This window comes from Myiozetetes cayanensis, unplaced genomic scaffold (genome assembly GCF_022539395.1).
Source record: "Myiozetetes cayanensis isolate MyiCay16 unplaced genomic scaffold, myiCay2020 scf9, whole genome shotgun sequence".
NCBI classification, from domain to species: domain Eukaryota; kingdom Metazoa; phylum Chordata; class Aves; order Passeriformes; family Tyrannidae; genus Myiozetetes; species Myiozetetes cayanensis.
Window position 1 is genome coordinate 18,371,184 of NW_026088185.1, and position 236,544 is coordinate 18,607,727.

The 236,544-nt window shown below is 38.2% G+C and overlaps 2 protein-coding genes across 16 annotated transcripts; both read right to left on the reverse strand.

The window, feature by feature from the left end:
* Positions 1-16,658: 16,658 nt before the first annotated feature.
* SP5 (Sp5 transcription factor) lies at positions 16,659-22,276 on the reverse strand. Its single transcript, XM_050340324.1, has 2 exons — positions 21,543-22,276; positions 16,659-21,027 (listed from the first exon to the last, which is right to left on the reverse strand). Exons 1-2 carry the CDS (start codon positions 21,591-21,593, stop codon positions 19,975-19,977), a joined length of 1,104 nt encoding a protein of 367 aa, XP_050196281.1. The 5' UTR covers positions 21,594-22,276; the 3' UTR covers positions 16,659-19,974.
* Positions 22,277-41,428: 19,152 nt separating this feature from the next.
* Positions 41,429-236,088, reverse strand: MYO3B (myosin IIIB). 15 transcript variants are annotated; one of them, XM_050340309.1, is made up of 38 exons: positions 236,016-236,088; positions 235,783-235,916; positions 230,416-230,481; positions 230,170-230,206; positions 210,627-210,810; positions 209,070-209,204; positions 205,555-205,659; positions 205,192-205,291; positions 201,581-201,657; positions 191,994-192,139; positions 167,477-167,542; positions 156,251-156,406; positions 145,482-145,578; positions 144,473-144,589; positions 143,519-143,623; positions 140,834-140,917; positions 139,968-140,170; positions 139,502-139,600; positions 138,808-138,922; positions 138,319-138,445; positions 137,964-138,174; positions 136,749-136,896; positions 136,351-136,504; positions 134,426-134,514; positions 132,779-132,908; positions 119,002-119,081; positions 115,905-115,925; positions 114,796-114,873; positions 112,752-112,957; positions 105,302-105,413; positions 104,236-104,398; positions 103,479-103,559; positions 94,816-94,936; positions 86,857-86,920; positions 85,835-85,973; positions 44,320-44,426; positions 43,899-43,945; positions 41,429-42,634 (listed from the first exon to the last, which is right to left on the reverse strand). In XM_050340309.1, the coding sequence occupies exons 3-38, from the start codon at positions 230,420-230,422 to the stop codon at positions 42,499-42,501; spliced, it is 4,047 nt and encodes a 1,348-aa protein (XP_050196266.1). In that variant the 5' UTR covers positions 230,423-230,481; positions 235,783-235,916; positions 236,016-236,088; the 3' UTR covers positions 41,429-42,498. The 15 variants fall into 15 exon arrangements, 12 of the variants coding, with proteins under 12 accessions (XP_050196266.1, XP_050196265.1, XP_050196267.1 ...); XM_050340308.1 differs by having other exon boundaries at positions 230,170-230,209; XM_050340310.1 differs by lacking the exons at positions 235,783-235,916; positions 236,016-236,088 and adding an exon at positions 235,917-236,015.
* Between the last annotated feature and the right edge of the window lie 456 nt (positions 236,089-236,544).

The following is a 236,544-nucleotide window of genomic DNA, read 5'->3' on the forward strand; positions in this document are numbered from 1 at the left end:
ATAAGTCTAAAGAGTCCAACATTCTTTTGTCTATACATCCATCTGATTTTACATGCAATCCTCCCTTTGAGAGACAGGTCAGAAAGACAAATTATTATTGTTCCACAATTGCTATGTTTTTTGAGCTTAAAATCACTCTTAAGATACAAACAGAAGTTTACTGGGCTTGACTGTGTTCTCAGTGATACTAATTTTACAATATTTGTCACGTAAGATTCAGATGCAATGAATTTTTGTAAAAGAATTTAGTAGCAAGGGGAGAAAAAGTAAAGGAAATCTAAAATTTATGTTATATGAAAAAGTACAAAAATTATGCAGACCAGAAAGCCTCTCTGTATTCACCGTAGGCAATAGCAGACCATGCAGACTGAAGCTGACTCATCTGTCCCACCAGTATGTTCTGGACATGTACCATGAATGAGAAGGACAAGTTGGGATAGGAAACCCACTGTTCCTGGCACATATTGCTAACCTGCCTTTCAAGACCATTGGTCATGAGCAGGTAAGTTAGGAGCCACAGAAGCCGATGTGACAAAATTTCTTGCTAAGCATTTCTTCCCAGGGGCCATCTGGTTTTGAGACACAGAAATATTCCACATAGTGAGTACTCATCTGGAACTGACAGCATCATTCAGTTCTGTGACACATATTGAATGATGGCAACAGTGGAAAGCATATTTATTGACTCTGCATATCTGAGCAGCTCTATTACCTTCCTTGATTTCTTTTTTAACTCAGATATTTACCTCCCCTTTTTATAATGGTTCGAGGATGATACTCAAAACACACTTAAGCAACTGAAAGTGTTCCTAACAGTGAGCATATGAAGGAACGATGCTAAAGCATAAGGAAAGCTTATTTCTGGTTACTGAACCTTCAAATCCCCTCACTTATTTATCATTTGAAGTCTTACAGATAGATCAGTATTATTATCAGTAGCTTCCACAAACACCATATTCCCATCAGCATGATCAAATCACACAATATGCAGGTTACAAGGGTGGTGAAAACAGTACTCCAATAAATAAACCCAGAGACAGAAGACTTATATGTGAAAATTCATGCTACAGCTACAAAATTCAGAGAGCAATATGTTTTCTACAAGGTTTCCTTTCCTCTTATAAACCCAAACCAACAATTTTAGAAGTCCAATTGCAATAGTATAGGGACATGATAGAAACAAGTTTCTTTAAATAGAGTTTAATAGCCACCCTCACAGTTTCAGCATAATGGTGCCCACTCCAGAATTGTATTCTGCTTCCAAATGGCACACGCTGCTGCTACTTTTGCCTCCACATGGGAAAAGCAGCATGGTTGGAGGTACACCTTCTCCTGGAAATGTTCTGGGTGCAGCTTCATTAAGTGCTTCATGTGGTACCTGAGCAAACTCTTTCTGGGGAACCCTTGATCAGTGTAAGGTAGCAGGGCTCATAAACAGAGAGGCAGTGTTCATTATGTGTCACAATTTTAGTACACTGCATATATTGCTTCATATTACAGCACAGGCAAGCTCTATTTTTTCAGTCCAGAACATGCCTATCTCGTGTGAGTATCCTTTTCAAGGTAGCCTACCTGGAAAGCCAGACAAATGTAATAAGCCCCAACATCAACAGAAACAAGCAATGCTAGCTCTATAGTTTTTAGGAATACAGAAGTTCCTTGTCTGAGCAAAGAATTTTAAACTTTAGCAAAAATACAGCGGTAATAAAATAACCCATTAATACTGGAATGTGTTAACCTAGTGTACACATTACAGTCAAATAATCTTTCTGCATCAGAGCTTAATGATAAAGAATAATTTTTTTCTTCTTTTCTTCTACCTTTCCAGAGCTACTTTTTAATTAATTTTTATTTATATATATATACACATGCACAGAATTATGTGGCTCACTCTCTTTGCAGAAAGAAAAGGCTTCCTTAAAAGATGTGGTAGACAATCACATTTCTGATTAGCATTGCATCAGAATAAATCTAGATGTACACTCTAAAGTCCTTAGCATTATTCCAAGTTTACATTAGCACAAATGTTCCAGTCTGGTAAATCAAGATGTCTTTATAAATATAACCTATAAATATAACCTATAACTGCAAAATAAATTTTTTAAGAGAGTCATGGAACAAGAAGGTGAAAAATACCAAGCTTTCAGATTACCTGAACCAAGAAGACACACCAAGGTAGATATTTAGCTTAGACAACAGGAAAAACACCCCACACAACTTCATTGTGAGGGTTGACACACAATGTAACAGGTTGCTCGGTGAGGCTGTGAAATCCCAGTCCTTGGAGATACTTGTTCCTTCAGTGGATGAAGCCCTAAGCAAGATAAACTGACTCTGCTTTGAGTAGGGCATCAGATCAGACAACCTCCAAAAGTCTCTTCTGATAAGAAAGATGAGAACCTGTTAGAGCGGGTCCAGAGCTGAGCCACAAAGATCATGAGAGGGCTAGAGCACCTCTCCTATGAAGACAAGCTGAGAAAGTTCAGGTTGTTGAGCCAGGAAAAGAGAAGGCTCCACAATGACCTTTTAGCAGCCTTCTAGTATTTAAAGGAAGTTATAAAAAAGAGGGAAAGTGACTTGTTATCCTGGCAGACAGCAATGGGATAAGGGGGAACTATTTCAAACCAAATTAGGAGAGATTTAGATTAGATGTGAGGAAGAAATTCTTTACTCTGAAGATGGTGAGACACCAGAAGAGGTTGCCCAGAGAATCTGTGGCTGTGCCATGCCTGGAAGTGTTCAGGGACACGCTGGGTGGGGCTCTGAGCACCCTGGTCTAGTGGAAGGTGTCCTTGTCCATGACAAGGGGGTTGGAACTAAGTGACCTCTAAGATCCCTTACAACCTTCCAGCTGTTCTATTCTATGACATTATTCCACAATTCATACACCTCTTTTCAAGAACACAAAAATCTGAGTCTGCATTTGCTATGTATACAAGTTTAGTGCAGAAGTTCTAGAAATTAGGTCTCAGTACACTTTCCATATTGAAATTGCCTTTGCACACCCTCTCCCTGGAAGCAAAGTCTTGTGATGAAGCAGTAGTCTGATGCACTGAAATAGCAGGATATCATGCTTTCAAGACTGGAAGGATGAAAAAAAATAATATCTGGTTTATATTCAACATGCCCATATGTGTCTTATAAGAATTTTAGCTCTAGTGCTTAAGTTTTCAAAGTTGTAAAGATAATATAAGTCAGAAATCTGCACATATTAATGCCCTTAATACACTTTCTGTTGATGCTGGGGCACAGAATCATCCCTGGAGAAACATTTTCACAAATGTTCTTTCAATTACTGTTTCTAATTGTAATGAATTTACACATTCTACTCAAAACAGAAACATGCTACATTTATTTATCCATATGTTCACCTGTAGTAATAATAAAAATATAAAAAGCAATTAAAGGACAAGTCACAGAACATGAAGATGTTGAGTTCCCATAATGTAGCTTACCCAATACTAATAATATTGTTTTATTTGATGTAAATTACAGTGGTGCCAAGTGAACCACAGGTTAAACAGTTCATCCAAGCATTTCCAGTCTTTCAAAATTAATTGGGTGACAAATTATTGTATTATTGAGCTCTAATTGCTTAAAAAAGTATGTAATAGACGAGTTGCAAAAGTAAAGATGTATTAGCGTGGTACTGCTTGAATTGCCAGTTCTGAAAAGCAAATTCAAAACAGTTGTTTCTCATTTTGGTCCATCTGATGCAATTTTGTTCCTCAGCTCTAACATTTCTTTAACTTGAAGCTCTACGGTGCTATTTTTTTAAAGTTTCACTTCAAACATATACTCCCAGATTGTTCAACCACACACTTACTTAGATCTTCCTGATTAAATAACAAGTATTTTAAAGCAAATGCAATTAGAAAAGTTAGCAATTGTTAAATAATTTACCTGTTGGCTCCTAAATACATAATTTTTTATTTTGTTTGTTTGCTCCCAAAATAGAGAAGATAACTTCAAAAAGCATTAATTTTCTACTCATGGTATTACTAAATCCCTGAGGCAGTGAAAATTTTGAATTTTTTAATCTACTGCATGAATATTCAAAGCAATGAAATTTAAAATATCATTCAATTAATCTATTGCATCAAAGATGGTGGATATTTGAGTTCTGGACTAAGCTAATGCTTACCTTCTTGGTCTCTGTCCTTTTTAAAACAGAATACCTAAAAGAAAATCATAACAGTACCTAATAGAAAATCAAAAAACAAAACCCCAACTGTGTATTTTGCCTCACAGCAGGCTATCAGAATTTGTCCAACCAGACATGCAACATCAAAACAAACAGAACACACTTGCATTTTTTCTTTAAAAAAAATCTTGGGACAGCATGTTTTTACTTCGTTTCAGTTACTGAAGCAATTAATTCATATTGACTTAATGTCTAACTTAAACAAAGCAAAAAACACAATAAAAAAGGAAACCAATCATGAATTTCAGTGTTTCCCACAAGTTCCTGAGGTGGGCTTTTTCCTTGGGGTCTCCATCTCTATCAAAGTCATCTATCCAGCAAAGCACTGACCCACATGCTCACACTCTACCTACCCAATTGTGGAAACAACCTCAGCGTGTTCTTGTGTTCCATTGAGATCACTGAACCTTCCATGTGCTTCAATGAATCTCTCTGTGGATTCCTTAGTAAGCAAACCACATGAATGAAACAATCATGCTCTTCAGCATTTATGAGGTGCTAGAATTTGTAATTATCATTTTCAATGGCCTTGATTTTCCACTGTTAGCAAACCCTCATCAGAACAGAGGGATTTTGTAGTACCAGCAGATCACCACAACAAAGCAATATAAGACAAATGTATAGAGATTTTTAAAATGTCATTAGAGAAACAAAAAAATAAGCTTCTGTTTTTAATGTCCACACATCTTACTCTAGAGCCATTTCAAAATCTTATTTGGTACATCTTATTAAAATAATGTTTGAGATTATCACAGTTATTTCACACCTTGCATACAACAGGTACCTTGGCCCATCCCATGGATAACAGGAGTCAAAAAACTTATCTGGGAGAGAACAAACAGGATACAGCCCCTCCTGATTCACTGAGCTATTGCTGGCATTCAAGGAGAGCAAGTGGGAACAAGATAACTCTAGAAACAGAGTGAAGCTGTAGGCCATGCAGCCCCTTTTCCTCTGTCTAGCAGATCCCAAACCATGTAACTAGGAAGGGTTGTTTGGCATTTTGTGACTGCAAAATGATGAAGTTCTTCAGTATGAGGAGCAACAGCAATACCTAGAGCTGCACATCCAGAAAGGAGTGTGAATTCAAAGAGATGTATTGCACTTTCACAAGTACCTAACCTCAAAACACCCTCCAGTGGCTACAAAAAACTATGTTTTTTCTTCAGCTGTAGCTACAGCATCACCTCCACAACTACATAAAATCAAAATCTGAATGCAGAAGTTGGAACAAAAAAGCTTCGAATCTGACACATCACAAAAATTATGTCCAGTGCAGTAAGTACCATACTTAACCTACTTTGCCCTTCAGAAACTGCTCTTTTTGTTATAATTCTAATTTGGTCCACTGGGTGGATTGCTCCTCTTTTATCCACTAGGCTTGATCAAATCAGTGCTATAGAAGAACTGCTGATGCATGAAATGATAGGTCAATGTAACCTTGTCATGGAGTAATATCTCTGCAAATCACAGTAAACAAATAAAACTATTCATTTTATTTGCTCAAGGTATGAGGCATAAACTACACAACCCAAAGCAGGAACATTTTAAGTGCAAATGTAATATATTGCTGCATACTACTAGATGAAAAACTCAAATATCACCTTAATACACAATATGGGGGAAAAGCTTTTACAAATAAACGGTGGCTGTAATGGCACTACCATCCACCACCAGACCTTCCCAGATCAGTATAACCAATATTACACAGTGAAGGCTTTCCAAAAACTTTTGTCACCAAGATGTGTCTTTCTTTTCTTGCCTTGTGAATTACAGATGTCTCTGGAGTAAGTTCATCTAAACAGCTGGCACAACACATTTAGTATAATATTTACATATAAATGATCTCCTTTTTGCCGTTTTTATTTTTAATTAACCATAACAAAGTTAGCATTACATTGTTAAAGTTTCCATGTACTTAAAAAGAGATTTGTCCACGAGGTGATTCATGATCATATAAGGAAATAATCTGTAAGACAAGTGTAAAGGTAGCAAAAGTTGAACTACCACCCCAGTAGTTACGTGCTAAGACATCATCATATAAAACATATTGGAAACATTAATGTGTGATTTCATTCTTAACAGCATTCAATGTTCTATACGTACCTCTGCTGTGCATTGCTGTAAGTACAAAATCTCTGTTTAAAACTTTTAGAGTAAGCTACATACATGTTTTTGTGACCATATATACACATTCTGCTGGTAAATACAACTTACAGAAGCTTACAAGGTTGGTTGTGTAATTCTGAGAGTATATGCTTGGAATTGTTTAATGTATCAACAGTAAAATGCAATTTAAACAAAATTTGAAAGATATTTTTAACTGGAGTCTTCAATCTCGAATGGCTTGTTGTACGTGATAACTGTATAGAGAATAAGCTACATATACTACTGAGTATCTGTTTTATGCTGAACCTCTGAGGTGGGTGGGGTTTTCTTTCCTTCCTAAGATATCCTTAGGAAAAGTGTTCAATTTTACAGAAAGCAACAGAGAAACTATTTTAAAGTTTAGGCATCAGTGAATGGAAAAATGATACATGATTATTCTATGTGAGACAATAAATGTTTAAAATGCGTGGTTTAACATAAAATATAGTGCAAGGTAATTTTAAATCTGAAATAAAGGATTAATATTTATACCTTTAACATGGGAAAGAGATGCTGGAACGAGTTCTTGAAAAGATTTGATTTTTTATTTGGGACATGTGAGGTAACACGTTATCATGGCAGATATCTCAAGCATATGTCAGAGCAATTTTTCAGTGGACATGTCAACTACACAATCTACACTATAAACCCCATGGACCACACTACAGTGCCATTAATAGTTTTAAGCAGAGTCTGCCTGGTCACACAAAAGACACGATACAAATATTATAATATTTTTTTAAAAGTGGATAAAAATCAAAATATTAGATATTAAAATACACTAACTATGCTATTATAGTTTAATACCAAACACACTTTCCAATGTTTTAATAATAGTCTTGGAGATTAAAACTCTTACTTAAAAATAATCCCACACTATCTGTTGTGACAGATATCTCATAAAAAATATAACTGGACTGATTACTCCTTGTGTTCCAAAAACCTGAAAAATAAAATAAAACATAAAGAAATAATTTTAAAACAAGTTTTGTGACCATATCCACATAAAGTAGAGATCTGAAGGCTTCTATAAACAGAATCAGCTGTTTTTCCTTTAATCTTAGGCTAAAAGGGCATGTGACACAGTAATCATGCCAAAAAAAATACTAAGAACATTCAACAAAAAAATTTGTAACTTCTCTGGTCAAAAATAAAGGTATCTATTTTGTTGTCAGTCTTAAGGATACATTCATTTTCCTATAGCATACAGATTAGAAGCTCAGCAGCTCTATAACAAAAAGCAGAATTCCTCAACATGCAGTAGCTGTTCATCCTTGAAAGCAACAGACCAATGTCTCTCTGCTCTCCTTGCCAGAACTGGCATTTATAAATGTTTTCCCCTTGCTGTTCTATCACTTTGAAGCAGCTAAAGCAAGCTGTATTTTCTTGCTGGGTTTTGGCCTCCCCTCACAGAAGGCACACAGCTGTCAGGGAAGCATGATGTTTTAGGTTTGAATTCCATTGCAGAGCCAGACACTTCTCCCTTAAAAGTCAGAGAAAGTTTTTCCTTTAAGTTAATGAGGAGCAGAAGGAGGTCTTGAGTAGCAAGTTGCTTCAGTATTGTGTATATTTATAGAATCATAGAAAGGTTTGGATTGGAAGGGACCCTAAAAATCATCTAGTTTCAACCCCCCTGCCACTGGCAGGGATATATTTCCCTAGACCAGGTTGCTCAAAGGCCCACCCAGCCTGGCCCTGAACACCTTCCAGAGATTGGGCATGCACAGCTTCTTTGGGCAATCTGTGCCAGTGCCTCATCACCGTCACAGTAGAGAATTTCTTCCTAATATTTGATCTAAACCTACCCTCCTTTAGTTTGAACCTATTACTCCTTGACCTGTCCCTTCATGCCCTTGCAAAAAGTCCCTCAAGGGAGGGAGTAGAGGGGCTTTCAATGGAGTGAAGAGACAGGCAGAAAACAATGCTACCACCTGAGGAAGCGGCTGACATTCAGATACCTCATCAACACCCCAGACGTGATCCTTTACTGTTCTGACAGCAGATAGAAGAGGCCACTGAAACAACCACAGCAGCACAGCATAGGTGATTAGTAGACTTCTTAATGTGTGCCTGTAACTCTGCCTATACTGAAGAATTGCTCCACATACTACAAGCTCCAAGAGCTGGCAGCACCAGCACATGGCTGCTGCTTTTGCCCTTGCCTTGTTCTCATTTGCTTTTACTTTTCATACCCTGGGCACTGATGAGGCACAGTATTCCCTCCTGCTGCCCCAGGTAGGCTATTTTACACCTGACTCATACCAGGTAGATCTGGTTTAAAGACACATTGCAGGGTCTGGTTTAAGAGTAGGAACAAACAACTAAATCAGAAGAAGAAAAAAAGAGAGCAGTAAGTGTTTAACCTGGTCTAGGTAGCACAGACTCCAAACATTGAAGCATGTCTCTTGCAACAAATATTTGTCATCTGAAGCACACAGGAAACTCACCAGATCTTGTACATTGTATTGGGAATATACATATGTAAGCTCATAACAATGTGTTAGAACATTTATCCTGAGAAAAATAAAGTATGATAAGGGCTATCACCTTTCAGATGTTAACATTTTAACAATATTCATCTTTTTGTATGATGCAATAAAGGGACAAGATAGAAGTCAAGACTATCTGCTTGTCTAATCACATTTTATATTTTAAATTAAATCAGCTTTCATATATACAGGCATATATAATAAAAAGGTTTGGAAAGCACTAAAGCCACACATTCCAACTCACTCCTTTAACTCCAGTGTTTTCTACTAATGCAAGAAAAGCTTCTCTGGGCTTCACACAACCTGCTTCTCCTACAGTGACGTTGTACAACCGAGGGACAAGCTGTGAGGAGAGAGCTCTAAATGGAAATGCTGGTGCATATCTGGCTGTCAGAAACAAAGAACCTGGACAACACTAGAGCTTATCCCACCACAGTGAAATATGAACAGGCCATGTTACAGAAATTTTTAAAAAAACCCTGCAACCAACAACAAAAACGTTAAGGGTCTTGGACCTACAGTTCTGTGACACGAGTTTCAATTTGCCGCAGAAAGGCCTGAAACACGTCCAACATTCCCGTCCGGTTTATTTCCTCCAGTCCCCACAGCCACCACCGTCCCAGAGCAGGGCAGAGCCGGGCAGAGCAGGGTAGGGCAGGGCAGGGCAGGGCAGGGCGGGCCCACCTGAGGAAAGCGGTCCCCACCCCGGCCGCGCCTCCCCGCCGACAGCGGTGCCCTCGGGCCCGCACCCGGCAGGGCCGGGCTCTGGGAAGGCAGCGGCAGCTGCCGCCGTCCGGGGATCTCCTGCCGTGCGGGAGCGGCTGCCGCCGTCCGGGCCAGGGAAGAGAGGCCGGGACGCCGCCGTCCCGCGGCTGCTCCGGGCGGGAGGGGCCGCTTGGGATCAGAGGGGCGGCTGCGACAGGACGTGCGCCCGAGGAACGCGGAGCGAGACCGCACGGCGGGGAACGGCCTGGATAACGGGAACAGGCACCGCTCTGCGCCATTCCCCAGTTTTAAGGGGCGTCCAGGGACCACTGAAACAGCTATAAAGCCATCACGGCTGCACAAACAACTATCAAAGGATGTTCAGAGCCACAAAGTGTAAATCCAGCCATAAAGGGATGAGATAAATCTGTGATGGATCGACCGATCTGTGGCTATTAAACACAAGAAACAAAATGCGAGTCCAGCTCAGGAAGTTTTTGAAGCGCTGTTCTCCAGAAGCTGAGAGGCCATGCCAAGGGGAATATCTGTTTTATATATGCCTTGATTTTAATCCACTTTCCTTTAGCATCTGTTACTGGAAAACAGGCTCCTAGGTTAAACAGACCTTTGGTCTGGCTCACGATAGCCGTGCATCTCCATTATGTTTACCATTTCCCCTGAGAAAAGCATTTCAAGCCTCTCCATTCCTGTTTGCCAAAGGAAGCCGTATGTAGAGGCTCTTCCTGCATTCTGGGACTCCCAAATGATTATGTGGTTGGCTCCAGGAGCATGTGCTGTTCTGCAGCTTCCTTATGGCCTTACACACTCACTGCCCTCAAGGCATTGTAATGATTTTAAACAGATGTGGCTGGGATACTGTTGGGTCTTCCCTGAGAGCATTACAGCAGAGTGGATAAAGTACTTTGACCCCAGAGGGCTGAATCAGAGCCCTTCAGAGAAGTTAGAAAAAACCTGTAACTGAGTGGAGAGGTGTTAATAAAAGCCTAATTACTGAGGCCTGAAAGCTGGAGGTGGGAAGATGTGATCCTAATTACATTGTTGCCACAAAAACTTGGGGCATTACCTGTGCTATCTGACATGCCACCTACCCCTGGGCAGGTCTTCAGGGCTGACCCAATCACTTCGTAAATCTTTTCAGATGAAATGTTGCTTATTGCAGTCTAGTTCAAAGTGAATTCCTAATAACCTATTTTAAATGAAAATAAACTTGGTAAAAGTCAAAATGAGAAAAAAGCGTGACTTTACACACACAAATTTTGGAATTCATTTGTAGAATTCACATGTTAAAAATCCTTGGTATTAATCATAATTAATATAGCTCTTTATGCATCTCACACTAACAAGCATTAGTGACAGTGATATATTCAGATTACTTTGTCGGATTAATAGAGGATTGGCTTTCTGATCAGCCATTAAAAAATGTTTTCTAAAAGAAATTAAAAAATTGTTTTCTAAAACCAAGCATCCCTTTGCGTCAGCCAAGCTGCTGAAGACAAATATTGTCCTTTTAAAAATTCTTTTTTTAAGACTGGATTGTAACCAGTGCATGAGAATATGGAAATTCTACACATGGAAAACAAGAACAAAAAGTCAGGTCGGCCACTTAGTTTGTCTTTGACTGACACAAGAGTTCATTGCTTAACCAATGAGAAGAACATTTCCTGCAGGCAGAAACTCAGATGAGACTATTTTATGCTTTTTGATTTACCTTTTTGAATAAATGATGATAGAGAAAAGCGGTATCACTACGAAAAAATGCTGTGGAATCAGCCGCAAGTCAAGACGTTTGGTTGCTTTGATTAATATTTTTCATGTGGCACTGAGATGGTAGGAACTTGGTCATTTCTACAGCAAGATTTCATGAGAGAGGCTGCACTTACTGCTTTTGAGATCAAGAGAAATTCGGGACATATTAAGGATGGTATATTATATAGACTATTAGTTTTAAAGAGGTGAGGCACACCTGTAGTTGAGGTAATCTTGGATCATTTATCTTAGATTCTATTTCATAAAATGTGCTTTGTTGTATGCTATGCTGTTCTCTTTCACCTTTTAAATAGGAAGGAATGTTTTCTAAACTGAAATAACAAATAGTTAACACATAGCTGGCATATGCTCCACAGGCAGAGACTGTGCAGTATCTAACAGTCTGGCCTTGGGAGCAGGATAAGGACTGCAGTGCCCCAAGATTATTATCCCCAGACAGAGAGGAACAGCTCCTTACCCAGGGCAGTGGCTAACTGCAGCAGTTCCCTTGAAGGGTAAAGCTCCTGCTGTCAGAGCATACCCAGACAGCTCAGGGAAAACAGAGCCATGTCCCAGCGCTTCACACCTGCTCTGGGGTGGCTCATGTCCCTGTAGGGCACACAAATACTGCAGATGTTTCTGGACCTTGTGCAGAGAAAATAAATTCCATGTGCCCATACTCTACGCTGTCTCACAGATCTGTACAAGAACCATGGGGAATCTAAGCCTACATCATCATTCTAATTGTTTTTACCATCATCTAAGTTTTTCATCTTTGATAGTGTGTGTATCTTAATTAGGAGATGGTTCTCAAGTGTATTGAAAAGCAATCAAACAAACCAAATAATTGTATAATTCTAATACATCATTCTGAGTATTCAAAACATCTAATTGCTGTAGCTTATTAAAAACAGGCTTAAACTTACCCTCCTCCTTCCCCTTTCCTGAACATGCTCACTGAGTGTCAGATGTTCCCACATCTACACCAGAATCTCGATCTCAGTATTATAGCTGATACCTGACACCTATTCTAAATTAAGTCTAGGATGAATGAATGCATAAAATAAACAGACAAAGGAGATTCTAACGTACTTAGGCACTTCATGAGGAATTATTTTAATGTAACATACTATTCTGCTTTACTGACTCTTTAATATTTAATATTTCTTAGCAGATTAAAACTGTGGTTCTAATGAGAAAAATAATTGAATGGTAAAACTAGAGGGTAATTCCCACATTAAAGTCTCAATGAATTCAGCACTTTGCAATCACTGTATTTAGCTTAGGAAATGTTTTTCATGTGGGGAGAGAGCAAACCTCATGAAGGCAATGCAACAGCTGCATCCTGGAGCACCCTGCAGAAAACTTCGGGTTGTACCACAAATTCTCCTGAGTTGTGTAGGGAAGCTGGGGAAAGTCAAGCAGCTAAAAACTTCTAAAGAATCTTGTGTACTGTGTCTCCCCTCTTCACCCAGGAAGTAGAGAAGGGAACAAGGACTCCTTCCTTGATAGCTGTGAGTGCAAGCAAAGGTTACCTAGCTGCTTTGTCTTCTGTCTCACCCTCCTGCTTGACAGAAGCACAATGATCTTCAAATACATGAACCTCTTTTTTCCACCCTTGTGGGAAAAACATTTAACAAGCCCTTCCTCTGATGAGAAAAAACCACTTCCCTGTAGACCGCCAGGATGTGCTGAGCATGTTTAGTGTTGTTCTTTGTATATTCATGATCCCATTGGGGTAGCAGAGTTACAGTTCCAATGTTCACATGCAGTTTTACAGTGTGTTACAGAGAACCTACTTCCCCTAACAGGATTGCTCACGGTTCTGTGCTCTGTAACTTAACTATTCAGGCACTGAACACAGCTTTGATTACAGCACTGTGCAAGCAGCTTCTCAGCGTCATTATACAATTTATTTAAGCATTTTATTAAGAAGCTCAGACATAGCCTTAGGCCTCATGTAGGCACATAAGAAGATTTGGTTAATATTTTGGAAAATATAAAAGTATAATCTTTGCCTGCTTAAAACACTTTCAGTTCTTTCAGAGCAAATTAGCAGTAAGAAGTCAGTGGAACCACACTGCTGAAGGGTCAGGTAATGCTGCAAAGAATGGGCTTCCTATATTGGGCTACTAAGGTGCACAAAGCAATGTTTTATGACACGTAAAGTAAGGAGATATCAAGTGTTTGGCTGTTCTTGCAGGATTCAACAAAAGCAAAGCAGTACCACTATTCCTGCTCAGAAGGAAAGCTAATTATTTAGATGTGAGGGGAAGAAATTAAGTCATGTCCATACTCCTTTGGTATTAACATACAATAGCTGAGACCACCTGACATTCTCAAACTGTGTTATCTTTCCTGTCTAATCTTTGATGAGTGGATAGTGTGGGTTTTCCTTCCTCTTCTTCACATGTGGATCCTAGACTTGTGGAGAGCTGTATGAAATAGGGGGAATGTGACTGACATCTCCTTTCCATACAGATGGGAGATCTGCATGTGGAGATCACAGGCACGCCATCTGACCCTGAAAAAAGCATGTGGGATATGACCCCAAGTGAAGATATGGTCTTTGGCCAATAAAATTTCTTTTAACCTGCTTTATAATTAGAGCCTGTTTTGAAAGTGTGCTCTGTGATGTCTGGTTCATGTTAAAAAGAAAAAATGAAAAATGTTTTTTAGTAGCGAACAGATTAATACTGGAACGCTGTTTAAACAGCTTAGTACTATTATAAGAACAGGGACTTAGAGATAATAAGAATGTATAATTTTTGCAGACAACCTTACCTTTTAAAAATACAAATACATAGGTACACACTATTGAAGCTGGTGTCATTGGTATTTGCAAAAAGAAACTTTTAAATTGTGAAAAATATCAGTTCAAGGCATTTGAATATTATTTTTTATTTTGAGTATAACTATCGTCTAAAATAAGGGGGAGTTATTTTTCATTTTACCCCCTGATGGTTCATCATTCCTCCATACTAAATGCTATGGTGATGTAATACCCAGTTCAGGACATCTCAGTCACTGTCATGGTAAAAGTCCATGATTCAGTGGCGGCAGGAAATTACAAATATAAAAAGGGATTGCATTTTATGATGGGACAGGTTGACAGGAAGGACAAGGTAGGATGTTGCCTACAGCAAGTTACTTGCTCAGTATTGGCATCAATGGTCAAAAAAGCCCATGGCTGATACTCCTGAAAAGGGAGATTAAGATGAGCTACCTTGGTACAAAGCTCATTTAAAAGCGCCTTGATAATTGTGCAATTATATGCACAATTTAATAAATTTTTCCTATTTATGCATTCTGAGTGGTCTCCTAAAATTATTGAATATCACTGAACATTAAATTGTACCTACCACTAATGGAGAAATGTGAACCTATACAGACACTCTGCACAAGGCCTCTGCACTCAGATTGTTCAGAGAATAGTGACTTAGTTCACAGGGCAGTACGAACTTGCCACTCCTTCAGGAGGTCCTGACCACTGACTTCAATACACTGCAGCACAGGATGCACCTCACAGTCACCTGCAGAGGAGATGGAGACCTCCTGTCTGTCTGCATGCCCTTGAGTGGATATCCATAACCCTGCTCAGCGATCACACAGCCTCTGTACGCAGCCTCACGTTGGGCTAAGCAGTGATGTAATCACCAGATCTGGGTTAGGGACATGATGGGATTTTGTGTGGACTTAAGTAAATGTATAACACAAATGAAATTAAGAGATGATGAGAAGAAAAACAGCATTGATGGCCTCCAAGGTAAAGGTCAAATCTCACTACCAATAATCTCTCACTGACTTGTCACAGTCACAGGGTCAAAATACATGCTTTCTCTGGTTTTCATTACCTGTAATGAAACAGCTGTGTGACTTCAAATCAACTGGGAGTAAATATTAGCAGCGAATAAAACCCATAAACTTATTTAAAAGACCCTTTGAATTACACACATATCTGCTGATTTTCTCTGGTCAAGACTATTCTTTCAATCATCCAAGGGCCTTGGATTCTTCTTCTCTATGCTGCACATTAACACTTACCTGATAAGAGTGAGCCTTGCTGGTTGTTGAACACTTCCAGGTCCTCAGTGGCTTGGACAATATTTAAATGCAATGTTATTGAAGGTACCTGCAAAGCAACCCCTTTGGAGGAAAACCCAGTAGTCTCAAAGATTTATGGATCTTGTTTGGTAAGTATTTTTAAAAAGGTCTTTGAGCTGACTCTATCAGGTGCCAGAACAGCAGATCTCACATCTTTACCACAGGATTCACAAGACTCTCATAAAAAGCGTGAGAAATAACTGGAAAAACTACAACAGAGAGAAAAAAAAGAAGCTGGGAATGATACTTTTGTTTCTTACCACTCACTATGAGAATATTAAAAATATTTAGAAGTGCCTTGACAATTGTGCAACTACTTGCAGAGACATACACATTTTCCCTATTTATGAACTCCTGAGTAGTCTGCTAAAGTCATTGAATAGCACTGAACACTAAAAGGTACCTTTCATCTAAGAATTTCAAGACGAGCATTTTATATTCCCTATTTCTTCAGTATTCAAGACTAATATTAGATAAGAGAATTTAAAAACTGAAATAGTTAAGTTGTAGTTACTTTAAAATGCAATCTCTCAAAATCTGCAAATAATAGATTAAATATTTCTTTCAAAAATTACATCTATAATCTAGTATGGAAGAAAAAATTACACAATGATGGTTTTAGGAAGGATATCTCCCAACAGAGTTTTAAAAAAAAATTATCTTACCTTTTCTATAATGGCAGTTGGGGAGGTAGAAAACATAACATTATAAATCTGTTGGATTATTGCAATGAAAATCTGGTCAGTCAGGACCAAAAGGTGAATTCCGCAACCTTCTCTCAGGTGAAAGTATTATTCTATTTGGCCCTTAACTAAAAATAATTTGATTAACAACACATTAAAAACCCCAAAACTATATGAAAAACAATGTTGGTAGGTTTTTTTTTAAATGTTCTCTGCTTAGAAGTTTGCCCAATCTTTCCAACACAGAAAACAGGCCAAATCTCTAGATTTTTAAGCATATCCCATTTTTTGGTTGAGATTAATTAACATGAATTAACCACAAGATGAATTAGTTTATATGATACATCTATTATACCAATGACATTTAAGTTTTAAAATTAGGAAATGAATTGACCTTGAACAGCATAGGTACTCAAAATTTATAATTAAGAATATTAATCATTTAATTTTATAAAATGAACAGCTGTTCTTGTTGATTGGAAACAGCTAAAAGTAAAAAATATATTTTGTGAATGCAAAATTAAAAGTTAATTTTATTATAGAGTGCAATTTGCCAACTAGAAATAAATTCTTGAGATGCAAGCAATATATTTTTGTAATGCTCTACCCATACATCTGAAAGGTCACATGTATATTTAAATGCCATACTACTAAAAAGGTTTAATGATTTCAATTGAAAAGCTATCATAGCAGTTAGCTATTACAGATGAATATGAAACAGCTATGATGGATATACCCTCTTTTTCCAATGAACTATTTAAGAGCTTTATGGAGAAATAATGCTTCCTTAAGTATTTTTTTTATATTCTAAACTTTTACTTTTACTTATCTTGTGTCTTAAGCCACTAATTTTCTGCCTATTTTTTTTTGGTGTGTGCTATTCTCACAGATTAAGACTTTTCATTAGTATTTGACACTATGGGCTTTCACTTAATGCATCTCTCATGACAGGTTTTTAACTAATTTTGACCATACGTATTTTTAACCTGTGCACTTTCAGCACTTTCATGCTATAATTTGGTCATTACACAGATATACAAGGTGCATAGGCTACAACAATGCCACTGACTTTTTTTTTTTTTTTTTTTTTTTTTAATCAGATACCACCACCACCCCCTTGACATGGTGTTGGCACTACCTGGACAATGGTCTTCTGCTTAAAACCCGAATTACTTGCAGGCTTAAACTTAAGTGAGTAGTAAAACTTTCAGGATTTCAGTACAAGTTGTGTCTTGCAAAATGAATAAGAACCTAAAATAGCCTGGCTAGACCAGATGACTTATATGCTGGGTAAAATCAGTCTGTCTTCCAACTGGAGAAAAATCTTTCCATAACAGTCCAGCTTAGAAATCATCACATCTACAATTACCAGGCTATTTTCTGCTAGTTACACCTGCTCTAAGAGGAGCAGTTCTCTAGTTCTTAGTCAGGCTAAACCATCTAATACATTGCTTCAGCTCAGCTAGTACTTCATCTTGATCTTGGCACTTACTTATCAGTGAAAGGGCATTACCACGTGGCAATTATTCTATCCTGTAAGACACCTTTCCTACTCTGTTATTTCTTCTGTACTGCCACCAATAAAGGCTCTTTCCATTACTGTCCATTTTAAGTAGTTCCAATCCAAACAGGGAATGGAACGACTACTTAGTGAAAAAAACTCTCATTTAAAGTCCTAAATTCTCTAACTCTACAGTCTTAATGTAACTTAATATCAAAGAAAGGAAGTAGGTTGCCACTGTATGCCATGAAACATTTTAAAAAGCAGAAACATAGTTATTCTTGATGAAATACTTAAATCCTACATCAGTAGCAAATGGGATGTGCTTTTGTCTCAAAGACTTTTTTGACTAAGGGCTTTTGGATCAGTTCCATTAGTTATTTCCTGCCTTGCTGTCGCTCAATCTGGAACACTAAAGGTATCTTCTACTTAATATCCCTCAACAACACACTTCTAGAGCCTAAATCTTTGGCAAAGGAATGCTAACTAATGAAGCTAAACATATTTATCACAAGGTTTTCTATAAAGGACAGATTATAGAAGATTCTTCAATAGTAAAGAAGATAATTGCTTGGTTCTTAATTTAGTAAGTTGACCCTAAGAATATGGTGTGGGAAATTCATTTAAAATCATAAACATTAAAATATTGTTAATGAGCTGTACCATGGTAACTGTCCATTAACTTCCCATTATTTCAGATATGAGGGTTTTTTTGGTATTGTCTCATCTCATTATTCCCTGAGAGAATAGATTCTTGGCAGTATTTGACATACATACAAACTCATCAGTTTTACACATCCTGTCATCACAAACATTTACTGAGCTGTGTTTTTTCTTGATTCAGAAATCCATGGCCAAGGGTATCTCTATCAGTGGGGTTATGCCAAAGCTTGTTTGACAATTGCCACCAGAGGATCTCACCTGAAGCTGAACGGTTCCAGATTAGCCCTGGTGAAGTTTCAAAGGCACTTTTTACTTCACTGTGTCATTAGGTAATCAGAAAATTAAGCCGACTTTGTAAAAATATGACAAGCAATTAACATATTCTCTGTTAAAATGCAAAGTTTAGCAAATTACTGATCAGGCTGCTCATTTGTTTGGCTACACAGATTTCAGTTAAAAAAAATAAACAGGAAACTCCTTGCAGTAGAAAAGTCATTACTGGAAAATAAATATGCCTAAACTCATACTTACGTGATGCCCAGTGAGAGATAAGGAACCCTAAAAGCTGTCACCATCTAACAGGTACTTATAAACAGTTTTGGGCCAAGTTTCTGCCCCTCTGCAAGACAGTCACTGCCACTTCATCCTATTAGCAGGATAACAAATATCTCACCCTTATATTCTGCAGTTTTATGGAAAGTTAACATTTTTGGCCATGCTGTGCCACAGATTACTTCAGGCCAGGAATGGCTGCTTGTGACTGGCCCTGTGGCCTAGACATCTCTAAGAAGAGGCCACAATGCACACGATGTGCAGTGACACTGCCCGCTGCCCACCTCTGTCAGTCTGTAGAACATGACCTGTATATTCACACCCACCATGCATTTCTTTCTTCTCTCATTTAGCGTCATGCGTAGGAAACAAAATAGTGACAATAATTAAAAAAACCCCAAACCCACCAAACCGAAGCCGGTCCGAGGCAGCTATGGGGATTTGCAAAGGTGTTTACCACGAGCAGCTCTCAGCTCACAGTGCGCTGGGCTCGGCTAGGCCGCCACGATGGAGCCGGAGCCGCCCCGCCGCCCCCGCGGGAAATGGCGGGAAGGGGCCCGGGGGAGGATCAAACGAGACCGACGCGGCGGGACCGTCCCTGCTGACCCTGGTGTGAACGTGTTTATTTCACGCTGCGGTCGCGGGTCGCTTTACAGAAACATCTCATGCGGGTCCCCGCGCGGGGCCGAGGACGGAAGGGAACACGTGTATTCAAACATAACTATTAAATAACCTGTACACAAAACTTCAGTCTTTTACCCTGAAAGCACCGAGGGCCGGGCCCTGGTGGGGTCACACCGACGCTGCCACCTCACCCCCGGGTGCCCCTAAGCCTCGACCCCCGCGGCCGGGCCAGGCCGGCCCCGCTCTCGCCCCAGTGCCCGCAGCCTCCGCTCAGCCGCACTCCGGGCAGGCCGGGCACCTGTCCCGGGACAGAGCCGGGGCCCTACGAGCGGCCAGTCCCGGGCCTGAGGGTCCGCGGAGGCCGCCCGCAGCCGAGCTCCTGCTCGCCGGGCCCGACAAGAGTCCGAGAACCGGCCACCCTCCCCGCCGCCGCCCTGCCCCCGGTGGCGGAGCGCCCTCAGCCCGGGTACCGCCGCCCCTCGGCTCGGCCCGTAGGGGCGGCGGCCGCCGGTGGTCCCGGGCCGATGCCGGCGGTCACAGGTCGCGGCTGTCCTCCCGCTTGACGCCGTCCGCCGCCGCCTTGAGCTTCTTGTTCTGATGGGTCTTGACGTGCTTGGCCAGGTGGTCGCTGCGCATGAAGCGCTTCCCGCACTCGGGGCAGACGAAGCGCTTCTCGCCCGTGTGAGTCCGCAGGTGCCGCTGCAGCTCGTCGGAGCGGGTGAAGCTCTTCCCGCAGAAGAGCCAGTTGCAGACGAAGGGCCGCTCGCCCGTGTGCCAGCGCAGGTGCGCCTTCAGGTGCGAGGTCTTGCCGTACACCTTTCCGCAGCCGGGGATGTGGCAGATGTGCTGCTTCTTCTTGCCCGGCTCCGCCTCCGGGGCGCTGCCCGCGGCCGACTGGCAGTTGGGGCAGCGGCAGCGGCGGCACCTCCTGGCCGTGGCCGCCAGGGGAGACTTGGTCTGCAGCAGGGCGGCGATCTGCGTCTGGTACTGGGCGAAGTCCGAGTGTCCCAGCACCAGGCTCCGTGGCAGCGCCGCGGCCGCGGGGAAGCGGTGGCCACAGCCGCCCGGGGCACCTGCCTGCTGGATGCTCCACCAGGGGATGTCCTCGGGCGGCGGGTTGGGTGACAGCTGCCGGCAGGGCTGGGCGGGCGGCAGGAGGTTGGAGTACCCGGGCGGTAGGGCGGCCTGAGCGGCGTAGGGGACGTAGGCGGGCGGGCAGCTGGACGGCAGGGCGGCCATGGACGAGGGCAGCATCTTGACGGGGGAGAACTCGTAAGGGTAGGACGGGTCCGCCGGGGGAGTGAGGGGCAGTTCGTGTGACCCCCCGAAGGAGGGCTGCAGGTGGTTCTTCTGAGGGGTCAGTCCCAGGCTGGGGTGCGGCGGCGGCAGCCCCCCCGGGGAGTGCGCCGGCATCTCGCCGCTCCACGGATGGAAGATCCTGGAGGGAGATCCCAGCGTCGGGTCGTAGGAGACCGGCAGGAAGTCCGAGGGCGCTGCGCCCGGCTGTCCGATCCGGCTACAGGTAGCGGCCAGAAGAGCCAGGGGCGAGTGCTTGGCCAAGTCTGGGGAGGCGCTGGGTGTGCGGTCCTGCGCAGGAACGGGAGGGAGGGAAAGAAGGAAGAGAGCGCGTTACTCGCCGCCCGCCACCTCCGACCGACGGGAAACTTCCCGCGCTGCTTCCCGTGGGCGGCCGGGCTCTCCCCGCCGCTCCCGCACGGCCGGCAAACTTTCGGAAAGCAACGCGCGCCCAGAGGGCGGGGGAGGCCCGGCCCCCCCGCCCCGCCCCGAGACCGGTGCAGCCGGCCCCGCCACCGCTCCTGGGCCGGAGAAGCGACTGCTGTGGGCAAGGGCCAGTCCCCGTGCCCCTCACTCTCCTTCCGCCGGAGCACTGTCCGGAGTTACTCCGGGGCTGCTGGCGGGGGAGGGAAGTTGCCGGCCCGAGGAGCCTGAGCCCGGCCTCCTCACCCCCGCGGGGGTCGCCACCTACCTCTGCGGGCCGCCCGCGGGGTGAAGCCCCAGGAGGGGGGCGGCTGCCGCCGGCTGCCCCCGCGCAACGCGGGTCACAACCGCGGGACACGGCGGCACCGGCCGCGGGTACTGACCTGGAGGAAAGCCTGGAGGGAGTCGTTCCGGAGGACAGCCACCGCGGCCATGGCTACTGCGCCCGGGGCGAGGGGAAGGCGCCGGGGCACTGCCGAGGCATGAGGACGCCGAGGGGAAGATGAGAAGCTGCCCAGTTTCCTTCTCTCTCCCCCTCTTCTCTCCCGTTTCTTCTGATCTCTTCGCCTCCGTGCGCGTCCCACCCCCCCGCACTGCGCGATCTCCGCGGACTGTCTGACTGCGCCAGGATCACCTCCAAGAATTTGATAAGGACTTTGCTGGGCCGCCAACCAGTCAGAGGGAAGATTTATGGCTTTGAAGTTTGCCGCTACCCAATCATCAAAGAATAGCGGCTCTTTCAGAAGCGAAAGCAAATCCTTTGAATCCACAAAGCTCCTATGGTGTGTTTGTTGGTCTGGATAAAAGAACTGATTATTAGGGGGGATGGGAAGGGAGGAGATAAAGGCGGGACAATTAATGAAGTAATCACTATGTGGGAAATGTATATACACAAATAATTGGATTTTCTTGATCAAAGGACCCCTTACCGCCTAGAGACCCTCGCCTTGGATGTGCAAGACACTGGATTCCCCCCTCCTTTTTTTTTTTTTTTAAATTTTTTTGGGGGCAATTAAGGATTTGTGGCAGAGCCCTAAAGTGACAACGTGTCTTTGTTATCGCTCGAGAAATCTGCCTCCAGATCCCTCTGATAGTGTTTAATGACCCAAAGTAACAGAGCACAGCGAGTTCACCTGATCGGGGCTGGTCGATCCCAGCCGTAAAACTTCCCTGGAGTAATTGTCGGTGGTTCCTCCCCGCTCCCTCCCTCCACCCGCCCTTCCCCCGAGGCTGAGGGATATGCCCTCGATATGACTCCGCAATCAACCGCGCATTTTCTCCTCTGGTAGCGGGGTTTGTTTCGCTTCGCTCAGCCAGCACTGCCCCCTTGTTACCGGGAGCCCCCGCCTGGCGCGGGGCCAGGGCAGGCGCCCAGCCGCGCCCGGGGAGGAGCGGCGGGCTGCCACCGCCTGCAAGCGCTCCCGCAGACAGACACCGACAAACCGGGCAGCCGGGAAACCGAAGGGAAAAGTTTCTTCTTCCCTAGCGGCAGCCGGGTATGAAAGACGTAGTTCCTTTAAATGAAGACGAGTCTGTGCTGGCGGGCCTGCCGAGCCGGCCTGCCAGCGCCGGGGGCGAGCGCGGGTCGGGGGCCTCCTCGGGAACACGGACGATAGTGCCTGGTCTCAGCCTTACTCGCTCGCCCACCTCCTGCTCAAAGCCTAACTCGGCCCCAAGCAATCTACTTCCTCACCCCGCACCTTTCGGCCTCTGTCCATACGTGTCTATGCGTGTGTGCATGAAGGATCTAACCTTCCCTGCATTCGACCATGTGTAAGGAGGCTACTGACCCCCTAACCAGCATCAGGCACATCTGGGTCGCAGCTTGCCGCCACCGCTGGCTGCTGCGCTCAGTGGGCCGCAGAGCTGGCGGGACCCCTCGCACTGTGCCGCCCCGCGAGGGGCAAGCGGGGCCCCGCGCTCCTCCGCGGGCTCGCTCAGCTCCGCGCTCCGCCGGGGGCCCTGGAAACGCGCTCCTCTCCTCGCCGCTTCCCCATCTGCTCCGAGGCCAACCCAAACGCCGGCCTGCTTAGTCAAGTACCAAACGAGGACGTTCAGCTCCGTCCTGAGAAGGTGGGGGTGTCCTTCCGGGCAGATGCCGGCTGGCTTTGGTCCTCCGGAGCTGTTTGCACAGGTAACTCGATCCTCCCCGCAGTCGCTGGGTTCAATTGTATTCGCACCGCCACTGAAGTCTCTTTAAACGCCAGCACACAGAGATCTTTATCTGCCTTTCCTGTGGAAACAATCACCGTCCGCTCAAAGACTTTCAAGAGTTGTAGGGCTTGAATTAGATCGGTTTCTTTGAAGGGATTAAAGTGCCAAGTCCTCTCCCACGGCTCCATATTGAGTGCTGGGGAGAAGTAAAAGCTCGACCCCGTGTAACACTGATCCCCTACGCTGCACCCTCATCAGGCTCTTCCGATTTGCCAGGTGACCGCTTCACCAGGTCGGCAACAGGGAGACAAGGGCCCCACACCCAGCGCTTTTACCACGCACGAGGCTAGGCTCGCCGCTGCTGCAGGACCCTGCGGCCCGGCAGGGTCTCCCATCTCCCTGCGAGGGTGCAGGGCTCGCAGGGTCCAGCACCTCCACCCACCGCACACGAACACATCCCAGCACCACCGGTGCGCGACCCTCCGGGGGCTGCGCCGTGTCCCCACGGGACACGGCGGGAAACGAGGAACCGCAGCGAGCCCGGCCAGCAGCGCTCAAAGGCACAGCCCCGACCCCCGCCCGCAGCCGTCGGGTGCCCGGGGCTCACTGGCCAAGCTCCAGCCGCGCCACTGAAGTCGCACCGGGACAGGAGCGCACTCACTGTCCCCTCCCTGGCTGCAGCCAGGATAGCCGGAGCCGAGGAGGAATCCCAACGCGGGGAGCCCGACCCGCACCTCTGCTCTCTGAAGGAGGAATAACCCGCCGGACAAGAGAAACGGCGCCGCTCGCACTTGCGTTGTCCCTAAACTTCTGTATCCCCAAACTTATGCCAACCTCGAAGTCCTGCGAGATGCCCGATTTAAATCCTACCTCGATTTTTGTTAATTCGTTTTACCTAATAACTGCCAGGAGAATACTCTGAACAATGTTTCTAAACGAAATGAGAGTAGATAGGTAGCTCAGGAGACACTGAACACCCCGAGGTTCTCCTAAGTCTTTAAAGTACGTTATTTCCCGAGATATCTCGATGAACCAAAACGATTTGTCACGTTACAAAAGAGTTAGTGGAAAGCTGGATAAGTTTCTATACAGATGCCACAGTACAAATGCCATAAATCTGCATCCAAGAAAGCACATTACTTAAAAATCGAGAATAAATTCTAATTTCTGGAAGAAACCAATGGGCTGAAAAATGAAACGTTGCAGTCATAATTTTCTGTACAAATAATTAGTGTTCAAACTCGGAGTATTTCAGTCTCCTGAAATGTATTCTTAATGAAGTGATGTTCAGAGCTGTCATTAAAAATGCAGGGCTGGAAGATCAAAGTACAATATTTATTTTAGAAATTTGTTTCAGTTATCAGGAGATACAGGTATCAAGGCCAAATGTCAATTCAGTTACACAAAGCACTATTTCCATGAGAAATGGGCTGCTGCTACATCCTACTGTAAAGCAAAGGGACACCAGAGATGAGTTGCAGCGCGGGAGGCGGCGCAGCTCGGGCGGTGGGTGGGGGGTGCTCCCGGCGGCGCAGCCGGGCCAAGGGCGGCTCAAAGAGCGGAGCTGGCAGGCACATCCCGGCGGGGATTTCGCCTCTGCAGTCCCGCTTTGGCCCGTAGCCGAAGGAGGCCGGTCCCCCTGGCTGTAGGGCCCGGAGCGGCGCTCTGGCCCGCCGGGGCGGCAGCGGCAGCGCCGCGGGGAGCAAGGTGGCCGGGATGCAAGAAGAGCTGGAGTCTGAATTGCTCCAGCCACGGGGCTGAGGCGCAAGGGGCCCGGCTCCCATAGCCCCGCTGCCTCTACGGGTCCCTGGCCTGCTACAGCGAGACCCCTTCCCCCCGCAGGGCCAGAGGGGCTCAGGCTGTGCCAGGCTGCGTGGCTACTGTCAATTGATACACAGTGGATGTAAACCATGAGTCACCATCACCATTTTCATAAAGAGGTGTCATCAGAATCAAGATTTTTCAAGTTCAGGTATCCTGGAGTGGCTGTACCACGATGCAGGGCTTTGTGGACCTTGGTTCGAATGCAGGTAGCAGAGAAAAAAAGACTTGGGAATAATAGCTACCTGTGTGCCAGCGGTCACTTCCATGGTTTCTGCTGGGCCTCTGCCTCCTGCGCTCCAAGCACCTCATCCTGGAGCCAAGCCCAGAGCCTGTCCCAGTGATAGCTCACACAGCACAGCCATGTCCTCTCAAGACGTCCAAAGTCTCTCCAAAGACCTTTGCAGTCCCCCGCCATAAACTCCCCTGTCCCTCCTGTGATCCCCCCAGTCCCTCAGCTCTCTATCGTCCAGCATAACCATGAATAACCCTGGAAGCCTGGATGGGCTGGCCACTTGCCTGGCCCCAGCTTGGGGATTGGTTGCCTTCAATGAAATACTGTTCTTTAGCAATTGTGACAAAGAATCAGAAACAGGATCATTTTTAAATGAGCAGCTGTATTAACATTTAGCCAAGCCTCCTGGTCAAGTTGCCCATTGAGAGGTGGCAGAATTTAAACCTGAAAAAGCTTTAATAAGCTTGCTCCAAAAGGCAGTGTCTTCACATAACCTCATGGTTTAAAGACTTACTAACAGAAACCACCTATCCACAACAGCAAGAAGTTTCACCAGAGGGTAAATAACCTAGGTATACAGTTCCAGGCCAGTGTGGATACACTGCCAGCAGTTCTGAGTTATGTGCTATTAATTTTATTTTTATTTACTTCAGCATATTCACATTTTTACAGTAGGCAACATGATGGGCATAATAAGAGGAGTCACCAGTTCACAGAGTGCAATTTGAACATCAGTAGATGAAAATAAAAGAAAGATTAAAAACTGCTATGGTGTCTCCTGCTTTCTTCTGTGCATAAAGGAAAAACACAAAACCCTAGACAAGATCGGCACATATAAAGGCATATTTAGGATTTAAAGCCTTGCCTCAACATTTCCCAGTCTAGGTGTGGATTTCATGAAGATTAATAGAGGATTTCCCAAACTTCTGAAACTTGAGCTGCCCTTTAAGAAAAGTAGAACAAATTTTATGCCTCACAAAGTTTTACTGCCTGTAGTCAAAGGTTTAAATATCTTAATGTATTCATCAGCTCCTTCCTTGGCTGGCCCTTTGTGACTCCTCCTCCTGTCTTAGGGAACACTGGTGAACATTTTTGGATATACTTCCTTCCCTTGCTTCCATACTCTAAAAAAGAGCCAGACTCTTAATCATAACAATATTGGAAGTGTTATTCTTGGCTCCTCTTGGAATGCCTGGGTTACTTTTTAGTTCAAAATGATAGTTTCAAATTCTCTGGAAACGCCTTTCTGCCTCTGGCATAGATGGCTGTATTTTTGTCACAACTCTAATAGCTAGAAATGGCCTTCTATAAAACAGAAAGCAAGCCAAGACTCTGGTGAGCAGCTGAGAAGGATCTGCTGTGTGCACCCTGCTTATCCTCTCACTTGTGGACACATTAGGTTAAAAAAGCCTCTATTTTTGATGGAATGCATTTGTTTGAGGAAGATTGGATGGGAACCTTTAATTTTATGACTACAGATATGTATAGCCATTTGTTCTTTTTGCATTGCAATTATTCAATATGGAATGAAAAGGTAATTACATTGTTATTTGCCTCCTTCTAACTTCAGAGAGTATATTATCTAAAAACTGAGTCTCACAGTAATTAATTTTAGTTGCTTAGTATATTTATTGACAAATTAAACAGCTGTCTGTGTCTATACTGTGTTAGAACTGGAAACAGCAGAAAGTTTATTCAGAAAGATCATTGTTCAATCTACACATAAATACTGGATGATCATATGGCTGCCACATTGCTATTGATTTGGCTGAATGGATTAATCACACACTGTAAAAACACACCTGTTATTTAATGAACTCGTGCTGTAATTTTAGAACATTTTGGTGCAGAAAAGATTAAGTATTTTTTGATGGCAATATTTTTCAATATTTCAAGAATCACTTTTGAAATAATACATTCTTCAAGGACTACTGAACAAGAATGTATAAAAAAAAATCCATAATCTTTCTTATAAAATGCAAATGCTCTATACAAACTCTCCAACAACTCCACCTTAGCCAGGGGAAAAAACAGAGACAGGAGGAAAAAGCCCAGTAGCTGGATTGTAAGGGTCAAAACAGGGACACAGATATGGGACTTGACTGGCATTGAAGGTGTGTTAGGTAAGAGATACTGTCTTAACAGTAAGAAATATAATCTGAATACCCTCTCTATATAATGCCTATAAGGTAGGTTTTTCCAGTAAGACATACATATTAGTGAAGGGCACTCTTCTGTGCCTATCAACTATGACATAGGTGAGTATCCCCCAACAGGGGGAGAGTTTTTGAAAGGGACCTAGAAAAAAGAAATTTCTAAATTAACAGAGTTGTGGGGGTTTTTTTAAAGCCAGTCTTTTTGGCTGCTACCACAGGCCCAGGATCCCATGAAAGACTGGGGAAAGCTTCAATTACAATTTTGAAATTACTTATCTCTCCCTAGCTGAACACTGCTCTTGTAGACTGCCAGGAAAGTCTTTTCAGGAAAGTAGTGCACAGTATATTTCTGTGTCATTTCATAACTTGATGCCTTAAGCGATGCAGAATAACACACAAATAGGTAAATACATAAATTACGTGAACTACCCAAATAAAAATTCACCTCCCTCCAATTCTGAAAAATAAAAATACCATCAATAAAATTATTTCAAATGTATACAATGTTTGTGTTATGCTTTCCATCCTCACAGGACTATAGAAATGTGAAGTCATTCTCACCATACTCTTATGCAGGAGAATCAGCTTCTTTCCCCTTCTTTACGAAGGGAACAACCACTGCCATACACACAGCTGCTCCAGGCTTGGAAAGAGAAGCTCCTTGCCTCAGTTCTGTATATAGATTACCAGGCTGCTCCTCACCAAACACTTAAACAACTTACACCAGCTCAGCTGAAACCTCAGGAGCACCGGCCGAGGCATTGTACCTCCTGCTGGTTAGCTGGCCATGCCAAATCAAAGCAAACAGCCCTAATCTGGGAATAAATCACATTTCACTTCACTCTTCAGTCAGCCCCTATTGCTCAGGGGCAAACAGATTGACCAGCTGTTTGAGAACCCAGGACAAGAGAAAGGATTTTCTCCTCAAAAACAAGGGTGTCAGCACGTCAATGACTCTTGATCTAGTCTAATGAATGGTATAATTTTTCTCACACTTCTGGAACCTCTGAGATGGAAGGGGGGAAAAGAAGATCTTCAAATGGGTACATTTTTTGGCTTCTCTCCCTCAGTAAATCTCACATTCCTATTTTCCTACTACATGAAGGAAGCCCCCATATTCTACTACCATTGAGCTGAGAGAATCACATATTACACATGAAAGAGAGAACAGTCCATGGCAAAGGACAGATAATGCAATAAAATGGACATTTATTAGTCTAAATTACCTAATCCTTATGCTTGGAAATAAGAGCAAGCCTACGATGCTACAGTGCTGGCACTCCAATGCCCAAATGACACAGAAATCTGCTATTGATAACCACTGACTGCTTCTTAGGAGGTCACTCTAAACCACAAAGAACTATTTTCTAATTCTTTTGTCTTAAAATAAGAAAGCCTGGAGAAAAAAACCTAAGTCATGCAATTTTATCAGTGTCATCAGACTAACTTTATAAAGGGCTGTCATCCTTAACAATGCAGTAGAGTATGGGGCTGAAAAATAATATTCTTTTTCTGTCAAGATTCTTACAGAAGTCAGTGGAAGAGATGCCCATAAAAACTGAACTGGGCTCACACTTTGCTTCATTTTTCCACTTCCATCACTGTGCGAGCTAAGTGTACTTGGCACATGGAGTGATTCAGAAAGAAGTTGTTCTATAGTGCCAATGATTCTCTTTAATGAGATAAAGTTATCAGTTGATTTATGAATTTCTCCTGCCTGTTCTCATTTACTTAGAAGTAAAACTGTTTACAAGAAAACACAGTAGTTAAAATCCCTCTAAAATTTTAGAAATGTACACAGTGAGGTTAGAGGTAGTTCTAGCAATGTGCGTAGCCTTATCCATTAAACTCTACAGCAAAGACTCAAAAGAAAGTGTTACACCTCCAGTTTTATCTAGTTTTCCATATTACTACAGCATCCCTGTATCACTCAAATTTCATGTAGAAAGAGACAAAACGAATTTTCTGCTTCAGCCTTCTGATACCCTGATGACCTCCTCCTGGGAGATGCTGTTAATTTAGATACCATATGCCTCACTAGTCATCAATTCAGTTGCTGCTCCCTATTTTATAGCACTCACAGGGATTTTGATCACACTACCCATAAAACTAATCACTTCCTCTCTCTACTGTTGCTCTACTAGTCAGACAAGGTCCAGCTGATCAGTATTTTCTTATAAATACTTAGAAATAGCAGTCTAGTCAGCTTTGTTCTTTCCTTTGGCATACACTGCTCTGCTATCATTTACAAACTATTTGCAGTGCTCCAAGTAAAGTATCAACAACTGGAAAGCAGCAGAAGAGGGATGTAGGAAAAAGGAAACAGAGGCACACAGACTCTAAACTAACACTGGTCAGATGTCTGAATGCAAGCCAGCATTTTAGGCGAGGTCAGAAGCAAAAGGCTAACCATCTAAGTGGAAAGAATAGGTAACCTCTGAGCAGGCACCACATCAGTGCCAAGACTGAATGGAAAAACTAAGAATGAGCATGGAATCACACATGCCAATGCTGGGGTCACTGATTATGAGAATACCAAGATGAATAGCAGTTCTCTCTGAGTGACTGATTGAAGCTGTTTTCATCTCTGTGGCATGTTCTTTTTTTTGCTAAAATAACATTTTACTCTACAGAGCCATATAAAGCAACCTCTGACACTCAACCCATATATATATATTCAAACTAGATAAGGGCTGGAAACTTTGCCACTACTTCCCTGTTCTCTCCTGCCACCAACCAGTAAAGCAATTATTTTTCACAGTTTCCCTTTCTTCTTTTTGCAAACTTCTGTCAACTTGCCAAGTTTACCAGTAACAGGGTATGTAAGGATATAGCAGCCAGGTGTGTGAGAGATATTCAGGATATTTTTCTAAGTAACCGAGTGCAGATGTTGAGCAGGGGGGAATTATGGAAATTGGATCAACAAGCAAAATCTTGTGACAACCCTGAGTAAGAAGGTGGTCAAACTGTGCAATGAGCGTATTGGGAGGAACTTTAGTCACTGTGAGCACCTCACCTTCAAAGCACTTATCTTCACAACTCCTCTATAAAGAAATACTAGGTTATTATTGCATTTTTATCTAAGGCAACACAGGGGGACCACAGTGTCATGTCACAGTGTCATATATTGTCCTCTGTCATTTCTTAACCCTACTGAAGAGCGGGGAGTTGGACTGACGAGCAGAGGCACATGACTTGGGACCACAGAATATGATGTTCCACCTCATTCAACTTGCAAAATCCAAACTATTTTATATATCCCTCCTATCCCCCCAGTTTCATGTCAGTCTGACATGAACACTTCTGACACTTGAACACTCTTTTAGGAACTTTCAATTATGAGCAGATGTTGATCTTTCTGTGGAAGAGACAGACAAAGATTAAAGCCCAGACAACCTTGGACAGGCAGAAAGGCAGCAATGAGAATGTGTAGAGACAATTAGGAGACAAACATGTAGCCTGTGCAAACAGAGCAATAAGCCAACATGCCCACAATTTTTTCTCAAATATTACAATATTTCTACTCAATACAATACTCTACAATATCACAATATTTCTACTCTTCCTGGTGGACAGTGATTAGGGCATAAGGTAAGTAAAAAACTACAGCCTAACACCTTTGTGTTATAAAGACAAAATACACATTAGGAGGGCTGTACTGAACAACCAAACGTGCCTCTATAACACTGAACATACTGAGCAGAAATAACTAAATACTTGCTTACCTTTACAGCCCAGACTTTCTCTGCTTCAGCAAACTCTTCACTACAGGATTCTGTCCAAGCTCTATCTTCACTTGCCAATCATCAAAACAACCACTCCCAGCGGTGATGACCTTCCCTGCAGAAAGATCTGCAAGCTTTGGTACTGACACAACTTTAGGAATTAAGTAATACTACTATCTGTATTTCCTTGATCTCACACACAGCAGTAGAGCTAATTTTCCCCTACCTCAAGTAGACCCTCTCTATGCCAGTTTTTTCCTCCCCTCAGTCAGTGTTCCACCAACCTTTTCCAGTGAATCCTTCTACCACCATGTATAATCAAACAGCAAATCTGATGCTCTGCAAATATACGAGGCACAAACACACAACCATATTGCTGGATGAGCCAAGTTTTGAGACACTGTATTTCCTTTACCAGCTTCTTGTTGATCCATGTTTGGCTGGTTCCCTCTAACAATCTTACAGGCATTATTTATGAGGTATCTGGCATGTTCACATCACAGTGAGGGTCTGTAGAGTACAAAAGGGGAATGAGAGTTTGGGGTATTTTTTACTCTTTACCATTCAGGACAATTTAGAGGATGTTGAAAATTATTTCTATCTAACCTTTGTTCAGCACCCTTTCTGCATGTCCTAAGTCTCAATCCAGGTTTTGCCGTTGTCATTTACCAATATACATTGATATACAAAGAGCTAAATGAAGACTCATAGGATATGAAGAAGCTACTTGTATTCCTGCCTCTCCAGAGTGTATGTGAGCTATTGTTAAATATGATTTTCCAGCTATTGATGAATTATTTTGTCAAAACCAAAACCAGTGTGATTTTAATGAAAGTACTTGGATTTAGTCTGGCTGAGCAGACAGATTATGTATTTAATTGTAAATGGGCTGTAAACATCTGAGATCTTTACACATGGTGAAAATAACAGTATCTGTATTTAGATATTTGAGAGAAGCATGGGTTCTTACAGGATTGAGCTGGAAAAATCAAAGCAATATATTTTGATCTCTTGGTATTTTTCTGATATCTCTTGGTCTGCTTATTTTGAAGGTGAAAACATAAATGTATGTTAGAGATATCCACCTCTGTGCAGTTTGTTTAAAAAAGCAAATAATTTCTTGCAATGTAATGAATCCCAGTAAAAACAAAAAATTAATTTTTTTAGACTACATCACTCATACTGAAGAAAACAACCTCCTCAGATGAAGGACTACCACTGTTTTTGCTTCAATATGCTTATAAATATGAAGGATAAATCACATACATCAAGTCATCTAGTAGCATATTTATAGAGGGATGTTTGGAGAAGTATTTGCTAATTAAATATACTATTTATCACCTACCAATGATTTTTATTATCAGCTCAGTAGGTTACCTTTCTGGAGTTAAAACCGCTAAATTTCTAGCATACTGAACAACTACTATTTTTGAAAATTATTAATTCCAGACTTTTTTTTTTCCTATTTTTGTGTTGGTCTTTTCTGTAAACTTATGACAGGAAAGATTTTTCCCAAAGCTTATAGTAAGATATAATATAGTGGGTTTAATGGTTTAAAAACCTGATACTAATGAAGTACTGCAGGTTTAGAAAAAAAACATAATTTTGTGTTCTAAACAAACCTACTTGTAGTTACAGTAACTATACCACTTGCCTTCTCAAGCAGCTTCCAAAGCATCTTAAAGTGGTTTTCTACCACAGGTGTTGCATGCATCTTAAGACACTCTGCAAGATGATTTAATGCTTTATTATAGTACATGATAAGGATAATCTTCAAAATTTATTAAAGGTTACCTCTACCATGAAACCTAATTAATGGTACATGTCATTTTTCCCCTCTCTCAAGTAGCTTCCTCTCTTTTCTTCTAAGTCTCTCTCATAGAAGTTTTCTACTCCATTGCTCCTACGTCCCTTATCAAAGACCATTAATACTTCTCTCTTCACGTCCATCTTTTAAAATTCCTCTTCTAAGTGTCACCCAGAAATTGGATACAACAGAGATTAGCCCTGTGGGAAGCCACAGGGTAAAACAGGAAAGCTTTGCTCTCTCTGAAATAACAAATTATGTGCTCTCTGTTTGGTTCTGTGCAGCAGTTGGAAGGAACAGCGAAGTTGGCACCTTGTCACTGCACTGTGGCAGAGACAATGAAGAATCCACCTCTAATTCTTTTTGACACAAAAGAAGACAGAAAGAAAAACCACGACCACCTTGATCTTCACTTCCCCCTTCCTGTGAAAGCAGGAAGACAGTGATGTTTCCTGCATGTTATGACTGAGCAGAAGAAACAGTAACAGAAATTTCAGTAGGAAATACTGAACATTCCCTAATAGTCCTCAGAGTATTGTCCATAGCTCAAAAATACCTTAAAAGAAAGAAAAGTAGACTTTAACTCAATCGAATCAATACCTGTCATAAATGCTACTTTTCCTTTGAAAGTTTTATCACTGTAATTTTAGCTTGTCAGCAACATTTCCAAGTATCAAGTGTACTTCTCTTAGAATCAAAGCAAAGAAATACTTATACTCTCAGAACTTCCACCTGCAAATTAAAAGAAAGAATTAAGAAACGTAAACTATAAATAGAACAATGACTGGAATTTCTTTCTGAAAACACTGTACTGAGTTATAACGAGTTTTGAATAGAGAAAACTCTTTCAAACACCTTTAACCAAGTGGTTCAGTGACAGGTGTGCTCACCTTCTCGACTTGTACTGCTGCACAGGGAGTCCAGAGTGTTGTCCTTTTTGCATGTTACCTCCTATTTTCTCCATAATTTGCATATATACTCTAAAAATCATTGGGAATTTCCAACTTAAGTGAAAAAACAGCAGATCTAAGCTCCACAACAAAGGTAGCCATCTCTAGCAATCTCAGCAAACACAACGCAGCTGGCAGCTGAATTTTACCAATGGGGCCTCAGAAACAGGGTTTAACAATTTTGTTTAAGATCACAAGTTCCCCACCAACACTTGAGCCACAGAAGAATGCCCATTAGCTGCTATAAAAGCAAAATTGGTAGGGCTTTGTGATTCAGTAGAGAGACTGAAAGGCACACACAAGCAGACACACACCAACACATTGGCAAGTAGTATAAATTCTTCAATTTGAATAATTTCCACCCTTTTTTCTTCCTCTTTCTAATATGAAATCGTGTTTTGTTTCAGTAAAAACATTTTGCTGCTCTACATTTAATCATGTTCATGCTTCTTTCTGTTTAGCTCCCACTAGTCTCTTTACACAGCATTCAGTATGATTCTATATTGTGAAGAAAAAAGCATTCTGTAGCTAGAGTTGTTTTGTCCCACTGTTGTTTTCTTTAATCTTTTGTTTGATGCATGGAAAGATGCTAACCTTCCTGTGCTATCTTAACCATGGTGATCTGGGAGCAAAGTAAATTAGATTTACTAGATATGTTTCTGTTGTCATTATTAAACTTCATATGCTTTGCTATGTAGGCAAGGTGTTTTATTTCTCTTAACCTGAAAGAGGTTTCTGTCTTATTGTTGCAATTTATTAAGGGCAAACAATCTAGGGCTTATAATAGGCCTGTAGGCAGAACAAAGCCCTTGTCAAATGGAAGGGTTGGCTGCTCAGCTGGGTAGCATGTAAATGTGCAAAAAGAACTGTTCTGTTCAAAGACACTAGACATGCTTTTTAAATAAAACATCTCATATAATTGAGAGTTCCCATTTAACTGTTGTGTTGGAAATGTTAATTTAAAAAAAATTAATTTAACTGAAGAAATAGTGTTGCAGTGAGTATTTTCTGCAAATGGTCACAATAAACAAAATCCCACCCATCACTAAGGCTTTTATTAAAACCTGAACACTGTATGTTTCTCAAATGGCAGTTTATTGTCATTTTATAACATCACGTTATGGAGTTAGCATAAGTTCATTGACTGCTGTACTCACCCTGGCAGACTGTGTAAACCTGATCTTATCCAAGAGGTATTTTTGGTTTTTGTTTTAATATAAGAGATCACTCTGCCTGTTTCTTTGGCATAGTATCATATTTCAAAAAGTAAGACAGTTTCTCATTCTACAGTTCATTTAAAATTTCTCATTATGTGCCTCCTTGCAAGAGCTGAAATTAAAATGACAGATAAAGATAACAACATAATAAGCATTTTTTTAATGCACTGGTCCACTTGGGCACAAGCAGTTCTTTTCTTCCTCTTCTGTTGAAATGTGTAATAAGGACAGTATCATCAATTAGATTTTTCACTTTAACTTTTCATAATGTTTCCAGACTTCTCTATTTGGCAAAGACAATTGGGACAGATTTCTTTATTTTTTCCTCTGGCCTAAAACTCAAAACCCCCCACTTCCCAAACTGTTACCACCGAAGAGTTTATTAAATGGCTGAAAAAGACAGCTGGTCCCACCATCTGTTAAAAATTTTCAGGGGCCAAATGAAACAGGTTACACCTTTAGCCATGCCAAGTCTTCCAATACCCCCTCCCTCTCACAGCCTGTGGAGGGCTAATCTGAATTTCACGCTCTGATTTTGCTATTGCTAATGTCTGAGCTTCTTATGTGTGCTTCTTGTAGTTGCTTATATTAGTTCTCTAGCAGTATCAAAAGCTCCCCTCTCCTTTCAAGCTAGCTCATTTGCAATCAACGGAATCCTGGCTCTATAGTCTCCTTTACAATAAGATACTGTACCTTGAAGGAAACCCACAGAGAACCCAATATCTGACTTTTTGGAGCAACAGAGAAAACCAGGAGTACATTTCTGTTGTTTTGCAGCCACTTTTCTATAAATGCTAATGGAAGTAATTCAGATGTGCCAACAAAGACAGAATCTGCAACACACTGCAGGTGTGAGGGGGCTGAAACAAAAGGGATGCTAACCCTAATGGTATTTCTTGTCATTAACAATTCTTTGATGTTCATACTCGAGGCTCTCTTTTATCTTGTAGTTTTTCAGCCATCTTTGTTAACATGCAGTGCAACTAAATCTTTTTTTCCCTAACCTTTAAAGACATCTGCAAAATGTTTATGCTAAGTTAGTTTCCATAGCATCTATCTGCAACACACATTGAAGTAAAATGAGATAAAGCTTGCAAGGTTATTATTAAAACATCAGTAAGTTCCTATCATTAAGTGAAAGGAGCAGATCAATAAAAAGAAGCTCTTAATGTTACTTTAATAAGGATGAGTTTCTTGGAACAGGACTGAGGATTAACTTCAGTGTAACAGAAACAGTGTTTATAATAAAGCAGCTATGTTGATAGGAATCAGTTTGTTTTACTTGTACTCATTTAAAACTATCTGTAAGGTCCAATAATAAAAAATAATATACTTAAGGACATTCTAATTTTCCAGAAGGGATTTCTCTACCACTAAGCGGGCAGTGGCATTCAGTCAAGGAGCTGTAGGTGGAGATTCTCTATATCCATCTGTCTTTCCATGACTTACAGATGGAAAAACGCTGTGTCTTTTAAAAATGTTCAACTCAGTAGGATGACAGTAAAATGAAATGAACAATCAAAGCACACAAGATGCCAATCTGAGCTACTGCACAGCACTACTAGCAAACCCAGCGTTTTGCTCTCATCCCATCGGTCATGTCCTCTTAGATCACATCCCATTTTATCACAGTCAGTTGCATTATTGTTGCAGCATGCTGGAATGTTAAATGAGCAACGTAATCAATCCATACCAATTTCCAATTGGAATTCAGCTGTAAATCTGTACTGAGTTGAAAATGCCACAGATTGTAATATAAGTTAGTAAAAAATACAGTTTTATGAAGCCTCACGCTTTGTTTTTCTTTCAAAACTTCATTTCTATCAGGTTAATTTCATGAAATAAATTGTCTGTGCCTGCATTAAGTACAGCACTTATCTTTGAATGTGGACGTAAGCTTCCATCAAACTAATCCTACAGAACAAGAACATAAAGAACAGTATAAGATTCATACTTTTTCTTCTTTTACAACTTACTTTCATCCTGCATACGGCATAAAAGCAAACTAGGAACAGTGTAGTTAATATTCTGTCTTGTCCCAGGTCTCAGCTGTAGGGATTGGTGGGACCAAGCTGCTGCTTTTATTTCATCTACAGCATTCAGCAGTCTTAGAAATGTCTATGGGAACTGGGTATCTTAGATTATTGACAATTTTATGAAATAAATGGATTTTTTTTTTTTGCAATAGCACTGACGAGTGCTCATTCCTGGGGTAATAGAAAAACTAAAAGTTTCTGTTTCCAAGTTTTTGCCACCTCAGTAAGAGCCATTTTGTCATAGAAGCCTTTACACAATCTCACCAGTTGCATAATTATGTTGATTTGTTGCTTATAACAGGGAGCAGCAGCAAGAACAAAACCCACTGAATAAACCACGTCACACATTTTTGTGGACGTATCTCCTCTCATTCCTTTCCTTTTGCTACAGGTCCCAGAGTAGCTTCAAGATGAGACTTTTCACTGGTAATGGGTCAGAAATGGGGACTTGGATCTTTTGCAGAAAACGCACACATGTTGATCCACCTACTTGCCAGCCCTATTTGCCAACTATCTTATAAAATACTAGCTACATTACTGAAAAAATAATAATACCTTTCTGCAATTTAATTTAAAAAATAAGCCTGCCAAACAAAAGTAAGGAATTTATCTATTAGTGGCCTGATCAATAATATGTAATCTGGTTTCTGGAAACATTACTCCTAGATGTGTTTTTCACTTATCTGCTCTTATGTCCTTTAGCATCACAGCACGAGTACCAAAATAAACAGTTCCCTGATAACACAATGTATATCTTTACTGTTCTGATGTTGATTTATACATGTAATAAAATAATATCCAATAATTCTTGACAAATCCATTAAGATGAGTTAGGCATCATCCTGTGTATTTAAAGGCACAGCGCTCTATTATTATGAATTGTCAACGTCCTCTCTTATCAGTTCCAGTGCCCAGCACGAAGGAGACACAAAGCCTCTCACTGAGTTGTGTAATCTTTAGCTCTGGCTCAGAGGACTGCTCCTAGCCTTTGGTTTTCACAGCATCCTGTGCTACTTTTGTCAGTCTGGGAGTTGCTTTGTTGTCAAGCAGAAACATTTTCTGTTAAATAAGCACTCCCCTACAACTCCTCCTAGGGTGAGCAGTGTTAAAGACAAGGCACGTTACTGAAACATATTTCCAGTGTTAACAACAAAACTGACATTACTTCTCATATTTTGTTGTCAGAGTTAAAAGCAGGATGGATAAGTTTAGTACATGCAATGTTTTGTGCATATACTGGTACTAAAAGAGCTTACCCTTTTCTCACAGGATGATACTTTTGTGCCATATGGCTTAATTTTCAATTGTATGCACTATATATATATATATGGTTAACCTGAAGATATTTAAAAATGCCAGAGCTTGGCTGTCTCTCAAAATTCTCTAAACTACTAAGCAAAGAGTATGGTAGACTTCAACTATTTATCTCATTGCTAACTATTTTACAATTAAAAAAGCAATATTCCTATATTATTACAATTCTTAGAACAGGAGGGGATAAACATTCAATTGTAACATTCTTTTTTTAAAAGGTGAAATTTTTAAACTGGGACTTAAGTCCCATTTCACATCAATTTTTATTTGTAAGATAGATAGTAGTACCATGCAGTTTTTAGCTTTACATTATTTACAGCCATATTTTATAAGCTTCTAAGGAACAAGAAGTCCTTGGGTAGCCTGATAGGGGCCACTTAAAAGACCTTCAGTGCACAAAAGCCCTTTCCACAACTCTTACAGTGTATGGGTGAGGGAGGTCACAGTGGGGGCAAATTTAAGATGGCTGCAATTTACTCCTATTCTAAGGTTCCTTTATGTTACTAAAGTGATGTAAATGTTTAAGTCAGAAGCACGTTTAAAATTACCAAATGAAAGGGGCTAATCTCCAAAAGCTCCCTGCCCGATTTTTTTTGGCACAGAGAGAAGTTTTTAAGCTGCCATAACTGAAAGGCAGAAATTGTCCTCAGCAAGAACCCGTTTCTAGTGCCATTAAGCTCTACAGAAGAAATCTACTAAAATCCCTTGTTGAGCTTCACCCTTTTCTCTCCCATCTGCTGAAAACTGTTTAATACATTACACTCTGTCAAAGAAATTTTATTCTTCCTAACAAGATTTAAACTCTTTACTTTTATAAAATATTAACAACAGGATACGTTACGAACTATTAAGCAAAACACATTAATATTTCAGGATAATATACATGAAAGGAAATAAATCAGAACAATGCTTCAGTGGTATCAAAACCAAATGAGAACATCTAAGCAATTCACATTGATATGCTTCCACTGACCAGGATGTCACACTGACATGTCTCCTGTACCCCTTTTCACACACAAATCAACCCAAACACACACATCTCTGAATGTGGTAACAGTTCAACTCTTTGGCCAGAAGTTCAACTCTTATTGGGACTCCATGGCTCTACAGCAAGGCTTTCAATAATTGAAAGGCATATATGTGCTCTAAAATCAGGATGGGAGAAGATGACCTCACAGAGGTTATCTGGTGAGGGTAAAGTGAATTGTCAAAAACCAGTGAGGAAAGGGGGATAAGCTAGGAAAGAATAAAATAGACAGACTGACTGTGTGCACAGTGTTTAGCCAAGAAGTAACAAGAATAAAAACACACTACTCAACAGCAGGTTTTAGATAGTAACTTCAGTATAAAAGTATTTCTGACATTAAACTACTTTGAAAAAGTTATAGCAGATGTAGACAATGGAATTGCACATAACATGGAAAATACCGTATTTTACCCTTTCCATGAAATTAAAGACTGCTTAAAATCTCTTTGAAGTCCATTTCTGATGGCTGAGATTGTTACAAGCTTAACAACTGGAAGAAGAAAAATGAAGAAACCTAAAGGATGTACTTAGGGAGTGTTTGCATTTTGCCTGTGCTTTACTATTTAATGTTGTGAAGCTGTTCTTATTAACTTGGGCCCTCTTTCAGGAAAGCACTTAATCACGTGCCAAAATGTCATTGATTTCAGTGGAATTTAGGCTTTGGCTTAAGTGCTCCCCTGAATTACAGATTATTTTTCACTCTCCCTTACTTCTTTATGAAATTAATACAACTTAATTGTACTTAGCGTAAGGTTGGTTTTTAGACATGTGACATAACACCTAACTGGACATTTCACTACCATTTAACTAAAACAGTTGATAAGCTCTAACTATGCATAACAGTGATGTGAATTGCAGTAACAACAAAAGTTTATTTTCCCAAATAGTTTTTTTCAAAAAGGACAGATGGAACCAGAAATCATCAACATTGCTAGAACTCTGTGTGATCTATGCCAGTGTAAGAGTAGAGTAAGTAATTTCACTATTTGAAAATAATGTGATTTTCCATCCAGATATGGTGCAAATTAATGGGGAACTTATACATTTCATAGGAAAAGAAAAGTTACATAATTTTTGGTGAGGTATTATAATGAATAATCAGTCTTGTTAAATTTTTACAAGATGTAAAGAAACTGATCTGTACACATATTAAACATGCATTCATATCAGTTGCCATTTCTATTTGTGTTGCATTTTTTAATCCCATTGATTCATTTGCAGCTATTCACCAATTCTCTGTTGTTTAAGGAGTCCCCAAATTTCAAAGGCTCTTAAGTGCCTTTAAAGTACATCTACCCAGATGTACATCAGAGTAGAATTAGGAGTGAACTAAAAGACTTCAATCTCTGGCAGGATTTTAACTTTCAGCTTCAACCCTCTGTCACACTTTGGGTGAAGAATGAGTGAAGAATTTTTCTTCCTGGAATCCTTTGCTCATCCTCATCTGCCCCTGCCTGACTTAATTTCCATATTTATTAGGAAAAACAAAGCTTTTGTGGAACTATCTATTTAATTACCTTTCCTTCTTTTGAACTCTATTCTGGCTTAGGGATGACCTGATTACACTTGGGTCTCATTTCTCATGCCATCTTTCCTTGTGCTGTGGTCAAAAAGACAATGCCAGTGAACCCTGATAGTAAGGAATTCTGTAGCTTAAGGAACAGGTGTGAACTGCACCTCCAACAGGAAGAAGGTCCCTTAGCACAGATCAAGCTAAACCCATTGGAGGGGAGATAAAAACAAGGATCTAAACTAGGTCTGTCTAATACATGGTCAGATTTAATCAGTATGGTTTGTGAAAAAAATAAATCATTTCGAGCAAATGTGTAAAGCAGTAAATATGAATGTTTTATTTCCAAAAGTTTTGACAAGAGTTTTTCTGGAAAAAAACGCAAAGGATTGTCACAGGTCAAAACTATGTCTCTGAAACAGAAATACTCAGCTTCTGTCATGGAAATAGAGATAGTCAGCTTCAGTCACGGAAATGGCAACCGGAGAAGAGTCTCAGCATTCCATACAAAGTTACAATTGTTTCATTAAAGATTTGCGAAGAAAGAAGCAAGAAAAAAATTTGCAGGTGACTTTGTTTCCCTATGCTAAATATAAGAGATCTGTGGAAATCAGGAACTCAAAGATACAGTTTAAGAAATAAATATTTGCATGGATAACAAGAATAATTCATACTGATGGTTTCTGTCACAAGGACTATATGAAGCAGTGTGTGTAGCGTTGATTTTAAAACTGTTTTACTTCTTATATTTGAAGTAATTCTCCAGTTAAACATATATACACTGATACTTTATAAGAAAATTATTTGCAAGGTAAACTGAGACACACATATTTTAGATGATTTTACTCTGTATGTTTTTGCAGTGTTAGAAGCCATATACAGCACAGAAAGTTGTAAAGAATAATGTTTAATACCAGTCTAATGAAATACAAAACATTTTCACTATGACCCCAGATTAAAATTTTTAGTACGGAGTTCTTTTAATCCAGTTCAGTTCCTTGATCTTACTTTTCACACAGCTTTACCAGCAGTTGTGCCAGCACAACAGAAGGGATGGCACAGGGAGGGAACAGCAGCCAGGGGAGGGGGAAGCAGGAAATAAGGGGTCAGAGTTGTATAAACCAACCTTGAGGCTAAAGAAACGTGTCCATTATCAACATCAACACACACAGGTAGTGGTGCTCCCCTTTACTGGAATTGTTTATAGAAATACAGCTACATGAAACAATTTACAGCTGCAAACCCAGGTTTAAATTAGTGAACTAAAGTTACTAGAAGAAATTTTTAATATCTTATATTACATAAACACACATGCACAAACTTAATTGGAAGAGACTATCAGCAGCAGAATACCCTTACCAGTATTAGTCAATAGAGTAAGTGAGGTTCAGCTTTGAGCAAAAGACACACGTCTCGAAGAAGGAGGAGATGGGGAACTGGGAAAACTGTCATCTTCAGGGGTAGATTCAACAGCTGACAATGATTCGTAATACTCATCCTCTCCATCCAGCACTTTGATTTGGCTTGAAAGGAAACAAACAATATTTATAAAGTTAAAATTTAGGTCTGTCAGTATCTTCAGCAATAGAAACTTCTCTGTGGATGTAAAAATGAAGAGTGCTAGTATAAGAAAGGAAAAAAAAAAAGAGGGCATGATTTGATGAGAAAGATACAGCTTTTATACATACTTTAACTACTATTACTTTTTTATGATTATACTCTGAATGGTCCTGAGGATCAGTGAAATGCAATACAGTCATTCAGTTTGTGTGTACAGAATGATAGAACAAATATTTATATCCAATGGGCATTTACTTTGAGCAATGTGGGTTTTTTTGTCTGTGTATATTCCACAAGTAGAATATGATTTTTGTATCATATTTCAGATTATGGTTTGCTGTGAATAGGAGCCAAAGACTACATCATCAATTTTTGGGGAAAGCCCTATTGACAGCAAGGGGCTTTCATTTTCCCGTGATGTATGATGAGCACTGCAGTACCATGTTAGTGTTTTTATTCCCATAATACAAACTTTTTTAAACTAAGGGGAGGGAGATAAAATAAACCAAATCTTGTGCAATCATGCAAAATTTTGGGTTTTAACCTTGACTCAAAGACCTCCTATTCATAAAGTTATATTCAGAAGATTAATAGAAATGAGAGGACATGATACAGAAATATATGTTTGTAGTAAAATGTGTTTGCAAGAAGACTAAGCATCCATTCTCTGTGGTCTACGTAATCTGGTAAGGAAATATTCTGGCAATTCTATAGGGGCCAGCCAGGCTTTTTCTACCTATACCAGGTGATAACTGCTCATATAACTATGAGAACTGACTCAGTTCAACAGAGAAGGAGCAACTCCCTTTTGGGCTGAGTGGCCTCTCCCTCAGTTCTTCACATTGCTCCCCCAGGAGGGCAGAGGCCCATCTGATTGCGCCGCCGCAAAGCTGACGGGGCTCCTGGCCAAGTTCTAGGTCACAGAACTTCAGTTCAACATCCTTCATCTGGCACCCTTAAAAATATGAAGAAGCTACTTTTTTGGTAGTAATAGTACTTAGAGAGAGCTGGGGAGCATGTTTTGTAAGAATCAGTTCTAGTGTCTGCAGACAGCAGTTACATGCAAGTTTTACATTTGCTTCTGCAGAAAATGTCCAATGTCAATGCACAGAAATATGTTAATTGTTTATTTTTAGAAACCTCTCTAGAAAGTTTTGCATATTCTGTAATATCACAAAGGACTTCTTCTGTTTACAGTTGCTTAGAACTAAGAAGATAGATATTTACCCAAGTTTTCTTGGCTTCCTCTTGCTCCCTTGATATTCTAGAGTTCCCTGTGGAGAGGGCCAAGAACACACAGTCAAAGCAAAGCAGCAAGTCGTTAATTTTTAATTCAAAGTGATTTTGTGTTGAATGCAAGCAGATGCTGATAATATCAGAAGTCACAGCATAATTTTTTTGATCAAAGGGCTCAAGTGAGCCTGATGAAGCATGCATCTTGCTCGTCTTTGATAAACCACATCAATTATTCACCGTGAAGGCAGACATCCTGACATGAAAGCAACAGATAAAGAGCATAAGCACATGTTCAAGACGAGAGCAGAAGAACGTGGGGGTGGGGCTGGAGGGGCTGAAACAGGTATTAATAACAGAATTATTAACTGGAAACAAAGCCAGTAAAACAGCTTTATTGCCACTTTGAACTCACATTTAACTGGTTATAGTACATGTTGTCCTCAGGGCTATTCAGCATTTTGGGCTGCTGACATCGTCGACGAGGTGTTCTCAGCTTCTGTTCAAGACAGTTTTCTGAACCTACAGTAAGATAACACAATTTAGTTTTAAGCTGTGCCAGGTGCTGTGAACGTCTTAGCACATTTTAGTCTGTAAACAGTCTTTTCTTCTGTCCTATTTGGTCCTGGATTTATTAGCAAGTTCTATCCAAAGTAAACAGAAGCTTGGGGATTTTTGTTTTCTCTTTTGAAACTTAGTTCAAACACAAGTTTTAAAGCAGAACTTCATTTTTACTTTTTAACATTTTTTATTCTTCCATATATCTATATCACACAGCTCCTTATTCCTTTCACACTTTATCTTAGTATCTTCTGTTATCTAAGCAGGAAATGAGGTATATTGTGTCTAGCTAGGGATATATCATTCAGGAGCAACAAAATTGTTTTTCTACAGTAGACAGTAATAAAGCCTTTGGACTGATGAGACTTAGTCCATTATCATCATTTTTATTATATTAAAAGGCTACCTTCTTGACATGGCTCTCTATTTCATCAGAGTAACCGGACTGGTTTGGAATTACACTTTCTTAATATAATTTGTGATGTGCTGTAAAGTAACGGTTGCTTAAAGTCATCTGGAAAGCAGAGTTTAAAGATGAAGGAAACATTTCAGAAGGGTTTCTGAAAAGAACTGACAGCCTTTTTTTTTTTTTTGTATTAAGGAAGAAGGACATTATGGTATGCTGTACTCTATTTTACCAGGCATTTTCTGTGGTACATCCTCTAGATTAGCAGGATAACTTTTGTCAGGACAACTAAGTTACTAAAAGATGCTGTGGGGGTAAGAAAAGGTCATTTATTTTCAAATAATTCTTCCAATGCCTTTGACTTTTCTGATATTTCCCTGTTAAAAATTATTTTAGTGACAGTATGAATAAAACCAGGTTTTGGTGGCACTGAAGGAAAAATATACATCTTTTCACATTTGCATTCCACACTGCACAGGGAACTTGTTCCAATACAAAAGAGCACCACAAAGATCAAGTAGCACATTGGTTCCTTTAAGCACTTCAAAGCTGAAGTTAATATGGCCTGTGCAGATGTGGGACTCCAATCTCACAAATCCATTTGTAAGATCTGGCCTTAAGGAGCAGGTAACATTACAAAGGAGGTTTATTGTGCACCCAGGTTTGCAGTCGGTACCTGCAAGCTGAATGAGGTAGAGGAGGTGGTTGAACTTGGACCTTTTCAGCCAAAAGACTGACTGTCCTGGGAGATTTTCTCTCTTTCACTGTCTTTCTCCCTCTAAACAGTAAAATTTGAAAGATTTTAGTTTCCTCTCAGCATGTGACTGCAATGTCTGTGTGGGAGAAGAGCACTTGTTCTGTTCCATCACAACGCTCGGGGAAGGATGGATGGGTTAAATGATCACCAGGACACTGACTGCAGAGCTGGGTCTAAAATTCAAAACTATTTTGTAGAGAAAGGTTGTATTTATCCAGTAATACAAAATAACTTTACAGTAATACACTCATGCTGCTTGCCAATTTATTATCCAATGCTTCAATACTTTATACTTTGAAGTTCGGTAAACATTTATGTTTTTGCTAATGTGCCTGAATCTTTGCTATTTACCTGTATTGTGAAAAACCAGACAAGGCAGAAGCTGTACCAGAAACTACTTTCTGGGGAAACTGGGTGCCCAAATAATATCTATGTCTTTGGAAAGTTTTTGCACTATGATTTAGATAGGATATAGATGCAATTTTTTTCTCTCTGAAGTCTCTGAAAGTTTTGCCAATGACCTGCCATAACTACATTCTAGTCTCTCTCTGCTCTGAAAGTTACTCAAATTGATCTTAGAGCTTTCTGTCTCAGGACAGCAGGGTCTGCAATTTTTGCAAGCGATGTTTTCAGTCACAAGGCCATTTGAGTTCCTTCTTATAGCAATATAGTTCTTGAATACCTCTCCATGAATAACTTTTCTATTCTAGCAAGAGACTGCTATGAACTCAGGTCCTCACAGTTTTGCATAATTTCACACACCTCTCTGCAGCTTTCTAGAAGTAAAAGAACAGCACACAAATATTGAGAAATTTCCTAACAGTATAATAATATGATGGGTTGTTCTTTTTTCCTTTCCCCGATGTGCTCTTGTAGCCTTCACATTCTTTTTTCAAAACACCCATATGTAAAGGTTGGGTTTTTTTTTTTGTAAAATGTCTTTTATTCATTAGGATTCTGAGACACTAACATTTTGCTCTACCTTTTAATCCAGACACTTAATTATTTCTGTGTATTCTATGGGTGGTCTGCAGCTTGTGTTCTCCAAAGGAAATACCCTTTCAGTGGGCCCATTTGTCTTAGTAGCATACAGTACAACAGGACAAAATCTGGTAACATTTATCATAAACTACCATATCTGGACAAAATAGCTATTAACATGTGCTCAACACTCAGCAATTGAATAGGCCTTTTAAATGCTGTTCTAAAATACTTTGCTTTGATGACAAACTTAAAGCCACCAATGAGAAAAAAGTCACTTGTTATTTTGATAGCAATAGCAGCAGCACCAGTATAATTAACAAGGTATTGTCTATACTGCAAGCAAATTGTGCCAAGTGCCTCTGGTATGTCCAAGCTCCTCAGTTTGCTACAAATTTAGAGAGCAGATGAGAGAGTGAGCACGTGTACTTTCTTCAGGTTATCCTTAAGCATCACTTTTAAGACAGAGATCTGACCCCCTTTTGTCTAAAAGAAAACCTTGCCTAGTAACTCTAAGCACAGAAACTCCTTAGGTTACAATTTCTTAACTGATAAATCCCTTGTGGCAATGCAGAAATAACACAGAGTAGGCAAAATGCTTTCTGCCAAGTGCACTGTGTCAGTTATCTGAGGGTAGGGTAGCTGAGGTTCTGGGCATCCTCCTCTTTTCCTCTCTTGAACCCAGAGAGGCTGATACACATGGATGAGCAGGCTCATGTGGATAGTTCCCTAAAGCTACCACAAAATTGATGCTGCTTACAGTGAAGGGAATTAGAAATTGGCTAATGGGTTAATCTGTTGGAGTAGAAAGTATTTATAAGTAAACAAACTGATGGTGTTTCTGTTTACTCCTCTATGACCACACTTGGTTATCTTTTTTATTTCTCTGATACATAAGAGCCCAAGCCAACAGACCAGGACCTTGCAGTGCTCAGAGAGAATAAAAATATGTGTATTTTCAACTAAATGCAAAGTCAAACATTCAAGATACATTTTTATGAACTGGGAATTGCATAGTTGGAAAGCAGTGTCTCCAAGAGAGATTTGGGAATTATGGATATTCAGCTGAATATGAAACAGACTGGGTGCAAAGAAGAGAGGATTACTCAATAGAAACAAGAAAACAATTTCATCATTGTGTGTAGAATTATTTTGAAGTGGGTGCAATAAAGGGCAAGAAAAATCTGAAATCTGGAAAATCTGCTATACAGTGAGAAATATAAGAAGACTATTCTATTTCATTTTTTTCAAAAGAAGGTTAAGAGGTGATTTTAAGCAAGTTTAAATCCCTGTATAGAAGGTGGAGAGTTTTTCATCCTCATGATCAAAAGTGTAAGCTATCTAATGGTCAGAAATGGAAGAAAATTTTAGACCAGAAATACAGCATCTACTAAAAGCAATCAATTAGGTGAAAACATATTTAGCAGTATGATGGAGGCTCAGGTTGAGACTAGAAGCTTTTTGAAAAGACATGTTTTGACTTAAGTTAAAGTTAAAAACTGTCAAAGATGTGACATTGATTACTTCTAGCTTAATAGGAATTAATTTTTGCAGTGCGATTTTTACCACAAGTCTCAATGTGCAGATTTTGTATTGATCTTTTAAATTCTGGGATATAGTTTCTGAATTTCCATTTTATTTTTCATTTTTGTTTTCTTATGGCTGAAAAGGAAATATTTTTCTTCAATTAGCCGTCACATCCATCATACTGACACTTTTAATGACATCTCTTGGCTTGGAGATGATTAGCACATTTCTTATGCCTTATCTTATTTAGAAGATTTTTCTGTTTAAAAATCCATTCTTTCCATAAGCTGCAAAGGACTCTTTCAGAAATGTACAAACTGCCAAACAGTAAGATTTAACAAAAGACTTGAAAGTGCTCTTTAGCTCTGACACAAGGACTTTTGCGTCTAGCATTTCGGCCCTGACCAATACTCAAAAGAGTAGCTGCAAAAATGTATTTTTCTAATGACTTCCCACGGGGCAGATGACTTCACTTGATACACAGTGAAGATCTCGGATGTCCTGACTGTCCTGCTTATCTTGGTATTGAAAACTTGGGGACCAGGCAGTGGGCACACTTGTCAGAAGAACAAAGAATCATCAAGTTTTGCTCACTGAAATGCAACTAGGCTCCTCACAAACTGTTCAGGATTAAACCACTGCTTCAAAACCCTCTTGACACTGATAACCTTGCCAAACACTGCTAATTTTTCCTATATGGAGAATTCTGCAGAGAAAATGGTGATGAGGCAGCTACAACTGCATTTGGAACTTGTAAAATCCACTGATGCGAGTCAGATTGTTTAAGGCTGGTGCAGCACACCTGCTCCAAACTCTGGATGACATCTTACTTTTTGCAAGGAATGCACAGAAATGTTCTTTGCCAATGTGTCAGTGCCCCAAAGAGGCTGTGTTGCCTATTCCCTCACTGAAGGGACTTCATCCACCACAACACATAATAAAGGGTGGAGCTAAGTACTCTCATTTTCCTTCTGAAGCCGTTTACCCAAAGCAGGTTTGGAAGTGGTTAGTCTTGTCTCTTTTTCTCTTGTAGGTGAACACAAATCTAGTTAGCCCTTTTCTAATTACTCAAACAAGGAGATTTAGACTACAAAAAGGGGCAGTCTATTAAAGGAAAGGTAATGGGGCCATTTAGGGGACCATATATAATATTAAAAGATAAGCAAATAAAGTAGATAAATCAGTATGACCAAGAAAAATAGTAAGCATGTAGCTGATTTCCAATCTATAATATCAGATGAAACATGAAAGTGCAACCCTTAATTATAAGCAAATATTAGCACAGACTCATGGGATCTCATCATAACATCTCAAGGTCTACATTCATGAAAATTTAAGCAATGTTTAAAATCATGTTAATTTGTTCTTTGTTTGTTTCTTTTCCTGCCAGTCTAATTTATTCCAAAAGACTTTGGTTCTCAAGCCTGGATATATTGATCATGCCTATGTAAAGCATTGTTATAGCCTGGGGAGAAGACTTTTGTGGAAAAACTTGTCTTTGTTCTCCTTTGATAATTTATATGTATTTTGATGTTTTCAAGTTTCCAGTTTTGAATCATTTTTCAAGGCAGCAAGTTAACTTCACTTTTCCTCTTGAAGTCTTAGGCAGAAATGACCTCACAGACAGTGATAATATACACCCTCCTCCTGGACTGGATACTAGCACATAATTATTTGCAGCATGTTGATTTCAAGGAACAGCTACATTTTCTTGTGTGCCATGCAAGTGTGTTCAAGCAGAGGACTCAAGGGACTAATGATTCTGGTCCCACTCATATCAGTATTAAATGGGAGTGACTGAACATCACTTATGCAGTAAAAATTGCTGCAAATTAACTAGACTTTGTGATTTTAATTATTTCAGCTTTTTTTTTAAAAAAGAGGGATTTACGAAGGGCATATAGTGTGGCTATGAATGTCCACACCAAATGTATTTTCCTTCCTTTTCCACGATTCTCCACCATTTGCACAAATTTGTATCACACCCGAAGTGCAAAACAGGACTAAAATGCAAAATGGGAGTAAAATGAAAAATGTGCCAGAGAAGCAGAGTGAATACTCAGGCATTTAGTCCCCACTGAGCTCCTGCTGTGCCTGCCTGCCATACCCAATCCAGTTAGCACAGAAGTATCTTGCACATCCCCGTACTAGACTGCAGTCAGTGTGGCTTTAACATGAGAGCACATTAGGAGATACCAGGCCCACACCACAGTGTATTTGTGCACTGCCTGTTCATGCTACCAACTATATAAATGCATCAGAAACAAGGTCAGGATAACAGGTCCAATAGGCTTCACAGAACACCTACTGTAGAATAATCTGTAGCTTCATTTGGAAATAATGAAGTTATCCTGTCTATGCTATATAACTTTATTATGATAGTTCTGCAAAAATGCTGGAGGCTGATAGAAAATAAACACACTGCCTCTGTAAGATTTTAATCTCAGCACAGGCAAAACCACACCAAGAGACAGCAACATAGGGTAGGAGAGAATAAAGAGCAAGACTACTTGGTGACTTGAGTAATGAGGTATGTCTCCATGATCTTCCTTTCCCTTCTGAGGTTAGTAAGAGTGAAAAGAGAAAACTACAGGAAACAAAAATGCACAGAAAAAAGACAAAAAAATAAAGTATTAAGTAAAGTACTGAGAAACTAAAGAAAAGAAGAAAAGGGAAGAAAAACAACCATTAACGGTGAAACAGCGGAACCTAAGTTCTGGCATCAAAGGATTAAATTAATCTAGTAATATCAGGGGCCTGAAGGCATATTGACATATCTAACACTATTAACAATTGTAATTCTGTCCAGAATATTTCATGCTTACCTACCAGTGGCTTCAGACCTCTGCAAATGTTCAATAGGGCCATCCATTATGTTGATATAATGAGATCTAGTATGACAGGAACCATTCTTGCCACCAAATTCCCTCGGTCCCTTCCTCTACATAAGAGTGTCCAGGAATATTTATAGGGGCTGGCACTCTTCATGCTGCTAGTGACAAGCAAGCATGGAAACAATAAATCAGATATGCTTTGAGGAGTTACAAGGCCTCAGCCCTTGCTAACTCTCACAAAATGTCTTGCTGAAGCTTCATCTAAGTGTTGCTAATGGAAAGGATGCTCACTACTTTTAAAATACATAATGCTTAGAAAGAATGATTAATCCTTAGTAAATCCTGCAACTCCAGTGTACTTAAAGCTCTTACCTGGATTTGGTAGGTAAGAATAATATCATAGATTTAATTATTTTCAATGTCAAGTGCTCTGTAGTCTAAGTCTGTAGCTCCATATGTAGTTAGCAGATTCACCAAAAACACACAATCTGGAGGGGTAAAAAGTCCTATAGAGAGATTTAAAATAAACCAAGAAAACCAAGCTTCATGATCACCTTGGATCCCCCACACAACTGTGGTGAACTAGAATTCTGTTTATTCAGATGGAGTGTGCTCATAGTGCCAAGAGCCATAGACTGCTGGGGAAATTAGTGTAGCCTCTTTGATGTCATGTGCATCCCAGAATCTGTAACACACTGCTAAAACTGTGAGCATAGCCTTTTGTTTATAACCCTAAACAGAACCATTCGAATACACACACTGACAGAACTTGTAACAGAAGCAAGGCATTTTCTTCCACCCAGTGATTCATTATGTACAGCTTCATTTTGGAGACTGCAGTTATATGCAAAGCCATATGCTTTAGATTACAAAGCACACTAAGCAAATAATAAGTTTTTCAAGATGGTATGTAAAGGCTGTTTCTGCATCTGTTTGTTGCCAACTACCCAGATGATACTGTAATTAGAACAACAAATATTTTATGTAAAATCAATCATTTAGCTGTCTCTGAACCCTGAGACAATGGCTTTTAGATACACTTTGCTGGGAAACAAGATCCATAAATAGTTAGAATCTTGGCTTTTGCTGTTTTTTCCCCTTCCAACACAATTCAGATCCTTCAGTATTTGTCAGTTCTTTCAGTTTCTATTGTGAATGATTTGACTGTAGAGGAAAAAGGCAGGGATTAAACAAAGCATACCAAAGAACGAACCTGTCAGTGACTAACACGGGTAAGATTCAAACCTGTCAGCAAACAGCACGCTTCTACAAGTACGGTCCTGAACATGTGTCTTCCTATATGTTGAATACACACAAGCCCTCATATGCCCTGCACCTCATAACGTATTTTAGTGGGTTCCAGAGGTGTGGCAACTAGTCAACTAACTAGTCTAAGTCCAAGAGTTTTACACAGCTACAACTTTAATATTGGGGGAAAAAAAATCATCCAAGCCATCTGAAAAACAGAAACTACTTCTGGACAATGCAGGAACCTTAACTGATCGTTATTTTTTTTTTCCCTCCTTAAATCTGACCCAAGGTCAAAAGCTGCTTTTTTGTTAATTCACAGAATCAGAGAATGGGTTGGGTTGGAAGGAACCTTGAAGACCATGTAGTTCCAAACCCCCTAATGCAGACAGGGACACTTTCCACTAGACCAGGTTGCTCAGAGCCCCATCCAGCCTGGCCTTGAACACTTCCAGGGATGGGGCAGACACAACTTCTCTGAGGAACCTGTTCCAGTGTCTCACCATCCTTAGAGTAAAGAATTTCTTCCTAATATCAAATCTAAACCCACTCTCAGTTTGAAGCCATTCACCCTTGTCCTGACACTGAGTGCCCTTGTAAAAAGTTTCTCTCCATCTTTCCTGTAAGCCCCTTTTTTAGGTACTGGAAAGCTGCAATTAGGTCACCATGAAGCCTTCTCTTTGCCAGGCTGAACAAACTGAATTCTCTTAGCCTTTCCTCGCAGGAGAAATTACAGTGCTCCATCCCTGTAATCAACTTGGTGGCCCTCCTCTGAACTCTCTCTGACAGGTCCATGTCCTTCCTGTGCTGGGAAACCCTGAGCTGGATGAAGCACACCAGGAGGGGGTCTCATGGGAGCAGAGCAGAGGGGCAGAATCACCTCCCTCAACCTGCTGGTCACGCTGCACTTTGTGCAGCCCAGGATACAACCAGCCTGTGATCTTTTCAGAAGAGACAGTTACTGATGAAAACCAGGGCATTCCAAGTATGCTGGAATTACTACATATCACAGCATATTTCCTGTTTCTAGAGGGGGTCCCTAATCCAATAGCCACCAGGTGATAAGAAATATCACACATTATTATCACACGTTAATATCTCACATTATTAGGGGAGATAAGTGACATCTCTCTTGCTGTTTGAGCAATGCTGTATGATCAATACAAGTGAATGAAGAATTTCACAGGAGAAAAACCTACCACGAGCAATCAAATACAAAGAGATCACTTCCAGGCTGAGGTATCCCTGAGCCACAAACCATGTTAGGTTGTAGAGTGTTCTGGGCAAGTATCTTTGCTTGCCCTACTTTTGTACTATACCCTAGGCTTTCCCTCCTGGTTACTGTGTGAGAGAGAAAATTAGGATGAACAGATTTGGATGGGACTGGAAATGCTCTTTCCTATGTGGTGGTTTTTTTGATTTTTTTTTTTTTGGTAAGGTTGTTAACATTCAAATGACCAGAAAAGAGATCAATTAAAATAAATTCAAACAAAACAAATCCCCAAGAAGCACCTAAACCTAAGGTTGAGGTAACTTCTCATAAGGTACACATCAGTTTTCACTGTAAACATCATTTCAAGGTCAACTTTAACTGTTTATGGCAGGAAGATTGTACTACACTTGCCTTTCTGTTAGCAGTGCACCAGATCAGCCTGAGCTTATAGAAGGCAGAAGTTGAAATTCCATGCAAAGATGAATACGAAGGAAACCAGACATTCTTCAGTTTTCTGGACCTGCCCCATTTTCCCTTTTCCATGAGTATTTGTCTGAGGTGTCCTGAAGTAGAAACACTGGGACACCTACACAGGCATTGGGCACCAAGAGGCTTGCCATGATGCAAGCTTGTCTTATCAGCATTATGCCATGTTTGGGACTCAGCCTGTTGATGCAGTTTATTTGTTTAGTGAAATTAAAGAAAATAGGATTAAAAAGTATCTCAAGTGAAATTTTGTTCTTCTCTGTCTGCCAAAGTAAAACCACATATCATGTTGGAAGTATTAGAAATTTTCAAAATTTCTCAGAAACAAAAGATATCAAAAAATTCTCACAAACATTGCAACAACAGTGGAGCTACTCGTGATACTTCTCCACAAGAGGATGACAGCTATGCCTTCAAAGAAGAACTAGGATGATTTCGTCAATATGATTGAATAAATAGCTTTGGCAACTTTAAAATACAAATCCAAAATAACATGACAGTATCATCAATTTTAGAGATAGTCTCCAAAACACATTTGGAGCTACTAAGGCACAAGTTTTTAAACTGCAGATTGTGGATCTCAAGAGCTGCATGTCACGTGCTAATATGCCTTAGAAAACTCATTGGACAACTGGCACTGGTTCATCTTGTGGATTCTAGCTAACAAAAGCAAAGCATATGGGGAAAAAGATGAAACAAACATAAAAAGTAAACACTGAGATTAACTTTAAAAAGTAGTCAAAACATTCAGTGCATTAAAGAAGAGTAACAAATCACAAATATCTTTCTAATACGGCTTCTCTACAGAGCCAACTACTGAAATTGCCAAAAATGCATCACACAATTATGGGGAGTTAGCCTGTGTAATCAAAAGTAGGGCAGGAGGCAATCTGTAAGTTCATGCTCAGTTAAGATGTGGTTCATAATGGTCTGTGTTTCAGAGTTGCTGTTGTAGCATATAGCCTGGATGAATTTAAAGGTAATCCCTCACCTTCTTCCAAACTGTAATAATAGCATTTTTATCCCATACCCTCAGAGATTAAGCCACTTGATTGACTTTGAATTCTGGACACACAGGAAATTTGTATTAATTTAGCATAATGATGAGGCGCAATAAAGGCTCTGTGGAACCACAACAGCGCGGTCTCTAAGGTTTTGTTCGTTACAGAAACACAATTTGCATATCTAAAGGCTTGAAACCATGGGTCCATATTGATACAACTAGTATCTCAAATTTGAGTGTAGCAGATTCAGCATATATTTCAAAGAATAAATGGTAGAAGCCCAAGATAAAACTCTCAGTAGATTTCTTCATTAAGAAAGAAGGTCTTTTTCTGAATTCAAGGTAGTTGGCAGCAGTAGCTTTTAAAGGAAGTAATAAAGAAAGCTTGACTGAAGCTTGCAAAAATGCCAATAGTTATAGATATATGCTTCCCAGTGTTTCTACAGTGATTTGGTCTGACATTTGCAAATGTTGGAAGGAAAGGACATATCTTGGCTAGATAAAGGAAACTAATTCTGCTGACCTATGTTCTACAGCAATCCATTTCTTTAAGGGGTTGTTAAGGGCTACTGGGACTCCTAACATTAGACCCTCAATTTATGATGGTTCACAAGTGATCTACAGATCAAACTCAGGTCAGTAAATTCTGAGGCAATATTTTGAAAGAGAAACTGAAGAAGCATAATCAAACTATTCAGTCAATGACAGATTTCAAAAAATAAGTAGGACTAGAAAAAACCTTCAGGCTTTAAAGATGTGAAAGAGAATCTAGGTTGTTCTTTTTTGGTTTTTTTTTCCTGCTTCAAAATCCAAATCACAACCTTTTATTGGCAGATTACACTATGAATATAGAAGTAGAATTTTAGAATTGTATAGGAATAAGGGGTCATAATTTCCAAAGGTGCAGTTCATTAACTGTCACACTGAAATAGTAGATGGGAGCTCACAGTGGTACCAAACTATACTCAGAAAGTGAGGGAAAAAAAAAACAAAAAAAAAGGGAAAAAGACCCCCACAAAAAACTGGGAGGTCTGCAAAGAATTCCAACCCTCATGATCCCAATACTAATAAAGCAATTTTAAGCTATGTATTTCATGACACCGAGCAACACCACCTGCAGTAAGGGTTTGGGGAGTGCAAAGCATATAGAATATGTAGAATTTTCATCCAGTACTTCCTAAATGCTTTTAAAGAAAAATTTGGTGAAGATTTCAGCTCATGAGGGCAGAAGAAGACATATACACATGCACACATATACAAATAAAGAAAGCTGACTTTCTGGTATTATAGTGACTTGCTTATGTGACAATATATTGTTTTGTTCTAAACTGACCTTTTTTGACAGGGCACTGATTGCATTAGTATATCAGCTCACTGCCGTATATTCCCCTCTGAACAGTCTTTGTACTTGATTGTCACTTACTTAAAAATGGTAAATGCTACAGAATTAGTTAGATTCTTTATTTCTCTCATAAATACATGACTAATTCAAGTGACTTTGATGGCATTTTGTTCCTCAGAACTTGATGAACCCTTCTTTACCAAAATGAGCAGTGATTTCAGGGTTCAAACTGAGGCACTGGAAGAGCTGATTTTTAAACCATTACAGCTCCCCCTTCTGGAAAATTAGGCTCCTTCATGGTGTGTTAGAGCAGGTATAGGAGATTTCTTGTCACTCCAGAAAATAGAGAACAAGTGATTTTAGAAAATTGTTTTTGTGGTGTTGATCTGGATGCATTTTCCACCTCCTAACTACTACAGATATTCCATTTTTTTTCAACCTCTTTCTTACAAGTCTGTACTAGATTCTTGGCTGGTAATTGAATAGTGTATCCCCATAGAATAGTTTGTGATATAACAACGTCAAAATTGGTTTGTGTCCTGATTCTGTACTTGGGTCTGTGGGTATTGCAGAGTATGCAAAGTTTGTGAATTAACACTTTATTAAACTACTGTGCACAAATTCCTTGGGTGAATGACCTACAAAGGACCACAAAGAGTTACAACATGACTCAACCAGCACACGTGTACCTATTGCCACAGAATGCCACTTCCCATTTGCCTCTTTCCGATAGCCAAGAAGTATGGCCATATTACCATAACTCTCTTCCATAACATATCCTACTTCTCAGTAGGACTAATTAGCTTAGGCACGGCACTGCACTCATCCAGCTACACTGCCTCTGGGGGCTGAGTCACATCCAGCTTGAGCAGCTTCGCAAAGCACTGGCATGCGTTGAGTTGCCATATCATAAATTTATATTACAGCTTATTCTATACTAACTTTCCCATGGAGACAAAACCTAAAAATCAGTTTTACTGCTGTGAACAGATTCATCAAAATCTCCTACTGAAGTAATGCCATAATAATGACAATATCCTTCCTCCAGTAGAAAGGCTCATGTTTGTGAAAACACTAACGTGGGTGCACACCTTCACCACTAGAATGAGTTCCTCTGAAGCCAGCCCCAACACTAAAGCATATGAATATAAGGGAAAAACTGGAAAGTATCAGAAAACAGCAAATATAATAGAATTTTAACTCCTCGGGGGTCCATCAGTGCTGGTTACTTTTCAAACACTACCTCCTAAGGGTACAGGAGCAGTAATTCCTAAATGCTGGAAATCAAGCAGGTGAGGCAGAAGGCCGAGTTGGTTGAGTAGGGACCTCTTGGAATAAGGCATGAAAAGGAAGGTGTGTACCCAGTGGAAGCAAGGTCAAGAGACATGGGAAGAATACAGAGATGCTGCTTGCCACTCTATGGAGAAAATTCATGTGGCCAAGGGTCAGCTGGAGTTGCAGCTGCCAGAAATGTGGGGGACAATAATAAGAGGTTTTTGAAATATATTAATGGCAATAGGCAGTGTAGAAATATCATTGGCCCATTACAGGATGAGGATGGTCACCTCCCAAACAGGCACAGAGACAAGGCAGAGCTGTTTAATGCTTTCTTTGCCTCTGTCTTCAACATGGATGATGAGGCTCAGTGCCCTGAGCTGGAGGACCATGACTACAAGGATGATCAACTCCCAGTTGACTGTGAAATTGTGCAGGATCTGTTGCTCCAGCTGGATCCATACAAATCCATGGGGCCTGATGGGATTCATCCCAGAATCCCCAAAAAGCTGCTGAGATCATTGCAAAACCTCTCTCGATGATTTTGAGTGGCCTTGGGAATCTGGATGGGTCCCAGCTGAGTGGAAGCTGGTGAATGCCATCTCGATTTTCAAGGAGGTTAACTACATTTATCAGTGTTAACTACAAGGTTAACATTGGTTAACTACAAGGTTAACTACAACATAGGAGAGGTTAACTACATTTATCAAACTTCTTTGCAATCTGCATGCCTCCTATTAGGACTTAATCTGGAAAGTTAGTGCAGAGATACAAAACTTATTAGGTACCTGTTTTGGCATATGAAGTCTTAGCTTCATGTGGTTTACGCATTTATTTCTCAGAGAAAGAGGGCTCTAGTTACTTGGTTTCAAAATGAAGCATTACAGGGCAGGATGTGGGCAGGCTGGCTACACAGCTGCTGTGTGGCCTGTGACGAGAACGTGCCTGTACCATCTGACAGTCCAGCAAAGGGCTTTATTTCTTGATTGCACTTATCCTTCTTTCTTTTTCCCCCATGGCTACAGACAACCAGGACTAGGATAACAGTTTGAACATACACAGAATGTGCAACATCAGCCTTGTGAGGGATGAATTTCTCAGTTATCGCTGCTGAAGTGTTAAATACAGATATCTAATGATGACATTCTAAACATCATCATTACTTATTTCACTGGAGCTCAACACACACAGAGGAAGAGACAGTAAATCATACTATGAAGAGCTACATGACGTATTGCTTCTCTTACACAAGAAACAGCAGTAGCTTGATCCACTATTCCAGAAAGATTTGAGTGCCTGAAGTCTAGCTTTGAACTTGGGTCCACCAAAAGGAGGTTGAGCCCATCAAGAGTTCATCCTTGCAATGAAACACCATGGTGGGAGAGGGTCCAATGGGACCAAAGAGCTGAGAAAGCACAGCTGGTTATCTTTCCTAGTTTTATCTGTGGATTATGAAAATAGTCCACAGGAAATGTTTCATGTCCTGTCATGTATCACACCACTGAAGAGGAGGCAAAGCTTGTCCTTCATGTAGAACCAAAAGGACAAAACCAATTACCCTGCCTGCAACCATGTTTTTCTTATCCTTTTAAAGAATTCATGGCAAACCTGTGAATAAAAAGTGCTCTGCTGCTGTCAAGTGCAACTACAATGCTACCCAGACATGTTTCTAACATCTAGTAAAAGCAGAACTATGGTTATTTAACATACTCTCCATCAGAAAAACATGCTTATTGTTCATACTCAATGGGGGAAAAAATTCAATGACATCACAATAAGTGCCTATGTTTTAGGTTCTGTTATTTTCTCTTTGATGGTACCAAAAATTCTCTTCTAGATTACTGGCATTTGAAGATGAGAAACTATTAAAGTAGCATGCAAAGTCAATAAAATGATCTCACTAGACTTACCAATGTGCATAAGGGGTTTAATCTTTAAAAATAGCCTAGCATTTAGTTGTATAAGCTCCAAATGGTGCTTAATGGGTGAAAATGCTTAAAGATTTCTGAAAGGTGTTCCTACTTCTTGGCCATTAGCATGCTGCAGCAGGATAATTTAATTTGCTTTCAGTTCTGGGTACTCAAGATCACAGCCCTCCTTCTAAAGGGTAGGAATTTCCACCTGCTATATGGAAGAGAAGCATCCCAATGGAAACCATGAAGCACAGCCACTGATGGGCCCTCTTCAGGAAGTGCCATGACCAGACAACTGTAACTGCACCTGAGTTAGAAGTTAGTCAGGTTTCTTTTTTATCAACTTATTTCCTCACTAATACTGCAATTTTAGTGCAACAGAAACTTTTTTTTTTGTGAATTCAGGTCATATTAACTAACAGTTTCAGCTGAAATAACATGAAAAAACTTCAGAGATGTTGAAAGAATTCATTCTGGCATCTCAAAAAACAAAACATTTTGATTTTGTCACAAGGGGACTCCTTTCCCAAAACAGAGGAGGTAATGCTGCCACCCCTGATATCCAAAAACTCAGTGATTAGGCCATGTTCTTAGTTTGCGAAAGATGTAGCTTCAAGCACCTCCTTGAAGTGATTTGGTACAGGGACTTGAACCCAAACATCACACTTCTCAGGAGAGTAGCCTAACTGCTGGGTAAGAAAATATTCTTAGGTAGGTTTCTCTCAGTCTCATTTGTCGAAAGTGTTCCACTTTACATAAAGTAGTTAAATATTCATTGAAACAGAGATTGAAAGCCAGGTGCTGGCCCCCTTTTTCTCTGACTGCTCAAATTACCAGGATCTCAAGTCATCCACATGCTCTCTATTTCTGTGGCCTACTTACTATTTAATGTACACTGCACTGATGGGAGAAAGGGGAGAAGGAGAAAATGCTTTCTTCTCTGAACTTCTGTATTTGCCTTGGGCATAGCCCAGACCGGGGAGAATATGGGTCGGTGAAAGTTTTGAGCCTTACCTTTGGAAGGACAGTTGTATGGAAGATAAGAAGTTAACACTTTCTAATATGCAGAGTAGATAAAAATAAAGTAGTTTAATGACAAGAAATAATATTATTTAAAGGAGAAAGAAGTGAGACATCTGCATCTATTTGTATCCCATGTTTATCCCTATTGGCACAATTAATAAAAGCTATGCATACATCACACAAAGTTCATTAAATCCACTGGCTCAGGCTGCTGACTAATTGGTAAATACGCAGTCGATAAAAATGTAAAATGTATGCCAACTCCACATTGTAAAGCTGCTTTCGAGTTAAGATGTCTTTCCATCTCTGTGTCTTTTCCCACAGAGCTTGATTTTCACAGTTATTGATCTTAGGGAAACAATAATGCCCAGAACAGTGCTAAAAGGTCCTAGAATAGGCAAACCAAAAGCACCTCTATCGAGCTTACAGAGACAAAGGAGTTAGCTATGCCGTGCCTAGGACAACTCTGTAACATACCCGGGAATCGAAGGTGTGCTGATGCCAGCTCTGCACATTCCAGTAGACTCTTTTAGGCACTTCAAATCTTTTATGAACGTGGCTTTCACCACCTTCTTCTGGAATGTTGCCTTCAAATAGTCCAACGTGAAGGTATCACTGCTCAGCAAAACTTTGAATCCATCAAATCTATCAGTTTTGATATATTAAAGGTTCAGGAACTGTGCAGGCCTGTGCAGACCAGCAGCTTGACACTATCAGAACTAGACACAAATAAAAACTAATTATAAAAAACATGACAAGTGTGAGAGTGGCTGAGGCTGAAGCCATTTACCTCAACAGAGGGTAAGGTCACAGAACACCCATCTCCACTCATTTGGACAGGGTGAAGACCCAGTGCTCCTCTGAAGGACCCTGTGTTCTTCCTTTTCAGAGGAGGTCAGCACCCAGTCAGCTACAGATTTTTATAGATAGGGAGCTCAGCAAAAAGTTTTAATACTTACAATGTCTTTTAACAAATCCATGCAAAACCTTATCTGAAGGGTCTCTTGCTACCATCACTGAAGGCTCTGATTGGCCTTCCTGACATCAAACAATCCCAGATGCAGAGAGGCTCTGGGAGCTAGCCCAGTGCTTTGTCTGGGCCTGACCTCAAGTTTTCTGTATTTACATTTTTTTCCAAAACATGATTTAGAACAGATGTCACTGGACACCAGAGTTCTTCTCCAGGGCTGGAGTAGAAAATTACAGGAAAAGAAGGAAATACAGATCAGCTCAATTTACAATACATGAGGATATTGATCTGCATAGTGAAGAGAGGGCAGAATCCACCCATCCTCAATTTTAGTTTAATTAGACTCATAATCAAATGTAAGTGCTGGTTTCTCTGTATTATGGGGTTAAGCAAAAGGCATGGTTTGATTGCAAGTAGCCTTATAACCAAGTGGAATATTTTGGTTTAGGGATGGTTTAGGACTATCTCTGCTTATATTCTCTATTTCTGCCATTGACTTTGGCAGTGCCTGAACAAGATATTCAAAGCACTTGCGTCAGACCACAGTTACAGTGTGCATGCTTGAAACAAAGGATGAAATAATGTTGACAAACAGTATTACGAAACTGATATAGATTTAATAGTGGCTTAATGAAAGAAATGGGAATATGAAACCCCCTTCTTTTCTAGACAATGTGTGGTGAAATAAGCTGTCCGCAATGGAGGAAAAAGCTCAAAAAGAAACATTTGGAAACAATACAATGACATATGGTCCCATATGTTGAATCTATAATACTTCCTAATTCCTTCAGGGTAAAATTTACCCTTCTCCTGAACAAATTCCAAGTAACTGAGATTTGCCTATGAGGACTGAAGGAAGGACTAGAATCTTCCCTCCATACACGGACAAGAGAAATGACTATAAAGCATCTTCACTGCAGTTGTCATTTTACCCCTGGGTCGAAGCAACATAGGTAACATTTCTTGATCTTTTTCTGGGTGATTACAATTGCTGATCCATAGGCTCATCCTCATCTCTTCTCCCCGGTCAAGTCTGCTCAGGGCATGCTTTCCCTTTAGGGTGCCCCATGCTCATCTCTCTGAATCATGCTAGGACAGGAGTATAGCCAGAGTTGCTTCAAAAGTTTTACATATAGAAAGTTGCATGTTGGTGCTGATAAGGCAGCCCCAGGGCAATTACGTTGTACAGCAGCTTTTGGTGATGCCTTTACAGCCCTCAGTTTTTTGAGATACATGATATCTACTTAGAATTCCCAGTCCTGTGCAGTTCACCAGTCCCTGGGTGAGGGAGTGAGAGGCAGCGAGGGAGGAAAAGGCCTGCAAAATCTGGCAACAGTTTTTATGCTCTTACTGAGCAGATTTTTTAAGTGTACTGAACACAAGTGGTTAAACATCTATCCAGCAATGAAAGTGTCTCATATATTGATGCTCTGAATTGAATTGTGATATAATAATAATTATTGGAATCTCTGGCATATTTTGGGTGGTTGCATTACTCAGGATCAATGCAGGTAACTGCTTAGGTTAACAAATTACTGGAGACAGTGAAGCAGCCACAGTTCTGCTAACTCTTCACAGCTCTGGAAATGCAGACTGCCTAGAGCTAAGGTACCCACTTGCAGTTTTCATCACTGATCTGTATGTGTGTAACATGGCACTGCAATACCTCTGTTTGCACATGGAAGAAAAACTTTTCTCACAATCCCTGTCCTTGCACTCCTTATTGATGGGTTGTTCCAAACATCAGATGCTCCAAAAGTGATACAAACTGCTATTTGCCTGGTCATTAAAGTGAAGGTCAGTGGTCATTTCATAGGTCATTTAAGCTATTTTTAATTTGCTTATTTTCTGCCATCTCAAGTCTGTTTCAGGTGTCAGTAATTAGCTGCATTCATTGATCTAATTTGTTCGTATATTAACAGTTTAGAAAAAATGTTCTAAAATGTTATGTAATAGAATTCTTGTTCATATTGTTTTAAAAATTTGTGGTAAATACCATGCTATCCCCAGCCTGTTAGGAAGAGACGTCTTTGCATTTTGTAAATGTATCTCTACAGAAGGACTCGCTTTATACATTCAGCCAAATTCAGCAGACTATGTCCTCTGCTGCTAATTCTTTCCTTCTGTTTTGACTAGATCATGTAACTGAGCTGGCTGATATATAATTCAGATTTGAAAAAAAAAAAAAAGAAAAAGAATATATGATTTTGTGTTTTACCCAAATGTGTTGGTAGCAACAGGAATTACCTGTGAACGTTGGAGGGAGTAACACTGCAGTAACTGGCATTTCCACTGAAAAATGACCTGTGAAATGATGTCTAGATTCTTCAGTTCAGCTGAAGTTCATCACAAGAGAGGGGGATTCAAAAGGTATATTTATGACTGGCATCAGAGAAAGATAAAGAAGTGTAGCAGATATGAAATTAAATCAATCAACTCAATAAAAAAGTATATTTAGCAGAAATCCTGCTGTGAAATGGGAATAAAGGCAGAAATTCCTTTGTCCTCAGTTTGGTTGTTTGAGGGAACTAGGCAATATACTGAAATCAAATCATAATTTTTAGTTTAATTTTCCCTTAGCTGTGACTAAATAAAGCTCAGGCTCATTATTTCCTGCATTCCTGAAAGACACCTTTGTTCTTTACTTTTTACATCAAAGTTTGCATTAAGAGAAGATTCTAGAGAACTGTAGCATGGTTACAGCTGGAAGGGACCTTAAAGATCATCTAGTTCCAACCCCTCTGCCATGGGCAGGGGCCCCTTTCACCAAGCCAGGTTGTTCAAAGCCCTGTCCAACGTGGCCTTGAACACTGCTGGGGATGGGGCATCTATAACTCTGGTCACAATGGCATTCTTAAGGATTTATCCTCCACAAGCCAATAAACCTAAACACACACAGAGGCATCTTGCCGTGCCTAGGCACAGGATGAGGAGTCAGGAGAAATTGCAGGATGCTTCTCTGAGCTGCTCTGGCAATTGGCAGCACGTGGCATCTAGGCAAGACTAGACATTAGACATCAGCTGCAATATCCTGGCCATGTAGCAGGACAACACCTGAACCTCAGGGACCTTTCAACACTTCAACATTCAAAGCCTCTTTTACACAGAGATTTGTGTGAAGACTCTCACACTATGGCTTGCACACGTTGACTTCTACAAACAATCGGTAATACTCATATCACACACATCGCTACCAGCTAGTTGTCAGAGTCTTCTGGAAGTCTGCTTTCTCAAAGGCAGAAAGATTCAAATGTGCCTTGTACTGAGCATCCTGGCTTCAAGAAAGGTGCAAAAATGGCCAATAAAATGGTAGTGTGTCCTGCAGAATATCTGGCTGAGTATGGACAAAATGATTGTGTCAATGATTGCGTTTTTATTCTTCAGTATTATCTGAAGTTGAGTGAGATGCTGCTTTACTACCTTACCTGCCCAGCTATCCAGCTCAGTACTGCTGTCCCAAAGACACTGATTCACAGCAAATTCTGGAGCCTAGCATGAAGACCTCTAAACATAAGGTGTTGCACAACCCAGGCTTACAGAAGGAATTACTGCTATACAGAGTTGCCTCTTCAGATAGAATTGGAGCTGTTGGGAGACTGACCTTGTCTTGCAACCAGATTGGAAGCCCTAAGGAAAGACAGGTATCATCCTAGGGAAGCAGTGCTCTGGAATTAGCATCTTCTCAATCCAGCTCTACTCATCTGGGTTCATCTCCAAGTGGAAGTCCACCAGAATGTCTTTTAATTTTCTTCTAGAAGACAGCCTGAAAGCGATCATAAACACAGAGGTGGATATGATAAGGATGAGTGCTTCAGATATTTGATTCCCCTGCTAAAAGCAGCAGAGACCTTTCAAACCCATAGGCAAGGATTAAGAAGTACTTTACTTTGCTTTTCCAGCTGGAGTAACTTTCTAGAAGGTACTGAGCCAACCTTAACGCTGATCCAAGATAAGTTTTAGTATCTGGTAGATACAGAGCCAACAGCACATCCTAAACATACCCGCACAGGTGCTACACACACTATACTATAGAAATGCAAAGTCTTCCCTCCTTGGGAAATCATTCTGTCTTGAAGGGAGAAAATTATCCCTCTTCCAATTACTACCACTTACTCTTATCCAGCTCTAAAAAGGGTAATGAAGGTTTTTTTACAGTTACTAGAAACCATTGCAAAAGCTAAACCAAGATGTGGCTGAAGAGGAAATGGTTTGAGGAAGGAAGGATATATCTCTCTCTATATATGTCTCCCAAACTACCCATTGTGCCTCTGGTTCTTGTCTCAGCAGGTCAAAATGCTTACCAACAAACTCTCTGTTTATTGGGTGTCTATAACACCTCTATCAGAATGTGAATTGGTATCAGCTGAGTGTCGAGCCTGTGCCAGTGACAAGTGATGCCTTCCAGTCTCCCCACATTGTAACGCTCACATTACTTTTTTGTTCTAAAAAAATGTGAACTTGACACTGTCAGCATTAGACCATCACCGATACTCGGAAAAGTCATCTCTCTTGCTGTTTAATATTTGGAAATACTTAAAGACTTTGAGGAAAATATTTTCATGGAATGTTTGATGTAAAAAATGCTCCAAGGCAGATAGATTTTTCCGGTTAACATTTCAAGATTGCTTCAAGACTGAATGAACCATCTGATGATGTACTTCTATGTTTTAATTTTCCAGCTGGAAAATGAAAACATATTCAATATTTAAAAGGTCTTTTACAAAATACACAGAACTATTAAAAACAGTACCTGGGCTATTCTGCAGGAAAGGGAATAAACACACCAGTGATACAAGACCCCGTGGCCACTCAGCAGTCCACAAAACAGCTTTGGTGAGCGTAACCACATCCCTCCTTCCCAGGCAGGCTGTTACCAAGAAGGCACAGAGCCAACACACTCCAGCCAGATATTTGAAATTACAATTGAGAAAAAAAGCATTAACTCACCCAGGGCAAAGCTCAGCTTCTTCTAAACGGACCTGGGCTGGTACTTTTGTGAAATCATCCTTAGACTGACTGTAAAGAAGGGGTACAGTGTGCAATTACTTCACCTACCTAATATTTCCTGGAAGAGGACTAGAAGTAGACAGGTCTATATCCCCACTTATCATCTGTCAAATTAGCTAAACTGCCTTTATATACATGCAGCTGGGAATGTTTTGTAGCACACTCCTTCACATTCTTTCTCTAGTGACTGCATTTTTCCTCTTACATCGAGTTGCCTCTTGCATTGAGAAGGCAGGTCCTGGACAACTTTGTTCCATGTGTGTGTGGAGCAACTGGTTCCTGCTTGATGTGTGGCTGTACCATTTTCTTTAGATGGAGTAGTGCTTTCAAAGTGGATGGAAGGCTTCAGAAGAACTGTGATTTGTTGATCCACTGACAACTTTGTCCTGACTACTTTGATCTGGTGGAAGGAAACACAGCAGCAACAGTGGAGGTTTATTCAGTCTACAGAGTGTTTTACTGCCTTCTACAGTAGAATCACTACCATTTTAAGCAGGAAACAGTCCACTCATCAGAGCCCATTTTCTCAACCTGTGAAAGGCAAGATTTGCTGTATAGTGATGACTACTTCCTGTACTTACTACAGAAACACATAGGAACCACAGACCTACAGGAAAGAATTGGAGTTTGAGTAGTGCACAAGACTGAGCAAGATTCAACATTTTAGACTTTCCTCCCCAGTCTGGCAGGCTCAGCTGTGTCTCAGATGGCTTTGGTGTACATGTACGCTTCAAGGCACAAATGAAGAAAAATCACTCCTTCAGTTATTCACAGGTCTTTTTCAGCCTGCTACAGCAAATGATGAAGTTTATTCTCTCACTCACAAGACTCCACAGTACCAGCAAAACTTGTTATGAGCTCTCCCTGTTTATTTTTCTCATATTTCAAAGGAAACTTCACTGCAAGCTAACTCCTCTGTTAGAAGCGTATCCTCTACTTTTAAATATTTATAACAAAGACTTAATGGAGAATTGAAGGTCTACAGTCTTAGAGATAATGATTCTCTAAATGTATCTCATATGTCTTGTTAGGCCTGATTTGTCTGCATGGAGTGTTAGGTTCCTGCTGCACTAAAGCTTCTAGTTCTTGTGCAACCAGGGTCAGTTTTTGTGAGTACTTGCTAACCTGCCGAGAGCACACATCCCAAGGTACTTTCACCTACAAATTCCATTACAGTGAAAGACAGAAATTCAGTCTAGCCCAAAGACATGGCAAATTTATGACTCATCTTGACTACTCTTGTCTAAAGTCTTCTATGAAGGAGATGACAACATTTTCTTCACCCACTGCTCAATCTCCATACAAGACTTAACCAAAATCCAACAGGGTTCTCATGCATTAGCTGTTTTAGAGCCTACACATGTATACTTAGGCAAGTTGGAAAACACCTGTCTTTCAGCTTCTTGGATAAGGGAACTTGCATACTAAAAGCTGGTAGTAGAGCTGATGGCAGTTTTCATTTTCAGAATCGCGAGAATTACTCTCTGAGAGAAAGGGATACTGCAGGGATACTGGAAAGTACTGTGCAAACAGAATTTGGCCTAGTGTATGAACTCAGTCTCATAGTTAGAATCCGGGGTTGAAAACTGTTAATTCTTAATTTCTTTAAGAATCAGATCTTAACTTTGCAATGACTTCTTTTTCATCTGCATGCAAGATTTTAAAAATAGGACTGGTGTTTCCTTTAATTAGTATTTGATACAGTATTAATATTCCTATTTATCTTTTACATGCCATATGGATTAAATTCTCATTACTTTTGATCTTAATACTTTTAAAATATGTAAATCAGCAGACAGACACCCTCTTTAAAGCAGTGTTTGCACACCACATCTATTATTGCCTTGGGCAAAAGAAAAATATCTGCATTGCTAAAATTTCAGAATTGTGAGGAAATCTCGAAAAATCAGATACTAAACTGATCAATCCAGATGAATTATATATCAACCAAGTAAACTGCAGTTCTTTAGATTTAGCTATACCTAAAAATGACATTAGGAGTGGCCAAAGGCCATTACATGACACGTGCTTAAAAGGGATCAACTACGTTAATTTCTGGAAGGAGAAGAATGCTATCACAGGTTGAGCTAATTCCAGATGCAATGCCTTAGAAGAACACTATACTTTAAAAAAATCCTCACCTTTAATCTCAGACACTAAAAATACAGTGATTTATTTTCACATTTACAGAAGATACTGTTATCTTAATTAATCTATTATTTTTGCAACACTACAACACACTGCTCACGAATAGACTTGCATGTACATGTATTTCAATTTATCTGAACATAAGCAGAAAGGAGAAGGTTATGGGACTTATCAACACAAACAGTGGGCAAAGAGGATAGACAGCACCACACTCTGTTCCCACTGTAAGTAATCTCCAATGACAACTGTTTGGATTTAGTGTTGAATGAATATGGTTCATGAACGTGTTAGTCTGAAAACAAAATTGATCTTCCTACAGGAATTGATCTTCCTATAATGTAAAATATTTGTAGCTGGGCCTGTTCAATCTCTCTGCTTACATTATATACTGAAGTTTATGCCTGAGAGTGTTCAGAATAAATTAAGAACATGCAGTTGTGGAAACCAGGGATTACTCCCACCATGCTCTGACTGAGAGGTGGAGGAAGGACCCTGTGCCTCTGCAACCACCCGGCATGCCCCAGAGCATGTGTGCAGTGCCTGCACGGGGTATCCCTTCCCTTCCTTTCAGCTCTGAAAAATCTGTGTCTGTTCACAAATACCACATGAAAAACAATGTTCTGGTTAAAAATCAAACAAAATTGGTCTTCAGTACCAGAAAAGGCATTTCTGGGGAAATTGGGCACTGCTGGGTCCATTTAGTCCCTCTTATTTTTATTTTTTCTGATCTCATCCAAAATCCACTGAGGTTGTGGGACCTTCTCCACTGTCTTGACTAAGCCCTGAGTACAGGCCAGCAACCTAACAGCCTGATGTATGTTTAGCACTTTGCTTTTATTTTGGTTATTTTAGAAACCTACAGGACTAAATAGTGGTGTTTATTAGAATGCCATCTAAGAAAAAAGAGCGCTCCTCCCTAAACTGACTCACATGAGGTCATGTTTGGCAGGGTTCATACCAAATGAAAACTCGAGCCTGAGGGTTTGTATACACAGTTGTGTATAGTTCATGGACTATAGGAATAGAAATTTGGCCCTTGCTCTATAAAACAGTTTAGTTTAAGGCCTAGTCTGCACCAGCAAATGCTACCAATATGTTTATTTCTTGCCATCATCTGGATTGGTAAAAGTCCTCAGCCAGAAATATTGCTGTTTTTCTGACCAGAATAATTCATTCCGTTTGGCAAACTGCTTTAAGAACTGCTTTCCTATGATGAGATGTCTTTGCAGCAAGGAAGTTTGCTGTCATACATCTGCAGCACAGTTACAGTTTCCAATTCTTCTAACTGCACATGCAGCCTAACTGGCCAGGTCAGTGCATGATAGTTTCTCCAATGAGGAGATTCCTAACTCTGCTCAATTAAAGCAGGCTTTTCTTCAGATGCTCTCCTACATAAGACTACACTAAAAATACAGCATTTTTTCACATAATTCTGCAGGCTGTAGTCATACACACACAAAAAGAAGGCACATCATTATCCTTAAATTTGCAGGAATCTGATAAGCACCACAGATATTATTTGAAATTCCTATCCAACTAAATTAAAATGTTTTCTCACAGTTATTTGCAAAGGCACAATTAGTAAGGTATTAGTAATCTAAACAGTAATTGTTTATCCACAACTGTGTTTAGACTTGTTCGGTGACAGAATGTCTTAGAAGTAATTTAAATTTCCCCTTAAAGTGTCTTAATAACACTGTAAGGGACAATGTAGCACTTAGTTATTGCAGTTTAAATGCTTTATGTACTTACATCACAATTACTGCTTATTACTGTTTCACAACTCAGACATATATTATCTTTGTCTTAAATGTGAAGCATATCAAATAGGAAAGTCTGTCTGCAGCTATGCAATTGTCTATACTGTTCCACCCATTTACTTTTCAAGTCATATTAAAAACTTCTAATTCTAAGCAGTCACTTAGAATTCACATTTCCATCCTTTTTTTATCACACTGAATGGTCTTAGTTTGGCAATGATTGCTATGAACTCTAAACAAGATGTGTGGATAACCATTGCTACACCCTGAAGTATTGGGTCCTTCATCATCAACCCCTGTCTCTGACTGCTGCATTTGTTATACGCAGAACAAGGAGATGTTGCAAACAAGCCTGTGAAATTCTCTGTTAATAAATCAAGGATCTCTTGGCTACTGAACTCACAGCTCTGTTCTCTAGTTAGTTCACAAGTATTTCATATCAAAGGGATGCAAATGTGAAGGTTTAGAAATAAAGGAGTAGCTTTCAAATTTGAAGCTAAATAAAAAGTCTGACAAGCAATACCATTAACAATCTGTATAATTTTTAACCAGTCTCCCTTCCTGAAACTTAAGTACAACACTACACAGTGGGACTCAGCTCCACATCTGCTGTCGGTTTGAGACTTACTTTGTGCAATGATACAGGACCTACAGAACTTGCATTACAGTATTTCATGAGAGTGACACAACTAAAATAAATTTAAACAGTTATTACAAGTAAAACTTTCCTCACCTTCCATTTTTTTTCATCACTAGGGTGTGGAAACCTCCTGCCTCCTTCCTGCAATCCCATGACCCAGGGCACATTCACATAAAAATAATCTCGGACTATTCCATTGGAAGCAGCTTTGTGCTAAAGCCAACCACTTCCTCATCCCCTCTGTGAGATGATATGTCCACACTGAAGCAGACAGAGGCTATAGTGATGGAATATAGACTTTCATGGGCCATACAAGAGAAAGAACAGTTCTCAAAAGCTCTCACCTTCCTCACCCAGCAACACAGACCACACATTCACATGAGAATAAACCACAATCAGGATATCATATTAACCAAGTCTATTGTTTTAAAACAGCTGAACTGTTTTAGATTAGTGATGACTTCTTTCCTGTGCCCAAGTAGAAAGAGGGTCTTGTTTCAGTTCTAGATCATTCCTGGCAAGTCAACTGGGAACATGCAGAACACAATGTACACCAGATTCCAGCACACTGCTGCCTTCCTGCTCTGAGCTTTGTCATCAGCTTACATGAAAACAGGCATAGGCCCACCCTACCAAAACTTGTTTTGCTCAGTTTGTTTTTGTTTCAAAAGGTCCTTCAGGGAAAACAATCTGGTCAAATATCCAGTCACAGTTCAAAATGTTTATATAAAACACACTTGGGGCTCAAATCTGTGGGAGCAATATTTTAAAATGTTTGTGTTTTTTGTTTCTGATTTGCTGTTCTTACTCAATGTTCTGGTCTTGGTACGAACAAAGCCAGACAAAACCCCAAGCATTAGTTTAACAAATATAATCCAGATACAATGGGCTGGATTTACAGACCAGTCATGCTTATTCATGGTGTAGCATGAAGATGCATGACGATGCTGAGCATAAAAGGCCCAATTTACAGTTGCCCTGAGGCCTCTTCAGAGAACACCCCTAGCACAGAAGGCCTGCTCAATGTATGTTTCTTTGTTCTTACTTGTCCCTGGGTGGGAATCGTTCTAAGGCAGGGCAGCACAAACCTGAACAAAAGTCACTAAGATAAAGGGCTGCAGTCCTTGAGAAAAAACCAAAACTAAACCTCTCTCTTCTCTTCAGTTGATGTTGAACTGGAGAAACCTCTGCAGATATGGGGACAACTTCCCATGCTATACCCTTTCAGAGGTTATGAGAGGTATTTGTCCTGCACCAACCCAGCATGTGCAATGTTCCAGTTAGCTCGCAAAGGAAATGGTAAACACAACCTCTTTTACAGTTAAACTCAGCTGTCCTACAGATCACACGTACCAGTGATAAATTTCAGAACTCAGCTACCTCTGGAGCATCAAACTTAGTAGGCAGGTTTCCAAGGCAAAATTTGAAACACTCACCAGGAAATGATGGTCATTTATGGAATCACTGAATGTTTTGGAAACTGTAGTTCTATTTTTCTGCCAAAAAATTACTTTTGGCAACTCTAGATAAACACATCCAAAGTTCTACTGAAAATGCATCCTGTAATGTTTTCTTATTCCTTTGTTGGTAGCAACATTTCTCCTGTCTACCTAAATTTACATTATTTACCTTTCCATAAAAATTTAGTATTTTCATGTTAAATAACCTCATCAAGCTTTTTTTGGTGCAGTTTTATCTTTCTCATCACCCCTTTAAGTATGTTTGCTCTTCTGAGTTTTGCTTTTTCTGCCTATAGTAAATGCAACTGCAAACCTAAAGAGTGACAGTTGTGTTCTTATTGCTGAGAAATCTTATTTTGAGAAATTATTTGAGAATATTGAGGAAATATGCATGTCATCTGCCACTATAAACAAGAACACAGAGATTTGTTTTTTCCCCAAGTCTTTTTGTGTTATTTCTTCATTAGCTACAGGCTTTAACCAGAGACCAATCTGGGACACGTTTTCTCATTCAGCAACGAGGGATATGAGACCTTGATAACTGACTGGTAAAGGTTGACCTCAAACATTGATATTAATTTGTCTGTCAACACAAAGAATAAATCTGGCCCTGGTTCTCAGAAGCAACTATCAATAGAGCTGAAAGCTGTAGGTTTAACGAGTGCGAACTTGATTTAGAACTCTTGCCTTAGAACCCTTTTCAAAAGTACATTTGAAAAGGTAGAAAATATGCAGAAAGCCATGGAATCATAGAAAGGCTTGGGTTGGAAGGGATTATCTAATTACAATCCTCTGCCATGGGCAGGGATGTCACCCACTAGACCAGGTTGCTCAGGTCCCCAGCCAACCTGGTCTTGAACATTTCCAGGGACAGGGCACCCACAACTTCTCTGGACAATCTGTTCAGTTCCTCAATACACTCTGAATAAAGACCTTCTTCCTGACTTCTAACCTAAATCTCTCCTCTTCTACTTTTAAACAGTTCCCACGTATCCTATCGCTACCTGCCTGTGTGAAAAGTCACTCTCCCTCTTTTGTATAAGCCCTGTTAAAGTACTGGAAGGCCGCAATGAGGTCTCCATGAAACCTTCTCTTTCCCAGGACTAACAACCCCAGCTCTCTCACACTGTCTTAACTTGTGTTCCAGCTCTCTCATCATTTTTGTGGCCCTCAGATAAACTCACTCCAACAGGTCCATGTCTTTCTTGTGCTGAGGACCCCAGAGCCGGGTACAGCACTCCAGGTGGGGTCTCATGAGACCAGAGCAAGCCCACACTGTTGGCTGATGCCCAGCTTCATCCATGAGAACTCCCAAGTCTTTCTCACAGGTTAATAGTCATAAAGTCATAGGTTTAGTCGTAGGTCATAAAGTCATAGGCTAATGAATTCAGGCCTGACACTAAACACCACTAAATTAAAAAATGTAAATTTCTTGCTTAGGGCCAACACTGAATAAGGAAATAGATACAAATAGAGGAATTAGAATTAACATCAGGAAATATAGCTGAAAAATTCTTCAATCCTTTTCTGCAAAGACAAAAACTGCCTGAAAGCTAAGACTGACTCATTCAAAACCAAAGTATTTAATTTATGTTGCCAATGACCTTCATATAATGCACAAAATAAATCATGGCAGAATTTAACCTAGGGTGCATTAGAAGTTTAGTAGTGATTTATTTAGGTCCTGTTGAGACTATTTGTAGTTTTACAAATGTAACTTCCAAAAGGTAGAGGGCATTATGGTTGTACAGCTGCAATGGGTGGGATAGTAAAGTACAGAATGTAAGACTATAAGTGCTAAAAGTCCAGTGGGGGATAATCTCAATTCCTCCCATCTCAGTTAACTTCTGGAATGTTGGTCTAAAGCTGAGTGAATTGCTTAACTGACTGTGCTATCTGGTGTTTTACCTTGTCTCTTCTCCTGATACAACACTATGTATGTACTTTGGTTTTGTTTTCTTTTGATTTGGTTTTTTGGTTGGTTTGTTTTGGATAGTCTCCAAAATTCATAAATAGGAAATAAAAAGGGGTCATTGAAGAATGGGTTGTTATTACACAAGGGAAATTTTCCCTTATTTCATCCGGTCTCTTCATCTTCAAAGATTTTGGACCAATTTATGCTCCACCCTTTCAGAGACACATGCTTCCTAAGCCTAAAAAAACACCTATGTTGCAAATAATGATATAAAATGTTGCAAAGTCGTGATGCACTGATATGGGCACCACTGCAAAGGAAATAGTTTGGTAAGTACTGCCCTTCAAAAGATTTTGCTTTTCAAAACAGAGCATAATCATAACTCTCCTTTCAAATGCTTTAAAGTTAGAATTGCACTTTTCCCAGAAAAACTTGAGCAACTAGAAAGGAGAAAAGTAACATTACAGAAAACAGCAGGACATTTCCCTGCTAAGGCTACCAAGTGTTCTGTCCTCACTGAAACTGAACGTTATTTTCTTTCATTACTTTTTCATCTCATCCCCTTCTTTCTCCTTTCTCTATTGTGCTTGTCTGCATGAGTTTTCTTCTTTGATGGTATATTCCTTCCCACTCCACTTCTGGCTTGTTTTTTATTCCATGTCGTCTGTCCATGTCTGTCACGTTTTCCCTCTATGTGAAGTTCTGTGTGGTTTTATCTATTATGGTCAGTGTCTTCTGCCTTACTGATACACTCACTCTCCAAAAGGTAGTTAAGTTGGTTCCTCTTTTCCTTCTTTTTCCCTACATGCATCTTCTGTTATTTATTTCTTTTTTTCCCTTGCAAATCACACCACAAACCACTACAATTCTACAAACAATCTACAGCATTTACACTGAAAATTGACAGATACTGCTTTCTGACTGGGCATGTTTTTTTTGTGGGTGGAAAGAGAAGAGAGAGTTTTGTGAATTAACAGTGATTTTCTTCAATGTGTGTCAATGCTTAGTTTGTGTGGCATGTTACTACCATGTAGGCAAACTCTGAATTTAAAAGTTTTAGGTTGCAAGTTGCTCATGGTGATGAAATGCAATAATGAAAATCCTACTTCATTTGCAATGCCCTGAGACATCTCTGCCTGTGGCTGTCTGATGACTCTGTTCTTCCCAGGGAATGTTTTAAAATAGACTACAGTTTACAAATAAAAATATCTAAATATAGTCATGCAAAATTCCATTTTTCTAAAGCAGTTCAGCTCCTTTGGTTATGAAGCTGAGGAGCTCATCCTTCTTGGGCCCTAAATCAATGATCAAAAGGCACAAAGCCTGAGCCCAGATCCAACAGACAAAAAACTGCTATATACAACAGACTTGAACTAACAGCTGTTCTGAATACCACTGCAAGGGGAGATCCTTATGAGATTAAGAACAGTACTACTCCCAATTTATCAGTTTCCTACGAATGAAAAACTAATTGGAAGCACGTGGACAACTACAGATGAAAGAAATTGGTATCACTTCTTCTCCAAGTCTGATGCACAAAATATGAGGGGTGATCCCAAACCGAAATCTTATACCTGCACCCTTTTGGGACATTAAGGAGACAGGATGCGCAGCTGAACTTTATATATATTCACCTGTCTCTGAAAACAAATCAGTAGGTCAAAGAATTTTGTCATGCAAATGTCCCTGTTGCCCCTTTTAACTATAGCAGCTAGCTGTTCTGAATTTTTAAAACTATACCGACATATGCTGCTACTCAAATTAGCTCACTTTGTTTTTTTGAGCTGCAGCAAACTTTTTTTTTTCAAATAAGCCCTTTAAAACCAACAAGCTTGCTGTTATTCATTTGATAGTCATGCTCTTTATCATAACTACGAATATGCAGTAAAGAACAGCGTTAAAAGAATGTAGAAAAACAATTGCACCACATTGCTGCAGGGCATTTTTGGTGTTTGCAAATCCCAGTACTACAAAAAAAGGCTGAAACAATGTAATGCTTTTTCTCCTTTTTTTTGAATGTGACTTCTGTGTGTGTTCATGAGGCAACATAAGCACACTGGTGAGAGGGAGTCCTGAGAATAGCACTACACTCCCAAAGCTACAGAATAAGAATCAAAAATATACTTCTTAGCCTATAGAGAAAAAATACTGACTGCAGCTGAAGGTAAAGAATTGATACAGCTCTCCAATTTAAATACCTGGCAATCACACACATTCTCTATATTTGATTCCCAACAAAATGTAATGCTGTCAGATGAGGAAGGACATGTTAAAGATGACCAAGTCTTCATGGATATTCTTGACGCTATTGAGCTTGTTGGTTATCTCTGCATTCTCCCCATCAGATTTACCTGGTTGCTAAGGGCAGATCAACCTGGCAAGCAAGAGGCAATACTTAGTAATTATTACAGTTGTGCTTCCTGCCTTTTCACACTGTTCATTGCTTATGCTTTTACATATACAAGGCAGAACAAACTATAAAGACAAAGAAGAGGTACTAAGATATTTTTAGGAAAAGAAATATTAGATTTCATAAAACTCTCATAGAGGTTGTGTAAGGGCTAAGAGATGCTCGTTGCCTGCCTGACCACACACAGGAAAGCAGCTTCTCTTTCTCCCACTGGCAGCAATAACAATACTTGCTGTGATTTTGATGCTCCTGTCTTCTCTTGGAGGAAAGGGGTTATAAGGGAAGGTGGGCATGTGGCATTATTTTTCTGCTGTACTGCCAACACTTGAGCATAACAACTGGTTCCCAGTAATTCTCTCCATAGCAAGGAAGATCCTCAAGAAACATTATACTTGGCTGGAGTCAGAAAGAAGCTCAGTGACTGCAACAAGCTAGTATTGCTACTGCTATATTCAGTTTAATCATTATAATCATCTTGAGGTTATCCACGAGAAAACTGAAATATAAAATACTTCCAGTGAGTACAGAGAAGTAATGATGGACAGCCAAGGAATAAAATCATTGTCATGAGCAGAGCTAATGAATAACTGATACAAGGTAATTTCTTTCCACCCAAATACCTCAGAGCGACTTAATTATTTACTGAGTGGAATACCCATTTATCAAACTGTATCTATGAGTAACTTGTAGTATCTACATGTTCACATATGTGGTTGCAAACATTTTTCCTCAGTATCTATCTTTTACTTTTCAGAGATGTTTTGGGTGGTTTATTTTTTCATTTATATTGATCAACCATGCAAATTATGTACCATGGTTTGGGTTTCTATTAAGCTGTATAAGATTTTTAGGAGTTAATCACAATCCACTAGAATAATAACTTGAATTAGCATACAAAAAAAAATCCAAGCCCATGCAAAGTATTTAAGATTTTGAAATGTAAATTTTTTTTCAGAAATTCATTTGTTATGGTACTTCCTAAGCTATCCCACACCATGTACCATCCTGTCACCATCACCTTAATTATGTTACTGCTTTTATCAGCATGTTATCTCTTCACAGTGTCTACAAAGAATTGTAAAAATAATTTTTGAAAACATACAGTGTCTTCTAAAAAGAAAGATCTGAAATCTAGCTATTACTACTCAGTTGTGGGGAATTCAGCAGAGTAAATTCCCAATTTTAAATATCAGCAAAAACCCAGAAATCATTTGGTAATATACACCTGGTAGATTAAATCATAGCAAATTATTAACTGTCTTAGCCTTTTTCTTACAAAATGACCAGAAATAAAGAAACTCTCTGAAGTTTTCTGATAGCGGGGAAAAGTTAACAAATTCTGAATTGTTTCTTGTCTTTGATAAAAAATAGAAAATATTACTAGTTATTTTCACCTTATGTGCACTCTCAACGCTCTGTACCTACTGTTTTTATTCTAACAAAGTTTACTTTGATAAAATTGTGCAAAATTTTAGAAACAGAAGAGTAATGAATTAGAAACTACACTATATTCCTGAGTATATCAGTCATCTCAGATATGCTGCTGGTTCAGAGCACCAGTAATTTTGGCAAAATAATAAAAATAGGCTGATAGAGAATACTTAGAGAATTTTCAAACAATAATAACAGAGCAGTGAAGTACTGCATGATGAAAAGCTTAACTACCAACAAAGATATGGCAAAAAGAAGAGCTCAAACAAACCTGTGTGTTGTGGATAGAAAATGAAGACAAAGAGCAGGTGAACTGCAGCTTGGATCAGAAAGACAGTGGTAGACATTGTTAAAAGGAGAAACTGAACCCCTATTAAAATTTGTGGGGGTTTAGCATAGTATTATTGTGTATATATTATTCAATATATACATACATTCATTAAATTTATTTGTTTTCTTACTTTTTTTTTCAGTGAGAGATCTGCAGACTATTTTTATTGCAATGCAGTCATGACAAGCTGAATTTCAAGTTGTTTTATAAAGAATAAGTAGAGTTGTCTCTGGAGACCTCTACTGCAGTTTTTCTGTGCAGTTTACTTGCATCTTATCTTTCACCTCTGATACTAATCAGTCATGGCTGCAGGTCAAATCTTTTTGCATTGGAAGCAATCACAATAACCAATCCAGAAGTAAACCAGCCTATAATGAAATTCACTGCCTAGGGCTAAACATAGAGCTAACATGTGTTTAACAAATCAAAGCTTGTATTTATCACTTGTCACTGTTTGTGTCTTTGTCTGTTGGAGGGGAAAAAACAATTAAGAAGCTAAGCAGTAAAGAAAAACTTGAGAACAATCTAATTTCTTTTCAGATTTGTTGGTCTGACACTTTGGCAAAATGCAGTCTGCATATCATGCCCTCACAGAATAACAAAAGGTTTAACAGAAACCATCTATGGATGAAGCAGTGCAGAATACAAACATCATCACCACAAGTCTTGGCTAAAAAATTTTCATGATGCTGAGAGAAGTGACTTCACTTATGTTTGCAGACAAATTTCCTGAATTCACACCGAACTATATGCCGAAGAACTGAAATCCTGAAAATGAGGTACTGTTTCTCACCCTAATGGCTGGTGAAGCTAACAGGCTCCTGCCAAGCACAAATCCAGAAAGCAAAACTCAGGCTTTAAACAGGCTGGGAGGTGAGGGTCCCTCCTGGGGGCTCCTCCAGGGTCCTACCACATGCAAGGCAGTGCACAGTAAAACACTTACCAAAAGAATCCATCTGCCTAAATATGCAGCCTCACAACCCTAGAAAGGTGATAATCCCTTCTTATAGTAATAAAAACAGAAATGCAGATTCACAGGACCACTTATATTGGAAAAGATCTCTGAGATCATCGATTCCAACCTATGACTGAACACACCAAGTCAACTAAACCACGGCACTCAGTGCCACATCCAGTCTTTCCTTAAACTAGACCACAGCACTGAGTGCCATGTCCAGTCCTTCCTCCCTGGGCAGCCCATTTCACTATCTAGTCACCTTTTCTGTGAAAAAATTCTTACTAATGCCCAATCTAAGCTTCCCCTGGCACAGTTCAAGACAATGTCCTCTCATCCTGTCACTAGCTGCCTGGGAGAAGAGGTCGACCCTCACTTGGCTACAACCTCCTTTCAGGCAGTTGTAGAGAGGGATAAGGTCATCCCTGAGCCTTCTCTTCTTCAGGCTAAAGAACCCCAGCTCCCTCAGCTGCTCCTCTTAGGACATGCTCTTCAGATCCTTCACCAGCTTTGCTGCCCTTCTCTGGACCTGTTCCAGTACCTCAGCATTCTTCCTGAATTGAGGGGCCCAGAACTGGGCACAGTACTCAAGGTGATGACCTCACCCGTGCTGAATGCAGAGAGACAATCACCTCCCTAGTCTTGCTGGCCACATTATTCCTGGTACAGGCCAGGATGCCACCAGTCTTCTTGGCGACCTGGCCCAAGCCTGGCTTGGCTGGCTCACGTTCAGGTGGCAGCTGACCAGCACTCCCAGGTCATTTTCTGCTGAGCCACTTTCCAGCCACTGCCCCCAGCCTGGAGCTCTGCATGGGGTTATCGTGGCCAAAGCGTAGGGCCTGGCACATGGTCTTGTGGAACATCATGCCTTTGGTCTCGGTCCATCTCTCCAGCCTGTCCTGGTCCCTCTGCAGGGCCTTCCTACCCTCCAGCAGATCGACAGTCTGACCTAACTTGATGTCGTCTGCAAATTTGCTAATGGTAGACTCAATCCCCTCATCTAGATCATCAGTAAAGATATTAAACAGGACTGGACCCAACACTGATCCCTGGGGGACACCACTAGTGACAGGCCACCAACTGGATGCAGCACCGTTCACCACCACTCTCCGGGCATGGTCATCCAGTCAGTTCTTAACAATAACGATTGCTTTGAGACACAGCTTTACTGCCAGCTTATTTTCTCAAGAGACATCCTAAAAATATCTTCTTATGATGATTTCTACTTATACATCTGCAAGGTAAAACGAATGAACTGGAAACATGATTTCTGCTTATTAAGCTCGCAACCCAGCATTTATTCCAGGTGTGAAGAAGTCAGTAATCCAGTGATACTCTTTTAAGGAAAAAAAGAAAAAGAATCCACTTTTTCCCCTGGACATGCCAGTCAGAGTTTGGTTCAAAAGGCACAGAACACTACTGTAGCAGAATCTTTTAATTGGAAATTCATTATACAACATACCACATCAGCAACTCCTCTGCCAGATGCTTCGACTGCAACGTGGCTATTAGTAGTTGCTCTGTTATAGTGTGGTATGTAGTAGGACAATACTGTGGAGATCTCATAGGCCTCACACACAGCTACAGCATGCTCAGTAAAATCAGGTCATATAATGTCACACTCTCTTGGTCTTTTTAGAGTTTCCTGTAACAGTCAGACTGTCCCATAATCATGTTATTTTATTTGCAAAAGAATCAAACTCAAAACCGACCCACTCAAAAAATCCTCCAAAACCAAACCAAATCTTCTGTCCAAAAATTCTCTAAACCCCAGATACGTAGAAAATTTTTCATGTCATTTTGTTACAACTGAGACCCAATTCTGCTCACTGTTATGATTTTACTGACTACAGTCAAGTTTTTCATGATTTACATTCCTTCAATATAAAATTAGACTCAGTGGGGGGCTTAAAGATGATGAAATGAAACTCCTGATTAAACAACTAAAAATAATTCTAAATAGATTACAAATTCTTTCACTTACATTCCTGAATGACAGGATTCTGAAATTCATGGCATTCATGTGTCAGTATCATCCCATCTGACAATGACAACTAGTTGAAAGTCTACGCAGTATTTCATGCTACATTATCTAGCAGTGGTTTTGTTTTTCATTTAGAAAGGAAGATTTGCTATAATAGAATCAAACAGGAAGCTGAGTTACACAAACAGCTGAGTATCTTAGATTGATCTCTCTCTACTTGCAGAAAGTGAAGTGGCATCTTTTGTTACATGGCATCCAGACCTTGATACCACATTTTGTATGAGATAATACCTGTTCTTTACTAAAATACCTATTACAGTCATGTTGGGATATTGGCTTTCCGTGAATCCAAGGATAAAAAATGCCCTCATTTCCAAGTCAGTAATGACTATTGCTTTGCCACAGCTGTTACCTTTTGTAAAACAATGTATAAGTAGGAATGAAATGAGGTAAGAGTTAGAACTGTACTACAATGTTAAACTACAATGTAGTGTAAGATGGTTCTCTATATTTAAGCACCTTTCACTTGCAAGTGCAAGACTTCAAATCAAGACTGTACTCCAGGGCTGAGATTGAGGCACTTTAAAGTATTTTCAATAACAAAGTCTGACTCAAAGAAAATTGTACTCTGAAGCAAAGATAAAACATCCAAGCCACCTATTCCCTGTGGCTTGAGTATTTTAATATGATTATGGTCCTGACAGTATTAAAGCTGGATCACTTCCTTAAAACTCAAGTTAAGTCCTAACAATTAATGAAGTCATCATTATTTTATATTTCCTGTTTAGGGTGATGAAACTATAAATAATCATCTGTGTGATGACAATCACAGCGTAACACTTTGGGAACAATGTCTCCCATGCCCACAATGCGCCTACTCAAACTTACCCACAGTACTTTCTCAGCTAAGGCAGCAGCCTTCATCTCCATCAAGCAGTAACTTGACATATTTCATTATCTACTTGCCTTCCATCAGTGCAAAAAACAGTGACTACCTCATATGTTTCTCCAAACTCAACACAGTTACATTCATCAAATCTCATTTTATGATTGGTTTATCAGAAAGGAAGAGAAAAATGAACAATACAAAAATAAAAATACATATTGCAAGGAAAACATTCAAAATGGGTCAGTAGTTAATGGGACTCCAGGCCTTGCCAGGCCCTAATTTTCACTGGTTTTGAGAATATAAAAGATTAAAGAATCTAAAATCAAAGGCTATATTGAAAAGGACTATTCACTACTTCAGCCTCAGATTGTGGCTATACTTCCAGATCTCACAGAATCCTGACAAATTTCTCTACCTCTTACAAAATTTCAGCATTGCAGACAATATTGTGAGGTGCAAGGCATAAACTGAACATATTCAGAAGAGATACTGTTCTCCTAGAAGAGAGTGTCCATAGCCAGAGACTCTTTGTGTATTTTTTCAGTTATTCAAAATGTCTGTGCTAAGCATAAAAAATTATGTCATTCCCTAGTCAATGCAGACATACTATTATATCTCAGAAAATCTGTCACATCCACCTCTGAAGGAAAGTTACATTGGTCAATCTCCTATGAAGCACTCACTTTTCATCAATAATTTCAAACAGTCTCACTATCTGTCTTGTCTAAGGGAATACCACTACTTGGCCTCTGGAGATTATACTATTTTGATTCCTTCAGTACTACTTTATTGTCACTAGAATAATTAACTTCTAGCTTAATTATTACTTATGACTGGACTCTCCTCTCTGCCCAGACAGTGTGTCACAGCAGAGACATCAGAGGGAATTCTTAGCATTGTCACTAGTCTTGCCCCACTGCTCTGGCAGAGCCCAGGGGAATGTTCAGGCAGTGTAAAGCCAGCCCCTGTGACTCTGTACAACCATAGCTCTGCATGCAGTTTGGCCATACTGCTCAGTTTTATGACCCGTGTAAAGGCTTCTGAAGTGAAAAAGAGGCTTTTGTTTCTGTATTAATTATGGAGTATAGTCTTTGCATGATCTTTGTGAAAATTTCCTTGTCCATTTTTCCTTTGTCAATCTATTACTAAGAACAGGTAGCCTGTGCCATTAGACAGCTGGATAACAAGATGTGAATGAATAATCTGCTTGATTAATAAAAAAAAAGCATAAATTCATACCAGCTATTTTTTCCCTTTTCTGTTCTGTCCCCCTTGACTACACTAGAGCCTCACCTACCGAGGCCTCAAGACAAATAAGCTGCCTGTCCTTCCCTTTGTGCTTAAGCCTGCATGCAGACTCCCTCCTTCAGCAAACATCAACACTGCTTCATAACTGGGTCAGCAACCTGTCACATTCCCTTCCCCATTGGCCTCTGTGTTCCAAGTCCAAGTACTATCACCAGGCTGAGAGACTAGTTCTGCCTGTAACATAACTTAAACAGAGTTAAAAATCAATCTCCAACATTGCAGATTAATGTTTCGCTATGAAATGTAACAGTCTTCACGTTGTTTGGACCACCTAGTGGGCAGCTTTTTTTATGTGATACTACTTAGGTAGTATCGCCCTGCATTAGAAAGCATGTGTATTTTATACATGTTTTCTTATTCCAAAAAGGTATTTGCTATTTCACTTGGCTTTCACAATAGGTGTAAGAATATTATGTTCTTAAAAGTATACTTTATACATTAAGACTGAATGCAGATGGAGCATCATGTGAAAGCATCTGCATTTGTGAATGCTTTTGTAAAGCAGTGCTTTTAAAAGCACCCAAGGAAGTTATTCTTTAGCAGGTTTACCTTCTTAATAGTTACTTGTTGAAGTGTGATTTATATGATCATCTATCTGAATATTTTCATGTTCAACTAGGAAATTCCTTACTTCTCTGCATTTGCATGCATATTCATTTAAAGATAGATGTTTCTTCAATAGTTCAGATCAATGTTGCCTTAATCTCCTCTTCAAATTCTATTCTTCTATCACTTCACGTTTTTTGAAGTCTCTCTAAATTACTGCATAATGGCTCTGGATCACATGTTTGCTAAGGGTGCAATTCCACCAGTTTTACTCTAATTGTTTTACCTCAGACATGAGGCCTTTGATTTCAAGGAGACCAGTTGCAGAGTAACATACAATATCCAGTGAGACTAAGGATGATAGATTTGGGCCCTGAATGCTTTCCTCAAGAGGATTTGCTGCAATGAAGATATTTCTGTTTGACAGGTTTATTGTTTAACATACAATAATTTAAGAGAGCAATGCAAACTTCCCCTGCGGTCCCACACTATGGATTCAAAACCCATATGGACAGAAATGCATGAAGAGAGAATAATGTGCTCAATCTGCTGAGTTTACATACTATTCTGGTTTTAGCATGGAAACCACATAATGCCTGTATAAAAGACTAAAAACATTGAATTTGCATTATTTCCTGTAACAGAAGGAGCTCCCTATAAATACCTATCCTCTTACCTTTACATTATAACTTGTTTAACTGAACTCTGTAAAATTTAAATGCATAAACTGCAGGACAAGGGCTTAATTATTCAGATAAATATTTACAGATTTACAAGTTCTAAGGTGTCCCATTAAATAAATAAGCAGAAATATTAATGTATAGTACAATATTACAAACAATTACTTTTTAGTATTAACCTGGAAATTAATGTTTTATCACATACATTTTGGCTCTAGTTACAGATATCACATTATCAACCTATTTCATCTTAAATTGGGGAATGTATTCTACAATACAGTAACAAAGTCTGTATTCATGGATTTGCAAAGACACAAGGATTACAGTATCAGAGAAAAGTATTCTGATAGGTAATGATTTCCTGAAATATTCAAAGATCAACCAGGTAAAACTCAAAAAATGTCAAAAAGTTTCACTTTGATTTTTCAAACTCCTATTGAGCATGGCAAAAATAACCTAACAGCAAATAAAATAAAAATCCACACTGCATAGATTGTAGAATAATTGCAGATTGTCTGTGTTGCTGACTGAATCTTTGTGCGTGTGAACAAACGAGTTGTCTTTCATTCTGCCAAACATGAGAGATTTCATTACTGTCTTCGACTTCTGAGGTTGGAAGGCAAAGGAAAGCTGAAGCTCTTAAAAGTAGATTTGATTTCATTAAAAGGATATTTTGAGATTAATAAGGACACTTTTAGCAGAAGCTGTATTTTAAAAATCATTATACTTATGCATCTGTAATTCAGATACTTAAAGGCTTTTTTATATTTCCAGGTTGAAAACGTGTAGAAAAAAGTTTTTTTCTTTATGTTTCCTGCCTTTCAAGGGGTTAAAAGACCTCATCAATATATAAAGCAAGCTACATGCTGACAACATGTAGCTTATAAACATTAAACAATATCACAGCTACTTTACTATGTTTCTTACCTCCTTGTTTACGGGATCTCAAGAGGCTTGACAACTGATGGTCTGCAACTGCCTCGGACTGGCTAATTGGTTGTGAATCGTTTACTTTGAATGAATGTTTTAGAATAACTGGAGAAGCAGAAATCTCATCCAAATCTTTCTGGAATAAAGAATGCTGGTGTAGGCACATAAGAAATGTATTGATTTCACTCTACCATGATAATTTACAGCTGTGATCTCATAGAGAGCAACTTGTTATTTTCTATGACTCTGTGAAATGCCTAATGCTAGATTTAAGTTACACAAGATTCTTGTGGCTTTCAGTAACACCGACTTAGCACCCGTGTCACAAACATTTGTTTACTTTTTCCATTTAACTTATTTATCCCCTTTCCTCATGCAGTTAAATCATAGCATGCACTGTATGCTGATTTCCTCTCATAGTTAATTTGTATCTTTAGAAAAAAGCTATAGGAAGGTATTAATCTGCTTAACATTTCTAAGTACATCATCCAAGGGATTTTGTTTTTTTAATCTTACATATGCTCAGCAGAGTTACTGGCAAAAACTGTACATTTTCTCCATTTCATCCTTTCAACATCAAATGGTAAGCAGCAAAAATTGGATCAGACTTCAAAGACTATGCTGTGCTCCAAGTCACAGAGCGACTCCTCCATTTCACATATTGAATTCGAGCAGGATATCAAAGTGCTACCAAAGAACCTCAGGTCCTTACTAAAAAAGAGTCTCTAACATCTGTAGAAAGTGAAGTGCACAGACAAATCACCTCAGGGAGCAGCTAGCATTTATTCTCAGCAGCAAATTTCCAGCCTTTTGATTCTCTTATTCACTGTACCTCCCTGTCTCTCTACAGAACTAAAGTTCTTAGCAAGCAGGCTTTTGTCTCAAAGACTTCAAAACATCACTAACGGTTTCATGTTCAGATGGCTATGCCAAGCAGCCACGAACACACTGCAGAACTGTGGACTCAGGAATTTGAAGTTATAATATGATGTTGTTTTAGAACATAAACTTAGTAGTACCTTTTTTGTTTGTTTGTCAAGAAAATCAGGCACCATGGGAGGAGAATGGTTACTGGTTTGCTGCCTAAAAGCAAAAAAAAAAATAAAATACGTATTTGAATATTGTAATTTCTTCACTCACAAAAGGTTTACTGGCATACACTTTTTTGTTGATTTTCTTTTCTCGCTCCCTCAATTTCTAAATATGCACATACAGTCAATTCACAAAAAACACAGAGCAGTCCCATTTCCTCTTATAAGGAAGTGCACGTTATTGAACACAGTACCAGGCTATGAGCAATGAATTTGTTATTAAAAATTTGTGGATCCATGCATATGTATAAAATGATTTTAAGAGAATTCCATAAAATTGAAGTCACGTATTAAGATTAATTTGATAAGATTTTACATGAAACTTTTTTCTCAGGGCTGTGAAAAGCTGTTTTCACAGTATTCAGACTTAGACACTCAAAATTTGACACATGAGGAAAAAGTGAAACACATGTGTTCTCCTCAAACCATTTGGGTTAAGCACAGAGCAAGAAGTAAGATGTCTTAGATTCTTTGTCTATATCTGTTACTATTTATCATCACATTATGTCACCATAAGAATATTAAAGGCCAACTCCTACTCTCATTAATGTTGATTAAAGTAATATAAAAACCTTCTGCAGGTCCCAATCTTTGATGGCAGACCTTTGAAGTCCATGGATCTCTTCAACAGTTCACCCAGACAGAACTTACTTCAGAATCTTCAGCTATGCAATACCAAAAAAAGATGCTACCAATTTAATTTAATGGATAAAAAAGAATGAGGTTCAGAGATATTATTTGGTATGTCCATGGTCCTAAAACTGGGATTAAAAGCAAAACTGTCTGATTGCCAAAAAAGAATGAAGCTTTCACGAATACAGTAAACATTCAACTTTTCTGTAATGTTGCAATTTCATGACTGAACTTTGGATTTGCTAGTCAGGTTAGGGGAATTTAAATTCCCCTTTATTCTTTGACACTAAGGAAGACAAGGAAAACATTCTACCTCAACTGTAATTTGAATTTGTGTTTTCCTTGGAGGAAATTACACGATCAATTTTAAATACGCATTGTCATTTAGTACTGGCACACTTCTTGAACTGGAAATTATAACGTATGTCTAAGACTGCATTTGACATGGCATTTAAGCATATACCATATTATCTTTAAAGTTCTCTATTACAATTTATCTTGTATATATATTACTTAGATTATCATTTATTTAGTGGGATGAGTTAGATAACTTGCTATTTTTCCCCAAAATTCCCTTAAGCATTTGTTGAGATGATGCATTCCTCCATTCCCCAATAGTGCAGAAAATAAACTCAATACAAGCTAAAATTTATTAATAATCCTCAAATATCACTGTGGTGATGTCAAAATCAAAATCTGCTATTGGATCAGTATGTTGCAAATGGCCTACAATGCCAAAATCAGACTGAATGATCATATAAATTTAAATATTCAGATTTTGGGGTGATTTGGATCTGGATCTAAATTTGCAGCTTGAAATAATCTTCATCTTCTATTTAAAAAAAACCCAGAACTTTAACTTCATGCTTTAAACATTTATACAAGGTTCTAGTCCTGGCAAAGATCATCAACTTGCCTTCTGTACAGCTTAAGCTAGGAAAAATCAGCCTCTGGAATTCTGAAACCCTTAGACCCTGATTGTCTGTCAGGATTGCTGTGATGCTGTTTTTCAGATTTAACAATCCTAAGTTGGGTTGTATTTGCTCAAGATAGCCCATCCTTCCACAGAATGTACTGTTACTAAGTTAAGTATGTACTTGATCACTCATGAGCTTTTCACTGCATTTTTCTTCCCCTGTCCTGTGAAGAAGGAGGAATGACAGAATGGCTTGGTGGGCACCTGGCAGCCAGCCAAGGCCAACCCACCACAATGTCAAACTGGCAGGGAGCACATCTGAAAACACGGTATCAACTGCAAACGCCGAGCACCTTGAAATCAGTTGCTGAGCGATTCTGAAAATCTGGCTAGTATGCAACATGGAAAATGCAGTAACAGAATCACAGAATCACTATGGCTGGAAAAGACTTCCAAGAGTCCAACCTTTGACCGAACACCACCTCGTTAATTAACCACAGCACTAAGTTCCAGGTCCAATCATTTCCTGCACACTTCCAGGGATAATGACTGCACCGCTTCCCCGGGCAGCCCATTCCAGTGCTTGACAACAGAAGGGCAGCTCAGCAATAGTTAATTAATCTAAGTCAATCAGTGATGATAGTTAACATTTTCAAATATGGTATCTGAGGCAGGGTATTTTTTTTTCAGGTGTCTTAAAAAAAATTGCTTGCCCTATAGTTTCCAAGCATTTTTATTTTCCACATTTGCAGGAAAGTAGTATTTGGGTCAGACAGACGAGATCCAGTCAGCACACTTACCTAGGCAGGATGCCAGAGATCAAGTGCATGTGCCTGGTTTCAGTAAGGTAATTCAACAATTTGCTGCTGACTGTTCAGCTACTGAGCTATAATACGCCTCAGTCGTCACACACAGACTGTCTATAAATCACTGAATGAGCAAGAAACATTGGAGAAACATTGATTCCTAAGGTCTGTCTGCACATCTGTACAGTATATAGCCTTACTGTCTTTAGCACTTCAAAAGCAGTTGAACCATTGCAGCATAAAACTAGTAGCAGAGATTAATTTATGCTGGAGAAAATACATTTAGTTTTGGAATTATTCTGACCATTATGAGTGTAAGTAAGGGAATTTGGACTTCCATTATTTAAATGCTTTTGAAAATGTTAGAAAAACTCCTAGATATTCTACTAGAAATAATACAGTTCATTTTGCAGAAGTAATATATTACAGAACAGAACAAATTTAATCCTTCCAGCATGGGTAGATTAAAAATTCCAAAGGGATGGGAAGGAGGAAAAAACCCAGATGACAATGGAAAATTGTGCGCATATTTACATTTACACCTTTAAAAATCTTGAGTAATTATTTGAAATGATGAACTGTAAAGTAATTAGAAGCTCATATGACATCAGAATTAGGCCCACTGTGTTCTATTGCATGCCACAGGGATTTCAGCCTCCCTATTTCCATCACGAGCAATAACCTTAATGTTTGCTATGATTAAAAATAGGAAAGTGAAACAATTAAAGGAATCCAGAATGTCTTTATGCCAGCTTTTCTTGTGTAGTGAAATGAAAAGTCATATTCAAAAAATGACTTATACAAGAAATCACAGTGTGGTCTTGACAGAAACTGAAATTATCCAAGGAGGAAATGGAACAATCTGGGAAGGTGTAAAGAGTAAATCAACAGAACCTGATGGCATTCTTCTGAAGATTCTGAAAAAAAAAAGGTTTAAAATGTGGAGATGTGACCCTTTCAATCAACCCTCCATGAAGAACAGAAGCACACCAACATAGTAATTTTCTTCTTTTTCTTTTAAACAAAAGAATCCAAGGAAGGTTTTGTTATTGACTGACAGACTGAATCCCACTTCAGTGAGAGGCAAGCTGCAGATCAAGTTAAAGAAAGCATAGCAAAAGATAGAAAAGTTTTTATATGGAACAGGTGAATTCACATTAAACCAGTTTCTGAATGGATTTGTGCTCCTGTGACTGAAATCATGTTTAATGTCTACTGTCTGTGATACACAGGATATTACGTTAATGTGCTAATTCACCAGTGCCCATGTAGGTAAATCCACACTGCATGCTACTTCCATGGGCCAGCTGTAGCAAACCATTTCAAAAGGGACATTATTCATCTTTCAGGCACAGCAATAATGCTGATGCAAGCAAAGCTGACCCATGGAGAATTCCTCTAGCACTATTTTTATATTTACTCTCCACACTGATGCAGCATCAGCTGGCGACACTATGATGCTATGAAAGTGGTTGGCTTGCAATGCCAACCCCACTGGCACAGAGATGTTACAGTTAAAGAAGTCACCCTGAATTTACAAATAATAAAGAGAACCTTGGTAAATCATTTAAGCCACCCCCATTCTAAAAGAAAAATCACCTACTCTTTTTTTTTTTTTTTTTTTGTCATAAGCTTGTGTAAGCTTTTTAAAACCTACAGTGATGGAGATGCCAGACTTCCCAAGGTAACCTATGGAGAGTTTCATTCAGCTTACCATCAGAAAGCTTTTCTTGATGTCTAACCTAACATTCTTGTTCTGCAATGCAAGCCCATTATTTCTCACCTGATTCTCAACAGAGAACGGTTTGTTCCTTTTCTCTTCACATCAGCCTTTCATGATTGGAGAAATGATACCACATGACCTTTAGTTTTCCAGCTCCCTTTTAGATCTTCACAGAGACACTTTCGTTACCAAGCGACTTTCTCATTTTAGTCAAGTGTAGTTTCTGATACACTACCCTAACCAAGGTCTTGCCAGAGATGAGACAATGTTATGATGCACATGTGAGGTGGTGTGTATCCTGACTGCTAGTACCCCATGGAAACTTTGGAGCGTGGTGCCTGCCATTACTGCCTGACATTCATTTTGTGGTTCATTACAATTTGTGTAACTGTGTTTCTAATTCAAATCCTACCCTCTTAAACCCTTGTACCATCACTCACTTAGTACTGATACAAATTTAGTAATCAGATTCTGTTTCATGAGTCAAGTCATTAATGAGTAGAAATAGACCCATTTCTGGAACTTGACTTTCAGATGCATTACTTCCTGCAGAACAGAGAAATGCTGATAATTATTCTTCGTCTATAACTTTCCAAGCACCTAAGTTGGTGTGCCTGTGTAGTTTGTTTAGAGTCTATTATACAATCTTGATTATCGAAGGCTCAAGTGAATGTTAAGAATTTTACTAACAAGAATGATTTCTGAGAACCTATGCTGAACAGATAGCTAAAAAGAGAAAGATGTAAGGAGAAAAATCAGTAAACTCAGCTCAAGATTGTGAATCGCTTTTGATGTCAGATATCTTCTAACATGAGCCCTTAAACACACAGAGCTCCAAAGGAAACCAAGGTGCAAGGGATACTCACTGACATGCAGTTATAGTTACAGATATAACTGATGTCTAACAGAGTCACTACGTGGAAACAATGCTTTGTGCTATACTACACACTGATCACGTACATATAGCTAACATACTGTGATATTTAGCAGTCAGTGAGCTAGAGGAAAAAATGAACAGTACAGGAAGTATTTTCCAGGGTAAGTATCAAATCAGTATTATTTAACAGAATTTTCATTTGGGAGGGAAACGGAAAAGATGATGGTGGTGAACATGCAAGGTTGCAGATACTTTGACAAGATTGTAGAGGGATTTAAAGATATTTGAGAATGACAGATCTGTCTGAACAAGAACATGAACAAGGTAGCATAGATTAAGGTCATTAGGCACTAAACTGTAGGTTATCCTGCTAAGAACATTTAGAGAAATATATTCACTAGAGATCTGCCAATCTAACAATTCCAAAATCACATGATGTTTTAGAAAATGACTTATCCCTTCTTCAGAAATTATTCCCAATAAGCTCAAAAGATCCCTAATACTAACTTGGAATTTTAGCTATGCCATTGCAAAAATCCAGCATCTTTGATTTCATGTGAGGATCAATTGTAAAACAGAGGCAGACATTAAGCGAGGCTGATGTCTGTGCTCTCTTCATGAGAGAGGAGGTCCCATCACACTCCTCACTTCTCTGCTGCCTATTTGACTCTATGCAGAAGGGAAAATCTGCTATTCAGCAGGGTTGTAAAAAGGGCTCAGAAAGGTTTCTGCTTCCCTCATTTGAACCATGTTTTTCCCATGTCTTGACCATGGTTTGACTCTTTAAATTAACTATGCCCTTTTTAAATTTTGAATGAGCCACTTTTGATAAGAGTTTGATTATGATTCAGCTCCTTTATGCCATGCAGGCCTGCAGGTTCCTCTCAACAGTTGATGATGTCAAGAAAAGGCTAAATATTCTTTAGGTCCATGATGTGCAAGGCTAAGTAAAGTTGTCTTCTCTAGGTCACATTACCAGCTACTAGGTTAAGCATCTACACTATTATTCTGCAGCCTTTCTGTTTCCTACAAGTTTCCTCTATGATTGAACAGTCACATGCTTAAAACAACAGCCCAGTAACAGCTACAAGAAGAAGTAGGGCTTGAATTATGTGACTTATATTATTTGATTTAGTCCAAAATTCGGAAAATTACCTGAATAAAATGCTGAACGTTTTCAAATCTTGCTGGAATCTGAGGCCACTAGTGAGAAATTTATGGGATTAGGAAAATAATCCGCAATATTTGTTTGGGTTTCAGTGAGAACTGCCAGCACTACTGCTGGCAGTTTCCCAACTCCAGGTAAAATAAGAATTTATTTATCTATCTGATTGTGCATAGCAACCAGGACTGGGTACAAGATCTGAATGGCTTATATGGGAATCTTCAGGCCAGATATCTAAACGCATTTAGACATTGATTTCAAAATAAGTTTGATCAATAAATATCTTAAAAGATCTGAATATTTCTGCTTCATAGAGCCCAAATTCATCTCAACAGTAACCAAACCACAAAATCTTTGTGAGCCTCAAAAGATGTACAACTAAGCAAGTTGTACCTTACCCAGAAAAATATGTTTGGGGAATAACAAAGAATTCCAGAGACAGTTTGATGTAAAAATGGAAGAAAACCATTCCTGACTAACTAACATGAAATGAATGAAGAAAAAAGTTTGAAGAGACTGTGTACCTCCAAACAAGTCCAGACAAAAATGTCTATTCACATTGTAAATTATTATAATTCTGGAAGCCAAAGAAAACTGATAGTAGAGAGGTTATTAGCTATCCAACCATCAGCGCAGACTGGAGAACAAGTGACCACACAATCATCAATAGTTCTGAAGAGATGACAAGATACACACCCCTTAAGGACTTAGGAGACAGAAGAAGTTGCATGAGCACAAAGGGAATCATAAATTAGGAAACTCATTCCCCAGTGAGCAGTCAAGCAACTCAACAACAGAGCTATAACGGTAAATTGTAGTGGGCTTGTTCTTTACCCTGAAAATCATAACCAAAACCATTTATTTATTTAGTACTTGTCCAATGGCCTGAACCTTTTTCTTACAAAAACAGAATGCTGTAAGGGAGAGGTTATGGAGCACTATTAACCTACAAGAACGCAGGCGGTCACACCTGAACGAAATCCTACAATAATGCTCTAGAGCATGTAGCAAAGTTAGCATGGAAGTTAACATAACTCAGTGTTATGAGCATACACCGAGAAAGATGTAACAGTTAACTTCTCCAAAATGGTATCAGCAGGAGAGATCTCATAACTCTTAGCCACTGAAACTTGTAAATGAAAGGCATTAGTCCAGAAAATACAGCCACCTGTCCTAGAACACTGTTGGTCAGTCAGACATAACAGATCCCTTTTGCCTCTCATATCCAAGGAAGTGTCAGGGGGAGGTTTGTCTGGAGCGAACGCATTGCTAAAAATCCATTGCTTTTCTCTGCAAAGAGGAGAGCATCTCTATGGTTTACAGTATTCCTAGACTTTCTGTCAGTGACCTGTCCATCTGCTTTTGACAGCTCTTTTCCCTGTCTCATTGCTGGTCTGCATGGTGCTTTGCAGGCACAGAAGGGCAATTTTCTCCTCTTGGACATTTAATAAGATGCACTGCAGTCAATTCTGAAATGCTGAGCACTTGCAATTTTGTCCCCAGTCTACAGTATTCTGGGTACTTACAAGAACTGCAGAGAAACAGGACAGCAACCCAGAGCAAACAGTACCTTTCCACTTACTGGGAGAACACTGAGATGACTAAGCTGGGGGTGGGAACCTGCTAACCTACAGGTGCCCATCTTCAGAATATGTCAGATTCTCTAAGAGCTGGCTGAATCGTGATGACATCATGATTCAGATTTCAGATCTCATTGTCTGGAAAAATACTTTTGTTAGAGAATAGACAGCAAAGGATTCAACTCACCAGTCTTCTTCACAGCCAAAATCAGAAGTAGAGCAGCTGCTTGTAAGCTGAGGATCTGCTACACACTCAGTGCTGTTTTTCAGTCTTGTGTAGTTTTTACGAGCAATATATCCCCTGAAAGCTAAAAAACATAGTCAGGAATCAGAAAAATTTTGCAGAGTCTGAAATGACTGGCACTTGTCTCTGCAGCACAGACCTGAGACGTCCCCAACTTTTAATAAATTAGTGGACAAGAGTGGCTCCAAAGTTTGCAACGTTACCAGCAGCTGGAAATTCTACAGGGCCTTACACTCTCACTGTTATAGTGACCACTTGGCACAGTCCAGGCAAGGCCAAACAGGCCTCAAAATGAGAATTTATCTAATATTCTAAGTTGGGTTCCTATCTAAATATTAAAATTTATAGTATAAAATCACGAATTCCCTGATTTAAGCTAGTTAGAATTTTACAGAATCAGAAGCTTTATCTTTTTTTTATTGTGGGGTAAAGGGGTGACAAGCCAGGGACAGATGTGTTCAATTAAAACTAGAAAAATTATTAATGTCTTCTCCTATTCTTTCAGTTAACTGCAACCAGTTAAAGTAACATCTCATATAAATAAGTAGGAAAAAATTTATAAAGATTGGAATTTATACCATTCCTAAAAAAAGGAGCAGAACAAAACAATCACTAAAAATACTAAATGAAGTAGGAAGCATGCAGTGGAATGAAATGGGAAAGAAAATTCCAATGCATAATATTTGAAGATATGTGCATCCTTTATTTCCATGGACCAAATCCATTTCTGGATTTGGCTACCTAAATAACATAATTATTTCCCTAGTTTTATCTGACATGAACTTGCTTGAATTTTTGATACCTGTGAGCAGTTAGTAAAAAGCTCCAGCACAAACCACACATAGCAATACATATTGAACTTAAGACAAAAGACTAAAAAGTGTTGCAATATACACTTAAACTCACATATTTTTAAACTTTTTTTTTTTTTTAGGCTTTATTTCAAGTATTATTTTAAGTAGAAATACTTAAGGGGAGAAAGGACTGAATAATGAAGAAAGTAAACACAGTTTCAGTGCCATTGTCTCAGTATACAACAAGCAGCTGCTGAATAAGAAGGCTGAGCAGTTGTGAGAGAAAGGAGCTGTTTATTAGTCCAGGAGGACTGCAGCTTAAACAGTGAGACAAAATGTAAAAGAATATTGGAACTAAGATCAGGGAATATGATTTTTGGAAAAAAAAAAAAAAAAACAACGTTTCCTGTCCAGGAAAAGCTTTTAAGCCCACTAAAGACATGCAAAACCAGAGTTAGTTTGAAGACTAATTACTCAAAGAAGAGCAGCCCTCCCATTGGGGTCCAGGGTTACATATTACAGTGGAATGTAGGACAGGCACAGAAATAAGGTCTAGGGTAACCTCATGTAGGATCAAGGTCATGATAACATTGTAGATTACAAAAAGAAATCAGAAGGTAAGATAAATATTGAATAAACTGAGGAACAGAGAAATTGATCAGAAGATGAACAAGTTTTCCCTGTATCCCACACTTCTTATTTATCGAAATCACTGAGGTTTCTGGAATAAGACATAACAAAAATTGCCTTTTAATGAAATGTCATGACAATAAATAACCATTCACTTTACAGAAGGTATGACAAAAGTCAGGTCTGCTGTGGTGTTGAACCAAATACAGAGCTCAGGTATCATGAGGCTGAGGAACTTTTTGCCCTTAATAATCAGACTGGAAAAGTCTGCTTGTCTGGCAGAGATGAGGCAAGCTTTCACTTGTCCCAAGCGATCAGGCTTCCAATCCTTAACTATTCCCTACTGACCAGACAAGGAGCCTTATCAGCTCCCAATATCAGCAGCAGAGACAGCTGGCCAGCAGCCACCTCTCTGCAGCTGAAACGTGCTGAGTGTCACTCAGTCGATGGACTACTATAAAGAAGAACTGAAACAAATGAACTAACAAGATCAACTTCAGTTTTATCCTTAGTAGTTCCTCAACTTTTAGCAGTTCTTCACATGTGCGTGTCTATAAAATCAACCTTGATACCTGCTGTGATTTTATTTTTAAAAATTATTTTTCTTTTTTTCCAGAGACTCTTATAAATGTCAGTACAAACATTTCGGTCTTTCCCTCATTCACTACATAAAACCTGCTATATCTGATTTGTTAAACATAGTTTTTGTCCTGTCTTCTGTTTTCACATGTATTTTCAAAATCAGCTACTCCTCAACATAACCATTCCACAAGCTTCTTCCAAAATACCTTAGATCTGACAGGTAAATGGTTGTGTTTTTCCTACTTTTGACTCCTGGGACAACCAAAGTATAGATAAACAAACTTCTTTCACTCCCTCAAAAGCTTCATCAAGCATTAGCAGGACTGCATCTTTTCAGCATTTATTAACTGGATCTATAATGTTTCAAAAGAAATGCATATGCAGAGAATTCTACTGGGGGAGTCTGAGAGGCTGGGAAGCTGCTCCATCACAGCAATTTGCATTACTGACTGGTGCTGGTTTTGACACTAAGCACTTGGCTCAAAGAGTGTGAAATTAGCAGACTCATGTTGCTACTGCTCCATGAACAATCACTGCATCATTGAAGAAGAATGATTACCAGCTGTCACCTCATTTTCACCTTATTCAGTCTATATTCCAAACTTTCCAGCAACAGTAGCTGTAACCCTGATCTTTACATAGCCAAAAATGACATGATCTGAAAACCAAGATAGGAACGAACTGTAATACTTCTATAAGTAACTCAGTGTTAGATGCTTTATGTGCCACAAGTTAGGAAATGAATTTTTACTTCTTTTACTGATCATTTCTCACACAGACTCTTCTGTCAGCTCCAGCACCTCGGAAACCAAGGATATATTTACCTCAGGGAGTCTGAAATTTGGCGTCTTGCAGTTATAAACTTTTATTTTAAGGTCTAAGTACCAAGGCATATACATTACATCCCATATTGCACAATTCCACACAGGAGAAGCTGAAGCATTTTCCTCGTAATTCCCACAGGAAATATATAGTTACAGAGCAAATTGTGAAGCACAATGTAAAAAGATCAAAGCTAAACTATCACAGGTCTGTGAGAGAAGTATAAAGAAAGGAGATGAAGTAGTACTTTAAAACAGTAGAAGGATTCACTCTGACATTAAAAAATTCATGTTAAGCAGACTTCTTCTACATAGACACATTTTTATTCTATAATATCACCTAAAATAGCAAATAACAACAACTCAGAAGGAGAACTCATGATTGCTGAAGAGAAGACATCATGGTAGTTTGGAATCAGAAGCTGATTTGCTAACAACAGCCTATCACTTTCTTAATTTGTCTAGTTAAAAGAGCATTCAGCAGCTTAACTAACAGCATCTGAGAGAATTAGAGCCCATGACTCTGATTATTCCCTCCATGCCAAATTAATTCTAATGAATGGTAAAAGGGATGGAGAGTCACATCCTTTGCTGGGTCCAATGAATACATCCTCCCTTGCACCTCTCACTCTGGATGGACACTGTGTGATGACTGCTTAATTGCAGAAGAAAAACCAACTCTTGTATTAAGTTCTCCAGCAGAAGTACTGTGAAGAGTACTGTGAAACTGTCAATACCAGCAAGGAAGGGGACACTTTCTGTTGGACACTGTACATTGTCCCATCCTGATTTTTGCATGAAATCCAGTAAGAATAGTCTCCCATTTTTTCTCCTCAAAAATAGCAAAGAAGACCTAAAACATCTGCACATTGACAGAGCTTAGCTCAGAGAAGGGGACAGAATACAGATCCTCTTACTTTAAAACCACAAGGTCATCTCACTTTTCCTAAAATGGTCCCTGTACCTGAGCATCAGGCCTAATGGTTACTACAGACAGATACTAAACCTGAAGAATTACTGGATGACCTAAGCTAGTACAGAACACAGTGAGATGGAAGAGTAAAGTTAACCAAAGCTGTGCAGCCTGTACAAAACTAATCTGGTTTACCCTGAGTGGGAAATCAAGGTAATACAATAAATCAGTTCAGCTGCCATTAGGAGAAACACATATATCTCTTCAATGTTTTTTACACTAAAAATGTAGTTAAAAGGAATTAAACTAATTTTATATATATATACATATATATATAAACCCTTTTATATATATATACGTATATATATATAAACCCCTGGATCTGCTACTTAGGCACTGTTATTTTCAGGAATTGTTTTCTAAAATATTCTTAGAAATAAAGTGCTTAGAAGTTTTTGGAACATTTTACTTATGTACTTTTTAGATCCAGACAACAGTATTAGCTGAGAACATGTACACACATGTGTACACAGTGATACAAATAGATGGATAAATATAGGGATAAATATATTTTCAAGAAATACTTCCTTGTCTTCTATTGAAGCCAACATTATATCTTTGCTGCTGAAAATCCCAAAGGTAACACTTTTACTAAAAGCTTACATTTATTATAACTGTTCTCTGTCCCTCTTTTTTTTTTTTATTATAAAGGAGTAAATTTTGTCAGAAGCACATGTTAGATATGTAAACAGTGAGCAACACTGCATGGGCAGAAGTTGCAGAAAGAAAGCAACTTATAAAAAGTGATGCTTCCTTCTGAACATCCATCACTTTTTATTTAAGAAAAAGAGCCCAAATCTTGAGTTCTTGATAAAGAATTTTCTAATGCAATATGACATATGGTGAGTGTGTGAGCACGTGTTGGAGGAGGAGACGGTGGCTCAATGGATTAGTCATTTGCCTTTCACCTCTGGAAGCATAGTTAAACTCAGTCCTGACCAGAGCTGCACAGTATATTCCAGATGGCTAAAGTGGGCCTAATTAAAATGAATTCAGTGATGTCACCTCAGATCTAAGTGAATTGCATGCACCACTCATTTGGCATTTTGGCAATGTCAGTTCACAAACGAAATAACCAGATTAAAAGCCTCCCATAAGTCTTTCGGGACAAGTCACGCTGCATGGAAATATGTGCTATCATAACTAGAAAATATATTTTCATAATTGTATTATCCGTTGTTTTAAATTCTAATTAATGGATTATTCTAAAACAAAAAAACTTTAAATGAGACTTGCATATAGAGTAAATCACTGAAGCAACATTTCATTCTGATGATTCAGTGGGTTTACACTGATTTAACCAGCTGTGAATCTGGCAAAATAATTTAAAAAAAAAAATCTTTGACAATATATTTTTCCTTTTACCTAGATGTAAATCAGAACAATATAAATCCCAATTACAAAGACATACTTGGAAGTGCAAAGTACTGTCAACTCAAACACTTTGCACAAAATCATTCTTTACAATTCCTCTCCGAGTTAAAAATTGGCATTTTCTAGCCTTCACAGTTTGAGAAAGTGTGACTGGAAGTAGAGGAAAGACCTCGTGTACTCTGTGTATTCTGAGAACTGAGATGTAGATATGCTGAAATAGGGTAGCTTTTTCTTCCTCACTTAATTTAAATTCACAAATACTTTGTTTCCTAGCGAGGGTGTTTTCCCTCATCTGAAATAATGACTTTTCTTTCTTGTAATATGATACACTCAGGAATTGTATCCTCATGTATATTGTGCGGGTTGTTTTTTTTCTAAGTTTGTTTTTTCTTCCAACATTTCTTCAATGGATAGTGAACTGCTGGGCCCACAGAGATCTCCAGACCACCAGCTCATGTATTTGAAAGGCATCTGTTTATTTTTAAAATGCAAATGCAGCCTACCTCAAAGACTGACTTGCAAGAAATGAACAATCTGAACAAGTCAAGAGGTTTCCAATCAGGAGCTGTGTTCCTCCTTTATATCAGGCTATGATCACTTGCTGTCAAAACCACTTAAACAATATCCTGGAACCTGAATGAAGTCCCCCCACAATTAAAATGAGCAGGATAATCCTGCAAGAATTATTCAGGCAAATCATTTTTCACACAGTTTAAGGTAATGATAAGGTCATTTACAAAAGAAATCAGCGCCTTTGAAATGCTGACTTGTAGACAGAGGACTGCCTGGAGGAGGGCCATAGATAACAGTGAAGACTGGCCTCCTAACACTACCCTTGCAGTCTTTGGAACCGATTCTGATGAGGAGAAGGCCCAATAAGGTTAATACCCCTACTTTGATCTCTGTCAAAGCGTACCAGCAAGAATTAATTTACATTTCAGATGAAAAAGGTTGACAGCATGAAAAGGCATCTTGTTTCTGGTATGTGAATGTGCTGTAATAGATCGGGAATTCTGAAAGGAAGTTCTGAGGAAGCTAAAGGGATAAGCTGAGCGGCTGCTTTTATTGGGAAAGAGATGAAAGGAAAACAAATTTCAATATGCGCTGTTCTGTAGAAACATGTAAGCCAAATGCTTCCTAAATTCCAAGGCCTGCTTGAGAGGGGCAGGGGGGAGGGAAAGGAGAGGGAAGTACATATAGTTTAATTATATGGGTTTGCTAATGTCTGGATGACAAATGCAAACAATTTCTCTCACTGCCTGAAATGGCTCACTTAAAAAAAATACAAAGGTGGTCATACTCCATTTTACTGGAAAGCTGCCTTGAACTACACTCACGTTAGAAGATGTGCAGGGAAGGAAGAGATTCAGAGATGCTTTTGTTGCCCTGTCACTACGCATTCAGACAGTGTAATGTAAAGTAAACAACACAAGGACTGTCCATGTGTTTTAAAACCTGGAAAATGGCCATGATTAGCAAGCATAAGTTTTGATTTAAAACATGGAAAAATTAGCACACAGAGAAGAGAAAATGCACACAGGAAATATTTTCAAATAAGAACTCCTAGGTTTAGGTTTCCAAAGGCAGATATAAATGTGTTGAGGATTATCATTACTATTATTATACCCCTTCTACTAGAGAGCCAAAGATAGGAGGAACAGCCAGCCTAATTAATACAAAAGGTGCACCGTGTCACTCTTAACCCTATAGTCCTAATGCTTATTCACCCAAACTGATCACTGAAACAGTCAAGTGCCAGGTTACAAAGGAAGATGCTGTGTGTGTTGGTGGGAAGAATGCTAACAACATTACTCCAGCATTAGGTCCAGAGGGCTGAACAATGTCCAGATTCACTTCCACTGTCTCTGCTCTGCCATGTTTAACACAGCGTCTAAGAGATGGCAGGAAGCAACACAGCTCAGAATGTCTCCCATGTGTGCTAGAAACAGAATAGATCAGTTACTTTCCCTAAAGAGCTCACAATCTGTCTGGATAAAACTGTAAGTCAGAATGTCCCCTGCAGTCTCCAAGTGATACTGCTACACACCAGCTTCCTACTGCACATGAGAGAACTCTCACCTTAAGGAGCTGACCATAGGGGGACAGTGATGGGTTAACAGTTTCACTTTCCTTCTTTCAAGGTAAGGCTGTTGTAAGTTAGGTAATCAAGGTCCAGGTATGTATATACTTGTAAATGTAGCAAATACTCTGCAAAATAGTGGCAGGGGGTACTTCAAGATCTACTTTCTGAGCTATTGTCAAAACAACTGAAAATGACAACACAAAGGAGAGGAAGAATGGGAGAGAGTACATGTGCAGTCCTTCAGTGTTTGTTGTAATGGGAGAAAAAATTTCTCCTTAACAGTTCTCAACTTAATAGAATATTCCACGTTTAACTCTAGAGCTTCACAATTCAGCGTAACAGTATTCATGCAAAGTTGCAAATTATTATTTGTTCCTAATGTTATCCTGTTCCTTTCTGTAACTAGAATGGTATTCTGCTTTCTGCTGAAAGTCACAGCAATGCCTAATTTCAGAGTAGCAAACTTAGACAACAGAAAATCAAATTAATTTATTGGGAATGGTTTGAGAACAAAGAAAAAGAATATTAGAACACATCTTTTTCATACTGCCTTCAGACCATAAGATACACAATAAATAGGTGACAAAGTTTAAGGAATTGTAGCACAGGAAGCTGGTAGAATACAGGTGGTATCTTGGTTTATCTGTAAACACATTTGCTACAACTCATTTTTTGTCAGTTACAGTCTTTCAACCTGGAGTTGCACAGGGAAAGTGTATTACACTGCATCACATGGAGGCTGCTTCATACTGGCAGCATCTGAAAACACCATTGAGTTCACAGCATTGGTTCTTAGATTTCTGTGCCATATGGTACTCTGCTTTCTACTAGAGACCTACACAGCCCTATGGGCCTGTTTCTCCAATAATCTCTTTAAAGTTTATTCAAATTCATATTGATATGGCTGCATAGGAGTCTGGCAGAATGTCAAAAGATTGGTCAAAGCTGGCAAACCCAGCAAGCAGTCAAAACAAAAACCTGGCAATCTGCCAAGACCAGGGCTCCATACAAAGACACAGAAATCCATGTCCAGTGCCTCTCATCCACACTTTTAGACAAATCAATACAGTGCTTCATACCAGCTCTACATGTAGTTGGATCACACTGACTGCGCTCAGAAGAATCTTAGAGAATTAACTCAACAGTTTTTAATTAGTATGTTTTGCTTCCAGAGAAGCCAAAGTGCCCGATACCTGCCAGATGTTATTTGACACTGAAGAACAAATGATCAGAAGTAATATTTTTATAGCTTTTGTTTGGACTGTATTTTTTTTTTTTGCTATAAACATGACACACAAAATCACCCACAGAAAAATAGGTGTTGGCAATTGAAATACTGTTTTAATTACCTGCTTGAATATGTATAGCAGCATCAGTTCTTCTGTTCTTTATTTCCTTGTACTTCCTGCGAGCTTCATATCCTCTCCAGGCTAAAAATACAAACCCATGTGCTGGAAATTACATTTATTTAAGGAAGTGCTACAGAGTCAGAGATGTGCTGTAACTTTCATTCCTCCTGCCATAACTACTCCAGCCCCTACCCCCAATACCTCCTCCCTACCCACCCACATGTTGAACTCTGGGTTCATGACTGCAACATTCACATCCCCACGACTTCAAACACCATTTCCCTCTTCCACATTTTAATTGTCACCATGTGCTCACTGATGTCCTAACCCAAAAGACAAAGGTGCATGATCATCCCTGCTCACACAGTTCCCCAAATTCACTACAAGGAAGCCTGCTATCAGCCCCTGCGGTCCATCTTATGATGTATGTCTGGAATTCTGGTATATGGGCAGGGGTATGTGCTACTGCATTTCAATAATGTGCTCCATGCTAGGACAGACACTCCTAACAATATTTTCATTTTGTGCACAGGCATCCCATCCAAAATACTGACATATTTAAATAAAGACATTACCAAACACTAAAATGACACCTTAGAAGTAAATCAATCACATTTGCATCAATTAGCTGGAGATAAAGCATTTCTGGTCATTCTGATTTCATAATAAACTATAATGGATGAATGAACAATATGCATGCAATTTAACTGACTGAAATGCAAAGACATTCAGTGAAATAGGGAATGTAAACATTTACCTGACTGTATAGTAAGAGCACTGTTTTCTCTTTTATCTTTGACTTTCTTGTACCTTCTTGCTCCAAGCCATCCCTTGATATAGGCTTGCATGATCACCACCCTCCCTATAACTTCTCGAAGGAACAAATTTAACTGCTCTATATGGTAATACTTTAAAAAAACCTGGAAGGGAACAACAACAAAACAAAAAAATCAGTACTACAAGCAGACAGTAACATAACCTCTTGTATTCTGTCTTTTCATTAGTCCAATAGTAGCTTATTCTAGGGCATCATTGCTGAGAAAACTAGCAAAATACTGCCTGTAGATACCATAGCAATCATGTGAACCAATTATTTGCTCTTGGTGTACTTATGTAATTTCTTTATTCCACTGATTATAATCGCCCATTGAAAAATAAACCCCATATTTACCACCCTTACAAAGTAAATTGGCCAGGGGGATATTTTCAGAGATCAACAATTTTGAAATACAGCCTTTCTTGTCAGTGGGAAGATAAATCCTGGGTTGAATCTGGTTTCAGACATAATATTGTCTAAAAGCCTTCTGCTTCAGGAGACAAATTCTGTAGGTGCTAATATACATTTTATCTGGGTCTTGGGCAGGAAAATTCTCCTTGTTTTTCCTTTGTGCACTGTAAAACAACCCAAAATACTATGCAATATCCTTTTACAGAAGACATTCACTCCATTTTAAACCATGAACAAAGGCTTTTGATGGAGCCAGAAGGAGCTTACCTGAAACTCCACAAATGGACAACATACCAACCAGGCTCACAGGACGGGCCAGGGTGACGTTTCAGCCATGTCTTTAATAAGAGCAGGAGGAATTTCAGGGAGGCACTGACAGATGTACTGTCCTTATCAAGGCAGCCACGTGCAGAATGTGCTTTGGGGAGGTACACAATGCACCCCTCCTCTTGCAGCACTAACTCAGGGCACCTCCATAACCTGGGAGGCTAAGGAGCAAATTCCTTGCTCTTCTGTTCACTCAGGCAGGACTTTTCAAAGTAGACATGTTTTGCTAAAAGGATACTATTATTGAGAAAATGTAAGCACCCTCTACCTTGGTCTTCCCAAGAATCCAGTTGTCTAGTTTAGATTTCTCCAAAATGGCAAGACAGTTTTCTCTGCTACCAGCAGGAGTCTCGTGTGCCTTGAACGCAAGGTAATAATACCTGCAAAACCGAGTGACAAAGAAAAAATTGAATTAACAATCAGTATGTACTTTCACTGTTTTTCTCTAGCTCAGAGCTGTACCTTTAGAACTAACAGGCCAAATTCTCCCTTATACTCAGTCCTCCTCATAAATTATGACACAACTGTCACAAACAGATATCTGAGCATATACATGATTATGATAAACAATTAATTGAAATGATTATGATCAGTTTTAGAGGCCTGAAACAGACCCATACTAAACAATATTGACTTTTATTTGTCCCTTGCAAAGAATAGCACCCAACAATTATGTGAAATAATATATAGTTATATGGTAGCAAATGACACCTCAGCTCTCATTTATTAACTGCCATGTGTTGTCTTGGTATTAAGTTATACTTCTACAGGTGCTACTCTATTTACATTGTGATTGAGAGGAACTAACAGGTTGAGCATACCATTCTACTAATTATTAGCACGGGGAAGAGCCATCAGATGTTTTTTAAAACATGAAGAGAAGAATCTGATCAGTGAACCTCACAGACAGATTCAAGAAAATATCCCACCTCATACTGAAGAAAACATGGAGAAGCAATTACAAAGCTTGGAATTGTGCAAGACCTTTTTTATTTTAATCAGGAGAATATGATTTTCAAATATTAGCTCCAGTTAATCTCTAGATATTAGCTCCAGTTGTCACAAGAAAGAAAAAAGAACCACTAAAACAGTCAATAAAGATCAAAGGGGAACAAAATGACATCTGAAGTCAGAAGCACTGGAATAAGTCCTGGACCAAAGACATAGATATTCACCAACTGGAGACACTGCTGACTCTGAATAATGATAGGAGATTATGTATTACTGAGTTATTTTTAATGCAGTGACTTTCTCAACAACGTGATGATACAAATTCTTTAGCCAAGTCTTTCAAAATACCAAGAGTCATGCCATTCAGCAAGAATGGAGAAACACGGTGCATTTAAAAGAAAAAAGTACTTTTCCTCCACCTTATTACTGAATTTAATGATGCCAATTTTCACAAGACAAATACCATTATGAGTTGCACTAATGAAAGTCAGATTTAAAATAGATCTATCATAAAAATCTTGTGACAGCATATAATTTCAACAGATAGCAGACAGATACATGGGGGAAGTTACACTAACAATAAATTGCTGTTTGTTTCAAAAGCCAGTTTAGATAGCCGTGTTATTTACACATGTATGTAACTTAAGTAGCTTGGGAGGGAGGGAGGAAGGAAGGAAGGATAGATTCAAATGAGTGACAATATCAATTTTCTGGTGTTCAAGCATCTTTTAAGGTAAGTTGTAGTTAGGGATTTTAAAACCATAGAACAGTTTTTAAATAGCAATGATGCAATAAAATATTCAAGGGTGATCTCTTAATTTTTTTACCTATCTTATCAATGACATTCTTATCACTGCAAAGTTGACTTCTTATTTGGGACAAATCTGACTAAAAAGTATTTTTGAGCTGTGTAATTTAACTGCCTGACTATATAATTTTGTTTATGACAAACTTCAGTATCTTTCAAATGTAGTAACCTCTCCATTAGCTCTCTTTCATGATCTAGAATGCATTTGCTTTTGGTGCTCAGAAAAAAACCCCCAACAACGGTACTTTTTCCTGTTACTTAAAGTTTTAACAAATGTTTTCAGAAAATTTATCTACAGCCTAAGGAAGCAAAATGACAAGAACTTTCCAAACCATGGGAGTAACTACAGTTTCTATTTTACAGTTCACAGTATGTAAACATCATCTCCCAATTTTATTAAAAACTTCCTCTAAATGGTGATTTTCCAAAACGTTTTGATTGATCCAACCACTGCACAGAAGACACCTGTAACTAGTTAATACACTTCCTGTTCCTTTTCAATTATGTCATCAAAAATAAGGCAGAAATTACTGCACTCATCACTGTAAGGCAGCACAGCATGTGGCACATAGGGTCACCCAACTGGTTCATCTAATTTAAAATTCTGGTACAGTAATGGACCCTATGGAAAATTCTGGAGGAAGGTAAAATGTTTCATCTTAATGTATCTGGCAAAAGGATTCAAATATTGTATGTGGTGAAACGGTGGAGAAAATGTCTAGGAGTATACCCAAAGCTTTGGGATATATGCAACTACAACTGTTCATTTTGATTTACTGGCCTAATTTCATCTCTGTCATACTTATGTAAATCTACTGTGCAGAGGTCTGAGTGTGACCTCTACTTACAACATATCACCAAGAAACCAGAAACTTAATTTCAGAAAAGTAGAGCTAAAAATCACATTTGCTTTCAGATGAGATGAAAATTTCACAACTCTACTTTTTTATTTCCATATTTGCATTTGTTATTTCAGCACAAAATGTAGTAGTCAGGAATATTTCAGTGTTCTTCTACGTTAAACCAATACTTTAATTTCTACTTTTAATAGAAAAAAATAAAGTTTATGGTCCTTCACGTGCTATTTCATAAACATGTACATATTTGTGCAAAAATATATCATTTTCCTGGGTTATACATCCTGCTTGAAACTTCCAACATGTAACTCTTCTTCATGTTTTCTAGAAGTACTTGACTAATCACATTCTCAGTAGCAGTTAAGACTATGTAAGAGAAAAGTAATTTCTCCTCTGAAGAACTGATTTCTCAAACCTGATGAAACTCTAGAATTCTATATTTCTTAACTAGTGGTTCTTGATCTGCACTACATATTACCCTTCATGTACCTGAATAGTATTTCAGAAAAAACATACACTAAAATGGGATTAACTGTACTTTCTAGTCATTAAGAATGCACCAACATTTTTTAAAAGTTGAATTTAACCTCAGACCAACAACTGCAAAGCTAGGACATGCAGAATTAAGGTTAAATGCCCAAAACATCCAAGTATGTTAAGATATGGAAAACTTCAGAACGATGCCATGCATTAACTATCTGTTTAGGGCCAAAGCATTTCAGTCTTGGTGGTTTTAGATAAACTGATGGTAAACAAATGGTTCAATTTCTCACCACTCTTCAAAGGGTGAACTGTGGAACTGTTCAATAAATAGCATTTAAACAGCACCATTAACTACAATACCAGTGTCTCTTACTGAAGCTCCCTTTGCATTCCAGACTTAAAGGCTGCATCAATTCTACATAATTAACTCAAACTAGTAATGATTAACCCTTTTTCTCTTTAAAACAAATCTTTGTACTAAAATATACTAGCCTCAGGTGGAGAATGAATATGTGAAAGGCATGAAGTGCAAGAGGGCAAAATCCCTTTCTAGCCAGACCACCAGTAATAGTAGGAAGATTCTCAGTATCACAAAAACGTTTGTTCCTTCTCAGCTCTGGAGCTGGAAAGTTTAAAAAAATCCATTTTTTAGAACTAAAAGAGCCACAGAATAATTTTCAAAAATTTCCAACCTGTATTAGTTATATCTCACCTCTTTCAGAAACTTTCAAATCTGAATTCACACAAATAATTACATTTGACTCTATGTTGAGTATGAATGAAAAATGTAAATAAAAATGATAAAACGTCTAAGAAACTTTTGAAATTCAGCAACAGATACCAAACACTTATGCTGTAAATCATTAGATAAGCATAGAATCACAGAAATACTCTCAGAAAAACATAATTTGGTCTGTTGTGCATAAAGTGTTCATAAGTGGTTAGCAGACTTTCCACTTCTAAAGTTTTCCTATCTTCTCCATCCTGCAACTATTTTGCACGGCAACCAGTGTTCTGTCAATGAGAGGAGTCCAGAAGGTGTATCTGGAAGGTGCAGTAGTTTACCATATTTAAAGTGTACAGGAACATTATATAGATCTGGGGAATCTTAAGGCCACTGAAACAAATAAACACTTCCATGGATGATAGTAAAATCAAAATATTGGGGAAAATGTTAAAATTTTGTTTCTAGAAATCATTTGTGAACTTTGGTATGGTGCAGGCTCAGTATTAACAGTAAGCTAGCATTAAAAAGGCATCATTTAAAAAGAAAGCATTCCTTCTCTGCAGCAAATCGGTTGACTTCTAATTTAATTCAGTCCTTCCCTGATTTTGCATAAGCAAGTCTATCACCACTGAATTTTTGGTGTTAGAAGAAAGCACTTACTGAGATTATATGTTTTACAGGATTTTGCAATGTTTCACCAGTTTTTATTCCTAGCTACACTCAAGGCAAAATGTGATTCATTAAGGTCATTCAGGCTTTATATGGTCATGAGAAATGTAACACTGGTGGTTTAGAGACTGTGCATATTAGGTGTACTAACAGTGACCTTATGCAAATTTGCACTGTGAGATTGAAAAAGCAGAACCAGCCTAGCTGGGATCACTGTTACAGTAACAGCACTGGTACTGCTATGAGTGTATGATCTGAATAACAGATAGTAATGTTCATAGGAAAAGAGTATCTTGCATCCTAATACAGTATGAAAAAATTTCAATGCATAACATAAACAGGCGGGGAAGAAAAAAGACAACCCTCAAATGAAACTTGTGCAATAGGTTCTCAACACATTCCTATGTGCTTATGAGGCACTTAATTCTTGAAGTGCATTTAGCACCATTAGCCTACCAAGTCCCTCATCTTCCAAGCCATTGTCCAGTATATGCTACATTAAATAAAAGGAGTATACAGCTGGAGGATGTGTGGTGAGGACACACCTGTACATCACATCATGTGAATCTCCAGGGGCCTGGGCACTCTCAGCAAGGCGTGTTCCATCCAGTGGAACCTTCAGCGCAGGTCCCTACTCGAACGCACACCTCCCTTAGCTGTTGGGCAGCGTGCAGTCACCATGAGACCCCCCATGCCAGGCACACCTGGTGGCCTGATCTAGTTAATAATCTGTATCTGAAACCTGGGATTCCAGCCTGTAAAAGGGGCTATGCTGCTTCACAGCAAACATAAGACAGACCCATGATGTCATGGGGTGTAAGACAGGGCCAACAGAGACAAAGTGTCTAAGACTTGACAAGGATACAGTGTTTACAGGGGTTGCAGATTGCATTTTCCTACTTTAAGTAAAAAGAATACGTATATTTATATACATAAAACAGATGGTTATATACTTGGCTGAAGAAACATTGTGTGAATGAGTTACAATTAAGCCCTCTCTCCACCATCTGTTTTTTAACCCAATAAACCACATCCAGGTTTGCAATACTGAAATAATCTGTTCTACATGAAAACAGAAGACAGTAAAGAGTAACATTAGACAGAGCTTTATCTTTTGTTTACCTCCCACCTGATAAACCCTGAATGGGTCTGGTTCCCTGCCTTTGATTGTTTTGTCCTCATATTTCCTGCTAAGAGTTTACAAAACAGCATTATTGAACAGGCAGATAAGAAGCACACCTATTTGTTTAATAACATCAAGGGAGAAAAAGTGCTGGCTCATCCATTTTGTTGTTCAGTTGCTCAAAAGGATCAAAATACCAATTAACTTGCTGCCTTAGAAAATCTTTGATATCCTCACATTTACTGACATTTTGAAACTCTTCTTCATACTTGCCTAATGTCTTTTTGATTATGAACAAAGAAGTGCCAATCTGTTTAGCATTTGACCTGTTTTCTCAAACATTTTATGTATTCAACCACTTAGTTCCTAAAAACACTTGACTAGTCATGGCTGTAAGCTGAAGAAAAATGTTTCTTGTTCCATTTATAGCTTTTTAAAGTATTGTTTGTTTTTATTTTCAAGAGCAAAACAGAATAGAATTCATTTAAAAATCAAGCATGAGATGAACAAAGGAGCAAGAACATCCCCTCTCTTGCCCCGTTTATATTCTGAACTCAGGAAGTCTTCTGTGCTGCTGTGCAAATTGCTAAATGTACCCCCCCCTTCCTTTTTTGAATTGAGTTTCCTGAAAGAATCACATCCAGTTGGACTAAAAACTTTGGGAGTATTTGAGAAGATGTTAAACACAACTTGCCCTTCCTTATCTGCAGGAAAGGAAAGTTACAGTCAGTGATGCTTTATTACCATTATTTTTTAAGGTTGTACTCAAATTCAGCACGCTTCTGAATGAAAAGGATCTGTTGATAAGAGGAGGCTTAATTTTGCCTCAATTTACACTAATCTCTGTGGAGTTAATCTCAGTTCACTTATGTGTAAATTGAATAAAAGTTAAGGTTAATAATTCTGCCTTCATCCTCTTCAGGATGCTGCAAAGATATGCTAATGATCGGAAAAATAAATCTCTTAAACATGCTTCAGAATGGGATGACCATACTAAAATTAGTCACGCAACACAAAAAAAGTTGGGGGAGATGATTTCTGAAAATAAAATTGCCTTGACAGACAAATAAACATATTAGTTATCCTTCCTGTGATACATAATCTGTAGTGTTTTCCTGCTACATATTCATTTGGTGTACTAATATATCATAAATAAAAATTAATATTTTTTCAGAAATAATAGGTTAAGTTTTGGTTTATCATTCAAGATCTCTCAATTCACGGACCACAGATTTCCAAGCCCAAGTGACTGATTTACACACATAAATCTACTCTGTCTTTGGATTTTAAAAAGGTCTGTTTATGTCTCTTCTTTTTCATAATCAGCTCCTTCCCTCTAGCATCATATGAATGAATTGTTTTCAGTAGATTCATTAATTCTATATTGTCTGGATGAGCAACCTACAGTTCAGGAAATATCAGAAAATGCTTCATTTAGCCATTCACTTCTTGTTCCTACTGTGATTGCTTCTGATCATTGTTGAATTATCAATCCTACACATTGGAAAACAGCAAATACTACATGAAACCACACTTTAAATCTAGAGGAAACTATAATGATCATATAAACATACTGCCATCATAAAGACAACAGCATTTCCTGAAATAAATTTATAACTTCTTGAGATTGAGAATATGTATTAAAGCCAGTAATAGCAGCTAAGACAAGGGTTCACATGAACAGAGATCTGATTATAAGTCATGCTATGTCCAAGAAAAATGATTATGATGGTGTACAAGCTATCTGAAGTTTTTATATCAATTCATTCTTAAGCATGTGAACATTCTTCATTTAATGGCTGAAGGTCACTGACCTTCCAAAATCCCTGTATTATCTGAGTAGGATGTATAATTTCTACTGGTTGTCTCTACTGAGGGAATCATGGGGACAGGTTTGCTACTGAACACTGGTGTTCACCACTGGCTATTCCCCATTAGAGATCACAGATCTCTTGTAGTCTTTGTCTCTGACAGTCCCTGCTCTCATTAGACATTCAGACCATACACATACAAACCATGTTTGTAGAACTTCTTGTACTTACATGTAGAACATACCTTACAGAATGGAGTTTGAAAATAACCCTATTATAGAAGTCTTACCTTTTTACAAACTCCTCAAAGAGGATGCGATGAGAATACCCTTTCTGACGTATTTTGACAGTTTCCAGAATTCCAGTGTATCGTAGCTGCAACAGAACTCTCTCGTGAGAAAACATCAGTGCTTCTCGATCATCATTAGGTTTAATGCAGCGGATAAAGTGAGGCTGTCCAACAACCATTTTGGATAAAAGATCCATGAGGGAATACTAGTGAGGAGAATAAAAAAAATGCACACTCTTGACAGAGAACTGCAATGTAACTAAGCAGGAGGTATGTATTTGTAAACACTATGTAATGCTTGATTATATTCTAATTTGTAATGTTAATCAGCATTGCCTTTTCATTCATTTTTAGGCTTGAAGCTGAAACTTGGAACATATTAAAAAAATATTCTAATTCTTATTTCTTACTTATTAAACCTTTCTCTTCATAGCTCCTTACACCACATTTCTGTAGTTGAAGGTCCATAGTAAAAAAAAAAAAATTAATTGAAAATTGTCCTAACTATAATTCTACTGTAGACACATTTGACTGATCAAATATCCCCAACAGAAGAATGAGCTTTACCAGGAAACAAACAATCACTGAAATCACAGTAAATTATGGGGCAAGGGTTGCAAGAAGTCATCAGTTCAGTGCTCTGCCCACAGAAAACACTAGACTTATTGTAACATTTCAGGCACATCTCTGTTACACTCATTTTTCAGAATCACTGAGAATATAAACTGCACAATCTCCCTAGAAATCTGCTGATGTGCTACATTACCATGACTATTCACAATGTTCTTAGCATCTACCATAAATCTCCCCACTGAAACACAGGTCCATTACTTCTTTTCCTATCCACCCTGGACACGGAAAACAATTTATTCCATTGCAATTTACATTGAAATGAAAAAATTTGATCAGATCTTATATATCTGTTTTTCCAATGACTCTAACAGTTCTGCTCCATACTCGCCTCATTAACAAGTTGTATGATAAGTACTCATTACAACTCTACCCAATCTCATATATCCATATGTGTCTTAAAATCAGGCACAGTTCCAAGCTTATTGTGGTCACCTTGTTGCAGGTTGTATGCATATTATGGTGTACTTTCACACTCACTCCACATTCCACTTTCTTTTTTTTCAGTTCCTGCACAGCTGACATTTGTGGGGTTCTGTGCAAGAGCACTCTAAATGCACACCTGTATGACTAGACAAGTGTGCACGTGTACCCTTGTGCATTCCACACTGGGCTAACATCACAGCACACATCAGCTTCCTCTGTGTCCTTCCTTACATTATTTTACAAGACAGGTACTATTTTACAGAACAGGTACTCCTATACAGCATGAAGCTTTGGCCCACACTGGTTAGCATAGCACTGTGAACTTCCCTATTCTGCAGCCCAAGGGCCAACTGCTCAAAACTTTTCCACTCTGCAGTGACTACAAGGTAAAAAACCATTAACCAACAGTCTTGGACGGGCTCTTTCTTGACTTCTAAGCTTCCCTTTCCAACATTCTCAATGCCCTTTTCTTGCTTGTTCAATTTAAACTCACATACAGAATATACATTATCTCAGGCAGGATTACTACTGATAAAATGACAATCCATATGATTTATAGCAGCACTTCTGAAAGATGGATTGTTTTTACTTATTAGCACAAATGACAAATCCCAATCTTTAAAGGTATGCATGCCTAAGTTTGTGAAAAAATACAAAGTCTTAAATAATAACAGCTATTTTATTTGCACAAAATCGGTGTTCTGTTTATAATAAGGTAGTGAGGTTTATTCTAGACCTCTAGAATTTTAGATGGAAATAGTCTAGGCTCTAGATTCTGTTATCATCATACTCAGTGAAATTATAAAAATACGAGTATAAGAAAACAAAGAGAAAATAAATAAAAGAAAATTTGTGAGGTTACAAAGACCTCATAACAGAATAAAAAAATTATCTTATTATTCTCTTCGATCTAACAATCCTACAGATATTTTAGATAAATCCATTGTTCCTATCATCCAAAGGTTTATTTTCAATTGAACTTCTGTACCCTAAAATAGGAAGCCATAGTTTGCCGCTTCATGTTAGTTGTTTCCTCAGGATGCCGCATGACCTCCATTGTGTCAACCTGGAAGACAAAACTGTGATGTTAGAACTGCTCCAGAAACACTGCAGACCCACACCACCTCGCCCATGAAAGCTTGGTGCAGTTTTTGTTACAGTCATACCTTCAGGTGTGAGTATTTCAGAGTACTTTATCAGAGATAGGAAGGCCAGCCTCTAACAGGTGCAGGACACACATTGATTTCAGAGCGATCTGTAAGCATTCTGAATTCTTTCTGATAGTGGAAGAGCACTCTAGATTTATGGTAATATAGTACTCAGGCAATGAAGCATTTGTAAAGGTGCAATACCACAGGAACTGATTCCTAAAAAGCATTCATCTTATTGCCACTACAGTGAACTCCAATAGGTCTTATATACAAGAGCTATCACATTTGTAATGACCAAAAAGTAAACTGAGCTGCCCCACCGTGCTCATGTATGGAAAACAGGTTGTTGGACAACAAGTGGCAAATAAAGTAGGTAATCTGAGAACATATAGGTCTGTTCTGTTCTACTGCTATTAATTACTTTAAATTGCCATTTTGATGCCAAGAATCTCAGCAATCTTATTCTGCTGAACGGCCATAGCTTCAAATACCACTTTTTCAGCATTGAAGAAGTTATTTTTAGAGGGTATGCATGGACAGTGAACATATTGCTCCTTGTATATTTTAGTTATACTGTTAGTACAGCTGTTCTTATCAAAATGAAACCAGAAATTATGAATGAGTATAACTATGGTTACGAATAACAAGCAGATTGTGTTGCTGTATTACAGCTCAACAAAATTAAAGAAAATTAACCAGCATCCTGTTTGCATGGAGCATTAACAACATTTTAGCATTCACTTGCTTTGTGGCAGTTTACCATCTGCTCTGACCAGGTGGCATTTGTATAAACCAGATAATGCTGTTGTCAGCACCTGTGCTACACTTCCTGGACTTTGCTCCATACGATCATTTCCAACACTCACTGACTTAAGAACACTCTTCTGAACACTAAAAGTAATTGCTGAAAGATTACAGTTCTCAATAAAGTAACTGAGTCTCTTACCTTCAGGAGATATTTAGGAGACTGCATGCAAAATATAAAGGAAATGAAGCACTAAGTAGTAATAGATCAAAAAAATGGATTTTGTGTTGGGGAAGAAATCAAAAGAAAACTAGTGAGGACAAGATTCAGAATACAGATGGCACAAATGAAGACAGATTTCAATAATGGTGACCATAAAAATTTCAATATGTTTTTGTAATCTGTGAAGTTCCAACCCAGAGCGGTGTACAGGAATTGGTATGCATCTCAAACTAACACATGAGAAGAATAAAAAAAAATAAAGAAGAAAAAAGATGCAGTTTGATTTCAGTTTGAAGGATGTTAACAGAACACTCTGTAATATATCCCAGGAAAATGCTTTATCAGCTCAGATAACATCAAACATCTTAAGAGGTCACCTGACAAAGTAAATATCAATAACCTAATCAAAACAGCAGGCATGGCCATGGGGAAGGATATGGGAATGTTTCAAGATTATCTTGGTAGGACAACTGCTTTTTGAGAATTGGTATCTAAATCTCTAGGAAAGGTCAGGTAGAAGACAAAAGCCATAACAGTAAACACTGACAGTAAGTTCAGAATAACTGGTAACATTTAATGTCGAAAGACACACAGTCAAAATAATATCAAATCAAGAACTAAAGCAAATAATTTGAGGACTGGTCTGAGGCCAAAGGCTAATGAATTTGAGGTTCTATATAGGATTCTTCTCTGTCTAGAAAAGCAGAGACTTGGTGATATTGCTGTTGAAGGCTGAGCACTCACAACCTCTCAGCCACATCTGGAACATCTGTTGTCCAAAAACGGGTGAGCTTATGCTCTGCCTTTTGGGCAGTAGCACACTGTAAGTATGTCCTTTTCACAGCCGCTTATACATATATATATATATATATATATATATATATATATAACCTTACCATCTTTGAGACTGCCACTCTATCAAGTATGGTTTACTACAGGCTGCTGGCTTCTAAACAGTTTTGTTTTGGTTGGGGTTTTTTTAATGGGGGGAAGGGAGGGAACGCAGAGAAAGACAGATGGTCAGAAACACTCAGAGAGGAAACGTAAAACACTTTTTCTCAGAAAATCAGGATAAAAGCAGTATTGTTAGATTCCTTTTTCTATGAATGAAGTTGTAAATTCAGATCTGTGCAATATGTAAGGACTAGGATCCATTTCCAAAACTTTTTGACAAGAAACATTCGAACCATTCTGACAGACCCTGAAGGTAGGGAGATTTTCTTGTAAAAATTTTAAGAAGTTTTGTCTCTGGTTAATTTACAACATTTCTTGCCTATGAAGCCATGCAATTTTTATGGTAGGGCAATAATCGCATGTACCATAGACAATAGGCTTTATCACAACTGGTTTGGCAAAAATGACAGAACACAATAAGAATGTCATGATATAATCTTGTATTTTAAATCACTAGCTACTCTTTTGAAACTAAAAAGAAGAATATTTCAACTGTTAAGTCACATTTTTATGTGACAGCTGTAGTGACTTACAATATAAATTTATAAGCTTACAACTGAAATGGAACACAGCCTGACCTACAAAAGCCAAACTTCAGTTTTGTCACTAAAAAAATTGCTTCTAATAGTTTTGAAACAATATAAAATGAATGATTTACGACATCATGTCACCTTATGAAGTTACTGGAAATTATTACTTTCACATATTGACCACACCTGCAGTTGGCATGAAACCAAAAACTATGTTAAGCAAAATACCTCTTAAATTCAATAACGAATGAACTTTTCCAAATTTCCAAACAAAATTACTGCATTTGGACTTTTTAAGATAAAATTTAAAATAATAATTTAAAACACGTTTCCGGAAGTTGTTTTTATTAGGTACTTTGTGAAATTCTAAGAAATTATTTTTACAGTTAAAAAGTATTTAAGTTAACATTTTCTGAATAGTGTAGCCCTTATGCATGTCTTTTAGCTCCTTTTAAAAGGTTTGAAGGCTGAGTAAAACTCACTTAAAGACTATTTAGTAACTGATCATGTTTATTAAAGCTCTAAAGGTGAACTGCTCTATTACATTCCCGGTGTATCAATCAAATGCATGCTTAGAAAGCTTGTGCTGAATATAGCTGGATGTGGAAGACAGTGTGTGTATAACACACAAAAAATTCGAAAGGCCATCCTTCAGCATTGAAAGTGTTTATACCAGATAGGAAATAATAGTCTGAAATCCACATCTGTATCTGCAGGTACAGTGAAGGATATAGGATATAGATGTCCGGATGACAAGAATCACTTTATTGACATTTGAGCATGAGCTCCAAATACCAGGGGAGAATGAGAACAAATAGAAAATCCAGAACATAAAATTTTGTAACTTTTGAACAGTTGCTGTTACCACATTTGTTTTTAAAATTTATTATTGTTTGCTTTGAAGGAAAAAAAAAACCCAATCCCAAACCTTAACTAAGCTAACTCTAACAGTACTACTTAGGAAATGGTGAAGGGGTGTACATGCTATCAGCTATCAGGCACAAGAGGTTTCCTCACAAATTTCCTATTGATTGCCATAAAAATATGCCATCTTTTTGCAGCTATGCCACACAGTTTCATAGCAAAATTCAGCAGAGGTTAAATTTTACAGTTCTTTTTAAAGAATAGTGGTATTGCTGAGTCATTCTTTTCTGTTATCTATCAGTCACGAATGTCCCCTGGATTTTCACTTGCAAGTTGAATAAAAGAGAAACAGATATATTTTTTTATTTTGTTTTGTCTTTCATACTGTTAAATACATTATTCAAATTTTACCTAATGAAACCTCATTCTAGCTAAAAATTGCCATAAGAAAACCTTGATCCCATTGAAATAAAGAGGAATATTGCTATTGATGTAACTGAGATTCCACTCCAATCAGTAGTAAATTGATTCTTCACTGGATTCTACAATAGGATCATCGCGAAAATGGGAAACCATGCTCTCAGACAAGCTGCATGTTACTGATAGTAAGGCAGACTCTTATTTGTTAAGAACCTCCCTATATACCTATATCAGCAAAGCATTGTGTACATATTCTCACTGTAACATTTTATGAACAATTGCCTGTCTTCAAAGGGAACACTACTAACCTTGATACGCCCAGCACTGAGCTGAGGAGGCAAAGACCTAGATGCTGCTGTCACTCTGGCTCTTGCTTGTGCCAAATTACCTGTTCAAAAAACAAAGAAATTCATACTGCAAAAACTATTCAAGAAGCTTAGCAGGGAAAAATCTGTACGGTGTAAAATCAGTTTGTACAATAGTACTAAAAATAGCAGGCACCACCACACTTCTTCCACACCCCGCTCATTATCAATTGTGCCTGCAGAGCATTCAGCATGGGCATGACAGAGTTCGGTGTTGATTTAGAAAGGAGAAAAAAGTCAGTGATAAGGTGGTATGTCACTGACCTTAGCTACTGAGCTGATGAAAACAATGACAGCACAAAGGCACACAGCTCAATCACTAGTAATCAATTTCTCTGGGACTCCTTGAGAGATTCCAAGGAGTAAAAAGACTGCAGAAACAATCTTGTTTCTACAAAATCACGTGGATCCTCAAGTGTTTAGACAGTATCTTAAATTCACAAACTAACAAGAGAGGTGAGAAAACGATAAGAAATGTATCAATTTTTGACCTTTTGACATATAATTCCCGATGTTATTGTTCCTCGGGGTTTTTAAAGACTGACTCAATTTCTCAGGCAAAAATATATTGTGGTGTCAGCTGAAGGACCAGTGCCTTTTTAAAAATGTACAGTATGACGTGTCCTAAACTTTTTCTTCTGTACTTGAAGAAAGCCAAAGTCATCACAAAATAGCTTTTCAAAATAAAGGCTGGGAGAAGAGAGAGGAAGTGATACGGGACTGTGCATATGCAAGACACTCTGTATATTTCAAAGTTTTAGCAAGTCTAGCACAAGATGTCCAAATGTTTTCTCTGGCTATATCTTCAGAGGCTAAACTGTGATTAATAGCATTGAAAGAACCCTTTGAAGCAGGATTGGTGACATCAAAGCCCTAATCCATGGGTGGCAGGATTTTTATAATGAGTGGGAAGCATTTTAACACATTTCAAAGGATTTACAGCATGAATAAACAATAGGCCTCTGCAGATGTACCACACACCTTTCAGAACCAGAACACATAAATAAGTGTCTATTTTAATTTAAATGTAAATAAAGTGTTAACACTTCTTTCAGATGCTAAATGCCTTGTTTGCATCAACTCCAGAGTTTAGCTGTTTGCTTTGCAGAAGGCCAGTAACTCTAAACATTCTTTAGAATTTTGCTAAACTATATATTACACAACTTGTAAGGAGGCACGATGGAAAAAACGAGAACCAAGAACACTTAATCACTGGTAATAATTCCATAAGGGAGCAGAGCAAACCCAGTGTCCATATAACACTGAAATGAACTTTTGCTGTTACTATTCTCTGAACAAGAAAAATACCAATCCTCTGAAAACAATCTGGGGGCCAGCACTCAAACACAGCAGTGGTACTCTTCATTCACTCAAACATTCCGAATTCATTTGAAAAAGAATTTCTCTTTTAAGCTGCTGGCATTGGGATTGAGACAATGCTGCAAACTGGTACGTCATTTCCAGATGTAACAGCGCACGTTACCTGACAGTCCAAATCACAGCGCAGAACACAGCTCTGCCCACCAATTTGGAAACTGGATGTTAATGGGAACTGCTACTGCTTTGGAAATCTTCAATATCTACATACATACATGGTAAATGTATCTCTAAGGTTAAAATGAGGACTTCAAAGAAGTAGTTGGTGAATTTATTTTTCTCTTAGTTGCAATTTTGATACATTTGTATGTTAGAAATTACTCTTTTGTGCCTTTTTTTGGCTAAAATCAACAGTCTGGAAGGGTTGTTTTTGGCTAGGCTTCAGATTAGCAAGTCTAAAGCTTGAAAGCCTTGCTCTGAAGAACTGACAACACAACATGCAATAAAAGAGGGGAGTTGGGAGAAGAAATTACTTTGAATCAGATTGTTTAAAACTGCTAAAATTTTGTTGCATTTTGTAACAACTTAAAAAACTCTAATAACCAAATAAAAATTAGAATGACTCTATAGCTGCTCAAGGTGCACCACACTCACCATTGGTATTAGGTTTCTAGGGTTCATAATTCATAGTCATGAGCTCTCCCTTAGTTCCTCATTCAAAACTAAAATTGAACTTAACATTTCTGATCTGGCAAACCAAGCAAATAATTAAACCTTTTATTAATAAAAAATCTTCAATGACTTCACAAAACAAAAAAACCCCAAAAGTGTTCAGTTCCCACTTAAAAAAGAAGCTTTTCTGTGCCTTTGTTCAATAGTTACTTCCTTCTAGGAATGGATTCTTATCGGTACTTATTTCATGGGTTAAGTGAATTCCTATGGAATTACTACTTGAACATCAGATTGAATCAATGGAAAAAACGTTAGCAGGATTTTCTTTTTTTAGTTCAAACACAAAATGATGCTTCAATAAAAGTTGATGAATTACTTATCTCAAGTTGCTCATGTTCAGCAAAAATAACTACCCATCTTGAACATGTCTAATCCATTAAAACACAGAATAAATGTGGTTTGAAAATTAGTCTACATAATAAGAAATGTTTCATCCAGTGTAGCTTGGTATTTATAGTCAGTAAACATTTGATACCTGTCCCTGTATTCGATTTCCATTTACAAGGTAATTTATTACTTCACATACCAAAAATAATTAAATGTTATAACACTTAGTGAAGAGCACCAATATTTGAAGAACAAATGTTTTTAGATAATAGCATAGCTAGTTTGAACTGCTGTGGGTTCCTTGAAAGGTTAAACCAGTTAAAGGTTGAAAGATTACACTGTACCTTTCAGAAGTCTAGCTTCACACCTATTAAATGGTCAACACTTCAGAGAAAATACGAGTGACATTCCTGTAGACCAAAATACTACCTACATAAAATCCAAGTCCATTAAATGGACCAATTAAGTGATATAAAACCCTCTCAAAATTGCCTCATGTTTTGGGGGTTTTTTTTGAGGGAGGGGAGAGAAGCTAATGGTTAAAGTTAGGATTAATCTTTTAAATATGTACATGTTTAATTTTATTCCCATGCATTTCATTTTCAGTTCAGCTGGACTGCTCACCTGAAAAATTAAGGCATCTATCTATGTGTCTGCTGGATCAGAGACTAAGGTCTCTGGGATTCATTTGTGTCATGGAGGAATCAGTCAGCTCCAACGTTTCTCTTTTTTCCCTCTGTTCAGTAAAGTTAGGAATGTCTTTAACGCTTTGAGAAGTTTCAGTCACTAAAGTCTGTGAAACGTTCTGAGGGAAAGAGAAGTAGCAGCACAAAAATCATTGCACTCACTAGCTAAGTTCTCTGTGCCAGCACTCATCAGACCTCCTTTTGTCTTGAAGCTGTTTAGGAGATCTCACATCTCTGCAAACATATTCTTCACTGATGCCTCATTTCAGGTACGTGAGAAAGACCATATTGTCAAAGCGCTGCATCTCTTCTATTATGCAAAGCCAAGCAGGAGAAGTTTTGAAAATACTTCAAGTATGTCCACAGGAAAGAAAGAAATGTGTTTTCTTTTTTTTCTGGTTGGACTTTGGAAGTGCTCTCTAGATCTCAGAAAGGACTAGTCAGCATTCCTGGCTTCTCACTTGCATCTCCGAGCATCACTCGTGCTGTGAGGTGGCCGAATTAATGATTTGTCCAGCTGTTGACTTTAAATACTAATTAGGAAAAGCACACCCTCTGGCTGGATGTTCTGATGTTACTTATGGTTTGTCAGTTCTTCATTTATTCTTAGGTGATGTGTTGTATAAGCAGTATCAAGCCAATATTAATATCAGCACTGTATTTATAACCTCATTTTGGTTATGTCTGCAATAGATCACTCCTCCCAAAGAAAGAGCATGCCAGGTGAGAAATACATTAAGCTTTGATACAACGCTCAGTTTGTGAAGTGCAAATGACTTACAGAGAAAGAACCTAATGACAATGTCACCTTACTGTACACGCTGTACCAGGGATATTACTATTATGTAGAGGGCAAGTACAAGCTCTTTCCTTATTCTCATATATTTTATTAATTTCTTTCATGCTTCTAGTTCAGATAAAGAGGGGTTACTTGAAACACCATGTAGATACAGTATAATATGGTCAGAAATGCTACAATGCATTCATATTTCATTGACACTACTTCTAATCACAGCTAAGCACTTGAACTCCAGGAGAGGTACAGAGCCAGACAATGTCTCTGACATACACAGATTCTTCTCTGTCTTTCCTTTCAGTACATTTTATCTAGCTGAAGGAAGTCGACTGCTTATCTCCATAATGCATTTTCATCTTCTGCTACTGTAAGACTAAGCTTTTAGCTCGACTACAAATGAATACATGTACTTTTTTTATTGGGTACTAATTTGAATCTGGTCACTGACTATCAAAACTCTATTCTTTTGAGTCACTGAAGTAATTTAAGCTAATCTTGTGCAATAAAAAGCTAAGAATCCAATTTTCTCATATACTACATATTTTGCACAAGAATATATTTATAAAAATACTGTCTGTAGAGCACAACGATTAATACAGACAGACCTCAACTGCTGCTTATTCTGAAATGAAAATCACTTTACTTTCTATTCAGAATAATCAAATTAAAAATGAGAGATAGTATTTCCAAAATCAGATCCATATTACCAAATGGAAGCTAATAACCATGAAAGTTTAGTAATAGTGAGCCCACCTGGGAATAACCTAATTATGAAAATTTGCTTCAGGAGCGAAAAGTATGCACTTTTTGGCCCAGATTATTTGAAATGAAAATGGATGCCATAGTGAACTGAGGAATTCTGATACTGATTCTCAATTAGACTAAAGATTTCTTTAGTCTTTTTAGCATGAAGTAGACACAGATCATATTTACAGATACTTAAAAGCTTTACATTGCTAGACTGGGAATGGAGAACTGAGTGTAAATTCAGTGCTGTTATGCTTTACACTGTGCACATTCCAGACACTTCAGTGGTCACTCCCAACATTGGGAAGGCACACACCGGCAAACACGCAGCATGATGCCTACAGCAACAAATAAAACTTTGCTTGTAAGCATCATTGCTGCTATGCTTAAATATTCTTTTAACACATTGGGTTAGTATACCTCCTGTAGAATGCAAGGAGGAAAGACACTGACAGAAGCTGAGATGAAATGAAGGTAAAACTGCTTACTATACTGCAAGATATGTAAATGTATGATGTAAGAAAGATCTTAACTTTAATCCCTATCTAGCAAAGAAGAACAAATTATGGTACTAATAAAACTAGTTAGTGGTAGTGCTCAAGATATTTTTATAACACAACCTTGAGCACTAATTGCTACTTTAAGCAACATGCCCAATTTTCAAGCTAAATTGAATCAAATGCATGTAGTCATTTACTCCACTAGAAGTGTGTTCACTGAAATGCAGATGTTTCCTGAAGTATTACGGGCACAATATGCCAGCACAGGATACACAAGCAAACTTTATGTGATTCTCATAGTCCTGTGACATGACCAAACTTACAGAGAGCAGGCAAAACACATTGGTATAGCCTGACCACACAACCAGATGATAGGCAGAGGGGGGAGTGGTTTGCTGGGCAAACCTTTTGTCTTGCCACAGCCAGGGGGCCATAGGCTGAGCACCTCTGTCCAAACACAGGACTACTGACAGGATTGGCACACTAAGTACAGCTGAGTGCTGGGTATCTAAAGCTGCATCTAGACAAAAATGAAATACACTAAAAAAATTGGAAAAAGCAAAGATCTAGTATAAACAATGCTGCAGTTTTCTACTGCTTGATGTCCAGCATTTTCTTTAGTCAGGTCTGTGGCCTGATTAGCTGGAGACCTGACTAACTGGCTGGCTTAAGACCGACTGACAGGCTGGCCACAGCTATTGCATTACAGAACAAACTGGTTTGGCTTTTTATGATTTATACATTGTCAGAAAACACAGGTCATTTCTTTCAGATGCCTTAGCAATTTCCATCCACATCTTTTGCAGTGTACAATTTGATGCTGTTGCATGTAAGCAGCTCAGGACAACAAACCTTGAGTTTTCCGGGGAACAGCAGGCAGTACAGAAAGCTGCGGTTTGTGCCATCAGCACAGTACCTCACCACCAACACGAGGTTTTCTGCTGCTCAAGCAGATTGCCCTGGTACCTGTCCCAGATTTGTAACTGAGATTAGAAGAAAACCACAGAGGTGAATTTTCTGTGAACACTTCATTGTTGAGGAATTCTCTGTTCATTTTAAACATTAGTCAAAATAACCCTTGTATATTTAAATCTGTTCAGGACAGACAAGTTTATTTCTTCTTCCAGAGGTATGTGGAAGAATATGTCTAAAAATATATACGGGTTGAAAATATGGTTACCTTACATTCTGATCCAGCTCTAGTCTCCCTCATTGTTTTATGAAATTGATATCCTTTCTCTTGCATGTTATATAAGATTTTTTAAACCAAAATCATATATGCTTTATCCAAAGAAGTAAAGGTTTGATTCTGAAGAACATGCTAGTTATTTCATTGTTTTATCTATGCCTCCTCACCAACATGAACCAACAGTGAGCATCTTGTCTCTGATAATCTCAGGACCATCCTCAAACACTAATTAATCTTCACAGTATTCAGTTTAACCAAAGCAAGTTTCTACAAGAACAGTGAATAACAGGAAACCCAGGAGAAGTAAAGAACTGTGACTTCCAGCCCAGGGTTTGTATTTCCAGAGTACGTTCCCCCTACATACAATGTTTAAAAATTTTATGGTATATTTTCTATCACTCAGGACCTGCTGCTGAAGCCGCTCCATACATACACAGTCCAGTTAAAATCCTTCTAAGGCCAATGAAGATTCCCAATGAATTCCATGGCAAAAATTCAGGTATAAAGATTTCACTGAAAGCATATGGAATAAAATCATGGAACATTTTCTCTGACCTCACTATGCCTACCAGTCTTCCCAGTTATCAAGACCCTAAGGCTAGAGAGGCAGTGGTGTCAAAACCAGGTTTTAAAACTTAAGACAAAAAATGTCTTTTAAAAAGTCTTAATTTAAGATGAAACAAGATTACAGAAATTCATGGAAGTTCCAGGCTTTTCCATTTTTGAAATCTAGGCATTAACTAATTTAATCAAGTCTCAAAGGCTTCTCAACTGAATATCTGCTCCTCTGAATCTCAGCACTTCCATATATTACCGCAGTTAGCACAAACCCAGTTACTTCTGTGGTAATTCAAAATATTATTTATATTTGTATCTCCACTCTTAATGAGACAAATACCCAATCATACAAATACCCACAAATGCATTTTTTGTCTTTGTCACACACTGTGACCTGCTATCCAGGCAGCTCAATTAACCACTCCTACATTAAGCCAAGTCAGGCTGGAATAAGTAAGACAAAGTCAAATAATAATAGATAATGCTGGTTTAGTAAAGTACTGACCTTTACAGCTTGTTGTAGGGTGAAGGAATAAAGAAAAAGGATAAAAGTACAAAATCATAGTAAGAGCACACAAAATACTCTCAAGTGAATACACAAAATCTAGCACAGACTCGGAGGTTTATTTTCCACCCACTACATTCATCCTTTGAATACATTAATCACTAATTCAATTATTTTGAAAGAGGGGGAAACATAAGCACATTCTTCGTAAAGGACACACCAAAAAAATTATGGATATTCAAATGAGCACGAATATCTGAATATTCAACAATTTTATCTGCTGTACAAAATCACTAGCAATTTAAAAATTAATTGCTCTTCTAGGATTTGATCTTGAGAGCTACTGAATGCTTCCAATGACATACTGAGCATCTTTGACACAGTTTGACCTTACAGCACACAGTGCCTGTAGAAACTGTCAAGTAAACTACTCACCAAAACAACTGTATAATGTTCTCTGAATATTTCTCTATTTAAATTCTGTATATGGTGCACAGTGAGATCCCACAGTCTACTAGTTAATATTAAAAACAGTAACATCTTTTGTGTACAACATCTTTTGTTTCCTCAATATCAACAGATTTTGAATTTATTTAGTATACAATGCATTGTTATGATTACTATTCACTACTGTGAAATCTTATTCATTATATCATATTCAATCATTATAAGATTGAGAAGTTAGGCTAGAAACATGAAAATTTGAAAAGATCTCTCGTCTGAGAGAAAGGTAAAGAAAAAATATTCTCAATATTTGTTCTAGAGAGGATGGTCTATTATCAAATCAGTAAGCTCATTTAGATCTATTCTTAAATTTGCTCACTTCTACTTTTATTAGGGTTCAATTTGCAAGCACTTGAAGACAAAAAAATTTATGTCCTTTGCCCATTTTCAGTACAGTCTAGTCTGTGAAGCCTCAGACTGAAAACAGTGGACTTCTGTTTAGGCAACATCCTTTACTAAACATAAACGTGGTAAATCTAACTCAACTCTTCTCAGTTGTGCAATTCCAGAGATTCACTGGCACTATTTATAGGGAGTTATTCTCAACAGTAAATAACTGTTATGTTTTATATCAAGCTTTAGCAAGACTGCGACCTTAACTTTGATCTAATTGATTGTTCTGTTTCTAGATGAGTTCCATTTTTAGGGCTATTTTAGGGTATGTTTTGGATCCCACTGCCAGTAAGTCTTGTATCTGTGCTGCATTTGTGCTATGCCACAAAATGTTAGGATATGAAGAGAAAAAACACTGAACTGTAAAATGCTCAAGTGAAAAACTAAAAAAGTAATCCATCACTCTACCTCCCAAACTCAGTTAAGCTACATTTAATTTAGTTTACTGATGTTCCACATCTGCAACCCTGTAAAGTTCATGATTGTTACACTGCACAGCTGTGGTTTAAAGCTTCTCTTTGCACACAAACACTGGCAGCAAAGCAAAAACTATTTTTATGTTTTTAACACAAAGGCCAGTTAGAAGCATGAAAGCCTCCATGTCCCGAGTAAAATATATAGCTTCCATTAACTTGGCCCAAAGTCTTACAAAATATAAATTCTGATTCATCTTTAAGTAGAGATATTAAAATTGCAATGGCTTTGTTTCCAATTAATTTGTCTTACAGTGCCTTGTCTCTTCTCTAAGAGGTAAAAACACTAGGAAAAAAGTACCATTCTAAAAAGATTTTTTTGTAGGATCAATTAGTAAAATTAAGAGGTATTTGAGTCTTTTGCTCTATTGTGATGTGTGGAATTAAGAGAAAAAAATCCACTAAGCCAAATGATTTACCTCAGTGCATAAGAACGATACATACTAAACTAAGAGATCTGCCACTTCCTGTTAGAGGAAGGATCTATGCTCAAAAGGAGTGCACAGTGACAAAACATGACAGCTCAAACCATGGTTCCACTAAAAACAGTGGCAAAGCACCATTCTGACTGGTCAAGATTTCACTCTATGCCCAGTAGTATCTGTTCATGGGACTGAATTGCAAGAAAATTCATTTCCTTCGGTTTCTGACTCATCATGAGGAATCACCTGCTGTCACAGTTACAGACAAGTTAATACTGAGATAGTACCCTTGTCACCAAGAAATGGTGAAAAGCAGTTCTTTAAAGTGATTTTGCAAAAGGTCCAAGTTCTTGTGTTCTTTAGTGTGCGTATAGCAAGCCTGGAACGTTTTTTTTACATTCTCTCTCAGCACATGGTCTGTTAATTGTTTTGGTTTGGTTTTTAGATGAGACATACACTGTTTATAATTACTTTTCATCTGAGGACTGTAAGCAGGGCTGGAGGCTCAAAGGCACAAAGAACAAAGATTAAAAATCAATACTGAGGAGGTGGAATGACCTTTAGACAGGCTAATTATAATTAATTTGTTTCTGTGAAAAAAAATCTATTTTGGACAAAAAAATTACCTTGTTAAAATATCACTAACCTAACCCTTCAGTGATGGTTCTGAAAACTTTCATCCCAGTTCTCTTTGACAGATTATGCTTGAATATCTAGGCACCACAAACAAGGAGGCTTCATTACCCATGATGTATTGATACTCTATTACTCTGAATGTGTGAGCAAATCTCAAAGCTACCAAAATTATTAGGTGTGATGTTGCTACAGTGGTAGTGGTACTCAGCTCTGTATTTCTTCTATGCAGCCAAACCCAACCCCTATTGGTCCTCAGAGCAAGAACAGGGATGTTTTCCAGCATCTCTACTCTTTTGGTGAGAAGGCTGGACGATTTCCCCTCCCCTCCCTGCAGAAGGCAACTCTCTCCCTTCTCTCCAGCAAGGACCTAAGGCAGAGCAGAGCAACCCTGACAACATTTCTGAAGGTCTGTGAGTCATAGCAAGGGCAAAAGCCTGCAGAGATTGTGTGTCAAGAGCAGAGAATCTTATTCTGCTGCAGTTTTCTGAGAAGATGAAGACCCTGCAGTCTCAAAATGCCCCAGTAGTGCTTTGCCCACGGAGTCCTAAAGTACCACCCCTTACAGGTGATGCTGCAAAAATCCTTGAATATCAGGACAGTGAGTCAGCTCCTCACTGATACTACTGAATGTACCTTCACTGTCCTTAATTTTTCCAATTAAAGTTCTCTTCTCTTTCAAGGACACTCTATTTTCTAGATCATGTGATTCCTTTTCTCTCTGACGCTTTAGCAGCAATAGTGATAAACTAAAACCAGAAACAATCAGGAATTCTATCCTGATTCTATCAGGATATTCCCATTCTATCTGAATGGGAACATGCATATTCAACTAGAGTAGTGGCAGCACAAGAAGCTGTGTAAGAAAAAAAGTGATAGATACAGAAGCAATTGGGAGAACTGTTCGGTTAAACCAGAATATGTTCATTCAGTTTTGAGGTTAAAGGTCCCTAGAACATGCCGATTTCAAAACATGCCAAATGTGACTAAGTTTTCACTGAAAGATGATAAAATAAGCTGTACACACTACAGAATTAGTGCCATGATGTTCAGGTTCCAGTGTCTCATCAGTAATTGCATACTCTCTTAACCATAAATTATTATTACAAATATATATTTAATGTCCTGCTGTTAATGTCTGGTCCTTTAAACTGCATAGTCCGCTACTGTGAAATGGAAGCATTTGTTAAGAGGGGATAAGTATATTTGATAAATTACAAGGATTAACACTATCCTAAATTAGTAGAAGAATTTAGCTTTCTTAATATTTATTTTCTTGATGCTGCTCAGTTTTTGACAGTAGAAGACATGATAGTTATATAAATATACTTCAAACAGAGGATCATCTCAGAGTGGGAAAAGCATCTTTTTGTTCTTTTTGGTATTTAAGAACTACATTTTCAGACACTGTCAGCCCAATGTTACCAGCTTCACTCGCTTCTGGGATACCACCACCTAGTGGCTGCCGCACGTATCGGAGAACGCTGCTTGGTAAAACCCACCCACGCTGCACATTCCAGAGATAGCTGTAAGCAGATGTGAGAATGTGCTGTCACTCACCTTCAAACAAAACACCAGACATATTGGCAGAAGGCTCATTTCAAGTGAGGGTTACCTGGAAAGATGCAATATGGCTTCCATGTAAATTATTAACTTTTGCATCAGTCAGTGATTGACAAAAACTTGGAGAAAATTGTACCAAGATTATGAATCTTAATCTGTACTTTTTCTGATTTGCTTTAGGAATGAAGCCCATGTTGAATGCAGGGAAGAGTGCTGAGGCAAGGACAGAGTAGGATGGGACATATACACAGTCGCTATTCTTTTGTTTACAAAAGCCTCTTTGTGGAAAGTTAAGAGAATAGCATTATCTTTCTTTCCTGAGCAGAGATGAAGCAGCACTGCCAGCAATACCTTCTGTTCTCAGCCAAACCTTTCATTTATCTTGCAAGCTGCCAAAACTAAACCTGGCAACAATCTGATTTTAGAACACAGAGACCCCAACACAGGATGTGAGTGCCAATTATATCAGACAGTTGGAAAAAAAGCAAAATTACAAAGGCTTTTAAAAAAAAATGACATAAGGGCTTTAAGCTATTCTTATAACACCATGCACAGGAGCATATGCACAATAATTTTGTTAATGGGATGTCCTATACCAGCTTGACAAATGCAGACAACATTCAACTTGCTGTGTGCTCTTCACAGGAAGGTAAATGGTCTATAACAGGAGAGAGCAAGCACACAATTCATGTAAATAAGAAACAAGGAAGGAATGTAAGAGACCTTAAAAAATAGTGGAAATACACCAACATCATAACTATACACTACTGCAATTAAAAGTATCTTCTTACTGAACATTTTATGCATCTTGGGCAAAATACTGAAGTTGAGTGCTGCTGCTACTGAAAATACTCCTAAAAGGCCAGAGGAAGATGAGTTGCATGAAGACATCAGTGCTCTGATTTAAAATTAGTAATAAAAAAAAAAAGTATAATACTTACAATAATTGGGAATGATAGCTGGGACAAAGCACCTAATCTGTTTTGTTCTGACAATAGCTCCAAGGTCTAAAATGGCTCTAAAGAGGGGTGTGGAGGTACATTTGACTAGATGTGAGCTTTCTTTTTAGCTTTGCTGATCAGAATCTCTTTTATCAGTTTAACACAGACTCAACCATCAGAAGTAGACACAAAGGTTCTTTGTTCCCCACTTGGGCACAAATCAGTCCTTCTCCATCTTGAACTATATCCCCCTCCATCTAAACTTGTCACAGATGAAAGGAAAAGCAAATTTCTCATTGGATCCTCACCTCTCAAGGAACTCCAAAAGTATAACTTGAAGAGGGGTAGTCCACAGCCTTCCAATTACAGGAAAAGAACACAGATACTGTAACAGGAATCTATCCTCTAGTATATTAATTAATATTTTGTTATTAATTTTACATATACAAAGAAATCTCCAACATAAATTTTTCTCCAGATGTTCTTTTTCTCAAGAGAAGTTAAATGCATCACCAGAGCCTACAACTGGGTTACAAACAGTTCAGAAATCCTACTGCACAGGCACAGAATTACATCTACAGCCCATGTACAATAAGCCTATACAGCACTATCTAATGCATGTACCATGAACTTCTACCTAGGAATACAACCTTATTTGTATATCTCAGATCACAATAATTTTGCAGTCTAATACAGTCCACTGTATCTAGATTATTCTTTAGTATTACATCTTTTTCTTACCCATTATGAAAAAGATACCTTAAGAGTGTAGAAAGCATTGACAGGAGTGTTCATTTGTTGGTTTGTTTGCACTGACACTTCAGAACTATCATTTGTATATGTTACTGTCATCCTGGCATCCATCTATGGAGTGATCACACTTCACCTACCTGTTTCATTCAGCTATAGATCTGGTACTTTCATGTAAGTCAAAGTCAACAAGCTTTAAATCAACGGAATCAATTCTAGCATATTAGTATGTGGTTTTTATAATTTGTAAGAAACTATGTGTTGCATCAGTGCTTCTAAACAGATGGATACTACTGCCAAAACACCTTGACCTACATCACATGATTTACAAACTGTAAGACATGGTACACAAGAATCTATCAACTGAGTACGGATCTTAGTAAAGGATTAAGAACCAGAAACTCCTGTATTTTCATCCTGCTCTGAGAATGAGCTCTTGCCCTACATGTCAGACAAACTCTCTTCTCTGGAGTCAGGAAACAATCTTGCTGCATACGTGTTTTAGAAAAATTCATTTCACATATTAAAAAACCCCATATACCATAATGTTTTAGATATCTATGTGACTTTAGGAGCAGAATTGAAAAAGAATAAATTTAAAAAATTGTCCAGAAACAATTAAGAGCTTTAGAGTAGCAGGTAGCTGAAGTGGTTACAACGTTAGCAAAGCTGTGCAGAAAATACCTGTCTTTGTTAATGGGCTAGAGAACAGCTGCTGAAGAAGTTTGTTCTCTGAAGTTCGCAACACCACCACTATGTCGGCAGGAAGCGTGTCTCTGTTCTTCTCAAGGAATGCACTGGCATCATATAATACCTAGTGTGGGAAACAGAATCAGAAGATTTGCCAAAAAGGGTTACCCAGAAACTACTATGTTCTTTAAAATGTGAATAGTCAGGATGACCAAGCAGACCAGTTATCTTGTATCCAACAGGCCAATGAATTACCTGCAAAGGACTTAAAGATGTACTGCAGCAGTGTCTTCAGAACATAAACTGGCTGTACACAGTACCTGTATTCATAGGATGTCATTGCACATCCAACTGGATTAAATGGCTTAAATCCTGCTGTACTATGCTTTGTCATGACAAACTATTTTATGCACATTGCAATACAATACAGATACTTAGGTTGATCATTTCTGTGTGAGGTAAGAAACGGTTCTCAGATGGTTATTATCTATTTGTTGTCTGCATCAAATCTGTAATCTCTAAGTAGACCTGCTGGAGGAACAGGACATCTAGGTACATTAAAACAGGCTGGACATCTAGGTACATTAAAACAGGCTTCTTGGTGCAATGAAAATCATATTAGGAAAACAAAACATTATTTCAATTTCTTCAACTGTTTTGATTAGAAATTAATGCCTGGCTATTTGTATTCATATAATCAATATGAATACATATATAATACATATAATATGATCAATAGAATCAGTTAATTTTGCCTTTTTTTTTTTTTTTAATTGCAGTAGTTTCTTAGACCTGTTTTATTATCACTAGCAATATTTCTCTCTAGCCCAATTCCCCTGGAGTCCATTAGTTTACACAGAAACTGAATGTTGTCCTGCAATAGGGAACTGACCAGTAGTGTTTTTATTACCTGGCCATTTGGGTACAAAGAACTAACTAATTTTGACAGTTATTCTTACCAACACAGAAAACTGGACAGAATTTACTAGAATATATCTTAAAATTTTGCAGTCTTACAATGAGCTAAAGATGAGATTTCATTGACTACTACATAAAACATGGTCATTTCAATTTTGGACCTGAATTCACAATCAAAGCTCATGCTATGGTGAAAACTGGACCATTATTCCCCATATAAAATAACATGTGCATGTGAACAAAAAAAGTTAGGTGTTACAGAGTACAAGGAAACATCTGTACTAGCAAGCCCCAGTCTTTCCAATGCTCTCTATAGGATTTTAAGTTCTTTCACAGATACTGGGTTACACTGCTTTTTATCCATATACTTAGATACATCTCGTACAGAACTACTGTGGCATCCAGGTGATGGTAACAAGCACGTAGCCTGTTCTGGTTCCAGAGAGTTGCTCCTTTGAAGAGACTGTAATAACGGTGTTTCTGGTGCCAGATTTCTTGCAGGAAAAAGATGGTTACTGTCTACACAAGTTGTGCAAGAGCCCTAAGGATAGGTTCTAAAATGGACCACTACACATGAAAATGTTAAGATTCTATGTTTGAATAAACTTTATCATATTTTCTATTAAAATGAGGAAAAAACCCCATAAAGCAGAAACTCTGGATAAAAAGAAATAACGACCATACCACTGCTATTTGAACTAAATAAAAATCACGTGACCTTACCTTTCCAGCATAGTGCTGAATACCAAATGACAGTTCTACTCCTTTTGGTCTCCAAAAGTATTTGCATCGTAAGTTATCTTCAAATTTATCTAGAGATTGAGAAGAGACATTGATTTACGTGACAGAGTGATTAACTATAATCTTCATCCTAATTAGTTTTCTAAGTTGCTTCTCAAGAAGTCAGAGCTGCTTTAAACATATATTATCAGATTGCTCAGAAATACTTGTGTACCAGCTTCTCTACACTTTTTCCAAGCTGTCCATTTCTGAATGGAAAAGTTCATTCTAAACTAGCTCAGTAAGACTGTCATTCAAACATCACTGTGGACGGTTTTGTGTATGGAAAACCATTAAATAAGAAAGGTTAATGACAAGATGTGACAATTTCTCATATTTTCCTATGAATTTGCTTATGCATATACAGGGTTTGGGGTGAATTTATTTTAATTATGTACATTCAAAACTGGGAATATATCATGCTTGCTTAAATGTATTTTCCCTATCTTCTCTTCTGCATTCAATTAGCTTTGTTCATCATGTTTTAAGGATATGTTAATGTCTTCAGTCTGGTACTGTGTCTCATTTACCTTTGGACTTCTACAGAAAAAGAAGAGGATTCTATACTAAACCTCTTCTAAAGAGACTTTCTGTTTCCTGTGCCTACCTCTAAAGAACTGACAAAAGAGGAAACATCAGCTTCTGAGAAAAATGTCTATTATGCCCTGTGATACTTCATTACAAAATACTCTTCAGTATTTTGTAATGAAGTTAGTCTTGTCTGTCTAACAATGAAAGCCCAGGCAGCAACTTGTGTGGGGTTTTTCTTCCTATTAACGCTGAATCAAGTTTGTATTTAAAGCAAAAATAACTAAGTTTGGAATTTCAGGGGGCTGGAATGGAGCAGTGGAATTAATGATTGTCTGGCACACCTAGAGAGGGCAAAATATCTCTCTCACTTTGCTGCCTCCTTGAGAGATCCTGCTATTCTGTGTACAGATCAGCAGTAAGGTTGATCAGGACTGGACCAAGGAAGGTTCCTCTGAAAGTAGAAGTTCAATATTCAGTATTAACTGATTTATATAACCCACAGGGAAGCAGACAACTTTAGTATACAAAGGAGGAGTGGAATGAAACCACAGTACTTGTTCAATCTGTGACTTGAATCCCAGTAAGCTCAGCCTAGCAGAAGTGAAAAATCTAGTACATGTATTGTGCAATTTAATAGGCAGCTGTTATTATCCTCTGACTAACAGCTTGAGTCTCTCCTGCACATTCCACTGAAGGAAATATCACAGGGAAAAGTACATCTCTAGTAAATAAAAGCAAGACAACAGTTTTAAACATGGCATGCGCTGTATGTTTTAAGTTTGGCACCAAAATTTGTTAAAATGAACGTAAAATATGCATGAAGGCAGGGAAATATTCAGCCAGATGGCACACCAGAAATAACACACACTTCCTATTTATGATGAGATAATCTGGAATGAAGCAGTATTTTCTAATTGGATAAACATGGGCCTAGGAGCCTGGGAGCTCTAAATTTTACTTTCAACAGTAATGCTGCTCACAGGGTGGTCCTATATACAAGATTTTACTCTGTCTCAGCCACCCCTTCAGTAAATGGGGATAAATACTGCTTGATATACCTCACATACAAGGACAAGACACAGGTTATTTCCTTCTAACACCGAAAAGACAATAAGCTTTTGACACATGATATTTAAGATAAGTTTTCCAATATGAAAAGGATAGAAGACAGGTAAGCAGAGAAAAATTATGAAGCACAATGAAAAATGAACTTTAGAATGTCAACTAAAATGGCACAGCCTCAGCAGGACGATTAGGGTAGTAAAACTTGAGCAAAGATGACATTCTGCCTTCTTACAATACATTTGTCATTTCCCAGAGTTTTTGTTTGTACATACCAACTAAAGTTAGGTCTGTTGCCTGAGGAAATCGACTTTCTTCATCTAGCAAAGACAGCAGACCCATGGGTTTCTGAAGGAACATATCTAGAAGTGGACGGTTGTCCTCATACTCCACCGTAGTTGCATCGATTCCCTCACTCTGATATTCCATCTACAAAAGTCACCAGCACAGTTTTAACATTTAACCCGTAAAGGCAACATCATCATCAGGACATTTACGATACATAGCAATATTCTATAAGCCTCAGTAACGTTATTTACAAAACTTCAACTGAAAGATGTCATTATCTTGCATTTAAATCACATACCCATTTTATAGTTTATAAAGTGCTCCTGAATATGGCCTATGGTTTAGGAGGGCTGATTCAGCTAGATCGTATCAGAGTTGAATTTACCTGCTCAAGTGCAAAGATGTGTTGATTGAAATAAAACTGGATCTGTTCATTAGCGATATTTATGCACAGCTGTTCAAAAGAATTTCTTGCAAAGTTCTCAAATCCAAATATGTCTAGTATCCCAACATTCATCCCACTTTCAGCATTGCTGCACGCGAAAATACAAACAGAATTAATCATGGGCAACACCAAGGTAAAATAAAAATAAACATGGTAACTAGGATTGCATAATTGATTTACTCTGCTACAAAAATCATAGGAAAAGTGTGTTTGAACCTAAGACAACTTGTGCATTTGTTCAGCACTGTTCAGACTTTTGTTTTCCACTTGCTTCTTGCAAAATTTCCATGGAGGCAGGAGAATCATAGGTACAAAGTAAGCCACACTTAGCAGCCATATTAAAACGTGGTTTCAGGAGGCAGATCTCAAATAAAATTTGTCTGCTCCTCCAGATAGTCAAGAGGTGTCAAGCTTTAATAGTATGTTTTTGCTGTACTCATTCAGAAGGGTAATTACCAAGTCTGTTGCTGCTACAAGCTGGACTGTCAAGAGCCCACGTGCGAACTGGTATGACAGTCACCACCAGAACTGCAAGTATGGATGAGAACGAGTCTATATGACATAGTGAAGTGCCAAGAGTAGATCTCAGATCAGAGGCATTTTCACATCACCTGAGGGGTTCTCTTGTTTCTAAAATCTCTACAGCTGCTTCAAAAGATCAAACCAGCCAGATCAGTACCTGGCAAATAAATCATAAGGATGCACAATGTAATGTTTCTGTTATTATGAAAAATAAAAAATCATCACTTACATCTCAAGTAGCAGCACAATAATAATCTGATATTTGTATTTATTACTAACAAAAGCAGAAGATCTGTAAGGACTGTGAATACATACTAAAGTTTTTCAGTGTACTTATCAGACTTTTGTATGATTTTCATGTTCAATATATAGGAAGCATCTTTTTAAAGAATTATACAGCACTTCAACCACCCAATTTCCATTGACTTCAGTAGCTAAATTCTACTCAGGGCTTTGAAAATGATGGGATTAATGTCCTGGAAACAAAACTCAGTATCACAGCATGAAAGCCATTTTGAAGCCTTAGCCAAAATAAACGCAGTACCTTTTCTGCAAAATCAAAAATATACAAATGGATGAACCCATCAGATATATGCACAGTAAGTACACATGATTCAGTGATGTGTAACTTGCCATATATTTTTATCTGGCTGAAGTAGTGTATTAATACGATTTACAATCCAGCTGAAGAGCCGGCCATAAAGTGCTTTAGACATGGCATCTCGCACGTCAGCTGCCTTGTCCACGGTGTTGGTCCGGATAATAGTCTCCCCCCGTGTTACAACACAGTGGGAGGTTAGGGCCTCTTGAAGTTCTTCTGACCCAATACTTAGTAGTGCAGCAGCTAAAAGACAGTGGAAAAAAGATACACAACTGTGACTATGTGGTAGAAATCACCAGTATTGACCAACTGTTACCATGAGTTAGAGATTCTCAGAAATACAGTCAAATTGCATTTACAGAACTGACAACATTAAAACGTATTTACCATTATCTAAGGCTTCTGGGTTGGGAACCTCACTTTTATCTGTTTGGTGTTGTGAAGAAATGGCAGCAAACTCAATATTTCCAGTATTTAAGATTCCAGTCAGAATTCTGTACACTGAGTACACTTCCTGTAGAAGATGACGAGATGCACTTTTAAGGAATCCAATTAGATATATAGATCATATTTAGGCTATGAAAAAAAAGTGGGCACTGGAATGGCTATTAAAGCTCATAGCTTTCTCTGAAACCAAGTTCTACAAGTTCAAGTAAACTTATTTGCACAGAAAACAGTTCAATACAGAATTGCCTGAGTACCAACTGAGACCTCAGGCTGCTCTTGCCTTCTGAGTGTGTGGTTATTCTTTCACAGTTCGCTTCTGTCATAAAAGAGATTCTGTGGTGCAGGTGTGCATCCACAAAACCAAAGGGCAGCACTGGAGGTGGTTTTTATAAAGAAGGACAATAATGGTTTAGCACATGGATCTCTTACCTCGTCAGTAAATCCTATAATTCTAAAACAATGCTGAATCGCTTCAAATTGTCTTCCATAGGAATCTTTAGTTACAATATCATGCATTACTTTTCCAGTTTCATTATCAATATATCTAAACAGAGTGGGAGAAAGAAAACATCACACTATCAGATACATCAGTATGACCTCCAGGGACTTAAATGCAAGTACCTCAGTAATTGGAAAGAACATTTATCTCAGTGTCTTCCAATTATATAGTTTGGTGCTAATTCATATGAAGTTTTTGCTTCTGTTGCATTAACTTTTACTTATTCTTGGTTAATGACTATTAGTGTTTCCAGCATTTCACACACATGCCCTCACCCAATACAGATCAGAAAACACAACTTCAAAACATATTCTGGGTTACTGCTGAATGTGAAGCATTACAGTAAGAAATCATAAGGTGGACTGTCCTCATTGAAAGCATGTCAACATATCTACATAATAATGAGTTTTATTCTTCCTCCTTCTATTTTAATACTTCAACTTCTCAAACAAACACAAATAATGGAATGCCTCAGTGTCCATTCTCTTCTTTCCTTGGGAGGATTAAAAAAGATCCTTAAGGGATGGAGAAGGATTAAGAGAGATTTTAAGGCATCATACTGAAAGCAAGTGCTGATCAATAGCTAATTACAATGAGCAGTTAAAGCAAGTGAGTGGTAGTTACCTAGGAGGCTTTTTATCAGGAAGTCTATATTCAGAAAGTTTCTTCTGATGATAAAGGCCAGCATAAATATAATAAAATATATGGAAATTTTTCTCTCCCCTGGAAAAAAACAACAAACAATCCTTTTAAAGCACCTGTGTTTATTCTTGTGGCATCTTATACAGTGTAAAAGTAGTTCTTATAATGAGCTCACTGAAGCAGGTAGTAAATCTCCCACTTGTTTTAATGGTTTAGGATCAGCAACTGTGAAACACAGAAAAGCCAGTCAACACAACATTTCTCCAAAGAATGGAGCGGCTCTGGCTTCCACTGCAAAAGAACCTGACTACTCTTGTTGTCATAGCACTGTACAAAGGATTACTGCTTTAGCAGAAAACAGGAAAGCATTTAAAATACAGAATTTTTGAGAATTAAATCAATCCAAACATTATATATATGTCAAAGGACAAACAATTAATATACCTACACAGCCTGTTTTATGACCCTTGATTTTTCAAGTAGATATTCAGAAATCTTTGCCCCCATTACAGCTCCTGTTGGTGTAAACATCATTTCCAGATATTTTCCAAAGCGACTTGAGTTGTCATTGATGGCAGTGCAGGCATTCCCAAACGCTTCAACCAGAGGATTCACCTGGAGAATTTTCTCACGTAAAGCACGGTTATTGGCCTTGACAGAACAGATACAGATCAGAATGAGAATTAAAAGAATATAATGCTTAACCACAATTCAATTCTTGATTCAGAAGCATAGAATACCCTTGTCATGCTCGTAGGGACTTAGGTACTGCGTTAACCTTTCTACTTATACAACAGGTCTAACAAACTGAGGAGGAGGTCTCCCACAGATAGGAAAATACAGATTCTGCTTTCTCTGCAATTGTTCTACCTCTGAGGTGTTATATAATTAGTTAAGAGTACCAAAACCCCAAAAAAACTTAAGACATCTACTTATGGTTAACCTTAACATGCTTGATTTTTCTATTATTTTGTGCTAACAGCATTCTTGTAACGTTTAAATGTGTAAGAGCTTTTAAGATTAGAGTTGTTATCATTTAAATAAACAGTGATATATGGGATAAACACTGTACATTACTGTTATTAAACACTCAGAATCTGGCACCTATTTTTTAAAAAAATATTGACTGGTTTGGTGTGAGTCACACTCTTTTATCTTAATTCAGTGCTCTCACACATGCACGATTATTATATCCCTAACTCAAGTGGGACAACTTACATGAACAGCTTTAAATATTAAAGACCAAATAAAGCAGAAACTGGGGAGGGATTGGGAGGATTTGTTCATCGTTTTACATAATTGGCTAAGAAATACCTTTCCCAAGAAGGTCAAATGTTGGACGATCAGATGGGCACTTTCTGTCTTTCCAGCACCACTTTCCCCACTGATGATAATGCACTGAACACACAAAAAAACACATTCAGGTGCAGAGTTCACCACATCAGCCATTACCACTTCCATCTGGTACTTCACATTTAGTACCAAAACTGCAAAATAATTACATGGTCAACCCCTTTCTGAAAGGAGAGATCAGCAAAGACTCCATGCAAGAATTTGTTCCCTAGATTACTAAAATGCATCTCATGATGCCTGATAGCACTGTGCATTTGTGAAGCAGTGACTGAATTTCTAAGGGCCAAGACACAAACGAGGGACCATGTCTACAGACATGACTAACATTCATGTGGTTCCTCTCAAAAGCTTAAAACTCAGAGAATTGCCCCAGCTCAACTGATGTGCTTCTGAGCTCACTGCACTGACTTCATATGAATTAACATGAATCACAGGGTACAGCTATTTTTAATACACTGACCAAAAGTTTGCTCCTAAAAATGATCTTAAGAAGTTACCTCTGTGTAGAGAGGTTATTCTGTAGGTGACCCTGACATTCAAGCCAGAACAGCAAACTAGCACCTAAACATTTCAGAAAAATATGCATCTCTTCATTGGATGATTTTGGGAGGATGTATCCACTTTCTTTTGTATAGGTCAGCAGTCTTTCACATATGGTATTTTATAGGCTCTCCAAATGGATTCCAGATTCAGAGACTAGCTAGAATGGTCTAAATCCTCTGCTGTTACACTCTGGGGACAGGATGGAAGTAGAAGGCCAGTACACCTAAAAGGTCAGTTTATACATGAATACTGAAGCGTGAACACTTCAGATTATAGAAAAGTATGAATTCCAACAGCATTGTTTTCCCCTTTTTTCCCACATATTTGACAGATCACCAGTACAAATATTAGTCTATTTAAAGTACAGTATCAACAGACATATAATTAAAAGGCTAATTTTAACACTGAGCAGTTAAATAGATGCACTTGTTTTTATGCAAACACCTGAAAATTATCTGCATGACACTGTGAATACACAAGATTCTTGGCTGGGAAAAGATACAAGGTCCTAAAATACTTGATGCATTGACACTTCATATAGAACTGAGCTATGTGAAAAGGTTTGAAAGATGTAACAGTTATCTGGTGGTACCTTGTGGTGCCTAACAGCAGGTGCAGGGACTGACTCAACATAATGTGTGCAATATGACATTTGCAGATCATTTTTTTTTTTCTTGTCAGATATTTTTGCTCTTGGAAACAGGTGACACATTGACAGATTTATGGAGTTACACTACCTAATTTAATTGCCTTTCTGTGATTAGGGAAGTTATGTATAACAGTTTACACAGTTAAAACCCATGAGTCCTTGTAGAATTGGTTAGAACTTGACTTTCACTTCAGGAGAAATATTAAAACCTTAAGTCAATTTTCACCTTTCCCAGGAAAAAACAAGAGAAACTCAACGTATAAAACAGACAGAATCAAAATATTTTCGATCTGGCTACAGTGTTTATCTAATGCAGCTATACTTGATGAATCAACATAACACTGGCCAGGTAACAGAGATAAACAAGTTCCTGTAACACTTTGCAAGCAGCAAATAGGAAACTGATTTAGATCTAAATGAAAATTGCTTCTTAGACAGGTACAAAACATATACTATTAAAGACGTACAAAGCCTGATGAGCTGATGTCATTTTCTCCTCAGATAACAAGTTCTTACTTGTTATTACTTACTCTATGTGAGTATTTGTTTTCTTTCATGCCTCCATCAAAGAGCATATACGTCATTAAAGAAGTACCAACCATCTCTCAGGCCAGTGTAATTCCACATACTCAGTAAAGCTCCTGTTTTCATCTTTAATGTTCCTTTTATTTGTCTTCTTCTCTTGGCATTTTCTGATTGCAAGCCTTTTATTATTTTATTCTGCTTTTATGATTTTAAAAAAGCATTTTCTATGAATTATTCTGCAATGTGCAGGGTAAAATCACAAGGATTTTATAAACAAAAATAGTTATCTTCCCTCAATAGTCATGCACATGCAGCACATCAAATTAGAAAGAGTACAAAGTTATTATCTTAAGAATGTAATAAAATCTTCTACAGCATGGTATTTTATTCTCATTAAAATCATTGCTAATAATAATTGAATTTGTGTCCTTGTTATGTTTATAATAGACCCATCCATAATATATTTTACTAAAAAATGAGATAATGGTTCCTATTTTTTGTGACTTAGGGTCTTTTTGAAACAGAAAAGTGGTTCAAACTCTCTTAATCTGGTATGTCATTGAGAACCTCCTATTTTAAACAAGTGTAAATTATTCAAACAGCCAGGGCAAGACAGGCCTAGGATCAGAGTGTGCAGCAACATTCTGCAGCTGGTCTCAACTGCCAGGACTTCATGGGTGTCTAGGAAACTATATTGGTCAGGTACTCCTATCATCCTATTTGACCTTTAAGTCTCTTTTATGCCACTGTGTCCTCTTCAGAATTCCCAAACCTGATTGGATTTCTACTCTGGTTTTCCTGTTGTAGGAATAAAAGGATTAGAGAAAAAATTTCCCAAACTACAACATACCAGAATATTAGCCACAGCCATGAAGCACAGTGGCTGTACAATTAATATAGAATCTAACCCAAAATGAACAGATTCTTACCTGATCCTTGCTGAATGTAACCATGCTTTGGTAGGCAGCATCCGCAGAGGCAAATATGTGGGGGGGATTTGATGAACGCTTCACACCATGGTAAAGCTTGGAGAACTAAATTTAAAGAACACACAGTAGTCTAGATATGCAATTTAGCTACATAATTAAGAACTGAGAAGAGAACAGTGACTATATTCTCCCTGTTCAACAGAGGTAGTTGCCTATTATAGCACAGAATTTCCACTGATGCACCTGGAAGAGGAGTGGTAATTCTTGGCACTGCTCAACTTCCAGAATACAAATTCCAACACCTAGAATGCCCTCTGACATTTCCCATATAAGAAAATGAAAAGAACTGTAACACAAGGAACAGAACTTCAAACACAACCCTTCAATAAAGGAAATACCCAACTTATACCAAACAAACTTCAAAGATAATAGTCAATTTGAACTCTGGCTCCTCTACCTGCAGCCCTAATTGAAGCACCCATGGAAAATAAGTAATTTCTAGCTCCACCTCTCTTCATATTTGTAGGGAATTAAACTGCCTCTATCTTTACAGCATTTGTTTCACTTGTTTCTTTTAAGCCAGAGCTGTTGGCATAGGACATTTAAGAGCCAGAGCAATTCTCCAGGAAGCAAAAGCCTTAGCATGAGGAGGTTCACATAACCACTTCCAGAAGAACGCCCTGAATGCAAGACAAGAGGCACAGCTGTGGTTGGGGTGATCTTCATCTGTACCATGGAATTTGTGCCATCAAGCAGAAAGGAATGAAATCAAATATGACCAAATTTGAAAAACAAACCAGAACAACACAGATTCATAGGCACACTGTTCTGGAAGAAGAAAAGGCTGAGGTTTAGTCTGTGTTCCTAGCTTCCAACATTGCTTAAGTATTTTAGCCAGCGGTGTTAATATAAAATATAAAGTGACTACTGTCCACAGCTTGGAATGTCTCTTACCTGGGGAGAATAAATGCTGAGATTCTGGAAGGGGTTCAAGGCTATCAAAATGTCTCCAACATAAGTGTAAATCTGTAAGTCAGCATAGCGTTTTTGCAGCTGATGGATAATTGTATCCTGAGAAGATTACAAGAAGTTTGATAGTTATACAATATTTTTCCCCTTAGGAAGATTTTTGTAAATATACTGAGAACACTGTTTAAGAAATGCTTATTCTAAGTATTACTAATTATTTTTCAAGTGCCAAAATTGTATAACCAAATATTTTAAAAATTCTTCCTAATGCCATAAAACTAAGTTAAATGGCAACTCCTTTTTGCGGATTAGTCCATATTTGGTTATACCAACCTGCAAAACAAACCTGCTGAAGAGAAAATGGATGTGCACATTATTGCTGCATTTCATAGTACATTTCCATATAATTTTTTTATTTGGCCATGAAACAAGGATAATAATTTTTCAAGGATTAAATTTTAAGTAGTGGTAAAAGACTGTTTTAAACAGGACACTAGCACAATTTAGTATTACATCTTTTTCTTGCTGGCATGTAATTTAAGAACCAGCAACACAAAAATTTACAGATACTCTGCATATAGGTGATATAGCAAAATATTAATTTGATATTATTTTATCAGTTTTTATCCAAGAGCTGTAGATAATATATTATTCTATATAAATAATCAATTTTAGGGGAAAAAATCACTTAAATCTAGATCTTTATGACTAAATTTCACAATTTAGGAAACTCACAAAAATAATTTAAACTAGCATCACTCATAATGAAGTTCTTCCACAAAACGGTATTCATTGCTACTATTTTTATGTCACTATATATAATATTAATGAAGTGATGATAGCAGATCAGTCATGTAAGAATCCCTTTTCCATGGTGAGACAAAAGTTTGCAAGAAGAAACTATTTTCACTCTGCTAAGAGAGGCCTAAAAAGCAGAAATAGGCAAAATGTGAAATACAGTTGTGAGAAATTGCTACTCAAGACAGTACAGTACCTCATCTAGAACTTCTAGATTTACCAGATCATCATCTGGAGAGTACTTGTCAGCTCCATCCACATGGTAAGGTCTTCTAGTATGTATTCGTTCATGCCTGGAAGTTTGTCAGTAGAGCACCAGTGTTATAAAAGTGTATCAAAGACAGCAAACATTAAGAGGCAATGGGAAGTCATAAGTGACTTTCTGTCATGCAGAAAACAGACACATTCTCTGAAATGAATATTTTTGCTTGCAATATCCTTTCATAAAAGCAATACATCAGCTTGCTGTCCACCGTAATACGTATTTTCTCTTTCACAATATATAACCCTATCTATCAATGCTCAGCAAAGATTTACCTGTAGACTTACCACTCTTCACTCACACAGTAAAGCATAAAAATATTCTCCCCCTTTTCCCTTTCCTCCTTGGTCTAAGCTAATAAACTACCACTCTGTTTAATTAACTGTTCTCCCCATGTATTGTCATCTAAAGTCACAAGAAGTAATAACTAGTATAAAATCCTACTGTTACCTTGGTGTATGCCAAAGTGCCTCCTCAGATGACCCTAGATCTGGTCCAAACCAACATTTTTGAACCACAGCTGCCATCAGACTCTAAATTGTATGGATGTTCAGTCAGCTTGTCCCCAGAGATTTAAGCCACACAATAAGCGGCAGAGACAAACTGTCACATAACCCCTTTATAATCAGATTATACTGAAGGAATCTTTGAAAATGCTGTGTATATATTTTTAAACAACACAGCATGTTGAAACGGGAACAAATCAAGAGGCTGTAACATGTCCTCCTCAGAGGGTGTGAAATATGAATGCTGTAAGCACAACTAGGCTTTTCTTTACAACAAACATAATCAAAGCATAGTAGAAGAACACCCACCGAGATACAGTCTGCATCCTGCTGAGTAACATTTAGCATTGATCCTCAATGACAGTCCTTGACAGATTGTTTCTGCATTGGTTGCCATGTAGAAAGTAGGAATCACATGGTCCCACATCCCAAAACAACACTAAATATTTTATCAATAAGAGAACAGTACTGTAACTTGGCAAACACAGTTTGTCTATAATGTTCAAGGTTAATATGGAGATGTTCTTTGGAACATATGGAGATAAAATTTTCTGTAATTGTATCTTCAGACAATCTTGGAATCCTCTTTCAAAAATTAACATTGAGGCTTTCTAATTTGTTCCCTTTATGTACCCTTCTACATTTGAAGCTAGTCAGCTTGCATTCAGTAAAGAGAATGTTTTCATATCTACGAGCTATTATATCATCAGAAGAATTATTGTATGGAAAGCCTTTAACAAAGGGGAAGGAGAAGAGTGTTAGCCCTGACTACAGCCTCACAGACAACTGTGAATCACATTTAAAGATCATCATTTTTTTATTTCTATTTTTATTCATTTTCCTTATTTCCTTTTGGCTACTCAGTAAGTTCTGGAAAACTGTAATAGTTTATGTGAATTGTAACTAAATAAAACTGTGCAATCTCTTTTGTCAGCTAGAAAATAAAACAGCAGGAAGACAGCAGGTTTTGCTGACAGTCCCACTACATTCCCTGAGATGGTAGTTTGCTTGATATTGTACATATGAAGAAATGAAAGAAGGACACAGTAATACAAATAAGAAGCTATGAAAGAAAAATTGTTACAGTGGCTATTTCCCGTGGGCAGCACAGCAATAATTTTAATTTGTTCAAAGTTCCATTCAGTTAAATTTTCCATTTTCTGATCTTTGATTAGGTTGTGTTTTCTTTTTTTTTTTTTTTTTTTTTAAGAGTCACTATAAGCAAGAACATTACACTTTACTAACAAGCCAGATCCTTGAAGGAGTAGGCATGCATGTAAGAAGCCTAATGTACTACTGGGTATTTTTAACTGTTGTTTCTCTTTCAAACTGGAATTCAACCTCTTACTTTGCAGAAAAATGCTGTTGTAAATAATGTAAATCATTTAGAGATGGGAGCACCCCTTGGTTTACAAATGAAGCAAACAGTTGAACAGTTGCTTTCCTTAATGGAGATGTAACCAAAAAAGCAATAGCTAATAAAGAGCTAAAATAACTCATCTGTGAAGTTTTTTCTTCCTGGAGCAAAATATCACAGTCACAATATTGAATTTCAACAAGCTGCAAGTACAGTGTATCTACCAGAGGTGCAAGGAAGAGGGAGAAGAGGGCACATTCAAACCTAAGCATGTCTAATTGCAGAATGGCTTTGTAAACTAATCTGTTATCTGATTGTGTATTAAACTCCTGCTGTTTGTTCTCCTTAAGTGATAAACGAATCAATCTTTTTTATTGGAAAGGGTTCCTTTTAACACTGTGTAAATAAATAAGGAAAGTAGTTTTAGTCAAACATAAGGAAAACATATATACCCTTTGTGCACGTATTTCCTTGTGCTTAACTCATTTTCCTAAGTACATGATTAGGAAGAGGATATTAGGAGCATAACATCACATTAGCTTCAAATCTCCTGCTGGCCTCATCAGTTTTCTACTGACCCTGTGTCCTGTAGATACATTGACAGAGTGGAAAAGGAAAACCATAAACAGTAACCTTTAATTATTTCCACAACTTCACATCAGAAATATAATCTGCTTTTAAAATATATTTTAAAAATTCTTAAAAAAGCAGAAGGAAACACTCTTAGTTAGGGAAATAACTGTCAGTATGTGGTTTTTCCGTAAAAAATAGAATTATCAGCCATTTTTTCAATTTTTTTCAGTACAAGCTCCAAGCAAAAGGAAAATCAAAGGTGTCATATTATTTGCCTTAAGTTTCCAGCAATGTTCTGAATCAATTCCTGGAAGATGTAGTCTCTTTACTGTTAAAAGAACTGGCATAACGGGTCAGTCACTCAAGCTACCTAACTTTGTCATAGAATCACAGAATGGTTTGGGTGGGAAGGGACCTGAAGGTTTGTTCCAGAAATCTACTGATGAGCATTGGTTGTTGAAAAAGACTATCCTCCCAAGCACCTTCCCTTTGCCTTTTTCTTCAGGCAGGAATAGCTGGAAGGAAAGTTTTCTTGGGTTTTGGAGGAGGAGTAAAAGGCGAGAAGCATTTCTCCCCAGGGAGAACAATTTCATGAAGATGGCAGGAAGTATTCATTTGTTCTACTTGTGGGAAAGAGATTGAGAGAAAGTATTTTTGTATTAGACACCAGTCATAGTAATAGAAGTGCACTGTAAATAGCTATACACTCATATATCCCTGCTATTATGCTCCTGATGGGAAAGAAAAAGCTAGAGTGGACCACACAGACTTCCAGATTGAAACATCATCTTGCTGGCAGGTCCAACTTGAGCAACAAAACAACACAGGCCAAGAATTTTTGCATTCATGGGGAAGCTGCCTCTCTGATCTCTCTCCTCTCCAGCCCTAACATTCTTAGGGTCTTTGCTCTCTTGGTGCAGTTAAGCATTCATGTTTACTGTTTGGGTTTTTTTCTAGGATTCACACAGGAACAATTGTTTCTATACTTGTCCTTTTTTATATTATTGCCAATTTTAAAATTAATTCCTGAGATTTACAAGAAAAATACTCAACACAATGAGAAAGAAAAAAAGGTAGAATGTGCTACTGCCACACAGAGATACACAGCCTGTTTCCCATGCATTGCAAAGACTGAATTGTGACCCTGTACATCAAGTTTCACCCTGGAGTAATTTGTTGAAGCAAGGTCATAATAGAGACATTGCCATAGCCTTAATTACAATATAAATGCTGCAGATACGGCAAAAATCTTTGTAAACTCCAGTAAAAACACATACACTGTAATCAGAACAAAGGTCACTTTGGGGGAGCCACAGTAGCTTTGTGATTTAGAAAAAAAATAATAAAAAAGGGGAAAAGGAATTTTAAACTCATTTGCCTAATATTCACAGAGATGAAGGCTGGAAAAAATGCATTAAATTACATTGCGTACAGCATCAGAGGACTATTTCTGGTTCTGTTTCTGTTATTAACTCTGAGTCCAAAGGAAATTACTCGCTGGATGCAATCAAGTTCCTTGCAGTTAATTGCTTTCAAAACTAAATATGAGCTGGCAGAGAAGCTAGATATCTTGTTGTAAGAATTACTTCCTTGGATGGACTGCTGCTGTAATCCAGCTGGCTAGTAAGAAGAGGATGCTGCCAAGACACTGTAGCCTCATCCTAATATCTGACAAGGTAGCCTGAACATACCTGGCCTTCTCAAACTATTAAATGCTTATATTTCTTTTTTCTTTCTTTTTTTCCCTAGGCTTCTTCAAGTTTGATTCTTCCTGATGTACAGATTTGCATTTTATCCTTCAAAATGCAGGTTTCTTAACTGTTTCCCATTATGAAAACAAACCTTTAACTTGAGACCAGCAGCAACACACTGACCCAGCATCACTCAGAGCTGTAAACTTTGAACTCTACTGTCTACCTCAACGTCTTTGAAACCATATCCACACAAATGCTGGAGTTTTTCATTCTTTTTAAAACTAAAACCAGAGATCAGTAGAAGAGCTTTTATGATTCCTATGAAGAATCCTATTGTATACAGACAGGAACATAAGACACCCAGTTTGTAGGAAAACATTCAAGAGAAGAATGAGCCATGTCTGGAGATGGCCTCTTCAACGCTGCTGATAATTGAGAAGCTGCCACTTTGAACCATGCAACCAAAACCATTCAATAATTGATAAATGTTAACTTTCAAACACCAAATCATTATAGAATTTTTACAACAGGAGTATTAGTCACTTGAGGAAATACAGAAGACCATGGTTTTGCTCAGCTTCTACTCCAGTGACATTTGATAGACAGGGCTTACATAATAAATGTAGGTGCCAACTGGTAATTACTAAATATTTTTGTTACTTTGAAATTAATATAACTTGTCTACTGCATTTCATGTAGCTGTCCCACATTAACACCTTCGAAAGAGTAGCCACATGCCACATGGGAACCCACAGTATCTAAAATTTTGAAAGATGGCTTCAAAGAAAATTACCAAGAGCAAAATTTTTAGAATGTGTTCTCTGAAGACTCTTCTTCCATGTCTCCAGTTCTAAGGTTTTAATCATGTATTTTCCTCCTTGATGTTCTGCTTCTCCACCTCAGTCCAAAGGAAGCTAATAGATCTGTTACTACTTTTGAGTTCTTCCATCTCACATGCTGTTGTGACTGACTTGTCAGATTTTCTCCTGCATGTTATCCTGGATAGAACAATTTGTTATTTTAAGACTGAGCATAAATAAGTAATTTCTTAATTGATGTATATTCAAATGGGAAAAGAATAACCCAGAATATTTTAATTTCATTCCCTTTTGCTGATGGTCAGTACTTTTCAAGGCCTTCGGTTAGATTAAAAATCCTACAGTTTTCCATTACTTCTACTCACAAGCCACAAAAATATTTTAGGTTTTGGGTTTTTTTAATGGAATAAAATGGAAAGTTTACTTTTTGAGAAAGTCACCCTAAAGGATGCAAGATATCTCTATGACAAATTCCATTGTATTTTTAAGCATTATTTATGGAACTTGATAAACTTCCTAGCTGAAAAGACTTCAAAAGTTTCTAAATAAACACCAAAGAATATGCCTGCTTTTTGCAGTGCCTTTTTCCAGTGTAGACAGCACAAGGAGTCATTTAACATTTAGAATATTAGGAAACAGACTGAATCTCTTCTGACTTTTTCCTTCAGCAGGCTGGCAATCAGCCTGGATGTTGGAATTTCTTGCACTACAAATCAAAAAGGCAACAGACCACGCGAATGAGTTCAGGAGATCAAAAGGCGTATTTATAAAGTGAGCAGCTCTCTCATAATCTCCCTTAATGGATTATCAAACACAAACACTGTTTAACAAAAATGTAGCCGACACAAACAGAGTGAATGTTTACTGTTAAGTGAAAATTAACAATATCCATAATTTGTAACATGTCTTGGCCTAGAGCCTTCCCAGAATCTATGGGCAGAAAGAATGTAAATAAAAATGGCTAGAGCTCTGGGCACCATGCATGTTTCTCTTCAGGTTACAGTGACCAAAGATATAGTACAGCTTTACAGAACAAGTAAAAGACCAAAGTTCTTGCCCCAGACAAATTGCTATCTATTCTTTGTAGGTATAATATATTGAGTAAAGCTATTAGCAGCCATTTCATAAGTGAAGGAACAGAGAAATATTAAGGGCAAGTGAAAGAACAGAGGTTACACAGCAATTCAGAGAGAGAATGAGGAACAGAACACAAACCTATACCATGTTTTTGTGTTAATTCAGAGGGTGCCTAAACATTCTCGGTATTTTACTGACATGCAATCACATGATTTTCTATCTTGAAGGACTTATCCCTGAAATATAGCAAGTTTATGGTTGACTTGACTTGTGTACCCTTTTTACTTAGAGAATACAGCATTAGTCACACTCAGACACACTAAGTCTATCAATACTCAGTTATTATTACCATAACAAAAATATTTTTATAGTTTTGCTTATTATTCCTGACCAGTGTTTCCATGGTCTGTTGTCCATACCTTATTATAACTTAGATTCCTTACTTTTTCCCTGTTCTCTGGTTTAATGCTACATGAGGTACAAGTCTTTAGGAATGAAAGACACTTCTTGTTCTCACAATGTTATCATGCATTAGAACACTATTCACAGTCTTTCTGTGAATACAGAATTGGTAAATTAAAGAAAAAAAAAAGAAAAAAATAGGAAAAAAAGAGTGACAGCATCCTCTCTGATTTTAAGAAATGCTTCCTGCCTAGCAGTAGCTATATACTGATGGGAATAATTAAGAGATGCTGTGACTCCCAAGATGAACTAGAAATCAGTATCCATGTGTTAAAAAGTAACGATGTATTTAACTTCAGAGCAGACGGGGAAGAAAAGTTCAGCATAGTTGGAATATGTGAAGCACTGTTCTGATGTACTAACCTCTATCTTTCAGGGATTGAAGAACTTTTACAAAAATAGAACTAGGCGACTATTTAACAGTGAATAAGTTTCTTAGAATTAACTTCATATAATTGTTTCTATGTCAAAGTTGCTAATGAAACTTGTATTGTTGCTAATTAGCAATTATGCCCTCGTACTATTAGGAAACACACACATAGTTAACTGATAGTGTATAAAAGGGATATGGATAAGAAGGATAATACCTGGAGCTCATCCTTACACAGCTGAGACATTGGACTTCCTCACCAAATTTTTCCCCATGAGAGTATAAGAAACAGGTACTGCAGGAAGGAAATGGTAATGCTGAAACAGCAAAACTCAAGGATTTCAGTCTAAAGCAATGCCAACAGATGAAAAAAAGAATTTTCTTTCTCATTACAAGTGTGGAAAAGAGGTATTATGGCTGGTTTTTGTGAAACTGAAAACACTTATCTGCATAAGGATAGAAGGTATCTGCATCTCACTGATGTAAATAACTTAGATATAAATAGAGCTGGTGGAAAAGTTTCAAAGAGCATCTTTTCCAGCAAAAAAAGCAGGAAGAATTGTTAATGCCATTTTTAATTTTAAAAATAGTCTTTTACTAGCATAAACATTTTATTTTTCATTTTTAACCTAAAGGAAATTACAGAATATAAAACTCCCTAGTAAGCTGCCTCATGGAAAAGAGACAACATATGTTTGTCAGCAACAAACAGATGATAGCAACAAATGTTTGTGTTAGTTGACTCCCTTGAGCTCAAGGCCAATAAAGTGCCCCTTCAGTTCAGAGGCCTGAAGAAATGTGCTGAAGTTAAGCCTAGCTATACTGCACACAAAGAAGTCTACAAAAGAAAGAAACTAAAATAAGGAGATGTTTCAGTCTGTGACTCGAGATCAACCCAGATAATCCTGCTTCTTTCTACCACTTTCTTCGTTATTCCTGGTCATGTGAAGTATTCCCTCCTTCACTTCAGCTGTATCAGCTGAGGCACCTCTCTGCAATCACTAAGAGAGTAGAAAATTATTTGTGTGTTTCTGCTGGCTTAGTTATTTTCTCTTACTGTAGAAGTTCTAGCTCAGGAGGTTTCTGACAATCACTGGAGCTGCAATAAAAACAGCATCATGAGCTTGTTCCTGGGAGCTGTGGGAAAATGAAAGAAGCCAGTTCTCTCCTTCTCGTTAGCAGTGCACTGCTAGATCAGCTCTCCACATCTCTCCATCATATGCTCTAAATCATTAGTACTGACTTTCTAGTCTGCAGGCTTGCTCTTAGGCACAATGACCTTGAGTGATGCACCAAAACAGGCAAAGCTGGCATGACTGCATTGGAAAGGGAATCCTACTACAAACCCCACAGGTGCTGAGTCAGTACAGAATCAAAAGTTGCAAATCCAAAACACTGATCCTGTAAGACTTTCATATAAGACAAAACACAGATACCTCCTGATCAGTTGTCATCACCAGTAACTCCCTGGCTTCCCTCAAAGAAGTGCTGTTAACACAAGTATCCTGATGATTTTCCCATTTCTGGAATGTTTCAGCCTGTGCTCTGAGAACATTTTCTCTTATATATATTTTAAATGATTGATCTGTAGTGTTGTTGTACTCCTAAAAGAGGGTGTCTCTTCTTCTTTGTGTCTGAACACCAGGAAACTAATGTACATTTCATTGTACCTGTCATGGGTGCATCAATAAACAGAAAAAACATGCACACATATTCAATGGTATAATAGAAAGGTTTTACTTAACATGGGTTTGAATTGGCCTATTTACTTTGAAGTGATGACTATATGTTCAGATGACTTCTACAGATCACTACAAATGAATGCCAGTCAATTTTTTACAGTACCATCTGGTCATATGTTCTTCTGCATGTCATATTCTGTATTGAAAATTATGTTATAAATGCATTACAGAGGTTTTAAAGGCTTTTAATTGGTAACAATTTTCCTAGGGGGTACAATATCCCTATTACAGAGCCAAGCTTTTTCACTATTATGAGGCTATGTCTATCCTCTGGGGAAAATTATAATTAAATGCTCTTGGTGGTTGGTTCTTCTGTAATAATCTTATGTTTGTAGTCCAGTATTAACTGCCTGGCCCACAGACTTGATATTTTGCAGGAATATGCTTTTGCTATCCCACTGAAGTTTGTACAAATTTGATCAAGTTTCAAATATTCAGAAAATCATTCTGAACAACAAATTGTTGATTTCAATGGTAAATGATCATCTCAACCACGATCACAGAGGGCTGGTGCTTCACAGAACAAGTAAGGATACCACAGTAGTATAATGCTAAAATAACCAGAAAGATTTTTGTTTGCAAACAAAATATTTAAGTAGGATTAGGTGCTGACAGGATGGACAAGGAGTTAAACTTCCTTAGGTGATTCATACTGAGGGTGCTGGAAAGCAAAATCCTTCCTACATTCCAGTCATGCATAAGGTGCAGAAGCTTGTCTGTCAGCACTCTCAGTTAATACATGGAAAGGCTTCAGAAAAGAAATGTCTTGGTCTTGACTCTTTGTCACTCCACATTATGGAGCTCGATCCTAGAAGAGTGTACTGGAATACCACGACAAATCCATTTCAGAGCTCCTCTTAGCACAAGAATCATTTCACTCTGTCTCTATCTGCAATGTGGTCAACAGCTGGAAAAATTCCCATACCTTTTGGGCCAGCCACAGCATAGCTGTGGGCAGCATGATCTGTGAGGTGCTACACAGGGGAGCTATGCTTAGGAGGCTAGATAAAGTAGAAACTTCTACTGTAACACTAGCACAGCTCCCTCACCCACAGTGAGCAGTTCCTGGTATGTTCTTCCAGAAAACAAACAAACAAAGAAAACCCCCCAAAAACAAACACCCCCACAAAACCAAACAAACCAACCACCAAAAACCCCACCCACAGAAGTCAAATTCACCTTGAAACTGTACTTACAGCTATTCCTTTATTTTAACTTCTACATTTTTGTTTGGGCTTTTAGCATTTAAGTGACAGTCTTACGGTACATAAGTATATAAATGTTTATGACATTTAATTTTCTTCATCAATATTAGTGGATGTTCATTTATAAAAATGGTCCAGAGCACATCTAACTCTAGACAAATGTCATATTACAGAATGATTGCTGAGCTTGGGACAGTGTGTTCATTTGCATTTAATTCTTCTGGAATAGTGAAATTCTGCCACCCTCTGGACAACAACTAAACTAAGACATATTTACAATCAGCCTCAAAAGTAAAAGATCCCACTGCTGCTGATAAGCATGCATTGCTTTCTAAGCACATTTAAAAATAAATAACTAGGCTGAATGAAAAATAGCAGTTATTATTAAACAACAGACAAAGCAATTACTTTAAGTACTGAACAGCCTTCTTACCAATAGCATCTAATCAAACAGCAATCTTTAAAGCGTGCTGTTCTTAACCTTTTCTAGTAGTCACTTGAATACAGTTGTATTTTTAAAGATCTGTTACCAAAGTACAATATAATTTTTCATGCCAATACATACTTCCACAAAACAGAACGTTATGGAATTATTAGCATCTCTCTGACTGAGCCAGAAGAGAACACTTATAGAGCAGAGTTCAGTGGGAGTAAGAAGGCAAAGGAGTAGGTTGCATTATGGTTGATTAAGCTAGCTTTAAGAAGTATCAAAGGGAAAACGCATCTTTTGCATTTACATGGCAAGCAGCACTTGCTGCTAATAATACTGCTAGTCAATGCATTAATATGATCATTTGAAACAGTAAATGTCTGTGCATTGGAAGCTTCAATTTGTGCTTCCAGGATGAGTGTGGGGAAGGAGGGCTGTTGTACATGCAGTACCTTGTACAGTACAGTACCTTGTTTTGGCTTTGGAGCCCAGCTGCTGTTGTTCCTGGATGAGCTCAGCCAGCTGTTTCCGCAGAGACATGTCTTTACCATGTACTTGCTTAATAAAAGGGTGCTCCAAAAGATGGGTAACTGAAGGACGCTTTTCAAAATCTTTGATTAGACACCTGTGACAGAGAAACAGGGGGCTCAGGCAATGATGTTATTTCATTATGGCATGATGTGGGTCAGCTTACTGTGTGGCTGTTACTGTACAGTAGTTTCTTTATCCACAAACCTGAGTTCCTCAATATGTAAAAAGTCTCTTCCTCTACATTGCAATAAATCTGGCATAAAATACTTAGCTAAGTGAATTCACCCTACAAGTATACTAGCATAAAGGTTATGAATTTGAGCTTATTTAACATCTTTTTAACTGTTACTAGGTTACTATGAAAAAAATGGCATCTTATCTTGTAAGTGCTGTACAGTTAATATATATAAAACTTAATCTAAGATGAACAGACAATACTTTATTAGCTTTAATTTTCTCTCTGTTCTCCAATGACAGTTTGACTAGGAACTGTAGGATACAGCCTATTAAAAACCACGACTGAAACCTGTGATACAACAGTAATCAGAACAATTTAATATAGAGCCTTGGTTTTTAAATGAATGATACAGATAGATATTCTATATTGCAATGACAAGTGTTAGCATAATTATACAAAATTCAGCAAGCCTGTATGATTCTGTATGGAAAAGAAAGGAATCAGTCAGAATTAAATGCTGGCCAGAGTACCAAAGTGTTGTCTGTGATGGAAACAGGTGAACCAGTAATGAGTAAAGAAATACATCCTGCTAAATTAGCATAAAGTATCATGCTAATTTATATAACCAAGAGTTAAAACTGAAGAAGCCATCATTCAGGGTGAATTATTTTCTGAATAATAAAGATGAAATAATACCATTCAATTAGAAAAATGGTCTAACAGGATTAGACTGCTTTAAAGTATCCTCTAATTATTAATATTAAAGTATCCTGTTCATCTTGCTCAAATAATAATACCAACATTATTTGAGAATGTGAAAAAGAAATGCTGCAATTCAAAATATATCTCCCTTCTAGTACCTATCAGCAAATTATAGCTCAAAATTAATTTGATGAGATGCATTTGTATTACGTACTTCACAATTACTTCTCATATTTGCTGATATTAAGTGATATACCTAAAGTATTTCCTTTACAGACTCAAATATCACAAATAAAGACTATTACTTTAGCAAACACTTCAATGAAACTAATACCTTTTAGAATTTATATTCTAGTAATATCAATAACAATGTGCAAAATTAAAACGACATTAAAAATACAAAGTAATTGATTTAAAATACTACCAAACACATTAGCAAATTATTAAAGTTCAGCCTCACCTCAAAGACTTTACTGAAGCCTAAATTCTGGTCTTAAAATAATCCTGAAATATCTTTGAACACAACTTTAAGAATTTAGCTTCCTGAAAACCACTTTGCCAATCTCTTCTTGGTACACCTAGTCCAGAAAAGAAAGCCTGTAAAATGTGTTACCAATTTTGGAACTATTTTGGTGAATTTTGCTATAGGCTAGAACTGTAGCCTGCTGATAGAAACACTAAAGTAACACAACCTGGTTTATCTCCATCCCTCTGAGCGCAAGGCTATAAATACCAGTCCTTCCCCTCCATGAAAAGATCCATCATTAGCCTTGAACAGGTTCTGACAATCCCCCCTACTTCTTTTAAAAGCCCCAGATTACAAAAAAGAAAAGTCAATACAACCACACAGACAATATGGTCCATGCCAATCCTGTTTAAATTCATGTTTCCCGAGAAAAAGGAAAAAAGCATTTGAAAAGAAAGACCACATTAATCAGGAAGGCAGGGGAAAAGAGAACAAAACAACAAAAACTATGCACTATGCAAAATCACAGACTGATGGCAAGAATCCAAAGCTGAGATTTCAGTCTGAAAAGCTCGTGCACTTACGATTTTTACCGTTCTGTCAATAATTACAAATTTACTGTATTTATGTTATATTGTTAATATATAAACTGTCTTTTGAATTTGATTACATAAGGAATTTTTCAGTACTGTAACTGAATCCAAGTGAACCTATGTCACAGAATCACAGAATAATTTGAGTTGGAAGGGACCTTTCAAGGGCACCTTGTCCAATCCCTGTAATGCCCAGGGACATCTTCAACTACATCATGTTGCCCAGAGGTCTGTTCAACCTGACCTTAATGTTTCCAGGGATGGGGCATCTACCACCTCTCTGGGCAACCTGTTCAAGTGTTGCACCGTCTTCAGTGGAAAAAAGTCTTCCAGGTATCTAGCCTGAACTGACTCTCTTTTAGTTCAAAATCATTACCCTTTGTCCTATCACAAAAGGCAACTGCTTCCCAGATAATAACATTAGAGTTTAAATGGATTCTCTTCAATAAATCACACAGTTCCAGACAGCATATCTTGTGTTTATCAAAAGTGTGAAGAACATGCAGACCTTTGACCTGGTGGCATGTAGTTATTAATATGAATTATACTCTTGAGCTCTGGAACAATGCACCTCTAGACACGATCTATTTTTCTATATAGATGGTCCCTAGGTGAAACATCCAAATGTCCAGGATACTGCATTCATTAAGGAAGCCCAACAAGAAGAGACAGAAGAAAAACATTTTGGAGAAAAAATTCTTCACTTCTCTATTACATACCTGAACTGTGAGCTGTTTAGGTCTGGCAGATATTTTAATGAGCATAGGTAAGTCCTGTGAGGGACTAGTCTTGAAGACTACTTTAGGATTACCTTTGCTTTTGTTGCATAGTCCTGCATTGCCCAATGACTATTCACTTTGTGTGCATGGTACTCTTCACCTTTGATGTTTGTCTATTCACCTATTGATGTTTTTCTATTGTTTCATCTATATGCAGCCTTCATTCTCTGGTAGTAGGATATTTCTACCATCTGTAGTCACTCAGGATTTCGCTTGACATGCAACTAAAAGTTTGTTAAATGACAAGATGACCAAAGTAATGACACAAGACATATCAAAGTGATTCTGTGATCAAACTCTGTTCCAAGCTCAGACAGAGCAAGCCTACTGTTGTGCCAAGTTTGTGCCTGCATTGGAAGAACAGAGCCCTTTCAGATGGGTAGTGAGGTGACACAACAAAGCGAGAGCTCATAACTTACAGCCATGCAAGAGTGAGGGAGAGCCACTTATATTCACATCTGCAACTTTGTGTGCAAGTATTTCTACTTCATTTCAGAGGAGAGACTGACAGGAGAACGTACAGTTCCAGTGAGGTTGGTTTAATCCATCAAGTTAAACAGCAAGTTCCTAGCACTTTAGGAGCACAGCAGCAGAAAGACCAAGCAGGCCATAGGGAATTCAAGTGTGTATGGCACATACACTCTCCTTTAGCTCTAAACCAGCAGAGGTGTTGACACAGTGACTTCTAGAAATTACTCCTCACCATGTTTCAAACTGTGGTAACTAGCTTGCAGCTTAGTCACAGAAGGTACTGTGGGCTCAGTGTGTACTCAAATACTCAGTGCCCGTTTGATGTATCACCAGGCCTGCTGTAATGGATCCAGGATGGAGAGCTGTTATGTGACACTGAAAAGATCTGTCCTTATGTTTATCCTCTTGGCGTATACTCCTTTGTCCTAATTCCTTATATTCCTTTGTCCTAATTCCTCTCTATGTAGACAAGACCCATTAATATTCTGAGGTTACAAGCTCTGCTTCTACACACTGTTATTTCAACTGTGTTGCTTTTAGTGTAACACGAATACCTCCTGCTGCTGCAGTTCTTATTCAACATCACCTGTAAAATAAGGGTCCTTGGGCCACTACCTATGTGCTAATGAAGAATGACAGATCAGACTGCCAGTGTCACTGCAAGTGTTCAGAAAGGTATCATCTCCTTCACTGGAAGCAGAATTGACACTGTAACTCTCTTTAGGAAAAAAACATAGAATATCAGCTCTTACAATGCCAAAGCCTGCACAAACGTGAGCATTATCACAGAGTTTTTTACTGACTTGCACCCTGACTTAGAACTATAATGTGTGGAAAAGTTAATCATATGGGTGTCTGAGTTCAAAGTTGCCAGTAAATTCAGTCAGGAAATATACCTAACAAACAGGCCAGAAAAGAGAAATCAAGAAGTAATGCACAAAAATTCAGTGATATTAACATCTGAAAGAGTACAGGAACAAAACAGCTTTTACAATTTCACTTATAAGAAAATAATCTGCAATCAGTGCTTGTGCTGTGCATGTAAAAAACATTAAGAAGCCCTATCACTGAAAGATTTGCTTCTGAGGACAGGAGAAAACTAAAACATCTTCAGCTCTTCAGCTGCTCATCTGAGCATTCATTTAAGACTAATTTGGACAGTTAGCTTAGGCACTGTCAAACATCAACCATGCTGCAATTACTCATAAAGCCAGTAAATGTGCTGCACCTGCAAATTCAGCCAATTTGTTTGGCCCACAGAAATTTAAAAAAAAAAAAAAAAGTAGTGCATTACTTTGAACCGAGCAAATTGACGAGCAAATCTACTACAAGATGGGTTTCAAATAAAGTATGATGAAAATATTTCTGGTCTGCTATTTTTTGAATCAAAAATAACAGGAAGGCTAAGTACAGATTGAAAAGGAAACAAATATTGTACATGTTTGCCTTGATGAAAGTCAATCCATTACCTAATTTGAAATTCTAGTATCTTTCATCATGCTTTCTTAGCTGAAAATTAATACTCAGAATTCATTAGTGTCACTACATTAAACATAGGTTGCAGCCATTTGCTGCAATCTCACAGCCAGGCTCCTAAGCACCATTTCCATTCTGCCACAATTACAAGCAAAGATGAAGCATTTATTAGCAGAGGATAAGAGCAGACTCCCATACACAGGCCTATCTGAGACAGCCTCTAAAAATTCACTGGCTGCTTGCACTTGGATGATAACATTGATGGAATTGCTGGGTCCAAACAATGTAAACTGCCATTTCACAAGTAGCGAATTAGATGACTGAAAAGCAGAGATATTTAACAGCCTTCATGAGCTAATATTTACTAATGAATAAGCAGAAAGAAACAGATTTCATAAGAACTGCAATGGTGGTCTAAATCTCCTGTGTGTTCAGAAATAGAAAACAATTACTAATGTCATTCACTATTGCAGCCAAACCTAAGTAGAGCAGCAGCAGTTATTTCTTTTAGAAATTCATCAGATCTATTATGGTCTATTTGACCAAAAATACTTTCTTTAAAAAGAAAGAAATCAAGCAACTCCAACTCTCATAGCTTAGTCACATTATGATTTATCTCCAGTATTTTTTTTCTTCAATTATTACATTTTGTAAATGCTACATTTTCTGATGATTTCTTATCTGCTAGCAGGGGATTGCTGGAACTCATTTTGCCTCATAAACTAAATTTCCAACCAGACATCTAGTAACTGTTTAACATCTGTGTTAACAGAAGATGCACAGGTTAATATTTGGAAGAAATGATGACTCTCTATTATAGCTGGGGAATCCACAAAACAACCTCTGGGTAACAGAGATATAAAGTCTCTGATCTGTTCAACAAATGGTTAGATAAAGTCCTCACTGTCACTCCTCTGGTCTCTATCTCTCTGCCACTACCTGGGTCTTCAGGGTGCTTTCCCCATCACCTTCTCCACGCACAGCTCTAGGCCACTCTCTCCTGCCCTCCAAATACTTCACTGCTTGCACAAGTACGTGCTGTCTAGCAGTGAGGAATCTTTCCAGGACTCTGCTATTAGATGAGTTTTCCAGGGTCACAAACAGGACTTCAGGTCATCCTGAAGTGCTAAGATTCTCTTCTCCTAATCCCAGAAAATGCAGTTACCAGAATGCCCCCAAAGATAGAGATGGCTCATCTGGGGATCTAGAATGGAGATTTCCCAGAGAAAGAGAAGAAAGAGTAAGGTCATATACAACTGAACCTCTCCCTAAGCAGGGAGAAGGAGGTCTCTGGGTTCTGAGACACCCCCCTCTCACCTCCCCACATGCCGGGTTACTTCCATCCCAAGGTTAATTTGTGATGAAAGATTAATGGAGAGAAATCAAGAGCATGACCCCAACTGGGTTGAGCACTCTTGTTTTTAGAAATGGAAGGACAGACACTGACAAGCAACATCATCTAGGCCAAGTACATTAGGTCAGAAACTTTCCTGTCAAGGAAGGAAAAATAATCATCTTGGAGGGTTTTTTTAGCTTGTTAAAATGCTCTGTTCCAATCTGTTACTCTGAGTGTTCCTCCTACCTCTGCACCCCATGTAGCTGTGACAGACAATTGTCAGTTACATGCAGCAGAGAGGTGGAGAAGAAAAGATATTTTATTAATTACATTTGTAATAATGATGCAGGGATGTGCCTGCTTCTCTGACACTTCCTTGCTTTCCAGTTCCAGGCCTTCCCAACCCCCACTGCTGCAGGTCACTCATTTGCAAAAATGAACTAAAAAACTGTGACAGCTTTGCCAACAGCATTTCTGTTTTCAGTCCTAATTCAACAGGACACACAGGATACAAATAATCTTATCTTCAGGACCACTTAGAGCTGCCGCTTTGCGAAAAGCAAACCCTGGGCACTAAGGGTATGTATGTAGGTTAAATAGGTCTCCTGCCTTGAACAGCATCCCACGATAAATAATAAGGATTTTACTGTTCATTCTGCTACAATCAGATATCAGGATGAAAGACTGAATTTATGACAAAGAACTCAATAATCACATGCGCAGTATAAACTCTGATGGTCAGAACACACAACGTTATTGATCTGCCTTCTGGTAGTAAATGCTGTAAATTACTAATCCTCCCTAACAATGAAACAAATACTCAAACACTGAAATGTCACCAGCACCTTTTTTCTTAATTAATCTTTCAGTTTAATATTCAATATCAAGCACCATACAGTATAATTTACAGCACACATCTGAAATTGTAAAATTAGGTGTATTAAGTAGTTTTACCTCTTCTAAATCTTCAAAAATTACAACAGGTTTCCCACTTTGACACTAGAGTGTGCAGCTGATTTGAGGCAGATTTTTACTACAACTGCTCATAGAAAGTAGAAGATAATTGTATTCATAATATATGTCCATTCCTCTGTATAAAGATATATGTTTCATTCAGTATTCAAGAGTGGTGGAGATCTTTTGTGAGGTACTAGAATTTAGCATTACAAGTCCATCTGTGGACAGATTCTGAGAGGCTACATCAATGAATGAAATGTGAAAACTTAAAGCTTTGGTGGTAACCTTACACATCACAGTCTGTATCTTTCTGACATTTGCAAACCTTTTTGTCCTCTTAGAAACTGTGAAATTAAGAAGTTATGTCAAATGCGTATCATGTTCTCAGTGACAGAAACAGTAAAATGTTCTTTATGTAATACAAACAAAATGTCACTAAACAATTGCTTAGATTGGGAAAAAATGTTGTCTGCATTCAGAGAAGTTAAATCTAAATGGATCATTTAAAACTTATATAATCTAGCTGACCTATTAATTGAATAAATCTGAATGTAGGCTCATCAATATGGAATTCAGCTTGTGAAGCCATGCTTAAATTGAGTACAAAAAATGAGTTTATCAAGATGAAAATATTATATTTGTATTGTATTTGCAACGTCATTGCTAAAAGTTACATTTTGATGATAAATGTGACCATAAATCCTTAAATTCACATTTTGACTTTATTACTTCCTGAATTTCTTAATTCTTTAATTCCCTCCAGCTCAAGAATGACTAATTAATTCAAAGAGCCATAATAGCTAATCATTGATTAAATAAATTTAAAAGGAGAATGTCTGTCTCTGGAGATACCACTGCTCATTTTAATTAAAATTACCATTTTGTGATGTAATGTAAATAAACGTTATTGTATTCTTCTGCTCCAAGAACACATTAACTCTTCTATTTACCCCTAGGGATCAGTCAAGTTTTAAAGCGCCAAGAAAATTACTTGCAGCACGTAAGATAATTTTGTGAATAGTAATTTTTATTCATTTTAATGTATTATTTCATGAAGCAATTCTGAAACACTGTATGTCTCAAATGGTGGTGGTGGTCACAAATTGTTAACCTATGAAAGCAATGTCATCTATGCTGCAGCCATTAACAAAAATCTTCATAAACATTCATGAGAAATGCCTAGAGTGAACTCTTCAAAACAAATATTTTAAATCAGCACAAAAATAAACATATGTAAAAGTATATTATTTTTAGATACCAATCCTCCAACAACTGCTGTGGTTGTTTACGTGGTGTTATAGAAATAGTAAATCCTATTAATAAGTAGATAAAATAGATAATTATTCATCTCTCATGAGTGGAGTGTCAAGTTTTTCATGCACAATCACAGTAATACAGATAAATACACATACACAGAACTTTACTGATCTTTTAGAAGTATGTATGGGCTGCATGTATCTTAGTAGAAACCAAACACAAAATTAGGTCGCTGCCAGAAATGACAGTTGAAACTGTGTCTTATCTGTATTTTTTTAAAACAAAATATCTAACTCAGATTCACTATCTTCACTATTGTAAAAATCCTTATGAGAACAACACACTGCAGTCATCTGAAGTCAAGGTCAACAATGTTGGGAATAGAAACATAGATTCACCGAGCTAAGAACTATCTTGACAGTTTGTAACTACTGCATCTGACTAAAACGCTACTGCAAAATCACTATCTCTTGGGGCAGTAGTATTATAGTTAAAAATACAGACTTCATTTCTGAAAAATATATGATCACTATTTTAACAGCTTAAAGAGTTACCAACAACAGTATGTTGAAACTTCCAGCTCAGGCACATTGTAAATCGCTGTAGTATGTGAGAGAACACTTATAACAAAAATGCCTCTTGAGACAAAGGCATTTACAGGGATGAGAATGTGGGGTGAAAAAAGCTACAGTGACCAGGTTTGGCAGTCTTGACATAAATAAAATTACTGCGTAAACAGAACTGAAATCAAAAGTATGCTTAGCCAAAGCTGTATCCTCGGTTTTTGTCAGTACACAGGTCTGGCCCACAACTTGAACTAGATAAGCTTGTTATGCAAATGATGTTAGAGTCAGGAAGGAGGTAGATAATGAAATTATTCAAAGCTAACCACTCATCACAAGGGTGACAGAAACATCAGGCAAGGTCCTAACATATGGATAAAAGGCAGTATGGAATTTATACAATCACCGCTTTTAATTTATCATGGCTAGGCTGTCACAAGGTGGGCATCAACAAATGCATAACTAATGCATATAAATGAGCCAATTATCAGTAATGGCTAAAAGGTTTGCAGTTGTATGATCCAATGTTTCATTATTTAAATTTTTCTAGAAAATCCACTAATGTAAATCCAAGCCTCCGTAAAAACATCTTGTAACCTCTATCAACAACTTTACTAACACGTGCCCAAGAATCAAACAATGTCACAGAGGATTCCACTTCAGGATTCTCTTAATGGGAGCTATATTTATTACAATGGTTGTATTTCTCCATATTAAGAGACTGTATTTGAGCATATTTCCTTACTTCATTGGGCACATTACTATAAAAAGGAAAAGCAAGAGTTGAGAACCTGCAAAAGTTGCTGGTGAGGAAGTAATAAAGCAAAAGTAAATAATAATCCATGTGATTAAAAATATACGATTTGAAGGTGTCAAAACACCACTAGATTAAAAACAAGTTTAGCCATAACGTATTAACATCTGACTTGTTTTATGAACAGTGCATGCTGAAATGAACAAATGTTACGTCAAACTGAGTTTTTGTATTGTTTATAAGATCAGTGATGACTTCTAAAAGGGAAGATACGAAAAAAGAAAAACTTACATAGCAATGCTGAAGGTTAATACACAACATTTCTGAAACAGGAACATGATCTTATTTACCAGATGCAGTGACTTTACAAGTGGAATATAACCCACCAGTTATTGAGTCCCCCAGAAAATAGACTATGATCTTTAAGTACAATAAACCTAATGTTTTTCTATAATAGAATGAAATTCAACCAACACCTGGTGACCTTGCAATCAAACACTGAATCTGCTGCAGATGACAATGTACACTGCTGAGTAAACAAGGACATGCATTGTGGAGAACCAGAACTTGGGTCAATTTGCTCCAGAGGAACGTACTTCTACTACCTACACTGGAAGAGATTCTGAGTTACATTGCAGCAATGACAGTAATGGCCTTCCTTTGTAGGCCAAACATTACACTGTACCTCACCTTCCTGCCTGGTTAAAGATCAGCATAGTAAATAATATTTTTCATGGATTAGTAATAACATTTGCAATAGTCTATTTTCAACATCTCCTAAAATGGAAAGACACTGCTACACAACTAGCTGAAAAAATATCAGGTAGGGATACTGTACTCTACAAGTAACTACATGCATCAAGGATCAGAAAAGATTCAAAATGCAGATGTGCATATTTTCAAACCTATCTTGAAGAGTCAGTACTAAGGAGTTCAAGTATTTGGTTATTTGATCAGTGTAAACAAGGGTTTTACAATACTATTCCCCACATTACACAGTTTGGGCTGTAATAGGTCCCAATAAAATACTGAAGAATACTAAAAATCACTCATAAAAGTTGCTGTAAGATTTTTGAATATAATGCTAGCAACTACTAAACTGTGATTTCCAAGTTTCATTGTAAAAAGAAAAGTAAAGCAAAAGCATATTTTAGTTTGGTGACAGCTGCCTCCATTATGCTCTTAGTACAATTGGTGCTCAATTACATATATTGGGTATACAATGTACTGAACATTAGTAAAGTGGAAAAAAGGCAATTATGTTCTTTCTTATCTTTCGAATTCTTATTTTAAATTGACCAGCAGTCTTATCACTAATCCTTTTCTCTCCTTGATGCAAAATTACACTGCAAAACCATCAAGGAAATCAGGTATATTTATAAACCTGTTCTAGTTCCATCAAAATCAAGAAGCAAATCAACTAAGGACTTCAAGAAGCTGTGAAGAAAGTACATAAGAAAATCAAATTGTGCTGTATAGCTTTCAAAAAGTGAAGTATGGTCTAGAGTATATGAAAAGAAAACTGAAACAAAAAACCTGCAAAAGCAGCAACTCCATAAACAAATTCTGTTTTCAGATTGGCACACATAGGTCCTGCTGAATAAGCTGTTTTTATAAGAAAATAAAACTCACTGTGAAATGAAATGGTTGAATCCTCTGCACCATTTTTCAGGATGTAGCAAAGTAGGAGGAGGATTTCTGAAAAACAAAGTTTTGGGGTGTAAAATGTTAATGTTTACTGGAATTATCTCATGAATAGTCATCAAAGATGATACTGGTTCCACTAGGGAGAAAATGATGATTAAGGAAGTAATAGTCAAATTGTCTTTGTGTCCCCTTCAGATGCCTGGTGGGTTTTTCTTGCTGCTGCTTATTCACTGACAGCTCTCTTTTCATGTCCTTCTCCTTTTATGTCAGTACCTTTGAAGTTGGTAGTTAGTACAGCTCAGTGTACTTCCCATCATTTCCCTTTCAATTCAGCCCAACTGCAAATGCAACATGAACCTCACCATTACCCCACTTTAGCCCTTTACCCCAGGTCACTGATTCTGTTCAAAACTTTTCAAGTATGGATTTCATAAGAACTACCAAACTGTCAACCATCTGTAGGATTTTCAGCCTGGGTTTCAATCTATATCCAGTTTGGATTACACTGTAAACTCTAAAACTGTTAAAAATAGATGTTGTTTTTAAACTGACATTTAGCAGACAGTATTTTCACATTACATAGCAAGATGGTCTTCCTAAGAATAATTTTTTTCAACTCTGATGAGTTCCACGTTAGTTGACATATAATTCCTTTCCTTCCTAATTGTTACTGTTACAGTTTGATTATATAAACATACAAAGCAAGACCTATAGGTCATATTAGGTGAACCAAATTTTAAGAGGCTCAAATTTAAGTGGACCAACTTAAGAGTAGGAACTGTTCATAAAATCACTATATTATACTATGTTATCCTTCAGAGGTTTCCTCTGACACTTAAAATTTGCTAAGTACTGAAGTCTCATTTAACTTTTTGAGATTACACTTGTGTTTTATGAAACTTAAAGGTTTGTCTTTTGCTGCATTTGAGGGTCACATATTATTGAACTGGTAGAGAAAAAAAAATCACAATAAGACTTATTCAACAACAGAAACACACAATATTATTCTGCATTGTATCATGAATCACCTCATTCATAGAATGACCACATTCCACAGCATAACACTGCTTGGAAACATCTCAAAAACTAAAAGGCAAACAGCATGAACAACATAAATTAGTGCTGATTTGCTCAATAGTCTAGAATTTTTCCATGCATATTCATTCAAAGAGCAGTTCCATTTAACAATTATTCTAAAAAAAATACAAGCAAAACCATTTGAAAAAAATTGCAATTTAGCTTTCTAATAGATGGACCGCTTTTGTTCATCTGTATCTTTTCAGAACAAAAGTAGCCTTCAAATTACACTGCAGGCTGACAAGTTTGCTGAGATGATATGTTATGACTTTTCTCTAAGGGACTAAGGGAATACAATTTTCTTCATGAAGTGAAGAAATCCAGAATGTTTCAGATGGGCATCACTTATCAAATTCATCATTAAGGAAAAAAAAAATGATTGGCTATTTTCAATGACAATAACATTTCAGGGTTGCCTCCCTTTACCAGGCTTGTGCACATCACAAAATCTGATTTTTTCACAAGCATTAAAAACAAACAAAAAAACCCCCCAAACCCAACAATACTATTTCTAGATACACTTCCAGAAAAAAAATCCTTTATCAAAGAAAGGTAAACTTTAAGAACATCTTTCTCTATGATGAAAATGGTTAAATGGTTATCAGTCCACACATCCCACATATGTGACCTCTGCAAGCAGCTTTAAGGAACAGCCAACTGAGATTAGTGTATGTTATCAGTCTTTATGTTGTAGGAATGGTACTCTGTCTGACATTTTGAATTCTGATGACATCAACTTCCATTGCACTGAGAATTGCAGCATATTTCTTTCTAGAATGTCTACTGAATATTTAATGTGAAGTTTTGAATTTCACTGCAAAGTAATTTGCTTTTTCAAAAGCTGCTGCTATTAAAGAAATATGCAGTTTTGTCTTCTCTGTTCACACTGTTCTCAAAGTCTTCCCATGGTGGTAACAATGCTGCTTACAAAAAACATATGGTTTGGAGGCTTTGTTAACAATCTCATAAGGAACATTCTGAGAAAAGACACAGAGATACTTTACATTAGTTGCAGCTCTTATGATGGAAACAGGTGGGATTTCATCGTGGAAGAACAGATCAGCAGAGCAGATGTGATTCAGGAAACACATTTAGTCATTTCCAGGTTAATGATTAAAGGAGAAAGTCATGTTTTTAAGCATACAGAACATGTTTTGTCTAAAAAATTACTAAGCTACTAAGTTCTCACTGATTCCTATTATCTTGGAGGTTGAGCCAAATCAACACAACCAAGGAATTTGTAACTCTATAGATGTTTTCCTCAGCTTGATACTTTTGTATTTGTTGATAGAAGATACTATGTTATTCCTAGTGCCATTGTAGTAAAAACATACAACTAGTGGGCCTCTGTATTTAGGCCCTTAAATTGATGCTTTTCAGGTACCCCATCTATAAAATTGAGCTGATAAACAAAACCAGAACTTTACTTCATAACCGTCTGTAAATTACATTGGTCACCCTTGAAGAAAAACATTACTTTAACTACAAAGTAAAAAATCAGCCCATCCTTTTCTGGCATCATGTCCATAAATGATTCCAGAAAGGGGCATAAGAGTGTCAGTTTCCCACCTTCACTTTGCCTAAGACACCAGAAATGTTTCGTGGTGATAGCAGAAAACACCACCGCTTCCATGGCACCTCCAGAGGTGGATGTCTGCAGTAAACACTCAAAGTCAAGTTCTAGGGTAACACGAAAAGGCACGATACAGAAAGGTAACTCTAAGCTTTTTTTTGTGAGCACGCCAAGTCTTTTGCAGTTTAAAATTAATAATCCATTAATAATCCATCAGATACCTGTAATTCATATCCTGATTTGTATCACATCAAAGAGAAAAGGTTAAACAACTCACATACATCATTAGATGCTAAACAACACTTGCCTGACCACTTCAGCTCAAGGATCAAACTAGGGCCATTTGTGATTCCAGACTATGTTAATTCCCACATACAGAGTTCTATGGCTTTTGCTTACTTGCATCAGCCAACATCACTGCATTTTGCCAACACCTGCCTGATTCTGCAGCACTCAAAACATATTCATAGAAAAACTAAAAAGCTACCCCTTGCTGACATAACTTAACCCACTGTTTTCATACAAAATTAGAACACACTGATGCAACTTTTCAATCATCCTTGTCATACGTATAAGAAGCTGAAGGACAATACAGTCTTATTTTCTATTGTAAGTGATGGAAATTGTGAGAAGTAGATAGGAATATTACTGGAAAAAGCAGCTATAGTTGGGTTTGTCTTTTGAAAATGTCCTTTTTAGATGCAAGAAAAGAAATCAACCATTTATTTCCCAACTTGTGTCTTTTTCCTTTAGTTCTTTCTATAATTCATAATTAGTCACAGAACTTCATGCTCTATTTCCTTAGGCAGATGCACTGCCCTTGTGAGGAGTTTTTCTATAGTTGTGTTCAATGGTCATGCTGTTTTTCACTGGGAGTTTTGCTTCAGTAAGAAATGCAGGGTTGAGACTGTACAAGACACCCCATACAGGAGAACAATGTTCCTTAGAACATGAAGACATTAGCAAGCTTATCAAGCAAGAACTGCAGCTGAATTCTGACTGAGACACACACAGTTGTATGCTGGAAATATTTTAATCTGTAGAGCCTTATGCACTCCCTGTCATTCAACCTGCCTCCAAAGTCACAGCTGGTGAAACAAAATTGGTCATTTTACCACAGTAAGGCCAATGATGCAGTTCAGTGAGCATCACTCATCCTTTACATTAAGCTGTGAACCTAATTACAGATCATGGATAATAGATATTTGTTGGCAATGAGAAAACAAATCATTTCATTTATGACAAACCTTAAAAAACTGAAAACACGTCTGCTATTTTTTAAACTATTCCAGTAAACACCATCATACATTGTATCAGCAGAAATCAACACAGTGCCTCCAATGACCAAACTGCAACTAATTGAGCTACCATTGTTTCTAGTGGGAAATTAGGAGATGAACAGCCAACAACTGTCACCATGAACAGGCTCTGGCAATCACCGCCCCATACAAGTATGTTGTGAACTATTTTTCCAGCAGACTAAAGAGATTATAGTTCCATTGACAGTTGCCTAGGTTTATGCATGGGGTTTTTCATGAAATTAAACTATTCATGCATATTTCAAAACATCAAGTGAAACAGCCATAGAAAAAGCACAAATTCAACCATGCATAATAATGAGATTTCCTTACAAAAGGTTACAGAAAAAAAAATATTTCTACTAAAATACATGAATAATTGATACTAATTAATACCTGATAAATTCTAATACAAGTTTAAAGTCCTGCCACCCCAGAGCATCCCCACCTTCGGTAATCCACCAAAAATAACCAGGTAATTCTCAACAGGGCTCAGAAGATTTCCTGATACACTCAGCTTGTGGCCCATTCAAATCAGTAAGAGGTTTTCACTGATCTCAGTGAAAAATTCAGACCCTGAACAGTCTGCTATTCACCTGTCTCCTACTGAAGTCCACTGAAGTTTGACTGACTTCCAGTAATATATTTCACCAAAGTCCACTCAGCAGGAAGCAGTGTTCTGTATTCAGCTCTGTAAGATTAAGATAGAAACTGCAGGAGTGGAGAATCAATAAAATATCCTCCATTTATACGGAGGCAGGCATTTGAAGTTGCTTTTTAGGTCAACGGAAAGGTGTAACCAATCTGAATGTTGCTATGTTGAACCTCCATGGTTCGGAACCATAGCAGCAATTGGCTCAAGAGACCAGGAGATCAGAAAGAATACAGGATTTACAACAAAATTGGAATTAATATCAGAGGTGTGAGATCAGGGCAAAATGGCTCCAGATCTAAAGCAATTGTCTGCCCATTGAGTTGATCTAGGGAACTCCAGAGGCAATTGAACATCATTTCCTCAACACAGCTAGAATTGTGTGAGTCTTGGTTGTACTGGGCACCAATCTCCCCTCAGTCCTCTTAACCAGATCTGGAATCACAGCATTCCCACGCCTATGGTGGGATGGTGACATGGCATAAACTGTATCTTGAGACTGTACATACCAAATCACAGCATACAATACAACTGGAAAAGGCAGCAGTTACTCACATCATCCTTAGTTTCTTAGGACTCAGCACAGTTACATAAACCTTTATGGGGCAAGAGAACAGACTATAATGCTAAATCATAGTACTCTAACTACTGAATCATAGAATATACTGAGTTGGAAGAGACCCACAACAATCACTAAGACCAACTCCTGGCCCTGCACAGGACCATTCCCAAGAATTCCATCATGTGCCTGAAAGCATTGCCCAAACGCTTCTGGAACTTTTGTCATGCTTGGTGCTGCGACTGCTTCCCTAGGGAGCCTGTTCCAGTGCCCAAGAGGACTCTGGGTGAAAAACCTTTTCCTGATATCCAACCTAAACCTCCACTGACTCAGCTTCATGCCATTTCCTCAAGTCCTGTCACCGGTCATGAGAGTGAAAAGATCTTTGCCTGCCCCTCTGCAACCCCTCACAAGGAAGTTGTAAATGCAGTGAGGTCTCCCCTCAGTCAGGCTGAACAGACGAAGCGTCCTCAGCCGCTCCTCATACAGCTTCCCCTCAAGGCCCTTCACCATCTTTGTTGCCCTCCTTTGGATTCTCTCCAATACCTTAATATCTTTCTTCTATTGCAGTGCACAGAACAGCACACAATATTCAAGATGAGGTTGCCCCAGTGCAGAGCAGAGCAGGACAATCCCCTCCCTTGACCAGCTGGTGATGCTTTGCCTGATGCCCCCAGGACAGGGTTGGCCCTCCTGGCTGCCAGGGCAGTGCTGGCTCATATTCAACTTGCATCGACCAGGACCCCCAGGTCCCTTTCTGTGGCACTGCTTTCCAGCATCTCATTCCCCAGGCTATACATACATCTGGGGTTCCCCATACCAGGTGTAGAATACGGAACTTTCCCTTGATGAACTTCATATGGTTGGTGATTGCCCATTTGTTTAATTTGTTGAGGTCTCTCTGCAAGGCCTCTCTGCCCTCAAAGGAGTCAACAGCTCCCCCCAATTTGATGTTGTCGCCAAACTTATTTCATATCCCTTCAAGTCATACCTCAAGGTTTTTAATAAAGATGTTGAAGAGAACTGGACCAAGAATGGAGCCTGGTCTCAGGGGAGGTTTAGGTTAGATATTAGAAAGAGGTTCTTCAGCCAGAGGGTGGTTGGGCACTGGAAGAGGCTTCCCAGAAAAGTGGTCACAAAACAAATCTTGACAGATTTCAAGAAAAGTTTGGATGAAACTCTCAGGCACGTGGTATGATTCTTGAGGATGGTTCTGTGCAAGGCCAGGAGTTGGACTCGATGATCCTTGGGGGTCCCTTCCAACTCAGCATATTCTGTGACTCTGAAATCTCCAGGACTGGGTCAAATCTTTGAGCTCTTTGTTCCTCATGCTGCATGCATAGTGGTAGAAACATTTCAGGTGTGGTACATTGTAGCCAACACCTCATGAAGCAGATTGTGGGATCCCATTAATGCTCTTTTCCTCAAGTTTTGGCACAGCATCCCATTGGTCATCACTGGCAAGCCTGGTATTTTCCCCTTCCAAGCTAGTTTAAAGTTCTATTAACGAGCCCCACTAGCTCCTGTGTGCTAGAACTCTTTCTTTCTCTCTGAGACAGGAGTATCCCATCAGGTTTCAGTAGAGTAGATGTTATAGATCATCTCATGGTCAAAAACCTCAAAATTTTTCCAATTACATCAACCTGAGAGCCACACATTGGCCTGATGGATCTGCCTATTCCTATCAATGTTATTGTACGTTAACAGAAGAATCAAGGGAATCGCTACCTGTGCTCTTGACTCTTCAACCAATCGTCCCAAGGCCCTGAAGTCTCTTTTGCTTGCCCTTGGACTTCTCTTTGTTATTTCATTGCTGCCAGCTTGAACAGCCAATAGTGGGTAGTAATCAGTGTCTTACTACACCAGGTGGTTTTCCAGTAATGTCCCTTACCCAAGCTCCTAAGGAACACCGGTAAAATGACCTTTATTCTGTGAGAATGAAAGGTACAGTATATCCTAGGAAAAGATTTGAGGGAAAGGGGAAGAAGGAGTATGTTTTGCCAAATTTGCTATCCAGACACCTTTTCACTAGCAATTGATTAACTTCTAAATAGTTTCTCCTTTCCCACTCTCCCCATCCCTTTCCTCTGAGGACTGTTTTTCTTGTGTAAGTATCTAGTTCAAAACTGTTAACATACAACTTCAACTTATTCTCTTCTAGAATACCAAAGGCATATATCTATTCAAATAATGTGTAACTGCCTTAATTCTAACAAGGTTATGCTGTTTTAAACCAAGATGAAAACCTACTGTGGGGAAAGAATTAGTTAAGAGCAAGCAGAACAGAAGACATTACTGCCTCATTGCTGAAACAAAAATATTCTTGCTTAAGTATTTTACTATCTTTTAATTACAGAAAGAGACTTATCTGATCCTTCCCTCTTTACTGGAATGGATGCTCTGTATTTTCCATAGGCTATACACAGTTACAGAAGTCTGGACTGAATCCAACAGCATATGACAAATTTGTATTGAGTTGAAAGTTAAACAGACTGCAGAATTCTAATTACTTGAAAAGGTCAAGGGTAGTAATCCACTCTTTAAGTCTGGGGCTTTTTTGTAATACAGGTTCTTGATCTAGTAAAAACCAAACTGGATATTTGTTTTCACTCTTTCTCAGAAGAGAATGATGGCTATATATTTCATAACACATAAATACACATTTGCCTCTTTTTGCTTGTGTCTTTACATTACTATTTTGCTGTCACTAAGTGACTTAGCAGATTAACAATGAATTATGGGCTCAACTGCAAAACAAATGGAAGCCCACAAATGAACAAAACATCAACTAGCTCTTCAAAACACACTTAAATCAAGATTTATTCACAAATCTTCTGCTTATAATATTTCATCAGGCAGCAAAATAATGAGCAAAAATAAATGGTAAAAGGTAGTCAGTTCCAGAATTATGCACAAATCTCCTTTTCAAGATTGACTTTATGCATTGCCAAAAGAAAAGTGCTTCAGGAAGACTATAAAGAGGCTGTCAAAAGAAGCCTTCTAAGAATCCTCCATCACATAAGCAATCTGTGATTCAAAAAGGTACATATCTGATAAGTTAAAAGCCACCTTTCAAGTAATGAGTACAGACAGAAATAATGTGCTAAGAACATTAAATTATCTTGAAGGTCAAATAATAACCTTCAGAAAATGTATTAAAACAAATCTTAGTTATGTGATTTTTTTTAGTCCATACAAACAGAAAGAAAATGGATGAAAAAATATTGCAAAGTGTTCTGCTTGGGAACATCTGGATTATCTTTGACTTTTTCCCTTGAACACTGCAATTCACAGGCCACTGGTTTCAGTCTGATTTGGCAGCTGCAAGGTTTCATTAGCCTTTTCCAGAACCTGAGAAGGCATCATTCATTTCTGTCATTTACTCTTCAGTTTCCAGTTTCAGTTTCTGGCTTCATTGAGACAGAAACAAGTGTTTTATTTCAGAAATGTTTTGGGATGGAGGTGAAAACATACAGCTTTGCATTTCAGTGGTCAAGCTTCAAAACAAAAGTTTAGTATAATTGACTTATAATTATGCTTTGTTATCTCATTTCTTCACAGAAGTCTCAGAGAGCTAAAGAGGCACTAGCAAATTAACAGCAATTGAAACAGTGCAAGTAATACTAAAGATTTTTATTTATAACCAGTTCACATCTTTAGTGCAATGTAGTATTTTGCTTTTCTATTAAAATCACTGCTCTGTGAATTTGCAAAGCAGGAGAATGTCAGTTGCCAAAGATATAAAAATGGGACAGCAATACTTTCGTGCCTGACTGAAATACATATGGTGCTGTCTAGACACTACACTTCTATAGCTGGAATATTAAAATATTGCAATTACACAGCATATTTGTAGAAATGTATGGGAAACCAAAATACCTCTTTATATCTGAAAGTGAAAATCTCATGGATAAATTTCTCAGGGCAAGTCCTGAACTGTATGTGTTTCAAACTCCCACTGTACATCAGCCAGTTTAAGAGGCCTGAGTAGGTCACTTGCCTGAAGGCACTGCCCAGTGAGGCATATCCACTCTTGGAAAGGTAAAAGTTGGCTCGGGGAAGTCTTAGAGGGATGCTACAAACTGATTCTTTCAAGAAGTGTAGGAAGATTGCCAAGGGAAGAACAGACAATTTGGAGTCTGACATGGAACACGGTACCACAGTTCTGTGCTCCTGCTGAGACCTCCCTCTGCCCACGATGGCAAAGCAGAGCCCTGCTCACTCTGCCCTTAGGCTTCAAATTGCTCTGAACACAAGGCAACACAGGGTACCTGTGGCTTTTCAGCTTGCTGAGACATGCTTTTTGGGGCCCACTTTCCACCAAGAATAAAATGTTTTTACTATATTGTTCCCATGAAAAAGGGGAACTTGCTTCACAGAATCACTGAAGTGGTTTTGCCACTTTTGCTACTTTAATTTCTTTGTCTGATTTAGCTCTTATTCTCAAAGAGGAAGATATCTTATCCCTCCATTTCACAGAGGGGAGTATTTTCTTAGTTGATGCTCTACAGAAATACAAATAAATGTAGCAATTGCCCCATAAAGAAGTTTATGACCATATGATTGATATGGCTGGTACTGAACATGCAATACAATCATTACACTTTGCAAAAGCAAGCACTCAAACCCTGCATTTTAACAGGAAACAAGGATTACACCTTCTTTGTACATTATGACTCAGACCTTACTTACTCTTTTCAGTTTAGCTTTGTATGAACTGATATTATTCTGATAGCTCTGCCAGTCTAGTTTGGAAATGAAAACTTATAGAGGGAATACATTAGTTCATGGTGGCATATTTCCAGTGGACCATTAGGATGGATCATTATAAATATTCTGAAGTAATAGACTGAATAAATGCTGAAGTGTAAAGAAATGTACAAGATGTGTAGGAGTACCATTTTTTTAAAAAAGGAATTATCACTCAAGGTAATGTGCCTTCTGAGCAAGAGGACTGTATGTGGAATGAAATTTATTTGTTCCTTCTCCTATTCCACCCAATAAACTTTATTCTAAAATACTTTAATTTTTGTCTACTTTTCAAAAAAACCTGTATGGCTTATGAATTCCTGTAGATTATAGCTGGAGTGAAGACTAATAAACACAGTATGATAAACACGAAAAAATTATTCATTACAAAAAATGTCCCATGACAGCAATTCAAATAAACCCTCTCTTATGCAGAACTAAATCACAATAATATCAATAAGACTGTATCTAAATAAATCTGTAGAGATGCTAATTTAAAACTCGTGTCTTTTGAAAAAAACGGACAGGCTTTGGAAAATAATCTGGAAAAAATATTGACTCACATAACCTAAGGAATCTAGGAAAGGATGAAGGCAGCTAAAATAAATTTGAGGTAAGAACCACTAATGGTGCACATAATGGGTAGCAAAGCAATTAGTGATGCAATGAGAGACAAAAGGAAACCCTTACAAAGCTGATAGATTAAAACATCATGGAACATGAGAAAATCAAGAGGCATGATTTTTTTGAATGCAAGAGTTAACTAACACCTCATGCTGAATATTTTAGGGCAAGCTTTGAAAGGAAGCTTACAACTTATTAACTTATATGTATATATATAAAAAACTTATTAACTATCTCTTGGATAAGTTAACAGATCCAGAGAAAATGAAGAGTTGAAAGAAGCAATAGCAAATAGCAGACACAGGACATGAGAGTGTCCTGAAGTTAGGAAGCAACATTTTGGCAAATGGGAAGACAAGGTAATGCCAAGATTCAGAAAAATATCCAAGGAGATATAAAGTGAGAAGAGCAAAAAGTAAAAATGAGAGACAAAAAAGAATGATGAAGACAAGCAAACCAAAATCCCTAAAGACAAAACCAGGATAGAGAAGTAAAAATATATTTACAATAAAAATAGAGGGTATAATATGGAACACAATTCTTCCTTCCTTCCTAAATTTCCTCTCAGTAATTAATTATGAGGAACTAAGGTGATTATATACTTGTTGACATGACATGAGCACTCAATTTTAGGTAACACATAGAATGGCTAAACATAGAAGAAAATTACACTTTCATCAAGTCACATCTCTCTTTTTGTTCCACTATCAGATGTTTTCTGTTCTTTTTGTGTCCCCAGACAGCTCAGGCAGATGCTGCCTCTAAAAGTTCTGACGTGCATGCTGGCAACAGATCATGGATCATCAACTCGCCCAACGAGTCTGCCTTACTGTAATTCTGAACATCTTTACCCACCACTTGTACTAATATGTGAGCAGTCTGGTAAGACAGAATCTGATATAACTATACTGTGAAAGAAGAAACCTACAAGTTACATTCTGGCTAATTTAACCAAATTAAACTGCATAAAGTCAAATCACTTTAGTCAGCCAGGTAGAAAGATGAAAGCTGTAACTATTATTTTTTTTCTCATGCTCTCAGAGACTGTGGTGCTGGATGCCAAAGCACAGATACCAACTCTCCTAAAAGGAGAAATGGTCCTTTCCCCTGCCGTTCCCCAAGCCACTGAAGAAAGGTTTGCACAGAAAAAAAAGTGAGTGCTCCCTTTCTAAGAGTACAAGAGTTGCTTCACCTGCTCTCACAGATGTATCTTTTAATTTTTTTTTGTAAATACAGTTTTCATTCATTGGATCTCAATCCTCATTTGCCAAGCAGGTTAAAATGCCAGTCCTAAATATCTTATACTCAGAGATAACCAGAGCTATGATCAAGTTGCCTCTAACTTTCTTTTGGGTATACTATAATTAACACTTTTTCAATAGAACAAATATAGTCCTCTGTAAAAATAATTACACGTGTCCTAGAAAATTCACTTAGTTTGGATCAGTTTTACCATTTTCTTTTTCAGTCTCCAAACCTAGTTTTATATCTTTTGTACTTTCAATGCAAGTTTTCAAGGGTTACTAACAACAGTGGAGAAATTAGTCCAGCAATTTTTTATTCAGACTGGGAAAGTAACTAAATTATCCTATTTACTATTTGAATTCCTCCTTAAACACCTGCATTGATGAAGTGAACCTTTTTCCCTCAGCACATACTAATACAGGCTGGAAAGGATCTCAGAAGGTCTCTATTCCAAACCTCCTGCTCAAAGCCAGGTTGGCTATGAGTTTAGCTCAGGTTTCTCAAGGCTTTATTTACTCAGGTCTTCACACTTCAAATTCATTTTTGGTGAATTTTCAATAATGACTCTTTAAGTTATCACGATAGTCGGCACTTTGAAATGCACCCCTTGAACATGGCCTTTGCTTTGTATCCCTACGTGTCCAAGATCACATTCAGCCCCATATAAATACTGCACCTTATCACAGAATCAACCTGCAGACCATTTCACCATGTCTTCATCCTTATTTACCACTGTCCTCCTTCTTTTTTACCTTCTTCTCTACTCCCTGCATGCTAGTTCTGCAAACAACATACTGTAACTTTTGGGAACCCAGTATGGTACAGTCATTTAATGTGACTACATCTCAGTTTGTTCATACGTAAAATGTAGTCTCTCTGCACAGAATGTGCTACCTGGTGTCTTGCCTGGGAGTTTTTCCTGGGCTCACAACAGTCATGAAAACTTGCACCTCCTGTAGGAACTCCTGAGAGAAGTGGCGATACAACAGAAATCTAAATGGCCCTTCATTATCATAAAATAAACCCACTGAAATCATTATCAACTCCCTGAATACCGTAGTTATAAAGATTTATAACCAGTGTCTACTCCAATAAATATTTCTTCAAAAATTTTATGAGTTCTAACTTATGACTACATCTGTGATAGGAAAGAAATATAAGACATTAATTGTTAATAGTAAATGTGCAGATATATGTGTAATGCATTATTACTGCACTAATCATGAGTAATGATTAAATACACTGCATAAAATTTTAACATTAATCAAACTGATAACTGCAACAAGCAAATCAATACCTTTCAAAGCAAAGCTCCTTTTCACCAAATATGTTTGCAAATAGTGTGATTACTTATTATTACATATTTCTGGAAATTACTTCAGAGAGCAAAGCCCACAGGTATATGGTGACTTTTTATTACAAAAATAAAATAAATGCATTCGTTATGATGCTAAGAATAATTACAATCTTGCTAAAATGTGGGTAGTATCTAAAAAGTTCGCTTTTTCTTCTGCTTATATCAGTCAGTGAATTAATTCCTTTACAAATATGAACATCAATATTCCATTTCTCAAAAAGGCTTCTATTTCTCAATAACATCCCAGGAAAGTCTCTGGTACCACGAAATGTACCAAGTGCCTTATTCGCTCTACAATGCCAAACTATGTGAAGGGATTATCTTTTTTTTTCATGCAAAAATCTAACTTAATTTACTTGGCTCAATTCATTATAAGTGATATGGGTCACTGAACTCCAACATTAACCATACTCTATAAAATTTGTTTTGGAACCCTACAAGGCTAATGGTTTGAAATGCAGTTTCACTTCTTCAGGACTGCACTCCAAACAAGAACAGAACTTTACTACTTTCCTTCAAACATCAAGTTCTAACTTGTATCTCTAAGGCACAAGCTGCCTGCACACCAACTGCCCTGCAATATCATAAGCTGAATGCACAATAACTCAACAGAGCTCAACTGTTCATTTTGCGTGTGCAGCAATCTAGGATAAAGGTATATGTAAAAAAGGATGTGTTTGACAAAGTAAGACATTACAGGTAAAATATAAAAGTTTGATGAACACAAATTTAGAGCACTGATATGGTTTTCACCTGAGATAGTGTTTCAGACTTTAAAAAAAAGCAACTTTTTTGCAGTCTCCCCTTTTTCCTCCCTGATAGATGGATAAGCTTTATCCCTATTTCATATAAAATACGTCTCTCTAAAATTTAGTCACACACAGATGAGGGACTCTGTGGTCTGAGTATCTGCCTGTCAGCATTATGGCTCTGACACCACGTAACTTTCTCATCACAAAGCAATTATAAAGGCGACTACAGGTTTTTCTACTACGCCACAAAGCTTTAATTGAAACATCGCCTTCCCCAGAAGGGGAAAAGGTTTCTCCTTCAGAAAAAACCCATCCCTCTGGATTAACTATGCTTCATGCTAGGCCATTCCTGACTGGCACAACCACAGGGTGAGGTAGGCAATCATGATTAAGGACGTCTCATGGCCAGGAAGTCCAAGGGAATCACTCACCCAGTGTAGTCCTCTGGCAGCACTGAATGCGAGTCTCTTGTGAACCTCAGACTTTAATTCAGAGCTTCCCTCAAGGAAGTTAGATGTGAGAACAACATGTGTCCTCAACTGTGGGCGAGTTCCACTCTCAAAAATAACATAGCAAAATTTGCAGTTTCTGTATGCAGGTGCAATACTTGGTATTTAGAGCCAGCAAAAGGCAATCAACAAGGAAATAGATTTTTCCTTCTTTCCAGTATTTAGAGAATTTAGCACAGTAACTAAGGCTTTATTCACCTGCAGATGTTTCAGACAGAAATAGGGGGGGAAAAAGAAAAAAAAACCCAAACAAACCCATGAGTTTACACAATTTAAATCCTGAAGGATCATTTTAAAAGAGAAGCATAATGCAATTTTAACAGACCCTAAAGAATCTGCTTCATGCACGCTCACTTATTACCAGACCACGACATTCTTAAAATTTCAAGCAGGGAAACCTGCTCTGGTTACCTTGGTGATAAACGAAAGACAAAATTGCACATAATTGCTGCTGATGTCACTGCTCCCAATTGTTTCCAAGGTTACAGAGTATCTCAAATAATTGTGATGTTTCATTTCTAGACTGTATTGGAAGCCCATTTTCTGTTCTCAGTAAATTGTTTAGTGCTGCAGGTAATCTATCTAAACCTTATCTATTAAGGCATCAGCAGCCTCTGAGCAACCTCTGGTAATGATGTAGATTTATATGTTGAAAATGTAGCTCCCTAGTTCTTTACTGAGCAATTTGACTCCAAGATTATCTCAATTATTTTTGTCCTAAGAATCTATGTCCATAAAAAAGTATATTAATCAATCACAGAAAAATATCTGAACACTAAATGTCTTACTGCAAAGTAATATTACATGTGAGCTATCTACCTGGAAGGAATCTGTTTCCTGGGCTGAATGGAGGAAAATTGGCTGTTAACTATTTATAACTGACTGATTTTCTCACCATCTTCAAACTCACTGTAAATGCAGAGCACAAGTATTTTGCTGCACTAAAAGAAAAATCAGCCATATTACACCTTCTCCATTGCAATCTCCAGTTTACTACGCACCATAGCATGAATCTCCTTAAAGATCAGTACATACTATATGTAAGGATTACTGCGTTACCCTGACAGTATTATTGCCTAAGGACAACTACAGACAATGCTCTTAACTACTGCAGTTCGTTCAAGAAACAGGGAGCAGTTTTGAAAACACATCAAAATCAATGCATTTTTAGTCTACAATAATAAAAGCAAGACTTTGTAGGTCAGCTCTATCCCCTAAATCTAACTAAGCCACATTTCAAATCCTCACTTCTGAAGGAGACGACAGTAGGTGTCCATCCACCAACTCTCCTCCTGCTGGATGTGCCTTTCATCACATGACTGCTCTCAGACTGCAGGGCTTGACCTTGTCAGCATGAAATTTTCCACTAGAGCAAAACAAAATAGCACTCACAGTATCTTAGCAGTCTGCTATTACTTATGCAATGCATTTTGAAAAGTAATAATTTACTTTAGAAACTGGATGACTAAAACCGTTTATGTGCGTTTAATGCATGAAATGAACTGCATATGCAGTCACTAAAAACATCTGTCAGGCATCTCAGCTTCTACCTAGGGTTCAGAGGCAGTTAGAGTGCAGCATGGAGAATAACACAGAGTATCAGAAGTGATTCTTTTTTGTTTGCTCAGAAAATGGTTGAGAGCTGAGCATGTTTGTTTTCATGATTATTCAGTGGAGTTTCCTGATGAATTCTGTTCAGCTGCATACATTTTAGCTCTTCTGTGTGTAATTTCCATGAACGTTCTAACAACAACTATACTGGCAGGAATGTTTGCTGAAACAGCCTGTTTTAAATAAGCACCAAAGAATACCCTTCTATTAATGAAAAAGCCAGTTGGAGGAGGGACTCAGTGAATCAAAACCCAAAAACATACTGTGCAGGCAAAGTCCTCCCTAACAGCTGAAACAGTAAATGCTTACAACAGACTATTCAACAGCAAGTCACAGTGCACAAATTACAATTACTTGCTGAAATTAGGCTATGAATACACGTGACCAAGGAGTGCACCTGCAAAATCAAAGTCTATCTGTACACAGCTTATAAAAAAGAAGAAAAAGAAATAATCAATGAGAAACAGTTATGTAGTTGTAGGTAAGTTATGTGACAACTGAATAGTTAAGGAAAGGGAGGAGGGAAATTGCACCAATTTTAGGGTTGATTCCCTATTGTCCTATGTAGTACATAAAAATATTATTAATATTTTACCCTTTCTCAAATATACTAAAATGGCACAAGGTAAATGGAGAATAGACCTCATTTTGCTACGATATGGCTGCTAACTGCATACACTTCAATTTCTAGATCTACTGCCAGACTTAAAAGACTAGTTCTATATGCACAGTTGGTAGACTTAGACACAAACAGCTGCTTTTTAAACACAGATAATATAATGAATTTAACAGTACTAAAAGCTACTCATTACTCAGTTCAACCCTGGCACAAATCTATTTAAGTCTGATATTCAAACCTTAGGATGCCTTTGACTTTTATCGATCCATAAACCTGTTAGGAATGAATTAGTAATGAGTAAGTCCTATACATCCTTATAAGGGCAGAGCCCCTGCCCTGGCATCCTTTGGCACTGCTGCAAATTGTGAGATAATATGACAGTAAGAATATTAAAGTATCTTATCCTCATAGCACAAAACTGTTTCCCTGTGGATTTAACACAAGCTTTGCCAGATCACACAAGCAAAACACCAGGACATTCATCCATCCCCAGCAGTGTACCACAGGGATCAAAATGGTCCAGCCCCATTCAACATCTTCATTAATGATATGGATGATGGGGCAGAGTGCACCCTCAGCAAGTTTACTCATGTTGCTCCTGCGGGGAGCAGCTGATGCACCAGAGGGTCGTGCTGCCATCCAGAGGGAAGGAACCTCAGCAAGCTGGAGAAACAGCCAACAGGAACCTCAGAAGTTCAGCAAAGAGAAGTTCAAAGTCCTGCCCCAGTATTTTCTGAAGGCTGACCAGCAGGAAAGCACCAAAGGAACGGGCAGTTCCAGTGCAGCCAGCCAAGTGCCCTTGTGGTAACAAAGGCTGTTGGTATCCTGGGCTGCATCAGGAGGGGTGTTCCCAGCAGGCTCAGGAAGGTGATCCTTCTCCTCTACTCAGCCCTGGTGAGGCCACATGTGGAACATCGTGTCCAGTTCTGGGCTCTCCAGAACCAGAGAGATACAAAGCTATGGGAGACAGTCCAGCAAATGGTCCCACAATTGATTAAGGGACTGGAGCACCTCCCACATGATGAGAGGCTGAGACAGGTGGGACTGTTTAGCATAGAAGAGAAAGCTCAGAACAGATGTTATCAATATATAGAAATATATGAAGGGAGAGTAGAAAGAAAACTGTGCCAGGCTCTTTCCATTGGTGCCCAGTGACAGGGAAAGAGTTGATGGGCACACACTGAAACACAGGAGGTTCCACCTGAACATCAGGAAACACTTTTTCACTCTGAGGGTGGCTAAGGGCTGGCACAGATGGTCCAGACAGACTGTGGAATCTCCATTCTTGGAGATACTCAAAAGCCCTATGGACATGGTTTGGGCAGTCTGCTAGAGGTGACTCAGGTTGAGCAGGACAGTCGGACAAAATGGCCTCCCAAAGGTCTCTTCCAACCTCAACCCTTCTGCAGAAGATTTAGCCAAGCACTTACGGACATTTTCAAAAACGCATCAATGTTTCACTTTCTGTGAAATCAGTGATTCTGAACTCTTCGGAAAAAATCAAACACAGGAGGGAGATTTAAAGCATATTAACAGAAATGAAACACAGAAGTGCTTGTCGAAAATTCCACTATCTGTCCAACATCCTATTTGAGGACCTAAATAATTTAAAAAAAAATAGTCATGTTTGACTTGCTCAAGATTGTATGACAAGTCTGTAATCTCCTGAAGAACTAGTAGTGGTCTTCCCAATCCCTAGTCATAGATCCATATCTTTTTTCACCTAGAGAGAGACTCTATTCTTGAATTGCTTTGCTATTCATGTACCAATTAGGTAGGATCCCAAGGACCCTGTATTTCTGCTCACTAGATGTAACACGTCACATTACATTTTTAGTATTTGAAATTTTCTATAAAAATACAATCCCCAAAGTAATGGAAGTCCAATGTATCAGATGATAAAATAATGTGTAAAAGTCAAATTATTCCTCAGACAAATACACACAGTTGTTACAGACACCATGATGCTCTGCCTAAAACCAGAGGCAGAATCTGGTCTTAGGAAGATTCTTATTAAGAAATAAACAACTTGTATTCCTGATGTCAAATTATTTAACATAATATTATCTGAAGTATGTTCCTTTAATCACTTTAAACACTTCATTTTAAATAACTACAATTGCATTAATTCCTTTCACAAAAGCTATCATCTCAAAGCTTTGCTGTCCTACAGCACGTACTTGTGTTTCTTTACTGTTCCAAGCCACAGCAGTAAGAGAGTGTGCTACATGATATATCAGGATCATGTCAGTACCGCTGCAGATGGCAAAACTACAAAAAGGTTGGTAAAGCAAGTTGTAATAGGAAGGGTTGCATTAGAAAATGTTAATATGCAAAAGTTACCTCCAAAACATACTGTCCCACAATGGATCTTACCTGTTCAGATGGCTGAAAATACCAGTCCACCACGTGCTCCACATACATACAGCAAAGCAAGGTGAAGATGCAATGTCCGGCCCACAGTCACACTATCTGCTGAAATTATATCCTATTGTCTCTGCTCTCTCTTGACAAAATCATACCTTAAAGATGACAATAACTTGAAGAAGTCTTGAAGAACTTCTTTGGAGTTCATTTACCAACATTAAAGATGAGTGTGTGGTGGCACAGAAAGCACGAAGATAATTATACCACCTACATGCAAACTACTGTGAAGCTGAAGTTGTGATGGGCTAGGAGGTGGTTTGGTCCTGCTAGATGCAGGTCAGCTCCTCAAGCAGTCAGGCATCACTAAATTCAAACTAATAAGCACTGCCAGGAGTTTTAAATCTCAACACAGTATAACACAGGTGAAGAACTACACCATTCAATGAGTACTCACAAGCTCAATTCCATTTCACTCCTGGTTATTTAACACGAATTAATGAAGTATAATAATTTTAAATGAAATTTCATTTAATTCCCAGATTTTGTGAGTTAGAAAATTAAATAACCCTTTCTTATCACTGATCAGTTTTAAAATGGATGCCTTGCACTGCTCTCAGAAGACACAGACATGAGAAGAGAATTTGGTTTAATTTCTGTGTCACTTGTCAGTGTAACCCAAAAAAATTGTCCTTTACTACCTCCCTGTAAAAGACTGTAAAGCGACAGACGCTGAAACACAGGGTATTTGCAAGAAGATCCGAAATCCTCACTTTACACCGGTACATACACCCCCATCCACCCTTTCCAGATACAATCTTTATCTCCTCTTTGCCACACTACTATTTACAGTTGTTCCATTTCAAAATTTTAAATCACTACGGCGATTTGTTGTGGTACTTTAAGAGACAGTACTGATATGATGTAACATTTCTCACAAGATAACATAGTGCAAAGAATTTATGGACCTATTTCACTTTAAAAAGCTTAGGTGTCATGGTATTAGAGAATCTTTCACTTTGTAATATTTTGCCAAAACAGACACACCTAAGTAGTGGCAGCAGATGGAAGAGGTTAAAAGTATCAACTCCCCAATTACCAACTTTGCTAGGCCACCTTCCCTTCATAATTTAGACCCTTCTGTTGGAGATTTGAAAATATATTCCAGACAGATGACATGTTAACAGAATCATTTCATGGTTCAGTGTCTTCGCAGTATGATTTATTTCTTATCTCTAGGCACTGGAGGTCCCTTTTCAGGAGATTTATTAGTTAGATCCAAGAATTCATTCTGATGAGGGAGAACGTGTGCACCATCGCAAAACAGAACATTAACACTTGCTCTAAGATAATGCTTCCTTCTCACAAGCACTTTTAAGAAAAGTTGCATGCTTGTGGCATCACAACTGTTTCTAAGACGCTGCGCCTTCATACACGAAAAGGTTCACAAACGGAAGAGGTTTTTAAAATTTGCATTAGTACATGAACTTATATCCTCTTCTCTTCTGAATCTAATATATATGTATACATATTCCTTTTTCACTCCACTTCTGCTATCAGATATCTGCTGTGGACAATATGTTTTCCGTAGGACAAGAAAAGTGTTTAACCACTGGAAGATGCTTAAGCATCTGGCCCACAGCTCAGGCCGTATTATCGAAGCATGAAGTTAATATTTACATACCTTAAAAAAAAAAATCATATTTTCAAAAGCACTTAGCATCCAGCATCTCCTGTTTGGAAACACTCGTCAGGTTTTGAGGGAAGTGCAGCAGAGTGGGATCACCTATTTTTTCATGCCCAAGTTGAGACATTCAGTGATTTCTAAGGATTCACCTATCCTCTGGAAATAAGCTATTTTATTTAGATAAATTCAGTCTCTAATCCCATTTTATGTTGCTTGACTCAATGAATGAAAATCTGAATTTAAACAGGCCTCCTTTAAGAAGCCTCCTTTTTCCACAATGCCATATAACCCATCTTGGGATCCTATGGTCTATCTCCAGACCTGCTCCTTTGAAGACCTCTGAGCAATTCAGTCTGGAGTTTAGTCCATCTCTGGGCCAAGTCACATAAAGCAGATGTGAATCTATGTTAGCTGGAGGCAGTAAGTTTAACAGAAGTCCTTGAGTTCTACACAAGAAGATATCTCCAAAGATCCTGGGGGTACATAACTGCTGTGACTGCAAGTACAAAATCATTCATCTAACTGTTGATTCAAATCCTATAAAGTCAAAGTGAAGACTCATTGATTTAAATTATACTCTTTTAGAGATGAAGGCCCAGTTCCATTGCTCACTATGTTGAAACTCAATGCCAACGCTAACAGCACACTTACTGGCTGTGTCTAGAAAAAAAAACAATTACTAAACTGATACAGAAACTTAACTACTTGAGAATGGAAGAAACCTACAGAAACACACAAAAGAGATTTCTGTATCTGGTTTTGGCAATTTTGCCATTACTTATGCTTTTAATTATTCATGAGAACAGATTATTAAACAAGTTTCAAATGCCTGATAACAAAACTTGCAAAGTTTTCTGCTAATGTAAAAAGAACCAGTAGCAGAGAAAACAGACCAGTCTAGTCCACAGAAGACAGTATAAATAGAAAGATATTGATCAAGTGGAGTCAAGAATATATGGGAACAAGGAACTAATTCTTGATAACTCTCTGCCTGACTGCTGTCTAAGTGTCATTTACTGTGAACAGCAATGTCACCTCTTCTTCTCCAAAAGTCTCATCAGCCCCATCAACAGAAATTATCCTGGGAGAACACATACAGAAACCAGATACATAAACCAATGAATCAATAGACTTTTATTTTTATTGCTTGTTATTACCCATTACATTTATTGCTCATTATTTGCAGAAGCTTTTTGCACTTCCAGATAAAATGAAGCTTGACTGTAGGGAACCACAGTCACACCATAACTGTGCAAGGTGCATTGGTGCCACTTGGTATTTGTGCATTTAGTACATTTAACAATTGCTTGAAACTTAATTTGTCGGTTTTACATCAAACCAGATCAGAAACAGGAGTTATTATCAACAAACTAAATTCTTTATGTCTTTGTCAGAAATTAAGAGTATGGGTACATACACAAGACAGGAATTATAAAAGGTTATACTGCTTCCTGAGTCAGGCCTTGCAAATACCTCTGGAATCCTAGAATTAGCAGTGTGTGCATTAGTATTTGGCTCCATTGTATACTCCAGTGGTTTGAACAGCAAATTACAGTTGTGAGATCATTTTTGAAACTGGTATTCTTCTGCTAGTGGTCATTTACCAGCTGAAAGCAAAATCTAGCTGAAGAAGCTCCTTATCAGTATATACCTCAGGAGCTGTAAGCTCCAGACTTCACTTGAGGGCAGAGATGCAATAATGAAAAAGAAAACTAAAAAGAAAAAAGAAACAGAAAGGTTCCTCTTCTTTTGATTGGATCTTACAATGACACTGTCACATACAGAGAGGAAATTGGGATTGACTGTACTTTTCTCATAGGGCAGCTAAGGGTTACCAAAGAAAGCTAGAGAGTGGCACACAAGAAGAGAGTTCTTCCAATAAAATATAGCTACCTTGTAGGCTTCTTTGCTACTAATATTACAGTGGATAAGAATTTGTATTGGACAAATTCAGAGATGACACTCAAGGATACTACCTACCTAAAAATTATCAAAGGCTTAATATTTGAATTTCTAACTTCAGACACAGATACTATCACAAAAGCAGAAACTGTAAAGATGCCAGATCCCTAGGCTTAGAGGATTTTGGACTGGTCTCAGAAGGTGAGCTGCAATGCTTCTGCTTCTGTACATCACTGCTTGAGCACTCAACAGCCAGTGCTTGGAAGAAGCTCTTCCAACCAGAGAAGAGTCTCAATGCTAGTGTGAAAAGCGCTGTTAAAAATGTGTGCATTTCAGCACAGAGATCAGGAACTGCACTGAGATTAATTCTGAACTGCTGAACTACTCTAAGAGGGGAATGCACCTTTTTGTCATACTTGCTATCCCTCTGAACTGACTTCAAACAAGTACCAGGAGAGAAGCTGTATTTCCTGCACCCCAGGCCTTTATGCCAGCACTCATGACAGTCCATTCAATATGCATGCATATTTAGCAGCAGCAGGGTTAGAGCTCATATAATGCACAGCAGAGGAAAATACCTCTTTAAAGTTGCTACCATTCTATTGGTAAATATGCCCATTGTTTGATTAATCAGATCGATAATTCTCCTTTGTTTTGCTAAGTCATACAGAGATGCAACAGCAAACAGAGAAAGTGGTAAACTAAAGGTAGAAATCAAAGACTCTATATGCCCTGTTCTATGTATCTTCCTATTGCTTGCTGTTACCTTCGGTATGACTTCTGTCCTTTTAAACTGTTTTGAGCATGGATAAAATTTATAGGTATTGCTTTAGTAGTCTGAAGCCTCCCTTGCTGCCTTACCTGCCAGGACCTGTTTTACACTTGTGCAAGATGAACCACTGCTTCAGTATGAATAACTTTAGAAAGAGTGGTGGCAGTTCAGGTCTGAGCTGGGTAGAAGGAGATAACTATATGAGGCAGAACCCAGCACAACTGCATCTGCATATAAATAGACTTAATCAGAAATGCAAATTGCAATCAGAAGGAAATTTAAAAGCCTATGATAACCGTGCAGATAACAAAAGGTCAAACGCTTCTATTGCTGAAGGTTTTAAGCTGTTATCAGTCAGTGGTGACTCTTTCTTCATGAACCAAAATGTGGAAAAGACAAGTATATGCCAGTCTAATCAATGACAGACAAATTCTATGTTTCCTCTATTATTACAACTCGTCTGTTTTTAAATTCTATTTTACACTGTCAATCTGAACTTGTTCAGGGCGAGTCAATGAAATGAAAAGAGATGAAACCAAAAGTAAACAGGATGAAATAAAACAGCTAATTTACATGACTATACACAGAGGGAATTTCTATCAGTTTTTCATATCCAATACAGTATCATTCATACTAGATTGTCCATATATGACAATCCAAGTCTTCACATTTTAACATCCTTGGGTATCTGAAAAAAATAAATTATGACTACAGATTGATGAAACTGCCAGACTGCTCCATAGCATTGTCAAAATTGTGTGTTTTTCTTTCATAGGAAAACAAGCCTAAGACCCTAGGGGAATAACATTTTAAAATTCCCCTAGTTATAAATGTTGGCTTCTAATTTTGAAATAACTGTTTTCATCCATAGTATATAATAAAAGAAAAGTACTTAAGGGAGGTACCTGGATAAAATATGATTTTATATTCTAAGATAAGAATAAAATAAATATGTGTCATTTCAAGGAATTCTAAATACGAATTATTGTAGGAATCAGGCTGAAAAAAAAATCTTTAACATTTAGCTTTTATAACATCTTTTTGTATGAGAGATTCTTAGGACTTGAAGCACAAACGCCTTTTGATATTTCTGCTTTCACTAGACTGCCTTTAAATGAACCAGTGAGTGAAGAGAGCCATCTAGTGCCATACCTTGGAATTTTAAAAAGGGTTTTCACCGGATGCATGTCAAATAAAGGAGGGTCTCCATCCCCCAGTTCAATAGCTGTTATTCCCAAGGACCATACGTCACATCGAGCATCATACGAGTAGTCATACTGTTGTTCACAAGCAATGACCTATCAGAGAGAAGCAGAAAACAACGCTTTAACCTAATGTACAATTCGTGCCTTCCTAGCGTGACATGAAAGTACTTTCTTTGAGTCATGTCTAAAATGCTATGTAGTTTTCAAATCCATATCTTTGCCTATATATCCCAGTCAGAAGAAACACCACAAAAAGGTAACAGTAAATTAGAACTTCTCTTAGGCTTGTTTTATTTCAATCAATCTCCTTTTTTTTTAATACATTAAGCTCCATGGGATGCTTCAAATATCTGTACAAAGAACATCACTACTAAATTCTGGTTTTGAAAGCATTTCTTACAGAAACCTATTATAATAGCAGAGAACCCTATTGATGTTATTCTCATTAACTTCTATGACTATTCATGAGGTTAAACCAATTTGCTCAGCTGTATTTTAGATAAGAATGTTACATCAGTCATTTCTACCTTTTTTTTTCCTTAGTTTGTATTTACTAGATCTGAGAAGTTTACAAATCAGAATTAACATACCAAGTGTCTTGTCTAAGAAAAACGGAACATAACAGGAATCTCTCCTTGGACATCAGAACAGTTTTACTTCACAAACTTGATGCACACTTCCAGCCAACCCACTGATCACATTCTAATAAGCTAACTATTTATATAAGGTGAAAACAATTCTGCATCTAAATGTGACATTCAAACTAAAGTTTTAACTTAGCCCTTATCCTTGTAAAGGGAGCAGACAAAAATTGCAGCTTCACTGCTTTTTATTCTGTCATGATTTGGCATTCTGTCTCAAGTTTGTCTTCCCAGATCTAAACACTTACACCACCTGCTTTGAAAATTTGTCAGATCCTTGCATACTATTATCAGCTTCCATGATTTTTTTCATGGTTTTTAAAGTACCTTTAGTAATTTGTACTTAGGATAAACAGAACATGTCCTAGAGTGACTGTACCTATGTTCAAGAAGAGATTTGATTTTATTTTTTTCTAACTTCTGTATTACTTCTGAGTTCTTGTGTTAGGGCTTCAATTTGGGACCTCACTTTGCAGAAATACCAACATGCAAGTCAGCACCCCAGGAAGCTGCTGGCAGAGAGCCACCTGCCTGTAAAAAAACCTTTCCTGGAGAAGCTGCTGATTCCAGTTTAATCTCTTTGGTACTTCCTCCATAACCTGCACTTAACAGATGCATTCCTGCCTCTGGTAGTGATTCTGTCCAACAGGCCCACAGGACTTGTCCATCTTTTACTTGGGACTCGTGACCCCACTGTGGTGCACTCATCATTTATTTTATCCAAAATCAGGGATGTTGAACAAAGTTAAAATAATACTGAAATATTTGGGGGTTTTTTTGCATTAAAGTTGCATATAAATTAATTTTTTTTTTCCTAGAGTAAATCAGTCCAGAAAAATTAAGACCTTTCATGAATATTCTAGCAATGTTTTGACAACTGTTGAGATCTTTCTCCTCAATTTTTCCAGTTAGCATGCCAAAGAATGGGGAAAAGTGAAAGTAAGCACTGCAAGAGAGGATTCAGGTGATTTTTTTCTTCAAATTGAAGATGCAGAGTTTTGTTAACTAATGCAGTGTTTTTCAAGGTTGCCACACAAAGATCATTTTCCCATCTCCCTTCTCTTTACAGAATGTCTTACGTGAAAGCTCTGGAATACTTTTTAATTCTTCAAAATGTTCATTATAGCCTTGATCTCATCCCAGAGATCACTCTATCTCTGGAAAAAGATGAGTTTTACTGTGCAGTAGACAGATTCTACACAACTCGAGCAGAGTGCTTTAAACCACACCTCCTGCTTCAGAGGCCTCTGATAATTTCATTTTCTTGTATCATGCCTGAGAGAGAGGAAATCAAATGCAAAAATTTGTAAAGAAAGTCAGTGTGGAGATCCATCAGAGATACTTAAATAATATATTCTAAATGGGTCAATCATTGAAATTTTGCTTACAGATTGAAGAGGAAGTTTGTATTTCTAGATTATTTTTGTTTCTTTATACAGTTCCCGAAATCATCTGTATATTCAATGACACTTCCTCAAAAATAAACCAAAAGAAAAGAAATCATCCAAATCAGCTTCCAAGGCCATAACTCGGAAGCTTATCCATATGTGGCTAATTAAATGCACTGAGTTATCCTTCCTTTTTTAATGCATGAAAAATATTTATCTGCTTACTTAAAAAGCTGCTAGAGCCCATTTCCTGGAAGTGAATACCTCAGAAGTTGCCTGGTTGTCATCAGTACACTCAGCCCTTGATGTGCAAATACTTGTCTGTTTGTTCTCAGACTTTATGATGCAGAGAAATATATTTTCAAGAGAAGGAAAAGAAGGACCTGCTCAAGGTCACACTGGACTTCGTCAGCAGTGCCACACACACAGCTGATCTCCCACATTCAAAGACACCATGATTTTTCCCCTATAAGCACATCACAATTGCTTCTAATTACAGGATAACAAAATTTGCTGTGTATCTCAATCTCTAAAAGATTAACAAGGTACACTAAAATAATGAAAGTCAGAATGTTCATAATGTTCTGACATTCACTGCATTCATAACGGCTGGGGAGAAGAAAGTATGCTGCAACTGTTGTTTTAGAAAAGAGAAAAAAACTCTTGAACCTTTTCTCAGCTTAACAATATACTACCTACCAAACAAAGAGAAAGGAATGTATACAGCATCTTTCTGCTACACCTCCAGTAGATATGGTACCTGGCAGTAAAATGGTAAAAACTATGGCAAAACACTGGCATTCTAACCAAGGGGAATTAAACACTACCACATTCTCCCCCATTCTATTATCAGAAGCTACAGTCACTATTTTAGAAAAATATTTTAGAAAAATTTTTCCTTTAATATGCATTCTTTTTTTAAAAAATTCAGCCCATTGACCATGCAAATTAGCTTGACTATAGTGAGATCAGCCTCACAGCAGAGATGTAAAATGAACTGCTATTCACCAAGTACGCAGCATGTACATGGACTTAACAATCACTCTGGTTTGAAACAAGCTTTCCATTTCTGTTGAATTTATTAGAAACTCACCAACTAATGCACCCCTTAGAGAACCACAGATGCCACTCATTTAAATTTTTAAAGTAAGAATCAAATTTTACAGCTTCTTCCTTGATGAAAGGTGCACACCAGCAGTTTGCTTTATATTTTGGCTAGCAGAGAACATTCTACCTTGCAATATGAAGAAGAAAGTGTTTTCTAAGTCATAGCTTACAAGCCAGCCAACTCCTTGGGAATGCTCCAGTCCTGGTTTTCCTTGAAAACTATTGTTACTCCCTGCAGAGCAATAAAATCTCAGAAAACAAAATATAAAAAGTGAATATACTATTGACTTATCTTTCATTATGTCCCTGTGTCTATCAGGAACTCAGAGATACTTTTTTTTTTTTTTTGAAACATCTCTCCTTCTTGTTGGAGATCTGGAGCTGAGAGCACCACTCAGCACTGCTGATGCCTGCTCTGGCCAGTGGGGCATCAAGACAGAGAGCCCAAAAGAAATGATCTGACACTGAAGAACATGCTATTCCCTTTCTCTTTCTTGTGCAAAGATATCACATTTATACCAATTTTGTGTCCAGCAAAATCCTCCCCTGCTTACACAAATAAAACACAAGATGTAGTTTGCTGTGCTACAAACATTATGTTCATGCCAAAGCTTCAGGGGGTGATGTAGTTTATCTTGAGATTTGCTAGTAAACACCATGGTAATAAGCACCAAGTCTTTCACTTCAGCATGGGTTGCTTACATGAACACAGTGGCCTGGCTTGCTAAGAAGGCAGGCTGTCACTTTTTGTTTTAGTTATAATTTCATCATGATTTCATGCCCAGCTACACTGTTGTAGGTTGAAAAGCACCTAAACACCACATGGAAGAGCAGACAATGTTATGGTAGTTGTCAACACTAATTGTGCTGAGGGTCACACTGGTACAGAATGAAGTGAGGGGGAATTCACAGGGTTGTAAAAAACAATACATAAACAAATTGGTCACAGGAACTGGAGGGAATTAATAGGAGTCAGTGCCTAGGCATTCTGTGTGATTTATAATTTGTTCAGAAACACAAAAATTCACAGATACAGATGATGATTCATGCCCTGACAAGAAAACTTTGTCTTCGAGGATATAATTCTGCCTGTTCCAAAATCAATACAAATATTTCTTTGAACTTCATCAAGCCCATAAGTAGATCAAAGGTGGATTTAAAAGAAGGAAAACAAGTAATACGAAGAACTATCTGTTATTTGTGCAGTGGTCATACTGACTCGTGCAGAGGGAGGATGCTATACACATGTTTATCTGAAGCAAAATACATCAAACTCTTTCAAGTTTACCCAGAATTATTAGAAGTGAACTTACTTTCACTTTGTCTCAGTATATACAGTGCACATACAAAAGCAGAGCTGCCAGCAAACACAGTACCAACAACAGCAGTGCAGATGTGCTGCCTGGAGACGACTGCTACCCACTGAGCGCCGGGGACCCACGCGCAGGAGGCTGGAGTTGGAAAGGCTGACGCTCCTGAAGTGAGGCGGGGTGTGCTCCGCTGACGTAGCCAGCCAAGCAGCTTATGTGGTGTGTGAGCACACTGCTGGAAAGCACTGCGTATGGAAAACCAGCGTGCTACTAAAATGTTACTCTTGCTGCAAGGAGAACAAAGTCGCTAGCCATGCCAGTCAAATGAAAAAACCAACTCAGTTTCTGTGCTCCACCCGACGTTATGCAACTCAACTTCATTTATTTAATTGGAAATATAATATTAAATATTCTTCCAATTCCTATGCACTGAAAACAAAAATGTCCTTCGTGACAGCATTTAGCAGCACTGAGGATACTGAATTAGCCAGAGCAAAGTGATACTTATCTACCTCTACCTCTCCTTCACTTCCTCTTTCTTTCCCTCCTTCCCTTCCCTAAAGCACATTCATGTAATTAAGAAAAAGCAAATTTATGATTGAAATTTGTCTCATATTCCCGCATTTTCTTATGTGGATTTCAGTTCTTTATTTAGTATCATCATACAAATTTTTCCATGGTGGATCAGAAAATGATTACATTGTTAGAAATTTTACCAAAATAAGTAGTACTCATTTTACTACTCAAGTAGTAGTTAATATTTTAAATTAGTCTTATAAGTAATTATCACAATTAATGTTGATTCATTGTAAATTAATTAGATGTGAAGTAGTCAAATTTTAACAACTGTGAGTAATCAATTTTTATTTTTAACTCACCAAAGTGAACTATTCCTGAGACCATTAGATTGCTCTGGCAGCAGGCTAGATTTGTAGGGAAGCATAATACCTTTTATTAGACCAAATGATACAGTGAGGAAAAACAGATAAGCTTTCAAGCACACAAATCTTTCTTTTATACCATAAGACCATCACAGACTCAACACTACTCATATTAATAGACACATTTTGCTTCTGATCTACAGATTTACTTCTGAGATGTAAGTGTATACACTGCACACCTCACACAGATTTGTAAATGGTCTTTCACAAAGAACACAAAAACTTAGAGGTAACTCCAGCCTCATAAGTAAACGTATTTCATGGAGGGATCTCAGTGCAGAGCAGTGTGGTATTGAACTGTTTTTCTCTGCTGTTTTGGGCTTGTTGTTTTGATTTGTCTTTTAAATCTTTAAACACCCAACATGAAAGCTTTACAACTCCTCCATAGCTGTTAGAACAAAACAGAAGCATCTGCAGCTCCTCCACATCCTTTCACAAGACTTTGGATATGTTATCAAGGTTACTGGCAACATTCCCTGAGGTTCCCTCCAGCACCCACGTGCTTTTCAACCCCTTCCTGCCATACTAGCCCAGGTGGAGGTCAGCTCTCCTGGAGGCAGAGGAGGAGGTGATGCTTTCTGCCAGACCTAGCTCTTCAGGGAGAGCTCGCTGGTGCTGTCCTGCTGCTCAGGGATGACCTTATCACTCTCTACGACTGCCTGAAAGGAGGTTGTAGCCAGGTGGGGGTTGGCCTCTTCTCCCAACTAGTGACAGAATGAGAGGACATAGTCTTGAGCTGTGCTGGAGGACATTTAGGTTGGACATGAGGAAGAAATTCAGAAAACGTGATTAGAAATTGGAATGGGCTGCCAGGAAGGTGGTGGAGTCACTGTCATTGAGGTGTTTAAGGAAAGACTGGATGTGGCACTTAGTGCCATGGTCTGGTTGACATGGTGGTGGTTCAGTCATAGGTTGGACTTGATCAAGGTCTTTTCCAATCTAATTGATTCTGTGATTCTGCTATTCTGTGATATCCTAACTGTTTGTTTCAAGAGTCAAGTTTCCAGCTAGATAACGATAACCTCACTGTATTTGTGGAAAAAGAAAACTGCAATTCTATTTGATCTAGATTTTGTTCAAACATTAGTTATGCACTGGAGGTAGAAAACAAGACGTGTTAATGTTTAAGACTACAGATGTAAAGTAGTTCAAAATGCACAGAGCTTCAAATCTGATTCAACCTGATAGCATACAACACAATTTATTTCTGCATATTAGAAGAAGATTTTAGGTAACTTAAGTGTTTGGGAACAGGTAGCTTTAAACATACTAACACTATCCTGCCTTATTTATCTCTTATTGGTATACCCGTACTCCCGTGTTTCAGTTTCTGCAAGTCTGTGTTTGTAAGCCTGAGACAACAGTAATTAGGTTAAGCAGCAGTTATTGATTTTCACTGAGTCTACTTTAAAGCTGCTCTCAAACTGACTTATCCTTGTCAGGTTCCTCTGTTGCTTCCTCAAAGCCTAGTTTTTACCTGTATTTTCATTTTTCAGAAAAATTATTGTTAATTACAAGCTCTGCTCAAAACAAATGCTGAAGGACAGATCTTTTATATTTGTCCTGATACTGCTAAACAAGCCTCACAGCCATGAGGACAGAGAAGCCAAGATGTTTGAGTCACTCAAAAATGTTAAGCTGCTTTGAGTGCTGCCAGGAAGAACAGTGAGCTGAACACATTCCTTATGCCACAGTCACTGCTATTTTTCTATGAACTTTTGCACGTATCATACCATATAATCCCTTTGATATGTTGTGCAAACTTAATCTTAAAATACGATGGTGTTCTTGACTTTACAAACTATTCCTAACCTAGGCTGATCTAGTGATTCCAGTTTCCAGCATATTTGTCTCCTGCTTATATCCAGTTATTCCTGTCAGCTTGAATAATCCTGCATCATTCTTCTTCAGGTTTTGTTTTTTGAAAATATTCTGTCAGGTTCATTTCACTCTGAAACACTCCTGTAGTCTCTTCCTCCAAAGCAAGCCTTTTCACCTCCCTTCTTCTCTCACCCTTCAGATTAAATCCATCTTTCTCACCATCAGATGAGATACCATGATTACCTTATGCATTGACTGAGGTCCCTATGTTTCACATATAGATAGTAGAAGTCTAATTAAAAAAAAAAAAAAACAAAAACAAAAAAACCAAACCAAACCAGAAAGTCTTCATGCTTTCTATTTCTCTGATTAGTAACATTTCACTTCTGTCCAGTTATTTTATGGTATTTTGGGGTTTGACATGAATTCTAGCCTATGTCAAAAACCTTTAGGCAGCAAGTTTTTTGCAACTGAATGCAAAAAACTGAGTTTACTACCTTTCTAGTGTTTACTGACCTCATGACAGTCTCATATAAAAAACACTGTTCCTAATAAGCTGTTACCAAGCAGAGCTTTTCAGCTTATTGCAGCCCTAATCTTTCACATAAAAATCAGGCTGCATATTTTAAAAATACCAGAAAGATCTCCCCAGAAATAAATTGCACTTCACACCTCACTTGAAATCTGTCATTTATATGAACACAAAGAGAGCAACTGCAGTGACTTGAGCACACATGTTATGCAACATTTAAAAGCCATTTCAAGCACAGTATAATGGATATCTGAGCACCTTACAGCTGTTTTGTTACATCTATGAAGCCTGATCTGCAGGTCACACGCAGGCCTGCAAATGTGATATGGGTTACTATGTTCATGGTACTGGATTGGTTGTTTCAGCAATTTTTTCCAAAACAGGAAGCATTCAGAGCTACTCCTGTTCCAGTTTGATGTGCTGTGCACACAACACACCTTGATTACATGTGTGTTGTATTTTCAGGTCAAAATTTTCTAGCTCAAAATATCTTCTTATCTCTTTGGCTTTTTAACATAAGAATTAATATTTTTAAGACAGAAGGGAAGATAAATTTGATATGATTACTGCCTTTAATGGCCATTATTCAAGCAAAACAATATTATAAAAATAACCTATATTAATCCAAGTTCAATAAAATATTTTATAATATGCCAATTATCATCTAAAGAAGTATTTTATAAAGGTTTCATTTTAGAAATGTCTCCAACCGAGGTGATTCCATAAATAATGCTTGCACAGTGGTTTCTAAGGTATCTTGTGTCTCCTTTGTGACGTAAACCGGTTGTTATGGAGATGGTAAAATATCAACTATTCTTTGTGAGACCGTGTGAGATCAATTTTGGATCCGTTGCAGCATCTTTTCTCTGCTCAGCTATAATCAGGCTTCCTTAGCAACAAAAACAGATGTATAAAAAGTAAAAAATGTTTTAAAACAAATGTTTGCAAGAATACTTTTAACTCTTTGACATACAGAAACAGACTTTTGTGCATTTGTAACACATGCAAATTCCAACCCAAATGCCCCCCAATTTGTATGGCTTTAACAGAAAAGACTTGTACTGTTACAAAGGCTGAACAACTTACAAATAAAAAGACTGCTCATTTTTCAATCTTTGTTTTTTAATTTTATAATCTATGCCTTCAGAAGTACTTTTGTTCCTTAAAGCAGGGAGGGCAAAGATTGACACCTTTCACCCCAAAGTTTGGAGTCTGGGCAAGTACACACAGGACTTTTGTTCAACGGTGAGTTAAAACTCTTTAGAGTTTAATGAATTAGAAGGAAAAGGGTTATGTCTGGGAAGTAACAGGTAAAAATATGGTCTAAGACACTTGGCTAAGCCACCTGTATATTATTTTTCTCTGTTTTTAATCTATGCTAGTCCACGTGTTTAAGTGTGTAGGTCCCCAGTCAATGATTAAAGAACACATAGCTGAGTCAGGGTTTTGCAGAGTCCTATAGCAAGACCAGATAGAAGGAATTTCTCCTTCTCCTCCCAGTCTGTATTTACAACACATATAATATTTGACTGCAAAGTCACAACATTTTCAAGGACCATCAGTTATTTGTAGATTTGCTGTACTTTTACAGAAACACTAAAGAGAATAAAATAATGAAGATTATTAGAAATCCATTTTGTATACTCCAATAGTATATTATGTTTTCTGAACAGAAGCCTAGATGTAAAGCAGAAACAAAGCCCTAGGGGAGGGAAGAAAAGATGCTCTTTTCTCCTACTGTATGGAAGTGTCAACAAAGTGTGCACTGCAAGGAATTGAGACGCATTTGCCTACCTCAGGTGCCATCCAAAAGGGTGTTCCCACTGAGGTGTTTCTGCGTAGCCGTGTGCTGGTGAGCTGGGCTGAAACACCTGCAATAAAACAGAGCAAAGAAACTTGGCTTCAAATTCATTGTCATTTCAGTCAGTTTATTTCAAGTATCTGAAAAACAAACCCCAAGATTATGAGCCCAGCTGCAGAATGCCTGGCTAAAGGAGGTACAGCATTTGCACTGAATTATTTAATTTCAGATTGCTGTTTTCATTCAGAATTGCTGAGAGATTTTTGGTGAATGGCTGGCAGTTTGAAGCACTTTCATTCAAACTAAAAAATTCAATTGGCACCTAAATATCACAACTTGACTTTAAAACTACCTTTTCAGAAATTGACTCCCTGAACATCATTGGCAGGAAACTTGTTCACTACTGTATTTGCAGAAGCTCCTGTTCAACAAAACACTTCTGCACTTGCTTAAATATTTCCCTACTGAGAAAAGCTCAGAAGCCCAAGCTTACACTGCAGCTTGTACTTAAGGAACTAAGCCCATACTTAAAAGAAAACTTTTGTATCAGAACTTTGCTGACTGGAGCTGGACTACGAGAAGCACAACTGAAAAAAGCCCCAAAGAATGAATAAGAGGGCAATCAAACAATGTTAACAAATCAGAATGAACTTCTACGGCAAATCTTCTGTGCTCTGGTCAACATATAATGAATGGAGTTCAGTTCAGCAGCATTTCAATGAGTTGACACAAAACCAACTTTGACTTAAAAATATATTTTGCTTTAACATTTTTTAAAAACAAAACCTACAGCGTTTGCCTCTATGGCATTACTCAGAGACAAAAAGGGGCAGAAACACATATATACACACTGACTGATGCCAATGAACAAAAAAATGGGGATTCGTAAGTTAAATTATTTGATTGCTGGCTTCAACATTCAGTTCTGTGTTTGTTTTCCATTTCGTGTAATTGCAAGCCTTCAGTGACTTCCTGAGTGCTGCTGTGAAATAGTTAATGGCTGGGACATACAACAAGCCTCTGTGCATTTCACTGATCTCTCTTCAGCTAGCTTTATTCCTAGCTGCTGTCTAGGGATATTCCAAAACAGTGCAGAATAGCAAAAAGCTGAGAGAGAGAGAGAGCATGAGCATAAACGAATGATAAGTTGCAGACATTTTAGGTCGACTTACACTGTGACCATCATTTATTTAAATGTATTTGGCTGTCGAGAGCAATTGAGGGAAGAAATGTGTGTTACATTGAAAAAAACAAGCTGTAAAGTCAGCAATAAAGGAAAGAAAAGTCTCAATTAAAGATACCTGTAACCCTCTCTGTGACCTAATATCTATATGTACAGCCTTGAATATGAAGGAACTTTTTAAATCAAGATTCTGTCTCATTCTGTGAACAGAATGGATAGAATTCACTGAATAGGTCATAATTTAATTTTTTTAACCCCAATGATTTGAATTCTCATTACTTATTTAATATATCCAATCCTATACTAAATTTAAAATTATTATTTTCTTTTCCTTTGACATGTTTCCTTCCCCACTCACCAAACAATAAATCTGCTTAACATTCCCACAAACTGGCAGAGGATTATTAGTTCCAGGGATTAACCTAAAAATATCCAAAGCATCCACTGTGTTTGGGTACTTAATCTGAGATCTTTCAGTTTTCAGGCACTCCACATGCCTCAAGTAGAGCCGCAATAGATCTCAGCTGCAGTTCAAGAACTCACAGTTCTTCTGCAAACAGGGACAAGATGTTTCAAACTGGCTATTGGGAAATGAGGAACAGAGTTTGATGTGACCCTCCAACATCACAGAGAAACACTGGCAGAAGCAAGAATAGTCTCCAATTTGATGCCATTTAACTGTCTGAATTGCAATTCCCTTCTCTTCCTGAACCCTTGCAATTGCACTACACATCTTCCACTTTCTGCATCAAATGAGACAATGCAGTTCTACAAACAATATCACCTGTGACTCAGTCCTAAATCATTCCCAGAATCTCTTCTCTGTGACTACAGCTGTGGACTAGATGGTGAAAAATAGCAACTTAATAAAAGCTTGGCACCTGATGCTTATTCGGTCAGAAAGCCCATAGTTATGTGGCCATTCCTTGGCATTTCTTAAACCATAAAGCATTAGGGAACACTTGAGATTTAACTTACACTTTTTTCTGATCTTGTCATGTTTGTTTTAATGTTCTAGTGCTACTGTTGTAACTTAAAAAGTAGGAAAAAACCCCTGAAACTTAAATGTGGAATCAAAGAGACCACAGAAAGACTGGGATTTTGTTTCCTTGAATGTGCCATTTGGAGTTGTGTCTCTGGAAGCTTAGCTTCTGCTGCAGCCAAGCCCTTTAATACATCTGATAAAAACATTTCACTTTGGGGAGAAAAGCCAATTTTTCCCATAATGGAGTACAAACAAAGATTACACTGCCAAAATTACCCCAAATGAGAAGGGATCTTCCTCCCTTGTACTCGGTCAGGGACTCACTCCAAGTTTTGCTTTAGGCCATATGTTTCTCCCTACACTATTTTAATTGCTGCCTTTACCAGTCAAAATAATGAATTTCTGTCCCTAGAAGATGCTAACGAGTCTCTTATTTTTCAACTTACTTTAGCATCTTCAATACATTTTTATATTAAATTTATAATACCATGATATCATCAGTATTAAATTTTCTTTCCACTGCATAAATTTAATATTTTAGGATTTAAAAAAAAATATTATTTGCAGATTTTTTTTGGCACACCATTTTACCCTACCCATTTTACCCCCACTCTTTTGTGAACATTTTTCTTTACCTTCATGCACTGCTAAACAAACATCTGTTATTCACACAACACTGTTCTCAATGACAATTACCTTATATGTTATAGGGTTTCATTAATAAATCATAATAAAAATAATTTGCTTCTGTTACCTTTAATAAAATTGCCATTCCCTTGCACACATATCTGAGGAATTAAAGCCTTTCTTTATTTTTCTAAGTGCATGTTCAAAGGGAAAAAAAATGCTGAACTGACTTAAATTCTATTGCCAATCCCTTTCTATCTCCCTCCTTCCCCTCCTCCCTCCCTCCCTCCTGTTTCTTATGATGTTTCCAGACTGGCAATGCTCAAATCTAACAGCAATAATCGCAAATTAAATGGATGTTGGGTTTTGGACCCAAGGGACTATTTTACCTTCTGCTCAGAGGGAAAAAATATGCTTAAGGCTAGCAAAAGTCATTTCAGAAAGAATGTTTCCTTTTCATATGCAAAAGATAGAATATCTAAATTTAAATTAGGAGGACAACTGCCCTGAAACCGATATTCCTTGTGAAATGCAAAAAAGCTTTGTAAATAAAATGGTACCTCAGAACTTTTTAAATTATTAAATCATGTTTAAGCTTTTAAAAGTTAAAAGTGTATTACCGACTTTTAGTTAGAATTTTTATTCTTGCTGTAATCAGCTTCCTTCAGCATTTTTCCTTCTCAAAATAATTCCGAGGATCCTTCTGAATAAGTCTCTCACTGTGGCATTCTGCCTTCTCAGGGGAAAGTAAACAAATGCCTTGGGCTCAACTGCATGTATCAGGAAAACAAAGGGGAAGTGGTCATTACCAAAGTCAACGAGCTTGACTCCACCTTCTGTTGTCAGGAGAATGTTGTTCCCTTTCACATCACGATGAATGATCCGGTTATTGTGCAAATGCTGGAGGCCCTATAAACCGGCAGTAACAAAAATAAGTTTACTCCCTCATTTAAAAACAATTACCCTACTATTAGGGAACGTAATGAAGACAATCTGCACATACTCTATAGAAGCATCTGTGCACCGCATTACATGCCTTGATACAACCCCTGCTGCTATAACAGCCCATGTAATATCGTCAGCATCCCCATCCTTTATAAATGGAAAATGTATGCAGGAGATGAGTAAATTGCACCCTCTGCTGTCATTACAAGCCCAACAAACATCCTTACCAAGAGAGCACCATATAAAATGTATGAGATTATAGCTTCATCCAACCTTCGGCCACACTTGAGCAGGCCTTTGACGAGCTCTGTGACAGAACCTCCGTTGCACAGCTGTGAAGGGGGAGGAGTTGTAAGGAGGGGAAAGAAACAAATTCTCAGTTACTCAATACACTTGTTTAGGCTATAAACACTTAGTGTGCAAAACTTGCACTGCACCACAAGTCTGGAAACAACTAGATTTTCCCCTTGCAATTATTTATGCTGTTACCCCCCACCTTAGAACACATGTTATTAGTGATGTTATTAATAAATCACAGCAGCCTGGGTGGGGAAATGGAAGTGAAAACTGAAGATTATAAGCTGTAGTTTATAAAATACAACTAAAAATCAAAATACTATGAACAGGACTGTATTTTAATGTTAAAATAGGATTTCTAAATCCAATTTAAATTATTTGATTATTTCCCAAAAATATGTGCATGGCCTTTTTGAAAAAATCCTTTTGTGCAAAGGCCAGACAGAAAAGACTGATGATCTTGAGAACTGGGAGGCAACAAATTACAGTCATTTTAAACTTTCACTCCATCAATGCTCCTGATGGCAGGCACTATAAAGTAGACAGAAGCCATATCTCTATACTCAGATTTGATGCCATCTGCTATCAACAAAAGAGAAACATTCTAATCCAGAAGAGCAGGTTCTTGCAAGCATTTCCTACCAATGGGCTGCCATATAACAACAGAGGAGGAGAAAAAGTAAAATTAGAATCTTTGTAAATATGTTCTCACCCACACTCTAATTTACTGTCCATGCCGTTCTAAGCAGGTATTCGTCTCTATCCTTTCTCCTCTTTCTGTGTCCTTTTATTACCTTAATTCTCACAATTGTTCCAAAAAAAAAAAAAAAAAAGTAACTGCCTTTCTCTCATTGAATTTCCTCTTCTATACCTGTGTTTGTAGCCACCACCCTTACCAATGTTTCTGCCGTACAGAATCACATGAATTTCAACATAAATTCATTTTACATTATCAGTTTATAATACCATGGCATAAATCAGGAGAATGGTACAAAAATACAAACTCTCAAGTTTTGCATATTTCAAATAGCTTTTATAAATTGTGTATCAATTCAATCAAATTGTATTATATTTGATTATCAATATATCAAATTATATTTGATATTAGCATATAAAATTTCTGTGATATGCTAATATTTTCCTTAATTTATTGCTAACTTCTGCTTGTAACCAAAAAAATTTCACTAGGCTGAAAGTTTTAGTTCATGGAAAGGACTGGATCACATGATAAACAAGACATCCTTTATGTAAATGAGTTCTTGAAGTAAAATTTCCTCACTGAAAACACTGGTAAGTTCTGGAGGAATCTGACTTTACTTTTTAACTCATTAGTTAAAAATTAGGAAATTAATTTTTTTATTTTAATAAATCAGGTGGGAGCATTCAGCTTAGTATTAATCATCATATGTATTTACATGAAAGTGCATGTTTTTCTTCCCATGCTTAACTACTTGCTGACAAGCCATTATGTCAAAGATTTTTATTTATTGCTTTAATTGCGCTAAATATTCTGTTGAGACAGGCTATAACTAAACTTAACTCTAGCCTGAAAAAAAAAATATAGAAGTATGCCCTAACTTAAAAAAAAAACCCCAAGCTGGTTCTGACTGAAAAGTTACACAGACTGACAGCTGTTTGGTACCATATGTTAAATGAATGACTGACTCTGAAAATAAATATATCCCACAAACACTACTGCAGCTGTCGGGGACACTATTCCTGACAGCAAAAATCTAGGACAAAATGATTTTGAAACTTCATTACCACTTCATACTTAGTGGCAGTACTTTAAAAGATGGAGTGATGCACGTTTAAATGGAAAAGTAGGGAAGATTGCTTAGTGAGTTGTCCAAGACTTGCATCATCATAAAAAGGCTTAAGGTGTCCATTTTTGCTACCCTTCCTCATCATAGGCATTTATGAAAGCAAGGTCCTGCTTGTAGTGAGTAAACATGGCATAACTGTGCCTAAAGGAAAATAAATCTACGTTTTTATTACAAATTTTGGAAGTCACACATCAAATGAATGTATTTCATCAAAGACTCAGGGATCAAAGTCTGAATACTTTCTATATTCCCTTTTACTGAAAAAGTGTCATTAATTTATAACATATAAAAAAAGTAACTGCTATGCATACATAAATTTGCAGGTAAATTCCAAGGCAGAAAAATACTTTGCCTTGTCTGGTAAATTTGTCCATATAAGGAAAACACATTTAGTGTTTGACACATATAGTGTCATATTTCTTCAAAACTTTGGATAATATGCACCAAAACCCACTCAAAATGTACATACTTAATTGATAAAGTCTATGCAAACATAGAACTTGCTCAAATTCTACAACTAATTTTGTTACATAGAGTATGTCTAGATTTTGCTTTACAAAATTTTGTTGTATGGCACTTGATGGATCTTTTAGAAACAATACACTTGTACTTAGAGAGAAAACACACTGGAAACCAAGCCCAAACTCAACACAAAGCCAGCATGCATACAATAGAAAACAACAACAAAACAAAAATACTAACATTTGGTTTTAATAGTTACTGAAACTTAAGATGAAACAATCTAAAAGTTTTCATTCAAGCTACATACTTCTCCAGTACAGAGAAGTCAGATGTATTGTTGGTATTCCACAACTTAAAATGGAAATAAAGATTCCCTATTCTGATTCCAATCATCATTCAAGAACAGGGAGTGGCATTTCTAAAACAATCAATAATTAAAAATGAATCCTAACTTTTACCACTTACGGCAGAGAGAAAGGTTTGAATAGTCTATTACTGCCCATGAGAGCAGGAACTGTCTGTGCAGAGTTCTGCATCAGTTAAGGCCAGAAAGCATACAGAAGAAATCCTCATCTTGCACCAACCTTGGGCAGTCACTTAACTGGAAACAAGACCACCAAAGTACATCTGACATTGTAAGAATACCGACTGCCACTGAACAAGAAGAGTTAATAGAAGGCATTTCTGTAGCTCTGTTTTCAACAATAACCAGCCTCTAGTTTTAAATTACCATAAACCAGACTTTCCTACTACACTTTCACTGTTCACTTTTTCAGGAGGCAGCTTATTTTTTAACTGCCCTTCATGTTACTACTTCATCTTTTGCATTCCGCTCAAGTGCTTGAGCTTTCCAAAACTTTAGACAAAAGTCCTAGCTAATGTTTCCTCCAACAAGAAAAAAAAAAGGAGCTGCTTATTTAGGAGGCAGAATGTAGCAACTTGAACAGAAATTAAATGCAAGGAAATTCCCTATTGAACAAACTTTTACATTTGGATGTGATTTTCAGCAATAGGTTACCACACATCACCCACTAACAGTCCTTTGGTTAATGGCCCCAAACTGAGAATCACAAAAGCCTGTGACTCTTCCAGCAATAACAAACAAAAAGCCAACCACATTTTGTAGGTGAGATGTAATATAATCAAAATGTTTTTACCTCAAGTACTAGCCAGAGCTGTCCTCCCACATATTGATCTGCTTTGTAAAACATCCCATAAAATCTAACAACATTAGGATGATTGGGAAGAAACTGCAAAATATTATATTCAGCTTCAATTTCTTCATCTACATCCTACATAAAAAACAAACACACAGAACATATAAAGACAGTTAATCTGAACAAAACAAGAATAAACTCTCATGGATAAAAAGAACCATTTATTAATTGGTTTGTACTTTTAAACAGTTTTACTTTAATGCAGTTGAAATTACACTAAATTGTAAATTTAATGCCATTTGTGCTCTTTTTACATACAGATAAAGTGAAGCCTGTGTAAAGCAACCAGCTGTTCTTCAAGAATTCTTTCAGTGCATAATATACTTAAACAAGAAAATTAAAAATCCTACTTAACTTTGCTAAGTTGTCTAAATAAGAAATTTACACATGTATGATTTTTAACCTGGTTTTAAACAGGCATACTTTTAACACGTGAGCTAAATGGAAATACATGAATCTTTGATTTATTCTTTTTTCTGTGGTTATCAGATGGGACTAAACAGAGAACAATTCCACAAAACCTCAAAGGGGACATCAGTAAAACCAAATACATTCTTATGAGGAAAGATACACAGCAGAAACAATGAAACAGAGACAAAACAACCACCCACGAAATAAGAAAAGATTACTAAGTATTTATTAATGGAAGAATTCTGTGACAACTACAAAACACTGTTTAATATCAGCACACAGGTCACAATTCAGAACAGTGTTCAAGCAATGGAACTTTCCTTGTTTCTGCACAGACTGTGACTATTAGAAAATTTAAGCATGTTCCTTCTTCAGATTCATACAAGAGAGAACCACAATGAATTTCAGGAGTGATCGATGACAGAAGTATAACTTTTTTTAGTAAATATCTTAGCGCAACTGCTGTGATCAAACTCCAGCTTGATCCATTCTGAAGAGCTGCCAGTTAAATTTTCTATTGAAAACTTGGGCCTTGGTTCTCAAGGGAAGACAGGCATTTAATACTCACTAAAACTGAAGCTGGCACAGACCTCTGAGGATATGAAACGTGCTCTTCTCTTTTTATCTTAACTATTGCCTCGCACTTTTATCTACTTACAAAAGGTAACTCTAAAATATCCTAAAGTTCACAGCGCTTCTGTGATGGGAAAAGTAATTCTTCCAGGGAGTACACAGAATAAAACAAGAACATTAACAGCATCTTTTATTTTCCCTACTACAGCAGGCCCTATGAGAAATCCTCTGTGCCTTCTCATCTGCTTGCTGCAAGCACAGGTAACTAAATTTATACCAGAAGAATTACATAGACCTAAAATAGAAACTAGGCAAATGATGTCCTCAAATAAGACGATGAAACTGTAAGCTCATCTTTCAGTTTCTGGTACTACACTCCTCCTGTCAGTGCATTCTGCAAAATTGTTCCCTTCTGGATGTTTCAAAATCTTACACATTTGACTTACATTTCAACTCTGGTTTACAATTCTTTTAAATTAACACTGAAGTTACAGTTTAATATTTTTTACTTACACTGACAGGATCCAGAATCTTTACTGCTGCCAGGCTCCCGTCTTTCTTATTTGCAACCTTATAGACTTTACCATAAGTGCCTTTCCCAATAGTCTCTATAATTTCCCAGGTATCTGAGGGATCGGCTAACGATTCTAGTCCAATCATGCTGGAATTATATTGAAACAATCCATACAATGGTTTCCTGGAAAACAAAGCAGACACATATATAGAGTGGGAAGCCCTAAGTAACTGTACTAAAGACAGTTTTTTATGATAAAGAAATCAAATGTTGTCCTAATTTGAGAAGAAATGCAGACAGAATCACAAATGAAAACGGACAGAAAGGTAAGATCACTCAATGAAAAGGACAAAAACAAAACTGCAGGGACCACTTCTCTTTCCTTACTTTATTTAATGTATTATTTGCTTCAAACATTGCCCCATATGCTGCACCATTCCAAAAAAATTTTAACAAGTTCTGATAAAATCCAACCCCTCCCTCTACTGCACACTCTTTAGTGGGCATTTTACACAATTGGAATAGCACAGTTTATGAAATGAGGTCTTATTTCTTGTGCTTTAAAAAGCCATGTCATGGTTTTCCCATATACTTGTGTAATGCTCCCTGGAGACTACCAGACAGGACTTCAGTAGGTGTAACACCTCACTATATCTGATTTATCTACAACAGGGGTACATATCACTACTTTAATAAATTTAAGACTGAGCTGGCTGGTGTAAAAAAATACAAACCAACTTGAAAACAGGGAACAGGTACACCACTGGGGTGACATCCATCACTGGAGATGTTTCTCAACTATTGCACTTGTCTCCGTCTCTGTATGACAGTCACAGTGCATTATGGTCTGCTACCCTGGCTGACTGCATCTCCAAGTCCAGGAGAGCTCCAGGACAGGGGACTTGTTTCCCCAAACACTCCTGAGCAGATCCTGCAGCAAAGGGATCACTGTACCCTATGCAAACAGCTCCTTCCCACCTTGGAGTTGGGTTGCCACACACTTGAGCTGCCACACAGATGGCAAGTTGTGGTGATTAAGAAAATGACAATACCATTTTAGGATTTTGAGTAGTGAGAACGTAGATCTTGTCCCTGAACTGAAATTAGAGAAAGGAAATATGAAGTTTAAATGTGATTAACTTAACCTTCATATATTAATACTCATTATTAGGGAAGCTCAGCGGTGGTTAATGGTTTCCCTCAGAAAGCTTAATGGTTTCTCTCAGAAAGAAAATAATTTGTCAATTTAGTGGCTGTCAGTAGGTAGATCAGCTATCTGTATGCTTAACTAGGAGATGTAAAGTGTGAGATCCAGGAGAAAAATAAGAGTGCAATCTTGACAAAAGCAATTGAACACAATGTGCTGATCGCAAAAGCTCCTGATTTTTGGAGATGGATGAACTAGCACATCAACATATACTTGAACTTCAAGGTTTGAGCCACTTCTTTCCAAGCATCTCTGACATATGAAAATTTGCCTGAAATAATTTAAAAAACCTTCTGTCTTACCTCTTCACTATTTCTAACACCAGTGACAACTATCCGGCATAAGAAATTTAGTCAGAAAGAAATGAGAACCTGGTTGCAGAAACTGATAAATTAATAGGGATTCAAGCAGCAGCTCTTCAATTTAATTAAAGAAATAATACTGCTTTCTATTCATGATAGAGAAGAAAATAATCTATGAGCCAATCCATATGTAGTGCAGGTGTGTATAGCAATATTCAGAACAGAAGTATGCGTATAAACTCACTTGCATGCTTTGTTCCTTTACAGAAGAAAAATGATTACATGTCCTCAAAGTATTTTATCATATAGTAGGCAAAAACACAGCTATTACCAAAGTCAGGTTAGAAGTAGTATAATCTCTCATTTAAAACAATGGGAGGCACATTTAAGAGAAAACCTCTATTTTCCTTGCTGGTAAAACGGTATTTGCACTGAAGCTGGTGCCAAATAAGGTATCAAATTGCTTTGGTCTCTTCACCAAAAAAAATGGTAAAAAAATAGAAGAAAAAATAAGGGGGAAGAAAAAAAAAAAAAAAAAAAGCAAGAGTCCAGGTCATTCACCTGTTGTGGGTCAAAAATGTAAATTGTTAGAACAGTTTCTCAGTATTTGGATTCAATACAGCATGCCACAAATCAAGAACGCTATTCTGAACACATGCACTCAGTACCTCAACAGAGAAGCAGGTCAGGTGAAAGACTTCTCTGAAATCAGTAAACAGACTGTACTACATGCACTGAGAACAGCAGCCACAGATATGGAGCTCCTGATAAGCCAAACTTAAGAGCAAGTTCTGTTTGCAGGGTGAGAGTGGTGGTGAATACAAACATGGGAACAGTTGCATCTCATGAGAAAAAAACCCTGACACAACAACATATTGAAGGTGGGGTTTTGATGCTTTAGGAGAAACATTACAGATGTTCATGTGCAAAGAAACAGGGAAGAATAGACCAGAAATAACTCTGATGTAACCTTACAAAGAAAAGAGAGGACAGACCGATATTTATTTCTCCATCACTATAACAACTACCCTATCACACAGATTGGTTTAAGGAAAAACTTACCCTCACAACAGTTGTTTGAAGGGTCACATCATAATATTACATTTGTACAGAGTGCCAGGCATCATTTGCTGGACAATCTAGTGTCATTGCCTGCTCTTGTTCTGAATAATATGTAAGTGGTACATCCAATTTTTCGAAACACATTAGCATTTCTTTATACCAGAAGACAATGTTGACAAATTAAAATCTAATGCGTAATTTTTACAGATATGAGTCACAGTGGAGGACAGAAGAGAAATTTTAGTGTGCATTTTGATAACATGGCAGCATTTATATGTAGCATGTTTATGCATTACATGGAATCAGATTTGCAAGATAAGTACCATAAACCTCTTCTGTTTAAACTAAAACAACCTCTTGTTGGACTCAAGTAATACATATCTAAATAAGGCTCTACGTCTCTCATCAGTGAAAGTGCCCTTAGCCCTTATGACATTATTGCATTCCTATGACGGATGCGAATATTTTACAGTACAAAAAAGCAAAAGGACAATATCTGCTATTATCTTCAATACTCTAAAATCTGGATTTAGAAAAACCCCAAACATGAAATGTAAACATTATAGGAAAAAGTTGAAGCTATAAGGTGAGTTTGTGCTTCTCTTTTCCTATTTCCTGATTTGCTGAGCTTCACAAAATAAGATGCCCTTGTTTTAACACGGGCTGCCATTTAGTTTTTATTTATACAGTGAAAAATTATGTATGAACACAACCCCTTTTGCAACAACCCCATACGCACACAGACTGGGGAATGAGGTGCTGGAAAGCTGTGCCACAGAAAGTGACCTGGGGGTCCTGACCAATGGCAAGTCGAATGTGAGTCAGCACTGCCCTGACAACCAGGAGGGCCAACCCTGTCCTGGGGGGCACCAGGCAAAGCATGGTCAGCCGGTCGAGGGAGGGGATTGTCCTGCTCTGCACTGGGGTAGTGAAGATAACAGCAGATAATGTCCTTTTGCTTTTTTGTACTGCCTCACTTGACTCCTACACAGAATGATTTCTTTCTGCATTCCAACACACACTCTCTTCCAGCTTACAGCAAGATAGAGGTTTGAAGATTAGTAAGAGCCTCCCTCCAGCCTGGTGCTTCTAATAATCAAGACACACAGTATGAGGGTTTTGAATTCTAATATAGTTTGTAGGGACAAATAGCAATACTGGTCAATACTAGTGAAATGAAATTGAACATATCATTTCCATACAAATAATTCATGCACAGCGTCAGTTTTTGCAATGTTCCATTTGTCTAACCCTCTTGTCTCTCTTGTGAAACAGCTGGCTTATACACTTCTGGCATCTACAAATACTGTGATAGAAGAGAATGTCAAATTCAAAAGTAAAGTATTTCACAATTTGTAGGGAACTCAATATTGGCCCCACACTAAATTAAATAATTCATAGATAGAAGAATTCAGAAAGTAAAATTGACATTATCAGCTATGGCTTCACCCATCCATGACAGCCCCTATTCTGCTGGCTAGAAATGGTCACACACAGAAAGCTACCTCAGAAGCAATTGTTAGAGGAATTAATGAACCAACAAAAGGCACAAGATCGATAGTCAGAACAGCTTCCTCTGCTAGTCTCCTCCTGCTATTTCTCACTGGCTAGGTTAAAACAAAGAGGATGTCAATATCTTGAAATAAAGCATACCAAAAAAATCCATCAACACACCATCCCATAAGTGTTCTCAGTTGGTCTCCAAAAGAGAGACTGCAGAATGTGCTGCGCATGGTTCTTTTTGGGATAAAGGTCAGTGATGGAAGAAGATGAAGGAGAAGGATAAAAGTATGTTCAAAAGCCATTATTGATGCTACACAATTTACAGACAAAAAAGTCCCCATACTTTAACTGATCACATCTTTTCACTAGGTCAACATAAAGGAAAAAACAGGTCAATGAGGAATAGAACTGCTGTTATTTACAGATGAAAGGCAGATCCCTGAAAACACTCCTGCTAAATTCAGTTCACAGAACAAGCCTTGCTTCAATACACAAACCATAAAACCAATTCTGAAGGTATTCAAAATGGAAATGGAGAGAATGCAAGTAGAAAACATGTTCTGCCCTTCTACATACTCCAACTTTCCAAACTTTTTACTGATTGTGCTTACATACACTCTCTTTGTCTACACGTAAAGTCCTTTAAATTCAGGTGTATCTTCATTATTTCCTTTCCTTTTGCTTCCTCTGTATGGATGGACTAGATAATCTAAGCTTTTAGATTTGCAGTATCAGCCACAAGGCCAGAACAGAATTATAATCAGTGGCAATGGATTGTGTTTGGACACTTGCTCTGATGAAAGCATTGTGAATATTTGCTCCCTTGTTGGTTTGTGCTTCCAGTTCATCACAGCATGAATCACAGTCCCAATCCTAGGATCAACCATAATGAACTAACCATAAAACCAGCTACTGACATCATAGTCAGTAGAGAAATCTAAATATCATCTATTTCTCTAGAAATAAAGAGAACAACTTGATTTTTGAACACTCTAGTCAAATGCTGAAAATTTCACCCCACCACTCCTAAACCAGTTCTCAATCAAAAATTATAATCTAAACTCAAATTCCTGGATCAAATGTTTGAGTCTAAACCAGAAAACTCTCCATTAATATCCTAGAAAACGTATGGTAGGAAATATGTATGTGCCTGGTCCAGACAATACAGTGTGTGTTTTTATTTAGATTCATTGCATTATAATGTGCTGCATTACAAATGTTTATAAATAAACTCTTATTGCACCCTTATATTTATGAGTACAATATTAACCTTTTTCCAATAATGTTTGATAATTTTTGCACTGCTCATATCAATCGAACAGGAAAACATAACTACTGGAGGGAGGATAAGACATTGTTCTGATCAGCCAGTTTCATAAACAAACAGATCTGGGAGGAGTGTTAGCCAAGATAAAGTACATCTTGGCCTCTGACCAGCTCCCCTGAAATCTAATTGGGTATGCATTTTCAGTCTTTCCTGCAGGCCTGTGTCAGATCAGGAGGCACTGCTGACTCTGTTACTGAGTCAAAGAAGTTAATTTACTCCAGAACAATTTAGCACCTCATGCTGTGACTCCTAAGTAAGTGCCACAACACTCCATGAACTTCCATCTTTCACGGGGTCCAGGTAACATTACTGGCACCTTGGTCCTTCATACCTGCATCTCCTTCAAAAATCAGGGTTTTTTTGCTTCCCAGAAATTCATTCTGCAGTTGCTTCCCTCTTACCAGAGACCCATGGCTCCATGTCCTCTGCAATGCGAATACAGCAGTCATACCAGTTTGCTTCCCCTCAAGCCATTTTCTAGCTGAATGGTACTTGCAAGCAGTGTAGTATTAGCCTTAAAGAGATCTGCTTAACATGCACAGATGGGGTCATGCACTTAAACACTTAAACTTAACACTGACTCAATCTACGGCAAAATGAAGAACAGAACAAGCAACCACTAGGGTTTTCTATAGTAGGAGGGTCTCGAAGATGACAGTGAACTCAAGTCACTCCATCTTTTTTAATATAAATATTCACTAATACTTCAGACAGTTTCTTGGTGCTTTGTTAATTCTATGTAACCTTCCTCAACGTCAGTAGTTTTATATTAGCAATCAAATTTCTTTCTGTTAGAATCATTAAATCCCTCTCATTTTCTAGGATTTCATAGATATAACATGCTTTATTCTGGTTTACCATAGTTGAATTTCTCTAATTGAATATGCACAAAAGCTGAAACCTAGACAGAATGATAATATTTGTAAACAGTAATTCACAAAACTAAGAAAACCAAAAAGCAACTTGTTTCATGAGCAGTTAAACTAATGAATTTGATAAATCTTGCAACCTTTACCCAAGATATGATCGTAATAACTTCCACTCTTTCTTTTCTCTGATATCCCCAAAAGATAATATCTGCTGTAGCTGGTACTGTTAGCATATGGTTAGAACAACAAAAGCAGAATGTATCAAGGACAAAGTTCAAACTGTATCCCACCTCAGCAGTGATATTATGGTTCATCCCTATACCCTGACAAAGATTTTTAGGAAAACTGTAGGAACTTCTTTATTTCAGAGTTTTCTACTTCTCTGTCAAATGTGGATGCAATCTGCTGTGAGAAAGGATTTTCTCACAGAACTTCAAGACTGTTTTACTAAGGTTCAACATAACATAAATATCCTAACATCGCTGCTGCCATTGGAATTTAAGCAAAAAAATGGTCAAGGCATATGCAGGTTGCATAATTCATAGAGATGACTAGTACAGAAAACCTGCCCTTCTCACTAGCATGCAAAAAATAGATTTTTCTTTAGTTTTCACAAAAATAGCAAAATTGTCTTATTAATGGAAAATGACACTTCCAAGGTTTTCTGTTAGGTACTATGTATTTAAGAAACTAACTGGAACTAACACAGAAAATTATATTCAGTGATGAAAGAACTCAAGACTCTGCTGAGAATCAAATCATTGAAAAATCCACTTTCTGCACATGGTAAACCAAGTATTTTTGAGAGTTGTCTCATCCTGTGAGGTAAAGAGTACCTTGCTACTAACACAGAAATCAACAGAAACTTCTATTGAAGTTTTGAGTGCCATGGAAAATAAAGCCCCTGATCATTCACCAGGAGCTATAATATATTTCATTTATCTGACTGCTAATTAATCAGTTCCATATCTACAACTCCAAGGACCAAATGTCAAATAAAATTATCTACCTAGTCAGCAATCAAGATTAATTATTAAATTAATTAAAAATTATTATTCAGAAATTATTTTCCAAGACCAAATCCAAATATCTGAAAGACTGTTCAGAAGGACAACTCAAACAGTAAGTTCTGATCAGTGGCATTCCTATTGCATAAATGCTATTTGCATTAGCCATTTAAATAGAATTCCAACAAGCAGAATACACTAAAGCAGTTACAAATGATTAACAGCTAACACATCAATTTCACCTCGGGCTGTGAACTCAGCACTAAAATGAAGCTTATAATCCCCTGAGCCCATTCAGTTATAAACTGCAGGTGGCAAATCAGGTGACTACCAGCTACAGTCCCCATGTGTGAAAAATCAATACCTGAGAAGGTTTTCTCTGCCTCCTTTGGCAGCAATTTAACAGGGCAAACAAAACACATGTGTTAGTGTAGAAATGTAAGGATGAAGGGCTGTAACAGACCGATGACCTTTAGACCAAAACCAGGCTCTTGACTGCAGTTTAATCAGAAAGCTTGATATGCTTTGCGTACACATGAGGACAAAGGAATCTAAGACAGGCATAGGATAAACTTAGGAAGAAAACAACTGTGAACTTACATTAGTGACCTATTTTCTGAAACCAGCTTATCTTATATTGGATTTATGTCCTGCTAAGGATATCCGAATTCCTCAGGACAGAGATACCGCCCTCACAGGGACAGCTCCTATCAGCCAGTGCTGCACAGAACTGTGTGTTCTGCCTACTGGTTCCCATGCCCAGCACTAGACAGACAACACAGTGTGTGTCAGCTTAAGATGCTGTCATGGAGGTACAAATAAACTGGTTCAATCCCAGCAGCTTCGCTTCATTAATACTAAAGATCATTGTGACACTAATTGATGCTGAGCTTGATCTATTTATCAAGTCTTTTACAAGCAGGAGCTAAAGAATTAAAGCCACTTCATCATTCACAGAGAGTGAGCAACAACTGCTTAATATTTTGAAGGGATCTTCCTATTGTTTCACAATATACCTTAATTGTATAATGCAATCAATCATAATTCATCACCATAGCTCTCCAGTATTACTTTTACAGCAGTTTTATTCTAATGAGGATTTTTAATAAGAAGATATACTCTCTTTTATCCATAAGAAAAATAATAATAAACTTTTAATCATGATACAAAGAATATCTCTTGGCATTGACAATGACTCTTGCTTAAGATGAAGTATTTTCATCAGTGAGCTAGTTGTTATGCATTACCAGCATGTGTGCAGTAGCCTAGCGTGACACCAATTTGCATAATTTCTCTCCTCTAACAGGCTTCAAAAATAATAATAGGCATATGAGATAGAATCCATTAATTTTAAACTTCCTTCAGTAGCTATCTTCATGGAGCAGTTATCAAAAGACCCTTTAAAGAATTAAGTTTAATAAATTATAAATGTATTATTTGGGTTACGCTATCTGGGCCTATGGACATCTAAGTTGAGCTCTGTAACAAAGACTAAGGCAAATCCACAAGCAACTGGCTTGACATCTTCCCAGCTGAAAAGACTGACAAAAGGTTGCAGGACAATGCCAATATCCACTGCTGCTCACAGTGAATATACTGGATTTGAAAATCAGTTAGGGTTTTGGGGGTACACATAGGTAGAAAAGACAGATAATGATACATAAAGAAGCTGCTTAGAAGTATTACACCTGTGCATGTTATCTAACAACCCCTTAATACACAGGGAGTAACAAAAACAACTTTGGGTTTTTTGCTGATCTGAACTCCAAACAGACCTTACCCTTTGTTAATATTTAAGGACAGTAGAAAGATTAATGTGTTAGCAAACTGGTATAACTATTGATGGACCTTTTCTTGTCTTCTTGGCTTATGCATTTGCATATTGTGACTTAAATAGCAAACAATATTGCTGCAGTACTCTGATTTTCTCAGATATTCATCCAGTAAAAAGTGTGGCTTTGTAACTTTGAAGACTAATTTAGACCTTGCTCCACTTAACTACACATTCTCCAGTCTTCAATAAGAAAGATGTGATTTGCCTTTGTCACACAAGGGAAGATGCCTGAAAGTCTACACAGTTGACATTTAGGCCTAATGTCCACTAATACAACAACACATCACCAAAATACTCAGCTATCCCATTAAATGAGAAGGTACAAGCACGCCAGGAGAAACAGTAGATGCCGATATGGACAAGAGCAAAAATTGTCAGAGCTTGCTCCTGCCAGATATTTCACACTGAGAAGCACTAATCAATTTCAATTCCTACCGATTCAGGGGATTTGAAGGAGATTAACACCTCCAAGAGCTGCGATCTTGAAGAGAGAACAATTTAATAACAACAACAAAATTACCTGTGAACTTTCAGAATAGAATTTAAACGCAGAATAAAGTACCAAACTGGCCTTTTTCCCCAGAAATTACTTTTGGGCTGCTGCAGATAGTCCTGAAGAAATTTAAGAGAATACCTGAACATAATTAACAAAGAGAAAATAAGACCGGTGAGAATGCTGTGTCACGCACTAAGCAGAGTAACTGTGACCTAGAATAACCAGCCTTTAGCAGTTCATTAGCAACTATTTAGTTTTCTTCTATACATATTATTCAGTTTATGGAACAGCTCTGTGTTCAATACTGTGGGCTTTCAAAATCTGAAAGAGGAAAACATTTTGTGATGCCATTTGAAAAAACAAAAGAGAGAATAGATAATATGAGATAATAATAATAGATAATATGAGATAAACTGAGATATCAGTTAAGATAAAGTAAAAGTAAATTAGATTGTACAGACAATATGAAACAGGATCTACTGTGCTATGTTTGCATCCCATTTTTAACAACGCTGTACCTTCAACCATTATGTTCTATCACTTCATAAGGCAATGGGTCATTTCTCCTCAGTAAGGATACCCTCTGCAAATAGCCCCAGATCCTAACCCTCTGTTTAAGCAGAGAGTACCTGCTAAAAGAGAATAAAAGCATGATGAGCAAAAAAACCCTGGCATTATCCACTTAAGAAAGCTATTTTTATATGGTATGAGTGATGTGGTGTAATTAGGATGCTCCTTTTACTTGATAGCATTATAAATACAGTCTGCATTTCGAATACAATCCTAGGAGTTCGGAGAACTCAAGAGACAGTCTTGACTATAACTCACTTCCTATACTGCAGAAATCATATTTTATATAAGCTTTAGGTTCTCTGTTTATAAATTGGAAAAACTAGTACCTTTCAACAGTAACCCCTTGTATTGAAATGTGTCTCCTACATAGACATTCCAAGCTACAACTCTAAACATGACAGCACTGTTCCATTGCAACAGCCCTCACAGAAGCCTCATGAGCTGTCCCAAGATAACAGTGCAGCGGCAGCCCCATGGTTTGCTGTCTTCAAGTGTCCCTGGAAGCTCAGAGTATGCATTTCAGTTTCTCTTGTCCTGTCCACTTGACTTTGTGGACTAGCTCAGCCAGCCACAGAGCTTTGCTGGCACCCTGTTCTCCAGTGCCTTGAAACGCTCTCGGCTCCACAAGACGGTTATTTTTAAAGGTATGTGTGAGGTGAAATAGATATATGCACAGACCTAACAGGGTTTCTGAAAACTCCTTTACTTCACCTATGACAAGGAACATAAACAGTCAAACCAACAGACATCTTATTTTGACCTCATTGTCTCAGCTTCCTGACATCTTAAACACTTTCACCTTCTAAGTGACCATAACCAAGAGTTCCCCAGTCTCTTCTTTCAAGTTTGTGCCATTTACTCTGAAACACATTTGCTCTTCTTTTCTAAGTCACTCCTCCTGATCTCTGCAGAATGCATTCTTTTTGTGAAAACAGATGCTGATTTTCCTTCAAACTGGCTGATAAGAATCCCTCTCCTTTAATCTTCTGGCCTGCCTTGTTAGGTCACTCCTCTTCAAACACATTATGTGATCAAAATCTCCCACTGAAGTCTAGCCTCCCAGTTTAAGTTTAAAGTTTGATAATTGGCTTGTCACGCTAAGTGTTCAATCCTTTATTTAATGCCACTCATTCATCACAATTAAATTTTTCCTCTTTGTTGGCTTTTGGCAGGTGCAAAGTTTATTTCAACCTATCTCCAAAAACGGAAGTATAACAGATAAGGCAAATACAACCCCATTCAAAGTGATGCTTGCAGTCTGATAGATTTACACAAAAAACTTCCCAATATCAAACAGAAATTATATATTGTACACAGATTCCCTGAAGTGTCCCCAGTGTCGATACATTTTTATTACACACGCATTTCTGTAAATAGACTTTCTGCCATCACTACTACTTACATAATGGAAGGTTTGTTACCCAACTTAGAAAAGCAATGGTTGCATCAAAAAGATACTCACTTGAGGGTGTTCCAGCAAAAACAAGATATTGTACTGCTTCTTTAGAAATTGCTATATCTGATTTATATCCTTGTGGTATCAATTGTACAAAGGTAATTTTCTATATTGAATTATTTATTTCTTGTTGTAGTAGACATCTGAGATAGTCATAAATATTTAAATGTTCAGTTAATTCACTAATGAAAACTGAACTAATTCTAAAATAGGACGTTATCTCAGAGGCATGCTGACCTAACAGTCTGCTCAACTTCTACATTAGTGAGGGCAACCACCATATGGGAAGCAACTAACAGGAGATGGAAGAAACCTGATCCTGAATGATGGTATAGGAATAGGCTAAGGTATCAGGATAGAATATTTTTGTGCCTATCCCAGAAAAATCATCCCACTTGTGTCTATCTCTGGTTTCCCAATTTGTAAAACATGTGATAAAATCCTTCACTCATACTCCTTTGCAATCCCTGGGCTTCGCACTAGCCTTCCAGAGAGATTTCCTTTTCAGCAGTGGAAATATCTCTCCTTCTTAGACACTGAGTTACTGGCTTGTGTATTGACCTGTGCAACTCCACTATCTATAGAGCCTCTATGAAATATTTTGGGCTACTGGCTGCCTAAAAGTAGTTCAGTACTACCTATGGACTGAAAGAGCACAAATTCCTTCAAGTTAGATGTCTGTATTGATATCATCCCTCACCTAAACCAGGTCAACATAAACAGCTAATAAAAGGATTCATTTACTGCATCCACAATAAGACCATAATAATGCAGTTTGTGAAATCAAAAGAGAACAGAATTAAAAAATCCCAAACAACTAAGTCTACATCCATCTAGATTCAGATCGGCCTTGAAAGGTCTTATCTAATAAACCCACAGCTCTTTTTTAGCTCATATACCCCTCACAGAATGGAATCCTACTCTGGCAACCATTTTTGTTTCATAATGCATCTCTATCTCTGGGGCAATTCACCTTTGTCTGCACCCCTAAAACACAAACTACTAGTCATTTATCTAAGAAGGAAGTAACCTGGTTCTCCATCAAACTACTGCTTTCCACCTTCTGGAGAGGCTGACTGCTCATATGAAGAGTCTCACCTGCCCTGTAACACACTTTATTATTTTGCACAACTTTTCACCACCCGTTAGTCCACTGGGAAGCATAACATTAGCTGTAAAATGGTCAAACTTCAGAAAAAAACCCTATTTTCAAATTTAATTATTTTCTTCCTTCTATTAAATAAACAGCTCCTCCAAAATCCTGGCAATTTACTATGTATTGTTTAACAAAATTAGTCTTCGCCACAAATTATAAAATTATTCTGATTTGTATTTATTGTCTCTGGAGTTCATGAAAGCATAAGACTAAGTCTGAATGATAACAAAGTATTCTTCTGGCTAATGAAATATTCATACTCATTTGTCATCAAGACTTTAATAAGGAGGAATATAGCCTTTTCACTTCTGTTCAGTAAAGGATCAGCAAAGGTCTTTCCTTCTTTTAATTCTGAATGTCTCCCATACCAATCCTAATAAATTCCCTTTCCTGTACAAAAGCACAGGAGATATTTCAAATTTACTTAGAAAGATGACTCCATATTTCAGGTAGACAAATAAGGTTTATATACTTGCACCATCCAAAACTTACAGAAATTTTCACCATTAGAACTTCACACTACTAGGAAGTTTTCTGCATGTCTCCAGATGTACCATTGTTAAGACTCAGAAAAATCAGATTAAATAAAGAATGAAAACTACACCATAGATCACCTGACAACTATTAAAAATTGAGTGTAATAGATTTCTCTTAGTGGTAGCATTATGTTCATGACATTCCTTACAAAAAAGTCCTAGCAGCAGCAATTCATGCTGCTTGTTACTAAGACACTGGTGTGACTTCAAGTAGTGCATGGAGTGCTGCCACAATGATATACAGACAGAAACATAACTATATGTAATTTTTCCATTAATTTTCTGACCCTCAGTTCTTTCATTTAGGACAGGCAGATTATATATCTATAACTGAATGCATTCAGAATAGAGAGGAAAGCGTGACAAAAGAGCAGAATTTTCAGAGGAAAACACTAAACCCACTTCAAAAGTACAATGAGCCTGTGGGTAACTGGGAATACATGGCAACATCACAATGATCATGGTCCCTCTTATGAAAGACTGTGAACATGGAGACAGTAACCAAGTGGGTGATGAAAAGAAAGAGAAAGGTGAAAGCTCCAGGAATGGTACCTTACTGTAAGAGCTTGCTACTGGAGCGCAGAGGGGTGTGGAAGATAGAAATAGACCTGTTTCAGAAGTATAGTATGACTTTTTACAGCTTGAGAAACACCCATGTGTGCAGTGAATTCCTTCCCTCTGTGCCTCCAAGTGACAGCAGTAATTAAGGCAAACACCTCCTCCAGAGCCTCAACAAGTAAAAACAAAGAAATCATTTATTGACCCTCGAAGCACTGTGGTGTTGATTGCTGGTTCCCACTCCAGCTGCTTCAGCAGGTCCTGAAAGTCCTCTACTGCCAGCTTCCTGACTTTCAAACACCTCATTTGCAAGCATCGCACTGCTTTACTGTGCAGTGCTGATTGCTGGCTCTCAGTCCCAGGGGGTTTCCAGTTTCACTTTTGTTTAAGATTATACTACCATTTTTCTGCCTCACGTGCTTGTTATCAGAGCTTCTGCCACTGCTTCCTCAGCATCTGCTTGTAGTCCTTCCTTCCCATGTGGCTAACATTCCCTTTATCCAGTCAATTCATGGTAAAATGCACTTGAGAGCAGAACAGAAACTGGTGCAATACCCAGGTTTGTGCATGCATTAGCAACAGGTTAATCGGATGTCAGACCGAGCTGATACTGCCAATCAAAAGAGAAAGATTAATTTTCTCGAGAAAACTCTCTGAAAACTAGAATGTACTAGTATTTGGCAGCTACAGCCACCTTATGATTTTGCCCTCCAGGAACACCTTGCTAGGAATCAGGAGGAACGACTGCAGCATGTGGAGGTAAATACAAAGAAACCTTAACATAGCTCTACCAAGAATCATACCTTGAGGGAGTGGCACCACTGCAGCCCTCTTGTCCACAGTATACCATGAAAGCCAAAATGCTGTTTTCTCCCTTTTAGTTCTTGTGGATCTAAACAGATTGCAAAGAATGTGCCCCCAGACACAGACTTTTATACCTGGAAGATCACCCTAATTTATGAAGGGGGAAGAGGGGGGTGTGCCTTCATCACCACAACTGTTTACAGCTGAAAGCACATTATCTGATTTAACAAGTACTCTAAATTGCATTCTTAGGTGTTTCTTCTACATGCTTCATCCCCAGTCTTTCAGTCTGTCACAGACAGCACTCACCTTCCAGCTCAGACAGTGGATGAATTTTCAATTCCAAGGCCTTTTAGCAGATTGGTCAAAAAAAAAAGGTGTTCATTTCACAGCAGCCAGTTCGCTGCTATGAGGGAATGCGAAACATTTTCTCAGTAGTGCCTCTGAATTCTGTGAAGCTCTCAGCTGAGCAACCTTAAGCCATCAGAAATCACCATGCCACCACCTTTTGCCCAGCCATTAACCCAGCTGGTTTTTCTGTATTACAACATATATTATTAGTCAGTTGTCATAGTCCTTCACTCTTGAAACTGGAAAGAGGCCAAACTATCACTAGTGAGAAGCAACTTAGCCTACTTATATGAGTCACCGACATATTCCTTTAGTTTATTGCTAGCTGACTTCTGCAGAGCCTCCAAACCTTCTGCCAGCATATAAATTTCTTCTATACCTATGAAACAAACACCTGAAAGGGAGCTGCACTCACATCACCTTCCTATATATTATCAGGTGTTAAACTCGAGTCACTTACTCTACCACCTGTCCTTCCTCTGCATTTGATGACAATATATATGATTTTCAATACAGCAGTCAGTGTAGTTTTATAATCATTTTTCACTGAAACAGTGCCTTGCCACAAAACGTGAGGCATCATACCAGATATATCTTATAAGCAAATTCCTTACCTTTCAGCACATTAAAAATGTGAATTACAAAAGAATGTAAGACCAACAGCTGAAAAATATTCTTTTAATTAAACTAATGGGAGATTTTCCCTATAAATAGAATTTAAATGATTTTTTAAATACTTTTCCAAAAGCACAAAAGATAAGCCATTTTTAAATACTCTTTTTGAAGATGCACTATTTTTCCTTGAATTCATTTTTAATCACGGAAAAAAATTTGAATTATGTACCATCTCTACTGTATAATCTCTCCTGGCTTGCCTCTCAGAACCATTAATTCAATGCTCCACCTGCTGCAGTTGCTCATACTGCAAGTGACATTTATGTTAGGTTTGTTTCCTCAGAAGAAAATGTATTAGAAAAGGTAGTCTGACAGGTCTTTGTATCCATTTCACAGGCTACACACAAATTTTAAAGATCATCCATGTTACTATTCACAGAAACGATGAGAGAACAAGTGAAGACAACAGGATGTGCACCAAACATGCCCTCTTCTTTCAAGTGAGGTGGAATTAATCACATCTATCATTCATCCCTCCAGTAGGTCTAAAATACAGTGTAAAAAATATAAAGGAGACATGAAAACTGCCATCCCGCTTTACATCTTTTACAATGCCTCCTACTTTATGCACTCAGACTGAGTTTATTCCCCTACACCCAGGAAAACTGCTATCAACAGCAATACTGCATTCTTTCAATATCAGAAATAAGGCTTTTAATTTTTTTTTTTTTTCAGAACATGTTTTATAGCAATTCGGTAGAGCAAATAGAATGGTGTAACAAATGGCTTAGTGACAAGTCATATGGACGTACAACAATGTAACAGCATTGTCCCATGGCAGAGAGGAGGTCAGTGAACACTGGTTACATCCAGAATGTCCAGCTAACATATTTAGAGATCAAGAACCTGAAGGAGCCTGAAGAGAACAGCTTCTGCTCTCCCCATACCTCCAGGTTTTGCTGGCTAATACTACAGTATTAAAAAGTATGTGATAACAGTGACAGGAAACTTTCCAATAATTTCTCCTTTTTCTAAATAAAAAAGTCACCCGTACTGAAGAACACCTGTTTAAAATAATTTTTAAAACAAAGGCCTCAGTAAGGTCACAGATGCTGCAAAACCTGTGGTGGGCTGCTAAGCATTTGCAAGCAAATACTTTTCTACCACCTGCTGGAGTCTTGGTATGTTCAGAGGACTGACCCTCAGGCCTTCTTAACCCTACAGGTAAACTTTTCTCTGAAAATCATTGTACCACACTAAGCTATTCTCCATTTCCATTTTCTCTCTGTTTATCGTAAGGAAAGATCCTCAAGAGAGAAGAGTTACTGAAACCTCTTGTCCTGCCTATCAGGCCCAAATTAACCACCCTTCTACCCTTCAGTTCATGCTAAGATGGACAACAGAGGATAGTAGAAGTAGGAAGACCATGGAAGAGATGAGAACTGTCAACAGCATTGGTCACCAAAGAAAAACAGAACAAATTATTCTTACAGCTGGACTATCATGAACCATTTCCCCCTCTCTGTGACATTTGCACAATGCCTTCGCTGAGGGTAGAAGTAGCAGAGAACACTGTGATGAATCAGAAAACTCTCCACCAGGAAGAGTTCAGTAAAATTCTGCTTGTTCAGGGAAATACTTATGAAACAATGGATGGGATTTTTCTTTTTTCCAAGCAGTAGTCAAATGTAAAGACAAGGTTCCTTTTCAGATCTGCATCACTCTTCTAGTTCTACGCCCACACAGAAAATCATAAAGAACAGAGACAGCACTCTTTCAAACTGTGTTAAGCAGCACTTGTTGTTTCAGATTTCAATGCCAGGAACAAATGCTCGCTAAATATGTCTACATTTTCCTTTATTATCCACAAAAAAGTGCCAGAGATGCCTCTACCTTCTGATATCTAAATAAGAGCCCAGCATATTTTTATATACAACACATCATATCCATATGAATCTCAAATCTATTAAGCGTCCACCTTACAGCTGTACTTAAGCAGCCCATGGTAAAAAAAGTGCCCTCTCCCTTTGCAGGATATCTCCTGCACTGTAGAATATTACAAAGTCTTTACCGAAACATTTACAGTATTCTTTTTATTACTGACACAGAGTCCTGCTAACAAACTGTTCTGCAAAAAACTTCTCTCTCCTGAAAGCCATAGGTAGAAAACAGAACCCCTGGAACAAGATGCAGGACCACAGTTAAAAAGCTCTATTTGAGACTTGCACACCTAAGTCCAAGAAAGAGGAAAGGCTGGGAAGGCAGCAAAGATAAGGCACAATTGCATACCTACAAGTTCAGTACAGCTTCCATTGTGGAGCTGAACTGTGTCAAGGATAGAATAGAGGTTTACTTGGTACTACGACAAGCTGATACACTTGGAGCTTAGGGCAGCCTTACCAGAGTAGGTAGCACAGCACTCCACAAGATCCTCCACCTAGTCCCAAAACATTTATATATTTTCAATTCACAACGTATTTTGGAGAAGCTGTGGCACATTGTACAGATCAATGTGCATTCTATAGCTATATCTGTCTTGCAAAGACAGCTTTGTCAAGGACACAGGCATCTGCTGGCTAACAGGAGTCAAATCTGTTATACACACGGGTAACTGCATATCTCTGCAAAAAATGTGCTAATCTAACTATATTTTGTCTTGCAAGGGTGAAGATCACCTTAGCGAGACAGTGCCAACTGTCTTGTCATTAGCTCCGTATCACAATGACTTAAAAAGAGCTACTCTTGTTACTACACACATACACATAAGAACCCCTGCAGGAACTTCTGGGGTTTTTTAAAGAGCTAACACTTACAATATGTAAATCCTTAGCTGGAACCTGTTACCTACAGTATTAATATTTTCAGTGAACTGATTTTTCTGTTTAAAATTTTGGATAATGAAGTCCCCAGGTTTCATTTCACAATAGGTTGGCACTGATGGCCATGAATCCTGATGAGAAAGAGAGCTACCGTTTTATTTTTTTGGCAAAGAACCCAAGCAGGAAAAAGTATACCATGAGTCAATTCTTCAGACAGGAGTTATAATGAAAGCAGTCCAGGCTGCACTCCTCACAATCCATTCTTTCTTATAGTGTGAAGGTTGTAAAAGCTTATTCCTCTTCCAATACTGTAGGCACTGCATCACATCATAACCGTGAAGACTACAAACTCGTAACTCAAGACTAGCGGCTTTTAAGGTATGCTTTATAACAACCACTCTTTTGAAAGAAGCCAATAAGTAAGGCCTGGAGAAACCAAGCACCAAATTTTCTTTCTGAAATGAGACTGAAGAGTTCTGTAAAAAATATACCTAAGAATTTTACCAGTCTCAGAGATTTGTGTTTCATCATGCCATGTACCGCTCAGTGCAAAAGTCTCTCTCTAGCCGGTAGTTCCTGCACCGCAGTAGAAAGAGAAGTGGCTGAACAAGCCCACAATCACCAGGGCAGTTCAATCCTTAGGGAATGTCCATGAATGGAATTAACACCTCTAGTACAACCTGTCAAGTACAGCTGTGCTGTTACAAATGTATGAAGGCTTCACTGCAAAATAACAAGAGTCGTTAACTGTTATTTTTAATTACATGTTCTCAGTAACTTTCTTTCACAGTGTTCTTGGCATTAAGATGAAATCAGCAGTCAGCTATTTTGCCTAGGTCAATAGCCTAATTTCATTACTTAAGACAGAAAAAAATAAAAAGGTTAAGAAATACAGCTCCAAGCAGTGCAACAGTTCCCAGCTACTAGCTGACCATCTGTAAGACAATTATGACATGTTAGCAGAACGAGACAAGGACTTGCCCATTTTGCAGGAAGGGAGTCAGAAAACCGTATCTGTTTTTTCTCCAGGGTACCATAAATGGCAACATTTAAAAACTCTTTCTTACCTGATCCAGTTTGATTCAGGATTTGATGTGTTCTCAGCTGCTGAAACAACAAACAAAAAAAGCAAAAGCTTGACAGTCTTCAAGACACTTGAGAACTCTGGCATTTCTCCAGCTATTTCAAAGTAACAGGCTACTCAAGCTAACAGTTGTCGACATATACAAACCCGACTGACTGCATTACAGTTCTATTCCAAAGCTGACTAACAACAAAAGATAAGGAGAAAAATTAAAGGCTGCATTCCTTACCTGACATAGTTCCTGTTAGCCATATGCTCAGCTCAGCAAAAGGTACTGTCTCTCTGAGCAATAAACCTAGAATAGGTAAAGGCTGAATTATTAACAAGAACATGAGGAGGCCTCCAAAGCACATGATGAATGAAACAGAAATTCAAAGCTTACAGTCTGATTTAGTTTGTAAAGGGAACTTAACTGAATCAATCTATTTTGAACACTAAATGGCACACAGAAAGAAGGACGATGCTTTATTGCAACGCAGGGGAATGATGAACACAGTCCCTTAAACTGCCTTCATATCAGTCTTTTACAATGTACAATTTCACTAAAATGGAAATATCTGGCTTTTAATATATAGTTCTTGTATACATTCCCATTCCACTGGTCACCTCTCTTTTCAGTCATTACCCGCTCGTGTGCTTCCAACACTGTTTTGGCCTCCAGCTTTTTGTGCCCAACACTGTAGATGTGCTCTTCAAGCAACTTATAATTGCACTGATACAGCCTCTAAGTTCATACTGTATTTCAGGTTTAAAATTGGGTCATCCAATTAACTCTGAATATGGCACAGCACAGCAGGAATGAAATCTATGGATATCTGGGCAAAGGTTGGAACTACTTTTACATACCTTTGTGTCTTTGATACTGCTGATAGCAATTAGAAAGTACCAACGAACATAAGAAACCTTGCCAGGATGAAAGCAGAAATTGACATAAATTTTTCCTCTCAAGAGAGAATTTTCTAGTTCCTCTGTGTTCTGTTCTGCAGAATTCTTATTATTACTTGCAATGCCATGCAGCAGACACTAATGATTAGGACAGCATTCAGAAAATCACCTTATCTGTTCAGACACTCCATCGTGCTCCAGCTAGATGCTAGGTTCCTAATTCTAGGGATGGGAGACACAGGACTCATCTTAAGTATTGAAATGTGAATATCCATATCGAAGTTGGACATTTACACTGACATTCACAACAATGAGAAAGCAGGACCACCATACGGAGCCTGGAGGGGACCATCACTCAGGAAAGGTACACATCAGAAACTCTTTGTCTGCATGGTGCCTCTGCGAAACTGGGACCGAGAGCTTTAACTTTCATACTCCACTCAAGTACCTGGCCCTACTTGGAATTCACCTTTTTGTCTTAAACCTTAATCTCAACTCTAGGTTTGAATCTCAGGCAGTGAAGTGGCTGGTTCTCACAACTAGACATAAAGGAAGATGCACAATTAGTTCTGAAATACTAGGATTAATATTAGTTCCAGGTAACTACAAGGCAGGAAGTGTTTATTTATTAACAGAGGTGCTTTCTGCTTTACAGAGTTGACCTAGCTATTTAATACACTATTTTCAGTCACTGAACACAATGTGGGAATAATAATTCAGCTCAGATTAAATACAAGCAGATCTTTTGTTTTTTTCACCAAAATGCCCAGCTTAATATATTGTTGAAGCTTTCAGCCATGAACAGTGACCCCTCTGGAAATTATATCCCTTTCAACTATTTCCAGCTGCTTAACACAGAAATCTCCAGGGGTTAGTGGAAGCATTGCTCTGTGAGTTGGAGAGGTAAATGATTCCCTATTGTTTCTGCTACAGTAGTGACACGAGACTGAAGGAGATGGAATTTTCTTATGAATCGCGGAAAGTGCGTAAAGTGAGCCAGGTCCATGCAAAACCAAAAAATACAGTGTCCATGCAGAACGTTAGAGAAACAGCTGCCTGAATAGACTGACAGCAGTAATTATGCTGTTATTTCAAGTGGGATGAACATATTCACCAGCACAGCACACTGAACACACCTCCCTCCACAGTCCATACGTGACCATCAGCACAGGAAGAAAGGAAGTACAAGAAAAGTTACTCCAGCAACTTTAATTCTCATCAACCATAATGACACCAGGCATGAGCAGGCAAACTTAGATTCACTTTTCACACCCTTATACTTTCTCTTGATATTCTGACCAAGAAAGTAGTGGCTACAAGGGCAGGGGAGAAAGATGCAAATGCTGTGGGCTAGATTTAACTCTTCCTTTATTCTGAGACATTTGAATCTCATGCATGCTTTATGACTAAAAGTGACTCCTTTTATTAATTCATATCATGTTATGCCAGGAGATTAATTAGTTTTTCTGAATTTTCATCTATTTCATAAGAAATATTGTAAAATTAGCTTAATCTATTGTTTTCGCACACGTAGTTCTGCAAACGTCTCCTTTTTCTACATGCAATATCAGTACTCCTCCTCACAGCAGGGCTCAGTCCATGTCTGAGGAAGAAACAACTAGATGAGAGGTAGAGAAAAAGAGGACCAGCAAGCAAGAAGCTACTGACATGCCTTGTTCCCTTACAAAACAGCAGCCAAGGATGAAAAATGTCAATCCCTCCCCCCTCATCATGTGCCATTCCCACAGGCCAATTCTCAGCTGTGTTCAGCAGAGCTTCTTGCCTACTGTGCAGCATTCAGAGGGAAAAGCTCAGCCCTACATGTCAGACATTTATCCCAGAGCAGTGACATGAGAGACACAGCCATCCAGCTTTTCTGCTTTGGGCCAAGGAAAACATGTACGGCCTTGCACAATACATTATTCAGAGAACTCCTCTTCCCCAGAGAGTGAAAAATTCCCTGCAGAAATTTTGCACAATTAAACAACAGCAGTTTCTCAAATTATTTTCCAGATTTCTGATGTGGCACGTTAACCACGAGGCCTTGCTCTGTTAATGCTGCATCAGGTTCATTGTGGGTTTTCCTCTTGTTGAAGTACCACACAGATCAGCCACATCTCATCACTCTAGACAAACCACTCCTTCCTCACTATTTACATCACGCATTCAGCTGCCAAAACAAGAGCTGTGCAAGGAGGTGAAAGATGAACAAAAGGTAGAGCAAGTTAGGAAGGCACCAGCAGGAGACTGGTTTCATGCATTGCATTCATCCTTCTCCAGTTCTACCTGCAGCACAGTCAACCCACTGTCCACGAACAGAAGAAGAGGTGCCTTCCTCAGCTGCACACTGTAACCCTTGGGAACCAACACCTTCACTGTGCACTCTTCCACCCTTTAGATTCTCCTGCTGCAGCTCCCTTACCTTTTTCCTATCTCCCCTCCCCATTTTAGAAGCTACACAGCTTTATCAAGCAGCACAGAGATAAACCACCACAGCAAATGAGTCCTCATATGTGATTCCTCAGGTTAGCACTGTGAGGAATATGGCTCCATATTTTTATTTCTAATACAGAAGTCTTTACTAAAATGCCCATTCTGAACTTGTGTCCTGGATGATTGCCAGATATATTGCCGCTTGCTTATTCTGCTGCAGTACAGTTCCGTTCAAACTCATGAAAAAGAATTAAACAGTAACAACAACAAAAAAAATCCTACTGAATGAAGTGCTGATTGTTCCTGTAGCTGCAGAGCACTCCCAACTTCCCTGAAACAATCAAGCCCAAGATGCCTTTCTGTTCTCTGGCTCTATGTGACTGAAGTTCAGCCATAAAGTAGATTGGTAAAAAGTTTCAGGCTCACTTGGCCACTTATGCTCAGGGTTCTTATGAGGCTTTTTTCCCCTTTCTCCTTTTCTGTTGCTGATCCATAGGCTTCCCTCCCTTGTATTTCCTTGGATTACTAGAATTCATTTCTAGGGACAGTAACTTTGTAAGAACTAATGAAAGAGAAGCTACAAACCCACAGTGTATCTCATGAAGTGTGTTCAGATGTCAACTTAAAACTAGGGTAAGGTTAAAAAAACTCCAAACAACAAAAACCACCAACTAAATCTTTAAGCAGAACAAAAGCAAAACATTATGATAATTTTTAGGACTTCAAAACCCTTTCCTATACATGAATGTTCTTTGATTACTCTCACAGCGCTGCACAGTGAATCAGCACTTTATTCATTACTCCCCTCTCTTCCACTTCCTCAGTGGCTGGTAAGGACAGCAACTTCTGTTTTTGCGACACAAAATGTGCCTCTTCCCCAGACAAGCCTGCACTCAGGAGATCCTTGTTAGCGAGCCTCTCTGGGCATTAGCACAGCAAGAATCATTGTCTTTGTCCAATGAACTTTTTATTGTGAACGCATTTGGCAAAAACAGTGCAAAACTGGTCCTGGCAGCTCTTAAAGCAACTAAACAGCCACTGCACTGCTCACTAAATCTCTCCTCGTAGTAAGAAAGTCAATAACACAGGTACAATATTTCTTCTAATCAAGGATTTTAGATGGTCCTGGATAAATCACTTACTCTGCACATCCATTAAGAGGGCAGCCATAACGCCAAGGAAGGACTCTGAGAGTGGTCCTCGCTCCTATGTGAATAATGGTATTGCTGCAGATAACGTGCCTACAACTTCCTAACTGTGGAACACCAAGAAGCAGCAAGTACCAGCACAGAAGTCCGTGTCTTCCCTGTATCTAAAACAACCAATTTGCATTTAAACTGACTTTTCATTTTTAAAAGGGTGTGAAATGGCTTTTAGAAATCCATATCCACCTTGACTTCTAGCCAGATTGCCATTTGAAAATCTCAGCCCAAGAGAAAAATAGCTCTGCTTGGTTCAAGTCACATTTTTATTTTTTGAATAAAACTTGGGTGAACTCTTCTGGTTTTACTTTTTGTGCTACAATATCGATAATTAACACCAACTTGGATTAACTTGAGGATTAAAGGATATAAGGATAGAAAATTAACTGCACTATAGTTTGCAATTGCACATTAGGAATGAGCTGGACTTCAATTTGGGAGTACAAAACAGGTCTAGAAAATGAACTCTTTGTATTTTCAGAACACATTCTGCAAGACTCCACAGTAGGTTAAGATACATCCAATTTACTGCTTTTGCCAAAAAAGAACTCAGTAACTGCATCTGACTTGCTGACAGTGACCACTATTACTCCACATCATACTACTTGAAATTTCTGTACAAGAACATAGTTTACCACCTAATAATTTCAAAATACCTCAAAACACCGATTCTTGGCTTTCAGTGCAATGAAACTGCAATTCCAGAGTGTCGCTTTTGAAGGGGAGAATGAAGTGAGAAAACCTAGCTTTTAAAAGTGAAAACTAAAAATAATTTTGTATTCACAAAAAAAGATGCAGTGCTTCAGAGAAATAATTAGGAAGAAGTTTTAAGTTAGCCTGGTCTCAATTTGTGTGCAGTATTATCTATAGATAACACTGCCTTTTCCTTTCTTTCACTAATAATAGCATATCTCTATGTACCAGGAAGGAAGAGAAGGACACTACATTTGCTTAAAGGCATTTTTCAAGTGTTATAGTATTTGCAATATATATATGGTTCACTAATTACTAGAAGGTCTCTTAAAGAAGTTCTGTACACTAGAGTCAGATCTACTTCGGCATTTAGGGAAACTTACAGAGACTTTTCTTCAGTTATTCAGGGCCTTGTCTCGATTGGCCTGAATCCCGTGTCACGCCCACTTACTTCTTGCCTTGTAGTATCTTCTGCCATTTTTAATCATGAAGATTTTTTTCCCTGAGTATTGCTTACCTATGGATTTTGGAAAGACAGGAAGAGCTGGTCACCCCTGCGGAGGGGGGGTACCCGCACAGCCTCAGCACCAGCGGCCCCGGGCAGCCCAGGACCCACCTCAGCGGGCAGAGGCCGCCTCCCCTCGCCGCCGCAGTACCCGGGGCTGAAAGCAGATTTCGCTGGGGCCACGGCAAGCTCCCGCCGCCAGTGACAAGGCCTGCCAGCACCGACTCCCTCACAGAGGTGACAAGCCCAGCCCGGGTCTGAGCACCAGAGGGCTGCAAGGCAAACGGCGAGCGCCATTTCGAAGCCCCTTACGGTTTTGAGGCGCGACCCCCATCCCACCCGGGGGCGGGCCGGGTCCGCAGGGCCGGAGACCTGGCGGGAGCTGAGCACACCTGAGAGACAGTGTTCCCTCTGCCTCCGCACAGCTGAGGAGCTGGGACCGCGGCTCCTCGGCCCCCCCGGGCCGAGCGCGGAGGCTGCGGCGGGCGGCGCTCGGCCCCGAGAGGCGGCGCGCGCTGTCCCTCAGGGCGGGCGCGGCCCGGCGGCTCCGGGCGGGGGGCCCGGGGGAAGGGCTGGGGGCGTTCGGAAAAGGTCGGTTAAACACCGTGAAAGAGTAATGTTGAGTGAGGTTCTACAGAGA

Excerpts from the sequence above, each read along its gene's own strand:
- SP5 (XM_050340324.1), bottom strand. The coding sequence starts at position 21,593 with ATGGCCGCGGTGGCTGTCCTCCGGAACGACTCCCTCCAGGCTTTCCTC. Across the intron at positions 21,028-21,542 it reads CCCTCCAGGCTTTCCTCCAG|GACCGCACACCCAGCGCCTC; the intron begins GTCAGTACCCGC and ends GTTCCTGCGCAG.
- MYO3B (XM_050340308.1), bottom strand. Across the intron at positions 156,407-167,476 it reads TTCAACCATTTCATTTCACA|GTGTCTAATCAAAGATTTTG; the intron begins GTGAGTTTTATT and ends TCTCTGTCACAG. Across the intron at positions 115,926-119,001 it reads TCAGTGCTGGGCGTATCAAG|TCTCCTAAATATCTCCTGAA; the intron begins GTTAGTAGTGTT and ends TTTTGCATGCAG.